Below are 288,358 nucleotides of genomic sequence, written 5' to 3' on the forward strand. Positions count from 1 at the left end.
TACATTATCAGCCATACACATATAGTTATACGTGTAAGTGCAAAATTTACATTATGTTAGAGGGTGTATTCCAAGGATAATAAAGCAAACTGTTGAAAAAAAAAGTTTTTTATTTTATACATAATTTTTTTCTTTTTACATTTTCTTCTATTTACCGTGTTTAAGTGTTTCTCAACATGAGAATTTTCACGAAGACAGATATTACTCGGTTTCCTGTTCCTGCATCGTCATACCTAAATTACTGTACATGGGCTCTAACCAACTAGATTTTGGGATATAATACTATCATAGGAAATCAAAAACCCGATGAGTTGGCCATATAGAAACAAAAAGGGAATGGCCAATCGGTGAGCTTCCGATTGGTGTAGCAATGAAAGACAGCGATGGAAACTATACCCCCACCTCCTCCCCCCCTCCCGCCCTTTCTCATTTATCTAAACTGACCAACTCGGTAGTCATCTGTTGCTTGCAAAGTTTTGTGCAGCAATTTAGCCCATAGCTGCCAAATGATATCTCTTAACATCTACAATAAAATTTCGTACCCACAAAATCATTCATTATCATTTGCCACAAATTCATTCATTTTTCTGAACTTCTGCGAGATACTTTAAGTAAGGACCAAACATTTGTCAATAAGCGATGGTGCATGGAAATGATTACACCATTAAAAGAATGTTGTTTTCCAGTTTTACTTATATTTAAATCATTTTTTATAACCTTACACTTTGGCACAATTTCTGTTAACGAAAAGGAAGATATTTTCGTAAAATCTTATCAGGACAAGTACAGAGGATGCACATATGTATTTATGTATGTACGTACTATTTACATTGTTATGAGTTTTCATGTTTTCTGAATTGTGTTAAAAAATTTTATGATGATTTTGGATAATGCGGTTGAGTTTTAATGGCGACAAATTTTCATCGTTTTATTTTTTTGGAAGTAAGAATGAAAAAAAAAAAAATTATTTCAGAAGTTTTTATGAATCTGCCTTTTTTTTAAGAACACAAAAAAATATTACTGAATAAGGAAAAGTTTAAGGAACCATTTTAAGTAGGAATCTATTAAAAAAAATATTCTGTGGATTTCAACGAAAGGTATACAGGTAGATGAGATATGTTGTTAATTATTATTTATATCCGAGAGAATAGTGTTGAAATTCTGAGAGAATTGAAGAGTGGATAAGTTTAATAATAGTAGAAAAAAAATGATTTTTCTTAGTGAAAATTAAAGCCTATCATTCCCTTCAAGAAACTAACATATCCCTGTATTTTAAATGAATTGTTCGAAGTTAATGTTTTTGGATGGAAAGTGTTCTATTTTCCAGGTTTACACTTTAACATTTTAAATTTATTTAAAGCTTGTATAAGATTCTGGTAATTTTAATAAGCTATTTACAAAATCAGAAGTATTGGTGGAAATTTAAACTGTACTTTATTCTTAATACTATTAAATATCTTTTAATTATTCCCTGAATGCAAAATATAACAGTTAAAGTGTATAACAGTTTAAGCAAATATAATTGTGAATTTTAATATATCCTTACCTGAATATTACATAAATCGCATGCAATGACAATTTCTATTCAAATATTTTCTAAGAACCTAAAATTAAAGTCTAATTTATTGCAGGTAGCGTCATAAACTTTCCACTTGTAATTAAATTTATAATTTTACTGCTAGATAGAAATATAAAATCGGAAGTAAATAAATAATTTTACATAAATACACTGATATTTTTTCTGTATTATACTCTTGTTTTCCTTTTCCTTTATCTGTACAGCAAGTCCCCCCCAATAGTAAAGTCTATATAATAAAATAATTCAATTAATTCTTTAGAATACTCTTTCTACCTTACAGAAATTATAAAATACCACATAAATTACTTTCACTAGAATTTGTATATGTAAATTGTTTACATTAAAATTTTATCAACCATATTACGGGTACATACATATGTACAGATATATGAATATCTTCATCTGGACACACACACAAATCTTGTCCATTAATGAGAGAATATTTTGTTTGTATAAAGATCAAGATTGGAATTTATAAATAAAGTACATAAATAAAGTAAAAAATGTTGAAATATTGTGGAATAATTTAAAATTAGATTCAAATTTATTGAATATACAAAAATAAAGAATGTTTTGTAGGTGAAAGAGAATTCAAATAAATTTCATTTTGTTTGTATATGAGGAATTATTCTTATACATACAAATAGTGAATTAGTGTCCTTTTAAATTTTTTATTTTAGGACTTTAAGATAAAGTTTTACATTTCAGAAGGATATTTTTTATATGCAGGGCTGCCGCGACAAAGTCTTGGGGATATAACCCCTTTTTATCATGAGGTGGATGTATACCATGACAGTAGTGTCCTTCTAAAATATTGGGAGTGGGAACAAAGGATTATGTTCGAAAATACAAAGGGGAACTTGGAGAAACTGCAAAGGTTAGCATGCGTGTACATTATGGGTGCCATGAGGATCTACCCAACGGCTGCAATAGAGATCATTTTCGACTTGTCGCTGCTTCATTTAGTCGTCGAGAGTGCTGCACCAACAGCCATCCTACGGTATGTTGGAAAGTCTAGACACAGAGAAACTGCCATTAGCCTAAATTGTATGTGATTGTCTCGGCAATATCGGTCGTTGGGTTAGAACAATCGGTCGTTGGGTTAGAACCTTGTCTTTAGAAGAAACGAGGAAGAAAGTATGGAAAGAGGAGGGTCAATTATTGTTTGTTCAGTTTAGGCTCTTATCTGCGATTGGACCAAACAAAATTTGTGAGTTTCTGAGAAACAAAGTGGTGGAAAAACGGCTGAAGACTATGTTGGCTTTGGCAAGCAATTAGAGCCGGGAATGCTTTAAGATAATCATAAAGATGCCGAGGAATCATGTGAGATTTTTTAGGGTTTCTTAATGGTTCACTGCTGGCTTAAAAGACTTAAGCAAATTTGGCTTAGAGACTGGCCGGTCTTGAAGGTTCCATAGTGATAGGCAGCGGTCTTCAATGTACCTTCTCAATGATTGTGAAGCGTTGGTCAATAAGAAAAGGGACAGATTGGGGAAACCCTTGTTAGTGGCCATGCCGTTGTAAGATATTTCTCCGGGAAAGTTGCTCAGATCATTAAAAATTTGGGATCATTTTCGCAGTGGATCATCGCCCCATTCTTATTATTCACATGCCATTATCATTAAAAATAACTAAAAATTTTTAAATAAGTGAATAATTAAGTGAAATACGTTTGGCACATTTGTTTGTGCGAGAAAATTTTCTTGAAGAGGGTTCATTACTCAATTATAGGAAGGAAGATTAAAGGAAAAATTTCTTAATCAAGTGATATCAGATAGTTTCGTTGAAATTAAGTAATTTAATCAAGTTTTTGAATGATGTTATTTACTTAATTTGAAAAATATGTGCAAAACATTGCATTGTAAGCCCAAAATGGCATTTTTCGTAAGATACTCTTCACTTTGACACATTTTTGACATAGTTCTAAAAATAATTAATTATTTCTTGTAATTTTTCAACTATTTACATTAAATATTACTTTATTACCCGAAAGTCATTTTAATCATTTAGTTTTTATAGGTCATTGAGTCCAGTATATGAGTCAATTTAACCAGATCACAGTCACAGATTCTTAAACTTTAAATAGATTACATTATAAATGTCAATTTATCCTTGATCTAATTTTAAATAATACATAGAAACAATTTTCTAAATAAAATAAAATAAAATATTTAATATTGTAAAAGTACCACTGATCATTGATTTTAATGTAGACATAATAGCAAAATTCTAAACTCTTTTCTTTTCTATTCGTTTTAATTCAAAGCACATGCTTAACTTTAAAATAAGAACTGAAAAGAAAATCATTGTGTCTTTTTTTTTTAAATAAAGTTAGTGTAAAAAATAACAAAAGATCTTTGTTCTTTACTTTCTACACTATTAATGCAATATTAGAAAGAAATCTTAGAAAAAATATATAACAATAATTTAATTTAATTTCAATTCAATTACAATGAATTTTTTTCTCAAATATCCTTTAAAATGCATCCTTTATACATATTGTAATGTTGTATATACAGTAGTGATATATCCATGGAGAACGCAATTGGTAAACACGGACTCACAGAAGTATACGCTAAGAAGAAGCACACACGAAGCCATACAAAATAGAAGAAAATTTCTGTGAAACTTTATTATTTAGGCTGGTTGGTTGGTTCATATATGTAGATGTTCAGAGAGCCATACTATGAGACCGTAAATATCATGGCACGGTGACTAACACGTGAAACCATGTTGAGTACTGAACTTAGAATCTGTTCACATTTTTTTCTTACGCACTCTTCATTAATTGTTTCCGCGCTTTACACTGCCTTGATGGTAAGAATTTTTGCAAATAAGAATATTTTCAAAGAATTTCAGGGTAACTTGTCGAAATACTCTTTTTAAATGTGTTGTACTCAATTTGTTTCGAATGCATATTCTCTCTCTTTAAAAACTAATTGAACATATTTTCTAACATTTTATTTTTTGTCTAACAGTGCATTAAATAGTGTAGTAAAAAAAGCATTAAGGTATAAAATATGTGAAATTAAATATGGTAAAGGATAACAAAATTGTTATCCTTTATTAAAATGAAAATTATTTAATATATAGAAAAACTAGATTTTAAATAAGAAAAATGGATATTACTCGTATTATGGTGCATGTTATATTTGATTATTATTTTTTTTTTTATACAAAACAGTAGGATTGTTTTAAAGATTGAAAGGAAACCACAGTAGGTTACTGGAACTGTCGAACTTTATAAAATATATAAGAAAGAAAAAATAATTATTTATGTATTGAAAAAAGTTTTAAATAGATGAAGTGTAACCATATTTTAGTATAAAAATGAAAAACGATATTCTTGTAAGGATATTTGAATTTATTTTAATTTATGGCGGGAGAAATGTGGTATTTTGACCTATTTTTCTAAAAGAAATGACTAATTTTTCATTAATTCAAATTTTATCTTGGAGAGGAAAGTTTTAATATTGAGTTTTTTTTTTGAAAAATTTGTAATATCCTCTAAGATGGTATTTAAAAGTATTTGTAATTAAAATATCTATAAATCATTCTTGAAGGCTATAGAACAAAGTTTGTGCAAAGTTTACTGGTATGCTATGAATCGCCATTTTTGCTTAGTTTGAATCATATTGTTTGCTTGACGCTAGTTTGAAAGTTCTTATTGTACCACAATGGAGGCTCTTCTTTGAACACCTTTAAAGATTATCTAAAGCATAAGGGTCAAGTTTGTGAAGATGAGTGACATTTCATATTCAAGTAACCTAAGGAGCATTCATAGTCAAAATTATTGAACTAAAGTTTTATACTTCATCATAGGTTTATGCATACTGTCAGGCCAAATAAAGCATGACTCGAGTATTCATGAAAACGAGCCTTTTTAAACTAATGATATTTTAATTTTCTTAACATTTTATCGAAAAAATTTTAAAAAATAATACCCAATAACTGAGGGTCCAATTGTCTGGAAATTTTTTTCGACATTTAACTTGATTTTGACTAAATAACACGTAAATATAATCGGTTTATTATAATTTTCAATAACTATAAACCCATAAATATTAAATGCATTTCAAAATTTATTACTTCTTCCTCATAAAATGATTTGTGAATTAAAAGCCAAGACGAAAAAAAAACCACGTTGTTATTACAGAAAAATAAAAATGAAAAATTAAAATTCTCAAGTTGTCGACAGGCATCTCACACCCATTTTGAGTTTTGTAAAAAAAAAAAAAACAAAAATACCATATAATTGGCACGCAATTTCTTCTTTTGACTTCCCTTCTAAGAATTATAAGTGAAGCATATTAAAACTATTGGTTGAATAATTGTTGTGCATTTGCAATAATCGTGTTTTGCAACTCAATGATTGTGTTATTTGCAATTTTATTATTATTTTAAGTATTTGTTTCTATATAGACCAACATTATATTGTGTGAACATTGTAAATCTATTATAATATTTTTCTAAATCATCATCACAAATGATTGGTTTCCTAAAAATTTTCTTTTCTTCTTTAACACTAATGCGATTGTACTTCAAAGGTGTATCGTTAATCGTTGTTTAGTATATTTACAGAAAATAATAGTAAAGTTTGCAATATCCACTAAATTTGCGCGGGTGGAATTTCTAATGAAGTTTTAAATTTAAAATGCATTAAAGAGATTTTTATTTTCTAAGTGATCTGTTGCTATACGAGTACAAAAAAATTGGAATGCACGAATGTACTTATAAATTTTATATTTTATTTTCCTTTGACAGTTGGAATATCATTTTTAATTTAAAACACCCAAACAAATGCTCATTTACTACGAGAAATTGGTAGAAAAATAAAAACTAATGAAGAATTTAAGAGTTACAGAAATATGGAAATTTGCAATTGGAATGATATAAGTGATACCAGATCATGTTATTTCAAATATAAGGGACGAAAATGACGGGAGCCATGTTATCGCAGAAATTGAAGTCCACACACAAGAAGCAAATTGATAGTTTATAAGTGACAACAAATTGAAATCATCTTCAAAATTATTAAGGCTAACCGACCTCATTTACGATCACTAAAGCCGTGCAGAGAAAATCTGTAATAGTTTTTTCAGATCATTATGAATAAGAATCTTGTAAAAATTTCCTTCTTTTTCCTTACTAGAAACAGATACTGACAGAGAATATCAGACGAATATCTTTGAATAAGCCTTTTAATATATAAAAATCAGTACATTCGCTGTCATCTTTCTGTTAGCAGCGAGCGTTAGAGAATATGACCAATGTTTTCCACTGTCATAACACCTTAAATATAATTGAAAGTAGACAGATATCTGTTTATTAGTTCATTAATATATTGAAATCGTTGTCATATCGCTATTAAAATCTTAAATATAATCTTGACCCTCTATATTCTTCAACTTCCTTTCACTTAGAATTAAATCGACATGACTTATTGTTGTAAGACAATCAGCCTGGTATTTCCTAAATTTCTATTTTCATTGGGATGTACACCTCATGGAAAAATTTTATTTTAAAATTATTCGATTTTCATTATCAACAAAAGATTGCACTTACATCTTTAATTACACAAATTCTTAATATAAATGACAGGCTCCTACAGCGTCCACGTTTATATGTTCGAATTCCAAATCGATAATGAAAATCAAATAAATATATTTTTTTCTTTGGAATATTTACACCTTACATATGTAGTTCAATGGTTTGACAATTTGTCGTATGTAAAGTGTAATGCTCTACCATATACTGTAATTATTCATGCAAGTACACTGTCATTAAAAGTTACAAATTAAGTATTAAAATCTCAGATTGTACAATAATTAGTCATTCAGATTTATCCTTCAGATTTATGTTGATTCATTAGTGAGAAACTTTTTTAAATTATACAAGTTAATTATTCATTATGTTTATAGTTAGATGACTAACACCTACCTTTTTTTTCTTCATTAAAATGCTAATTTAGGGGAAAAAAGTACGTTGACAAAAATTGTTGTCTTACACAGGTTTCGTTTATAACGAATTTTATTTTTTTTTTTTCTTAAAAATACCCACCATGTGTTTGGGTTTGCAAATTTGGAAATTATTACTTATCAGGTCACAGGGCAGTTTTGGAGGCTGTTCTGGATGATCGTAACTTTACAGCATGTTTAAATTTTTGAGTCATAACATAATATTTTACTATTAACGCAGAAAAATTCTTAAACCACATAGCTTGAAATTAAAAAATTAAGTTAGTTTTCTTATCTTTTAGTAGAAAAAGACATCAAGAGTCACAGTTTAGTTTCTGCATTAAGTTTAACATAAACTTATAAATTCAAATCATTCAATTTTTAATTGAAATTCAAACATTGTGCTTCAATATTTTACTTCCATAAATGGAATAGTGTTAAATCATAAAAAATTTTACACATAAATTACTAATGTTAATCTTTTAACTCTTTAATGAGGGTGATGAAATCGTAATGGATAATTCAAGCAAATCAATAGGTTATTCGGAATTAAAATTTATAAGAATTTAATTGAAGGTGTACTAAAACGCTTGCTTTTCCTTTAACGTTTTCCCAGAAACTCAATTTATGGTTTAAGAAAGTGATTAATCGACGGTGTTAATTTAATCGTGTTAATTTCTATTATATAAAAAACATTTTTTAAATTGAATTCTCAGGGATCTGAGTTTCTCTGGGTTATGTGAAAAGCGGGCCTTCACTAAAATGAGGTTGCTAGAAATGAGTCCATCATTTTAAAGAGCCTTTTAAACTCGGCCTTGCTTCTACGATTTCTCGCATTGTCAATTACTGTTTTTTTGTTGGAGACTAGTTCTATGCAGCGGCTGCTCATTTGATAAGAAATTTTTTTCTTAAATAACCTTTATAAAATATTTTGACTCACGATAACTAGGAATTTATTCTTTTAAGTAATTTTATAAAAATTTATTACTTGCGATTATAACAAATTATTTTGTTATGTATAATAAATTTTAACATTATTTATATAGGATAGCACCTGATATTACCTTGAAAGGTTTGCAAATATAAAAAAAAACCAAATGAACAAAATTAACTGGGTTATCAAATTTTAATTCTTTCTTTTATGATAGTAGCTGATTTTAAATTCAATTCGAGTTATTTTAATAAAAATTTTGAATGAGTTATTTAGAATCGGGTATATCTTTTGTAAATTATTGAAGCAAACAGGTGAAGTAACTATAAATAGAAAATTTAGGTTAAAATACAGAGAAGGTTGATAAAATGATGGTTAATTAATTATATGGGGTATGTATTCCGCGCGATATAATGAATTAATTTCTAAAGAATAAGCGTTAAAGTGGAATGAGGAATTAATGTTAATTAATTGCTAATTTAAAATTCATTAAATTGTATTTTCCTTTCATTAATCGTATTTTGATTATAATTAATTTATTGAATTAATTAATGTAGAATATGATTAAAATCCTTTATGGTATTGTAAGAGTTTTAATTGAATTAACGTTTGATTGAAGGAATATTCAGAGCCCAATTCGAAGCAATGTGTTTCGGTTAGGTGAATAGTTATTTTTAATGAAATTTTGTGAGTAGTCGAATTGAAACATGTGTTCAGGTAGGTAAGCAGAGAACACTCATCCGATTTGCGAGTAATTAGATAACTTCCTAGTTGTTTAGTCAATGTCGCATAGCATAAGGTATTGAAACCGACCTTGCATACGTCTACCCAAAGGATTTTTTTGTGATTCTCATTCCCGTCTACATTAGCCGCCTCGCATCATGTCCGCAATGACAGCTCTATGATGTGTCTCATTTAACATATTCTATTTTGAAAGGTGTTACTCTCAGTTTCATGGATGAAGTAGTCAATGCTTCCAAGGTTTTTAATTTAATAATATCTTATAAAAAAGGTAGCTTTGTTGTCAGTAGAAAACTAGAATCAGACTGGTGAACTTATTCATTAATTCTTACTGTATTGTGATATATAGTACTAGTACCTAATTTAATTCGATTTGTTACATAAGATGCAAGATTGTTTTTTTATGCTGGCATATAATTTCGAATGTTGATTTATTTTGTTTTCACAATTAGCGGACTGTGAATAGGTGAATAGGTTTCATAGTCCGCGTGGGTGTGTATGGAGAGGGCGTAAACATATCAAGGGCCCTCGGACGCCGCCCGTCGATATTTCAGGCTAAGACATATGCCATAGATTTGTGTGCTCTAGAACGTATCAGAAGGAACATAAGAAGGAGCAGAAATTTTATTATGTCGGACAGTAAGGCAGTTCTCGGGGCCCTCTTGTCTGATGTAGTGGGATCGAGGCTGCTGAAGGAATGCATTGACGTTCTTGGCGTCCTGGCCAGGCATAACAAATTGACCTTAATGTCCACTTCATTGGGCCAGAGCCATGCTCTGGGCTGCCCAAGACAGCGGTCTTGCGTACGCTTAGTGAATGGGAGGAGCGGACCAGAGTTGAACACTGGGACAGCTGCCTGGGCCTGTCGCACTCTAGGAAATTTGTGCGTCTCCTGGGACTGGGGAGGCAGGATCTGACTTTGCTCAGTCGTCCAAATTTGAGAACATTAGTGGGGGTTCTCACTGGACACTGCCTCACGAGGGTCCACCTTAAAAGGATGGGCAGGGTGGCGGATGAGGTCTGCCGTTTATGCCTGGAGGAGGACGAAACCATGGAGCACTTACTGTGTGTGTGCGAGGCGGTTGCTCGCCTGCAGCTGAGGTGCTTCTGGGGGGGGCTTTGTGACCCAGGGGAGGACCTCGATGCTTGATGTGGCTACTATACTGCGGTTTGCAGGGGCTTAGGAATAGGGCTGATGTAGGGGGATGGGAATCACAAAAGATCCTATGGGTCGACGTGAATGGGGCCTAGGGGCCTCGGTCCCCGTGGAGGAATATTGAATGTTATAGAAATATGGTAATTACTTTCATTGGTAATTAAGATTTTATTTTGTAATATTATATATTAAGTTATATCTGCGACCCCTCGATTAATGGACCGGTAGCATAACTACTGCATCCTTGGTGTAGTGATGTTTGTACGTAATTTATTCCAAAGGAAGCAATGTGCAAAAACATAAAATCCTTTGCTATTTTCAATTACTAATCGAAATTTTTTTAATAAAAATAAATGTTTAAAATCGTAGTTTTAAAAAGGGTTCTGTTATAAAAGCATTTGAAAGCACTTTGATGTTTTAAAAGAAAATTGAAAATCCTCTAGGCTTTATTCAGTAATAACCGTTTTATACAATTTTAAAGTTTTCACTTAAATTTAACCTTCATTATATTGAAAACATAATATTCTTGTTCACGCATATTTAACAACAATATGAAAATCGACAATTTATTCTCACATTATTCTTGTATAATGGAACAACTTTTTCTATTAACATTGTAAAAAATCTTTTATTCTTTCCTATACAAGAGAAAAAACTAACAAATGCTTTTTTTTTATTGTAAACAAATTTACATATAAAATGTATATACGTATACATAGTTGCCTTTCTAAAGGAGAAGGAGTAACAAAATCCAACATTTTTCATTGTAATAGATCGTTTATATGGATTATATACAGTTATGTATGAACCTAGAAGCCAATGAACTCAATTCATTAATTATTCATCATGTCCAGATTCTATGAATGGTTCAGTATTAAAATATATAATATGTATGTAGTAGATATGTATAATGGAAGGGTACATACCATATAAAAGGTCAGAAATTAAAGTGACACATAGTGTTATGCAATTGACCCAAATTTATGTTTAGAAATTTTTCTTTTTACAACATTCTATATGAAATTTAATTCCGTATTTGCTTTAATATATGCAAAACATACACTTATAGCAGAGATTTTCTTTTGTACGTAGAAGATATGAGTAAAAGTACTTTAAAAAATAATTATGTTCCAATTATGTTCATTTAAATTAAACAAGAAATTAGTAAATTTTATGAATATATTGAGTTTTTAGAGGTGTTCTTATAGGGTTATAGGAATTTGTAACGGTATGTAGTTGCAATCTCTGTTAAATTGTATGGTTTTCAGCTCGTCTAATTTATGTAACCTGTAGCAAATAGAAAGAAAATGTAGGAAATCGGTAAATCAGTTGAAATATGATGCTATTCATTTTATTTTTTCGATTATATCAAAAATTGTGTAAAATCTAGTGCATGTTCCAATATTTAGTATGAACATTTTGGAATTGTGAATTTGCGATGTTTTAAAAGTTTATACAACTCAAATATTATAGAACACAAAATTTAATAACAATACGAGTACATGGAAAAAAAATTTCAACTCAAATATTTAAAAAAACTCTCCTGGGGCGGCGCACGAAATCAAATTTAAAAACTGCAATACAATGTTATTGGAATTATGTATTGGAGCTACATATGTAAAATTTAATATTTTCTCATTCATAATGCAATGACATTTTTTTTCTTGCTCAAAAATAGACAAATTTATTTTTCCCTGTGGATTTATTGAATGTCATCGCACTGAACTGTAAAATTCATAAATCATATTTAAAATAGCGACAAAAAATTTGAGAGAAAATTTTAAATTTTATTCTACGAAAACTGAAAAAAAAGAGAGTTGTATATTAAACATACTTTTGTACCTGCATTAATGATCTCAAAATTGTTTTTCAAATTCAATGGAAAAAATAGAACCTTTAATTCTAAATGTGTAATGTTTGGAATTTAGTCCACTTTTTCACAATATTTCTGCGGAAAATCTTAAGTAGTGGAATTTAAATTTTTTTGAATTAAAAATTTATCGAATAATTTAAATAAACTTGGCAGAGAATTCCAAAATTCAACTAACGCAGTATAACAGACAAAACTACACTATAATTTGCTATACAACTATCCACTGTTTCATTTGAACAAACTGCATAAAACAGACTTCGTTTTGTGTAGGTTCTGCCGAGATAGCGGGAAGACGGCCATACATATTCTGTGTGACTGCTTTGGCTATCAGGAAGTGCAGATGGTTTGGGCGGGACTTTCTCAATATTGAGGAGCTCACGTCCAATTCTGTAAAGGATATTTCCGGGTATTTGCTTGGAACCGGTGCAGTTTAAGTGGGATATTTGAGGGCTACAGTAAGCCATGCCTGGCTGTAGCCCTCAAATATACTGGCTGTAGCCCTCAAATGTAGGCTACTGTAGCCCTAGCGTTGGCTAGGTGGAGGAATAATTCCTTTGCCCATGTTTCTCTTCTCATTGCAATTGAAAAATTAAATTATTTTCAAAATTAAATTAAAATAAAAAAAAAATCTTTTTATTGCAAATTTTTATGACCTAAATTTCAGTTAATAAATCAATTATTTCTAAATAATTCCATTGTATAAACTTGAATTTAAAGGAAAAGGACAATATTTTTTTAAAAGAAAATATTTGAATTTTAAATTAAAGGAATTTTCTTTAAAATCCTCATTTATAGGATTTTTATTCCATTTATTTATACAATGTATAAGTGTGTATGTAAATATTAAGTGAAATTGTATTAAAAAAAGTGATATACATTTTGTTTATATATAGAGAAAAGATTACTTTTAGTTTTGAAGTAATTAAAATATATTTATTTTTAACTTTTTTAATTGAATTTACCAAACAAATTAATTTAAATTTCTCTTTTAAAAGAATAAAATAACTTTATATTAAAATAATTTTTATTTCATTGTGTAATTGCTTTAATTGTTAAATAAAATGTTTAGTGAATGAAATTTCCTTCAATATTCTGTAGGGATTTTAAAAAATAGTGTGAGTATATCCTGAAATTTAGTGCTTTTGAGGGAAACAATAATACGAGTAGAACTCTAGAAATATTTATATACATCCAGCTCTCATACAATTTATTATTTTTTTTCACATATAGGACTGAGGTCCCTGACAAATTACGACATTTCAGTTACTCCGAGCCACAAGATAATTCACACAATAATTGCTCTACCGATTCGTCCTCTTTCAGGCAGAGAAAGAAAAAGAGGCAGACTTCGCTCTCCGTTTTTGCCCATCCTGTTCATATGGAACGTCGTGTTGCAGTATTCATTGAGTATACCCACCTCACTTGACATGTAGCCTCAAATTTAGATGAACATGTGCGGTTAATTGCCGCCCTCTCCGTCCCAAAGCACATATTTTTTTTTGGAGTGCGAAAGACCCGAGCAATTGCTCCAATAGCCGACAAGGGCCTGTTCATTCCAATCATTCAGCGCATACAGGGTCGTTGTCTTTGGTACCCTTAAAATATTATCTTGACCTTATATCTTTATATAACACAATCAAACTTTATAATGCAGTTGAGTAAAAGAGAAAACTTTATTAATTCAATAATTTTCCTGGTCTTTTAGCTTTCCTTAAAATTTCAGAGCAAGTGAGGTGTCTTACTCCATATATTTTCTCAGAACTCTGTACGTACCCAAAGAAAGTGTAGTCCGACTACTTCCGACTCACACATAAAATATACGACACCACATTTAATTGTCCAAATAAATTTATCTAGATCTTTTTCCTTATTCCATCCAGCCATGTCGTACCTGTAACAAAATTTATGGATAAATAAGCATTTTAAAACCATTTCAAAACGACGGAATAATAATTTAAATTTCAAAATCTGTTTATGTCACAAAAAGGATTTTTTTCGACTTATTTATATGATTTGTTTAAAATATTTACCCACAACTTGTTTGCAATATAAATTAAATTCAAAAAGAATCCAAAGGTAAAGTAGAAAAACGAAGAGGAAAAGGGAGAAAAATTGTTTTTTTTTTTTTTCTTTTTAGACAAAATCTGTTTACATATTCTCTTAAAAAAAAAAATTTTATTTTTCGAAAATTTGACAAAAATACAAGTAAAAACGTTTCAGTTGATCATAACCGACCGTATTATACCCTACACTAATTGAGAATCTAGTTATAGAATCAAAGCCTGAGCTAAGTGAATTAAATTTTCAAGGTGTGTATAAATTTCGACATTTTTTATCAAATTTTATACACTTACCTTAGTTAGTTTTTAAATATTTAAAGCAAGCTTAACAAGTTTCATGCAAGTCTCTGAGGGATATCTTCGGGTATTTGCTTGAAACTGGGGTAGTTTAAGTGCGATATGGAGGGCTACACTAACCGTATCAACTGTAACCGTTGCCCGATTATAGAAGTGGCCGTTCTTAAAAGAAAGAAACAATTCCTAAAAGCTTTGTGATGTTTGCTTTATTCGTTTTTCAGTTATCATGCGATGGGATGAGTGAACGGACATGTCGAAGTCAACACAGAGTTTTACACTAAACAAGAATATTTTCAAGGTTAAAGTTTATACCACAAATGACTCTTTCAAATGGTTTCAAACTCAATATCAACGTTAATGTACCCTTCACTAAGGTGCAGGGTATAAAAAGCAATAACAACAAATCTTAAAAACAGTATTACTGTCACATTCTTATACACTGTTATACAAATATGCAGTACAACAGGATGTAACAGGATAACAGGATAAAAATTTTAAAAATCTAAAATAGAAAATATCTTTTTTTTTATTAGATCTAGAGACAAAACTAACAAAAATAGCAAAAATAGGAAGAAAAAGAAAGAAAAAACACAAAATTATTTTTATATATCCTTTTCATAAACATGTCACGTGACCCTGTAATTCTTAGTCTGATAAAAAAAATTGTTTTTTTTTTATTATTTTTAGATTTTTCCTATTTTTTGGATTTGCTTTTTTTCCCCCGATTTTTTGTTGCGAAAAATGACTTTTTTTCTCATTTGCAAAAATATTTTTTTTATAAGTTCGTAGAATTGTGGTATTTTTTGTTGAGAAAAAAAAAAAAATAATAAAAAAATATTCTTCTTTGCAAAAAGACTCTAAAAAAATTTTAGGTTAGTTTTTTCCTTTTCTTGTTTTGTGTTTTTTTTGCAAAAGTTAAAAGGACCTTATAAAATTATGTGAAAATTGAATTCTTGTGGATTTGGGAAAATAAATAAATGAAAATTTTTCTTCATAATAAGAATGCCTTAAGAGAAGAAATTGTCCGGCAGTAAAACGATAACACGGATTATGGGATGTAATAATTTTCAAGCTTAACATTTCAAAAATTAAGTTTATAAAATTTATAAAATTAATAGACTGTGGATGAAATTTTAACTAAATATTTTTAAAGAAACAATTTAAGTTTGTGATTTGGTCATTAAATAGTTATGGTATAATGAATATTCTCCAATATCCTGCTTTGGAATTAAAAGAAGTTTACGTCCGAAATATATAGGCATATGTAAATAATTTAGTTTCGGTGTTAAAATGTGTATCTATTTAGCCATTTCTCTCCATCAGTAGCAGTCATTATTTTACCAAAATTTTAATACAATTATATAGATTAGTAGTAAACCAGCTGTACGAGGTTTGGCATCGAGGATTTAGATAGATTCCTCAAAAGAACCGGGTGGCTTAGATAGGCCACCTGTTATCGACCTTCAATGACGGTCACGGGATGGTGGTAGCAACATGGCACATTTTTTGTTTGTTGAGGTGTTGCAAATCTGTCACACCAGCCACGCCAGTTAACCAACCAACCAGGCTTGCATTTCGAAATCCCGGCTGATCTCGAACATATTTTCTTCCTATCTCTGAGACGAATCATCTCTTTCAAAAGCTTACAAAAATATTCAGTAGAAACAAAAGAATTACAAATTAAATTGGAACGTTTATGTTTTCGTTAATTAAAGGTGAACTTAAAAGTGCATGACAGCTTCATTTTATGTTCTATGAAGATCATTTTCTAAAATGAATGTTTGTTCAATTATATTGTTTTCAGATATTGATTGCTTAGATTAAACATTTAATAACCTGCCATTAATAACCAAACATAATTTATTCCAATTAATCCGATAATGTATTAATGAACTGAACCTTCATTATTTGATAATCATAGGTTTATTCCATAGCCCGTCACATGGTAATAAACATCGAGAAGCTTCATTCAACGCCTTCAAATTTCTCTAGTCGTTTTCAAATAAAACCTTCAATTTGAAGCAATGTGACTAGAATTATTTTAAACACGCAAACTGACCTATTATTTAGTTCGTTTGTTATCGGAATTTAATATGCACAATTCGCAAGTATAATTATAAAAATTCATTAATAATAGAGCGAATTTATCTGCTATTCACGTTAGAATGAGCTCTTTTTTTTCCCTAATTACTCACATTTTTTAAGGGAATATTAAATCATCTTATTGCATAATTAATTTTTTGAAAAAAAATTCAAATACTTGAAGGAAAGGAAAGAAATTCTTCTGTTATGACCTTCATAATTGCATTTATTTTATATTTAATGTTAATTAAATTCCCGACATTCTTTTCAAAAATAAAGTTGTACAAGTGTATCTGAAGTGTAATAATAATAATTATGTGTTAGGAGGAAGAATTTTCTTCTAGTTTTTTTATTTAAATATTTACTGGGTCAATAACAATTTCAAAAAAAAAAAAACATTAATTATACTTAAAACAATATTCTTACAATTTTTTAATATTTTATTTTTTTTTTATTTTTTTTTATTTAAATATCATCATCATCCTTTTATGTGAACAAATTTTCTTTGCTCTAATTGATTGAAATTAACCCTCTTATTTTTAATTTATAATTTTTATTTTGTTTCTTTTCTCTTTCTTCTACAGCTCAGTATCTCAATACAGGATTTAGATGTGCAGTGAAATGATAAAAATTTTTATTTGAAATTACATTAATTTTATAAAATCCACGCACAAACACATTTAAACACATAAAATATGCATGTATAATAATATAAATATGGGTATTTACAAAATGTAATACGATTTAAAAATAATTTTAAATATACAAGTAAATATATAAGTAGCTGCAGAATTATACCATGTACATAAATATTAAGTAAGAAGCCAGGACATTCAACTTTACATTAAATATTACTTAAGAAATAACATTATTATTAAAAAAAAAGGACTTTCTTCTTTTAAAATATGGAAAATTAAATACCCTCTACATTATTATAAATGCTTATAAACATTATAGCGAAAGAAAAGAGATGGAGGATAATAGAAGAGAATAGAAATAATATTTTGCAAATCACTTAGAAATAGTGTTTAAAAAATATATAGAAACAATTATCAAAGGATCATCAAATCAGCTTCAAAATAAGGATCTGTTTTTGAAACTATATACGAGTATATAATAATATAACAGACTTAGTATAACAGAATAGAATTGAGGAGAGGAGAGGAAAATGAATAAATGAATCCTGTATATTATTTTCATTATTATTTTGTTATATTAGTGGCATATTACATAGTATGAGATAAAATAACTATTTATTTTCAAAAAAAGAGAGGAAGGAACAAAAAAACAACTACAAAAAAAAAAAAATCATGTTACGAAAACGATTTGGTATCATTATTATCCTTTTACCATTAGAAATAAATTTTACTCAGATATCATGAAATTTAACTTGTTTGTGTAAGAAAAAGGATAATTTTCAAAAAAAATAAGAAGTGAATAAGAAAGAAAAATTTATCATGTATTAAAGGAAAATATTTTAATATAACAGTAAATAAGAAACGAAGGACAATTTATGAGTTCAGAATAATTTTTTTTTTTTAAATATCAAAGCTTGTATACAACAATAAATAAATAAGAGCTAAGAAAATGAGAAATATTATTTATATAAAGTGAAAGTTATTCTTAAAGAGTAAAATATAAAAACAAAAAATTTGAAAAACCAAAAAGAAAAAAGGACTCTTATACTTATTAAAATTGTGTGTGTGTGTGTATTTTATTCGTATTATCTTTTAATGGTTGCGGAAAACGTTATGAAGTATTCAAAATTTCATCAATTACATTTAAAATTATTATTTTTTAAATTTAATATTTTATTTTTATTTTCAATAATATTTAAATTAAATGTGATAAATTGTGATGTATTTACATTGGGTTATTTAACTGGTTCACAAAGACGTCCTGGAAATTTAGATTATCAAAGACCAGGTAAACAAAAAAAAAAATTTTAATTTTATGAATAATGAGTCTCTTTTTGCTTCATATAGCAATATTGTATCTATATATATATAGTAAATGTTGTTTGTTGCAAAATGTCCTCAAGGACTGTAAGTTCTTGTTATTAAATTTAAATTTTTATATACGGACAAAGGTATATTAGTAAATAGTTCTTTGTTATACTATTATCCTTTGCAATGTCATCTAATTTTATTCATTTTACAAAAAGTGAAAAATGTTTTTAATTTTGTATTCATAAAATATGATTATTTATACGAAATGAATCGTTGGAATTATTTTATAAAAAAATTTAAGAGTCATGTTGTATGAAATGATAATATCCGAGTGGAAAATGAAACAAAATAATCATGATTAAATAAAAAAAGACTTTGCACCATAAATTGGTTAAAATGTTTGTTACAAAAAGAGAAGGGGCGGCAATATTTTGGGCAAATGTGTTGGGCAGAGGTGCATGCCGTTGAATTTTGGGTGGGATTCAGCTTCGAAAGGGAGTGCCGGGCACAAGAGATAATGATTATGCCGTTGGAGCGCTGAATTCATTTTCGGTATTCTCCGCGGTAGTGTGAAAGCTACTCTGTGCTGAGAGCTAGGGCAAGTGTGGGCGTAGAAGGAAATGGGGGGCGACATACTGTTTGTTGGGAACTAACAAAATAATCAAGAGAGAAGGTGGTCAGTTCGCTGGTGAATTTTTCTGGGACTGGGGCAGGTCAAGAATCTTTCGGGAATTATGATCAAAAGCAAATTAAGAAAATTATAGGGTTGACCAAGAATATGTTAGGTTGGGTACAGAAGTCTTGTTGAGGTATTGCAGACTAAAAGAGTACTTAAGTATAGGGTGGGAGACCCAGTACACCTTATAGGAGAGAGTGACTCTCTCATTAGTAGGAGGGGGAAATACTGCGAGACCTCTCACTTACAGTGACGGAGTAGCGGTCTTTCGGGTGTTGTACAGCATGTCTCACATTTGGAAGTGGGGCACAATAAATTCTTATAACCTGTCGGTAACTTTAGTGAATTACAGTAAAAGGCTATTGCTGCTTTTACAAAAGTTCTCTGATTTTCTTTTTTTTTGTTTTTGCCATTCTGGCATTTCGAATGTGTGCTCTATATTACGGAATAATGCTGTCGATGAGAACACAATTTCCTTTTATTTTCTCATATCTAAAATTGAAAAGGATAAAAATATTATATTTATTATACATACATTACCTGCCCTCATACATACAATGTTGTTATATTTCCGGTTCATCCTACTCATTTGTCATATAGAAAGAAATTTTTTTTGTTTTTGAAATTTTCTTTTTATATTTTCCAATTTCTATATATGTATATATATAGGTTTAACAATATCGGGTGCAATAAGTTTAGCTATATCAAAGGTTAATTCAGATATATTAAAGGATTTAGGACATACATTGGAATTTGTTGTTGCTGAAACATATGGTGATGAAGTAATAAGTATAAGGCAAACAGCTGATTTGTGGACAAAACAAATTGCTGGTTATATTGGACCACAAGAGACATGTGTACATGAAGGTCGTATGGCAGCTGCTTTTAATTTACCAATGATTTCATATGTAAGCAAAAATTTTTGTTATCTATTTATTATTATTATTTTGTGGTTTATTCTTTAATACTTGTATTTTGTTTTTATGATCCTTTATACATGGAAAAGACCATAGAAAATGACCTAATAAAATATTTTGGCTATTTTTTAATATGCTCACATGTATGTACTTGTGTATCACAATATAAAATAGATTAATAGAAAGCAATTTGGAATATATAGAAAATATAGGAAATCAGGATATAATTTTATCAGGAAAAGGAAATGTACTATATGACTTTGTTAATTCCCTTTATATTGAAACTCGCATGTATATTGAATGAGAATGGTTATAGGTATAAAGCTCAAGGGGTTTTTACACAATATTTTTGTAATGTATGGGGATAAAGTAAACTAATCTTTTGGAAATCAAACGAAATTATGTTTATATTCAAATAAAAATAGACAAAATCAATTGGAATTGAGATCTACATACTATGAAGGCATGATTTATGATTGAATAGGATGATAATCATAAAGGAATTGTAATAGAAATAGCATAATAAAACTGAATAGAAGAAGGGAATAAATAAAATGTCCTTTTTGAAAGAAGAAATTTTTATCGATTCATAAAATCGATTTTAGACGATTTTTATGTATTTTTGCCTTTAATTCTCTTTATATAATAGCAAAATTAGGTTAAACTTTAAGAATGCCACTTTTATGTTTTATGTAGATTTTGTTTGATTCGATGACAGACATTAAGAAATTAATGTGACACACGCTAAACTGGAACACATTTGGCGGAAAATTTATTAATATTTTGTATTTTAGACGGCTTTGCAATTAGGTATAAGAAATAACAATAGTGTGGGTCCCATATGTTAGGAATTTAAATAATATTTTTTTTTATTGTAAACAGCCTTTGGGAGAAGAGAAGATTTATGAGATTTTTACATGAAAAATAAATATATTTATTTAAATAAGAAGATTGACATTAGAATGAGATAAGAAAATATTAAGAAGAAAATGGAGCAAATTTTGTTTTGAGTAGATAATGTGGTGGAATAATGTATAGAGCTGCGAATTTTAAGGGTAAAGTGTTGTCTGCCATTATTCGGGGGAAAAATATGTTTATTTAAATTCTAGTTTTTTTTGGATCTACATTCGTGATTAATTTTATGAGAAAGAATACTTTTATTGCTATACATTGTATTACTAAGAAAATTTTTAAAAAATTATTGAATAAATATGGAAAATATGCTGTGGAAGAGTTATTTTTTTCTTTATTTAATAAACAGTATAGTTTAGAGATAAATTTTACGATAGCAATTTTACGATTTTCTATTCTTTGAAATCATCTCCTACAATAGAGCTCAAATTATGTTAGCTATTAAATCAGTTTCGTAATATTATAAGAGAATGCACCATTGAGCCACTGCGAATGCTCAATTTATTGCACCAATAAGATTCCCGATAGGCGTATATTTGCAGTACAATGCATACCGCTGTATACCCAACATATACCAAACGGTCTTCATGAAAAAATCAAAATTCAAAAAACTTATTAATGTACCTAAAATTTTATTTGAAATTTCAAATTAAATCTTCTTCAAAAACTTCCCTTAAGCTTAGAACGCTCTTGTGCAACATATAGCTCATGTTTCGTATTACCAGACTAACTGAAAAATGAGTGTCCCACACATACAATTATTTAGTAGTATCAATACTAAGAAGTAGGGTCTCGACTCTAGAGTATCGACCGAAAATTGAGCCTCTCTAAATATTAATAAAATCGTTATCCCTACTCTATCTCTTTGGTATGTTCGGGAGGTAAGTTCATATACTCTCTTAAAAGGTTTTCGCCTCAGTTCGTTTTCTTCATTTGAAGGTATGGGTAATACATCATCATAAATATGAATGAGTCATAATGGGTCAGTTAATTGGAAAAATTAGCGTTTATCGTAAAATATTTTCAATTTCTCAATTTAATTTGCCAATATAACTTCTTGATTTTTTCAGTTTTGCACACATCGGGATACATCCTTAAAAAAAGATTTTCCAACATTTGCTAGAACCCGACCACCTGATACACAAATATCAAAGTCAGTTGTATCATTACTTTTAGCCTATAATTGGACTGAAGTAAGTTTAAAAAATTCATTTAGAACTACTATCCTCACTTTTGACTTATAAATCACAAAGTTATTAACCAGCTTTTGTTCTAGAAATTTCTATTACTATAGAAAGAATTCAAATTTTCATTAATGTTTTCGATCTGAAGAATATTAAGACTTTGTGATTTATAAAAGAAAAAACCAAACAAACCAATAACGTAAAAACTAAAAATCATTATTTTTCATTTATCCTCTTTTTTCATTTCATCATGATCCTGAACTTCTACAAAATATAATTCCTGCATGCTGATTTATGGATAGGTAACATTTTTATATTTAAATTCTGCAAATGAAGAATATGTTCCAGTTGCTGAGACAATTGTATCGATTTTAAAATTGAATGGTGTAAATGTAAGAGAAATTGTAACATGGAAAACAATTTATCATCATGGTTTTATGGAGAATCCATTTGATGATATTGTTGAGAAAACATTTTCAAATACAAGGAGTAAGTATTTTAATATCATAAGTTTTTGCATATTTTATTTTAATACATATTTTTAGTATCTAGACTCTAGATATTTAATATACAAATTATAAACATACGTGAGAAAAATAACTTGTTATACTTATTTTGAAAAAAAATATCTGAGAACGTACATTTAAGGATCTACGTACAAATACCTAAGGATAAATGCTCTACTATCATAGATGTTGGGTATTTAATAAGTAAAAAAAAGCACACCATCACTTCTTAAATTACAATATGAAAAAAAAATATTATCGAGATTATCTTGAAAAATATCTTAATAAAATGTTAGGATTAGTATTTAGATTACACCATGTATATAAATATTTTTATATTATATATATAAATTCCAATAGTCAAGGACGATCTGAGTTCAATGATATCAAATAAAATATTCAAAGATCATGGAAAGGAGTTTTCGTTTCTTAGGATTTCTACCTTTTGTATTTTGTTCTATTATAACTAGTATGGTTAAAGATGATTTTTTGGGTTAATAGTGGTTTGGTTCTTTGAATATTTTGGGCTGTTACACGCAATGATTCAAGACTCTATTTATTTGAATGTTAGTGTATTTTATGTAATTCTAATTATTAAAGAAATCCTAGCAAATCAGATAGATTTATTTATATATTGTGACACTATAGTGGAGTTGAAAATCAAAAAACCAAATTTTTTAGGAAATTTTGCAAAATTCCTATTTGTAAAGTCGACTATTTGTAAATTAAATTTGGAAGGATCTAATACTTACTATTAACAAAAGCAAAATTTTCTTAAAATATTGATATTCTGGGCTATGGCGCCCGGCCATAATGGGAACTACCGTTGGGTTGACTATGTCTCTCTTATTCTTTTATTCGCGATTGCCTCTGGTTAGGGGGAGGAGTTCATTCGAAACAACTTAGTGTAGAGATCTCTTTTCACCTTCTGGAACACTGGAACGTATTTTGACGATGGTGGTCACAATAAACCAGGTTTTAAAATGGCTAACAGGCAATTTGATATCAAGTAGGTGCATCAGCAGCGATAAAGGTGTTAAAATGGCAGACGTCTAATTCTACAACAGTCCGGGATTGCAAGTTATTTCTCAATGAGATGATTTCGGTTGCGGGATGAGCTCGCTAGGCAATGTGTATACTTTGGAAGACACATTAACCAAACCCTAGTGGTGAGTGCCTTTTTGATTTTTTATTACAAAATAACTTAGATGTCGCTAATAGGCGTAACGAACCGACCTTCATAAACGCGATACGTAAGGAGGTCTTGGACCTTACGATATGTAGCCCCCTTGTGGCCTCTTTGGAACTGGCACGTGTCTGAGTGGGTTTCCACAGTGACTTGGAGGAGGGTGAGGGTGGTATTCATACCGAAGGCCAATCGCCTTGACACTCACCCGAAGTCATACCGGCCTTGCGGCCTTTCTGGATGTTGAGGGGGCCTTCGACAATACCTCTTTTGAGTCAATAATGAGGGCGGCTGCAAGAAAGGGAATTGAGGCCCCCACTCTGAGATGGATCGGGCTCCCGAAATATTGCTGCCAGGGTGGGAGACGCCAAGATTACGGTGCGGACCATGCGTGGTTGTCCGCTGGGAGATCCTATCTCCCTTGCTCTGGTGCATTGTGGTGGACAGGTTGCTGTACAAGCTGTCTTATAGCGGGTATAATGTACACTACGCTGATTATCAGGCCGTTGTTGTGAGGGGCCAGTACGATGATGTCGTGGCTGACCGAATGCAGGGTGCCCTAGACATCATACGGGACTGGACGCAGGTGGGGGGCCGTGGCATTAACCCGGAAAAGGCAGTCGTTGTACCATTTTTAGGCGACTGAAATTTAATGTGCGCCCGTTGCTCCGGGGGGCCACAAACATTGGGCCTTCCAAGGAGGTCAAGTATCTGGGAGTAATCCTAGACCAACGACTAAACTGGGGGCCTCATCTTGATGGAGTCATAGTTAGGGCTACCCGGGCTCTATGGGCTTCGACGAGGCTATATGGGAAAACGTGGGGTCTTAGCCCTAAAATGGTATGCTGGACTTACACTACAATTGTTCGACCAATTGTAACTTATTCTTCTGTCATATGGTGGCACAAGGCTGAGCAGGCGACGGCGCGGGCTGCTCTCACTCGATTGCAGCGCCTCGCATGTCTTGGCATAACTGGTGCCCTAAGAACGTGCCCAACGACCTCGATGGAGGTTCTCCTGGGCTTGGCTCCGCTTCATATTCACCTAAAGGGGGAGGCTATGAAGGAGGCACTGCGGATAAGGTAATTCAGGGAACCAAAGCCGGGTGATCTTAGGGGTCATCTAAGCATCATTGCGGAGATCGGTAGCCTACATGACATGGGGATCCCTTGGACTTTGATATGAGGAAGAGGAACATAGTGAGGCCATATGTTGTAGATCTAGCTGAAAGGCGGATCTGGGACGGAGGGGGGGACCACAACTTGGCCCTGCGGCCGTGGTCTTCTATACGGATGGATCCAAAACCAATGAAGGGGTGGGCGTAGCTGTGTATAGAGAGGGCGTAAGCATATCAAGGGTCCTCGGATGCTGCCCATCGATATTTTAGGCTGACACATATGCCATAGAGTTATGTGCTCTAGAATGTATCAGAAGGAACATAAGAAGTAGCAGGATTCTTATTATGTCGAACAGTAGGGCTTTTCTCGGGGCCCTCTTGTCAGATGTAGTGGGATCGAGGCTGCTGAAGGAATGCATTGACGTCCTTGGCGTCCTGGCCAGGCACAACAAATTGACCTTGATGTGGGTGCCGGGACACTACGGGGTGGACGGGAACGAGAGAGCTGATGCTTTTGCCAGGGAGGAAGCAGCGGCTCCCTTCATTGGGCCGGAGCCATGCTTTGGGGTGCCCAAGACACCGGTCTTGCGTATCCTCAGTGAATGGGAGAAGCGGGCCAGAGTTGAACACTGGACAGCTGCCTGGGCCTGTCGCACTCTAGGAAAGTTGTGCGTCCCCTGGGACTGGGGGGCAGGATCTGACTTTGCTCAGTCGTCCAAATTTGAGAACATTAGTGGAGGTTCTCACTGGACACGGCCTCACGAAGGTCCACCTGAAAAGGATGAGCAGGGTGGCGGATGAGGTCTGCCGTTTATGCCTGGAGGAGGACGAAACCATGGAGCACTTGCTGTGTGAGTGCGAGGCGGTTGCTCGCCTGCGGCTGAGGTGCTTCGAGCGGGGCTTTGTGGCCCCGGGGAGGATCTCGCAGCTTGATGTGGCTGCCATACTGCGGTTTGTCAGGGGCCTAGGAATTGGCCTAATGTAGGAAGATAGGAATCACAAAAGATCCTATGGGTCGACGTGAGTGGGGCCTGGGGCCTCGGTCCCGTGGAGGAAAAAAAAAAAACTAACCTTGCCTCCTACACCAATGAGACGAATTATATTCGAATGAAAATACAAATGTTACAGCATAGAATTACACCTTCGTTATACACTTCGCTTTTTACATTACGTAATTTAATATGCATGTAGGAATGTTTCACATCTTTATGTTTTCCCTTATTTTATCCTAAGGATATTCATAATCCCATTTTGCTAAAAATAAAAACGATTTTGGTTATTGAAATGTGCTTACAATTATGGTTTTAGAAATAATGTAATTTAATTTTATAAAGTTTTCCACAAAAAAATTAAAATATTTTGTGGAAAAAATTAAAATATTATTTTTTTAAATTTATGAATTTTAGAAATCATAATACACTGTGATATACCCACAATATTACAATCCTTGAATAATTCACAAACCACAAAAAATTATTCAACTTTAAATAGGAATAAAATTATTTAAATGTTTTGTAGAATTTCGATTATAAGTGAAATGTTTGGGAGATTTCTGCATTCAGTCCCAGTACTAAATAAATTATTAGATTCGGAGTGGAATCCTTTATGGTATACATGAGTACATTACATTTATCCTCTTTATTTAATTTTATTTTTATTATTACATTCCCTTGGTGTTGAGTATCCGACTGACTATGACTTCAAATGCCACCGATTCCATCAATTAATTTTAATAAATGTTCATAACAATCTGATTCGCTTCATTCGTAAGAACTTGTGAAAAAATATTGTTCAGAATTAAACACACTGGACTCTCCTCTTCAAAGTGCAGAAAAAGCGGGATGTAAGCAACCACTTAATCCAGCCTTGCTGTCTTTTAATGATTACATTATTGTTACTCTGACACTCTATCACAACACTAATGGAATTTAAGACAGATTTTTGTTCTACGTCTATCAACAGTTACAAAACCATTAACATAAAAACAGCATGTTTAAATCACAAAGCAATAAATTATTTTTTATAAATAAGTATTTTTCTAGGGAAAATTTTGCCAAGATAATTTTATATAAAAAAATATTTTAATATGAAATATGTATGTAAATTTAGCCATTTTATGTAATTTATAACAACTTAACAAGACTATACTAGAAGATTAATAACATTATGGTTTAATTTATTTGTTTGTTTTCTATTTTTAGAAATGAAAATCTAAAAATAAAATTTTCTTCCTTGCCAAGTTATTAAATTAAGGAATCATAAAAAAGCGAATTCCTTTGAATTTAAATGTAAAAATATTTATTTACATACATATACACATAAAGTTATAGAATATTATTAATAAATTAGAATGTTGCTATTTATACCTTCGGCTGTTATGGCAATAGAAAATTAATTATAAATATATAAAAATTGCATATATTTAGGCGAAAAATTAAGACTTTCGTCGATAATAATATTTTTGTAAAAATTAACAATTATTCTTACACTTTAAGAAGTTACTCGTATGACGTGCAGGTAATTTGTTACTTACTGTTATACGACAACATTTATGCTTTAATCTGAGTATCATTTCCGGATATGTATATGCTGAGAAGGTCGAATATATAAACCCTGCTTTAATAATAGCAGCAGTTACTCTACTCTCATAATTTTTTGTGTCAGAGTGATAGCAAAATGGCGACAATTATTTTTTGTGATAGTTTGAAGTACCGCTCAGCTTACTTTTTTTATTGTTAATACAACTTTGACGTGATGTCTGACCGTCATCAGATAATTTCAGTTTTATATGTTAAATAGTCATCAGATCTTACCGTAGTTTTAATCTTAGATTTTGTCGTCGCAAATTGTGTAAGAAACACTTTTTCAATTCAATTTTTTACTAAATATCTTTTATAATCCTGCTTATTTTTAATCGAATTTCCAATTACAATATGCTTTAACAACTGTTGTATTTATTTACATGGCTATTATATTTTGTTCTTATATTGCATTCATTATATAAACGCCTAATATAATACATACAATTCACAAATATTTAGTTAAAAATAATTCAATAATGTGCTTAAAATAATAATTTTTATTTTCCATTGAAAATCTTCTGAAAATTTTTGATTTTAAATTGTTGAAGTAACTAAGAGCAAGAGTAACAAACGGAAATATATTGTTATTTAATATGCCAAAGCAATGTGTTTGTTTGCATTTCGATTGTTTACGACTCACAGGAAGAAATTATATAGATTTAATAAATTATATTGCAAATAATTGTACGTACATACGTATGTATGTTATACAACCACGAAATTTCAAAACAATAAAATTTTATACATATGTATAACATATAAATGTAAAATTTGTTGTTTGTATAAAATATAATATGGGGAATGTTATACGTATCCACGAATTATTAATGCATGTAGCACAGACGTTTGTATATTGTGCACACTTTTATATTTAAGGAAATACAATTATAACAATTTTAAACTGAAAAATTTATTTTTTTTTTTGGTTGTTGAAAGAAGCATAACTCTAGATTTATGAATGTAATATTATAAAATAACAGTACAGTTAATTTAATATTGAAAATGTTAAATTTAAAGAAACTGGAAAATGGAGTGCTCGGGCACTATCAGTAATATGTAGTAACATTCATACAGTTCCTAAATTTGTAGTGATAAGATTACTAAATCACTACTAACTTATAGATGTTCACTCGAGAGTTAACAAATAATTACAGGATGAAAACTTTCCATACTACCGCTTATTTCCTGAAATTTCCATAGATTTCCTAAAATCTGGAGGTGATTTTCACTCAACTCCTCAAATATCCTACATTAGTGGAGTTTTGAGGTACTAATTTGCGAAATTAGTCCTTAAAAAGTTTTCATCAAAAATTAATTTATTTAGATTTCTACTAGATACGGTTCTGTGTTCAACAGCGATGCTTTATTTTCATCCAATCACAATAATTATTTCTTACAATAAGAGCGAACTTCAACATTAAAATTCTTCCTCGGTAAAAATATGAATTTCCTTTTTGCTTCCTTTCTAAAAAAAAAAACTGGTTTGTATTGAAGATATCGTACTCGTCTACAAAAATATATCCTTGTTCTTATAAAATTATTCTTTATTAAAATTAAATTATTGTACACAATTCTTAATAATTTCATCCGATTAATTTTCTTTGTTTTTTTTCTTTTCTTTTCATAATTTCTCATTTCATATTTTATGAACTCTATACATTAAGTTTATATAATTCTTGGACATTATTATGAGCATTTAGGTTTAATGTTGGCTCTCTATAAAAAAGAACTTCTTCAGAGTGGTGAATATTTCGTTGTTGGTGTTGATATAGAACAATATGATAAATCAGAACCAGAAAAATATTTAAGAGGATTATTATTAGAAACGATTGATAAAACAGTAGAAGAAGCTTACCGTTCATATATGGGTATATTTCCATCAGCTTCAAATAAATTTGAAGAATTTGCAAAACAAGTAAGTATACAGAAATTTATTGCCTTTATATACAACAATATTAAATGTGAGTTAAGCCACAGTTTTAAAATTATATTGATTTAATTACAATAATAATTGATATATAAAAAATATAAGGAACTTGCTCTACAATCGATAAATATTTATACACAAAAATATTCCAAATATCGGAATTAATAACTTAAGCATTGTTCCCCCTCAATTTTATTCTAATTGAAGTCAAAGAGAGAGATTATAAAAGAGTGTACTCGATCATTCCTTAAAAAAATTTTACGAAATTCAGTAATAATTATCTTCCTCTCTTTCCAACAGTTATGAAGCAATTAAATTCGATTAAATACAAGGAAGAAAATTAGCTTTGAAGATTGATCCTTTAATATGCCTAATGAGGCAAAATTAACACGAAAAGTTAAAAAATCAAAATAGAATAATTAAAATTCCATTAACTAGTTTTTGTATTTGGGTTACCGCATATGTTAAAAATGCGATAGTTTGTATAAATTTTAAATTTTATTGACTTAATTGACTGTTCCACAAGTGTGTTCGAGTACTTGCTTTCTGAACCTAGCCTGTTCCTTTGGAAGAGTTACTTTAATTTACAGTTCGATTCGTCATTTCAATAAATAACAGCATTTTGTTAATTAGCATGGTTATTTCTCTAAAGTGGAAAAGCTCTCTTAAGTCCCCTTTCTTCGAGAGCTTCACTATCAAACTCTTCTGTCAAGACGTTGAAATTTCCTCATCTGGCCCCACAGTATGTAGGACTTACAAAAGTTCTGCGACAGTCAAATCGAAACTGCAGAAAATGTTTAAAGGGTGGCAAGTTTTTATCAAGGCTTTCAATATCTTCTTCCTTTTTCTTTCGTTAGAAAAACAGTTATAATTGAAAACACTTACAGGATAATTTTAATAAAAATTTTTCTCCTTATAATTTCTTTAATTTTTTCCTTTTCCAACATCCTCAACAACAAATTTCAAACATCTTTAGTTTATGAGTCTGTATTTAATTACCACTTTTTGCTTCCACTATATTATAAAAATATTGTGTGTCATATAAGAGAAGTTCAAGAAACGCAAAATTATTAAAGGGAAAATATAGACAATAACCTTCAAGAGTGAGACACGAGACAGCAAATATTTGAAGTACAAATTAAATTAATTAATAAAATATCTTTAACTTTGATAATGTTCTTAAAGTTTAATAATTATGAAGAAAGTTGTGGAGCTCATAAGCAATTATAGAATTCTTTAATTAGGTTAAGACAGATTTTTTGAATTTTTGACAATATATGCAATGGTTTCTTTCATGATTGCATTATGAAGACTTTAATTTTTGATTCGCTTAAAGTTTACAACTTCTTAAATATTTTAATGCCAAAATACTGAGTTTAATACTTGTTAATATTTTGAAACATTTTGAAATAGAATTTAAATATAGATACTTGAAAACTTTATAAAAATAATTTGCTGTGTCTGCAATGTTGCCGGAAAAGTACGACTTATTCCAAATTTACCTAGCATGCAATCGGAACAAAATAGAGCTTAAGAACAAAAATATCAAAGAGGCCATAAAATCAATCTTTAGCTGAAATATGCCTTCATGAAGTAAAGAAGGAAGTCTTTGTTTGTTGACATATGTTACTAAAAAGTTACGGAAGACTCTCCACATTGTCTCATATTGTGAAAAAGCTTTGCTTAAACTAAACTTGAACTTTTTCTAGTTGCGTTTCTGCATGGTTTCGATAAAGCTCTTGATAACAACCCAGTCCATCAAACTAAATATTGTTGTTGGGCAATACGCCCATATACACGCAAATATCTGAAATCTGTGCAATTCTTGTTATATCTTAGACTCTTAATGACTTAAAATATACAGGAATCTTATAATATATCTCGAATATATTTATAAATTATAAAAACTATAAAATAGACGCATGTGTTTTTAATTCACCCAAAAAGACATCTAGGACAATTTAAATGGAAATTGTAGAAAAACTTTCCTTTATGAAATATTTATAAAGATGAAATAAAAAAAAAAACAATTTTTAATATAAAAAGTTATTATTACTAAAATATTGATTTCGAATAATAATTTTCAATATAAAACATAGTAAAAATAATTTTGAAACAAAAACAATATACAAAGTCAACAAAAAAATCTGCCAATGCTATTCCTATACATTTGTTGTTGTTGAGATATTACAAGGATGATAACTGATATCCATTTTACTATTGAGATAAGAATTATCAAGAACAATAGAAATTGTAAGAAAAATGATAACAATAATGGTTCTTGTGTTGTTTTATTACTCGAATTCTTGAAATTAAATGGTCTTGTTCCTTACAATGGGAGGCACACGGTAAATTATTTGCCTGCCATCAAATAATTTGGACAATTAGTTGAATTTAGAATAAGACTTTTAAAATCCGAAGGAACTATAATGAATTCGAGGGAATTATAAACAGTGGTTGCTAAATCGTGGGAAATTTCACATTTTGAGGGAAATATTGAGGGAAAGCCTTGAAGAGAATATAGGAAAAAGCCAAAAATTACGAGAAATTCAATTGAAAACTTTCCATTAACGCAGCAGATGAAAAAAATGGTTAAGTATGTATATTATGTTTAAAGACAATGCTAGATGTATGGGTATAAACAAAAAATTTCTTAAAGGGAAATTATATGGGAAAAAATAAGGTTTGGAAAAGGGAAATATAGGAATTTTTGAATTAAAGGTGGTAAATTGAGCAAGAAAGTATTGGCAGCACTGGGTAAGCGAATTGTTTTTTAAAATCCTTAGCTCGATATTTGACAAAAATACTTAAATGGAGAGATAGTACATATTTTATAAAAAATCAAATTTCTTGAAAATTATAAAATATCGGCAAACTACTCCCTGCTCCAGCAACAATTATGATATTTTCAGTTTGTTGACCTTTCATATATTGCTTTTGATACAAGATTTATTACAAATTCTATATTTTATGAAGCGGAACCAGAAATTCGTATAAATCAAAAATCTATAAAATAAAATTGATTTTTTATAGTTCTAAAAATTATCGATTTTTTTATTTATTTAAAAAAAAAATTAGACAGGTTTATAGTATTTAAAATATAGGGACGAAGTATGTGAGTTGCAAAGTGGAATTTTTAAATTTTCAGTGTTTGTATAGGAACTATGAATAACCATAGATTTCAAGCATAAATACAAATGTACATCCCTAACCTGTTAATAAAGTATTCACTGTCTATAAATTGAAAATTTTATTACCGGTCAACACTGCATTCAAAAAGAAGTGCCTGGGGTTATATTAAATATTACATAACTATTTTACATCAATCAGCTTTACCCATCTTCGAAAATTGGGCTGCTATAGTCAGAGTCGTTGGTATAGCTACTGGAGGGGCCTTCCAAGGCTTCGAGAGGCTAAGGAGCTTCTGGGAAATTATAACCAGGGGCTCTTTAGGAAAATAATAGGGTTTGGCAAGAATCAGGTAAGAAGACTGAGCCTAGAAAGTGAAGGTGTTTGCAGGTATTCCTCAGAGTCCTCAGCACAAGAGAAGTCCTCAGCATACCTTCTGAGGAAATACGGGGCCCTCGCCCGCATGAGAGGTTAGGCACTGAGAAATTACGTGCTCACTCCGGTGGAGCTTCGGTTTGCCGACCCTTCATAGTTGCTCGAATTCATCAGAAGGATGGGTCTCGAGGGGGTGTTGTAAGGCTTTGTCCCCCACTTAGTTAGAGGGCACAATAGACCTAAATTTTCTGGTTGCGGTAAACTGTTACCCATTCTTTGCAATCTACAATCCACAACTGGGCTACTATTAATGCAACCAAGCATTTCATGTTCGGCATGGTAGTGTTATCTCTTCACAACAAATTTTTCAATTTCGACTTATCAAAAGAACTCTGATAACATGTTTCTGCTATAAAATGGCTCTAACATATTAATTTTATTTTTTTATTTTAGGTTAATAAATATATGGAATTACCGCCATTCAATTTTCCAAATCCTTTAGGATATTTTGGTGGAACTAAAAAGGTTCGTATGTACTATGTGTTATGCTTACTTGTTTTTCCTTATTTTAGCTCATTAAACTGTTCATTCAAGTTTCTCGTTTTCAATTTTACCATCATTAATATGTAAAAGTTTAATGATTAATGATGATTGTTTTCTTTTTCACACATACATGCAAACACATTTTTACCTTCTTATATAATTTTTGTTCCATTTTTTAGATTCGTGCTGAAGCAGCATATCTATATGATGCTGTAAATTTATATACAAGTGCTTTAATAAAAGTTTTATCAGTTGGTGAAAATCCTAGAAATGGTACAGCAATTATTGATGCAGTCAAAGGAACAAAATATTTAAGTGCGATGGGGTATGAACTTTTAATTTATCTTTTTCCTTTTGTTCTTTGATTTTTGTATAAATTTTTATTAAAAAAAATTATTTTAAACATTTATTAAAAAAATGTACAATTATACTGTAGATGAGTAAATAAAATTGAAATTTTGTCTTTTTAGATATCACGTTTATGTTGATGAAAATGGTGATGCAGCTGGAAATTATACGGTGCTAGGTAGAAAATTATTTCGGAATAATAAAAATAAGACTGTTTATGGATTAGTGCCGATTGGTACATTTAGTGCACCAAAAAAGGATGTTCTTCCAGTAAGTATAATAGCTGAGAAATTTTGATATTGTAGTTGTTATTATTATTCATATTTTTTCAGTTGTTCACATAATTCATATAATTTTAGCATTAGTAATTAGGAAGAGAGAGTTTTGAGCCGCAAAAGCTGTATTTTTAAAATTAATTTGCAGTAAATTTTTATTATTAACAAAGTTTTAAACAAAATTAGGATCAAATATACTTATTAGCTTCAGTGTGGTGAGTCTGCTCGTCCAATCTATCCGTTCATCAAATGTTTACAAAACTTCTATATACCCCTTCAAGTAGGAAAAAAATTCCATCGTGCTCTTCTAGGCGATAAATTTTAGAAGTCTGCAATTTTAATAGTCTGTAAAAATTAATAAGTGATTTTCTATCTATCTTTCCCCCTTTAAAATCAATGCTTTTCAAAATTAGCAATTCATTTCAGTTTTTGGCTCCTTATTTTTCCGAAACTGAAACTCTTTTTAAATTTGTACGAAAGTAAAATATATTTTATCTTTACTCACCTAATTACTCCGAAAAATGAAACGTTTCGTTGATGCTTCCCTCAATTTTCGTTTTCATCTCAAAATTAAAATTTTTAAATTAAATGAGGCAAAAAAAATGCTTTCTTTGATCTTTAATAAATAATATTTTTTCTCTCAGTCTGATATTGAATATTAAATTTCCGCTGTAATTTCCGGACCATAAAAACTAAAAATGATAGCTTTCGCTTAGTTAGTATTAGAAAAGCAATAACTTTGCCAACCAATATATTTAATTATGCTATATTAAATGCTCTTATATTTTTCTGCAATAGCTTTACAATGTGCATTAACCTAATAATTTAATTATTTAGTGTAGTTTACACCATTACATTAGAAAATATTGTAATTTGTAACAACAAGAATTTTGTACTGCACAATACAACAATGTCCTTTTGTACTTGCTTTCGCTATAACACACAATATATAGTAGAGCGTTTACTTATATACAAAAATTTTAATTAATATAAAATTATTTATTTTCATAATATTTTTGTTATTTTTTTTTAATATTAAAAAATTTCATTTTCTCGTCATTATATTGGTAATTTATTTATTTTGTTTATTCAATACCCGTTTATTATTTATTTATTTATGCAGACTTTAATGTATACATGTTGCTTATATAATTATTAATAAATATTTTTTCACGCTTTGCAATTTAAACTAAAAAATGTAAAAAAGGGACACATACAGGTAATACGAAAAATTTTAATAAAATTTTTTACACCCGATTCTATTTTTACTTTAATAACTTTAAATACCGTTTAATTTGTTGTTCATATTGCTGTGACAGTGTAATACTGTGCGATTGTACTGCAGCGAGAGTCGTTCGAGATATAGCACAAATGTCGTTGTCACAATTGTGTTAATAGATTGTAAGCGATAGCGACATCAAAACAAATCTTTTATATCTTTTACTAGTTGTATTAATTTTTCAATTTCTTCTAAATCAATGGATTGAATTACATTTTGACAATTCGTGCGACTGTCGCGGTTGCAGTGTCACAATAATGTGAAGAGCCCATAAAGCTTATGTAAGAAATTGTATAGGAATAGCCTGAAAGTATGCTACATTTTTAAGTTATTTGTAGTTTTATTTACAAAATTTAATACTTGCTTGGACTAATCTTGTATAATAAAAATTTCTATGAGAATTATATTTGTATATGAAAAAAGCAACTTGCAATATTGTTTACAAAATTGGGTTTAGAAAGGCTTAGCTTCTCTTCTAATGCTAAACTTTTCTAATAAAATTTGCTAATTATAGGTTTTCACGATAACTAGATTGTACAGCATACAACTGGGAAAGTTATTGTGAAAGCAACAAATTTTACATGTCAACATACACAGAAAGAAATTAATTTCCCCTTGAAATGAAAAAGACTGTCTCTAAAAGTATTCAATTTGTGCGCAATATTTTAATATAAAATTAAATTACAAACAATGTATAGAGAGGAAAAATAGAATCAGGTGTATCTATATATAAAGAATATCAAAAAAGCAAGAAATAGATAATAGATTTTAAATGAAATGTTAATTAGTTTAAAATCTGTACAGATGCACGTACATGCATACATAAAATAAATTAGGTGTTAATGTTATTACCAATCTAATCCTCGTTCTCTCTTCTCTTCTTCTATATATTACAGGATTTAAATCTTTATCGTGAATTCAATTGGGTTAATGGATATGGGCCACCTGTTGCTGAACCTCCATGTGGATTCAAAGGAGAAAAATGTATAAGTAAGTTAAAAAGAATTGTTAAGAATTTTTTATATAAAAAATTTAATGAGAAATATATTATGTATGTACCATTTAAAATGTATAGAATTTATTTTGTACATTTTGAAATTAATTAAGCTATATGACCATATGGGTATAGGTGGTAATGCATACATGTACGTAAAGTGAGGTTAAATCTATTATTATGTGTAAAATGTGTGGCAAATCATACACGTTTTCTAAACAAGGATACAATTTGTAAATAATTTAAGAAGATTATTAAAAACTTTGGGTAATTAAGATTTTAATTACTAATAATATTTTGGAGGTGAATTCATTAGTATTCATGGTTATAACATTTTACGGAGTGAACAAAAATAATCGGATATTTTTAATTAAAATATAATCTTGTATACGATTCCAATATTATTCTACAAATTATACTATATTTTGTAATAATCAGGTTTATTATAAAATAGTTAAGTGTAAAGGTTACAATATTGGAACCAAAGTTGCATAATTATTGTATCATTCCATTTTTAAACAATTCCAAAACCATAAATACTGAATCTTTCAGAACAACAGGGCTTGCACATACGGGGTGGCTATATAGTTTTCTAACCCGACGGGGATAAGGAGAGGACGAAGGTATTGTTGGAGTATAATTTAAGACTGATCTCGGTATATTGGTGGTGGTCCTGACGGAACATTTGGAGAAAATGGAAAAGAGTCTGGGAGTCGCCATAACGGATATCTATGAGGGATTTAAAGATACTATGGAGTTGAAGGACATGGATCATGGTCTTTGTGCTTCTTCGTCTCTGATGAAGAGGAGACGCATCTTGGAAGCCTTCTTTTATGACTGCTTAGAGAAGGTACAGGGGAAATTTTCGGTGCGCCTCTTGATATTCATTAAAGAAGTTAATTGCTTTCAATAGATGGTTGGAGAATTTTACTTCTTTCGAAAAGGTTCGTTTGCATGGGCGCTTGTCGAATGTTTAATTTGAGGATTATCGATGGAACGGGATTTTCGTGAGTGGACGGGCGTCCCTTCTCTTACTCTACACTCATTTTCCGTTATTCAGAATTTACGATCTGTTTCGCAGTTTAAGTGTTTAAGTGTTTTAAAACAGATATCGTTCAATGGAAGCTCGCATAAAGTCATTCAATAATTTTAAAGCACCTTACCCATTTTGCCAATGAACATAGTCGGTTTAATAAATAAAATTTTGTTTAAAAAAAATTTTGTAAATTTTTTCATTTTTCTTGGTATCTAAAATTAGAATTTTTATATTGTGCCGAGAGCGTACATATGCATGAATAAATTTAATATTCCTGGTTACATATTTATTACAATATTTAAAAAAGAAATATAATCAATAAAATTTCAAAGAAGCTATCAAACATTGTATATATACAAATTTTATAGATTTTCAAATTTTTTGGTATCCAAGACGCCATACAATCGAATTAGAATAAGAAAAAAAAAATTTGTATATTTTTCAATTTAACCCTTTTATTTGGGTTTGCAATCAACTTAACATAGAAATATTTTATGTTTAATGGAATAGGCAAAATTTATAAATAAATTTTTTTTTTTCGGAATTTTGTTTTTGAATACTTTAATGGAAGCTAATATTATATACGCAATGTTTATCATTACAATAAAAAATAAAAATAAAAGGATGTTACAGGAACAGCAAATCTGAACCCTTTTATTTGTTTTGGGGTAAAATATTTTTTTATTAAATTTTATGTGTAACAAATTTAAATTTTAATTTTATTTGGGATTTCAATGTGAAAACGGAAAGATTCCATTCTCTTTGTTAAAAATGCTGGCAAAAATAAATTCAAGAATTATTTTTTCCACTTAAAATGTGAGAATTTTTCACTGAAAACCAATTGAATCGTGTAAAATTTTTCATAATTATTTGAGTATATGATTTGATCGATAAAAATTTTTTGATTCTAATAAAAATTTATTTTCAGAATAAAATTATTTTTAAATTTTAAAATTTTTATTAAATTGTGAATTTTTAGGGTAATCGCTACCATTTTTCTCTTTTGAAAACTTTCCAATATTAAAATTTAACACAATTAATTCCCCTTAAAAATCAAAATGGCAATATTGTGTGTCAAAAATATTCAAAATTTATTTTATTTACTATACCCTCAAATTTATTACCAAAGGAAATAAACTTATTTCTAGTTATAAATGAGAAAAGGTAGAGTTGACCGTGTCAACCCTGAGATACCCATTATATAGTTTCAATAGTTTCCATATTATATTATACGTGTTAAGAAATTTTAACTAGTTTTATCAAATGTAACAGCCCTAAATAATATAATAAAATATCTGCTTGTATAAAATTTCATTTGCTGTAGATTTTATTGTTTCTGAGCCTAATAGCTTTTAAAGTTGTATGGTAGATATCTGAACTACTGCCTCGACCGCATCTAATACACATAGCGTTCTGGCATTTACTATATAAGAAACCATTTTAGTATCTCAATTATGATGAATTCATATAGATACAGTCAAATCGGCTCAGAATTTCAGCGCTGATTAAAAACATATATGGGTAAACTGGTGGGTAATATACGGGTAATAGAAGATTAACTTTAAGATTTACAAACAGAATGCCAAATTTATAACATCCTTCGAACATACATCCGTACAAGTATTTAAAATCTTATTTAAAATTATCATGTCCTTTAAATCTTGCAAGAATTACTTTCTTTCTCACACATTTGTTTATAAAAATACTCACATAATTTCAAGATGTATTATAGCCTGTTATAATTTGGTATACCATTAAGGTATGAGTAAGTAGTATTTTTATAAAATATATTTGGTTACAAATATAGTTCATTTAAGGTATTATAATTTTTATTCTTATATTATTGAAGGTATTGAATGATATTCAAAATATTTAAAATTTTTTGTATAGTCTGGTGTTTAATCAGGAGCGAAGCTGGGAGGAGCATAGGACTGATACATAATATCCTAAATAACTATGAACCAGTTTCTTGCACCATTGAATTTTCCTAGATAGGTGACGAGCCTATGATGTTCCGTATTCAAAATATTTAAAATATTCTAAGCAATTACGTTTTACTTTATATAAGTACGTGTTGCCAGATGTTCATTAACAATATGCTGAATTGATTTAAAAATATTGAGAGAACATTGTTCAATTAAACTTGCTTTCAGGCCACTTTTTAAGTGATGGAAAAATTGAAATTTTTAGTTGTTGTTATAGCCTCTATATAAAACTAAATCCTTTACAAGACATACGTACACCTTGTGTAATTGTTATGCAAATACGTAAAAATTTTAAAATATTTTCAATTTTAAAATACATCATCTATAATCCAAATAAACACATTAAAATTTCCATACCAGAATCTATTTACATTTACGATTCTATATGCAAATTTCAAAATGTACGTTGCTTGAACTACAATATAATCCTTAAAACATTTTCCTATATTAGGTACCTGTAAAATATGCAAATTTTATTTCCATTATCGTTGCAAAATATTTCAATTCATCCGATTCGATTAAAAGCAGTTGTGCAGGCAAAATAGAAAATTGTTTTCTACATTCGTGAAACAGAAAATATTATTAGTTTCCTTTTAACTGGTAACCGGAAGAAAGTAGATTATAAAAGCATTATTAAATGCGTGGCATACCTTCCATACGGTGTGGTAATGACCCGTGTACAAAAGAGAAGGAGGGCGCAAAATTCAGTTCAATAGTTCTTGAGCCTTTTACAGATCAATGCAAAACAATGTGCATTAAATACCAATAACCTTACCAATATATAAATTAAATATGTGTGCCTTATTTCTTTGGTTACCTCAGAATATGAAAACTAAAATATTTCCTATTTTTATTTTTAGGTTATACTGGTGAAATATCTGCTGGTATTGCTGGTGGAGCATTATTACTTTTAGGTATAATATCATTGGTATTATATCGTAATTGGCGTTATGAACAAGAATTAGATAGTCTATTATGGAAAATTGATTTTCGTGAAATTCAAATGCATGAAAAAGAAGAACAAACTGGTCAAAAGTTAACTAGGGTAACGTACACTCAGTATAGAATCGTACAGCTATATTAATAGTATTAATTTATGATTTGTATTTTTAGTCAACACATCCACTAATACGAACTAGTCAAGTTAGTTTAAGTTCAAATCCAGATGCTGATTTTCGTTATTCAACAATTTATACACCAATTGGTCTATATAAAAATCAATTGTATGCAATTAAGAAAGTTCCAAAAAAAAGTATTGATATAACGAGAGAAATGAAAAAGGAATTAAAATTGGTAAGAAAGAAAATTAATTACGATAAGACTTGGACTTATTCTTATTAATTTTATTTTCTAATTTTGAAATCGATGAATATCGAATTTTGTGGCGTTGTGGTACTTAAATGTGGCACTCACTTATCGATATACTCTTTAAAATTTTACAACCAAAATAGTTGAGAGATTCCCGACATGATAATATATGCGCTTTTATTGGAGCATGTACAGATCCACCAAATATTTGTATTATTAGTGAATATTGTACAAGAGGAAGCCTCAAAGTAAGTGTTATATTATTCATATGAAATTATGATTAATGAAAGAATTTTTGTGTTATTTATTAATCAATATGTTTTTGATACAAACTCTGAACTCTTGTGTAGGATATTCTTGAGAATGAGGATGTTAAATTGGATAACATGTTTATAGCATCAATGGTAGCTGATATTATTAGGGTGAGTATAATTTTCGTGTTTTTATTAATCATTCATGAATAGTAAATAATTCACAATTCATGTATTAATCAAGTTTGTTTTCTCTTCCATTATTCAACAATAAACACAAATGAAGTATTTCTTCCATTGAATAAATAATAAGAAGTGTTGTCGTGTGTCTATTAAATTATTAGGTATTGAAAAACTGGAGCTTAATGAAATGCTTTAGCATTCTGTCGTATATGGGAATAGAAATGTCGTTTGAAACGTATAGCACATTTTCCTTTAACTGTTTTATCTTATACATCTTGTCAGAGTGTGTGTGGCTGTGAAGAATTACGCCACACGTATATTGCAAGTTATCATTAACAGTTCTTTGTACAATATTGTATCAAATTATTTGCCTTTTTTCAGTCTCAACTGATTATCATGATTATCAATCTACTTTTGAAAAAACACGACAACACTAATATTTTCCTTTTGATTCACATCCTACTCAATTTTATATTTACACTCATTTAATAAAAACATTGAAATTCTCTTTACATGCATAACAGGGGGTCATTTATTTACATGAATCCCCCATAAGATATCATGGAGCATTATGTACATCGAATTGTTTGATTGATTCAAGATGGGTGGTAAAAATAAGTGATTTTGGTTTATTTGCATTTAAAAAAGGAGCTGATGATGTTTATGACAACCAAAATATGGTAGTCAAATGTTCAAGTAATTATTTAAATTTATTTTACAATGTCAAAATAAAATATTCTTAATTAATTTAATTTAAAATACCCAGAATTGTTATATAGAGCTCCAGAATTATTACGTCTTGGACCGCCATCATTAGTTCCTGGAACACAAAAAGGTGATTCGTATTCATTTGGAATTATTTTATATGAAATGCATACTAGACATGGTCCATTTGGAGAAACTGGTTTACAAACAATGGAATGTCTTAAAAAAGTTTTGCAACCACCAGAATTAGGAGCACCATATAGGTGAAAAATGTGTTTTAAAAATTTTCTTATGAAAATATCATTAAAATATTTTGTAGACCATCACTGCAACCATTAGAAACGTCGTTTGATTGTGTACGAGAATGTTTAAAAGAATGTTGGCAAGAAAGACCAGAGGATCGTCCTGATTTTAAAACGATACGAACACGTTTACGTCCATTACGTAAAGGAATGAAACCGAATATATTTGATAATATGATGTCAATGATGGAAAAATATGCCAATAATTTAGAAGCATTAGTTGATGAACGTACCGATCAATTACAAGAAGAGAAAAAGAAGACTGAAGCTCTACTATTAGAAATGTTACCAAGACCAGTTGCTGAACAATTGAAAAAGGGAAATAAAGTTGATCCAGAAAGTTATGATATGGTTACAATATATTTTAGTGATATTGTTGGATTTACATCAATGTCAGCTGAAAGTGCTCCATTACAAGTTGTAGATTTTCTAAATGATTTATATACATGTTTTGATTCAATAATTGGAAATTATGATGTTTATAAAGTTGAAACAATTGGTGATGCATATATGGTTGTATCTGGACTACCAATACGTAATGGTGATTTACATGCAGCTGAAATTGCATCTATGTCATTACATTTACTTGGTGCTATATCAGAATTTAAAATAAGACATAGACCTAATGAAAAACTTCTATTAAGAATTGGTATACATTCAGGTCCTGTTTGTACTGGTGTTGTTGGTTTGAAAATGCCAAGATATTGTTTATTTGGTGATACAGTTAATACATCATCAAGAATGGAATCAACTGGTTTACCATTAAAAATACACTGTAGTATGCAATGTAAAGCTTTATTAGATAAATTAGGGGGTTATACATTAGAGGTAAAAATATAGAATTTCCGAAGCAATTCCAATTTATTAAAAATTTGTTTGTTTTTAAGGAACGGGGTCTAATAGCAATGAAAGGTAAAGGTGAACAAAAAACGTATTGGTTATGTGGAGAAGATGAAGACTATCGAGCACGTCGAACTTATGAACGTGGTCAACGAAGAGGCTCAAAAGCATACTGTGCTCGTAATCAACAGTATGGTATTTTTCAACAAAATAATCTCTTGCCACCAGAGACTGGTATCAGATCATCATTAAAAAATAAGAACATTCCAAGAAGTACTTTAACACGATCATCTAGTTTAGAATCACCGAAAAAGTTAAGGTTTGCAACTGGAAGTCTTCTGGAACATCATCGCTACCATAGGTATGAGAATATTCTTACCACTTTTAAGATTAATGTGGAATTCGAAATATAATTTGATATCATTTTTTTTTTTCTTTTTTTTTCGTTTCATTTTTGCTTAATTTTTTTTTGTTTTTTTTTTTAGCTTAAATACGCAACTTATACGCATTGACTAACGCTGCTATTATATTTTAATTGCTTAATTTAAGAAGTATAATAAATTATTAACAAATTCAAACAATGTGATAAAAAATTCCCTGTGATCCTCAAATTAAATTATTTACTCAGATAGTTTTGGGAATCAATTTGCTATTTTGTGCAATACCTTAAGTTTTTTATGAAGTTTTTGATGAAAAACAAGAATTTGAAAAAGGTGACTTATGCAGAATTTTAGAAATAAAATAGAATTAATTTAGAAATTTAACAAAAATGTGGTTTCCACAGCAGTTTCTCGAAAAATTAATTTTTTTTTCTGTGCGGTGAGTGGAATACTTTATGATAGGTCGAATGGGTTTGGCCACAGGTTTCGTTGCAGTGTATGCATTGGGTATTCCTAAATTCTTCAGTTTTCTCCACAAAACACAGACGAAAGCCCACTATTAACAATGTAGTATTAAGCCTCAAAATTTATACTCCCAAACAAAATATCCAAATCGGGTATCAGTTTCGCTCTTTCAAATTAACGTGATTATTGTTCTGGCATAATCTATCAGTTTGGAGAACATTCTACATTGCCACTACAGTCTTTTAGTATCCTGCGGATATTTGGTTCAGCTTCAGTTCTTCAGCAATGTCGCAGTTTGATTTTCTATTAAATAGCAGCTCAATATTTTTTGTTTTTCAACTAGATAAAAGCGTGTTATAACCGTTCTTCTCTTGAGTTGGCAATGAAATAGCTGCTGCTATATAGTTTCCTTTTCTTTACGAAATGTAATAAAAAAATTTTAATTCTGTAAAAATTATATTGTGGAACTTTCGAATACTCTGCAGCTTCCTGATTTATAGAGGTTTAGTTATTGCGCCTTTGCGTCTTTACATCCATTTCGGTCCATGCTTACAATTTTTATTAGTGTTTAATATTAGCAGGCACCACTTGCTGGTTCACACAGCAAGATTTACCAATTAATTTAAAAAAAAATCAAATAGAACCAGCCTTTAATAAAATCAGCCTTTCATAGTACTTAAAAACTGAACTTTGTTATGGTGTTAAGGAAAATTTTTAAGAGAGCATTAAAGCAATTTTGCAGCAAAACAGAAACAATAACTGTAAATAAAAATAGCTATTTACGCGGCTTTTGCTTTTATTTTGCAATAATTTTAAAACATAATTTTTTTTTTCGGTACGGTTCGAAATATTTTTTAAATAATATTGATCATTTATTTTATAAAATTATTATAAAAATAACTTTTAATTACTAAAATTAGCTTAACATTGTGAATAATGAATAATGACAATCGCATTTGACACTTAAATCAATAAATTCAAAATTTTACTAAAACAGAAAACTGTACAAAAAAAAAACAAAATATTAATGCGCAATCAAAACCATACATATGCATATGCACTTTTGTTTTTTCTTATTATGTATTTTAGCGAAGATGCTCTCCTGGAAGGTAATTCTGAAACTAGTCCAAGAAAATCAAGTGGAGGCTCAATATCAGGATATGAAGATGTAACAGCATCATGTCCAACAATTGATGAAACTTGTATTAGAAATCAAAGACGACCAAGCTCATATCCAAATGTTACTACACCTTTACTATTAAATCATGTCGAAACTTAAATTTATTGTGAATTTATAGCCAAACTGAGAACAAAAAATCTAATATATAATAATAAAATTAATGTAAATTATATTTAAAATAATTGTATATGTAAGTTATAAAAAAAATCTAGCTTGTTTTTTTTTTTGTATATTTGTGAATGTGTAAGTGTTATAATTTTATTTATTGTCGTTAGTTTTAAATAACATTAAAAATTAAAGCATATACGAGTAAATCAGATTTTATTTAACAAATGAGTTCGAACCTCTACCAACTATGACCAATTTCCACCCTAAATTTTAATTCCTACTATACGACGGAAGAAAATCAAAATATTCAATTGTTGTCAGTTGAATGACATTCATATTGTGTAAATTGCTAGTATTACTACACACATTCACAATCAACTGTTATATTCTGAGGTTTATTGTCATTTGTGAAATAAAATTCAGTATAAAAAATATATTTTTTTCATTTATTAATATTTCATTGATTTTTAGACATACATAAATAAAATTTTTAATTTTTTTTTTTTTTTTGATGTGATGTTTTTTTGTAAGTAAATTAATTATTTTTAAGGTCAAAGACCAAAATTTATTTTATTATTTAATTAGAATTTAAATAGTACTATTTATGTCAAAGAATAAGCTTTAAGCTCAAAATAATATTTGAAATTATGGGAGTCTACCAAAATGCAGATCTAACGTCAATTTAACTTATTCAGCAATCAATTGAATAAGTCAATTTGACGTTAAGTTTACATTTTAGTAGGCGTCTTATGTATTTACTTAATTTAAAAAGAAAAAATTTATGTTTATAAACTAGTTAAGGCTAGTGCTTAAGTCAAATAAATTTATATTGTTAAAATAGAAAAAAAAAATTCAAACATAATTAAATTATTTACATGTTTTTAAAAAGTTTGTTATGTACGTGTGTGTGTATACTTATTGAGATGACATTATAAATTATTATTGTAGTCTAAATACATATATATGCAAACTGAAATAAAAAAAATATTGAAAGAAAAAAATAAAATTTTAATTTTGAAATTATTTGTAGTATTGACAAATAATATCAGTATGATTAAAAAATTTATTGACCATTTCAAGAATATTGACTAAATTTTTTGTTGAAGCGGCGAATCGTAAAAATTTTAAATCTAAAAAAATTATCTGTTTGTTTTTTATTCGTCTATTGTAATTCCCAAGCTCTCAAAAGTTGAACTATCAGTTTTAGAAAATAACTTGTAAAAAATTCGAAATTTTTTTACTTTTCGTAATTGTCATCGATTAGACGTCCGTCAAAAATAACTTTTCATAATCATTTGACGCTTCAATCATGATTTCATAATTTAACAATTGTAAAAAATTTTGCAAAAGTCATTGCAACGCTGCAATTTTTTGTTGTTACTGCAAGATATCAAACTATTTTATGTTAATAAAAATTGACAAAATCAGGGTATTTAAATGACTAATGTTTTCAATAAAAATATGTTGTTTCATAATATATTTTAGTGGCGAAAATTAGGTGTGAAGTCAAACAGTGTCACTTTAATTTTCATTCTGATCAATGACATGTGCAAATAATTACAACAATCGAAGATTTGGACCTGAATGACAAAAATAATCAACACATGATCGTCAAATCGTTGACAATTATGAAAAGCTCCTTTGCTAAATTTCAGAGGTGGCAACTTAAAAAAAAATTTTTTTTTAATTAAATGAAGTATGTGCTCACATATTTTTTGTTATATTTGTTAAGAACGTCACAAACTGGCATTTTTAGGAAGATTTAGGGGGAAAATGTCATCTTTAAAGCGATAAAAATTTTATTTGCTAATGAATTTTTTATCTCAAACATTTGTAAATGGATGTGAGAATGGACGGAGAGGTAAAGTGAATTTAGTTAGGACGATTTTTTTCCAAATAATTTCTAATAACATTAATTGGTTAAGAGAAATATTTTGCTATAAACCATTGGCTTGATTTTGCCCTCAACTTTTTTTTATTATTAAAACATTCTTTTACCATACACTTAAAAATTATATTTCATATTTTACGAGACATTTTATTAATCTACCTTCCTGTATAATTCAAGTATGTATAATTTTTTAAAAATATTTTCACTTATTATTTTTAAAATAAATTTTTAAAAAAAAGTTTTATAAATTAATTTAAATATAAAATATGCCAATAGTAGCTTAAATATTGTACTAATCCAAAATAGAATTTTTGCCAATTTTTTTGATCTTGGAATAGTTTTTGGATCTTGTTTTAAAACATACGTTCTAAATCCAAGATAACCACTCATCCAACTTTCCATTGTTAGACCCTAATAATAAAAATATTCATTAAATATTTCTTTGTTTTCAACAATAACCTACGCTACATAGAAATAAGTACGTACCTCTTCTGGAGAAATTGGAAAAGTTTTTGCATCAACATCATTCAAGACAGTTTTTAATTCCTTAAATTTCGGTGTTAAAAATACAAATGGATTTTTTATATAATATTGTATAATTTCCATATTATATTGAACTTTTCTATGTACTGCTAACACCCTAAAATTTAAAATTTATTTAAAAAAGATACATGTGCATCAAGAATGGATGGAGCAAGGTACTTAACATACATTGTTTTTCTACGAAATATATAGAGTAAAGCATCTAAAACCATTCCATATAAAAGATGATACCATAATACTGCTAGCCATGCAATAAAATTATTTTCTATTATATGATAACCGAATGGTGCAACTTGTATTTCAAATGGATATTCTCCAGCAGCTTTGTATCCTAAAATATCATAAGACAAAATTATTTGGGCTTCACCAATATTATTAGAATTATAAATTTATACCTCTGTGATCTATAACACGATAAGTATTTTGTTTTGCTGATTCAATATCTTCAGCTAAATTAAAATATTGAATCTTGTTCGATCTTCAAAAATATTAAAAAAAAAATATTAAATTAAATTATATTCAAAATTAATAAAGAATAATAAACTGACCGAGATTTTGCTATTTGCCATCCAATTATAATTAAACCATTTGATACAATATCAGCTGGTACAACACAACGTGGTAAATCTTGATTACCAGGTACAACTTTTAAAATACCAAAACCAGCAACAACAATAAATCCATTGAAACCATTTAAACTTTCAACCCAACCTGGTAAAGGATCATGTGTTATATTACAAACAATACTTGGTCTACCAATTGCAATTGGAAAATAATTTGAATATTCAGCTACAATACTTTCAGCAATTGCTTTTGAAAATGCATATGTATTTTCATGTAATCCTAAAAATCTAAAATATTTTTTGGTCATCTTTTCATATTTTCCACCATACTAAATTAAAAATTTAATTTACTTTTTTTCTATTGGTGTTAAACTATCTTCACTGAAATTACTTAAAATTTTATCCAAATTTTCAAATGTTACTGGTGGTTCATAACCTTTCTCCTCCAAAGCAATATCCTTATATTGACAAAATGCTGTTGAACAAAATATAAAAGCTTCAAGATGTTCCATTTGTTTTGCTAAATCCAACATTAATTTTAGCCCATAAATATTTGTTTCACTAATATCATGCAAATGTTTATCAAATTGAACGCTTGCTGCAACATGAAACACTAGCTGACAATTATTTATTAATAATTCTTCATCTTCTGGTTTTAGTTCTAACGATGCTTTCTTTAATTCAGCTTCAATTAAACGTACTTTTTTCAATTGATCAGGATCTTTTTCTCTAATTATATTGAAAAGCTATAAAATAATTTTAAATACAAATAAATTACAAAAAGTAGTAACAGTCTCATTAGAGTGCTAAAGGTAGGATAGTAGACGATTAGTAGAAACATTAAATTTCAATTGTGGAGTCAAAATCCTAAAATGTCACAAGAATCGAATTGTAAATAGAAACAAAGAATACAAAGATCAAATAGCCATTAAAATTTATTCAATTTGAATTGAAAATTTCACTTTAAAATATTTTTTATTTTGAAATTTCATAATAAATTGCGTTTTTAATTTATTTAAAATATTCTAGACCTTTGAGACACCAGAACATATGGTGTATCCCAAAGGTCAAATCGAAATTTTGATTTTTCTTTTTCTTCTTTAAATTAAATGGTTCAACCACCTTACATTACGTAATTGATCATATTATCAAAATTGTTTCCAAAACTGAATGAAATACTTATTATATAGGGTGTCTCGTAACAAAGTGCACTGCTATAAGAAAGGCCTTCGCCACTAGACAAAACTTTTGAGATTTCAAAAAGACTTGCCAAAAATTTGAATTTTGGTAAATTTAATCTCCGAATAAGAAGATATAGTCGTATATCTCAGATAAACTGGCGAAGTTGCACGCAATTGCTTCCTTCATCGGGCCTGGTCCGTTATATGAGATGTCTTGACCAGGTCGGGGCTGCCTGGGTGGTAAGGTGTGCTTCGGAGCTGTGGCGCTCCCATGTAGGGCTGTCGCGATCCAATGACTTTTTTCGTTGACGGATCGCGGGTATTTCTGACATTGTAAGGCAGAACCGCTCTTCACTGAGGGTTCTATCGTGACTTTTTACTGGGCATGGACCCCTTAACTTATATTTACAAAAAATTGGCAAATCAAATACGCAGCAATGAGAAATTCTGCGACCGGATCACGGAGGACTCCACTCATGTCCTATTTGAGAGTGATGGAATGGCCCGCTTTAGATATAGATTTCTCGAGGCCTTGGACTTGGATTCTCATGAGTCGTTGTGCATGACGGGCCTGTTAAAATTTATCGGGAACCTGAATCTTGAGTTATAATGATCTGGTGCGGGAATCGAGGTGCTGATTAAATTCATACATAGCATAACATAATACAACAAAATATTGTCAATAACTTGAATTGTCAATAAGAATTTAGAAATTCAAGAAGTCAATGACTGTTTATATTTAGAAGAAAATGCAGAGAACAAATTTTCACTTTGAGTATAACAGTGATTCAAAATTGAATTAACACTGAATTGATAAATAGTTCAGCAAATATAATTCAAAATATTGATCGTGTATTAATACCAGAGCTGATGTTTTTGTTATGTTAAGATTAATACCGTATTTTTGCAATTTTGAAATGTATTTGCAACATTTTGTAATCCAGAAGAAATTATTGAATATCTTTTGTAATATTCCTCTATATTATTCAGCAATTTAAAATATATTGCTGAATAAGACAATTTGACGTTAGATTTACATTTTACGTTACGATGTTCACTTTTATTTAACGTAAACTTATTCCCAATTTTTTTTTTTTAAATTAAACTTAAATGTACAATATTTTTTATACTTACAGAATTTTCTAATATTTTCTGTAATCTTTCCTCTGATGATTTATTACGTTTCGGTCTTAAAAATAAATAAACTTGTGATATATCTGGACATGCTCTTAATAATTTTTCTAAAACAACTTTTCCAATAAATCCACTAGCACCAGTTATTAAAACTTTTTTCCCAGCATAAAAATCAGCTATTTCAGATTTCATATTGAAAATAATTCGCTTCACTTTTAAATTTTTTTATTTAAGAAAGAAGGCCTTAATATTTAAGTAACACTTTATTCAACAAAAGTCAAAATAAAATTGATAATATTAAATTTCTTTTTGGAAAATTAAAAGGTAAAATGAAAACATAATTATACCGAATGTAAATTTGAATTAAAATGTAAATATTTTAATTGGGCATTTCATATGTGAAAAAGAAAAAAAAAATTAAAATAATTTAAAATGAATTTTACATAATTAAATTTGCAAATTTATACACCAGATGGTGTTGAAACGAATAGCAAATAATATAGCAAAATTCTTTTTACAATATTAATGTTTTAATGGAATTTTAAATTAGTATTAGGTTCGTACATTGCTAGATAGTCTACTAGACTTCTATAGAATATTCAAATTTTTCAAAACATACATAATGTATGTAAAATATAGGGTATTTACAAAGATGTGGATCTAACGGCAATTGTATTGCTAATTAAGTCAAATTGACGTTAAATCTGCATTTTAGTAGACATCCCCATATGAGTCATTGTTACACAGTAAGTACATAGTTCAGTTAATTTCGAGAAAGTACAAAATTTTTTGTTAAATAAATTTAAATCAGCTTTAACAATAACCATAAATTTCGAACTTTTTTAATGTAAGCCGAATTATTGGACGGCTGAACGGCTGGAAAGTTCAAATTCACACCACTTTTATGTAATTTTGGTAGTAATATCAGTAATAATTATTAAAAACAATATTAATTAATTGAACACTAATGTATACAGCTCACGGCGACGGAATTGCAATCTTCCGGGGCTCGCAAGGTTCATTCCGAGTATCGACTTCATCAGGAAAGTAGATCTCGAGCGAATACTGTAGGGCGTGCATTGCACTGAAATGGAGAAAATAATAGATCTTTATACGTGGTCGGGGTGCAACGTAATTCGTTTGAAAATATCTACAGTTTACAGCAAAGTACACAGAGTTTAAACTTCGGAGTCCATAAGTTTATTGGACAGCACTGTTAATATTATACTTTATTTCACAATTTCTTCGTGGACGAATAATTTGTATATCAATGTCATTTTATAGGCTTTAAAATGAAAAACAAAAATATCAAAATCGGATATTAGAAATAAAAATTTTTGCTCTTTATTTTCAATTTTAACAAATTTTTTTTTTTAATATTTTTTTTTTTATTTTTTTTCTTGTATTTTAACTCAAAGGAAATGGCTTATAAATTTACAATGTGTATATAATATGCTGTGTATATAAATTTTAAATATGTAACACACTCTCTCTCTCTCTCTCTTTTCATTATCTGTATATATATATATTATATAAATTTTTCAATAATTGCTTTATAAAATACAAAATAATAACAATTTCAGCTATAGGTGCGTAATAAAAAAACGTAGGTATACATTTATTATATTTGGAATTCTCTAATTTATAAAAGAAATATTAACAATAAAAATATACAACTTTCATCCACACCTCCCAACTCGCACTCGAAATGCCATCTTACACAGGAAATTACAAGAAATCAAGTTAATAGATATTGAGGCTTATTCTGAGTATTGAACCACTATAAGTGATAGAGACAAATTACTGGAAAAAACTCGATATTATTATTGTAAACACAAACCAATTTATACAAATGATTCGTGTCTATAAAAAAGTTGTTGAAACTTTTACGATAAATCTCAAGTTACACTTAGTAGTTCGACATTCAGATTAAATCCCATTATTATATTGCGTGAAAGATCACATTTATTGAAAACTGATTGGAAAATTTAAGCAAGTAAATGTTGAAAGAGAGCTTTAGGCTGAATAATAGCCCAATAGCCCAAAATATTAGTAGAGAATCCCTAAAATTAATTTAATCACGTACAAAGCCTAAAATTTCAAACAAACTTGAAATTTTGCTAAAATGTAGATAAAATTTTTTGAATGGATGACTTTGAATTGTAAAGAAATGTCATTGCAATGAATTATGGAGCTTTGCAGTAGAAAATTTTGTTAATATATTCCATATTGTCCAGAATCAGTTCCAGGAAAAATCTTCTAGGGAGAATTAGTAGTAATGCTGCTCCATAGTCTAAGAGTTTGTGATGCCATCACTTGATTAATCAGTTTAAATAACATAGTCAATAAGTCAGTCCAGACTTTTAAGCATTTTACATATTTAGTTTTGCACAAAATATTAACAAATATTTTAAAATTATGCATTTTATGCTGCAATTATTGCGCTTACATATTTATTCATTCCATTTCTTTTTTTTATGAAATTCTTATGATTTCATTATCTTGTAAAAAATTTAGAAATTTTAATGCAAAAATTTTTTCTTTTTTTCATTTATTTAACAATATTTTTTGTTTTATTCTCTCTTTTTTTTTGTTGTAAATTAATTAATTTTCAAATTTATAACAATTTTTTTTTTTTAATTTTATTTTGTTGTGAGCTTCACTTTGTAAAAAGGCAAAAATTTTCACACACAAAGCATATAATAAGTAAAAGTAGGTATTATGAATTTCGTTAAGAAGGAAAATTGAGTTTTTGATATTTTATTTTTTTAATTTTTTTCTATTTAAATTTTGTTTTTGATTAATTTCAAGTGAGAAATAAGCAAATTTCTTTGATTCCTTATAAATTTTTCTTAAAGTCTTAAAGTTGAAATTGGAATTTATTTAAGAATATTAAACAATAATATTGAAAAATAAAAGATGTGATCCGGCACATGTTCTGTTAATACATATATATATGTTTACCCTTGCTTGAATTCATGCATTGAAAACGTTGCATTATAGCATTTTTGAAGCATAAACGATTTATTATGCATTTAATTTGCAAAAATTAGTGCTTAGTTAATGAAGTGCTTTTTATAACAACTGAATTTGAGAATATTGTGGGAATTATATAGGTGTAATCGATAATGACAAAATGCCGATCGACAATAATCGCATCTGACGGTCACCAATCTGAAATCAACAATATATCCTTAAAAATAAACTTTTTTGCATATCAATTTTCGGACACAACTTTCGCATGTAACCAGTAGACGACTACTTTAGCAAACAAATTATATTTGATTTCTAGAATAAAATTCCATTAAATAAAATTACTTATTCACTTCACATAGGACATCCATGTAAATGACAGACAATTTACATTATTAATTACGTCAAATTTGTTTTTTGCAATGTCGCTTATACTACAAGTGTAGACATCTGTTGACAATGCTTTTCAAAACAGCAATTTGGATTAAGAGATACAAAAGAATTCAATGCGAATTTTACATTATCGATTACACTTTATATGTTTTTTTCATTAAAAAAATAAATACAATTCAATGAATAATTTTTAATTGTAATGTTGAAACAATGTCTGTGTAGGGTAGCTCTTATATTTTTTTAAGAAATCAACAATTTAAGGGACTAATATTTTCCACATTTATATAGGAACTGTTTTTTCTTTTTCTTTTCTTTGTTTTGGCAGCTAAAAGCTTGTTCAATTTCAAAGCTAATTTTAAATCGAATAATTTTGAAATTTGCTTATTTTCAACTTGAAATTTACAAAAAATAAATTTTTCTTAAATTGTTTATTATAAGCTTGAGGGGCAAGGAAAAAAAATTCATAATTATTTTTTTTTGTTTTGTAATATTATGAATAGAATTTTAAATGTTTAATGTTATTTGTGCATGATTGTAGGCTAATATTATTAAATTTTCTCTTTTTGTTTTCTTTTTAACAATAATATTCTAATTTTTAACAATTTTATAATATTAAAAATGAAAAAAAAAAATAATTAGAAAACGAAAAATATTTTAGGACCAGCCTAGGATTTTTTCTTTTTTTTTTTTCTCTAAATTCTTAAATTATTCTACAGGTTTGTCTTATAAATTTAGCGTAATATATAATTAATATGCTTAATATTAAGAGTGATTGGAACTTAAAATTAAAATCAATTTTCATATAAGAATATATAAGACTTTTTTCTATTTAATAGGTATATATGTATATAAACATATTTTATGAAATTGTGTATTTTTTTTTTTTGCTAATTAAATTCAGGAAAGTTTATAAATATATATTTATAAATATAGCAGATAGAATATACATTACAAATATAAAATTCTTACAAAATAATTTTATTAGATTTTATTATTTTCTAACAATTTCCCAGATTATATATATATATATACATATATATATTATTTTTTAATATTTATTGTATATTTTATTTATATCTTAAATTTTTTAATAATTTAAATTTGAATTATAAAATATGAAAAATTAAATAATATTCTTTATAAATTTATATTATTATTTGAATATTTGAATTATTTTAGTCAATCAATCGCCAATAACAATTGAATTTTAAAATGTTAAATATAAAATTTAATTTTGTATAAAGTTTACTATTTAAAAATTTTTAAAATAGTTTCTCTGATTTTTAAATAATTTAGTATTTTAATATTACATTAATAACATAAAAATACAAGCTGAAACTAGAATTTTGTTTTCATATAAAAAATAATAAATTGTAGTTTTTTTAAGAATTTTATGTTTTTTAAGATTTCAAGAGTTTTCAGGTACAAATGTTATTTTGTTATTTAATTTTTTAAATATTGTTATTATAATAAGACGGTGGTACGATAGTTAATTAATACAGATTTGAGATTATATAATTGAATTTCTTTTAGAAAACCAACTATGGTTTACTAGTTTATGACAATACGAAACAAATATTTTATATGCCATTTACATAATTAAATTCAATATTTTTTAAACAAAGTTAAAGAAATTAATTAATAATAAGAATCATTGAAAATAAAAATTTTAAACAATATTTGTTTTTAATTAAAAGTAATTATAACATTTTCATATTGCAATGGTTATTGGCTTTAAGACTAAAAAATTTCATATTTAAAAATATTATTGGTTATTATTATTAAATTATATTACTTATCCGATACTATGGTTGTCTACGAAAATACAGATCTAACATAGTTTTTTCAATAATTGAAATTGTATAATTAAAAGTCAACTTGACGTTAGATCCGCCTTTTGGTAAACAGCCTTTTATATTTATAATTTAATCATAATTATAATTAAATGATATAGTGTATTAATTTATGAGTAAAATCCAAAATAAAATATAATAAAATTAAATAATAGAAAATTACAAAAGAATTTGCTAAAATTTCATTAAAATAAAATAATTTCGTTGTACATTTTTATTTTTCATTTAAACTTGAAAACTTTTAAAATATAAATTGAATTAAATTTCCAATCTAATTTTTAATGGACTTTTATAATTTCACGCTTTTTAATTTTAGTTAACACAGGCTAATTATTAATTTGAAAACTTATTTAAATATGAATTCAATTTCCAATAAATATTTCCTCTTTTTTTTTTTTATAAATTTAATTACTAATATTAATCAAAAGAATTACATAAAATATAGCATCTTTGATTTATTTTTATTCAACTTGAATTCTCTATACATAAAACAATTCAATTTAAATAACCAACCAACAATTTTCATTCATACATATATAAATAAAAACTAAAAATATAAATAAAATAATTCATAAAATACTTTTGTAAAATAACCTTTTGGAAAATACCATATAGATTTATAATTTTAAATTCCTTAAAGTTAACAATAATATTGTAAGTACAATATTCTAAAACGAAATTCTAAATTTTTATTTACTTACATCTACAATAAACTTATTTACTAAATTAATTTTAAAAAATCGTAAAAATTTTATGAATAAATAATTATAAATTAAGAAAATTAATTTTTGGTCTTAATTGTGATTAATAACTTTTTCTCGAAAGCTATTATTTTAACTCAATTAAAATTTACAGCAAAGTCAAATATATAAAATAATAATTATTACAAGTAATACAATGTAAATTATTATTATATGTATATAATAATTATTTATTACATTATGAAATGATATTAAACTTATAATTATTTTAGATTACAAAAAATATTTTCTATAAAATTAATTAATTTAAATTTCAAAATAATAATCAAGTGAATTACAAAATGAGCAGCTTATTGGGAAAAACCTCTATTCAATATAAGAAAAAATTTTGAAATTTTAACAATATTTTGCGATTAACAGAATAAATCTATAATAAATTCATATAACTAATTTTATTGCAATATTTTTGTAATGGATAGTAGCGAGATAGTAATTTTGAATTTTTTTCGAAATGATATAATAGGTTATAAATGATATAGAAGGTTTTCCTTATAAGCTCCTGAAAAGAAAAATAATTTTAAGTGATGCCCTGATTTCAAAATTACAATTACACCCAATTGATTAACTTGGATGATTTTCAATGGCTAAATTGGGCTTAATATAATGCTACTGCAATTACAAAGGCAGAACAGATTTTGCTTTTTTCATTTTCTATAACTTAAATGTACTTTAATATAAAATTTTATTTATTTTTAAAACATTAACGTAGTTAAATTTATGCATTCATAGGTTAGAAATTAAAAAATTGTAAAAAAATAAATTTTCAATAGAAAAAAGTTAAATAAAAAAAAATTCATTTCGAATATTTTTAATATAAAAATATTTAAGATTCTTTTCTATAATTAATTACAAAATATAGATTTTCTTTTTCAATTAAATTTTATTATAATATAGAAATAGTTTTCAGTTTTAATTTATAGACGATAAACTTAAAATACGAAATTGTGCCCGAACAATATTTTCTAAATGATTTTGTATTTTTTTTTTTTTGTTCTTTTAGTATTTACAAATACATAATGTGTAAATCTTAAGTAAGTTTATATGTAAAATAATTGTCTTAATAGATTTTTTAGTTTTTTCTTTTCTTTGCATAAAAATAATATAAAAAAGTAGTTTTATTTTTTCATTTTATATATAAATAAATATAGATAAATATCTTTTCTTTTTTATATAAAATACAGAGTAATGTATGTACGGTATGTATGTGAAATAAGATTAAATTTTATTTTTTGTTAACATTTTAGTTTATATATGTATGTAATTCAAGAATTATTGATGTGATAGATATTATATAATGTGAAATTTTGCAATAAATTTTTTAGCAGACATTTAGCATATAAAAATACAATATAAATAAATTTAATCTTATTTCGCGAACGTTTTATTATTTTTGCTAATTTCAACTCATCTAAAATCTAATATTTTTCTAGTATATATATATATATATATGTATGCATTGTATATATAAACGATATAATATTATAGAATTTTTAATAATTATTTTTTATTGATTAAATTTTGAAATTCCATTTTAAACACATTGTACTTTAATAAAGGTATATAAGTGAAAACAATTAAAATGTATTTTAAACTATTCTTGAGAATTTGTAAAGCTTTCAGTTGTAATTTATTTTAAATATAAATTTGTATAGGTACCATGACACCCAATTTGAAGAACAATTTCAAAAAATTACAAAACAATTCAATTTTTATACGGTATTAACAAAATTTTATAGTCAAGTAATATTAATCCAATTTGAAAAATCACGGATTAAATTTGTTTTAAAAACATGAAGTTAAATATAAATTTTAAATGATTAACAATGGTTAATACCATTTATTTTTATAAGTACTAGCACCGATTTGAATCTAATATTTTGTTTTTAAAATTTTTATTTCATTTATAATTTATAACTACTTGAAATTTACATTAAAATAATAAAAAAAAAAAACAACTTAATTTTACGGCAGTACACAATATATGGGTGTCTACTAAAATACAGATGCAACATCAACTTGACTAATTCAGTAATTAATCTTGTAATTACTAAATAAGTTAGTTTGATGTTAGGTCTGCATTTTGGTAGACACTCTATTGTTGCAGTACAATGTGTAAAATATGGATATTTCATTTTATAAAAAAATATCTACACATACTTTACATATTTAAGAAATTGAAAGCGTGCGATTTTTCTTTATTTTTTTTCTTTTTTGTAAAATATTTTTGAATAATTATTTTTTTCTTTCAATTTTTTATAAATATTTTTTTGGTAAATATATTAAACTACTAAATTTACTTATAAATTTCAACAAATTTTTTATAGTACACTTTATATGGTGTATATTTCCTACTTTTCTTTTAAATCTATCCACATTTATTAATAGCTATTTAGGATTGCTTTCGATTCGAATTTCAATATTAATTTATATGTTATGTAAATATAAATATTTGATTATATTTTTTTTATTTTAAATAAATTAAAATATTCCTTTTTTTCTAAAATATTTTTCTGTTCCATAATAAATTGTAATATAATTTTTTATTATTATGTAACAAATTTCGTCTTTTTTTAAAATTTAATTTAAATTATTATAATAATCATGTATGTATGTAATTATTTTTTTTTCTACAAAAATACGATATAACTATGCATGTTTCAGATTTATATTTTTATTTCAAAAATAGGTTTATTTTAGTTTTCATTTTATTTTTTTTTTCTACTGCTTTTGATATATAAATTTTTGTGAACAATTTTGTATAATGTATATTAAATTTTGATATTAACCTTTTCTATGATTTTTGTTTGGACAGATTTTGTGTTGATCTGCTATATGGCTATAAAATATTCTTGATAATTTTATGTATTTATGTAAATAAATGGATTTTAATTTATGAATATAACGCGAATTACGTATTAGCAACTGTTTTTGTATGATGTATTAAAATATTATATCGATTTAAAATCTTTGTAATAAAAACATATGGGTATTATGTTTATTTCTTCATTACATCTTGAATTGTTAAATCCAGTAAATGAAAATTCATTGAAGATCCATTAAGAAGTATTGATACAACTTCGCCCTTTCAAACAATTTTACCTACTGTTTTTCTTAACAACACTTGATGACCTAAAACAAAATAATAAATAAAATGAAAAATTATTATTTTCACATTCAACTAACATACAAAATTAATATTTCAAAATTTTACAAACGAATATTGCAAAATTTTAAGTAAACTTTTAAAAATTAATATTTTACATTATGTATTTTGATTTTCCTTACGCAAATCTTTAATTGTAAATAAATCCGGAAAATTGCAATAATGTAATCCTAATACATACAAACTTAATTCAAATTATGAATTATAATTTCAGAATTCTGTAGCAATACAGTATTACTGTATTGTTTTACGATTATATTTATTTATTACCTTCTGAAAAATGGTGCTTTCCTCGGGCTTACCGGTGGGGTTTGATTTGGTGTTGCTGGTTGAGAGCCGCCCGAAGATCGTGACGAAGATATTGACCATGATGAGCCATTAACTTTAGGTGCATTGCATCCTAAATAAATGGCGGAACCTCTTTCGTCCTTTGTTATGTCAACACGTGAGCCATGGACGGATGATGGTGTTGAATTTGCTGATGCTTTTCCTAACATAATAAAAGTATCCAATTACACTTTAAAAGAACAAAAATTTAATATTCTAAAATATTAACCCGTATATGAAAATAATCCCGATGGACTACTACGTGGCCTACAAAATGATGAACTACTGACTGTACTTGCACTACGATGAAGTCCTAAATAATTCCTTTCTGATTGGTCATCCTGTTTCTTTTGTTTATCATTTTGTTGAAGTCTACTTTGTTCTTCTTGTTGTCTGTCTCTGCTTCGTATTGATTGCTCAGGTAAAGAGGATGGACCACTGCTGTTCATCTCTAAGACATCGTCTTCAGGTATTTGAAGAGTTGTTGAACTAGAAATTGAATCACCCCGCATTGGTTTACGTTGCATATGCTTTGGTGATGACGGGCATGATTGAGCACCATTCGGTGGAGGTTTTAAACTATTTGATCTACTACTGCGTGTCGATCCAGAGCTAGGTCTTCGGCGAAAAATTCCTTTTGGTTGGTCGGTTTGACACACTCCTAAAATATAGGTTTTATATAGGTATTGCAAATACGGCTTTCTTCATAAAGTTTTACTCGAGACAAATTTGATATGTATGTACGTGGGCACATATATTGGTTTGTACTTACATATCGTAAATATATACACGCATTTATATCTACTCGCATATATACCACAATCGCTTTTAAAAAACAATCCATGACTTCAAAATTGGCAATAATATTTATGTTGCCAATTCATTTAACAATTTTGAACCCTCTTGGAAGTGCTTAGTTTTATTAGCTTGAAATGGAATGAGTGCAACACCATAAATTGCTTGAGAATTTTCGAACAATTTTTGCATGATTACTTTCAAAGAAACTTAAACTCAAAACTGTTAAAACAAAGACAAAATTAATCTTTAATTACCCTTTCTGCCAGCCAAACCAAATATTTTTTTTTTATATGTAGCAGTTCAAAAGAACAATTAAAATAAAGTCCGTTTCCTACTAATATTCTCTTGTAAGTAAGTTATTTTTCTGAAATTTCAAACTTAAATCAACTGCCTACATTTAAAATTCTATCTTTACAATTTTTTTATTTAAAATATGTGGAAAAAGTAAGTATGTACATATAATTTCAAAGCTAAATTTTTTAAAATGCTCGCCGTTCTGGAAAATTAAAAAAATTGTCGGACTTTATATTCGCTAATGAGCTAACTCGAAACTAAAAATTAGTATATTTCGCACATTTTTAAATCATTTATTTGGGACATAATCTTTGTTAGAATCATCATGTTGAGTCTCCTTTATAATTTTAAAAGATGTATCAACTTCTTCACAACTTTTCTTGTCTTTTTCTGATTTGTCACTTAAATGTTTCCAATTATCTCGAGTAAAATCAATGACAAATGCTACACCACCTGTTGGACATTTTTCTCCACGATTACAGTTTCCTTCACAAATATCACGATTTTGCAGTAATTCTTCATAGCTATTTAATGCAATCATACATTTTTCACGGTCCGACTCTTCTAAGGCATTACTTGGGAAACGTTCGTGTAAACGTCGTCGTTCCTGTAATATATAAGGCAAATTTTAATAACTTTGAAATTTTGTTTTTTTTTTGAAAAAAAATTGTCTATATTATAACATTGGCCAATAATGAAAGATGTAAAGTACTTACTTCAGATAATTTATACATTTCGAATTCTTGCAATTGATTCTGAAAACCTAAATTTGGATTTGCTACTGCTCTTCCTGCTCTCACTACTTTTAGAGCATCCTTCCAATTTAAATTCGTCACAGTCATTACATAAGCAACACATACAGTAACTGAACGCGACATACCAGCTAAACAATGTATTAATACGTTACCATCACGTAATCTAGCTCCATGTATAAAATCATTGCAAACAGGAAAATATTGGGATAAATTTTGTTCAGGAACATCAGCAGCCATCACACACAGGTAGTGCTTGTCCTAAAAATTATAATAAAATCAAACGATTATAATGACAAAAAAAAAAACAACTAACTAGAATGATTAATCAAGTGTTATGTAAATAGAAAAACAAATTTTTGTAATGATCTAAATATGTAAAATATGTGTAACTTACATATGTAAGTACATATTAATAGAATCTTAAAAGTTATAAAAAAAAGTAAGATCTTATACTTACTGGCAGTAATCGTCTTGGACTGTCATGAATCGCAACAATGTGGGAAATCTGATGGCGTTCCAGTTGTTGCTGATCTTTCGAATCTCTGTAGTTGCCAACATAAAGTCCTGGCAAGACCTGCAATTAAAACCAACCATAATTATTGAGCCCAAATCAACGTTTGGTAATAAAAATAACTTTCTTTAGCCATTTGAAAAGAAAGAAAAATATTTTGTTGATCCAGGAAAATTTTTTGGGCCATGGTAAAGGACAAAACAAACAGTTGGAGCAATTGAAACTGGTTGTCATAACAACAAAAAAGTTTCTGTATATTTTATTGTAGACTGTATATACAGTTTCACATTCCCTTTAATTTTGTTCCCGACTTATTTTCTTTAAAACATAATTGTCCACCATGTTTATTAGATTAACCCATAAAATAAGAACTTTTAAGTCATAGATAATTTAGAGCTAAAAATTTACTGCTTATGATTTCAATTTTTTCTCACAACAATTTAAAAAAAAATTGCTCCGAATCAAGTACGAGTACATAAAGTCACAAACAAATACTTTTTCATGATTCTTGCCAAATGTCCTTTACGTCATGTAAAACATTCGAATAAAACAGCTGTTGTTTTTGTTTTTAATATTAAAATAACTTTTGATACTGAAAGCTTTATTAAAAAATCAAAAGCTTTATTGTTATGTATCTATGCATTGAATTTAAACGTCAAGCGAATTTGAGGCGAAAATAATTGCGAATTATTCTATTTCAGTAAAAAAAATTACTAAATTTTAAGTCAGAAAACATCAAGACATCCGTGTTCTTTCAACTTTTTATTCACCTATATGTTCCTATACTTCAGATTTCGCTCCTCTCACAAAACCGTGTCGTCTATTTGTTAAAAGTTTACCTAATGAAAATTTCTAATTTTATCATGCATTAAAAGGTAATTTGGCTATATTGCAAATTGCGATATATCATTGCTACAAATGTTTAATATTTTACAATTCACAGAATATCAACTATTGTGAATTTTTAAAGCAGTAATTGTGAATTTTATAATAATGCAATAAGTGAACAAAACATACGTGTAATGATTGTTGGTTTTCATTAATTACTTGTATTAGAGAAGAGAAGAGATTAGAAAAGTTCTTTTACAAGAATGACAATTGTTGACAATGGTGTAAAAGTTGATAAGAATTTATTTGCTTTAGATAAAATTTATTTCTAAATGCAGTTTCATTGCAATATTCAAATAAAGTAGTGCCTAAACTCCGAAATAGTTATTCAGTTAATTTTGTTCTCTGATAGCTATCGCAGGGGGACAGATACCAACATACTCTTGCGGATATAGTACACGTATGAAAGTGCACACAAACACTTGTTTAAGATTTTAAGTGCTTTTGTAAGAAATTCAACATATTTTGTTTTAAAAAAGATTTAGTACAAAGAATTATATTGTATTAGTTAAGTAAAAAAAGATAGAAAAATAAATATACAATGGATTTGTCTATAATTTCCAAGAAGTTCACGTTAGAAACATTAAAAGAAATCGCATCAAATGCCGGAATTGGAACTGAAAATGTAGTAGCTGAATTTGCAGACTCTAATATGAAAAAAGGAGATTCCTATTTAAGTGAGATATATCGTCTTATTGTTACCTCAAAAACTGGTAAAGTAAAAGTATTAGTCAAAACTATGCCTAAAACTGTAGCCCGTCGACAAACATTCCGTAGTGATGAGTTTTTCAAGAATGAGATAGATTTTTATACTAAAATCATTCCTGCCTTAATGGATTTTCAGAAAAGTACCGGATCTAAGGATATATTTGATGAATATCCACAGTGTTTGGCTGCATATTCTGATGGTGAAAATGATTTTCTTGTACTTGAAGATATTAGCGTGAGTGGTTATATTGCTCCATGCCGTCAGAGCTATACTGAAACCGAAACATGTTCATTAATTTTGAAAGTTCTTGGAAGATTTCATGCCGTATCTTTGGCTTTCAAAGACCAAAAGCCTGAAGAGTTTCAAAAAGTAATAAGTATATTAGATGAACATTATTACGCAAAAAATTTAAAAAATTGGTATGGTGGTTTTTTAAAACTCGCCTCTCATGTAGCTTTAGATGCTGTGCAAAAAACCTATCCAAATTCAGAATATTCTGCAAAAGCAGAAAAGTTTCTTGGTGAAAATTTATTTGAAGATATGATATCAATGGTTAATAATAAGACGGCCTATGCTGTTATTGGTCACGGTGATTGTTGGCGTCCTAATTTTTTGACAAAATACGATTCCACTGGTAATAAACCAGAGAAAGTAAAAATTATTGATTTTCAATTGGTCAGATATGGTTCATCGATTTTTGATTTAATATTTTTATTATATAATAGTACGTCTCAAGAACAAAGAATTAAACATTATGAACAATTACTAAAAGATTATCATACAAGTGCTTGTAATTTAATTCAAAACCTTGGATCAGATGCAAAAAAAATATTTCCCTATGAAGGTTTTAAGGAAGAATTGAAAAAATTTGGACGTTTCGGCTGTGGTTTCTGTATTGAATCGTTACCATTATCGATGCTAGATGATGATGATGTTACTGATTTAGATACAGTTAATTTTGAAAACTCAACTTTATTAGATTTTTGGAAAATTAAGCCATTGGAAAATGTTGAGAATCGTAAAAGATTGGCTGATATATTTAAGCATGCTGTGGATAATGGCTATCTTTAGTAAAATGACTATGACTTGTAACAAAAGATTTAAAAAAAAATTATTAAATAATATAGCAATCCAGATCAAAAAGCTTTGTAGTAATAAAAGCTTAAATCTTTCTAATTTATACGATTTTCTGAACAAAATTAAAAAATTTTCTAATTTGTTGAAAACTTAAGTATACTCTGATTTTGAATTTCTTGCCTCTGTACATGAAATTTTTGTTATAAAGCTATATATCAACCATTGTTTGTTATTGTATCTAGGTTTTTTTTATACATACACTAAAATTAACTAAACTGAATTGTAATACAATTGAAATTAAAATTTAAATCAAGATTAAAGTGTATGGATCAGTGTATTAGAAATTTCTTTACGACAAAAAGAACAATATTACAAACTATTTAGATTTTAGTAGAAAGCCAACAAGAGGCATAGCATAATTTTAATATAAATTTCAATAGGTAGATGCATTAGATGAAGCAGATTTTATATATAAATTAATTTTTATATGTTTTTACATTATTACAGTAATTTTTAATAAATTAATATGCATACTTTAAAATATTTTTCACTCGGTTTATAATATTGTATTCAAACACAATTTTTAAAGCAATAAGATACAAAGAATTTATATTTTAAATGTTTTTTTATTGCCTAGATTGAGATTAAGTTAATCTTTTCAATGTTGAATTACTATGAAACTATTTAATTTTCAAGAGGCGTTTCTATACGATATTCTTTATGAATTGTTATTTATTGTATTTTTTACTTTGCTAAAATTTTAAGATGATCAAGTTTCAAGACCAACACATTAGATTTTAAAACCAACATATTATTATAAAAAATTCAAATTAAAAACTCACCTTGTTCATTCCATTTCCCATGTTTCCTCATTTATATTTTTTCGGTTCCACGATAATTGACAGAATTAATTAGTATGATCATACATAATTTGTATATATGTATGTATATATAATAGTAAAACTATATGCTGTTTGCCACTCACAAAATTTGTTAAAAAATGATTTTGCATACTTATAAAAAAAAAATAAATTCCTGTAAATAAAAATTATATAAGTAATTAGTTCATATATTTGCAATTATTCGAAAAACATATATTTGAAAATTATAGTAATTTTATTTACTTTAATTATTGGAATATAAAAGTAAGTGCTAAATAAATATTTACATAAAAAAAATAATTAATCAATATTAATTAAAAAATAATATAGGGAATCAATTGACGTTTTTGATGTTATTGTGATTTTATTGAGGCACAAAAATTGCGACCAGGAAATTATTGTAAATTATCGTAAAATAAAAAGATAGTGCGATTTTTTTAGTCAGCAGATTGTAATTTTGAGAAGTAATTTTATTGGATGTAAATATTTTTGTTATGGAACCGTTTTATGCATGTACTTCGTTTTGATTTGATCAAATTTTAACTTTAATATTTTCTTAATATAATTTCAATGATTTTAGACTTCGATGTATAATAGTATATAAAACAATTTCACTTTGAATCAACGGTCGAGCAAACAACAGTTAATTTTATTTACAATATTATATTAACTAGTAATATTGTATTTGATATCTGTAGAGTACCTATACGAAATGTTATCTGTGAAAATTTAAGTTAAATAATTTTCTAAAATCTAATTTAAATAAATAAGTGACGCCTTACATGATATGTTGGTTCAATAGTATGTTAGTATACCGTGTATTAAAATTTTTTTTTATAAGCAATTATACATAATATGACCGTAAGGCTTTATTGTTTAACGTAACTCACTTAAAACTCAAATAATTAAAGAAAATTAAAGTAAAATTTGCCTTTAAAAATTTCTTGAGATTATTAATATAAATTTATTTAGGTTTTTATTACATAGGTAATTGGTTATTACATAAAATTACATATTTAATTTTTATTTTGATTGACTTAAATAGAAAATAAACAATTCTCTGGTGTATTAATTACAATAAACCTGTTGATTAATGAAAAATCTAATTAAGATTTTTGATACTATTGAAAATTTAATCCTAATGAAATTTAATTCCTTTTTCTTTCTTGTTATTATTTTGGGAATCCAAATCAATTTAATATTTTATATAAAAAATTTAATTATTGTTTCTCATTCTTTTTATCAAGATATTATATGCTTATACAATATACATATCTAATGTATGTACATAAATTAATTGGTCTGGGAATTGAATTTTAAATGATATCGGAATTAATATATATTATTGTGTGTTTATAAACAAAGAAGGTATTTAATTGTCGATTTATTTAATTGTATAGCGAAAATAATAATTATTATAATTATTATATTATTTAAGGTGTTGTCTGAATTATAATGTGTTAATGAACTTTCTTAAATTCGGAAATTAAGTACTCGTAAACTTTTATTTGTAGTGTTAGAATTTTTCATTATAATTTAAAGCAAAATAGTATTAGTTTTATTTTATAAGTTTATTTTTTAAATTTAAAAGCGAATTTGAAAGTGAATTTCCTTTAACAAAAAAATTCAAATCATAAAATTTTTAAAGTAATTTCCCGCATATTTCAGATTTTTAACTATAATTATTCAAACAAATTGAAATAATAGAGTAAAGTGAAATACTAGAGAAATTTCATTTTTCATTTTACAATTAGTATTCTAAGATTCCTTAAAATAGAATATTATGATGAGCACTTATAAATTGATTACTATAGCATTTATCTTACATTTCATGCCTTTGTAAATTTCAATCAAGATTTATTTTTAAAATTCTCCAAAAGTAATGAAATTTTCTTTTTTTTCATCAACGATAATTTGGTTATAAAATGAAAGTGTTTTTCATCTCTAATTATTACGAGTGTGTAATTTCAGTATTTTTAATATTTTTTGTTCAATTCATACAGTCAATAATTTTCCGGCTTAAGTATCAAATGCAGTAAAATTTCTATAATTAACTTTTTGTTTTTTTTTTCCCCCATTTACCTTCCAATTACTTTTTAAAAGTAGGAATCATCAAAAAGTAAATTCATTGAATCATCAAAAAAAGAAGTGTTCTATATTTAAGAATCCGATTCTTAAAAAGAAAAAAAATGTCAGAAGTAAAAATTCTTGATATACTCTTTTAAAATGCATCATTTTAAATAGAATCCTTATTACACAATCGTAATTTTGCTCTCTTATCCTTCTTCAAAAATATTATTCATATCAAATTCTACGAGTATTTAGACTATAAAAATTGAATTCATCAGAGACATAGCGAATGTTTATATATGTATGTCATATTTGTGTATATTGTAAGAAATAAGACAAAGAAAAATAACAAAAAAAAATAAAAAACGAAAATGGTATAAAATTAGAGGCAAATGATTTGAAATAGAATCTGATTCTGTGACATACACATACATACATCATTTAGATTATAAAATTTATATAAAATAATATATTATAGGTAATATGTGGTAATATACAAATATGTAGGTGCAATATTAAAAGAGTCTTTTAAATATTTAAGTATTCAACTTTAAATTGAATGGAATGAGAATAAGAAAAATCAAATGAATAAAGGATTAATCTGTGAATAGAAGAGATTCTTATGTATTTTTATCTAATTTTCCTCTTTTTTGTTGAACAGTGAAAAAAGAAGAGTGAGATATTTTTATAATTTCCAATGCTTTTTAACAAATTATCATTATTTTGTATAATTATTTTATACTTTGTATAGAAAAATCCTCAAAATTGTATTAATTTTTGTGTTAATGATGAAAAAGCATAAATTTGTATGGATAATTTAAATTAACAAACAAAAAGGAAATTTCTAAGATATTTTTTACTTGTATTCATTCAACTTTCCAGGAGTAAATTTGAAAAAAGTGCTTATTTGTTTCATTCTGTTCCGTCCGTCCGTGTAACTGTTTACAAAATTTTTACACTGTTTAAGATAGAAAACTTTGATTTTATATAAAAATAGTTCTTTACTAGAAAGTTACAGGGAAAAATTTTATCTATCTCAATATCTAATGTAAAAAGTTATCGGGGCGTTAAAGTCCTAAAAATGCTATATACATTTTTTAAAATCTGCAAACGCAAAAAATTAGTGGCTGCATTTTATTGCGACATACCGTAGTTGAACATGGAAATGACAGAATGGCTATTGAAACTTGAACTGTTATCTAAAGTCTATGTTTTCTAATTTTTGATATTGTTTTTTTTTTCTAGACAATAAGTTGTAGGAGTCTAAAATACTACTAGCTTTTGGATGCTAGTAAATAGGTAGTTCGTTTCGATGGAAGAAAATCTCTTCCTATTTCCATCCGCTCTCAAGTTATCGCTTCTCGAATGTTGTAAAAACTTAATTTTCGGCATTTTATATTTTCGAAACTGCAAGCTTCCCCAAACTTTTATAAGTGCAGAAAGCTAGAGGCAGATGCTATGCTCCATCAAAAAATATAAATATTTATCTTAACTCACGCAATTAACCCTTCAATTCTACCATTATGTTAACGCCTCTCAATTTTTTGTTTTGTCTCATCCTAAATGTATGCAATTATTGATCCAACCTTATTAATATCACTGCTTCTCTATTGTATATCTAATCTAAATACTGCTTTTTTACTCTATTGGATTTATTACGAATAACCACTTGTTATGTAGGAATTATAACAATATTAAAAATTTTTCAACCATTATAATCGCATTAATGTTAAAAATATTTATTAAATGAAATATTGAAAATTTGTAATATCTACATATTTAAAAACATTTAAATTTACTCATATTTTTTTTTCTATATTAATCCAATATGAATCAACTAAAACATTTGTTTCCTATTGAATTACAATATTGAATGTGTTCCCTTATCTTCATCAATTTTCAAGACAACAAAATCAAAATATAACAATAAAAACTGAATTTCAATATTTTCATTTTGAATGTTCACTGTTTTTTTTCAATTTTAACCACATTTTATTAATATTCTGAGCTCATATGCTGCTTCGATTTAATAGAATATATACCACATAATATTTATATATTATACAAAATATATAAATAAATGTGTATGTTATATGTATATAAACAGGAAAACAAATTGTAAATGAATTTCATTTAAAAGATATCCTTGTAGATTAACACAATGGAAAAAAAATAAGAGGCACTCAATATGCTTTAAAATATTTTGTTTTTTTTTTTTTCGGAATGGAATTCAATTTTAAGTATATATGAATGCGAGATGCTAGATTACATATTGTATTTGATTTTAGATGCTGCAATAATAGCAAAAAAAATGCAGTTAATTTGCTTTTGTCATATTCCATTTGGGGATTTTTTGTTTTTAGTTAATTGGACATAAAGAGCAAAACTATACATAAAGAGCAACGCTATACATTTTATCTTTTGAGGACCAGAAAATAATATAAGTAGAAATTGCACATTATTGGAAAAGGATAAATCTATAGTTATAATTTTAATTTTAGAGTAAAATTAAAAAAAAAATTTGTTCTTGACATTTGTAGAAAAATTTTAATTTTTTTTTTTAATTTGTTGCAGATGAGGCTCAAATAAATTGAATTGATCTCTAATTACCAAATACAAATATATTTTAAATTTAAACCTAATAATATGATAACTTAAAACCTTGGTTTTTATTCAGAAATTTTAGAAATTCTTAAGTATGAGAATTCATAACCTCATTATTATATTTATTTACATGTTAAAATTTCTCATGAGTAGCCGAAATTGAGCACTACTAAACTACATCGAACAATGTAGCGTATAAATAATCTGTGCAGTTACGGTATTTTGTCCGGTAGATAAAAATATTATTTCTGATTTACAACAGATGAATTGATCGTGTGTTTTCGGAGTTATTTTGGTGGCATTTAATTGTAATATTTGAAATGTCCTTTTATATTTTACGCTTTATTTAAAAATATTGGTTATATTAAAAAAATTAAGGTTATGTTTTACTTATAATATACCGCAAAAGACCGGTTCATTTACAAACTGCGCACATAAAATCATGAATCGTTTGAACATGTAAATAGCACGCAAATATTAACAACAATTTTAATTTTGAAATTCCTCCAAAAAATATGCAATATCATGGTATTTTATGATATTAAAAAAATAATGTACAGGATATTGTTTTTGAAAAAAGAAAATGTTTTGTTATTGCTGAAGCAATACTTCTAAAATTTATTTAAGTATATTCGAAATTCTTTATTTATTTTGCAAAATGGGTTTCTCATATCGGAAGTCGTACATTACACAGGTAACGCTTACAAACTTCCAAGGCTTAAATAAAGAATGTTGTTGTAAATTGAAATAAGCTCTTAAAATATTGTGTTTAATAAAAAAATTCATTATAAAATAAAATTTAAAAAATAAGAAAAAACAACAAGGAAATAAGATCGCCTACAGTTATGCAATATATTTAGTTTTAAAAGTTTTTAATGAAGATTGTTACATTTTTAATTGTTGTACTTTTTTGTTTTTATTTTCTTTAAAAATGTAAAAAATGTTCTGTTTTTAATTTATTTATTTACTTTTTTTATTTTTTTTTTGTTCACTGGATCCCTTGTTTCTTTAAAATGTTTATTTTTTGTTTTATTTCAAGGGCATAGAAAATTTCTAAATGGAAAAGTAATTGCTTATCAAATAATATTATAAATTTATGTATTATGTACAATTGCTTTTGTTTTTTTATTCATTCCATTAAAAGAATGATTTAAAAATAAAATGAACATAGTAAAAATAAAGAGAAAATGTCCTAAATTTAAATATTAAAACATATGCCGTTAAAACATTCTCCTATTGTCCTATACATTACATACGTGTACATAATACACTTTTTCACTCATCACAGGTTTTGTTTCCTACTAGGATTTTATACCCTTTTATTTTTCTAAATTCCTTTGTTTCATATAAAATAAAAAATTTACTATAGCCATTTGTGTTGTGTCATTTTCATTTTATTTTCCATAACGACATAACGATTTTTTTTTTTTTTACATTAACAATTTACTTTAAATGCACATTGTTAACTAAATTTGCTAACTACAAAAAGAACATAGAAGAAATACAAAACAATTTCATTATAAATTTATAAAAACATTCATGAATAATATCACATAAGTGTATAGGAATTCTTCTATATATCCTTAGTATTTTAAAATATGATGTGCCCTTTTTAAATGATACAAATTGTTATAAGTACCTACATATGCTTCAGTAATTGCAACACAGTAAATTCCAATTTTTTCAATTAAATTAAAGTGAAAAAATTTATTTGAAATTGTTTGGAAAGGAAATTATATTATTTGACTTGGTCTCATTACTGGCATAATAATATTTTTTGTTTAAAAATGGGAATTTTAAAATAAATGAGCGCAGAGAACCTACAATATGTGACATTTCCAGTGAACACGTCATTTACAAACAATTATTGGCAGATTTCAATATTGCTTAACGCCGCTAGCGCCATGAATTTTAGTTCTAATGAAGTGATTGTAATTAATTTTAACATTTAAAAGTTATTGGGCATTTTTTCAGGTGTTATCGCAATTGGAAAATAAATTTTTTTTTGTAAATATTTGTGCTTAAATTGTAAAACACAAAAAGTTTTTTGAGCTTATTTTCTAGAAATAATTTGAAGAACTCTAAAGATCTCTAAAATTTTAGATCTTATGAAAAATTGACTCATTCAGAACTAGAACTCTATTTGCTAATTTAATTTTGCAACACAAATATTATTTACTGAATAAGTCATTTTTTAAATAACAGCGTCCTTCATAATATTTTTGCATATTTAGAATTGAAATTCTGTGTTAAATGAGATATTTCAAATAATTCCTAGAAAATTAATTATAGAACAGTTTGTTTATTTAATATACCGAATTTATTGAATAAGAGTGGTAACTTTTTGTATTAATATTCGAATATTATTCATGAAAATTTATTCATATATTGACTTTTTATATGATAAATTCCAATAATTTAATAATTTCTGCTTGAATAAACACGATAAATTGCCGTAATGTCTGAACAGTTTTAATAGCAAAGAATGGCCAGAACTGTAAATAAATATAAATGTCATTATACATGATTTGCAAACCAATTAAATAGTGACGAAAAACTACGGTATAGAACTAATAATTTTAAAAATTTGAAGACTATATGCAGCCCTGACTTCGGCAATTTCTATATACACTATTATTGTAAATTTAATATTCACGCAAACAATTTAATTTTGAATTGAATGCTAATGGTAGAACGCAGTACAGCTATTAAAATTAAAATCAAATTAAATACGAAAACAATTTTTCATTTTGTATGAATTTTACAGTTAAAGGATTTTCATAATACTAAAAATAATGAGAAAATATCCTTTTATTTACAATATAAAAGTAGTTGACTGCGTTTAAACAACAATTTTTGTAAAAACAAGTTTTCATTTTTTTATTGTTTTCCTTTAATAATACAAAAATAAAAAGAAAAGAAGTGTTGTTGAATAACTTAAATCAAAGGACAAATTTGTGTTTATGATTTCAAAGAATAGGCCAAACTATATACATACATATACCCATATAAAATGAGTTCATGAAAATTTACAATACAAAATAAAAGTTATAGAACATAAAAAAATTTTTTTTAATATTAAAAAACAAAGTGCCTTGAGTTTAAACTTGAAAGTCCTTAAAAAAAGAAAAACAAGAAAACGATGAATTTACTGAAGCGAATAAATTGTAAAATGTTTAAAAAACATTTTCGTTGTTTCCATTCGTTATTAGGGATTAAACTAGCATTACAAGCTATTAAATGGAAATTCATAAAGTGCAATTTTCTTTTTAAAAATTTTTATTTGCGTAGGTTTGGAAAAATGTAGTAATAAAATTGCATTGTTACACAATATATTGCAATTACAATTCGCAAGTTAAACTTGATTTCAATAGAATATTACTGGAATTTTGAAGTCTGGGAGCAAGTGTAAACTGATTTTATGGTTAGGTATTTAACTCCAAATAATTTAATATTCTTTTAAAGCTATTTTTAAAGCAGGCAATATAAACAATGATACTACACCTAAAAATAGGCAATAAATATCTAAGCATAATATGTATATCAGGGTTTATCAGTACCATTGCCCTAATTTATTGTTGAAAGGATTGGAAAGATTATTGCTTCAGTTTGAATTACGTTTAAATTATGTACAATTTTATGTAGAGTGAAACTAAATATCATTTAAATGACCATAACCTCTTCTGCTCGGCTACCCCAATTAGAAGTGAGAGATATTTTCGGCTTTATCATCTAAATTCAATATTCATTTTCAAAGCGACAATTTATATTCAAATTTACGTTGAATCCTGAAGTTATGAAATAATGTAAAATATATTATTAAAATTTTGTTTGTGGAGGGGGCTCCACCTATTCTGAAGATTTTAATTTTCAAATTAAGTGCAATTAAAAATTTTCTTTTGATATACAATTAATTTAATCTCAAATTCTCATAATTAAAATAAATTTATAGAATTTAAAATTGAAAAACAAAAAAAAAACCAATGCAATCCTTTCAATGTTTTCTCAGAATTTTACAAAAAAAATTCTAAAACTGAGTATTATTAAAGCTTCATTACTTATAATAACATAAGAAAGTAAAAGACGAAAAAAAGAGAAAATTGATTGGAGCAATGGTATGATTACAAAAATTAAGTACAAAAGGATCTCGATTCTCTTGTTTACTTCAATTTTTTCTATCTTTTCCTTTTCCTTTTTTTTTTATGTAGATATCCTTGTGAGAATTTGCAAATAAAATTTAAAACTAAAATAGAAACATAAAATGTACAAAAATTTGAAGAAAAGAATATGAATGAAAAAATTATATCTTTTCTATTAAAATAAATACAAAAAAATAAAGAAAGGATACAAATATTTGATCCTTTTTTTTTTCTTTCTTTGCTTCTGCTCTAAATTGTCTTTCAAAGGTATATTATATGTTCTTTTGTAAAAATATATTATGGTTTATTAGGATTGTCGTCATATTTTTTGAAAAATTCTACTTCGATTCTATTACGAAAACAAAGTTCTTATAATTTAGAAAAATATTCAAAAGAAACGAAAAGGATTTTAATTAAAAAATTTCTAGACCTTAGTATTGCTATTCAAATTTTAAGTGTTATATTATACAGTTAAAATAGAAAGTACGAATCGCAACCAGATAATTTGAACAATTCTCATAACTATCAAAAAATTTCCTTTCTGACAAATTTATGAGGGATTTTATAAAATAAAATTTTTCAAGACTCTTAAAACCATTTTTAAATTTTTAACTTCAAAATTGTAGCAATACGATATTAGAACCACAATTCGGCACAACTACAAGTCATAACGTGTATGAAAAATGTATTATGTATGTAAATATCGTATTGCTACAATTTCGACATTTTTTATCTATTATGTGAGTAAGTGTAAATAAAAGTGTAGTAACCGACGAAAACTAGTTTTCGAGAAATAAAGTTGGATGTAGAAATAATTTAGATTTTTAAGTTACACAATTTTATCTCATTTTTTTGCCTTATACAAGACTATAGGCTGCTTCCTTCTTGTGAAATTTCTGCTAATTTTTATCTTTACTGGATTTTTTACAAATTTTATTTGATCAATTGTGTGATAAAACTCAACTATGTGAAGTAACTCAAAGGAATACAAAAATTATAGTAGCCTAAAATACAAATATTCCTTCAGCTCCATAATATTACGTAATATTGCATAGTGTATTTATAATACAGTAATAAAATTCAATTCAGAAATAATTTTTAATCCGTGTTTAATATGAGTAAGATTTTAAAACGGGCGATTTCAGTTGCAAGATAGAGCTCAACAATTAGGTTTTTGATTGATCATTCTTTTACATTAAAACTGAATATGTGCATTTGCAGAATGGTACAAAATTATTTTAGAAATTAATCTCCACTTTATATGTTATATGATTTCGCTTTAGATACCCGTATTTAACTAAGATTTTTACGATAATAGAAAAATGCCTTACTTTACTGATCAAACGATAATAGCCATTCTAATTGTAAGCTGATTTTAACAGGAGATTTTCAGTTTTATCGTTGTTTGTTGAATGAAATGATGACTGAAATTGCACTTTTTCTGTTTTAGCTTAAATTTAATGAATTATTTCTTGAAACTTAAAAATTTGGAAGAAAATTATTTTATAAAATTTACAAATTTTATTGAAATTTATAAGAGCGCGCACTTTCGGCTATAATTTTTTTTAATTTTTAAGAATATCCGATGTTACAGCAATAAGGTTCTCTATTAGACTAGTCACGATAATTTTGATAGTAAATTTCTTTGGCTACATTGTAATTATTTTATCCAATATATGGTAACCCTACAAATAGTTTTATACCCTTATAAAAATATATATAGAACCAATAATTTTATATTGGTTTGTTATAACATTTTATTTTTATCTTTATTGGTAGTCGTTCTTTTTTACATTTTCTTTTCTCTCGTTTTACTTATATATTGGGATTTCTCATATTACAACGTATACTTTCTCTTTTCACTCAATAAGTTACTTAGATGTTAAATAATGTTGAAAGGATCATTTAGTTACAAAAACAAAATTTTTTTTTTCGTTTTGTTTTGTATTTTTTTTTTTTTTTTGTTCTTTGTGGACTCAAAATTAAAATATATGGGTTAATACCGTAATATATGAGCCGTGTATATACTCACATACATACATAAATTTTTTTTTTCTAAAATAATATTTTATATTTATGTTGAATTTAGAAGAAAATACGATATTAAATATTTGGTTGAGAATTTTTTTTTCTCTCTTTTAAATTTTTTAGAAGTAAGACATTGTAAATTTACAAGAAAACTTTCGAGGACAATTTAAACAAGGTTGTTGTTTTAATGATTGAAATTGTAAAATAAAATTGTAGTATTTCTTATAATAAAGTCTAATTTTGGTAAATTTTATTGCAATAAAGATTTTCTGTGAGGGTCCAAACAAATAATAATTGAATTTTATGATATCAGAAATATCGAAAAAAATAGAAAAGTTTGAGATGATTTGGTCTTCCCAGAACAATGGAGAGTGTAGTTTCACTGTATAATTTTCTACATGATTTCTATGTTTATAGGGAAATATGGCTTAAAGACTGGTTATTTTATCATCAGATATTTGGCGGGGGTGCCTAGACATCGAGGTTATGGAGCATGACTCGTAATGGGAGTGCCCCGTTCTGATGCTGAGGAGGGAATGCTTTGATCTCAGTGCTAAGGGACTTCAATGGTTTTAGGGGGATGGGTGTGCTGTTCTGGGATGCCGATGGGACTTCTACTCGCCTAGTGCTGGGCGGCAGCGTTGTGGTTATCATCTCCCCTCTCCAACTAACTAACTAACTACATAATTTCTATATAATGAGCGTTGGTAATTATTGAGTAACTAAATTTTACAACTTACTAAATTTATCACTGACTTTTTGAATGTGATTTTATTGCAGAATTGTATAAATGAAAATTCAATTAAAAAAAATCCAAGAACAGATGCATATTTGCTCTGCAAAAACAAAAGTAATTATAAAGGATGTACGTACAAGTTTTTTTTAACCAACCATAATATATTTAATGAGGTTTGGATTTTATACAACAAATATATTTGAAAAACACTTATTTGTATTCCACGCTGTTACACGTGTACGTGTAATTATTGCGGAAATTTCATTTAACAATTCAATTATCGTGTAACTAGAACTTTAAAATTATTAGGAAATTCAATAAATTTTCTATAGTATTTAAATGTACAAATGTATGTGTTATACAATATTCCAAATACCTATATACATGAAAAAATATTTTATCCTTTTAAAAATTGTTATATTTAACAAGTACTGAATTAAGGATTGAGTATACGCAAGTAATTTATATTTGAAAATTTGAAAATTAAATGAGTACATGAATTTTCTGATAATTTCTCATTTTGTTTTTCTATAATTGTATTAAATACAAATACACATATATATACAAACTATATGAATGCTAATTAACTAAAAATTATTTGTTTTTCTTTTTAGAATCAAAAAGGAAGTTCTTAAAAAAAACCAATTAAATACAAAACAAATTGCAATTTAATAGTTCACTGAGTTTTTGTTGCCCTCAAATACAATTTTCATACTTCAATAGAATTAAGTTTTGAATGTACGTTAAGTGTAATTATAATATCGAAGGGGGAAGGGGGGAGGGAGTTGAAAAATTTCTAACAAATTTAAAAATTCATTTACATATACATAGAATAGAATTACAAGAAAATTAATTAGAATTTTGAAAATATTATTAAATTTTATACTTTTTTTCAAGCTATCAATGGAATGTAAATTTAATTTTGAATTTATTTTATGCTAAATAAGAATTATTATTCAGATTTTTAAGCGATATTTCGTGCACAAATAAATATTCCGAAAATTATATTAGGTAAATGATGTGGGTATTGAGGCGACCTCTATTTCTCTGCATTTTAAAGTAATTAAATGTATTTTCAGTTGCCGTATAAAGAACAACCCCGAAAAAGTTCTCTTTTGTCGGTCAGTTTAAAATTTTCGTTAAATAGTTACGTTGCAAAAAGCTTCAATTACTTAGTATTATAATTATTGGTTTTGTTTTTCTTTTCAAACTCCTATGAGACGCATAGGGTTTCGATTACACCTCTTCATCTTTCTCTTGTTTGAGTGATGAATTTTATTTGTGCTAAAACTTTCCGGAAAGTATACAATTAATTTTTCTACTGCTCTTCCCCATATATTTTTTGGTCTACCGATGTTTTGCCTACCTGATCTAAGATTTCATTATAATACTTGCTTGGTCATGGGTTGTTTTTGGTCTCCTTTGTATGTGACCTATCCAGATATATTTTCTCAGTATATTGACAAATTCGATTTACCACAAAACATTCAAAAAGTAACACAGCAAAAATATTTAATTATCATCCCATTATACCCTTTCATTGCATACACATAGGAGGAGATTTAAGAAGTTGAATAGGAAATCAAAAGTTTTTTAAGTCATTTTATTCGCCGCTCTGTATTTAATAAGTTACATACATTTGTTAAGATATAGTTGGTCACAAATAGTAAAAGACACTTAGAAAACACAAGTACATGCACTTTTAAAAGGACAGAATTTTGCAGCTTGCCATTTATCTGGAAAAATTATGTTAAAAATTTGGATAGCAATAAGTTTAAAAGGTTTCAATAGGAAGAATACGAAATGTTGCGCTATATAGGGATTCGTTTTTTTACAAATTATATTTTGTTTTAATCTTTTAATGCAACTTTAAAACTTATTAGTCATAGGACGGAGTGAAACTAATTTTGTTTTGAAAATTTGCAAGAAAAATGAAGGTAACAATTTTTTTTAATTAATTTTTAATTCAAAAATAATTTCAAATTTTTCTAATGAACCTGAATTTCAAGTGTTTTATTTTAAATTCAAAACAATAATCCATGTACCGCCCCTAGGAAAATAAAATTTATGTATCTACTCATTAAATAAAATTTATTTATAATTTTATCGTAATTTATGAAAAGTTTTTATTAGAAATTTGTTCAAGTATTTCCAGAGCCGTCAATAATTTGAAATATGTAAATGAAAATGACCTTTTAATTAAGTTTTTTAGCTATAGATTTCGATCGATAACAAATATTTTATTTGTCAAATAAAAATCTAAATTAAAATTGACTTGTCAGAAAATTTGCGAATTGAAAAAAAAATCAAAATAACCTTGAAATAAACGAAAATAATACACACTTTTATAATTTGCGAATTTCACTTCCATTTTAATTTATTTGGTGGGGGAAGGGGCGTATCAGGATTAAATTCGCCATTAAAATTTTTGTGAATATTTAAATAATAATTTGGTAATTCTATAAACGATTTTTAATAGTTTCCCTTCACGATTGAAATTAAATTTTCTGCGATAAAATTTTCTTTAGGTATGTATGTATTGAGTAAGCATGGTAGATTTGAAAATTATGGGAAATTAAAATAATGAAATAAATATTAAATTGGAAAATGATTTGATTACAAAATTTCATCATTTGCATATTTATTATAAATAAAATTTCCTTTTGATTGAAAATTTTCACCATTTTATTTTTGCTTTTTTATACTTTCAATTGTAACCTTGTAAAATAAAAATGAATTGAAATTTTTGTACAACTGAAAATTATTTTTACAGATTACTGTTAAAAATATTTTATTAAAATTATAAAAACTGAAAATTTTTGAATATAAAATTAATATTCTGGATTTGAAGATAAGTTAGATTTTAAAATTATTTAATTTAATTTATGAAATGAAGTTGATAACAGAATAATTTAGTATTAATGTGATTAAGAAAAAAAAATTGATTTGCATATTTACAGGAGGAAATCCTTATGCCCTATTAAATAATTATTTCTTGATTGATTGCAAACAGATTAAAGCAGTTTATTTTGTTATTGTATGTTGGTGTGAAATTATTAATAATTTTGTTGACAATCCTTTGTCTACTCAATTTGTTTTCATAATAGCATTTTTTTGATTTTAGCAGAACTTGAAAGTTAAAAGATTTGAAAAGAGCTCTGATTTGCAAACAAAACCTTAAAATCAATTGTTAATATGATTGTAATCTGAGTTAGCCTCCTGTGTCAAACACCATGAACTCACAGAATTCGTCAATATAATGAAAAAAACCTGTAACAAAAATATTTTTGGAGATAGTTCACTACTTAAGCTAGAAGAGATCAAATATGGAGTTTCTGCTCTGATATGATAGTCTAACTAGAAACGTAGATACCACTATTATATGAAAAATCCTATAAATTCTTCAATTTATTGAATTAAAGTGATTTAAGAATCCATATAGATGAAATCGCATCCACTTTACATTTGTGTACACAATAGAAAATCAGAGATTTTGAAAAATATTTCATTTGGCAAATTCATAAATCCGAATACTCTTCATCAAATGGCATTCGCATGTACTGTTTATTATATGAGTACTTCCACTCATAAATAAAATATTCAAATTGCATTCAGATTATTGTGAAGTGAGAATCCATATTTTAATATTCCAATATTGAGCTGTTGAAGTTTCTATCAGCTTTATATAAAATTATTTTCTCCATTATTACTTTTAAATTCAAATATCTTATATATATAGAATAATTAACATTCAAATGTATGCACCATATGTGAATGAAAATGAATGAAAAATAACGTCGCATGAATGCATTTTGAAAACGTGTCATATTTTTTTCTAATAATAAATTGTAGAAAAAGTAGTAAAACAATTTTTGTTTTCATAGATTCTTTTTATTATTCAAATTGAATTGTATTTTATAGTATTTGTTGATTCAGTCTTCATTTGGAACTCGAATTCGAACTGATGCAATTCAAAAGGGTTTATACACCGTTCTGTACAATGGAGGCTATACGCAAATCTACAGTCATTCATGGTGTGATTCCAATTTGCTTAACTTATTAGGGAAACTTTTATATAAATTGCGTTTAATTCAAAAACTATTTGCTATTTATAGATTTTTTGGAATTTATTTGTTATTTTAAGATTCAAATTTCTTCATTTCCTCCAATTGCTCGTTTACAATCATCTTTTTTATTTTATTTGCATATATCTAGAATTCAAACATTATTAAACTGCTCTTTTCTAGAGAAACACTATATAAGATGTGACGAGATAATCCGCATCTTATCCAAAAATCTTAGAGATTTTGATTTTTTTAATCATAAAAAAATTCAAATTTTATGTACACTTATTATACATTTGAATATTAAAGACTATTGACAAATATGAAAATCGCATCTTCGTTTTAAATTCACATAAAATTTTAACATATTTACAGGCGCACATTTTTTTTCTACAATATTAAAATACATACAGTCATTTCAAATGTATTGCATTCAAAAATACTACTTATTGTAAGCCTCCCTTTGAATTGCACTATGTGCATATCTAGAATTAACATATCTAGTGTAATATATGTATGTATATATGTATGAATATTAAAATAAATATGCACATATATTTTAACTGCTCTGTTATTTTGAATGAATTATTCAGCTAAGAAAAAAAAAGAACTAGAAAAAATAAATTCGAAATTAATGGGTTGCAAAGTAGCAGTTTTCGCTTAAAAAAATTGCAAATACAATACATTACTCGTATTTCAATTACTTTCATTACTATTCCAAAATATATAAAAATATTGCATACATTTAGGATGAGAAAAAAACAGATATTAAAGATACGTTGAAACATTAGGCGATTCGACGGTTAAGTAAGTAAATTGAAAAAAATAATATCTTATGATAGCATGGCAGTTACCGTTAACTTTTTGCTTTAATAGAAATTTGGAAAAGCTTGTATTGTCAGAAATATAAGACGTCGAAAACTAGAAATTTCGGCGTCTTATATGTGAAATATGTGAAATGTGAAATTTCGAGAGGGTATTAAATGGCGAATAATTCCCTACTTTTTTGCGATTGCAGAATTTCAAGAATTTTTTTTGCTGCAATACAATAAATAAGCAGAATTGTAGAGCTACCAGAGACGGGGAGGCGGGTGAAAGTTTTCTTTTACAAAAATAAGTTTCTAGTAAAGATTTATTTATTCAGCTTTCTATTTTCTATCTTAAAGGGTGTTTATATTTTATAAACAGACACACGGTCGGATAGACGAATGAAACACTATTCGTCAAAATTATTTTTAAAAAGGTTCTAAAAATGAACACAAAACTTCTAATCGCTAAACATTTGAATTATAAGGATATTCAAAATTATGAAAACTAGTTATACTATACTGAAATATTATGCACATATGGGGGCATACATGTGTGTATAGTGTGTTTGTCTATCAGTGTGTATATTTTTACTGTTGTGTTAAGATTTTCATATGTATGATTAAGGACTTTTAATATAATTTATATACATGTAATATTTGATGACTCTTCTTATAAATATGTAGATGTGCATTGTATGCATATGAGATCTTAATAAGATTAAGTGATATTAAAAACAACAAAAAAAAAATAAAACAAAATTTAAATTATAAATAAAGAAAAAATAAGTAATAATAAAAAAATAAGTGAATATTTTTCTAAAAATTAAAAGGACTAGTGAAAAGAAGACAAGGTACCACTAGTGAAACTATTTGTAAGTAATAATTAAAAAATTTTTTAAAAGATTCATTTTAAATGGGTACCTACTTTATTTTAATAATTAGCATAATCTTATTTTATATAATTCTAGTATTCTTAAATTAAAGAGCTTGTTTTTTATTAAATGTAGATTTAAAAGAGTTTTTCTTTATGTTGCTTATAGAGATTAAACATTAAATAATATTGTGTGCTTGTTATGTGCTTGTAAATCCTCTTAAATTCGAGCTTATTGAGTAATATTGTCTATGACTACTTCTCTCTGAATAATGCCACTTGAACTTTAGAATATTTAATTCCTTACATAAGGAATATTAAAATACATAATCAAGAAACTTTATGATTGTGTGCTCCTGCTAAGTTAAGATTACGTTAATCATTAAGAACTTTTAATTTAAGTTTTGTGTTAATTATCAATTAAAATCTATAAATAAAAGCAGGAACACGGAAGTATAAAATCAATTAAAATTTGTGCTATGCGGGAAAAAGTTAATTGATAATTTATAAATCAAAAAAAAAAAAAATTCTTAAAATTGCATACCTTGCGGCGTAACTAAATAAATTTACAAAACTTACTCGTTATCAATATAATTTTCAATTCAAATTAGACCGGACTTATTAAAATATTACGAAGTTTTTCTCGATTCTAGTCGAAACCCATTGTCTGAAGTCTGTTCTTTAATATCTGCATTTTTACAGATAAAAAATCTTTTAAAAGGTAAAATCTCGGTTTAAATAGCAGCAAGACTATGAATAAATTTCTCGAAAAAATGAGAATACAATTTTAAAATAAAATCCACAGCAATTTATAGTGTTATAAACTTTCAATACTGTCGTGAAACACTGCTTAACAACCAAAATGTCGACAAGACAGGGATAATTTGACAAGAGAAGAGAGAATAAATAAATAAAAATTTTCAGAAAGAAAAATTTCCTTTTGTATTTTCTTAAATTCATTGAAATAAGTATTGATAGTTTATTTTAATTTTGAAAATTGAATGTTAGTGTTGAATCAGAAAAATAAAAAAAAGGAAAAACGAAAATACAAAATACAACATAGCATTGTTTCTCACCATATTGTTTGCATTAACGTTAGTGATGGGAGAGAAAGCTTTTTGCGTCATTTTATGTGACGCAAAATATAAAATTGTTTTTTTAATAAAAAATCCCTCCATAATTAAAAAAAATCAAAAAATAAGAAGAAAAACTATGTAAATTGTAAAAATTAAACAAAATGATTTTTTTTTTTCAATTTACTCTAGTACGTTTACACAATTTGGTTTACACAACACCATATGTGACAATTTCTGGTAGATTTTTAGGGGAAAATTTTAAATTACAACGCTTACAATATCGAATTAGTATGGCTGTCACAATTTGATTAATGATTCAAATTATTTTATTAAATTAGGATAAAATAATAATTAACGATATTTAATAACAAGTACATGTTATCAGCATAACTAGGTCCATAACTGTAAGACTTGCTAATTACAACCTAAAATCGAAATGTACAATATATGCAGACGACACAAACTTAATAGCAAAACCTAAAACTATAAATGAATTGAAAAATATTTTGAATAAAGATATTAAAGTTTATATCGATTGCCTTAACGGAAACGGTCGCTGTATGAACTCCCAAAAAAAAGTGGTGTGTGGTATTTGTACGACTAATAAAATATCTTGGTATCTGTATGGATGAACATCTTAAATGGGATAAGCATATCAAACAGTTAATAAAAGCATTGCTCTTATTATTATGGCTATTAAAAGAGCAGGCGGTGTTTTACTGAGACTGCAACAAAACTAATAAATCTATAATGAGCAAATATTGTCCAAAATTCATTGCAAAATGATAATTGTGAAAGAAATGCAAAAATTCTCGAATAATTTTCTGATTCTTTATAACTGATGATCTCCTAAATTTATCAAATTTTTCCTACAAGTGCAATGTTTGGTAATACTATTCTACTTTAAAGGATCAAAATAAAAAAATAAAAGACAAGACGAATTGACCAAGTGAATAATATAAAAAAAAAAGCATTTTCATAAATTTTAAATTATTTCACGTTTACTCGTTTTGTTTCTGCCTTAAAATTAACACAGACCAGAAGAAAAACAAAAAAAAAAGAAAACACAAAATCTCATTTCCACGTTTTTATTTTTATTTAAAACGCTGATGTAATGTATGGTTGACTAAAAATGAAAAACAAAACTAAAAAATAAGAAAATCAGAAAGGATAATAAAAATAAAGAGAAGATACGAGTACAATTGCGGCATTGTCAAAATCAGATATAGAAGAATTTTTTTTCCTATTTAGTTGAAAAATAAATTCTTGAACTCTGATATAATCCTCAGAGCTGCATTGGATTAAGTTAACAAATTCAGTATAGGTGAAATGATTATTTAGGACCATTCAGTCTCAGTTTAAACATTGCACGTTCAAATTCACTCATATAAAATTTATTTACAATTTTGCAGATTTTAAATTACAAATACCAAAAAAAAAATAATCATTATGATTCTTTTTTAACTGTGATTGGTGCAGTAATTTTCATAAAACCGAAGAGCAAATGAAATCAAATGAAAAATTGAAATTTATTGAATTATTAAAGAGCAGTAAAATGGGTATAATCAGTGTTGTCCCTGGAAAATATGTTAGAATCAAAAGTGAATAAAATTGGCAGTAGTGAAATTTGAATCAGAAAGGTTCGTTAGTCATCGAGAGATAAAAATAGGTCGATGGAATTGTCGTCAGCCCATATCAATAGCGGGGAGTTTCACTTAACCTAAAACGTCTTTGAGTGATTATTACTTTCTATAACTAGTCAAACTGACTAACCATTAGTTTTGCTCTAATGTGTTTAAGGTATCTTCATCGCGTGAAGGAAGGCGCGAAATTGCTGCCTCTAACATTATGTCTTGATTTAGCGTGATGTTCTCTAAAGAACATCACGCTAAATCAAGAGATTTCGTTCGTTTCAGTCTTTCCATCCTGTATCCTTATACTCTATAAGTTGAGTGATCTAAAAATTTATTTTCTACTCCAAACGTGGCGCTCTATGTTTCATGACACAGTTCGTTATTTCATAACATACAGCAGGGGCCTTTTAATTATAATGAATCTATTAAATTTTTGTTTGTGAAATTTACATGTACAGATTTACTTTAATCAAGATTTATTTTCCATATACTTGTCCATTTACTTATATTGTTACTTCCTTCCTGTATTTTTATTTATCACTTCTTCAAAATAAAATCCTACTGTCAATATTTCTTTATCGTCGGCAAATGCATTAACAGTTGCATTTTTCCAATTGTGGCAAATCACTTGCATAAAGAAGGTATAAAATACAAGACCCAGACTAGTGGCCGGAGACACATCTGCTCCAATTTCTCTAAGCGTAGTGTTTTCAAAAAAAGTTTATTCAATAAATACGATTCAAGTAACTGCACGAATCGTATCTAAAACATTTTCATGTCTTCAGACCTAAAGACACCACTGTATATAATTTGACACATGAAAAAAATCATGAAGTTTTTTTTTTTTTCATTTTAATTGTATTTTATTTTTAAAAGGATTTTAATTGAAATGTTATTCTATTAAAAATTCAATGGTGAATCCAAAGTGAATTTTATAAAATTTAAGTTGAAAATTATATAAAAATAAATTAAATAATGGTTCTCTAGAGCAATCTTTAATGAATTTTTTTTGGGGTTTAGGAAAATTTTTTATATTTTTAAAAGTTTCGAAGAGTTGGAATTTGGGGTACTATACATGAAGCGTTCAACACTGTTTATGTAGGAGTTTTAATATTGTAATCTCTCTATAACGAATCTATGGTAAAACTATCTTAAATACATAGAAAATTTAATAAGGGCATAATTTGCATAATTTATAATCTTTACTATACTGCACCATACATCCTACTGTTTGGGTACGTTATTATGGTATTTTCACTTACGCAACATAGCGTAGAGTAATAATGAAACATACATAGTTCTTATATTCTATTCATATACAAGTACGCCCAAAAATAATCCTTTTAAGTTAATTTCTATTATAAGATCCTAAAAAACTTTTAACATAATTCTTTATAACAGTAAAATATAATTCAGAAATTTTTATATAAAGATATTTTAATAAAATTAAAGATAGTTCCATTTGGTTTGAATTGAGGTAGAACCCTAACTATATATAATAAAGTTTCTAAAATTATTAAAATATATCTAGCTTTACCGCAGTTATTATGAAATTACTTTATTAAATTGAGGTGTTTTCACATTAATTATTCATATTTTTCTTGGAATTTTCGATATTTTCTAAGAATTTTTTGCTTCATATTTGCATTTATATGAATTTTGACCATTATCAACTACTTAAGTTTATTATTATTAGAATTAAAGTAATTGAATTTCATTTAAAGAAAGGGATTTAATAAATTTGACTATTATATGGAATTTAGATTTTGAATATATGCGCTTCAATTTTAATAAAATAATTGACCCTAACTGATTTCGTTTGAATTAGAATTTTTTTTCCAACTTCTTATATTAAACTTATTTTTCTATTTATGAATTATGTTCTATATTCTTCTATAACATAGCTTGCGTGTTTAGTTGTCATTAAATATTAAAAAATTATTTTCATAAAATTTAGATCTTCATAAATTATTAAAAAAAAATATTGTTAAAGTTCAGAAATTTCTTATAATTTTCTACACAACAACATAATTAAAAAGTTTTTTAGAAGCATTATAAAAATTAATTGTTCATATTAAAATTCAAAATTGTTAAGAAAACGAGTTAAAAGACAGTAAGTTAACAGTTTTTGGTAAGGAAATGTGAGAGATGAAATGACACTTTTGCTATTTTCTTGCATCTATGGAAAAAAGATGGAATAATTGTCTTGAAAGCGATGATAAAGGTTGTAAGTGTGTTTATGTGATATCAAACATGTTTGATTGGAACAAGGTACATTTTAATTACATATCTTTTTTAATATTAATTTTCAGAAGTTTTGAACTATCAAATAGGGTTTTAAAATTTTAGTTTTATTATTTTGAGGTCACATTATCGGAATTGAAAAATATATTATGGAAGGAAAATTTGTATATAATGAAGTTTGCTTACCCTAATATTATGTCGCACGTATTATGTCGCTTAAACTTTACGCTATAATTTTCGCCTTGTTTCGATTTTGAGAATTCATGTGGTTCTAAAACACGGTGTTTTAGGATGTTTAATATATTGAAAACATATGGAGTCGCCATAATAGTTTGCTATGTTGTGGTATACTAATATTCCAGCATGCGTTAAGTTTTGGTGATGGATGCGCTTTATTTACAAATTAGAGTTAAAGTATATTCTTCATAGGAATTAAACTTTAGGAAGCTATTTAATAAAATACCGCAATGGATTTTAAAAACCAGTACGAACAATTTGTATGACGAACATGCATGCCCAACTTGCATGAACAATATGCGTGATCAACTTTCTTGACCAACATGCATGATAAACTGGTATAAAAAACATGTATGACCAACTTGCATGATTCCTTTTCTACACTTAGTGTCTACCTTTTACAAATAGCATCTTATAAAAATTTGAGCTGGCACTATAATACTATGCTCCTAGTTGTCAAAATTAAACAAATGACATTTTTTTCCATTGACTTCAACATGTCACCGCACATTATTTATTCACTTAAAACAAATATTTTGTCATCTCATTAGGGTTCTATAATTTTGCACTTGAAATAATGACATCATAACTCAAATAGTTTTGTTTCCTTTAACGTACAAATTAATATCATGTTAAATTGAACTAGATCACATACATCTTCTTCCTTTAACGAATGTAAATTGTAAAAATTTAGTTTCCTGGTATCTTATATAACACAGATAATCCTTTGTACAACATAAAAAACGAGGTCAATACATCCTACAGGTCGGTTAAGTTTATGTATTTTAATTTTTTACTATAATTTTGTTTTTACTTTTGTGTTAGATCGTATTTCATTTGTGTATTTTAATTAAAAAATAAATTTAAAAGTCATCAATCTTAATTCAATTGAAGGGTTTAATCTCGTATATAAATGAATAAGGATTCAATGATTTCCGCAATGCAATTATAGATATCTACATAAATATTAAACGCTTTATGTGTATGTCATTGATGTGCAGATAGAAATTTTCGTGTATAAATGTGTAGATATAAAATATAACAGTAGTGACCCGTAGGTACATTGCGCAATTTTTAAAATCATATTGATTTTTTTTGACAGATAATTGACTCAAATTAGTGTTTTGAACAACAAAGAAAAAACTATAAAATGGCCTTAACATGTGAATAGGAAGAAGTTGTAATGGGACAAATTGTTATTTGATTTTCAATTAAATTTCATACATCTAGGGAACGTAATCTAATGATGAAAAACAAACTTTATGAAAATTTTTCTTTACTTTTTAAATAAAACGATGAAATTGAAGGAATATTAAAGAGTTAAAACGGTTTATTTATGGAAATAAAGGACCTAGTTAGATAATTGAGTAAATTTTTGAACTGAATCTTTAAACAATTTTAGTACTTTCGAATGGGATATTCGAGCTAAAGGAACTAAAATTGCTAAACTGATGTTTTTGTTTAAACTGTTTTGGAATATAAAATAATTTTGGAATTTGACTAAGCCCAATTAACTCATTTTAAAGAAAACAAAAATTAAAGTCTGCATTTGAACTTTAATTAATCTTGGAAACTCAAATTTTATAATAAATACCAAATTTTCCAAATATTATTTAAAGCTTTTTTTCCGAAGATGTTCTGTTCGTCGTTTTCAAAGGTGATATGCTCGTCCATTGAAAGTGTTAATCGCTTCTAGACTCTTTGTATATGCTATGATAAATACATATGACAATTTGTTTTCCAAAACTTAGTGCTCAAATAATGTTTATTGAAGAAGTCTACACAACATTTAGAGTGTATTCAATCTAATATTAGTAATATTGCTGTTGGGTCCGCCCGTTTTAAATATAACGATGATCTTATTAAATTAAATGTAATAATATTAAATAAAGGTTTTCCCTTTAATGTCAAATAAAATTGATTGTGTTAAAAAATACGATTCCTTTCTGTTGTAATAAGTATCATAAATCTTGCATTATTTTATTTCAGAAGACAATAAATCTTCTAAATGTAGAACACTTAAAAAACATTGAAGCCTTTTCTAAAACAAATGTTTTTCTTTTATATAGTATACGTACCTACATACTTCAGTACATATTATTACAATTGAAATATTCATAAAATGTTGGTTTGGTTCCCAAAAAAAAAAAAAATTTAATTTATTTAGTAAAATGTGAAAATTTAAAATGTCAATAACATTTATACATGTACAGAGCATCTATACATTCTTATATATGTTTATGTACAGGCATTTGTACATTTTCCAAAGAATTGTTGATATTTTTAGAATTGTTATATCCAAAAATGTATAGGGAAGAACTTTGCTCTATCATCAATATTCTCTCTTTCAATCGAAAATTTACTCAGAAAACAGTAAAAAGAAAATGTTTTTTCTCTCGTCTACAGAAAAGAAAAAGTTTAAAATTTCAAATTTTTTTCTTAACTTTTTGTTTTGCCTTTACCTCTTGTATCCTTTTGGGAATTAAGACAGGAATCAAATTCGGCTTCCTTTTGGTACATTTGTATAAGCATAATTTGAAATTAATTTTTATTTATAAACTTGTTTTCATGTGAACTTCTGTTTTGCTTGGTTTGCATAAAATTTTATATTTGTTTGCATCTTTTAAAGTAAAATCAATGAAATTAAGAAATGCTTGAGCATGGGAACATAACGCAAAACGGGGATGGTTTTATTTTGGCATCGATTTGTTTTTTTTAAGGGTACGATGCGGTTGACATTGGATATTGCAAAATACTTTTATAACTTAATCTTATACTATTAGTGAAATATGGTGATTATGCACAGATTTTATCCTAATATAAGGTTTTAAGAGATAGCTTTTAAATTTTAATTTATATTAATTATTTATAAATTTTTCCAATATGCAATAATATTGAAGGATTAAAAGATGTGGCAAAGGTCCCTATATAATATACTACCAGTACTAAATATGATGACGCGACTTACCCGACCATCTAATGTATTAGATTAAAAATAGAATCATTTGCAACCACTACTCTTCCCCACCCTTGAATTTTTATCCGCAATAACCTAACTTATATAGGAAATTTTTTTGATGAAACCCGGTAGGTTCATTAAGAACGATATTGAAAACTCATGCAATCTTTCAGATTGAATTTCCATCAAAAGTTTTCTATTCTTCTACAACAGGCAACAGCACATAATATACATCTTCCTTTACGCCAACTTCTTAACAAACCCACAGCAAATTTCTAAGAGGCCAGTGTCACGTGAAAATTCAGGTATCATCCCTCTTAATTAGCATCCGTTCGGAAGTAGTGATTATAATGCAAATACGTCATTATTTCTCCAAGTTTTTTAATGCTTTTCTTCTTCAAAAACTAATGGAAATTCTTAGAAATTAAAACAATTTTTAATTATACTTAAAAGTCAAAAAATGTTTTCAAACTCATTCGTCTATGTTAATCTTTTATATTAAGAACAATACTGCGGCTTCAATAATTTCTGTTTGTACAGTAAAACAAATGCAATCTTTAAAATGTTCACATAAAAAATTGACTTCAAGGATCAGAACAATGAAAATTCATTAAGCATTGAACTTTTTGTTTTAAAGTTCGCATTATGTGCTTTCGAACAAAGCTATACAAGGTTTTTTTTCATAATTAAAAATGACGCAAAACAAAAAAGTCATTTTAATTCAGAATTTCATTCTTAAAAACTGAGGTGCAATAGAATTGTTGTATGTGGGAACGTCTTGCTTTTAAGATTGAAAATTTAATTTTTAACTTTAAAAAAATAATTTAAATTTTTAAATTTCATCATATTCTATCGAGCATGTTCTAAATAGCGTTCCTTGGCCGAAATTTTTCCATCGATACGGAGCATTTAAAATTCATTTGTTGTGTTATAAAAATTATTATGTATCTGCATTACCCTTTTTGCTAACGAAATGTGACGAAAGTGATTGTGTAGACATGTTTTTTTTATGCAATAAAAATGAGTTTTGGAATTCGGCCGACTAAAATTAGAAATAAAAATTAAAAATGTCTTGCTAATTCGATATTTTTTAATTTAGAAATGATGTTTCAATTGGAAAACAGGTTAACATTTATATATTTTAGGTTTGTACCTCGGCGCGAGAAGTTAATCGCACCAAAATTAGGGCAAACATGTCGTTTTGTCACCATACTACTCCCGCAACCACCATGTCTTCATCGAACGTTCGATTACGGATCGCCTATTTAAGTTATCCGGTTCTTCTGAGGAATCTGTCCAGTCCCGCCATTCTCCAAACGGCCACAAGTAGAGATCCCAATAGGATCTCAGCACGTATGCTCCACATAGCGCCGAACAATCGGCACAACGATAGTAAAAAAATGTCTACTTAGCACATTACATATTTTTAGTATATGATGTGATTTTGTTTATTCGATTAATAAATAAAACTTTAACCAATACCGGAACTTTTATTTTTATCCTTTGTTTGCCGCAACAAAATCGATTTTTTTAACGAACTGATATTAATCACTAATGAAATATTTTAATCTTAAGAAATAATCATTGTTGTCAATATTTTTTTATAAAAAACCTTTTTAATAATGTAATTTTTTAAGTGCGGTACACGTGCCATTGATTCAAAAATACTCATACAGGAGAAGCGAGAATGTTTATACGATTAAATCCTTTAATCTATTAAAAAATTTTTAAAATGTCCTTTGTAAATATTGTTTTCCGTAATCTGTTTTTCATCATTCCTTTTTATTATTTGAAGAAAAACTTTTAAAAGTAAATTTAAACAAAATTCAAAATGTAATTTACATGCAATAATTTTGAGAAACAAAAACAAACAAAATTATATATTTAATAAGAATTTATTTTATTTAGAATGAGGTTTTATTGAATTTTATACAAGGACATTAAGAAAAAACAATCAAATTAAGGAACTTGTAAATATTTTTTTTCGTTTTTCTACAAAATAAAAAAAAAATTATTTTAAGGGAAATGAAGTGGAAATTTAAAAAAAAAACCAAAAAAAAAATTACTGACACTCGGAATTTCTACTGTTTGAACAACCTTAAAATATGCACACAAGAGATACAATAAAATATTTTCAAAAAAACTTCTACATGTATTAGTAGTAGTTGTAGTAGTAAGAGAGGGGGGCTCCACCCGTACACCCGCAACGAAGCCCATGAACTGGGCCAACAGAAAAGGCCTACCAGCAGCCCCGAAAACGAACACCCAACAACCCCCATACAATCCGACAAACTAGACCACCTATCCAAACTAGGCAACCTTCCTGGCTATGCCGAAAAGCCGCACGAAAAACACCCTGGATAGGTCCTCCAGGCCATCATAAAAATAAGCCTCCAAGAAACGTTTTCTCTTTCACATAAAAAACGGACAGGCACCGAGAACATGCTTTACATCCTCCACCTCCGCTACATCCAGACATCCCGACATCCAGGACCCACATCCGTCGTAGCCTCCCACCAGTGTGCTGAGATCAGCCCTACCATACCTCAACAGCATCCTCGTCCTCCTTTTGTCCCTGATAGGCCACATTGTTTTGGTCACCCTATACTTGTGAGCCTCCGCCTACAAGACCCCACTCCTCCTCCTACACTCACGATCTATGACGTCAAGATACGCTCCTAGCGGCAGAAGCACCAACCCATCCACAAGCACCCCCGCCCAACCTAGCCCTTGCAAGACGATCTGCCATCTCATTACCCCGTATCCTGCTTCCACGGGAAGCCCAGGACACACTCACCCTGCAAATATTTCAAAGTGCCCTCCTGAATCGACCCACCAAAACCGACCCAACCGAATAGGACCCGAGGGCCCCAATCGCAGCCCTACTATCCACAAAAATTGCAAGCTCGCATCCCCTCATTGGTTTTGCGGCAGCCAATTCGCCGCCGTAAGCACCACCAAAATATCTACTTGGAAAACCGCACAGCCATCAAGCAGCCCAATCGATAGCTCTATCCCCAACTCCTCGGAGAAGACCCCCGTCCCTGTACCATCCATGGTCCCAGAACCATCCGTATAGATGAGCAACCTCTCATGCAAGCATAGCCCTTTTGCACTCCATACCTCCCTTTGAAGAACAACAACCCCGTAATCAACCCTCTAGTCGGTATATGGTACCACAAAGTCAAACCTAATGTCTATAGGCCTCATTCCATATTCTCCCAGAATCCTACTGTGTGTGTATTTCCTGTTTTTTAGTATGCCTATCGCTTGTAGCCTCAAGGCACTTTTCGCAGCCACCGCTTTCACCTGTTCAATCACCGGATCCAAGTCAAGAATAACCTCCAAAGCCAAAGTAGGTGCAGTACGCAATGCACCGGTCACCCCAGCATACACTTCCTCCTCTCCCTATACAGCATACAATTTCCTCCTCTCCCTATCCCCAAGTATGGCTGGCCACCAGACTAACGCCCCATATGTCAGAATAGGCTTAACCGCACACTCATACAACCAGTAGACCAGCCGAGAGCTCACTCCCCAATACCTACCAGTCGCCCCTTTGCAGGCAAACAACGCATTCGTGGTCCTTCTTACACTATTCTCTATGTTTTCCCTCCATAGCAGCTTACTATCCATAATCACGCACAGGCACCGCGCGCAACCCGCTAAACCCAGTTCGACCCCAGCCATCCTGGGGAGGGCAAACCCGGGCACCTTCCTATTCCTCGTGAACAATACCAGCTCCGTTTTTACGGGGCTCACAGAAAGACCGCATCCCCACCTTTCCTTCTATCAAGACCCCCTGCATTATCGCACTCAGTACTTCCTCAGTAACTTCTATATTAATGCTATAGGTTGTGAGTTCAGAAGGAAATAATGCAACGGTGGTGTATGGGGGGCGGATTTACATATAACCTTTCTAAAACTAGCACTTTTTCGTTTACTGAGGCAGTTAAATTCGATGAATTGCCGGCAATCTCTCTCTCAACAGATGATAAGTTTCTCTTACAGTGTAAAGTTTCTAAGGGTCACGATCAAAACACTTATGTGAAACTCATATCTGTAAACTGCCATCTTTGTGGGAGAACTTGTAGCCGGCGTTTTAGAATTATGTACTGGATGTACTTACTAAGCGGTTTTTCATACAATAATTACGTATGATGCTGCAGTATGGTAGAGAAAAACATTCCAAAAAATCACGTAATAAAGGTTAACAAGATATATGGCCGTTCACATAGGTGATGAATAAAAATATGGAGCAACGATAGGATTGTTAGTTTCGAACTTTTCCATGGTTTCTAACAGGAGTGTTGATGTGGAGGGAACGAGCTACAAGTCTTTGTTAAGAATCTCCCAGGAGACCCAGTGAGCTTTTGGGGTAGATTTAATGATCTTATTTCGATCTCTAATTGTAACACTCTTTAGTATTCCGTTAGATTTTCTCATATTTTTTTATAATTTTCATTATTAAATTATTTTACTGTGTTATTAATAATGCAGGCGCAGATAATTTGTATTATTTTTCTCATTACGTAAATGCCATACAAATTTTAGAATAATAGTAAGATGAAATTATAACAAGTTTCATTCTTAAATAAGAAGTCCTCCAGGCACATTTAACTATAAAATCCGCCATCACTTTTAAGAATATTTTTTTCTTTTATATTTCATGGAAAACAATTTTTTTCTTTAAAGTTCATAGGCTCAAAAATAATACATACAATATAAAATTTATTTAAATACTTACATATACCCTTCATATACATATAAAATATTTTTCATCTACTATTTATAATATATTTTGTTATTTACAAGTGGATGAACAGCACAAGGACAGTAAAATATTTATTTGACACCACAATTTATTTCAACACTGCAGGCAACCAACTCTATATCAAAACTTAAAGAGCTAAAAAAAAAAATTATTTTTTCAAAAATAATTAATTACAATTTCTATGTAGAAGGTTTAGTATCAACTTAGAATACCTTTTAAGTATTACGTATTATATATATACAAACATACATACTTGAGATGCGATTTCTCTTGTATATGTCTTCTTAGAAAGGAAGAGCACAAGAAATTCTTATGATTTATGAATAATCCTTGATTTTCAAGTACTCAAAAGTTTATTTAAGAAAAATACTGTTATATTCATTTACTAACTGTAAATGTATATAGGTAGGTATCTCCTTGTAAATAATATTATGAAAAATTTAAACTTAATCTTTTAGAATATCTAAAATTATTTCTGAAGCAGAATTAATTAAGTACAGAATTTTCTTGATGGGTAATTTTTTAACAAAAAATAAACAATTTCTTTTATATAAATATTTCTAGTATATTCAATGTTTATCTAAATTACTTTAGTGTATTATAGTGCGTTAATAAAATCTAGAAATTTCATGAAAATTAGATTTTTATAAACTTTAAGTCTGTAATTAATTAATGCAATTGAATTGTATTGAAAGTGATTATTTTATATACTCTTTTAATAAATTACATATATTAAAATTAATAAAGAATTTAACTGTTATACAAAAGGAATTTATTACCTATTATAAATACATTAGAGTTTGTAAACCAAATATTTAAGTTGTCGACTATATAATAAATGTTGAAAGGGTTATCTAAAATATTTGAACAAGTTAGTATTTAAGCAATTCTGACTATATTGGGAATTAAGAGATTCACACTCATTGAGCTAATATTTCACTATACATCGTCTATCCTAATGAGTTTGGTGCGTTCATTTACGATAAAAGGTTAGGCTTGGCCCAGAAAGTGAGGGCGCTTCTGAGGGTAAGTTTTGTGGGGAGGATGTGCATCTTCTAGGGGATTTGTGGGACTCTCACCCGCAGAACAACGAAAATACTAGCAAACTATGTACCCACTCAGGCGGACAAAATGTAAAATTGAATTTAGTTTAAAATTTTTTTTTTTTTTTCAAAATTCCAAACCGTCCTACCTTCTTAATAATTACATTTTCTCCTAACTTACATAAACAGAGTGTAGCAAAACATTCATTTAACATTCTCAGTATAGTATAACACTCTAATTATAGTATAAGAGCAAGAATGCCTGATATTAATTCCAAATTTTTCCAAATTTATTGAATTATTTTATGACTAAACTTCGTTAGCTTTTTACAGCTTACATAAACTCACAAACATATAAAAAATAATTATTGTAGTTTGGACAGATGAACTTTTTAATGAGCAATTAACTTTCAAATCAATAAATTAAAAATTATATTGAAATTAATATTTTCTTTTAATAATAATAACAATAATATTTTGTTTAAATAACAACGAAAGGTGTGCGTAGCTTCTCCCGTCCTTAAAATTATTAATAACTTTTTGACTTTTTTCACAGTATAACAGTGAATACATACGTATAACGTATAAATGTAATGAAAAATCCATAAAACAACATCCTAAAATTATTTATTGATTATTATATACCTTATATACCCTTCGAAATACTTCCACATCTAGGTTGTCGAAATTCCCAATATCTAAGTATAAGATTTCTATTTTTGTTTTCTGAATGCGGTACAAACTACATGGTAGATATGAGGAACTCATTCTCAATTTTGGTAAAAGTAAAAGTTTTTTGAAGAGACGTAAGAAAAGTCATAAAAAACCAAAGATATTTTTTTTTACATCAGTAATTTTTCCGCTTGCAAAATTTCTTTTTTGTTTCCCAAGAACTTTTCCCAGAACTTTTTTTTAATAATGTTGTTGATATTGTTATAAGCTTTATTCCCCCCGCCCTGCAGTGTACTGTCTTTTAATGGTAGATTGAATATTTTTTTTATATATATGTGTGTGTTGACTTAGGGGTCTTTCAAAAATTGCGATAGGAATTTAGAATTTTGCGGTAAAACATGCAAAAAATCTATATTCTTATTAAAAATCATGATAACGACCCACTATTCTGATTAATATCCGGGACGTGTTTTAGTCACGAGTACTAGATTAGTAGATTGGTAGATTCTAAGGGAATTGAATGGGGCAAGAGAACATATCCTCTGGGCCACCGCAGCCATTCGCGACTTATTGCAGCCTTCCACGCTCCCGCCTATAATAACCATTTTCCAATAATATAAAACTGGAGAAGGGAATTAAACAGCAGTTCCCGAACACCCAAGATAATTGTGATGCCCGACAGCCAATACCTGGCAGTCGCAAAGAATGTGCACGGTAGTCTCGTCACCGCCCCCACAAAATCTGCACAAAAGAGAATTCGATTGTCCCAGCTGATGCAGGTGATACCTTACTAAGTAATGTCCAGTTACTAAAAGAATACGGCAATAGCACGAACCCGATTTCTATCATCCCGAGCAACTCCTCGAAGATCTTGGAGATCCCGAGCATCTTTCTTCAGGAATGTTGTAGATTTCTCCACAGTTGACAGATGAAAAGTTGTAGTTTTCTATACAAAGAAAAATTTGAAAGACGGAACATAATTTATGCATTTTTTTCATAGAAGGAAACGCTTAACGCTATTTTCGAAAGACCTTATATTTATAGAACATTTTCATATAACAATGGTGGTTTGATATTCCTAACCTATATATACCTTCCATTATTTTCATTGAGATGTCTAGGTAAACATAACGGATTCATCCCTTTTTACCTTATCAAGCAAAGGTATTTCGATTTTTTTTCTTTTGTTCAATATTTTATTTCCGAATAACAAAAATTTGAAGCTTATTTTATCAGTAAATATCAATACATATTTTAATACAAAATTATATGTGTACATACCTACATACCTATACATAACTTTTCATAAATTTAGTACTTTATGGTTGATTACAAAGGCCGAAATTAGTGAGATTTGAAAAATATTTTACATACTAAATACAAAATCGAATTGTAAATTTATAATTCGATACATTCAATCCGATATTGCAAATTTATAATTCGATTTTTTTAGATTTTTGAAAGACCGTACAAATATCTAAACCTCTACAATTTGCGATATAGTTACGTCCTTACATAATTCAAGAAAAATTCCAATATTCAAAAACATTTGATATTAAAGGCATTCCAGCTATTGGGATTGTTATTATTTCTTAATTTTGAGCCAACAAATTCTTGTCAGTTTTTCGTATCATGAAAATTTTGGGTCAGCGGTTAACTTTGGGAAGTAGGAAAGATGAAGTAGCAGCATTTCTGGCAGTACAGAATATACTTTTTTTTCGATTATGTAATTTGTTACCTTCTTATATGCACAAGCACTATTATTATAAAGACTATCAGCATAAATTTTTCTCTTCCCATGAAATTTGCATTTGAGGTGTCACCAAAAATATAAACGTCACTTACTTTTTAAAATTTTATAACATTTAATTTAAAAATTTTCGATACTTGATCACAACACTGTAAACAAAAAATTATTTTAGTTATGTTGTGAAAACCAATCTGTTATATATACATTATTTATAAAAATATAACAATATTTTATTATTATATACTCATTCTTATATACCATTCCTTAATAATAATTCAAGGTTAGACGGTTATTACAATATGACATCAAGGTTTAACGCAGACAAAAAAAAAGTAAAAAAAAAAAGAGATTGTTATTTTGACAGTTTAATTACAGTGCAGGCAATAAAGATTCAACTGTTTTGCATAAATTCAAAAAAAAAAAACAAACAAAAATTCTAATAGGATTTGACAAAAAATAAAAAAAAAATTTTTTTTTGGCTGCCAAAATAAAAAGTAAAAGTTTAATTCAAAAAACATTAACATGCACAAAAATACCAAGTATATAAAAAAAATTATTAAAATGGGTTTTGCCAGAATTCTATTACAAATTCAACTAAATATAAAAATTTTTATATTTATGTAGGTTTCCACACAATCTGCATTAGAATTTTCAAAATTCACATAATATTTCTTTTCGAAATTTTTTGAATTCGGAGGAAATATACAATTACACACAATATTGCACACACTACACCATAATAACTTTAACTTTTGAGTATAATTATTGCATAGTAGAATTTAACCCATTGTATATAGGTTAAAAAATTTTTCGAATAGGGCATAAGTGCAAATTGTTTTTAAATTTTTTAATTTATGTAAAGGGCACAATATTCTTTTATGTCACGCTACTGTAGAAAATTGTTGTATTGAAGGTTTTTTTTAAAAAAAAATGTTAATTATGAATTAGCGATTATTTTAATAATTCTCATAAAATTCTAAACTTCAATTAAGTCGCGTACTGTATTTTATTATACCCAGAGGGCGTTTTTCAACTTTAAATCAGAGAGATTTAACTTAGAGGTTAAATCTCATCAGATTCAAAGTTGTTAAAGCACAACAACTCAGATGAAAAAATTATATAGTCTGATAGCCTAGATATAAAAACGAACCCATCATTTCATGATAACATCAGCCTATTCTGTTATTTTAATGATTATTCAAATTTGGCGTGTCAAAGTACTATATCAGCACTGTAAAATTTGAATATTACCTTTGTACTACGTTGAATGCGAGCTCATGTTCTGGTCATAAAAAAAACGGATGTGAAGATGATTTTTCAGAACAGCTCTGTTCTAAAACGTTTGAAGTCTAAAGAAAATTTTCTTTTTTAAAATTTACTTAATTTATTTTTTATAATCACCTTATAAATTTCATTAAATTGTTAAAGTATTCAATCTTTTTGTAGAAAACAATCAACCTTTTACATGCCTACATTCTTAGCAATTAAACATAATTTTTAGCAATTTAACGTTAACTCTAAAAAATTTTAAGCCTAAAAAATCTCAAGTTGAATACTTATTTGCGTGCATGTAGGCGTACTCTTCTGTAAATTATAATAAATAAAGTGTAGCATAATATTACACAAATTCATGAAATTGAGCTCCTTATTAAATTATTTGTAACATTTTTTTAAATTTAATATAGACGGCGTAGGTACTTATTTTATTTGGTAACAAAGTTTTTAGTTATTTTGACTGCAGGCAAAATATTTGAAATTCTCAAAATTTTGTGTTGAAAATCGTGTACGAAAAAAATATTCCAATTGTTTTCTAAATAAAATATTTTTTTTTCTATACAGGTGTTAAAAATCGTCGACAGACATAGATAAGAGGACAGATCAATAGCAAATAAGGTTTGCTCTGCCGTGTTTTTGTGTTTATATTCGTGAAAGACGACACAGAGGAGACATATCAGCACTTTAGGCTAGATCGAGAATTTCGTTCCTTTCAGTCTTTCTCTCCTAACCATTTCCTCTACAAGTCGAGAGGCCTCAATAGGTACATACTGCTCCAAACGTGCCACACGTTTCATGCCACAGTTTCCTATTTCTTCACTTACTTCGGAGAATCCTAAATATACTAAAATATAATATCCTTAAATTTTTAAATATAACAAATCTTGTTGACAAGAAGAGTAAAACGTATAGTATGATGCAAAAGTCGTCGTGGAAACGCAAGTGACAGACCTCATAAAAATGAAAATAATTAAATTAGTTTTATACTAAATTCCGATTTGAAATTTAATTAATTACATCTAATCAAAGCAAAACCAGCACAATTATTAAAAAAATAATAAAAATTTATATAAATAACCTTATAACTGTTAAGATCAACCCTACATGCTCTATATAATTTTCATTGTACTCTCTACTAATTTTCTCTTTTTCTTTGTTCTTTATTTTTTCTCACTAGTTTTCTTCGTTTTTTTTCTACTCTCTCTTTTTTATTTTGACGAAAAACAGATTTATTTTTATAATACAATATTGACATTTTACACACACACACATATACAATGAAGGAAGATAAAAAGAAGAAGAACAAAAAAATAATAATAATATGAAAGGAAAATTTTATAAGAATAACAAAAGGTTTATTTACACAACGTGTGTTTAATAATCATTGTAGCTATTCTATATAGTTGAACTTGTCATACAGAATTAAAATTATAAACAAAGAAGAAAAATGCTGCACTTTTTTATAAAAATTAAAAAAAAAATGAAATAAAAAGAAAGTGTGTGTTTATAGTTATGAAAAATTTACACTCATTAGGTACTTATAAAACTGTAAATAGGAAAATGAAAAGCATATTATGAAAAACTTATCATCCTTTTCATTTATTTTTTAATTTTCATGTTTAATTGAAAACATTTAAAAATTGTTTAAACAATTTTTTAAATGCTCATATTAAATTGTACTCAACTTAATCAAATTTAACTTGTTGTCTATATGAAAAAGGGGTTATGTTTTGAATAGAATAGTTTTTAAGGATTTTTAGACAATTAGAAGAAGAACGATAAGAAATTTTTTGATTTTAAAGTACATTGAGTATTCGTCAGGCTTTGTTCTTCCAAATATTCTACACTACAGTACGGGTCAGGTAAGATTTTTAAGTGAAAAATGTGACTTTATTTGGCTTTTTTATAACTTTTGAAGATGACCAACTAGCAGCGGATTTATCAGCATTGTGCACACTCAATTGACATTTTTTTGTAATTTCAATAAAGTAAGATGATTAACTTACTAGAGAGAAAGCGTGCCAACACACTCTTTATGGGATCGGAACTATTGTGCAATTGGGTATCCGCAGGGGATCCGGGTAGTAAAAGGGGTGAGATCGGAGTTTCGGTGAGTCCGTCCTGAACTGGGGCAAGAAGTGGCTACAGAGCAATTATGACCAGAAACGGTATAGAAAAATAATTCGTATAGGTATGATTCAGGTGAGAATGCTTACGGGTCCCCTATCAGGACGGGAACCTGCCACCTCTGAGATCACATGAGAAGTTTTATCCTGGAAGAAGATGGCATTCTGAAGTTCTGTAGTAAAATGAAAAAGACTTTTACGCAGCTGCTCGATGAGTATGAATCCACAGAAGGAGTCTGTGGGTGATTAGTTCCTCAAAGCAAGAAATCTTTGAGAAGCCGATATCCACAAGATGGTGGAATTTGTCTAAAGGATAGGTCTCTATAAGGAGATTTAAGCATAAAGGGGGGGAGGCATAGATCTCGCGGTGTGACGGTACATTGTTACTCTATGTTTTATTAGATGGTTAATCGTAAATTAATGGTTAACTGTAAAATATACTTGGTTCGAGGCACATTGTTCTCAAAATTCTTATGGGAAAACGAGTTTAACTTGAAAATTCCTTAAATAAATTGCAGGATGACAATATATTAAAATCAACTACAAATAATGTAAGTGAAAGAAACTAATTATTTATAATTTCTCTTTTTCTTTTGGCTGAAATCCATACTTACCAAAGATCATAAAAAAAATGAAAAAAAAAAAAATTGGAAATATCAGTTTATCCAATTTCCTTTTAAATGAAATTAGAAATATTATCTTTACACATAAAAAGCAAAGAATATCAATTTCCAAAGAGTTATATGAAGACGTTTTCCCCAAAAAAAAACAAAGATTCATCCTCGTGTTTGCCTTTGACATTTCATGGAAAAGAAAAAATGTTATTTTTTTTTTGTTTCTTCCGCAAAACTTCTTATTTCTTCCGTGGAAAAGAAAAGCTTGGAATAATTTCAAATATGCCAGGATAAGCAAGATTTTTTTTTTAAGAAAAAACTTTTGCATTTGTAGAGGATGAATATAGAGGATGTTGCTTTTTTAATTCAAAATAAAGCTGACGGAGAAATTTTTTATTTTATTTTAAAAAATTTTATACAATAGTACACTATAATGTATGTAGGTATGTATATGCCATTTTTCTTAAAAAATTCAAAATATTTTCTTATTTCTTAAAAAAATTTTCCATAAATTTTTGAAGTTATTTAAAAAAAAATGTTTTTTATTCAGAGTCCATTTAGTATTTGAAAGTAAAATAATTTCAAAACTTTGAATTTAAGGAGGTTCAACGGAAACCTTTTCTATAAGAAATTTTAAAATATTCTGATTGATTAATAAATTTCTACCCATTTTATTGCAATAAATTAAGCCATAATTATAATTTTTTTTTCAATTTAGCATTGGTTTCAATTAATTGGTATCAAATTGCACAATATTTCAATTTCAAATATGAATTCAAGGATTTCTTCACAGAAAAAATGTGGAGATATTTTCATGGAATCAAAATCTAATATTTGAAATTTAAAACTTACTAGAAGATATTGACGTTCAAGATAATTAAGAGTAGTCAATATATTTTTTAATGTGGTAAAAATCAAAACCCTGTAATATTTGAATTACCTACTCCGAAGTATTTTATATAAAAATTTGTGAATGGAATTTTTTTTTTGGTTTAAAAATCTTGTTATGCAATCTTACTAATAAAAAATTATAAATTTGAATGTTAAAGATTTCGGTTTATTTTCCAAATCGGACTCTTTTTTGTGTCAATTCTGCTAAGACGCTGAAGAGACATTGGGCCTTCCAAGGAGGTCAAGTATCTGGAAACGATACTAGACCAATGACTAAACTGGGGACCTCATCTTGATGGAGTTATAGTTAAGGCCACCCGGGCTCTATGGGCTTCGGAAAAACGTGTTAGGCTATATGGAAAAACGTGGGGTCTTAGACCTAAAATGGTATACTGGACATACACTACAATTGTTCGACCAATTGTGACTTCTTCTTCTGTCATATGCTCTCACTCGATTGCAGCGCCTCGCATGTCTTGGCATAACGGGTGCCCTGAGAACGTGCCCAACGGTCTCGACGGAGGCTCTCTTGGGCTTAGCTCTGCTTCATATTCACCTAAAGGAGGAAGCTATGAAAGGAACACTGCGGATAAGGTAATACAGAGAGCCAAAACCGGGTGATCTTAGAGGCCATCTAAGCATCATCGCGGAGATCGGTAGCCTACATGAAATGGGGATGCCCTTGGACTTTGGTCTGAGGGAGAGAAACATAGTGAGGCTATACGTTGTGGATCTAGCTGAAAGGCGCATCTGGGACGGGGGGGACCACAACTTGGCCATGGGGCCGTGGTCTTCTATACGGGTGGGGGGGTGGGCGTGGGTGTGTACGGTGAGGGCGTAAGTATATCAAAGGCCTTCGGACGCTGCCCATAGATATTTCAGGCTGTGACATATGCCATACAGTTGTGTGCTCTGGAATGTATCAAGAGGAACATTAGAAGGAGCAGGATTTTTATTATGCCGGACAGTAGGGCTGTTCTTGGGGCCCTCTTGTCTAATGTAGTAGGATTACCAGGCTGCTGAAAGAATGCATTGACACCCTTGGCGTCCTAACTAAGCGCAACAAATTAATCTTGATGTGGGTGCCAGGACACTACGGAGTGGACGGGAATGAGAGAGCTGATGGTCTTACCAGCGAGCGAGCGGCAGCTCTCTTCAATGGGCCGGAGCCATGCTTTGGTTAAAATAGTTGCTTTTGTTAAAATCTTAAATCTGAAACACATGACTTCATTTTTTTACTTTAATTTTAAAATTTAAAAATATTTTGTAATATTCCAATAATATCGAATTTCCACAACAAAGTTATACAAAATGTTAACACTCTAAACGTACATAGGAACACAAATACTTTTTCTCCTATAATATTATACAACAAACGGATGATTCATTATTAAATTTATAAATGAACAGTTTAGACTAACAACAGCTTGCTTCCTATATACAATAAATTATTTAAAAGGAAAAGCACAACAAATAATTTTAACAAAAAAAAAATAAAAATATTTTATATAAAAAAAAAACATTTTCCTGCATTTTCAACTTTTATAACTCTTTTTTGTTTTTTTATAAACCGGCAACTATCAATACATGTCGTGCCAGAAACAATAAAGTACAATAAATAATTGAAAATTAAAAAAAAATAAATACCTACATATTGAATATATTTTGGAATTTTCTATTGTACTTGCCTTGAAATAAAAAAGAAGAGGTCGTTTTATTTTATAAAAATCACAGCAAAATATTTATTAACATTTTCCCAAAAGAAGTTTCGAATCGAGATTGAATAAAGGAAAATGGAAAATGGATTTGCAATTGGGATTTTTTTTTATATTTAAATTTTTTTTTTTTCATACCTAAAATTTTGTGATGAAACTAAAGTGCATATTCTTACATACATATGTGAGGTTGGAATTGCCCTTATCAGGTTTGACTGTGTGGTATAGGTAGTATAGGAACTTTTAATACGAAATTGTTAGATCAATAATGAATAAAAAAAGTCGAATATTCGAAATATTTAAATTGCACATAAAAAATAAGTTATTCCGTAGAAAAGGAATCATTTGATTTCCTTAATGATTTTTTTTAAGATACTTAATGTTCTTATAAAGTTGTATACTGGGATGAATAAGCGTTGTTTCTCTTCTCAGCTACTCTTTTCCTCTATTCTTCAAGTTGATATATTTAGGAACGTTGACTTGGCGGATTTTACACTAAGAGTGTTATTATACTCTTAAGAAAAATGGAAAAACATTTTTATGAACAAATTTTTTGTAAGAATTTAAAAAAACTATTTATTTATTTGTGCCAACGAATGAGTTATTTCGAAAAGAACAACTTCAAATTGTTCAAAAAGTGCTATACAAATATGTAACATCTAGAAAACCTATTGGGCCTGTTTACACGACTATATTCTTAGCGTAGCCTTTTAAAATCAATTTAACAAAATAAATTTTATTTGTAGAAGAGAGGTTGTGGGAGGCGCAATATAAATGCTTTGCATAACCTCAATGCATACATCTGCAAATAGGACCATTCGATAGGAATGAAAAATAGGAATTCTATACTTGAAATTGAATAAGACAATTTATTAATTTTGGCAATATTCAAGAACGGCTAACGATTTATAAGTAAATTATACGTCAACGGGGTGTCCATTAATTCACGTAAGTCTAAATTCCTTATGGTAGACTGACAACCGCTTAATGCGGTTAGTTTTACACCAGTTAGTATTGAACTAGTATGAGTCCTTCGTAAAATCAGTGAAAAATTTTACCATATTTACATAGGATGATAAAGTTCGTCTAATAATTACGAAAGTTTATGCTGAACTCCATTTGTTATAGGACACAAACGATTTCTTGCCGACTTTGACAAGAAGTGTTCTGTTAAAAAACAATGTTAATTAAAATTTTCGGTTGCGAAGGTTTGGGTAAATTGGACTATGTGAACGCTAGGAAAATTTCGGTAGCATTTTATTCAGCTACTAGTTATTTCTACAATATTCAGTTCGCCAGTTCATCACGTCTAGCCTTATATTCCACAATTTCTCAAATGTGATATTTTGACTTATCTTGATTTTCGATTATTGGTTTTTTTTGGTAAAGATAATGAAAACTCACTGTCCGAGTTATTTATACAATAACCTAAATTTCCTTTTTAGATCAAGAAGGATGATATGCCCCGATTCGCTCAGGAATAACTACTTACACACGAGTCGACAGTTTTTTACGCATTCAGTAAGGCTTTAGAATTCATTATCAGCTCCAAGCTGACATTGTATTGTTTAGGCATTTCTAGTCATACTTAGTATATTAGATTAAAATTAATATTACTCGTATGAATCATTCAAATAATTTTTATTTATCATTTAAAAGTTTTCTTAAATTATAATTTTAATTAATATATTAAATTTTTTAAATCTTTTAAGGAAAAATGTAATTTAAATCTCACACTGCAATGTTCAATGTTAAAGAGTAATAAAATATTTCTTAAAAGTACAATAAATTTTCATCATAATTAATTTAACCGCCGTCATTTATAATTTTGTTGCTCTTTTCTTCAAGAAGAAGCAACAATATTAATTTTATTTACATTAAAAATATTTTTGAATTTCTTTGGAATTTTTTTTCTTTTAATCAGATTTAATTATAAAAATCCAATCAATCCATAATAAGAATTCCAATTTGAATTTTTAAAATGTCAAATTTTTTTATTAGTTTGTAATCATATTTACCTACTTACTCTTTTCATATAAAATTTAAGTATATTGCAGGTGGAAATTTTATTATACACGATTCCATGGTCATTTAAATTTATTTTTTGATTTTGTTTTGCTACAGTAAGGGGAACAAAAACAATTTTTTTTTTGTTATATTTTAATTTTTTCATGAAATTGAAAGTCAAGGATATTTTTTAAGTAAAATTTAAAATGAAAAATAAGGAAAACTGTTATACATTTTTTGCTTTGCAGGAACGAAAGGAATTGAATGGAAATCGCTCTTTTTTTCATATATACATGGGTACTTATTCTTTGTATCATGACCAAAATGAAATTTTAACATTAAAACTTTGTAAGCAGTTTTTATGGTTTCTGTGGTTTTGACCTGATTTAAGTCATTCTTTAATATTTCCATTTAGTTTACTATTATAATGCTTGTGTATACGTGGAAAACTAAATTGAACGTGTCGAATATAAAAAAAAAATTTTTATTTAGTTTTTTTTTTATTCTTTTTTTTTCAAGTCAACAAATTAAAAAGTAAAAGAAAACTTCATTTTTGAAAAATTGTTATGATTTTCTTTACAATTTCGTGGGAAAAGAAAATTTCTTTTCTTAATGAAAGGAAAACTTATTCTTATCGTAAAAAAACAATTTACTTGGTATATAAAGGATAAGTTTTCCATTTTATTTTTTAATTCAGAAAAAATTCTTGTATTGTGTTCGTAAAAATTCGCTTTATATGAAAGGCTATTAAAATTTTAAATCAGAAAAAAATTTTTCCCGTTTTCATAATGGTTTTTTTTTTCTTAAATGCTTTGCATTTTGTTCCAAAGAATTGTTCCAAAGTTTTCTTAATTTTATTTAAGTGGTGAGTTCACAAAATTTCTTTATATAAATAATTTTTCTTTTTAATCTTTTAAGTTATTAAATTTTTCTCGAAACCCAATTATTTTGAAATTAATTTTTGTTTTTCTTCTGAAAGATTTTATGTTTTCCTAAAAAACAAAAAAATTAGGGATTATTAACCAACATTTCTGTTCAATTTTTCGTTCCACTTAATAAAATATGGTTATCTTAAATTGAAATTGGAAGGGATCCTTCCATATTTGAATAAATACCTGTAAGTATTTGCATTTCTTTTCCTTTATACTTGTATAACATACTTGCACAGTGTAGTATCTACATTAGAAAGATTTTCTCATCTTTGTAATTGACTTGTTTGTCTTTAAATTTCAATTATTTTATTCCAATAAATTCGAGAAAATTAAGTACCATTAAATCGACTGTAACCTATTATTAAATAATATTTTTTAATAGTATGCATAATTTAATTCATTTATTTGATGAAAACATGAAAGGAGAAAAAGAAATTTTTTTTTGAAATTTAATAATTTTAAAGAAATTTTAAAAATATTATAAAAGCACCAGGGAAAACATAGGAAAAATGAAAATTTCCAGTTTTATTAAAACAAATTATTTAATCATTGGCAGTTAGTTTCATATGAGCTTCATAAAACTAAGGCTTCTGCCATTTAAAGACTTCATTTTTAAGCAAATTTTTCGCATATTTCGGCTGGAATATCACAAATTACGTTATATTTAATATTGTTTTCCAGAGCTGCAAGAGAAGCCGATTAATCGATATAAACGCATGGTATTTTACCCAACTCCAAAGAAAAATATTGAGTCAAATGATCTAGAGATGGTCTATTAAGAATATGAAATTCTTAAATTAATTGTTTACTGAACAGCATGCTCAATAAATATTTGAAATATTCTATTGATTTAGAACAGTTTTTCTAAAGAAAGGGTTAAATAGAAAAGTGAAAAATTATTTTATATTTACAAATTCAACAAATAGTGCATAAGCTTGAAGAAATAAAATATGAAAATTGCAATTTCCGAACAGTTTTGCGGATAAGAGATAAAAATTAGATAGGTACCTTATTAGTGTTAACTTAAATCTATATTACATTAACATACAAATTAAATTTAAATTCGATCTATAAATTTATCGATTTATTCATAATAAATTTTACACATTTATTTAATCCAAAGATAATTTACATGTAGAAAATTTATTTATAAAATAAAATAAATTAAGATGATCCTTTAAATAGCTGTAATATTTCACGGATTCTCATTTATTAAGTTAATCCACTACAAATGTTATATAATCCTGCAATTATATACTTGTGTACTTAATAAATTGTACATACATATAATTTACAAAATCATTAATATTAAAAAAAAAAAATTTTAAATTGGCTAATTCATTTATTTCCTATCATAAAAATAATTTCATTTTCAGCTCAACAATTTAATAAGCACCTATAAATATGCAAATTTACACCCACATTTTAATAATAAAAAAAAATTATTATTAATAAAGAGAGTGTGTGTGTGTATTACAAATTTCAAATAATATACGGTTATGAATATTAAAATTTTATATATGTATGTGTATACGCAATCATTGATTTTTTATATAAAAATATATTTTATATGAAATCAGAAAAGGGAAAATTGAAATTCAAGTGGAAGGAAGAAAAAGTATAAAACGGAACCTCTTAAATACAAATTCAATAATCTAGTGATAAGTGCTTTGACTTTATATGATTTCAAAATTTTTTTATATTCTATATTTTAATAAAATATTTAAAAATTTTTTTGCTTCTTTTTTTTTCAAGCACAATATTATGCATAAAACGTATAAATACCTGCACCCTACAACACTCTTATAATAAAAATTCCGAGAGAATTCATTGTATAAACTTTTCAATTGAAAGTTTTGTGAACAGAACATGTACGCATATATTTTTATTGACTGCATTGCATACAATAAGGGAGGTCATATGATGACACAAAATATCGGAAGTCGAGTTTTCGGTGGGAACGCACGTCTGTATCTTAGAGAAGCGTAAATAAACTATTTATAGGAATATGCTGCTCTGTCTATGTGTTTATCTGCCTATCTGTCCGTCTGTCTGTTATCTACATATGTGTACACGCATGTTCGGCTAAATCGGTTTTGATGAAATCTTATATGTGAGCTTAATATTTGACTATCGAATGAATTAATGGGAGCCGATTTTACATTTTTTACCAAATTTATATTTATTTAATATTGTTTTCTGGTTTTTACCGAAACTAACTGGCGAACTCTTGAAAAAAATCGGATGGCACAAAACGAAACTCTACTAAGAGCCAAATTTACATTTTTTTAGATATGTTACACGTTAAACTACACTTTGCGGTCGTTTATATGCTGACCAGATTTTTTTTATATTACTCTAAATGTGTTTGCATATTTTATATTCGTGTTTAAAATATACATATATGAAAATCAAAGGAACTTTTTATTTTACCATATATAAATAAGGTACGTTTAATCCTTTCTCATCTTTACAATTACAGGTATGCCATGCAAGGCATATTAATAATACTGTGCACGAGTTTGTTGAATATTGTGGCAGTCATTATTTTTCTAAATTTCTTGTTTTTAAAATTAAAATATGTTTTGCATACTTATTACTGCTATAGTGTATATTATATGTATATATGTATGTATGTATAGAAAAATAAATTATAGCGTAGCGTTTGCAGATTCTTGTGTGTAGTAAAAATTTTAAAATTTTTGTGTGAAAATTATTAAAAAAAAAAATTGAATTTAAAAAATATTTTATTATAAATATACGCTAAATTATACTACATACATACATGCATGGGTGTATAAAGATTTACAATTTATTTATACATACATACATATGTAAATGAAAAGAATTTGATTTTAATTAGCTCGCTTATAATACAAGGATATAATAAGATCAAGGATAAGTAGTGTGTTTAACCACAAGTTAAATGGAATTTAATTAAAAATGTCTAATTAAAAAATTTATATTTAAGAATTCTGTTTTTAAAGAGTTCTTATATGAATTGTTTAATTATGTAAGAATATTTATAGGTATATTTTATATTTGTATATATATAGTGATTATGCATTTAAAATATTAAGGAATTTACGGTACCGCGTTTGTAATTTATATATTATACACACAAATAAGTCTTTTTTAAAAATTATAGGCACCTGAGACTTTATTAATGTTACCATAATAACCACATAGCTAATTATGATGAATAATTATTATCTTAATAAAAAATTCAGAAATTTCCAAATGATACCAAAGAAAAATTAAAATTGTCTATTTATCTTTGTCGTATTGTCCATATGAGACAGCTTTGTAAACATTTTTCTTTGTTTTTTGATGCGGTGTATTTAAAAATTTTATTTTTAAATTTTTTCTTCAGTTTAAGAATTTTTAATCGTTCTGTTTGTACATGTTTTGATAAAAATATATATATGTAGCTTTTATTATCATTAATCTTCCTGTGCCATTCGTCTAACCATTAATAATAAGAAAGTATAACGTTTTTGAAGGTACTCATATTGAAATTTAGATTCAATATACAAGCATATTGTGTTTCTTAAATTTACAGGCCCGGAAACATTGGACTGCGATCGTATATAAGAATCTGTTGTGTCTCCGACTTGAGTACGGTGCTCATACTCGAGATATATTTTTACCCGCCCCCAGAAAAAAGTCGCACAGTATTTTCTTTCTCCTTAGAGCGATCTTTTCATTTTCCAAACAGAATCTGTAAGGGTCTACAGTTTTAATTCCGAACAGAATCTGTAAATCTACAGTTTTCTCAAAAGACCCCGTTGAGATTTCCCACCTGATTTTCATTCAACTCTATAATCTTCTTAAATCGTTTCTGGTCATGATGTCTCAATTTATTGATGATGATTAATTGATTTAGCAGAGTACTTATCATAAAATTCAAAAAATGAGTTGGGTAGCGCGGATATAGATCGTTTAGCAACTACCTACTTCCTCTAACTAAAAAAAAGTACCCTAATTTTTTATAAAATCTTTGTTGTGTAATCAACCTATCACCGAAACGACAATTACTTAATATATTTTATAGTATTTAATTTAGAAAATATTTTTTCCGAAAAACTTATTAAATAAACCCCAAGCTTTTATATTATAATATAAGTAAAGGTCGTTCAACATCTCAATATTCACCACAATATAAATTAAACCTTAGAATTCAAATCAATATTAATTATATACGTTTTTGTTATAACAGCTTTATATCCTTGCCATAAAACTGAATTGTTAAATCAAAAAAACATTTTTTTTCATTATAAATAGAAAATAAGGATATCAGCAAAGAAAAAAACCCATTACTTAATCGTTTGCTATAGAATTTTTTTTTTAATTTATTTCATATATAAAAATGTTCATATATAAATATCACGAATATTATAAATGGCGTACACATGATTAATCACATTTTTAGATATTTGATTTAATAATAAAGTTATTAAACAATATTTGAAATGGTTTTGTATCTGTACCCAAGGGACTTGACAGTATAATGGTACTTTATTTCTAAAAAAGTTAAATTTTCCTTTTAACCAACCTTTCACACGTGCGTGTATATGAATAATATATTGGAATGGAACATATGTTGTGTAAGTAGGTGCATATATTGTGTAAACTGACCATGTGGTGAGAATTATTTTGGATTATTGCTGGAAGAGTAATTTCTTTTATTCTACAGCGCATTTTTGTTAACCCGCATATAAATAATGAACCCGCATATACAATGAACTAATTTTTACAAAAATTATTGCAATTAATATGAGAAACTCAGAAAAACTTTATTTATAAAATTTATTAAAAATATTTAAAAACGTAAAATTGGCTACATAGTAAAGATAGAGTTATTGAGGCCGGACAATAACCCCTACGAATGCGTCACATGGTCAAAGTAACTCAGATATAAAATTTCATAACAATTAGTTCTGCTGAAATCAGTATACATAAGTACGCAGACCGACAATAGAACGCACGAGCAGACATACATCTTCCACGGAAAAATGCATTTCTTTTGCAATGAGTGAAATTGAAAGTAGTCACCTGGCAACTCTAATACAAAAAATATTATTTATGTGTTTCATGTATGATGAAATAGAATATTATCTATTTACTTAGAATTTTATAAGTATTTTTTATAGAAAAAACCATCATTTTAAAGCAATTTTACCTTAATAACAGTTTTAACAAGGAAAAGGTGTAAAAACATGATATGAATTCGTTGAGATATAAGTTAGTTGAATGCTATTGTATGTAGTCCTACATTTTGTGATATTAAATGAATTGTAACACGAATAAGTACGAGGACGTTAGAGGTATAGGACAAGTGCATGGTAAAATAGGATAATAGGTATAGGGTAAATATGTGGTAACATTTTAAATTAATGAAATTTTTATCCTTTATAGATTGATGAATTATTTATATTGTTATCTACTTATAATATGTAAATGTTTACTAAAAATGTGAGCATAATATACGAGTTAAAACTTTAAAATATTAAAATTTGTTTGAAATTTCAGTATGAGGAGTTCAAGTATTTCTGAAAATAATTTTTTAAAAAATTATAATATCTATTTTTTTTTTAAATTGAAAGAATATTTAAATTTTGAAAATATTACGTTAGATTAAGAAATAGAAAATTGGCTACGAGTGGCTCAACCATGAACATTTCTAGAATGGTACGGGTTTTTGTTCCTATCAATACTGTGAAAATGAATATATATACACATTATCTATTGTGCGCTAACCGCAGGCCTTGTCTATATGCGGCATCATATATTGGGCAGCAAGGAAAATTTGGCCAAAATACAACCTTTGAAAATCACTTAGGCTCCTAGTAATGTCTTGGATGAGCATTAGCGGCGTAAAGGTAGTCTACACATGACATTTGACTGTGGCAAAGCATGTGGCTGGGCTGTGATTGGTCTTCAATGCGACGTAGTGCAGTTGCGGGAAGATCGATAACGAGGGGACTATTTCAGGGGCAAAGAAAGCGTGACACTGCTGAATGAAATATCGAAAAATTGACATCGTTAGACACATTCAAAGATATAGTCAAAGTGGTTCCCAGGGATGACCCAGAACTCTAAATTTCGGGAATGAGTCAAAGCTATCCTCAAGCAAAACGTAGAACTCTAAAATGTTCGCAAAAAAAAAACTCGTAGAACTCTATCATAGCTATGAACACCAGTGTGAGGGTAGAAAAGTCGGAATAGCTAAGAACTTACTTCGTTAAGAATATTTTAAATACCTTTTTTCCGAACCACTTGCTATTTAAGTTTTTCATCTAGTTAAAGACATGTAAAAGTTCTATAAAAAATTTCTTATGTTGAAAATACACTTAACGGTTCGTGCAACGTTATTGTGTTAAAGAAAAAAACTTGTGTAAAATTAATAAAAACGTGATTGTGAATAACTTTAAATTAAATTTCAAGGTTAATTTATTGTAACTTTTCTTTCTAATTAACTTTTATTTTCTCGTATCTATATAAATCTATGTCTATACGTGCATGCTATTTATTTATATATATATATTAAGAAATTCTGTATGTGTGCGCATATTCAATTAATAATTCTTGTGTTGACAGTCTGATGATAGATTTGAATTTAATATCCTTTTCTTTATTAAACTATTTATATATGAATTTCTTTTATTTTCATAATTCCTTTATTCCTTAAATAAATCCTTAGAGAATCCTTAGAGAACGATATGTAGAGCAATATTGATTGTATCCTATGAATTACCTTTACCGAATTAGAATAATCTCGTTCTAAAAAAAGGTTATCATGCTGCTATACATCTAGAATGTGTTCTTTTACACTCTCTTGTTGTTTGGAGGAGAGTGGAGAATAGGAAATTATCTTATAACTACGATTATTATATACGGTTACAATATTCATGGAGTATAAAGTATTTTTAAGTAGGTAATTTCTCTCTAAAGTTGTTCAAAGTCTTGAAAATACAATTTTTTGACAACTTACTCTTATGGTGGAACAATAATATAAACTAGTCGTAAATGCTGACTTCTTGCAGGCATCAATAAAAATTTAAATTTATTCAAATAAAATTTTTGTGTCTATCTCTTGCCCATCCTTAGTTACTACACATTAGTTCAAGCTTAAAATTTCTCCTAAACTTATGCAATATGCTAAATTGCTCCTAAATATTTTTATAATATTATATATATATAACGAGAGAATTATTTCCATAATAATATGCAATTTTTACGTTCATATAATTTCGAAATCAGTCGTTTTCGTCTTGTGTGCGATAATTTTGACAAATTTAGTAATTTTTTCTACTAAGATTTCATTTCAATATTATTAAGAAATATTAACCAATTAGGACAGCTATCTAATATTGTCTCATTATGTTTTCTATCTCTAATTTGTTGTCATCAAAAAAAAAATAAAATTCGATATCCTTTATTATTAATATTTTATTCTTTCTTTGTTTTACTTAATAATTGACAATCGAAATAATGAGGATAAAGTGATATTAAAGAAGAAAAATGCGAAATAAAAAATTTATTATTTATTTTGGGGAAAATTCAAAGCTCATTTAAGATGAATACGAATATCCATTGGATTTCACTTTCAGAAGAACGAAATTTCCAAATTGATGTTTAAATTAATTACATTATTGGCACAGTTGGTGTTAATTTAAGTAAACATGATTGATTTGCCATTTTTTCAAAAAATTCTAAGAAATTCTCGAAAAAATTTCCAATTTCTTTCCTTTATTTAATTTTCGGACACAATGTTGTTTTAATAATGCATGATTAGCAATTTTTATATTAAATGATTTGAACACTAAAGCATTAATATTTTTTTAAAAGAAAGATCCTATCGCAACCTCAGTTTGCTTTTGCAACCTTTGCAAAAAAGAAAAATTCAACAAAAACGAATTTAAAAATAAATGGTACAGTAAGATAAAATTAAGTTTATTATCCTTTAAAAACAAAATTACACTGGTTGCTCTTCAAAGCACTCCCCCCCTACCCAACCCTTCCTCGCTTTCCGTTTATCCTACTACAACTTTCGTAATATATTTTTAAACTGAGTACACTATAAACATAACAATGGTTTAAGAGAATCATTAAAGTAAAACGATTAAAAATCCCTTTTTTTCTCTTTGTTTTTGTTTTTATAGTTATTTAAATTTGCGGACAATGAAGAAAAAAAGAACAAAGAAAAAAGCCATATACCTTTTTGAAATATTCAAAGGATAAAATTAAACAAAAAATAAATACAAAAGGTTCAGAGGAAAAAAACAAAATAAATGACAAATCAACAATATTACAAACAAAGAAAACAAAGCAAAATATAAGTTTACGGTAATAACGGTTTAAGAGGAAATAAATTGCACCGTTTCACAAATATATGCATACCGTGATGTCGCATATTATTTTGAATCATTTTAATATTTAATAATGTTAATATTGTATAGAGAGAGTGCACTTGGGTATGCCAGAAGTAGTAATAAAATTTTAGAATGATTCATTCATAAAAATAATTGTTGTATTGTGATTTTATATCAAGTATCTCGCAATAGTAATCAAATTAAAAAAAAAAAACTAAAATCTTTTTGAAGAACTGGAAGGTTTGAGGAAAAAAGCAATTTTTTTTAATTTGATATTGCATAATTTTGGGCGTAATAAGGAGATTTTTAACTAATATTTCCAATTTTATCTTAATATATTACAGTTTTATACATTTTTGTTCTCTTACAGTTGGCGCCTTCTCAATTGGTTAGTCAATTAGAAAAATATTGGTAAAAACAAAAATATTAGCGCAAGATAGAGTTAGATGGAGAGACTTTGTAGAAGCCTCATGCTGCCAAAGAAAGTGAGGCAGGAAAAAAAATAACCACTGTTTACACATCAAAAATTTTTTCAGCATGGCTCTAGTTCGATGAAAATTCGATAGTTGACTGCGTTTCCCATCAAATAAAATCAGCGAACGTTTACACATTAAATTTTCGAAACCCAAATTTTCATCATATCAACAATGTAGAATATGTATTGCACAGATAGGGTAACAGTACACCGCCACTAGCATAAGATCTATTGTGCAGTCCATTAATTCTCCTGCGGGTAAGGGCTCCACAAACTCTCGGAAGGTGCATTGAGACTTTCATCAGATCAAACATCAAAAACATTTGATGCTGCTTTATAAACAGTATTTGATTGACTAAAGCTGATTTTCAAAATTTCTGAACAAAGTCAGCCAAATTTGAGAAACTTGGTATTAGCAACAAAATATCGTTTGTGGGTAAATAAATAAATTTGTTTATTGCTATTTAAAACCTTCGTTTCTTACTTTAAGGGGGCCCAAAACCGCACTGTCACCTCCTAGTGGTGGGCCCCGGTAATGGCGGGTGATAAGGGGTAGATTGAAACGATCAAAGTTACGTTCGTGTCGTGGTCATGTCGACTTTGTGAGTTTCAGTCCTATATCTATACGTCAGCTGACGACACGCGTCCCAAGTCAATGTGAAACAGCATATGCCGATGACTGCGTGGCTAAGGGGGAGCTTAGTCGTTAGTATGCAGACTCTGGATACCAGGCGTCCTCCAGTTTAAACGAGCTTTCCCATGGTATGCCGGGCTCTGCCATGGGTGACTTTACTTTCCCGCGCTATTCGTGGGACCAAAATTGAAGAACATAAACAATAACAACAAAAACAGCAACAATAAGAGCAACAACTGTGACAAACACAACAACTGCAACAACAACAATAACAACAGTGACAATTACAACAACAACAACAATACTAAGGACAACATTAATACAAACCCAGTTAGTGCTCAAGGGTCTGCGGAACCAGAGCTTCTCTCGACTGACGCAGAGGAGGATTTCCTTCTCATGCCAGTAGAGGAAAAGGCGGCGCCTCCGATGGAGACGGATAATCAGGATCCTCTTGGACCTATTATCCAACAAACTGAGGAGGACTTGAAAAGGTTGGACATCAGGGGAAGAAAACAATATTTCTCTAGTGCATCCAAGCGGCGTATCGCGGCTTATATCGGGGATGGCATGTCCCCAGAGGAAGCTCGCAGATATGAGAAGGAAAGGCTAGAAAAGCTGAAGGCCTGCGGATCGGGTGTTGTGGCCGACCATCCCCAGAAGAAGGAAAGGTCGGAAAGCAACACCCCTGATGCAGGGCCCTCAAAAAAGAGGTCGATGAAGGGTAATGTTGAGGAAAAGGTCCCTGGGAACATTCCTCAACAAAAACCGAAAATGACTTGTTATCGGGATGCAGTAGCACAGGTCAAGGTGGCCATCACTCATAGACTGCATCCAGAGGAAAGGCTATCCGAAGTTCAGATGGGGAAAATCAAAGTAGATGAAATGGATAAAATTGTGGACTCTCATCCACAATTCACTGCAGCATTGCAAAGGGACGGATGGATATCCGTAACATGCAACAATCAAAACACCAGGGAGTGGATAACCAATGTCTGCAGGAAAATAAAGCCTTGGGACGGTTGCGACGTCGTGGTACTGGATGACGACGACATGCCCAAACAGCATGTCTGCGTCACCTACGTACCAAAGGACGAGACAACCGTGAGTCTCTCCAGGGACAAATTTCTAAGTAGAATAGGGAAGCAAAATCCCGGCCTCAAGATAAGTTCCTGGAGGGTGCTGAGGATAGATAAGGAAAAGGACGGGGGCTGCTCCATCACCTTTTCCGTGGATGATTCCGGATTGGAAGATCTACGGAAAGCGGAGTTCCGACTTTTCCTGAATTTCTTCCGTGTTACCGTTCGGGTTAAAGGAAGAAAATCCTCTCAAGGTGCTGGCGGCAGGGCAGGACAAAATAAAAAACTAATGCCCACCGCGACAACGACGAGCACTTCAGGCCAACCAAAAGAGCCACAACTCATTGGAAAGTCTGAAGTCGCTCCGAAAATGGCGGCAAGGGAAACGGAAGGACCATCGACCAGCACGCTAAATACAAGCGTCCCGGGTGAACCAAAAGGGCTCAAGCCAGGAACTGCTTCGGTGTTTGCTGTTGGAGGGGCTAGCGTGGCACCTGGTACGGCAAAAGAGGCTGTGGCACGGCAGGCGCCCACCAAGATGTGTAAAAAGGCGGCAATGGGAGGCAAGGCTCATGTAAAGCCTTTGTCTAAAGGGCCAAAGCCCATAGACAAGAGCCGGAGGAAATGATATGGCTGTGAGGTGCATCCAAATAAATCTACAGCATGCTAGGGCATCCACTGATGTTCTAGCTCATAGATTTATGAAGGATCACCTCGATATTGCCCTTATCCAAGAGCCTTACATAGTGAAGGATCAGGTTAAGGGCCTAACAGGTGAGCTATTGTATGATAATACAATTGGGGGCAGGCCAAGGGCTTGCATTTTGTTTAGTAAAAGGCTAACGTATTTTCCCATTCCAGATTACTGTTCTAAGGATCAGGTAGCTGCGTTGGGGAAGGTGAAGTCCTCCGGGGGCTGGACAGAGTTCATAGTATGCTCATCCTACCTCCCGGGGGACTGTGCCCACCCGGACGAGCAACTGAAAGATCTAGTGGACTTTTGTGGAAGGAGGAACATTAAACTTATAATAGGAAGTGATGCTAATGCCCACCACACCTTCTGGGGAAGCAGCAATATAAACAAAAAAGATGAGTGCCTACTTGAATTTATATATAGCAATAAATTAATGGTTATGAATGAGGGCAATAGGCCGACATTCATAAATGCAATTAGGGAAGAGGTCCTTGACATCACCCTTTGCACTGAATTTATCGGCAGTAGGGTTGGTGGATGGCATGTCTCAAATGAGACATCCATGTCCGATCATAGGCAGATTAGGTTTGATATCATGGTCTCGGGGGACCTGGCAGAAGAAATATATCGGGTACCCCAATCCACAGATTGGAGTCAATTCGAAACGCTCCTTATGGATGGGATTGGATCCGTTCCTGCTTCTATCAGAACGGTGATGGATATCGAACTGGCCAGCGAGGCCCTGACGGCGGCTGTTACTAATGCCTACTAAGCCGAGGCGGAGCAATAGGAAGTGCCCGTGGTGGAATGAAGAGCTTTCAAGGCTTAGACTAAAGACCAGAAAGCTATTCAATAAGGCCAAGGCGTCGGGTTCGTGGGAAGAGTATAAAGACTCACTCACAAAATACAATAAAGAAATTTGAAGAAATTAGGAAAGCGAAGAGAATCTCGTGGAGGGCGTTCTGCAAGGGCATTGATGAACTAACAATCAGTGCGCGGGCCTAATGGAACGGCCTGATGGACAAGCTACAGAGGCTGGCCTGCCTGGGAGTGACCGGGGCAATGCGGACGGCTCCCACCGCTGCATTGGAGGTGATGATCGGATTGCCGCCACTGCACCTCCATGTATTGAAGGAAGCTCGGCTAGTGACTTACCGACTTCTCTCTGGCGAGGACGGGGCAGGGCTAAAGTTGGCCCACAGAACTCACAGAGACTTCATTGAGAGCGATCCGATTCTAAGAATAACCATGTCGGATACCTGTCTGCCGCGGTACAACTTCGACCACAGGTACAGGGTTCTGTTTCCCGATCGATGGACGTGGGATCGGAGTGGTCCGGTACTTAGGTCGGGTTCGAGCGTGTGGTATGCGGACGGATCCAAAACGGAGTCGGGTGTGGGTTCGGCCGTATACGGTGTCCGCCTGGACACGCGTGTATATGCAACCCTTGACCCGTATTGCACAGTGTTCCAGGCCGAAATACATGCAATAGAGATCTGTCTGAGAATCAATTTAGAAAGGGGGTATAGAAACCGCACCATCTATGTGTTCTCAGACAGAAGGGCTGCACTGATGGCGCTTCGTTCAGCTCAGGTTACATCCAAGCTGGTTTGGAGCTGCCTCGCTGCGCTTATGGAATTGGCATCGGAGAACAGAGTGACGCTCATTTGGGTGCCGAGCCATAGTGGCCATGCTGGTAACGAAGTTTCCGATGGGCTGGCGCGGAGGAGATGTGGGGCTGACTTTGTGCAGCCGCTGCCTTTCTGCGGTCTGCTTTCTTCCGCCGTGGGGGCCAGGCTTGCCTGCCTGCTCGCGGCGGAATGCGCCCGTCACTGGCGGGACACGAAAGGGTGCCGTCATGCGAAAGTGTTTCTTTCGGCGTGCTCCAGCGGATTCACCGCAGAGTTGCTGGGGATGAGCAGGAGCCGGGTTCGCACTATTGCGAATTTCTTCACGGGGCACTGCCCAGCGAAGTACCACCTGCATAGGCTGGGGAAGCCGGGTTCCCCCCTGTGCAGATTTTGTGTGGTTGTGACTGTCCGACATTCTCTGCGACTGTCCGGCACTGGCTGTTCGGCGCCGCAATTGTCTTGGACATGGGTCCCTAAGTGTTCCGGAACTGTTGTCCAACTCCCTTAGGGATATCTCCGGCTTTGTTGTTGGGACGGGGATATTATAGACGGGAGAGTGGGGGGACTACAATAAGTCAAAAATGGCTGCGGTGGCTTGGGGGGTTACTCCTGTCCCACTCGGTTCCCTTAGAATCTACGAATCTACGAATCTACTTTAAGGGAGCAATACAAGTTTTAATAAGGCTTCCAACCCATGTAAGATTACATTTCATCTCCAGATTATCCTTAAATTATACTTAATTGCAAAAAATCGCCTTGTTGCAAAATTCAAATTTATTAAAATTTTAAATCACAAAAATTTAAAATAAATACGGTCATGAATATTAAAATTTATTATTAAAGAAAAAGAAACATTTTCTTATTAAAAAATTTTAAATTAGAATCCCTTAAATTCCCACATGGTATAAACCTCATTTAACTGAGTATAAAAGTATAAATACTTTAAATATTTTAAGAATGAAAATAAACCCTTCACGTTTATGAAATTATTCATACATATTATATACAGTTATGAAACTTTTCATATGCATACTTATACAAACATGTATGTACATGCATATATGTAAATATTTAATTACACAAAACTGCCATTTTAATTATTAACTGTATTATTTCCTGTAAAAAGCAAAATTGTATAATTTGTTTTTTATCCTGATGCTGCCACTCATTTTTAACTTTTTATATTTGTGCACATACATATTTATACTCATATTATATACATATTCTTATTGACATTTTTTATTTACATATACTTATTATGCACTTGTATATGTGTATGCACATATTTAATATGTGCAATGCTTTATGAGCCCTTTGTTCACTATACAAAATTAACTGGATGCAAAATTATACAAACTTTTTATTTTTCAAAACAAAAAGAGCAAAGTTATTATAGTGTTTTGAAGAGGTCTCCTTCCCTCCTTCTAATTTCTATATAATTAAAAAAAAAAATTAATATTATACTATATACATATTAGCATTTATTGAGGTACATTATTAATAAGAACCGCATAATTACATACTCGTATTTTTTTTTATTCTGTACCCTTAAAATTATTTTATTTTTTACTTAAATAAAAAGTTAATAGACTAGTTACTTTCCTTACTGAATACTAAATTACTATGAATAATTTTGTACTTTTATTCTAAACATTTGTAAAGAAATATGAATTTGGATGAATTTTTTGTGATATTCATGGGGCGAAAAGGTCAATATTAATATCTTATAAATTACTAAAGAAAAAAAGATCTAATGGATTCTTGCCTGAATAAATTTTTGAAGTTAATTAATTTTGGGCTTGACATGCTTAAAATAACAATGGAAACTAATGTCAAATCGTAAGGTTTTCACAATTTCCATACCAATCGAAGTTTTATATTAAGGAACGTACAACGTTTGTTCCGATGAGGGTATAATTAACAATAGTATAAAAGCGACCGGCGTTATTGCGATCTTAAAAAATAGAATTTCGATTTTTATTAATAAAATTTGGAGAAAATTTGTTACTGCAACAAAAAAGCTTAAATAAAAATTTGTCAAGCTGTTTTTTTATGTTTCAACCTCAAGGGATAGAGAATTTTTAAGCGAAAGCAAAGTTTTCCCAAAAATTCGAGAAAAATTTAACAATTCCATAATTTGAAATTAAATTTAATATTGTTAAAAATTAACCAAAATCCGAATGATTTCAAAAAATCAAAAATCGTTAACATAATCCGTTCAAGATTATCAAAGATAAAAATATTTCCTCCAGAAACACCGAATATTCTTCTAAAAATAATTTCATCGACAATAATAATAAAGAATTATGTATATAGATGATTTTTATGACCAAGTTACAGTAAAATGAAAATTTATTCCATAGAGAAAAATAAAATATTTTTTCAAATGGTGCAATGAATCAAGACATTTTTAACGTCCGATATTAGAGGCATACCAATATTTTGAGCATTAAATTTTCTATTCTTTGGTAAAAATTGTCTACTCATTCAAGAAATAAAATATTTATAAAAATTTTTATTGAATTAACAATAAATTTTGATCATAAATTCTTTTTAGTAAATTTTACATTCAGTATTGACTTGAAGCACAAAGAGCGTTTTGAATTTCTATTAACTACATCCGGCTATTAACTGCAAAGGAATGATTTTTTTTGAGTGCCGAAGAAAGACATCAGGGTTTATTGTAACCGTCCCACGTCCCACTTAAACTACCCCGGCTTCAAGTAAATACCCGGAGAAATCTCTCAGGGAGCTCACATCACATTGAGAAAGCCCAACCCAAACTATATACACCTCCTGAAAGTCATAGCAAGACAGTCACACAAAATGTGTACGGCCGTCTCCCCGCCGTCCTAGCAGAACCAAAAGGGAGTAAACTGCAATACTATTGAAATTGTTTTAACGTTTTTTTGGAAATTTTTTACAAAGCATTTTCAATTTTGTAAATAATTGTTCCGAGAGTTAAACCTGACTTTTTAAATGTACACATACCAAAGTTATTCCAATTTAATACTATTTCCGCTATAATTATGGTTGAATTGTGGTAAAGGTAGAATTTTTTCAAATTTTTTTTTGTTCCCTGGTTTTTTTTTTGTTGATGGTTAGTAACCTTGACTTTTGTGTATGTGTGTTAAAATATAATGTACATTATTTTTCTGCAATTTAATTTTTCATTTTAAATAAAATTTATGATTTCTCCACTATTGTCATGCTGTTTATACCCTAATAAATATAGCTAATAAATAATGTATTCTTAGAAGAACAAAATTTATTTTTATATAATATTATGGTTGGTTATATACCACGTATCTTATTATTATATAACAAGGTATTTCCATTACTGTACAATTGCAAGGTCACTAAAATCCAAACCATTCATTCAACAGTAATGTGCGATTACGTAAAATCTTGCTCTATATGGAAAGAAATGCTAACAAATTCTGATGAGCACCAAGAAATCTGTGAAATAACTAGTGAAATCTTAGAAATAATCCTCACAGGTCTTCTAACGAGAAAATACGGACTCATAAGTCATCTAAGGAAGTTGAGTCTGGAAGACGACAGTTCTTAAAGATATTGAGCGTGAGTGCACGGTGACGGCGGCAACGTTCTTTCAGTAAAAGAGCTATAAGAAATCGCCCGCCATAGGATACTCGAACTTTTCAGGAGTGTAAATTTCAAAGGAGCCGTATTGGATTAGTTGACGCAATAAATATAATATTTTGCCGCATTGCATAGGTATTCCGCGTAACAATCTAGAATGTACATATAACATAGTGTTATTATTCAACGTGCATTCTTGCGAAATGCACTTGCATTCTTCTGTACAATGCAAGTGAATTGCTCCTAAAACAAATAATCAAACTATTTTGGAAGTTTTAAAACTAATATTTCATTCAAACACAACTTATTCATTGGCTGTCTGAGCAAAAATACGTACTTAACTCTTAAATTCTCTATAGAAAGGAGATGCAAATTTATAATACCTTTAAAAGGCAGTTCATATGTACGTTTACAAAAAACAAATTTAATACACACATTTTTAAATAAAGTTATTTGTTATTGGTAGCCAACACATTCGGAATTAAGTGGCATAATAAAATTAATGTCCTTTTTATAATTTCAATTCAACCATTATTTTCGAGAAACCATTAATAATTATTCATTGCTTGTATTATGCAAAGGTATATAGTAATATTTCTTTACCAATGGCCGTAAAGCATGATTGTTGCTGAAATTTCTTATTTTCTTTACAATAAATCACAATACATGAACAAAAAAATGAAAAATCATGGAAAAATCATTAATGTTGGACGGAACATAACAATTTTATGCTCACAAATTTGCTATAAAATTAAAACCTAATGTATTATTTATTAAAAATTATGTTATTGACTTGTACTATGTAGTTATTTATAAATTAAAATTTCATTTGATATTAGATTTTTCGATATTTCGTGAGAACTCATTTTAGAATTTTGGTATTTCATGAATAGGGTCAAAGTTTTATGCGGTTACATGAGAAATATATGGTTTTGTCGTTTTGATTGGCAGCAACAAATTGTAAATTTTAATATGACTAATTGCTGTTAAAAAATTTCATAATTAAGCTTTTGATTTCAATGTTAAAAGTGAGAAAAATTAATCTGTTTCAGAACCACAAAGGCACAAAACAAGTGCTACATCATTTCAATAGAAATTTGTCTTGAAATACATCTTAGAATTTCCAAAATGTCAATTACAAAAATATCACTTATTCGGAAATATCAAATGGAATGAAAATATAATGTGAATGAATGTGTATGCATATGATGTGATAACAATCTAATGCTAATCCAATTTGTTTTTGAGTCACATATTGCCATATAATCAAAATTTTTGCTTTAAGCAATAAATCAAATTTAAATGCAATATTTATTTGTGTTCCAATTCAAATATACGATAACCTTTAAACTTTAATACTGAAAATTTATAACAAATATTTTTATTAAAACCTCAAAAACCTAACCATATGTTCAATTCTTTGTTATAAAAATTTTATAACAAAAAACGTCGTGTTTCGTGTCAGAATATCACAGCAATATTAAATTTAATGAGGCCATTCATGTAATTTCTGCTAAGTAGATTAAGTATTTAAAATGATATTATTCTTATAAAAAGGGTCAACAACACTTTTATATAATAAATTAAATAAAATTAATTTCGAAAAATAAAAATTAATATGCAATAGAATTTAATGAAAAAAATTTTAGTTTTTAGTTTCAATTTGTGAAAATTTGTGAGAATTAATAAAATTAAATGAACTTGTAATTTTAATTTGCCTGCTCTCCTTATTTGAGATATAAGTTCCTTACATAAGGTAAATTTTCTCTTTCATTAATTCCAGTAATATAATTATTCATTTTAATAACAAAATCCGGTATTTGCAGAATTGAAGGATTAATTTGATCACATATTCTGAAAGAACTACCTATAAAAAGTCATTTATATCCAAGCAGTCAACTTCTCTTTTTAACTAACAGATATACACCATTATACGATTTGTTCAGACTGTTTTGAGATGGTATATTAACTGGTTTAGTCAGACAACTTACAGCTATTATGCAGCAGAATTTCGTACGGAAAATAGAATTACAAAAAATAGATTAATTCTTGTTCATAAAGTAATCCTTATCTTTACAATAAACAAACCATGGATAGTAATGGATTTTACGAAATGTCTTGTAATTAGTACTTTAATTGTGGTTTTACACGCTTGATCATCCCGATTATTTACCAAGTCCAATTCCAAAGGTAAAAAACAAAAAAAAAAATAAAAAATATATATGAATAAAGGATGATAAGGCACTGGTATAATGAAAAAATTCTCGATAGAAAATGTTTGAAGTCACAAACATTGCAGACAATGCCAGTGGACTGAAGGATAACAAAATATATTGGAAATGCTAAGGTTATACCAGAATTTCTACCATATTTGGTAGAACCATATTTTAGTAATATGTTTGGGAGCATTCCGTACTGTCAAAAATAAAATTTTGAAACCGCTTTCAAGCTGCAAATAACTGTCTAAATTAAAGCTATGTAAATACAATAACACTGCATTGTCAAGTAAAAACAAGACTGTTTTCCACATTTTACCATCCAGCAATTTTGTGAATTCCCACGATTTGCTTTTCTTTGCCTCGGAAAAATACATTTTCTCGGAAAGTTCGAAACGCACAATATTGTAAAATGTTTTTAAGAAGCATTCTGTTGAGTTAAAAATTTGACATTAAAATGCTTTTTTACTTGATTTCAAAAATGACCATACAAAATATTTTTCCATATTTCATTTTAACAAGCGTATACAGAACTACACGTAATTTCCAATTTAGTTTTGATTACTCATATTTAAATGGGTTTAATTTTGCCCCTTCATTTGATTCTCATAATTTTTTTTATTTTCTCTCACCTTAGCATTCTTACATGCGGTTTCATTTTAAATCGATTTTTTATGTTCATCTTACTTTTTATATACATTCTAACAGTTTTTTTTACCTATATACTATGTAAAATAGAAATCGCATGTTTTTACTAAAAAAAATGAGAACAAAAACAGAAAAGGCAGAATTAAAAATTAAAAATAATAATAAAAAAAAATATTCCAGTAAATTATTATGACTTGGCATTTAAAATTATACCACTACAACTAAATCACCACAATACTAGCCTTTACATAAAAAGGAAAAAAGAAAAAACGAAATACACACAATATTCTTCCTTCAAGTTGAATTTTTTTTTCGTATTCCGTTTTTGCCCCAAATTTCCCTTTTTGTATGTAGAAAAAAAAAAATTTACATATACCTATATCTAAGTGTATATATGTATGTGAGAAAATTTTGTTGCTTACTGCTGTTTTCCTTATGTTTTCATTTAAATTTTCTTAGAAAAAAAAATTCTCTTTTTGCGGTTAACGCAAAGGAAGAATAATTTAAAAAATGTTTAAATACAAAGTGTCGCACTGAAGTGTATGAAATTTGTAGTTGTTGTGATTCAAAATAGAATAATTTGGTAAATATGTGTATCGTGTGATTTATAATGAAATTGTGCAGAATCATATGCTGTACCTAAAATTTTTCTTAATTTATTAACCTTTTAATTTCCCCGTTGGCGGATTACAGTATCACAGCAATAGAAATTTGATGTAAAGCTGGAAACTACCGAAATAAGATGTTTGGTTAATTAATCGTCTTTCCGAACGATTTGACTGAGGCGATTTGAGATATCCAACAATGAGACATCTATATTTTCAAAGGCGAAGCAAATATTTTATGGCAGAGAAACAACAAAACAAAGAGTTGATTATGTATCAAAGAGGAGACAAAGAGCGTTCGTATCTAGTAATATTGTCGAATATCAAACGGTTTTCACAAAATCGGCTACTATTCAATACACTTTTGCCACTTTTTGTAAAAATTTTTGCGCAATATAATCAACAACTTGTACTGCATATTGACATCAAATTTTTAACAATAAGTATATAAAACACATCTAGTTCACTATACATTATGACACTGTACATATAAAACATTCACTTATTATGTATGTCATGTGAGTATTCTTCATACATAGGACATATATAAATTTGTACTGTATTGTACGTTTTTTATAATATCCTTGATTATTATTTTTGAAGACGAGCAGAGAAAAGAAAAATTTAAGAAGGAAGTATTAAAGAATATATTCTTTATTTACAATAAATATTTTCATTGCATATATGTATACATACCTATACGCGCACATATTAATACATATATAACATACACACGTACAAATGAATGGAACACAATGTGAACGCAATGAATTTGCATTTCTTAACATTTTCATTGTAATTAAATTTTGTTCCTGTTCTTGTTTTTGTTTTTTTTTTTGCTATAAAGCAACATTTTGTTCGTCTCTTCCATCTTAGCTTTCATTTTTCTCTTTTCTTTCATATAATACGTTTTTTGAAAATTTCAAGGATTTTCTTAAAGTTATGAATGATGATATTTGGGATTTTTATTTTATACTTTAATATTTTGGTTTTTTTTTTTTCTGTCTTGTCGTGCCAAAATATTAAATAAGAAAAACAATAATAAAAAAAAACAACAGGAGAGAAAACGTGAAGCTTTTTAGAATTTTTTATATTATTTTCATTCTTTTTTCACCTTAAAAGCGGCATCGTCATTTTGTATCCCCTCCGTGACATGGAAATTTAGATAAAAACGACAACAATATGAAAAGGAGCAAATAAACGTAACAATTTAATTATAGTTTCGGTTTAACATGTTAAGTATGCTTATGTATGAATGTATGTGTACATATATTGGTAGTATATTAACCGGATTAGTTGATTTAACTGTTAACTTTTTATCTTTATTACCGAAAAATAATAATCTTTACCATATTTTATATTTTACCAGATTAAATTTTACCTTTTATAGAGTAGAAAGAAAAAAAATTTATTGCATTTAATGTGTAATAAAATGGAAAATATTACACTATTATAAAAAGATAAAAATTATTGGCACATTTGGCATTTATTCACAACACAACACACACACACAATGTATTACTTAATTTCCAAAAGCGTTTTATTAATAAATGTTTTTTTTTTGGTTTGTTTCCCAGTAGCCAAAATGCTTAAATTGTATCAATATTATGGGTATACGTGTAGTTTTGAAATTAATCATGTTTTATAGTCCTTGAATTGCCATAAAAAACAAAAATGAAAATAAAAAAAAAATTTACTTTTTTTTTCTAATTTAATGCTGGGACTGCTGCTAATGGGATTTCCTTATATTTTCATCATATTTTGAAGTTTTAATGTTTGCATTATTTTGAATGTATAGTACCTATTTTTATAAATAATGTGCATATTGTGTAGGCTTATCAGAAGTGGAATAGTTTGCACTTTTTCTAAAATATTGTAATAAATTTCCTTAATATCTTATACTAGCTACCTTGTCTATAGTCATCTATATAATATTGTCTTTGTAAAACGGAAAATTACATAAACATGATCTAATGAAAATTTGTACCATGTTTACATGTTAAACAATGTTGTTCGCAATTATTGTACTGCATATACTTGTATTCAATATTCTACATATACTTGTAGAATATTGCGAATATATACATTATACATAATAATATGTGACTTGGCGTATCGAATTATAGACTTTACATATAAGTATCTACAGAAGGAAATGAATGAGTATCATATCTTTCATCAATTCTATATTCGGGGATCGTTTGACAAGGGTTTTTGGTGGAATAAACACGAAGAGGTAGTCATGCTAAGGACTGCCATAGTCTTATATGGTATACGCAGCGAGTTACCGTCTGCAAGTCGTGATGAAGTGCCACATTTATAATGAGGACGTATGGGTCAATGTTGTGTGGAGGAAAGAACACGTTTCAAGAAACTTAGGAGAGACTGTTAAAGTTGACACGCGTATTGCTTTACAGGTACTATGAGGATTTACTCAACGACCGTTGTATTTAAGCCAAGAAGCGAATACTTTAAACCTATGAAGATTTGCCCAAGTACGTTTCATGCGGGAATATACGCTATAGAATGGTGCGCCATATTTAACCTGTGTAGAAGTTACTGCGGATTTGTTATAACAGTTATATGCTATATAGTCAATATATTTCTTCCCGAAGGGTATATAGGAAGCCTGTCTCAGGAAGCTCAACAAATTGGGTCAGGATAACAGTGTTGCTTTGTACTTGGTGCCGGGATAATTTCATATAAACTGAAACGAAAAAGCTGATATTCTTGCGGAGCGGAGCTAATTTCGGCTTTGCGGAGAAGGATTTATTTTGCGAGATTGAACAAAGCAAAATCCGTGCGATGCTAAAACCCATCTTTTACCATCTAAAGAAAATGAGTTTGCAGACTGATAGTTCTCGAACCTTCTATCGAGAGAGGAGGAAAAGACCCCGACGGAATTTCTCAATGTATACAGTGAGAAAATTGAACAATGTTTATGCATAATGTTTTATATATTTTATAGTGAGTGCTATATACAGAAGAAAATTTTTGTAATCGTTATCATTAAAATTTTCGGTAGAAGTTCTTGAATTTTTAATCATTAACAATTCTTACTAAATTTTTATCAATAATATATAATCAACATTAAATATATAAAAGTAATGATTAAACTTTTGAACTGAACTATAGAACAATAAGGGTTCTAATAAATTACGTACTGGAAAACTTGTTCTATACGTAATGGACCCTTAAATTATAATTTAATAGACTTGTGCCACGTTTTATTTTATTTGAAGAGAGTATTGAGAAATAAATTTCCAAACATCTAAAATATTTTTAACAGAAATACTATATAATATATAATTTAAAATGGATAATAAATAATAGTTTAGAACAGATAATAAATATTTGAGAATAAAAAAAAAACAAAAATGAAAAAAAGTAGAAAAAATCAAGGACTCAAATAAGTTTTTTCTTTTTCAATATATACATACGGAATTATTTTACACTCTAATGTAAGTGTGTGCATAAGTTTATCGTTTATAGTTTATTCGTGACCTAATTTTTTTCCTTTTCATACTCATAATCTGAGCCCCCCGCTTATAACCTCCGTTACACAGATATCGTCAATGTAAAAATGTATTCAAACATGAAAAGTATGTTAATATTTTTAATGTAATGCTACTTGTATTTATAGGTACATGTGAAATATATAGCACTCTCACGAAATTATTAAACTTTATCGTACAATTGAGATTCAATAAAATAAAAGCAGAAAGAACTATACACGTTTTTTTTTTGTCACTAACAAATTTTGTTGAAAATTTTACATGCTTTTACTGCAAATTAATTTTTAATTTATTGGAATGAATCAATATTATGTAACATATTGACATAAATAAAAACAGTTATAATTATTTTATGGATAGAAAAGGTCTATATTATTGTAACGTAAATAAAAGTTACTAAAACTTATGAATATTAAAATAAAACGCGACATTGAAAAAGAATTCTTGTTATCCAATTGAATTAAACGCTTCTATGAGATATGAGAATTATTTTTACTATAAAAATTTAGTATAATCAAATTAAATATGGCAGTAATAATTTTTCACTTCTTCGGATAGTGAAAAATACCTTATCATACCTCATTTAATTGCAATCAGAGTCTAAGAATTTCCATTATTTAATAGAAGTTCGTTAAGGACGACACAACGGCTCACAAAACAGAATAGGTGATCGATGTTCTAAAGTATTAAAAAGCCAACCCTATACTGCAGAAGGCATCATAAAATCAGATTACCTCGGGTTGCCGGTAAGTCAACGCATACAATCCGTTTCGTTTTTTCGATCAGTCATATATAGTGATGTTTTCGGGTTTAGTATCTTCAGAATGAAACTTCCTTTTACTAGAAGCAATATTTTCGAAACGAGTAATTATAATTAATAGGCATATTTCTGGATAGAAACGAGTATCCGAATATTTCCAAAACGAGTATATCCCGATAGTTTTCGAAATTTTCCGATAAATAGCAATTGAGACTTTTTAATGTTAGAAGTGTGACATAGCGAATCTTAATAAAATTTGGTAAAAAAAATAAAATCATCTTACCATTCGTTTATACTCAATCTCAATTTATACAGATTTAGATGTTCATTCTTCTTATAAGTACAAACGTTCTTCCAAAATCGCAGGTAGCAGTTTATGTATCTGACTTTTTTGTAATCCATCGAATTGCCAAATGAAAACTCATTGAATCTATCAAGTCATTTATTAGTATCAGATGTATAGCGATGCTGAATCAAAGAAGAGACAGAAAATATTCAACATTCTTCGTCCGTCTCATAGTAGAGCAACTGGATTGTTATAGACCAGTAAATTGCAAACTAAACCACCAACTAAAGTATTATAAAAATCTATAATAGGATCCCTATTTAGAACAATATTAAACTCAAAATTATTTCTGAGTAAAACCAAATATTAAAAAGGAAGCACAGGTTTCAATAAAAAATTTTTCTTCTTTCAATGTTTTATTGATTGTTTTTCTTCCCATTTTAAATAAAAATTTTAGAGGTGCAATATATAAAATCTTGAATATTTTGGATGACAGCCAGGCAATGATTTTTTTCATTGATATTTAATTTTTTTTTTTTTACATTTTAAACATTTATCGCAGAAAATAATATATATTGTGGCATAACGTCAACATTGAATGAAATGAGGGACATCTGATACACAATTTCTCTTGTTATAAGAATAGATACGAGAGATGTACTTTTTTTTTTTGGGAATAAATCCTTGACAAGGAACTTGAAAAATTAAATTTAATATATTTTTGTATTTTTTCAATTGTATTGACCTCAAATGTTACTATTATTGTGTCCTCTTTTTTGTATGTGTACAAGTACAGAATAAAGCACAAAATTAATTCCAAAAATAAAAAATGGAATTAAATAAAGAAAAATATAAATGACTTTTTAGCTATATTGTTCTATATAATGTATGTACATATGTACGTACAGTTTGTATTATATATAATTTTATATAACTGTGCATGTGTTTGTTTTCATTTCATCTTATTGTCATCACAAAATTTCTTTTTTCATCCTTCGTTCTTTTTGTTTTTTCCTTTATTTTTGTGAATCTTTCGTGAATTAAATTAGAAAAAAATTCAAGAATTCTTTGTTGTTTTTTAATTTTATTTATATTCATTTTACACTTCAGTTTATTTTGTAATCTTTGGGTCATTAGAAAGGAAAATGAAAGAAACAATTTAACGTTGTACATTGGAAAACTTCATATGGCGCAAATGTTTCTAGTAAAATAAATTTTAAATTTCATTTATAATAATTTTCAATATACGGTAGAACTCTTGCGTCGCTTCCTGCTGGAACAGCCGATGTAATCACGAACTATTGTGTCGTTTTGATTGGGCTTTATTGACCGACGGCTCCAAGGTTGGAAATAGCCGTATGAGGTATCTGAACCGTATCGGCTTCCTAACGGGTAGATTGTCTTTCAGGTGATAGTTTTGTCATAGTGATTGACAGCCGGAGCACGATTCTGACCTTAAGCTCGCTAAGGGTTTCCTCGAAGCTGGTGGGCCAATGCTGTCGCGAGTTGGTGGGGGTGTGCGCTCGCCATAAGTTCACACTTCCTTGGGTACCTGGCCACCCTTATACGGCAGAAAATGAACGGCTGGATGAGCTAGCTAAGTATGGCTCAACCACGACGTTTTTCAGGTATTAAAAAATGAAAAAGAAGAAAACCATTCTTCACTCTGGGAGTGTCTAAATTTTAGCGAGACTAGACCTATCACGTGGGGCAGAGCAAGTGTGGCGGGGCTGAACGAGATACCGCGTATTAGCATCGGAAATTTGGATAAATTCTTGAAGAAAACCGGGTTGCTTAGATCTATAATCGTACGGTCAATGATGGTCTGGTCATCATGGGGTAGTGATAGCAAAGCGGCACATTCATGCTAATTTCGAATACTTATGTGACAAAATAAATCGATTAGATAATTACTGTATAGTTGGTTCAAGTTTTTTAAAATGAAATTATAATCTTTTATTGGAGTATCTACAGTAAACATCCTAACTAGCGTTTTAACTTACTTGGAACAAACAAGTACAAATAAAGGACATGAAATCAATTACATATTGCGGAATGCTTTAACGTAGTTTGTGTTACCATAAAACGTGACGTCCTTTTTCATTTTTACTTTATAGTGTGCGTATAAGAAAGAGAAAAAGCAAAAACAAAAAAAAAAAAAAATCCTAAATATTTTTTTCATTTTTTACATTTTTTTGGTCTTCTTTTTCTTATTTTGCTGATTAGATTAAGAAGAAATCTTCTTTCGATTATTATGAAATTTCTATTTTCAACACTTAATCAAAGATAAAAAAACCTTAAAGTTAAAGTAAAGAAGATTATAAGGGTGTAAATAATAACAAGTAAAAACAACATAGAAGTTTGAGAGGTTCAAAGGAAAAAGCATTTTTCCTTTTCTTATACAAATTTTCTGAGTCTACTCATATTTAATTTTTCTCTTTTGTAAGTTTAATTTACGCCTACTTAACCAATTAGGAAAGTTGATAAAAATAATATTAACTATGTATATACTAAATAAATGTTGTATGAAACATTATTATTATTTTTGTATAAGGACTTTAGCAAATATGTCCATACATAGTACGTACACTGATTTACAAAATAGAAATTGAATTTTTATGTTTTATAATAAATTCTTATGTTTAATGCTAAAGGTTTATACAATCACAAACAAAATAATTAATAGACGCACTAATGATTTGCAACTTAGAACTTATTAATGATAACAAATTTATAGCGCAGCCCTAGCATGACAATGTTCATCCGAATACTCTTATGTATGTTAATACCCATAAGGTACGGGTTTTCTAGCCGAAAGACATGCAATAGAAATGTACTGGACAGCTAATTAAGAAGGAGAGTGTAGAAATCATACTGATCGCATGTTCTCTTGAACAGTAAAGCTGCCTCTTTGTACTGTAAGAACTAAAGTCGCTTGAAACAGTATGCGATGTTGACTGGCAGACCACGGAGGGGGTGACATCATGCTGAGGAAAGTTGAGTGGAGAGTTATTGTTGTTGCAGAAAACGGGCTTTTTTACCATTAAGAAGTTCTTTAAAATTGGAAAATGGGCAATGGGAAAATTTGGTTGGGGCATTGACAAGAATTTTGAATCGGAACATTGACCAGAATACTAGGTGGACGTTAGTCTCCTTCGCAATACTAACTGGACGTCGTCTCGATTATTTTAGACCGAATTTCCTCTGTATTTCAACACCGAGGAAATTGGAGTTGCTATTACACTTTTTTAGGAATGCCTGCAGTTTTAAACTAAGTTGTGAGCGGATCGGTTGGGGTTACAGTAAGTTACGAACGTCAATCAGTTTATTAAAATTTTCACATATTTCGAATAATAAAATGACAGTAACAAATTAAAATAGCAGTGGCGTTTAAAATAACCTGCAAAATCAATTAGATCAATATAAGATTTGGCTTTGCGCGGCAAACAAAACAAAATTCATAAAAATCAAATTCAATTAAAGTACCGTTCAATAAATTTGCAGGAAATTTTGTCTGTGTGTAAACCGCTTTATTCTTCCAATTAAATAACTTTTTTTTTTGATTTTATTTTCTTAATTCAGAATTTTATTAATTCGTCTATTCGTAAAAACTTACGATTACGTAAGCAAGATTATAATTGAGAATTTGCTGTTTTCATACATACACGTACATACAAGTATAATTTATTCTGTTATGTACGGCTACGTTATGTAGACATTCACGTGCCAACTTTCGTAGAATATTAGAAATTTGGATTATAATAATGATTTATTAAGCATATCTATAGGTGTATGTATGTATTTACATACAAACAAACATGCATATGTATGTTTGCAAAATTTTTGAAAAACAAAAAAATAAAATTAACAGAAAGGATTGTTTCCCAAAATCAACTTAAAAATTTCTTCATAATATTAAGATGATACGGGCAAGAAAGAGGTGAATTAGAGCAGAAAAGTTAATAAAAAAAACATCCGCTTAAGCCTGGACTTGAACCATTTTTTTCTAGAAATTATTTAAACAAAATTCAAAATTTTTTTTTTTTACAAATATTTATTATATAAAGTATATAACAGTTTTATTGATTCCTAACAATTAAGAAGTTAGGTAACACCAGAAGGCGAAACTCAAGAGCAAAGACACAAACCAATATGTAAGAATAGCTACATATCCACATATCTAACAGCAGAGCAAAAAGATTCAGGATATTCCGGTCATGTACAAAGTCGGTGCTGATTTACGATAACCAAAAAATATTAAAATTCTGTATAAGTTGGCGTTTCAATTTTGAAAAAAATTGTAGAACTAAGGTCTGGCATTCGACAATTGTTTTGTTTATTTTCTAGCTTACACTATAATATTTTTGGATCTATTACAAGGTTTTTGTATTTAGTGACGAACGGATTTCTTTTTTTTAAACAAATTTCAATTGTCTTGGCTTGTATTACAATTTTGTATTTGGAACACCTTATACTTTATTAACAACATTGTGTGCGTATAGGATTTAGTTATGTATACTATGTAAGTATTGCAAAAATATTAAAATTTTTCAAGAACTTCCTCCGTGTTTTTTATTACTCTTTTTACTAAGAGAGTTGATTTATTTTAATATAATGATCGTTGAGGCCAACCAGACCAGATAACGTGATTTTTTGTTTCATTTTTTCATTTATTTTGTCATCTCTTTGCATTAATTTAAATATTGTGCTTTTCAAAGGATATAGAACAAAAAGAAAATAAAAAAATTTATTATTAATTACTGTGCGTTTTATTATAGTTTTCCTTATGTATTTTAATATAAAAATGCTATATGCATACCATAAAAATAAAAATAATATTGAAAATTAAAAAAAACAAATTAAAAAATTTTTATTTTTAAAAAATTTTTATGTGCAAGAAATTCTCGGTTTTTAGCTTATTGTTCTTAACAGATTTTGGTTTTATCATAAATTTCATTAAGGACTTTTATTATAATTGGCATTCAAAATAAAATATTTTGTATATGGTTCGGAAATAATTACACTATTATAAGAAAAAATAAAAATATGGTTAATAATAAAAAAAAAATATTAATAATTAAAGTTTAATTAAATTCTCTAATAAATAAATTTAATCATTAAAATGAAAATATTAAAATTTTTTATTATTTATTTAAATACTAGAATTTATGTAAATTTTGCAAAGAAATTAGGGCAATAAAAATGGCAATACATAGTCAGTCAATTATTTCATATTTCCTCTAAATATTAATATTTGTCACATTTATCACTCATTAAAAACAAAGACCCTAATATTCAAACTCACTGCGCAATAAAATGTCATTATTTTTCTTGTTTTACACAATTTTTTAATTGTAATGACTGTAATTACAATTTTCTTATGTCAAATCTTGTATAATATATGTATAAAGTCGTAAAATTTTTGTGACTCAAAGTTTCATTACTTAAAAATATCGAGTAATGAGTTCCATAGAAACTAATTTATTCTCCAGTACAATGTGCAATAATTACAATTACAATAACTCCGAATCAAGTCTAAAAATGCCTTTATATATATATTTTAATAATATGGTATTAGTTGGGTTGTATTTTAAATTTTTAAATGGTATAATCAAAAGTGAAACACCAGCACCGGATCTACCATATATGCAAAATAAGCAAATACAATGGGTGCCGTTGAAAACTTAAAAAAGAAAAACTATATTTCAAAAAAAAAAAAAATTTCCAATTTTTTCCGCATGTATTTTCCAAAAAACTGGGTTCACTTTTTGTCAGAGCCGGGCCTGGCTATCACTACTAAAATATTGTTATGGAATTTTAATGCTATATAATTAATTTCTATGTATACAAACTCTACATTATATTAATTAGCTTTATTTTATTTTTTGAAAGAATTAATCAAAAAGCAAGCAAGATAAAAAAATTTTCATGTACATTCTAAAGAAAAATTACATTTTATCAAAAGAAATTTTCAGGAGCGTTAAAAATTAATTAACATAGACTAAAGACAGTATGAGATTGACATTATATGAGATTGTATGAGTTTATGTACGGCAATAATTATAACAAATTACAATATATGCGAAAATTTCAATAAATCTTATGAAAAAATACGACATTATTCCTAAAATTAAGGTCATTTAAAAATCAATTTATACAATTAAGAATTTAATGTTTAACAATAGCCCAGCTGTTTAAATATGATATAAGGCTCATTGTCATCTATTGTATACTAGTTAATTGTGTTTGTATAGCAATTCTTTACTTAAATCTTTACTCAGTTTCTTAAAAAAATGAGAATTTTAAATTGAAATATTGCCAGAAATACTTTAAACAATATCAAAAGGGCTTTATCTGTTAAGTATTTCCTTTGTACTATAGATATTTTTTATATGTACTGTTATATTTTGATAACATAAATTTAGATATTTTGTGTACATTTTAAAATTTTGTGTATTATGTAAATTATTAAAATGTGACAAGGATAATAAATCAACTTAAATTCTTTTAACCTGTAGAATTCAAATATTATGTAGAATAGGATCGAATGTACCTAATAGTTTGTAATAGAATTTACCTAATAGTTTGTAAAATTATACATTTCTCTTAAAAAATAATAATTTGGAATGTTTTCATTTTATATTATGTTCAAAAATTGCATATACACTAGGGTACAAATCCTTGTAATTAATACAAAAAAGCTTAGCTAGCTGTAAATTAATTTACATTCTTCCCCTGTAAATATGCAATATTTTTTCGTTCTTGTTTTTATAAAAATTTAACAAAGCTCCTAAATCTTTCCTAAAAGAAATGAATTGCCGAAAATTTGTATTTTCCTAATATGCGAAAACAGACAATAATATGCGCGAGCTAGAAAATGGGAAAAAGTGTTGTTTAAATAAAATAGAAGATCTCATACATATTATTAACTTATCCTAGGCAGACATAGGTGCAGAAAGACAGGTAGAAAGGCAAACTGAAATAAATTGCTCAAAAAAGTTTTATTTCTGGTAAACAGAGACTTGATTCGTCCAGAGATTTGACTTTCAGACCCACAATAATATGGTTATAAAAAGGGTGCATTCGTTACGAAGTGGCCAAATGAGTTTTCTGACACCTACTTTGGAAAATATCGGTATACTTTTCTTATGTTAAGACCATCTTGCAGTTTGTGTGTAAACTTTGGATACCGTACCGTTCTCTCCTAGATCACTGATATGGTTCTTATTTATCAACAACAACTAGAAAGCTGTCTTATAGTAGAAAATCAAATAATTTTTGGGTTGGTTAAGCTCTTCAATATTCCTCATCACAATACAGTCTATAATAGGAATGAGCCGATAACTAAGATGTTGCGCGCTGTCAATTTTAATTCTGATTATTTTATTTTATCAATTTTATTTTAACGGCATCTATAGGCGAGACTTTTGGAGGACCCTATATGTTTATTATCAGTTGAAAACAGTCATACGAAAAGTTTTTCTGTTGATAAACTAATTTGGAGTTAAACACTTTTATAAGCTTTCTACATCATACCTCCCACTTTCTACCTCATACCTTTTTGAAAAAATGAATTTATAAAAACAAACGTCGGCTTATGTGCAGCTTCGTTAATAAACTTTTAAAATTATGGTACTCTAAAAGCAAAAATTACTTAACATAAAAGAACATTTCAAATAAACAAAAAAGAAATATAAAACAAATTTATTCAAAATTATTTTTTATTAAAAAATTAAAATGTGTTGCAAAAAAAAAAGCTACAAGATTTTTAAAGCGATTATAAAAAAAATTGTTTTTTTTTGTTTTTCATTACTTTTCACCATAAAAAAAAAAAAAGTTGGATTTTTTCCGCCACAAATCTTTTAAAAACATTTTTATGTTTACAATTTTTTTATTATTTCTTTTTTTTGTTTTAAATTATCCTTGACGAAATAATATTTTTGACTAATATGCAATCGCATACAAAATCGTAGATGTAGAATGAGAATTTTCGCAGCATAACTCAAGCAAATATTTAACTTATATGTATGTATGTATGTTCATGTTTGTATATAGGAAATGTTGTATTTACTATGCCCGTACCTACATAAATACCTAATATAATAATATTGACATTGCAATTGAATAGAGTTTTGCATTAAAAAAATTTTTCATTCCTTTAAAAATTTTCAGATACTGAAATAACTGAATAGGATTTTAAGGAAAATTTCATGAGAAAACCATGAGGTGGTTAGAACTGAATTTCGATTCTATACTCGTATTAGAAAATTTTTCTATAACTATATATTAAGAATCGTAATAGGAATATTTATCTATTCTATAGAAATATTTTATCATGTAAGTTTATGGTTGACTTCATAGTTAATTTCTTCATTTCAATTTCAATAGATACACGAGCTCACAATTGTTTATAAGAATAAATAAAGACGAAATGAATCTAAAATATTTTAAATTATTTTTTGCATCAAAATCGTATTTATTTAGAAATTTAGAGTAAATATTTACATTTTAATTCGAACGAAATTTGAAAAGTAATATAAAGTTTCTCTAGTAGAAATTTTGTTATATAATTCTTGGGTTTTTAAAATTTAATTGGAATTTTTGAAAGTAGGTGGTATCGAATTGATTCATAAATCATCTAAAAAAGTAAAGTTGTTTTACTGAAGAATAATTTTACAAAATTATTTCTTAACTCTATACTAATAAATATTGTACGAAATGAATTGCGCTATCATATTGTGTAGGTTAAAACATGATATTCAAATCAAATTAAGAAGACAACTATGTTACGAATTCAATTTCGAAATTAAAACTGTTTGCAGTCCAACCTCCGACCCACGAGGTGATAGCAAATTTTACATCTGCCGCTTACTCTTTTGTAATTACTTTTTTATATTTCTCTCTTAAACTTTCATATTCTCTGTACCTTCATACTGTCTGTTACCTCTCTTAATCAGTGTAAATTTTGTTATCATACATAAAACATTTACGGAGAAATTGAGAAGAATTTAAAAAAAAAATTGAGCTGCGACTCTTTGACTTCGTCTCAGATTTCTCGAATCCGATTCATTGACTCTAACTCCTTCAGTATTGCTATCATAGTTTGCATATATATATTACTTTGTAGAGGTAATGTTTTAAGCTAAGCTCACTAGTCTATGATCGAAATCCTCCAATATTATTTTACGAATTGAAAAAACTTTTTTTTTTAATTACACAAAATTAAGAATAAATGTTTATTTTCCGTTTTCAAATTTTTATACCCGTACGAACGTATGTTCGAAGGGTATACTAAATTTGCCTTACCGTTTGTAACGCTAAGAAATAACGGTGTTAGATATAGACTCAAGTGTATGTTTTTGATCAGCGTCAAATTCTGAGTTGTTTTAGCTTTGTCTGTCCGCCTGTTTGTCCGCCCGTCCCAACGATAACTCAAAAACTAATTTAGCTAAGTTCACCAAATTTTCACAAATGATTGATTGTAGTAAGTGCCAGAACTCTATTAAAAATTGGACATGATCGGATTGCTGGTTCGGGTAGCTACCATACAACTTCAAAATTTATTTGGCTATATCTCAGAAATTATGAAAGCTGTGGTATTGATATTTCACACAAGCAAATATATTATTAGTAGGGCCGATGTGTTTCATAAAATTCGTTAAAATTTCTTGGCTCTTTCTGGTAAGTGCCATACAACTTCAATAGTAGTTTGACACACAGTATTTTGAAAAACACAGTACTGAAATTTTGCATAAATTAATATAGTAATACGGCAACTTAAAGTCATAGTCTGTCCCATAATCAGTTATGGCACATTTATTCGCACATATTATAACAAATTCGTACGGGTATCACAGAGTTGACAAGGTAAACTCTATTTTTTCTCGTTTTTATTATTTTTTACAAGGATTTTTATTTTTCTTCAATTTTCATCTAGTCTACCGGGAATCACGAACTTTTTTTTTGTTTTCCTGGAATTTGCATAATATATTTTTATTTTAAAGAGAAAAAGCATGTTAGCTATATTATAAGGATAATTATATTATGTTAATTAAATTTTGTATCCTTGAGAAAATTTTGTATAAAATCAGAATTTTTTTTTTGTTTGCAAAATTTTTGGGAATTAATCGACAAATTGTAAAAAACTTTTTAGTTAATTATGCAATTTTAAATTTTAAGTAAAAATTTCTAGTGAGAAAGAAAAAAAATTTTTTGTAAAGAACTTGACAAAATAACAAATAGTTTGCTTAGAATGCAATGATTTTTTCGAGAAAAATTCAGTTTTCAGATTGCGATTTCTTTATTTAATTAGAAACATGGCACGTGGATGGGATTATACTAATACTATAAGGAAGTTTGGGATTTTGTATATGAATTTTTTCCCATATGACTTAAAAATATTACTTTCCAAGATGATTCACCTAAACAACCAAACGATTGTCCGTCGGTCGTCCCATTCTTACTGCCTCAAACAATCGAAGTAATTGATAGCTCTTTTCTGTGTTTAAAGCTCATATATTCTTCCCAGAGTATTTATTACCTGTAGCTTGGATTGTAGAGTAGTGAAATTTCAATTTTTCGAGAAAGGAATCATTGAAATTAATAATGAAAAATGTACAAATTAAATTAAAGAAATTTCACTTACCTTTATTGTAATGTAAAAACTTTAATAAAAATATAAAGTGTTGTAGTTGTAATAAAAATTTATAATCGCTTTTTTAAAAATCAAATACATATATCATATATATAGCACATATATGTATATATGTATGTATAGCTATGTAATAACGTGCGAGTATTTTGATTTTTTAAGCTCACATAATATACGAGTATATAATGGAAAATCACATTTTCTTCTTACATATTCAAATTTATATTATTAAACATTGTTTTTTTTTCTATATTTTATTTACACATACATATATGTATAGAGTAAATATATATATATTTGCTATTGTTATACATTAAACAAAAAATCAAAATAATTTTTTTTTTTTCTTTTAATTTCTCCTTACAATAACTTCATCTTTTGTTATCTTATTAACATTAAATATATAGGTATGAATATAAAGGTACGCATACAGGTGTATAAAAGGAAAAATATAGTTTTATAACAGGTATTTGAATCTACAAAAGGAAATAAACAAAAAAAAAAACAAAATGGAAAATAAAGAAAGAAAAGAACAAATAATTTTATTAAAAAAGAATCGAAATGAAAACAAAAATATGATTACAATTTGTACAATATAATTTTGTTATAAGATGAAATACAAACAAACAAAATCAAAATAAAGGAATACAGTAGAAATCTGCTCTAGTGAACACAATAAAATACGGGCTACTCATACTATTGAGCCGTACGGGCTATTCATTCTTTCTAATTCTGAAGACGTTCCATTGGTTTGGAAACCAACGTTTGGGAAAGCGCGCTGCATGGTTTTTAAAAAGTGTCGTCTTCCCCCCGCTCAAAGAAATATACAACATTATACAGTAAACATTGCACATTGCGTATAATAATCACTTTCTTGTAACTTCATCATTATGAATGCAAGATAAGTCATAGAATTAAAGCCTGACACTACACTTTCAGCTTTTTGTTTGGCAATATTTGTACGCACACGTTATCAAGTTAATTTCACTATAAATAGAAAGAAAAATATCTTTGGAAAGCAACTAATGAAAGCATTTTTTATGTTTTTAATGGCGCCCGTTTTTTGGGGCGCTTATTGCAAATGCTTCCTTTGCATAAATGGTATAGATCATATACTAAAGTTAGTGTTTTCAATTGGATGAGAAGTTCATAAAATTGAGTGTTCACTAGATCAGATTTCTACTGTACTACTCGTATATATTTATATATATATAGTATTTATATTTACATATATACATAACATATAAATAATAACAAAAAAAAACCAAATTGTTTTACATACCGCATAAAATGTTACTAAGGCAATTATTCAATTCTATATTAATATATATATATAAATGTAAGTATTATATATGCTCTATATATATATATATTATATAGGGTATATAACATGTTTTTTTTTTTATTAAATATATTATAAATATTCAAAATATTCATACATTTTTCTTTTCAATTCTCTTTTTTATATTATTGAGTATATAATATGGTTTGTGTAAGAAAATATATAATAACACCCTCACAATTCATATATCATATATATTTATATTTATGTACATATACAAAAGCTTCTCTATTTTAATATTATTATTATTATTTTTACTGTTATTATTATTAACAAACAAAAAGTAACAAAGTGTATATGTTTTCCTTTTTGTTTTTACTTCTTATTTACTTTTTTCTCTATTATTTTTATTATATATATATATATATATATATATAGAATTAGGAAAAACTGACAAATTTTCTTTGCGAAGAATGAAAATCTATGTTAAGAATTTTTGCACTGGATTTGCTATATATATTACATATATACTTTTATTTAAGTACATATATATTAAAATATTACATGATATATATTCTCATTTAAATAATAATACAATATTATTAAGAATATTTAAATGAATATATTCAATTTTTTCTTAGTTTTTAAATTAAAAAAATAAAAATATACGATAGAAAAAGGTACACACAGTAATTGTAAGAGTGCCTATGCACCACACAAGATTGAATTTTTTTTTTGTTTTTTTATATTGTTACATGTGGAAAACCTTTTAATATTTTCTATATTATTGTGTATATGCTATAGGTATTGTCTAGTAGTCCACTATATATATGTATGTACATTTAACAAAAACAAATATTTTTTATTTTTTGTTCTATTTCTTTTTCTTTACGAAATTATTTTTAGGAACACAGAAATTCACTTTATACTATTATATATCATATATATATCATATATATATCATATGAATTTATAATAAAACCTCAACAAAAAAACAAATGTACACATGTATGATGCATATATGTATTTGGATATAGGGTTATTTAATGATTTTTAAAATTAAAACTTAAATAATAAACAAATGTTTTTGAAATAACAAGATTTTGAAAGAATGAAATAAAATTTAATAATTATTTTTTAATTTATTTTATTAATTATTTTATAAAAATTAAAATTGACATATTTTATAGAAAGATTATTAGAAGAAAATTATAAAAATTAATTTGAGAAATAAAGGATATAAGAACGATTTTCTAATGTAAGAAAGAAAAGGAAAAAAAAATAGACTAAAAATTTTTTTTTTTAATTTATTTGTTTTTTTTTTTTTGTTTTATAAGACTTTTGTTGTAATGTACGAAAAAAAAAATTATTAAATTAAGTTTTTCGTTTTTGTCCTTTTTATAAAAGGATATAGAACCGAAATGTAGCCGAGCTAAAAGTAGACTGAACGACGACTCCTTAAAAATTGAAAATGTAAAAATGAAAAATTTTTTTTAAAATTTTTTTTTTCTTTCTTTCTTTCTTTTTTCTATGTACAAACAGACGAAATAATTTTTTTTCTTGCTTTTTATTTACTTACACAAACTATAGAAACTACAATATAAAAATATTTATATTATGTATTGCATATTTTTAGGTACACTCACGCCCATACAAATGATATGAAAGGACTTTGCAGTACAGGAAACAAAAAAACAAAAACGCCACAAAAATCTATTAAAAATCTCTTTTTGCAGATTTTTAACAGAGGCAAAAGACAAACGAAATTTCAATTTTGTTATTGTTTTCTATTAAAATTTCAACAACTTACTGAAAAAAAAATATCGAGAGATTAAATAAACAGAGAATAAAGAAAACATGAATGAAAAATATAGGAAGAGAAAAGAGAGAGAGAGAGAGAATTAAATAATAAAATAATATTTTGTATTTGCTAGAGAAAAATTTTAAATATGAAAGAGAACTTAAAAAGTTTAAACCAATAAATATAAGATTGTTAGGGGTCAGTGTCACTATGTATAAGCGGTTTTAAATGTTAAAATATTCAGGAATACTATAAAAAAAAGGAATATATTATTGTATAAGTATATAAAGGATTGAATAGTTGAACTTTTTGAGAAAAAAATATAAAAAAAATTTTATTAAGGAACTTATTACAGGTATTGCGTAATATATGGGGTAAAGTATGAAATTAAAATTTAAATAGTTTTTCAAATTAATTTTTTGAAATTTTAATTAAGAACTTTTATATAAAGATATATTTATAAATATTAGAAATTTAGCAAATGCATAAATTATTACCATATACTATTTGACAAGAATCTTAAATAAACACTCATTTTACTAAATGTACGATTTTAAAACTAAAAGGTAAAAGCAAAAGTGTTATTCCCCATCAACTAATAAAGTTCACCAGCAAATATTTGCAAAAAATTAGTTAGTTGTGCTACACTATAGAGAAATTTGCTCAAATGTTATAATTGGCCTAAATATACAGATTTGACTGGTTTGTTCCCTAGCTAAATAAAGTTGAATATACACAAAATATTAAATAAAGCTCAAAATATCAAAATATAATAAAATGCTCATGGTATCATTGAATTTGTTCTGGAGTCAAATTTCTTTTGTTTGTCTTATACGGTCGGCAATGCTTTGAAATTTTAAACAAAAAAAATGAAAAAAAAAATTATTAAAGTGTTAAAAAAATATTTTCTTTAAAGACTTTTAATTTTTGTGTTAACATTACAAAAGGAAATCACTTGTACCTGACAAAATTTAGCTTTTGTTATAAAAATTTCAGTTTATTTTTTAAATCTTAATTTTCTCTTTTTAATTTCCTCACTTTTGTCGGAAAATCGCCGCAAAACATAAAAGAACATTATATATAATTATTCCTTTGTTATATAATCAACTTTTAGGGGCTAAAAGCGACAGGATTCTCTTCTTCTTCTTTCGAAATACAACGATAGTTTTAATTTTTTTTTTGTTTATTCTCTTTTTTTTTCTATTATCACTTTTCTGTTATAACCACATAGTATATTAATTTTTTTGTTTTTGTAATGAAAAGTGAAATAGAGGGTGGGTTTAACACAAAAAATATTGTAATACATAATGTACACATACTTATATATTAAACTTATGTATACATGTATATATCATTATGTACATATAGATGTGTGATTATGTACATGCTTTTAAAAATAAAAACAAATCTTATTTGATTCTAAGCGAGAGTAGGATTCGACGCAGAATTTTTTATTAATGTAATGGATAATAAAGAAAATATTGAGAATAACAAAAACAAAATAATAACAAAATGTGTGTAAATAAATCTGGCAAAATTTCTGCAAAAATATTCCCTAGATATTTTATTAACAAAAAAACAAAGAAACGAAAAAACCAAACAATTTTTGTGTTTCCAATTTTTTTTCCTGTTTTTTTTTCGTTTTTTTATTAAATAATCGCTTTTATTGTTTATATTTTCCTATATAGGTAAGTGACGTAAAATAGTATTAACCGCCTATGTTTATGCAATTCTTATTAATATCATATTGTTTTACCGAAATAAAGGATAGCTAGCTATTCCATAAAATGTTTTGATAAGCTATTTTTGCTTTTTTCCAAAATCTGCTGTTGCTTTTGTATTTTTGTTGTTCTTTTATCATTTATTTTATTGTGTTTTATTATGTTTTTGCTATTTTTTTTTTAATAATTTAAATATAAAAACATGTGCTTATTTCTGCAAAAGTACATAAATTTTCGAAATAACCAATGTAGCTGATAAATATAACAAGTATGTAACGAATATATATAGAGAATATTGGTTCAAGACCAAATTTTAAAGTATATAATTTTCTATTTTAAAACATAGCATATTTTTAGGCAATGGTTTTAATTAAAATATCAGAAATTTGTGATAATTTTAAATATTTTTATTATAATTCCGTAAAATTTTATTTATTTTAATATAAATAAATTTAAACATCATAAGGTTTATCAATAAATATTGTTATCAATAACATTATTATGTAAAATATATTTCTGACGTATTTTCGATAAAATTGCAGGTATTTAAGGGCAAAAACAAATGTTTATATTCAATTGATTTCATTATTAAGGTACATTGGTACTGACTGATTTTGTGTATAGTTGGAACATATGGAAAATCCACGTAGGAAAATGTGATTTTTTTTATATATAATAAATTTACATTTGTTATGTAAAGTTAAAAATGCATATAAGAAAATTAACTAAAGGAATTTTTAAGATTTCTAATTAAGATATTTAAATTAGTTTAAAGAACAAATTTTTATCTATAATCATACTTAGGAAAAATACGAATTCACTATAGTTTTTTCCTTTTTCTCTTTTTGATATACGGAGTAAAAAAAGAAAACGAAAATGCGACAAAAAAAAATATATTACAAAATATTTTTCCCAGTCTTTCCTTTAGATATAGCGTCTATTTGTCTAGACTTAATTGATATATAGGACATAAAAAAAAATTGTACGTCGAAAAACATTGTTTAGTAAAAAAATATCCTTGTTGATGAAATCACTTTTTAAAATCATAAGAATTTTGTTTATTTTTTATATTATTTTAAAATAATTTTAATCCTTACAATAATGTTATTGATTTAAAAATTTCAAATATATTGGAAAGGTTTATTGAGAGGTTTTAATATAAATTACAAATAGAGTTTTCCTTAAAAAAATATGTGTTATTTGTACCTAACGCAGCTATTTCAAAGTGCAATCATAATTCTCCATTCATAATATTTCAAACTAAAGAGGTCTTTGACACAGTAATTAAATTCATTAACACAGAATTTTTTGTATATGTATAACACACAGCTATATAATTTTCCTTATATAGTATAGTTTTCCTTATTCAATGATTCTTAACCTGTGGAAATTTTTTTTTGTGAAGCCATCAAACAGGAGACAATCAGCTTTCTATGAAGCGATTGTTAACAACTGAACAAAAAATTTGAAAATTAATAATTTAATGAAAATTTTAAAATAATAATTAAAGACACTATAAAACAGAACGGGGGTACTGTAAAACAATTGTACAACATATTTAATGCGCTACAAGTGTAAAAGTATACAAACATTAAAAGTTTAAGGAACACTTGTAGATTAAGTACTTATTAACCAACGTTATTACAAACCTTGTACAAAAAATATATTAATTTTATTCTGTTATACAAGAGACCATTTTAATCGTAATCGATGTTATTTGCCGAGAATTCTATATATAAGATGAAAATGAGAATGAAAATGTCTTCAAACTGGAATACCAAAATAGAAATTTAAAATTATTTCTGTATTTTTTTTTTAAATATATGTACAAATAAGTTTAATTTCTCTAAATAGACGATCAGAATTAAATTACTATAAACATGCAATTATTTTCCACTTTCATCTGAAACAAAATACATATATTATTAAAAGGCTATTAAATAATTTAAGCCTATCTAGAAAATTAATTATTAATAATAACATATTGTATTTAATTTTGATTTTTGATGAGTATAGTAGATAAATCATATATATGAGACTCAATAACAAAACATGAAGAAAATTTAATTTTACAATATCTTGTGATATACTATGTATACCTTACAACCCCCCTATATCACTAATTAGGACATGTTAAAATATGAATATAAATATTATATTCTCACTTTTTATTATACATATATGCATATATGAAAAAATAATGAGCCTTGAAAATAAAATTTATTATTTTTGAACAAGTACACACTTGCTTTTATTATATAAGAGCCCTTTATCATTAGGTTATATTTTGATTTAATTATTAAATTATATATTTGTACATATATAGAAATTAAATAAATAGTATAATGCATAGCTCATTCATAATACTTTTACCTAGTTAAGCATGACATTGTTCATATGATAAGATTTCTGCAAGAGATCATAATATCAGAAAAACGTTTTAAAGAGGATCATAATAAAGTATCATAAATAATAATTTTGAAATGTTTTTTTTTTTTTAATAAAGGATACGTTTTTTTTATGTATTTAAACATATTATATGAATGTATATATGTTTTATAAAAGTTTTGAACTCATTGCAGTACTACATATACTATGAACTTATACTATATTCATATGATGTCTTAAATTTATATTCTCATAAAGATCTTTGGGTTAAAATTTTAGTAAGTGTTTTAGTAATTTTGAATTAAACACACTTTGGCAGAAATAAAGTACTTACGTTTAAAAAATGTCTTCTTGCATTATAATGAATATATTCTTTTCATTTGATAGCGTCACATACTTGAAAAATCAGATACTACAAAATAAAAACCGTACATTTAAATAATAATTTAAACTAATATGTTTATTACCTGACAGTATTTCTATTCTTAAATTATAATTATGAAGAAAACCAAATCTTTAGGATGACGTGAACTTGTAAGCAAAATAGTAGGTACCCAACCCTTGCAGTTTTATATATTTTGAAAATAGAGATTTGCAACTAAACTTTTGAACATCTTAATAGGCATCCTGAGACTGAAGAGGATCTAAAGAATTTATCAGATAAAAAATTTACGATTTATCATATTTATTTTACCTTATATAAAAAATGTTTTTCTGTTGATCTCTCATGCCTCTTCGTTTCCATATTAAGCATCGATAGTGTTATATCTAAAATGTAAATACCGAAGTGAATATTGAAAACAATTTTTAAATATATGTAAGTATAAACATAGTTACTCGCTAAAAGTTTTATTTTAAAAACAAATTGCTTTTGACAATAATAATAAAATAAATGAGAAATAAATTTTATAAATTCGTTAGAAATATAACGGGAAATATTGACACAAACAATGAGTATATATTTTATATTATACTAAACAAATTCTAAATAATCTTCTAGAATTTAGAATGTCAAATTCAACAGATGTGTTTACACGACGAATTTTTCATTTATGTTTGGCATAAGTTGCGTTCCTGTTGACTACTTTTGGGCAAGAGGATTAATGAAACAGTCATCCTATAAACTCAGGCAATGAATATGGAATTAAAAAAGATTTTATTATAAAAGATTTGCATTACAATGCAAATTGATCAATAATAATCACGATTCTTCCAACAAAAATTGCAGAATTTGTAAATGGAATTCATCTTTTCCCTCTGAAAGAGTAAAATGTAACTTACTTTTTCAAGTTTTTTTAATATTTAAAATTTTTTCAATATTATATTATAATGGTAGAGTGTTGAACAAAAATTTTCCTAAATTTTCTCGCATTCTTTCAGTGCAGGCAAACGGTTTATAGTAAAGAATAATGTAAACAGCTATAAGAAACACAGCAAAATACGTAATACAATTTTATAATTGTGAATATTTCATGGACAGATGAAATATTTGGTTCAGTTGTGAATACTTTGTGACATAATGCTTAGATAAATGTCAATTCAAGAAATGTCAAACAAGTATGTTACGTCACATGTTCCTTTCAAATTAAGTTTGTTTCTGTTTGTGTATGAAATAAAATCGAGGTTCGAAACACAATATTTTTAAATATTGAAAAAAAGTTTATGAAATTTAATTTGTTTTGATAATATTTGACTCTACCAAAAAATTTTGAAAGATGTTTCGTATGCCACCACAAATGGACCCAGAGGAGGAGTCCAAAAGAGCACGAGAAGCAGTAAAATCTAATGTTTTAACCTTTATATTACTTTGCGCTGTAATAAGAATAGGTTAGTTATAATTATTACAATGGCTATTTGAATATTATCTACTAGAACAAATTGTTAATTTCAGCTCCAATGGTTATAGACAAGATTGGAATGGATTGATGAATCAGCACTAAGATATGTAAATTTTAATTATAAATATTAGTTTTACGTAAATAGTTACATACATAAGTATAATGATTAGTAATTTTTGAATTGAAAAAATTATATTTGTTATTTTCGAATCACTTTTATCAAGATTCATAATAAAAATTACTTTCAAACCATATTGTATTCATCTAAGAATTTTATGCGGGAAACAGTCAACACGTTCTTAGTATTTATATAAAGCTTATGATTTAGGAATATTAGACAAACCTCATATGAATGCAAGAATAGCAAGTTAGTAGGTAAGTACACTTAGATCTATCTGAAATCAGAAATTGAAACTAGAAATGCTTTGGTTTATAAATCGTGTCTTATCATGGAAAATCTTTATTTTTTTTAACAGATTATGAAAAATAGTCCTTTGAAAAATGTTAGTAATGCCTAATTGTAATCTGATTCTTCTTTTTTTCTTTCAAAGAGAGCTATGAATATCCCATCAGTCTTATCAATTTCTGGTAGAGAATACAAACAATGTTTTCCTATACCTTTATACTTAGTATCACCGGTATTTTTCCACATTTTCCTCAAATCTTTTTTAATATTTAATAGTTTAAAGTTTTGACACCTTTGCAAGCAAGTCTGCACTACAACTTCATTTTCCTCTGGATATAATGAGCAAGTTGAATAAATTACTTTTTTTACATTGGGAAAATTGCTTAAAGCGCTTTGTAGAAGCTTGATTTGCAATCCTGCAAGTTTCCATAATCTGTCTTCGTCTTTTGTTTCTGTACCTAACGTCAAACGATTTTGCATGCCAGAACCTGAGCATGGTGGATCAACTACAATATATTCCACATTGGTAAAATCTTCCAAATTTAATTGAAGAGCATCATCATTTATTGTTTTTACACATTTTGCATCTGATGATTTAACCATATTAACTAAAACATTATATCGATCAATATTACGCTCAACTGCAAAAATTGTTCCAGAATTTCTAATTAAATTTGATAGATGAATTGTTTTCATGCCAGGTGCCGCGCACATATCTAATATAATTGAATTTTCCGGCGGATTTAATAATTTGGCAACGAGACAAGTGGCTTTATCTTGTAGGGCAAATTTTTTCTTCTCTACATATTCGTTTGTAGCCCAATATTTTCTTGTTAAGGAAGAAAAAATAAATAATTCTGGAATATGAATGTCAATTGCGTATTCTTCTTCTTTTAGTTCTTTAATCACCCTTAAATAATCATCATAATCGTTTTCATCATAATTACATTTATAAAACCCTTCTCTTTCAAAGTATTGAATTGCTTCATCAATCGAAAATAAATTTGTATTCACTCGAATGTAACGTGGTTTTCCAAAACTGGGTTTGTTTTCTCTCTTAAATTTGTTTTCATTTAGATATTTGGATAGTTTTTCCTGGTATTCTAAAACCGTTTTAACAGGTCTCGATTCACCATTAAGTTTTTGAGTTAAAAAAAATAAATCTGTAATCAGCACACGACACTAAAAACATATTTTAGATTGTTACATATATCAAAATTTAATAAAAATTGTCATAACTTACTAAGTATGGGTTGAAACTTTTGTTATCTTCCAAAATTTTGGTTTCTGTAATTGCATTTTCTATAGCTTTCATGTTATCATTATATTTTTGAAATAATGGGAATAATTTATCAATTTTGGCATGCTTTTCTTCGTATATCAAACTTTTTAGTGATTTCTTTTTTTCAATTGCATTTTTGAATATTAGAGCTGCCCTTTTATATTGCGTTGGTACTTTTATTGAATGAACAAAACCTGGTTTGTTTTTTTTTCGTGTACCTGAATCAGTTTCCATATTATTTAAATAGATTTACATCCAAAACAATGAAAACTAAAAACGTATCTGATCTATCATAAAATAAAGCAAAATTAATATATAAACAAAGAGCACATGCATCAATGATGCTGTCATCTGTGTTTATTTGATATTTACAGGGATTTTTTATTCTCTTTCTAGTATATTGACAATTGTCAAAACTCTAACTTTAACACTTTAAGACCATATTAATTTTTTCTTCTAGGTTAATATTGATGTGACGAAACTCTCAAAAATATGAATGCTCTGCAATTGAAATATTTCTCCAAGAAACTTAGAAAATCTAATAGAATTGGTTTCTTCTTATGTAGTCTACCAGAATTTGTTTTTAAATAAAATGTACCTACATATATGAAGCATCATATTAAAAACTAAATACTTGAAACTTAGGAATTTACTTCTGAATCAGCTGTTCAAATATTTACATATTTCGGGAAAATATTTTTACATTTTACGCACAAAATATAATTGTACAACAAAAATTAAATCAAAATAAAACTTGTAATTTGAAATATTTCATTATATCATTCAATCCAAGTCTTTAAGATTAATTCTCTTTCATATGAACATAAAATAAAAAGCAAATTTTTCGGGCTCATTTTTCTGAAATTGGTTTTAACTAATGCAAAATTTCAAAAAAATTAAAAAAATTTTTTATGTTTTAGAAGTAAGAATATCGATGAAGAGTGCGTCACTAGTGCAATAGTTCAAGTTCTAGTTCGCACATATGTACATATACATACATATGTACATATGTACTTACATATAGAATATTCATAATAATTGATAACATGATTAAAATCCAATAAGTCTTAAATTAAAAAAAAAACCATTTTTTATTGCTTATCTGTACCATTTTTCTTAACAAAAGGACTTTGTTCAATTATGTTTATGTTATAGAAATTTAATTGGTCTTCATTTTCAAAATTTTCAGTCGCATCTTGATCAGGTTCATTTTGTTTACCTTTAATATCACTAGAGTAATTATCTTCTGCAATAAAAGCATTAATTTGCGGATGACATTTTTGAGCTGTAGAAATATTCTCCTTAACAGTTGTTCGAACATTTGAGTTAGTAGGATTTTTGTTACTAGACTTAGAGCTCTTACTTTTAATTGTATTATTTTTGCAAATTTTCGAAAGTTTTGTTTTTTCATTAACAATTTTATTTTTTAATGTCATTTTAATAACACAAGGTGTAAGAGCATTGGAATGAGCGGATAAGTGACTCTTTCTTTTAAAAGCTGAACCACATTTTTCGCAAACATCTAAAATTAAAATTTGATTTTTATTTTAATAAATGAAAAATAACCAAATTAATTTAATATTTTTTACTTACAAGGTTTTTCACCTGTATGAACTCTGATATGATTTTTTAATTGGTCTGAATAGCTAAAAGCTTTTTCACAGTAAGTACATTGAAATGGGCGAATTGTTGTGTGAAGCCTAAAATTAGGAATGTTACATTAATCTGAAAAATATATATTAAAATCTTATATACCGCCTCTCATGCCTGTCACGATTACTGCTGCTAGAAAATTTCATATCACATGTTCTACAAGAATATGGTAATGTTCCCATATGCTTCAGAAAATGCCTTTTTAATTTAAAATTAGTTTCAAATGCAGTTCCACAAATTCTAATTAAGTACAAAAGATTTATTCGTAATAAACTTGGGTACGGATCTCAAAATAGTGTTAGATTACTTACTCACAAACGTAATTGAGCTCATTTGTATGCCTTCTCATATGGTATGTAAAAGAACTCTTTCCCTTGTATTCTAAATCACAAAATTCACAAACATATTTGCTATCTTCCTTTTTAAGTTTGGCTTTTTGAATTAAAGTTTTCTTCGTATATTTTCTTTTTGCTTTTGTATCTCCTGGTGTTTCCGGTTTGAATACACTTTTCTTAACATATTTTCTAATCTTATTACTTATTTCATTTCCTACTTTCAATTGCTGCTCTTTACTCTGTAAAAATGAATCTAGATTTTTTTCACCGCATTTATTACCACTGAAAGTGTTCCGTTCTAAAGACCTTGAATCATTTATATCTTCAATAGTCATCAATTCTTCCTTTATATGGGATCCTATATGTTCTACCTCAGGAAAACACTCATTAGAAGAATTTTCGAAATCCTCTAAAAGATTTGAGTCTTCTTTGTGTTTCTTTGTCGCTTCAACTTCTAATATTAGCTTTCTCAAAGCTCTTTCAGAATTCTCACACGTTGTGCGAAAATCATATGCAATTTCTAAATTTTTACAACAAGGTTCACATATTAATTTTGGATATCCCGTATTAAATTCCTCATCAATCTAAAAATATAATTTTATTTTACAAAATTTCAATTTTAATTTGTTCAAAAGTACTATAATTCCACCGCAAAGTTTTAACTTCAAAGAAATAATTTCATCTAATATAGACGACATTTTATATGTATTATGAACGTTTATATTTAAACATACACGACAAATTTCATTAATATTTAATATATTCATTTTATTGTTATAAATTAGATTTAAATTTTATTTTGTACATGAATTTAATCTCAGTCCAGCATAACAATGAAAACAAACCAAATTTCTACAAGATGAGTTTTGTTTATTTTTTTAAAGGACGTTCTTGACGTTTACGTGCATTATAAAAATAAACATTGTGAATTATTGCTACCTACAGAGAGCAGCACTGGCGATAAAATGTTATGTACGAATAACCTTTGGTTTACACACAATTGTAATTGTTTGTTACGGTGTTTTTATTCAGTTGAATACAAGTGACAAAGAAGTTTTTTTAAATTTTTTTAATAGAATTTTGTTTACCGAGTTGTAATTAAAAAAAAAAAAAATACATAGATAACAAGAAGTTTCGATAACTTTATTGAGTTTTATAACCTTACTTTGTATATAAAAAAAGAAAACGTCATAAGAATTGCTGAGTAATTAATTTCACATTTCGAACATTTCATGTAAGTTTCTGCAAATTATTATTTTTTGAAGATTGATTTGTTGATTTTAATAAAATTTTTATGAAGCTTGCTATTTTTCTATGTTGTTTTTGAAATCAAAAAACCACACTCTCTAAACTCCAATCTTGTTCTTTTGTTTGCATAATTTTTAAACATAACGCGAAAATCATTGGGCTTCAGTCAAAGTATGTAAATGTTTTGTATTTTATAACTTAATAAAGTTCTAGATAGCAGCGAATTTGACAATTTAAATCAATTTTTATCACTAAAAAGAAGAACTGAAAGTCGCAAAAAGTCATTCATTTTTTAAGAAGTTAATAAAATTGGATTAATTTCAGTTTTAAATGATTGTTTATTAAGTAAGTTGTCGTATTAATGTTCAATGAAAAGAAAACAAAATTTAAAAAATAAGCATTCATCATTTTCCCAATTCATAATATTGAAAAACATCTCATACCCATGTATAAGAGTGCTTGCAATGCTGCTACCACAGGTAATTATTTAAAGAGCTCTATCTAATCAAAATTTAATCGATCGATTTCATTCTATATTTATGTATATAATTTGTTCATGACATTTTTTACGTGTGAAAGGTTCCTGCTCACATGATCATCATGAACATCGACATGATGCGTTGATATCAAGGGAGCCTCCGTCAGTCCCTGTTGAGCCAGATTATAGTGGTTTTGACATAGTTAAAGCAACCCAATATGGTGCAATTTCCCGTGTTAAAGAATTAGTTGAAGCTGGCTGGGACGTAAATCAACCCGATAATGAAACTGTTACATTATTACATTGGGCAGCGATAAATAATCGTAATGATATAATTAAATACTTCTTAGAAAAAGGTGCTGTTGTAGATGCTGTAGGAGGTGAGTTAAATGCTACTCCATTACATTGGGCAACACGACAAGGTCATTTGAAAGCTGTAGTAATATTGATGAGTGCAGGCGCTGATCCAAGCTTACGTGATGCCGAAGGATGCTCTTGTTTACATATTGCAGCTCAATTTGGTCACACAGCTTTGGTAGCATATTTCATTGCACGTGGAGTGAATCCAGATTTGCAAGACCGCGGAGGAATGACAGCTCTTATGTGGGCTGCTTGGAAAGTTGTAGCTCTCGATCCTGTGAGATTGTTATTAACATTAGGTGCAAATCCAGCTTTAGCAGACTATACTCACGGTAATACAGCATTACATTGGGCAATTTTAGCACGAAATTCAACAGCAATAACTACGCTAGTCATAAAAGGCAAAGCCAGTTTGGCCATTCCAAATTTAAGAGGTTTTTTATTTAAAGTTAATTATAATGCATAGTATGTTCAAAAATAATTTCTTAAAAAGGTGATACTCCTTTAAGTTGGTTGGAAAATCAGTCTGGTTCAATATGGATTGGACAAAAAGTTGCAGATCGAGTACGTGATGAATTTAAAATATCGCAACGAAAAAGTTTATTAAACCGTTTGAAATCAGATCGTCGTATAAGATGGTGGACGATGGCAGCATCGCCTTTTTTAGCGTTTTATTTAGCCGGTTTACTATTGACAGCAAATCTTCTTTTTATCATTAAATTCTTTCTGTTAGGTTGTTTATATGCAGTATTTCATACTATTGGTAGAGCTTTATTTGATGAACATTTGATGGCTTTATTACCGCTTAGTGTTTATTTGGCAACGAAAATATGGTTTTATGTAACATGGATGGTATATATAGTTGATGCTGTTACATCAATGGAAACTATTTCTTTTTTATTTTGTTCGGGAGGATTATGGATATGCTTTTTGAAATCATGGAAAGGAGATCCCGGGGTTATAAAACCCACACAAGAACAACGATTTAGAGTATTTTAAATACATTTATAAACAAAAAATTGAAATACAATTCGAGTTCTATTTTATTTTAGACAATCATTGAATTATCAGAAAGAGGTGGAACGGGTTTCGATCCATCCTCATTTTGTTCCGCTTGTTTAGTGCGAAGGCCAGTAAGATCAAAGCATTGCAGTGTTTGTGATCGTTGTGTCGCACGTTTTGATCACCATTGTCCTTGGGTCGGAAATTGCATTGGTTTAAATAATCACAAGTATTTTATGGGCTTTTTATGGTGTTTACTTGTAATGTGCATATGGATGTTATATGGTGGAGTGCAGTACTATAAAAATGTCTGTAATGTCACTTTAAGTGATGGTAAGTTTTAAAATGTTCGATAAAGACATTGAACATAAACAAAAAATTTGAAAGTAAATATTTAAAGAATTTTCCAAACGAAAGGAACAAATTTGTGTGTTATTCAATGTCTTCTAAATATTTTTTAAAGATCGAATTTTTTAAATTTTTATATTTTATATAATTTTGTAAGAAATTCTTGATCCACCTATACAAGGTAAGATTCAAATCGCGATGTATTAATAAAGTTGAGTAATCTCTTCACTAAAATACAATTATTGTTTTAGTGTATGCTCGATGGTTTTATTTGCTAGAAATTCACCAAAAATTTTGAAAAAACACAACATTTTAATAAAATTGTCTTCAAATAATTTTTAATCTAACTTTTAATTTTAGGTGTTTGGAATAATTTAAATCAAATTGCTAATTGTAATCCTTGGATTGGTTGGGTAATGGGAAATGCTTTGTTACATTTATCCTGGGTAACTGTTCTAACCATATGTCAAACTTATCAAGTTATATGCCTTGGAATGACAACAAATGAACGAATGAATCGCGGTAGATATCGTCATTTTCAAGCAAACCATGGAAAAAGTCCATTTACACGTGGTCCTTTGCTGAATTTGATTGATTTCTTGGAATGTTCATGTTTTGGCGTTCTAAAACCACAGCATATCAATTGGATGGAGTATTTTGATATGGAAAAAAATATCGAACATGAACCATTATTAAGAGCAACTGATAATTTTCAATACGTTTAAAATAAACCCTCCTCGCCGCCAAAAAGTGGAATAGGTAATATACAAGATGAACTTAGAATACGAATAGATTTAGACACAATTGAAAATGCCGATATTAATATAGAGCACGATAGTAAAAATAAAACCGATGATTCCAGTGATACACCAAATAAAAATGAAAATGATAATAATGAGTTAATTGAAAGAACTACCATAATTATCGCAAAAGATAAATATTTAAAAGATACAACTGGTACAAATGTATAGAGAATATAACGATAACGATGTATAGCAGGATAAGAAATATAAATTCAGTATTTTTAGCGGGAGGAGGGTAATATTAAAAAAAAAGACTATTATATAAAGATAACAACATTAAAAAAAACACACACATTTGTTATTTGTTTACTTTTTTTTTCTAGTTTGTCAATGCATTTTTTTCTAAGTTATAACTTTTATTAATGTATGTACTCTTTCTAGGTATAAATAGTTTACCTTATATCGAACAAATTTTTATTTATGTTTTTTTTTATTTATATATCATAATGAAATTGATTTATGTTAATAATTTTTATTATCCAATTTTAAATTTAAAGTCAGTTTATATATACTTATATATTTTAATGATATTTCATTTATATTATCATCAAATTTTTTTGTCATTACATTAACTCAAATTAATTTTACCGAAGTAACATAAATTTTACTTTTTTTTATATGGTTCGTACTTAATTTACTATCGTTAAGACTTAATACACATTTTGGTTTTGTAGCCATTCTGATTAGTAAATTTTGTTCTAAACATATATATTTTTATTTATTAAACTTTGAAAAATTCCACCATTATTAATGAAGCAATACACGATTTTTTATTTTTATGTAGGTTTATTAAATTTCACTGTATATAAATTTTTGCTTACGTCTATTTAAGTTTTTAAATTTTTTCAAAAATATTTTTATGTGCTATTTCCCATTTATATTGTTTATGGTCAGTTTAATTAAAGGTGCATTTCATAAATTACTCATGATGACTGACTTTGAATTAAAGTTTAAAGAATATCTAATCAAAAATAAAACCTTTTTCAAAAATAAAAAATACTACAAAAAAGAGGAATTTTGTACAGATTATTTATAATTTTAGAATCAAGTTTTTAAACGTTTGTAAATGATATCAATTTGACTAAAATACATAAATTAATTATAAGTTTAAAAATTCAAATTACATATATATATATAAATAAATATTAAGTATGAGCTTTAATTTATTTTAATTTAATTGGAAGATGTTTATATTGTTTAATTTTTTTTTATAAAATATTGTCGATTTTTATATTTAAGTGATTTCAATATTCTTAGGAATGCGAATTGAATATTAAAATTCCAAAATAAAATATTTATACAAAGTTTAAATTAATTATACAAAGTTTTTTTAATATTACAAAAAAAAAAAATGTTTACTTCATTTGCTAATTATAGAATTCATTGTAATTTTTATTGTAAATTTATTAATTTACAAAAACATTACTTCTATTACCCATAAAAAATGAATAATTATGATTTAAACAATTGTGCATCGGTAGCTAATTACACGTATTCATAAGAATATTGTCAAACATTTAATATTATTTAATAATGTGAACGATAAATACCAATTGAATTTATGCAAGAATAAATAAATTTTCAAATTATTAATTACGAAAATTAATAAAACATATGTATGTAGGTACATAATTCGAATATCTTTTTTCTGTTTGCCAATTGTTGGAATTTCTTTTATTACAATTCAAAAAAAAAAAATTCAGTATTTTTACTTCTTTATATTTACCCTTTTTTTTTTGTTTATATGCGTGTATGTACACAATGATTTTTTTTATTAAGGAAAAATCAAATTTTTATAAATTCTCATTCTTAATACCACCTCAAGACGATGTTATTTATAAATATTTCTATCGAAATAAAATAGATAAAATTAATTCTGAAAAAAAAAACAAATATGTAATAAAATTTAAAACAAATTCAATTGCTGCATTCAAATACAAAAAATTTCATACAAATTGTTAATATCTTTTGTAACAAAGTCATATTTATTATTTAACTATTTTTTGATTTTAATAATAGATTAAGAGAAAGAAATATTAAAAAAAAAAACAATATAAAACATATTAAAATAATTGACTTACTAATTTTAATTTAAAAAAATCTACAATTCCTTTATAAATATTGTTTGAAATAGGCATTATTACAACACAATTAAATTTGAAATGTTTTTTAATTAAAAGTTTTTTAACTTTATTTTTCTGATCAATTAATTTTGATCATAAATAATAACATAAGAAATAATAAAATTAAATTAATATCAGTACATACTAAACTGCTTATATAATAAATGAAAATGATGTTTGAAAATATGATTCAATTGACTTTATTGTTGAAAGTTCTTAGAAGTATTGTTTTTTTATATAATTTTAATATTTTTTGAAGATTATTATAAATAACATAATAAATTATTTTTTGTAAGATAAATAAGTAGATATATCAATATATTTAAATAACAAAATTTATTATAAGCTTTAATTTATTCGCTGTATTTTCATTTTGTATTTAATAAATTCATTTTATTTAAAACTACATATTATAAAATTTTCAGACATCATTGAAAAAGAAAAATGAAATATAATTAAAACAACAACACCTATATATCACAAAAATATTTATTTAAAATAATAATACCAATCATATTAGAAATTTATTAAATGACACATTTTTTAAAAAAAGAAATACTAATAATCCATATTATAATAAAAAAAAAAAAAAAATTAAAATTTCTATAAGCAATTATCACGTAAACAAAGTATAAAAGTAAAAGAAATAAAGCATAAATTAAAGCTAATTTTTAAGAAATCTTATTAATTATAAAATACGAATAATTTCTGTTCTTAAATCGTTTCCCAAATTATATATCGTTATATAAGAAATTCTACAAAATATCAAAAGTTTAATAAATAAGATTCAAAAATTAAAACCAAAAAAAAAAAAACAAGCAATTAAATTTTTTAATCATGCACATTAATTAATTGAATTTTGACAAAAAATTAAATAAGAAAAGAAAAAAAAACAAGAAATAGTAAAAGATAATTAATATTAAAAATTCGATATAAATATTTGCTAATTTTTTATTTTAATATTTGATAATTTTGTTTTTTCAAAAAATATAAAAGACACTAATAATAATTTCTGCGTTTTGAATGTAAACACAAAGTATGTATTTAAAAATATTAATTTAAATAAAGATTGCAATTAAATAATTTTCTTTTAGGTTGAATAATTAATTTCAAAAGAAAATTAATTAAAAAAAAATTTTTTAAATATTATCATAATAAAAATTAATTATTTAAAAACCACAATTAAAAATGCACAAAAAAATAATTCATTTTGTATTAGTACACATTATATTCAGTTTCCGTCCAAATTTTTTATTTTATCCAATTGTTTCAACTCATTCAGTTATAGAAAAAGCCTTTAAATGAAAGAATACAATTAATACAACAATACTTAATATTAAAGCACATTATAACTTTATTCATTAAAACCCTCTTGACACATTTTTCCAATTAAACAATAATAATAGTAGATCAAAGAAATATTTAATAAAAATCTAATAAGTAAAAAAAATTTCTTTCTTTTACGAATTTTTTGTCATTACGAATTGCAATCGTTTCTTTATTTTTTTTTTCATAAAACTAAATTTACATTTATAAAAAATACAAAAAACAAATTAAAATTTTTTTTTATTATAGAAAGAAAATTAAAATATTTAAATCGAACATTTAAAGCTATTTCAATATATGTATTAAAATTTAATAGAATTCTTGAAAGTAAATAGAATATCGGATGAATAAAAATATTTTCCACCGAAAACGTTTAATACTGTTTATATACATAATATAAATACATTATATATTAAAAAAAAAAGAAAAGATATTATGCTGCCTTATAGTAATTACAAAATATGGTATTTCTCCCCTTTCTTGAAATTTTTGAATTTTGAAAATGTTCGATAAATAAAAATTATTACAAAAAAAAAAAGACAAAAATAAAATTGTTTTTCTTTTACAATCATTTGGCATAATTATAATAATTTTTTGTAATTATTTTATAAATTCATTTTGATCCGATTTTAATTAAATTATTTAAATTTTTTAATAATTTTAGTAGATAGGTACATATGAATTGTAATCGCATTGTTCAATTTCAAATTACAGATATTGAATATCTGTAATTTTAATTAAAAAACAAAAGAAAAAAGTGAACAATATGAATACAAAAAGCGAAATTATGAATAATAAATTTGATAAAAATTTTCGCTAAATGGTTTTGCAATACTAATTTAATTCGTTATATCCCTATACAAAAAACAAAAAAACAAAAACACAAAAAAAAACTTAATTAAATTTTAAAATAATTGTACAATAAATTACAATAATTTACGAATTATTACTTAAAGCAGCTTTATTAATAAATTTTATGAAGAAAAGCTTTCAAAGCATTATTTTTACCTTAAAAAATTATGAATATGAAATTTTTCAAAGAGTTAATTGCAAAATAAATGTGCAGAGATTTATTTTAAAAGTATATTGAAATTATTAAAACAAAACTAATTCGATTATTCTAATCAATAAAATATTTAATTATAAATTTAAAATAAAAAAAAAAAAAACAATTTCAAAGAACGATTTAAGTAAAATAATTAAATAAAAAGAAAATCTTGATGTCACTATTTAATTTTATTTAAAACAAAAAAAAAATGAAAATGCATAAATTTCATGAAAATATCTTAAAAAAGAATAAAAAAAAAAATTAAAAAAAAACAACCAAATAAAACGAAAATTAAAAAAAATTTAGAAAATAAAAATGAAGTTTTTGTTTTGTTTCCTTAATTTTAAATACAATTTTAGGCATAGCCGATTATGATAACATTCGAAGTTAGCCTGTTTAGATAAAAACAATAATTTATATTTAATTTCATCCTTTTTTATTAATTTATTAATACGATAATTATTTTAAATAAAGAATTAATGTATAAATTATTAAAAATTTCAAGATATGCAGAAGTTAGGCAAAGAACTCTTTAAATATTTTGAACTATTGACTTAGATGTATCACTTGGAGTAATTGCGTATTATCCGAAAGTATTGAAATTTTTAGTATATGAACATAAATACAATTTGAAATTTTGAAATCAATTTTATTGTGATAAAGTGTTTGAATAAATTTACATCACGTCACAATGATGTGTCTTAGAGAATGTGAAAGATATTCTCTAAAATGCATCGTTTGAATTATATTGTTAGGAAGAGATTATATTGTTATAGAAGACTCTTGTAACGCATAAATTTTAATATAGAAAATTTATTTATGTTTACAATTTACTTCAATCTCACGTTTTTTGTTATGACTGTAAATATTATTATCTTGTAACGATAAGATCCACGTGACTTTCTTTTAATTGTTTTCTTTATCAGTAGAAATAAAAAAAAATAAAGATAATATGAGTATTATACTATGATAAATGAGTTTTTTATGTAGAGAATAGTGTTTTGCTCAGTTGACAAAATGTACTCTTTTCAATTTTAAATGCACATTTTTAAATTTAATGCGAAACTTAAATTTGTGTATGGCAAACCAATAATCTGTTGTCACTTAAATTTTCTCGGAATTTTTGCTTTTACTCCACAAAATAATGCTTTTAATTTTTAATATTCGCAGTTTTACTCTTTGACTTTCGTCGGATAATTTTATTTGTGATAAGTTTTTTTATTTTTATGAAACCATTTTAGATATAAAACAATTAAAAAAAATTTGATTTCAAATGGTTACAATTGAATAATTACAATATTAAATAGGTGTGTATTTAATTAAATGAAAATCGATAAAAAGTAAAAATGACAGAAAAATAAATTAATAATTGAATATGTTATCAATTTAGAAAGCAATTGTGATTTCTTATTCGAACTTGGTTGAATATCAAAGTACATTTCTCTTTAAAAAATTTTCATTGTTAATAAGAAGAAGTTGGCCTTGAATTTGACCTTGTAATATTGCAGTTTAAATAGTTGCTAGATAAATTTTCTGTTATACTTTAAAATAAACAATAATATTATGTTTAAATATAAAAAAATTATAATATAATGTTATGTTTGTATAAAAAATATTTAAATATCGTATTTTTGTGCTTTTAAATTTTGTAAGAAATGAATGAATATTTAGGCGTGTTGAAGGAGATAACATTACATTCTTCCTGAATTTTCTTGCAAAATCTACTTGGCTATTGTAATTTAGAACAAAAGTTCAAATTTTGAATAAATGCATTTTCATATTACGTTTTATAGTAAATGGAATTAGGAAAATTTCTAGATAAATTTTAGGTAAAATAGATTTACGTCCATACTATTTTCTCTTTAAGTGTGTTTAATGTTATTATCTATTGTAAGATAGATCAGTTTCAGATCAGATCAAAACGGGGGGGGGGGGAGGGTTTGATATGTCACCTGATTTTAATAACAAAAAAATAATATCTTTTTTTATTTTATTTCAGATTTTAATGGACATATTATATTATGTTGTTGTGCTGTTCGGAATCTTAGGACCGTTGAGTGGAATTGAAGATCTATTATAAAGTTGCTTTAATATTGTGGCTTTGCCTTACGAGAAAGATACCAATACAAACTTTCTAAAGTAAAGACAAAAATTTTATCAGCTTTAAAGTTTTCAAAGTTACTTAGGGTTATATCTACAAGTGAGTACATAGCGCAAATTGTTCCCCATCTACGGAATACGGAGCATCAAAAAATTTTTATAAATTCATAAATTGCGTTTTCTGTTTTTATTTGAATTTGATTTTTTTTTTTTGTTTTTGCACATTTCATTTTCATGTATGTATGTACAAGTATATTCTAATTTTAAATGTTCTTTTTAGTTGTTCATACATGTGTTCAAACATTATTATGTAAACATGTTGTTGGACATGAGTTTTGTGTTTTTTTTTTGTTTTCTTTTTAATTTTGATGTGCTTACATTGGAATTGAATAGTTCATTACCATGCAAAATGTTTATGCACATATGTACATACATATTATGTATATTACTATTGGAACTCAAGTGTATTAACTCAAAAAAAATTGATTTCGAAGAAAATCTAAAAAAAAAGTTAATTCTATAATAAAAAAATTGGGAGACAATCAAAATTTCTCTCACCGCTTTTATAATAATTGTTAAAACAGAACCAAAGTTGTGAACGGCAACTGCGAATGATTTCCGTTGTCAGCCCAAAAGATAGTTGAACGACAAAATCAACTGATTTGCATATAGTCTCGTGCACACATGGAAACAGCTGATGATGTCAAAGAAGAAAAAAAACCAGCGGCAAAATAGGAATTTAGGCCAGCGGTAATTTCGTTTGATTCTGCGCAGATCCAGTTAAAGGTGTGTATTCTAGACCGGAAAGTCGCTCTTCTTCTGTTTTCAACTTAATGAAGTGAATAGTTTTTAAACCCACATAAATATGTTGTACAGCTGTTGAATAAGTCTTAATTTAAAGTTTTATTGAAATGTCAAAATTTGAAAAAGTTTGTTTTTTAAGTTACACACTTCCGTCGCGTTTTGTACATTATACGTCTATTTAGTATGAAACACAAAATTTAGTATTAAAATTTGTTCTAAAACTACAAAAAAACTTTTTCATTTTTTATTTATTGTCTTGTTATATTTTCATGTCCTACCAATTAACCACTTAAGTAGATACAATTGTAATATTTTTTTTTTTCGTTTGTTTGTAGTTGTAAGGGAAACAATATTATATAATGCATTAATAAAATTCTAAATATTTAGTTGTGTGTTTAGTTTTTTCAATTTAATTATTATTATTTATTTTTGATTTTTGATGCATAACGATTGCTAAATTTTTTTTTTCCTAAAACATTTTTTAGTACCAAAATGATTTTTATCATTTTGATTTCTTTTATCGATAAATAATAAGAAAATGAAAAGAAAAAAATTTAGATGACAAGACAAAGTGTAATGTAAGACGATATCATAATTTTTGATAAAATAATTAATAATTAAGGAATTTAGTATAAAAGGGTTCTAAATTATTTATTGATATAACAATCAATTTTGAAATTCAATTGGTGGTAGACTTTGACATAATTAATCATATTTAAATATAAATTTTAAATTATAAATTAAATTGATATGAAAGGTAAAATTAAATAATTTCAATATTACCAAAGAAAATTAAGGATATAAAATTAAAAATATTAAGCATACTCGTACATTTTGGATAAATTATAAAATGGATTATAAAAAAATAATAAAATTTTTTTCGAAAATTTTAATTAAGTGCTTCTATTGTGTTTTCTGTACCATTTTCAAATATATTAAATAAAATAACTAATAAAATGAAAATTAAATTTATTAAGTTTTAGATAAAATGAGAATTTAAAGAGTTTACAATATTATAAAAAAAATATAAATAAAATAATTTTACTAATTTGCGGAATTTATTAATTTATTAATTATTATTATTATATTAATTAAATAATAATAATTAATATTAAATAATTATTATTTATAGAATACTTAAACACTATACTGTATTGGATTACATTTTATGGATAATATTATTAAAATAAATGAACGCACTGAAAAAGTCGTGCGCAAGCGCTTAACACTTATAATTTGCAATGGCTTACCTTTTTTTTGCAAAATTGTGATTAGTTGAAATTTTTTTTGAATTTTTGCGTAGTTTTTAAATAATTGCGTATCTAAAATTACAGATTATATTTAATTTAAACAAATTGTATTATTAAAAATTAAATTAAAGGTTTTTAAATTCTAAAAGTAAAAATCTTACTGGCATAGCACTGTACCGTCAAGCATTAAAAGTGTACATTTTATATACAACATTCGATATATCTACTTTTCTACAATTAAAATGAAAATTTGATTCTCAATAAAGGTCATCAGTTTTATAAAATTCGATTTTTTTTTTTTGAAAAAATTTACATTTTTACGACTAGGTTAATTCATCATAATTTTCAGAGTAAATTTAGATTTACATATTTTTTAAAATGAAATAAAATTTAGTCTGATTCTACCGTGTCGCAGACAATTAATTACCGCTTATAAAGGTGGAAAAATAAAGTAGAATTTATAAATTAAAATTTTCTGATAATTAATTTTCAAGGATTTTAATTTTTATATATTTGTTTTTTTCTTTTGATAGGAAAACTATCCTTATTTTCTGTTGTATTTGCGTATTGCTGTCTTTTAGCATTAGCAAAACGTGAATGCTTTCAGAAACAGTATGGTTATTTGACACCAGATTCAAATGATTGCTCAAAATATTATCGATGTGATGGTCAAGTAAATACTCAAGAATTGTATTGGAAACATGAAAAATGTCCACCATATCAGTATTATAATTCGACAGTTCACAATTGTATTCCAAATTATGGTAGTTGTAATACTGCTTTAATAACACAATATATTCATTGTAGAGATAATGACACAATATTAGATCCAAGCGATTCAAAAAAATATTTCATTTGTGAAAATGATGGTTGGGCCCTAAGACATTGTGTCCATAGGCATATCTTTAATGAAACTGAAGGACAGTGTGTATTAGAGAAACAATGTATTAGCGGTACTAATAAATATGATGTAGAAGATTGTTCTCAGTATTTTGTTTGTAATCAAAATTCAGAATGGGTTCTAATGAAATGTAAAGCAGATATGTATTTTAATCGAGATGAAAATAAATGTGAAATCGATATAAATAATGTTTGTGACACAAAATTTACAAATCCACCATCGACAACCGTTAAACCCACAACTATTAAACCAACAACTATTAAACCAAAAACTAATCCTCCATCTACAACAATTAAACCGAAAACCCAACCACCATCCACAACAGTAAGATCAAGTACTAAACAACCACCTAAAACTATTAACCCAAAAAAAGATTCATTAAGTAGCAGTACTGAATTACCATCGTTATCAACGAAAGCTCAATATGTTCCAGATAAATGTATAGAGCGAACAACTAAACCTGATTTACAAGATTGTGCACGATATTTTACATGTACAAATGGAACGTGGAATTTGAATTTATGCCCAGAAAATCATTATTTCGATATATTTTTCCTAGATTGTCGTACAGATTATGAAGGTATTTGCAAAAGTTCAACATACAATGATAACAACAAATTAGAGTTTTTATGCAAAGATGATGATGTAAAAGCAAACGAACAAAATTGTATGAAATATCTTAAATGCAGTAATCACATGTGGATACCAATGATATGTGAGGATGGTACCTATTATAATGAAGATGTAAGAGAGTGTGTAACAGATAATGGAGAATGTAATAACAAACCTCAAGGAGTTTTAAGTGAAAATGAAGTTACTCCAGGAATAATTAAACATAATAATAATTGTGATGAAGGTCAAACTAAATTAGATGCTTTAGATTGTGGTCGCTATTATGAATGCTCTGATGATAAATGGGTGTCCAAAGAATGTAATATAAATAAATATTATGATAATATTAAAAAACAATGCGTTATTAATAATGGAAAATGTGATCGTGACTCAAGTGAAGATAAGAAAATTCATAAAAGTATTGAAAGAAATGCCTGTGAAACAGGAGAAACTAAGCCCGATCATTTCGATTGTACACGTTATTATACATGCAGAAATGAAAAATGGGTTCCAGCACAATGTAAACCTCGTATGTATTATGATGATGATAAAAGTAAATGTATACTAGACGATGGAACATGTAATGAAGACCTTAAAAACCACCTAACTACCAAAAAAGCAAAAATACCTTTAAAAAATTGTGATGAGGGTGAAACTAAGAATCATATTTTAGATTGTAAAAAATATTATTTGTGTGAAAACGGTATTTGGAAATCAGTAAAATGTGAATCAAAAATGTACTATAATTCTGACAGAAAACGATGCATTATTGATGATGGATCATGTCAGAGCATTGATTCGGAAGATGAAAAATCGAACGATAATACTTGTAAAAATGATGATATGAAAGTAGATGAAATTAGTTGCAATCGTTATTATTATTGTCGTGACCAAGCTTGGGTATTATTATCATGTCCACAACGTTATTATTTCAATGAATCTAGTAGATATTGCTTACCGAATATTGGAAATTGTGAAACAACAGTATCTGATTCGAAAACTGCTGAATGTACAGAAGGGAAATTCAAATCGAATTATAAACATGAAAGCCAATATCAGGAATGTATTAATACAAAATGGGTTGCAAAAAGTTGTAAAACCGGTTTCAAATTTAATATGGTATCACGAGAATGTGAGAAAAAACTTAATGTTGAAAAAGAAAATACTAGAACAGAAAGACAAATGAGTGCGGTACAGGAGAAATGTGAAGATGGTAAAGTTAAAATAAAAGAAGGCAGTAAAATGGCTTACTATACTTGTTCAAATGGTGTATGGGAATTGAAAACATGTCCTGGTGGTTTCATATTTGATTTGAGTTCAACAATCTGTATGCCTGATATGAATCTTAGAAATTTAGAGATAACGAAATCTAAATAAATCAATTGAAAATTTTTAATATTAAACGAAGCTTTTAAAACGAACTGCTGCTGTTTTGTTTTTTTTTTTTCAACAAAATATAAGTGAAGGCAAAATTTCTCTCTAAAGAATAATGAAATAAAAATGTTTGTTTTGTGTGCTTTTCATTTTGACATTGTGATTTTGGAATTATTAACATTTTAAGTAACGTTTTCAAAATAATTTCGAATGATTTGTGCACTTAATTGATTTAATTTTAAATTCAAATCATACTTGAGTCTTAAATCTATCTAATTCTGAAATTATTCATACGTTCACTTACTTTTAGGTATTGAAACGCATCTAACCTTCCGAGCTTGTCACTATACTTCCATAGAAATTCCTTAATTAAAGTAAAGTCTGAAAGATTCGTATAGACCTTGTTCGCTTTGAAATATAACGCTATTAAATAAGGTAAACAATAACCGCGATAAATATATAGGCCGATAATTTAAAGATTATAAGCGCAATCTGAAGAAATCAAGAATAATTGGTTTCATTGTTTTTTTAAATAAAAAAGAATTAATTTAGGAAAATTATTTATTGGTTTTATTTAGTTTTCTAATTGTGAAGATTAAATTATAATTCCTTTATTCATTAATTTTCACGGATTGACTTTGCAACCAGCAACTTGGGGCCAATCACAAACTAAAAGAACTGGGTTAAAGTGCAAAATTCCGGGACAATTTTTAACTCTCCCTACTCCGTTATCGCAATGAACAAATTTTTGGCAATCATCTGGATGTGGATAAAGTGTGCCATGTGGAACATTACTACAATCAATACCTGGTGGTAATGGTTCAGGAGTAGTTGATGTTGTTGATTCGGTAGTAGTTGGTGTTGTAGTTTCAGTTGAAGATTCAGCTGTTGTAGATTCAGGTGTAGTTTCGGATGTTGTAGATTCAGTTGTTGTAGATTCAGTTGTTGTAGGTTCACTTGTGGTTTCGCTTGTTGGAGGTTCAGTTGTAGGCTCTGGATCTATGTTAGGATCACATTTTGCAACTTTTGGCCAATCGCATCTATCAATTTCAACACCGAAATGTTCACCTGATGGACAGTCCATTGGATAAGCTAAACCATATGAGCATTTATAGAATTTCGCGCAATTATTTGGATAGGGTAAATGTTTTGGTCGTCCTGGATCATCCATTGCTGGGCAGTCTTTATGTTTAATTGGTTTTTCGCCTTCTTTGATTTGCTGGAAATTGGCTAGAATTTTTTTTGGTACACAATTAGCGAGACTAGGCCAATCACAAATCTTAGCTTTATCATTCCAATTTAAACCAGCTGGACAATCTTGTGGATAAGCTAAACCATCAGAACATTTATAAAATTTATTACAATCTTTTGGATATGCTAATAATGTTGGATTCATTGGATCATCATATAATGGGCATTCTGGGTGACGAATAGGAGCTTCAACTGCGATTGCAATTTTATCTAATAAAATGTTTTTAATTAGAATTTTGTTTGGTGTTTTACATTTTGGAATTGCTAAACCTGGATGTTCACAACGATTATGATATACGCTCCAATGTAAACGAGCTGGACAATCCATTAAATATGCTAAACCACTTTCACATTTATAAAATTTCGTACAATCCCCTGGTACTGGAAGATGTGTCGGATCAAAAGGGTCTTCATCAATTGGACAATCCGGATGTCGTATTGGGCTATATAATGTCGTTGCCTATAATAATTTAATATAAAATAATTATTTACGAATTTGATTTTTTAACAGGTGTTGCAGTTTTACTTACATTAACAGTAGCTAAGACAGCTACAAATCCAATAATAAATGCTATAATATTATAAGATTAAAAAAAATGAAAATTAATAAAAATAAATTTGTAAGTAACGTGTAATGTGTGTTAAGCTTATAAATACCTCGCATTTTAATGTGAATTTTTATCCTATTCTAGCTAGTTACGGTGATTTAATTATGGTGACCTTAGTTGCAAAATAATAACATTTGTAATTTTTCAATACTTTTTATAGTTTCATTTTAAATGATAACAGCTGTAAAAATATAAATAAATTTTTTATCTTAATTATTTATATGGAAAATGCCTTTTGTAATAGATATTTCTTTTATTATTCTCCAATTATAAAAACGATAGCCGATAAGTGGACATTAATATCGTAATTAATAACAATGTTGTTGCAATATCGAATATTTATCTATTATACACAATATACACAAATCTAACTATAGATGTTTAATGTAATTGTTATATTCATATAATCATACATTTTTGAATGTATGGAACTCAGTAAAAAATGCAGCAGATTTTTCATTTTAATATCGGCTTAAAATCTGCTTGAAAAATAACTCGTCACTAATTGAAAATACGTTTTCTCAGAAAAATATTGAAAGTCCTATATAAATTCCGACGGCGATTTTAATATTTTTAACTGGAATTTTTAAAGAACTATTTGTATTTGTATATAAGAATTTTTTTCCGGAAAAAATGTGTTTAAAATTATATAGATTTAAATAATCATTTCTTATTGTATTGGATTAAGTAAATGCATAAGTATTTTGTGTTATTCTATATGGAGAGAATAAATATTTTCAATCTTATACTTGAAAAGCTGATAACGATTCATAGATATAAAGAAGAGACTGCATGAATCCCTAAATTAAACAACATATACAGAGACGTCAAATTGTGTAATTTTTTCGGCCAATATAATATACAAGATATGATAACAAGTACAGAACGTAAAAATAATTTCTCATTGAATGTATTCTTTGAGGATATTCCACAGATGTGTGTATATTATCTAGAAATTTTTCAATACAAGTATTGTCGGGAAGCATGCTTTTCATTTCAAGATGCAACGACTACAGTCTATTCGCAATTTTTTCATACTCTAATTTAATAATTAAATTTATAAAATGTGTGAAGTGTACCTACTTAAATTAGAATTAATTCACTTGAGTTTAATACGTCAGTTATGAGACAATAGATATTTTAAAATCGAATGTTTTGATTAAATATCAATTGTCATTTGAATCATTTTATTATTTATGAATCATGAAGAACTTAATACACATTATCTATTTAATAACTGTTATTTGAAAGTTATAAACAAATTAGTAATTTTAAAAATTATGCTATATTCTTATAAACACAGCTATAGCAATTAAGTTTTTTAAATAATATGATAAATTGAATGGTCGCATGTAATAAATACATAAATTAATTACTTAATTAAATTATTTATTAAACTTTTATGAAAACAACTACATCAGAATGAATGATAGAAAAATCGAGCACTTTCCGTACAATTAGCTTTGTTTGGCCACTCACAACGAGAATGTTTTATGCTCCAATGAAGACCACTCGGACAATTTCTTGGAATAGCGTAACCTTGTGCACATTTAAAATATTTGTTACATCTACCAGGATATGGTAAATATATTATATAATGTTTCTCTTGTTCAGGATCAATAAATATTGGACATGCTGGATGCCTGAAAGGTTTATCTTCATCTGGATAAAGTGTTGAAGAATCTGTACGATGAGTTTGTTGTGTAGAGGGTCTTAATGTTGTTGTTATATAAGGATCACATTTAGCTATTTCAGGATAATCACAACGATCTAAGGCAATACTCCATTCTAAGCCTGCTGGACAGTCCATTGGATGTGCGTATCCACGATCACATTTGTAAAACTTTCCGCAATTTCCTGGATATGGTAAATGAGTAGGGTTTGCAGGATTTTCATCAACTGGACAGTTTGGATGCTTATGTGGTTTTTCATTCTCGGAAGTTGTAGTTTCAATTGGATCTGTTGTAGGTTTTGGATTTCCTGTAGTTCTTAAAGTGGTAGTAGCATATGGATCACACATTGCTATTTCAGGATAGTCACATCGATCTAGCTCAATACTCCATTCTAAGCCTGTTGGACAGTCCATTGGATGTGCGTATCCACGATCACATTTGTAAAACTTTCCGCAATTTCCTGGATATGGTAAGTGAGTAGGATTTGCGGGATTTTCATCAACTGGACAGTTTGGATGCTTATGTGGTTTTTCATTCTCGGAAGTTGTAGTTTCAATTGGATCTGTTGTAGGTTTTGGATTTTCTGTAGTTCTCAAAGTGGTAGTAGCATATGGATCACACATTGCTATTTCAGGATAGTCACATCGATCTAGCTCAATACTCCATTCTAAGCCCGCTGGACAGTCCATTGGATGTGCGTATCCATGATCACATTTGTAAAACTTTCCGCAATTTCCTGGATATGGTAAGTGAGTAGGATTTGCGGGATTTTCATCAACTGGACAGTTTGGATGCTTATGTGGTTTTTCATTCTCGGAAGTTGTAGTTTCAATTGGATCTGTTGTAGGCTTTGGGTTATCTGTAGTTCTCAAAGTGGTAGTAGCATATGGATCACACATTGCTATTTCAGGATAGTCACATCGATCTAGCTCAATACTCCATTCTAAGCCTGCTGGACAGTCCATTGGATGTGCGTATCCATGATCACATTTGTAAAACTTTCCGCAATTTCCTGGATATGGTAAGTGAGTAGGATTTGCGGGATTTTCATCAACTGGACAGTTTGGATGCTTATGTGGTTTTTCATTCTCGGAAGTTGTAGTTTCAATTGGATCTGTTGTAGGTTTTGGATTTTCTGTAGTTCTCAAAGTGGTAGTAGCATATGGATCACACATTGCTATTTCAGGGTAATCACATCGATCTAACTCAATGCTCCATTCCAACCCTGCTGGGCAATCCATTGGGTGTGCATATCCGTGATCACATTTATAAAATTTTCCGCAATTTCCGGGATATGGTAAATGAGTAGGGTTTGCAGGATTTTCATCAATTGGACAGTTTGGATGCTTATGTGGTTTTTCATTCTCGGAAGTTGTAGTTTCAATTGGATCTGTTGTAGGTTTTGGATTTCCTGTAGTTCTCAAAGTGGTGGCATATGGTTCGCACATTGCTATTTCAGGGTAGTCACATCGATCTAACTCAATGCTCCATTCCAATCCCGCTGGGCAATCCATTGGATGTGCATATCCGTGATCACATTTATAAAATTTTCCACAATTTCCTGGATATGGTAAATGAGTAGGGTTTGCAGGATTTTCATCAACTGGACAGTTGGGATGTTTATGTGGCTCTTCATGATCGGAGGTTGTAGTTTCAATTGGATCTGTTGTAGGCTTTGGATTTTCTGTAGTTCTCAAAGTGGTAGTAGCATATGGATTACACATTGCTATTTCAGGGTACTCACATCGATTTAATCGAATACTCCATTCTAAACCTGCTGGACAATCCATTGGATGTGCATATCCGTTAGCACATTTATAGAATTTTCCACAATTCCCTGGATAAGGTAAATGAGTTGGGTATGCAGGATCTTCATCAACTGGGCAATTTGGATGTTTTTCTGGTTTTTCGATTTTAGTAGTAGAATGTGGATTTCTTGTGGTTTTTATAGTTGTAGTCGCTTCAGGATCACATTTGGCTATTTCCGGATAATCGCATCGATCTAATTCAATGCTCCATTCTAAACCTAATGGACAATTCATTGGATATGCATATCCAGCTGCACATTTGAAAAATTTACCACAATATCCGGGGAAAGGTAAATGAACAGGTTTCATTGGATCATCATTGACGGGGCAATTTGGATGCTTTATAGGTTTTAAAAAATTTATATCAGCATCATTCCCATTAATATAAATATTTGTTGTAATATGATATACATGACGTACCTTATGTAAAGTTTTGTTTAATTCATTATCAATTAAATTATCTTTTTTATGTGAGTAAGCATATGTGTTGCTTATATTTTCAATCACAAAAATTACAAATATAACTGTAAGCGCTGTAAAATTGTTTAAATAATTAATGATATTTAATTATTTCAATTAATTTTCTTTACCTTTCATTATGATTCTTTCGTTTAATTCGTTTTAAAATTATTTCCGATAATCCGTATTGGATTCGAAAATTCGACTGAAGTTGCGGCTATATCTAAACTCTGCTTTATATGAAATTTTCGGTGCTCCTTTTTATTTATCAAGTATTATCACCTATTAAACGTAATCTTCATTTTGATATAATTTTGTTTGCTTGTAATTACCAAAATTATAATTTTTTTTTGCTGTTTTAAATTTTTGATTATCTCGTTTATGAATTTATATGAAATTTCCTGCTGCTATAAACTAATCATAGTTGAATATTAATGTTTTTGAATAATGTATATCAAGTGTATTAATTAGATATTATAAACATTATGATTTTACTTGATCTAAATTAAACTTCCTGTCTTCTTGATAGTTAAAATATTTATCGTTGATTAAATAATAATCGTGATTAATGATATTTTTATAGTGGAATAATTAATGCTTTTGAAAACTTTCTTTGTATATATGAAATTTACGAAACGGTTTTAGAATCCTGTCTAGCAATTTAAAAAGCATACTTATGTGATTTCGTCATTTGAATCTTAGTTAGATTAGTATTTAAATTATAGAAAAACTTTTCATAATTTCATATTGAGTATGGCAAAATTTTTTTACCTATACATTGATTTCGATAAAAAAAAAAATGTTAAGATAAAAAAGACTAGCTGTATGCGGGATAAATTGTGAATTATCATTCTAATACATTAGTAATCCATGAGCAAAATTAGATATGCTTGACTTCTGACTAGCAAAATCATTATTGAATACGTTTATATGTGATCAGTTTCAGAAATTTCACACATTGTAATAACAGATCGTTATCGTTTTTATATCTGTAATTAAAAAATACTCGTAAGAATAATATGAAAATAGTCAAAAATTTATATAGTCTTCGAGGCTTATGCTTTTTTATTGGAATATATCAAGACGTGTTATAATATTAGATGTAAAAAATGAGTACGGATCGGCAAAGATAAGTTCATTTAATGTGATGATAGCATACACTGTCACGAAAAGGACAAGAGAAATTTGAGGTGCTAGTAAATTTTATGGAAGGAAATTCGTTGATGGGCTTTGAAAAATTTCAAAGCGGGAGCGACTATTATTTCTTATTTTCATTCTTTAATCACAAACATAATTGTATTTTGAAATTAGCATATTAAAAGTCACAAATTTTTTATACTTACTAAACGCATTATCAACGCATTAATATTAAAATGTGAAAAGCTACCATTTTTCAATTACAATAGTTGCAATATTCCTTTCTTCATCTGATTTGTCAAAAACAAATTTGCTATTGAAGAATATTGTTCATAAATTTTGTTTTGATTCGAATTCTTCATTTATGATTCTTAAAAATTTACAAAAATAATGTAAACATACTCGTAAATGTGAATTTCATTTAAAAATGACCGCCATTTCAAAACACCGTCTCATTTTTTTTTATCACACGGAATAGAGTTACGATACCGCATTTTTTTTTGTGAGTGACAAGAAAAAAATGAAGGCAAAAAGTAGATTTGTAGATTTGTACAACGGGGGCAACAGTGCACCGCGACCACGTATAAGGATCTATTGTGCGCCGCCATCCGAGTGCAGGGCTTGCCCTACAACACACACTCGACACCCACCCTGCTGATGAACTCACTTAGCTTGTGAGGACCAGAAGACCATAACTCCACTACCGTTAAAGCAAAGCCACCCAGCACCTCCCCCTCCTACGAGCAAGGCAAAAAGTAAGTCAATAAGGGCATGTAAAACCCTGATTGTGTCGCGTATGACAGCAGCTCCCAACTTCAAGTTAAGTTTAAAGAATGAGAGGCGAAAATGAATTAATCAATTTTAGTTATTAATTAATCATAAACTTAAAAAAAAGCAATTTCTTCTTATCTCCAAGGCTCATCTGAAAGAGCATCCGATCAGAAAACGGAAGGTTTAATTCAGTTTGGAGGATTTTCCATATCCAGGAAATTGCGAAAAATTTATTTGTTCTATGAAAAATAATTCGAAAATTATATTTGTTCTCCTAAAACATTGCCGTAACTTTTCATATTAATGATCACATAATTTTAGCATTACTGTAGTTTTAGCTTCAAAATTTATTAGTCAGAAATTTGATAAAGTTTATTTGTTTGTGCACATATCTATTTATTCTATCGCATTTCTTAAATTTATCAATATTTTAATTAAAATATTTTCAACGATTTCATACATATATAGCTGTATTTTTAAATTTGATTGTGTAATTAGAAGATATAGAGTTTATAAGTTCAAATGGGAAAATTTGTTTACACATATCTACAATTTTATTCTGAATTTTCGTTGTTTTTTTCATCATCCTGATAATTTTTTTACACAAAAGTTTTAATTATGAAAGACAATTTGTCAAATAAGCCAGAAACATTTTTATTTTTTAATCATTTTCTTTATTTTTGATAACTTTGGTATAAATGAAAAGCGGCGTAAAAATATAAAGAGTTCGAAATAAATTTTTTGTAACAAAAATCTATAAACATCAAGAATTAAATCCCAGTCGTTTAATAATAATTCGGTTGTATACTTATAAAAAAAAAACGCGGGTTAGACAAAAAGTAATAAAAAAAAATTATGAAAATAATCTTTAATTTTATTGCTTTAGCATTTTGCTTCACTTATGTTGGCACTCAGGTGAAATACATAGCTATAATTTTGGATTAAAATCATCATTAATTAATTAAAGTGTTTATTTAATTAGTGTTTTTGGATATTATGTTTGTTAGAAATATGAATGTTTGTAATAAGTACGAAATGAGAAAGTTCACAATATGTAAAATTCTCATAGTTTTTAGTTTTAATATTTCGTTCACTAAATGTCACAATATTTTCAATCAGTATTATTATTAATATTATTATGGGTGTTTTTTTGTTGTACAATTTCTATTTTCGATCCGTGGTTTACTAGAGTGTTAGCTTAAATAAAAATTGATAAAGTTAGTGAGTTATTAGTTCTGCAATATGGATATATATCTATTGGCTGTCAAGATCTTGTGATTTTTTTCCCTGAAAGACCGGGGCCTTTCGACCCTTTTCACCTCAATCGGTAGAATTATAGTATTGCCCCTGCGCGGTCTTGTGAGACCTCGGAACACGTCACAAAGCCCGCTTCGAACCATCTCAGTCTCAAGCGGTTCTCCTATAGGCAAGGATAGCACAGAACAATATCCACCTAGCTCATCCTTTTCAGTTGGACCATATTTCTGGTCTGGATTTCCCATCTCGATTAGCTTCTTCCCCGTGCTTTGAAGGGCACAAAAAAACTCTTGGAGTACTTTTCTACGGTTTGGATTTGAATCCTAAGATTTACATGTGTCGTAAATTTATTGTTTATATCGATCATCCTCTAAATTGAAATTAAAAGTCGAATACTTGTCAAGTGAAACCGGTTGTGTTCAATATAATATTTGAAATTTCATTTAAAAACTAAATCACAACAATGAAATTGAATTTTTCTTTCATACGTTTTTTTAAAATCTTATAATTAGGAAATCACCTTTTAATTATTAAAGTATTACAATACTATATTATTGATCGTCACAATTCATTAATTAAGTTTATGTGAAATAATATTATTGTTGTCAATAAAAAACCAATATTTTGATTGACGTATCTATTCAAACATAACACTTATCGAAATTGTCGAATTTTGAACTCCAAAATTGTGATAATAATTAATTTAAATAATTATTTATTTTGGTAAAAAGGAATTAAAGGTATTTTGAACGCAAACAAGATATAGGATTCAGAAACGGATTTAGTATGTAATTTACACTATTTTATAGGACTAATACCAAAATTGCTATTATTAAGTAAAAATCAATAATAATACTTATCATTAACCCACTCAACCAACCTTAATAGAGTAGAAATATCGAAATATTTTAAAATTTGCATGTATCGAAATTTTTGACGATTTTTATTTAAATATCGAAATTTTTCCCAAACATAACAACGCAAGAATCGATTTTCAACTAATGCCAGCAAAAATATTATTGATTCTTAAATATTGGCAACAACCTATGTACCTATTAGCCTTGTATTGTATACAACAGTTCATTTTTCATTTGTATAATGTGTAAATAAATTACAATTTAATTTAATTGAATAACATATTATTACATAATTTACTAATAAGTTTTTTTGTTTTGACAACAGGTACCAGATTGTAGTGTAGCAGAAGATGGTGATCAATTTCCAGATCAATCAAGTTGTTCAATATTTTATTTATGTATATTAGGTGAACCATTATTAAAATATTGCTTACACGGTTTACATTTCGATTCATCAACAAATAATTGTGTATTACCAGCAGAGATTCCTTCTGGAAAATGTTCATTAAAAGAAATATGTTTAAATCATGATGATGGTTATAAATTTGCACATAAAGATTGTGCTAAATTTTATTTATGTCATCAACATAATCCAGTATTAACAGAATGTCCACCTTTATTATATTTTGATTCAACAGATAGTACATGTAAACCAGCTGATCAAATATCTGGACCATGTAATGTACCAGTAGATATTTGTGCTAAATATGATGATGGATATATGTTACCACATCCTGATAAAACAAAATTTTATCTTTGTTTTGAGAAAAAAGCACGTATAATTGATTGTGAACCTGGTTTAATATTCGATCAGGAAAAACAATTTTGTACAAAACCAGGATTACCAAAAGATTATTTATATTCGTGTAATGGTAGAAAATTGTATGAATAAACAAATTGGGAAAAAAATGGAAAAAAGAAGTAATTTGAAGAATATTTTCTGTTATTCTTGTAAATTACCTACCATCTAAATATTAATTTAAAAAAAAAAAAATATTTTGTAAATTTCTTTATCACGGTTAAAATTTTGTAAATATTTGTATGTTGGTATTAAAATTATTTTCTTAAAAGGGCATGAAGGCTTTCAATTAGAATCATCTAATGTAGTTCATAGTTTTTGTAGCAATATCCAATTGTAATCTGATGTATTAAGAATTTATAAAAACTATTTTATAAAATTTTACATAGTGCCTAAAAATTTCCAAAGTTTTCTGTACTCTATTAGTTAAAAATTGGTTTAGTAACTAAATAAGACGTTATTTCAGGTGTGTGTGAGTTACGGGTTTCACATATAGTTCAATGATTTTATTTTTTAGGTACGTTCCTCAATACGCAATAAATTCGTTGAACCCTTAAATTTCAAGTACTAAGATACACGCAATATCGAAATTTTGTCGACATTTAACTTTCTGGTTATATTCTGCAGGGAGGTAAGTATGTATGGCAGGAGTTTTCTAAAACTGTGTAATTGAGAATTTAATTTTTTTATTGTAATAATTTTTATTTTCTATAGAATTAAATCCATTAATAATTATAAGATATACACAATATTGTTATATACATGCAATTTTACAAATAAGTTTTAGAAATTTTTTTTTAAATTTTGAAATTAAATGTTTGTCTTTTTACATCTTCCGATGGGATGATTCTAATATAAGTATGTATGTAAGTATGTATTATAAATTTATGGCATGTCTTGCAAATATTTCAATTTTATAGAGATATTGCGTAAATAATTATGAAGATATGTATTAGTTCTTGTATCACATACATAATATTACACATACGTTTACAAAAAAAAATTTACGTATGTATATGTATACATGTGTATGTATAATTGAAATTTTTACTGCGCGTTTTAGTTAAATTATTTTTTAAGGTTTTAATTTTCTTTTTAACTTTTAGCCTTCTTTGCATTTTTATTTTGATGAAAATCAAACATATTTTTTGTTTTATTAACTGGAAATCTCATTTTATTTTTTAACCATCTTGTAAATGCTCGTTCATTGTCCTCCATTTTTTGTATTTGACATTCAGTTGCTTTCAAATTTTTCTCTAAAATAATTTTCTTTTGTTTTTCCATATTTATATTTCGTTTTTGCAATTGTTCTTTACTTAAACCATATTCGGATAAGTAACCAGTATATTTTGGTAATGATGCATTTGCATCTACAGAATTTTTATATTCACAACAAGTTTTGTAATAAAATTTTAAATCATCTTCTGTTTCACTTGTTGTGGTTGTTGTCGAAGTTGTTGTTGTTGTTGAATTTTTATTATTTTTTTGTTTCTTATTATTTTTATCAGCTGATTTTGTTTCAGTTTCTGTTTTCTTTTTCTTACGAAATGAAAATTTCTTTGTTTTCTTTGATTTTTCATCACTTTCATCAGTTGATTTTTCTTGAACAATTTCAAAATCTTCTGGAATATATGATGCAACAATTACTGATAAATCATCATCATCAGATGATGATGTTGATAACGATGATGAAGGACTTGTTTTATCAATAGTTACACTTGGTGGAGTGGCAGGAATTTCTTGAATTTTTATTGATGTTTCAATTTCTTCTTCAATGATTGTTGTCGATTGTGATGTTGGTGATTTAGGTCTATTCGTTTCCATTAAATTCTTATTATTTAATTTATCAATATCATCATTAGTTTCTAAAGTTGAAGCTTCTTCTTTATTTTGTAATTGATTTGTTTCATTTGAATTTTCATTATTATCAGTATTTAAACTAATTTCAATAATTTCTTCAACAATTTCTTCAGTTTCTGATTCAGTTATTGTTTCTTGTTTTTCTTCTTCTTCAATTTCTGGTATATGATTTAAGATTTTCTTTTTAACTTCATGATTTGTATTGGTATTTGTTCCATCAATACTATCAACACTAACAATACTAATATTATCATCACCATCGTCATAATCTTCGAGTACCCTTCGAAAGGTTACCTAAGATAACAACACAAAAATTAAAAAATTTTAATTAAATTGGAAACAACATAATGTGTCATGTGTGTGTGTATGTAAATAAGATTATGATTGAATTACACATAATAAGAAATAAATAAAAATTTCTAAATTTATTTAACCTAAAAGTATGCAAAATTATATCGTATATATAAGAAGATTAGAATTAAAACTTTTGAGACAAGAATCGTGTTAGGTAAACATGATTTTATTTAATGTAAAGCGTAATTTACACAATTGCTATTGTTAATTAACGATATTAGATTTGATTTAGAAATCAAAAGTTACTATAAATAGAATATTGTTGACAAAACGCAACGTGTATAAAAGTATGACATCAAATTACATTGTCATCTATATTTTTCTATTTTGAAAGGTTTCTTTTCTATCAACAGTGGTAAATTGTTTGTTTTGATTGTTTTATACACGTTTCAAATAAATATTTTGTAATATACTTACTCTTCTTGGCAAAACACAAGGTGATTTAGGACCAGGAGATGCAAATAGTTCTTCATTTGCTTGTTTTATTCTCTCTGCCATATTGTAACCATTAACTGGTTTTAGGACTGAAAAAGGTAAAAATATTATTTTGGAACTGCTTTAAAAAATTTGTTTTGTTTGGTTAGTTTAATGATGATCCCTTTTTGGTTTACTGAATATATTTCAAGCTCTATATATTATATGCATAAAATTTATTTACAAGCACAATTATTTAAAGATAAGGAATTAATGACATTCCTGCTGAAATATTTAAACGAAATATATAATATGTTCCAAGAGTCATAATTAATTTAATGTTTGAAATAAGATCAGTACACAAAGAGGCATCCAAAATTCCAAAGAGATTCGAACTATTCCAAGAAATATAATGTAAAGAATAGTATGGCCACACTGAATGAAAAAGAAGACACAAAAACTGAAGCAAAATCCATATTGAACACAGCAATTAAGAATAAAATTGAAAAGCGAAAGTATGATAACTTTATATAAACAGAACAACTATAGCAGCTGGCTGGCAAAACTTAATATCAACTCCCAATTGCAATGAAAAATTACAGATTCAAAAACGGTCTGGTTTTTTTCGCGCAGTTCTGTAATTTTCGCGGAGTTGATGTAAAACCGATAAACTGGCCAAGAATTCATGAAACTTTTTTATGTAATGTTGCGAAACACTTGTACGAAATAGATCAGGCACAAACAATAGATAATTTAAGTGTAATAAAAGAGTCACAGAAGTGAAATTCACGAAAGCATATACAGATATATAAATTTATTAACAAGGCAATGCGATTACTTAACTTTATAGATTTTCAAATTAATATAAGAGTAGGAATAGGGGTAAAATATTTTATTTATAAAAGAATGCTATTATTGTTGCCATAAGAAAACGAAATTATCTTGGATAAAGTGGATATGTAGTGCAGGAAAAATAATGGATCATTGAAAGTTTCTTGTAAATTTAAAATTTATTGCCGCAATAGCAAATTCAGAAACGATTAAAATGTTCAAAGACCTTCGATTAGTTATTTTCGAAATTGTTATAAATTCTATCAAAATTCATTAATAAAATTAATTCAAACATGATATTGAAGAACATTTATTCAATAAAGCCGATTACATGTCGAACTTTGTTAATTCAATACCAACTATTTGTATAAAATTTTGTAATTTTTTAAATTTCCTTTAACATTTTGTAGATTTATGGATGGTATGTGCCAAATTAAGAATTTTGCCTTTAAAATTAATGGAAATGAAATTTGCGTGATTAAAATTTGCAAAATCAATTGTTTTATAATTCTTAAGACTAAGATGAAATTAAGAACACAATAAATAACAATTATGGGTAATTAATAAATTTTATTATTAAAATAATATTAAAGTAAAATTTGAAAAGTTTTTTAATGATTTCAAATCATGAAATTATTGTTAATGATTCGAGTAAACCATTTATTCAACAAATTTTTAGTTGATTTTATAAAAAATTCAACATTTTTTTCGCCAAATTTCACAGTAAAATTTTAGGCCTTTTGTTGATGTCATTTCAAATGACGTCATTTTTCAAAATTAATTAACCTGATTTTCTTAATCCTTTTCTTAATCTTTTTCACATGTTTTTTGTTGGATTATCCATTTGTTATTTTATTTTAAAATGAGATTATGAAATGAGATTGACCTATCAGAAAAAATTAATGATAAATTTTTAGAAAGTATGTCGAACCTGATATTGAATATAAATTTTGAATTCAGCATAATCGTCGCAATTGAGATTTAGAACGGATTTAATTGTTAATGCTCTTCAATTTTTAAATTGATTTTTATATTAATTTTTTGTGTTTTTTTTTATATATTCTTTAATTCTCAATGTCAATGGTGAGCATGTTGATATATTCTCATATAACATGACTATGTATGTGTGTGTTTTCCACTGGCCCCATGACCGCTTTAAAACAAGTAATTTCTTTAATTCTGTTATATAGGTTATTAGCTATTTTGTAATTCGTTTTTTCCTAATACATAATAATTACATTAAAAATTTGATTTTAACACACGCAATAGTCATTTTCAAAAAGTTACAAAATTTCAAAGGAATTCGACGAATTCCGAATTCGACTATTAGGTAAATGATTTTTCTTGAAATATTAAATACATACATGTAACAGGTTGAGGTTTTTGTTGCGTATTACAGAGAAAAAAAAAACTGATGTGATTGGCACATAACCGACGGCAATATGTTTTGTCTAGTCTATCGAAAATGTTGCAGAATTTTATTAAATATCTTTTAAATAATTAACATCCTTAGCAAAGTGCAGGTTTGACTGTTAGTAGAGTTTCGCTGAATAAGATTTAAAGAATTACTATCAAAATAATTACTGTCAAGACATTTTCTTTAAAGACACTTACTTTTTTATGAAGACATTTACTCTTGAGGCTTTTACTGTCGAGACATTTACTGTCCAAACATTTACTGTCAAGACATTTATTGTCGAGACATAGCCCAAATAAACTCACACATAAAATTTCATCAAAATTGGTTCAGCCGAACTTAAGTCACGCACGACCACACACAGACGAACATCTCCCTAAAAAATATTTATTTACGCTTTCCTACTGTGGAGAAGTATGTTTCCATCGAAAATTCGATATGCTTTGCCACAATATAATTTGTTGTCTCCCTTGTTGTGTGCAATGCAGTCGGTAATAAACAAATAAATTGCATTCTGAATGTATGCAATGATAGACCTATTTTGATATCATTAATGCAAGTAATAAATCAAGCATTCAAATCGTTCACTATTTTATTTAATGAAGGTTAAAATTAAAACCTTTAATGATTTTTCATATAGGTAATTTTTTTACCTGAAATTTCAAATTCAACTTTTTGAAATGAGCCTGTTATTTCAATTTCCATATTAAATTTTTAATTCTACTTTTATAAATTAAAATTTTTTAACAAATTTCCGATTTTGTGATTTTTTTTGCAAAAACAAAATGTCTTTTTGAAATTATTAAATATCACAATAATTTTTGCCGTTTAATTTAATCCGAAAAACGGAAACGCATATTTTCCTAAAAGTATGCAATATAAAATTTATAATCTATTTTATTATGCGTTCGAATTATAACTAATATTTGAAGTAAAAAATTGCTTTGATTTTCAAATAATTTTTTTCCGTAAATCAATCATTTGCAGCATATATGAGTAATAAAAATATCATTTTGCCAGAATATCAATGACGAATCCTTTTAATTTGAAATTTATACAGTAAAACTAGTAAAAGTTGAATATAATTTCTATTACAAGAAATTCATATATTTATGTACGTTTCTTTGTATTTAAATGTGTTTCGGTATATTTTTTATTTTATTTTGACCTTTATAAATAAAGTAACATTGTAGGTTTTTCCGGATTCTTATGAAACTCATGTAAATTTTATATTTTTCAATTTTCTAGTAGTAAACTAGTAATGAAAATAATAATGAAAATTCCATAATACAAAAAAAATATTTGAATTTTATACTATTGAAAGAATGGAAGTTATAATGGAAGAAATTATTATATGATTGCTCCTAATGGCTAATATCCTAAAAATATTCAGGTTTTTGCCGAAAAAATTTTATAACATTTTCAATATAAAGAATTTTCCTGTAAAAAAAATTAAGGGTAAATTTTCGGATTAGAAAGCAAATTTTAATTTTCTTCTGAAATTGAGGTTTTCAGTTTACAATTCATTGGGGATTTAATGTAATTTATAGTATTTGAGTGCTACTGTCCAAAATATCGTGATAGAAATTTTATGATACTCGTATGTATAATAGATGTCTTTTCTCAGAATATTCCAGGATCAGAATTCATTAGCGAAATTTTCGATAATGAATTTTAATCCTGGCCCTTATAACTAGTTTAATATCTCAAATATTTTACTGTATTTTATCGATTAATATGCGTAAAAATTTATAATTTTTAGCTTAAATATAAAATAGAATAGATATACTCACACAAACATTCGTAATCATCCTCTGAATCCGTTTCAACTTGATACATTGTGCTAGCGTGTATTTTCCCACTTTTATTATATTATTATTGTTAGAATAATATTATTATAATATTATTTTGTTATAAGGTTAAAATTAAAATATATTTTAATAATATTTATTTATTTTGATTTTTTTATAAATAAATTTTTTTTTGCTATTTTATTCACACTCTATATAAAATTATTTTTATTAAATTGAAATATTTTCCAAATAATATTAAAATATTTTTATTCTTTTGGTTTTTATTAATAAACTAAAATTTTTTTTTTATTTTTGCTTAATATTTTTATTTTTGCAATAATTTGACTGCAAATATGAGCATATTGTCGTCGAAGTCCTTGGCTTATCGTTAATATTGATTATAGCTATTGTCAAAATTATTTGCAAAATGATATTGGAATTTTCTTTTTATTATAACAACACATTCCTATAGCTGACAATATTATATTAATTCTCTCTCTTCTCGGAACAAAAGCACTACTGATTGTTAACAAAAAAAAAAAATTTACTATAAAATGATGTATTAGTTCGTCTGCTTTGTTATTTTCCTTTAGTTTCACTTAATCTCGTGTACAATTATACAAATATATATAATATTAATACACGTTACAATAAATTTGTACCTAAGTATGTAGGTATATATTTATTTATTTACAAATTATATATGACAGTAATAAAAAATGGTAACTATGTGTTTTTTTTCTCTGTCTCTAGAAAATTAATAGTAAAATATACAATTTTATTGATTTGTCATATTTACTATAATACTTATGTACCTGTATAATAACAGTCGAGAACGAATAAGCAATCACAGTTCAAATTCACGTGTCCCATTCCATGCGAACACGCGTGTATAGAAACGAAAACTTTTTAAAATTAAAACTTTTGAAAATCTAAATTTGGGATCTCAAATAGCAATTTGAATGAATTTTGATATTGAGTGTAAAACAAACTTTTCATTTGAGTCATATCATCCATATAAATGTACTTAAAAACATCAGTCGAGCATCATTAAGTTTTAAACCTTAACAATAAAAGCTAACAATTTTACTTAAGGATACATAAAAGCTATTTGCCAATTCACGGGAAATGAGTTTTTCCGTCCTGAAGAGTTGCACTTATCTATTATCGACTGCACTTGAAAGCACACATTATGAATATTTGTAGTACCTTTTTATGCCCTTATATACTATAATATTGTCCAGTGTATGTCATTTACTATGCTTGACACGGGAATCTAAGCACATGTTTTTTTATTTAAAAAGAAAATCGACAGAGAAATAAATGAAAAATCCAGGCGAAGAGTTTTAAATATAGAAGAATTTATATTTCTTGTCTAATCGGAGAAGATTGGACAAATATAACAGTTATATAAAACTGTTATACAAACTGTTATACAAATATAAAAGTGTTGCTTAAGTGCTATTAGTTTCGATTTTGACTTATCATGTAGATTTAATATATGTTATGCAGGTAAAACTGGTGATCATCAAACTATTAAGCCTTTTATTCAAGAACATTCGTTATTCGTTATAATGCGAAGAGGGTCCTTAATGAACAAGGAAGCAACTCTTATTTTTTCTTAAAATTTTATTGTAAGCAGATTAATTTTGATTAGTAGTTTTAAGAAAATTTTATGTACAACTTTTGGATACCTTGTACATTAAATTTTTAAATAAAAATTTTAGCAGTAATTGTTAATTATTAGAAAAAAAAATAAAATTTATTTTTGACATATGCATGTACTTATACTAAAAAATTTTGACATTAATTTTATATACTTGTACTATAATATTATAGTCGTGTGTATGTCAAATATAATAAATAACAATATTATATTATTACTGTTATTTATTTTCTAATTTCTACTTGAAAATTTAAAATTTTATTTGTACATAATAATAATAATATGTTTATATAGAAAAATGTAGGTAAATTACTGTGTTGGGAAAACGAAATGAGAAATAGTAAATTTATTTGCAAAACTTTATAAAATATTTTGCTTGATAATTTTATTAAGATATTAAATTTTGTTATTAATTATTTTCATTAAATTGTGATTTAAATATTAGTATATCAGAATAATTTTTAAATAAAAATCGACGGTATAACATTTTTACCCCTAAAACAAATATTCCCATTATTTTTTAATTAGCATTCTAAACATACTGAACAACGTACTCGAATTTTTCAAAAATTTATTTCACATACTGTAAAAATCGACTAGTTTTAATATTTAAGTTTCAGAAAATATTTAATTTAAATTCTACTCATATTCCTGAAAATAATTCTTGATTTGGAAATTTCAGTAATACTGCATTGTATTTTAGTAATCATTGTATTTTAGTAATACAAGCATCATTCAATGGCAATCACATATTACTGGTACTTTTGAACTGAAAGTATATGAATTTCATGGTTATTGTTTAAGTAAAAAATTTTAAGCGTAGATCAAAGAGCAGGAATTTCACTTGAATATAATTTTTCTAGAAAACTGTTTTTCAAAATCTAGTAAAAATCCAAATTTGTGACTTTAAATTTTTTATTCGGACATTATATTGCACTTAATTACATTTCTGAATAATTTTGTAAAATAGTAATTTATTTAGCATTTTTTTTGCTTTTTAACTAGCATTTCAATATCAAGTATGTTTATGTTTTCGTATTGTATTAGCATAATTTTTGGAAAGGGAATGTATGGCGATTATTGTTTTTTTCATATGGTACGAATAATTTTAATAGGAAAATTTACAATTTTGTCTATTTTCTTTTATTCGTTTCTTCTTGAATTCTTTGTTTAGTTCCCAAGGAATACATATTTAGCTTTAATTTATATGAAAAATTGTCAGAGATTACCGCTATTTTATTTTGTTAATTTATTGTAATTATTTTTATACATGTCAAGAATTGAAAGTTGCGCTTATAATGTGTTCAAATTTAAGTATAACTATACTGACCCATAAGTATATAATGTAGGTAGGGGATATACCATCGATATACGCTGGAATTTCATATTTTATAATTAAAATTTAATTAAATTGTAAAATTTTAAGTGTTAGAAGTGTTAATAACTCAAAATCGGTTCCAGGAAATTATAAATCAAAAAAAAAAAAAATTTAATAATAATTAGAAAATTTTTACTTATTTCAGATAAATTTTGTATGAAATTTTTAATCAATTCTAAATTTTTTCACTAGTAATCTAAAAATTAACAAAGCGAATTTTCAATTTTATTATTGGGCTTTTTATTTTATAGGTTTTGATTCGTGTATTATAGGCAAAATATTTGATTCACGTGTGTTCGAATTTCATTTCATTGCCTAGTATTTGACCTCACACTTAAATTTATTATCACATACATATATATTTCAAGTTTGTTTATTATAGGTACATGCCTACATTTAATATTCGTGTTAATAAATAGAATAATGTAGATAATATTCGTTTTACATATATAGATAGGCATATACGATTATTACATACTCGTATATACAAGTACATATGTATAAAATATAAAATGTAATGAAATATATATGTGATAGTTGTATGTGTTCAAACTAGTGAGATTATTTTTATTTTTAGATATAAATGTAAGGTACATATGTACGTACACCAAATTATACTATACATACACACATAATAAGGATTAATGTTCGTTAGACGATTTTTAAGTGGATTAAAAATTTTTTAGTTGCTATGTTTTCTTTTATATGCATATGGATTGTGTTTGGTCGATTATCCTGTACTCCTGTACTATTATTTTCTTCTCATATTGTAATTACAATTAAATATTAACTATATTTAATACTATTTGATTTTGATTGAAATTTTAAAATTTTTAAGATTTTTTTAAGAATTTTTGTATGGAATGAATTACGTATACAAACATTGTTTGTTTACCTTAATTTTTTCAATGACTGCCAATTTTTTCTTAAATAGTTTATATTGAATTTCAAATTGCAGCATGAATATTTTTGGAGATTATATTATAAAGATTACGAAGATTTTAGAAATGGTGGTGTAAAATAGCTGTCAGCAAGGTGCGAAATTCGGCCCATTATACTTGCAAGGAAAAAATATTTTCGATTACAACTATTCAAATTTTTCAAAAAAATTTTAAGAGCTCTGTCAAAGATAATATAGATATAGGTATACAAAATTCTATACAAATTTATTATTATTGTCAAAACAAAACAATCAAATCAATAAAGTCTGTTGAAAATGTCATTTCTTCTTGTAAGTAGATAATGTAAAAAACTCGATTGGCCCATACTTATACTCACATACTACATATTTACCCATAACCTACAAAATTTGCTGATGGTTGGTCAAAATATAAGCATTTATAATATTATAAATTATTCTGGCTTAGGGCTGAATTTAGGGTTGATATAGTCATTACAACAATTCAACGTTGATGTAAGCCATGTAAAAACTAACTGAACTAAATTTGACGAATTTTTTCAAATGATTTATGACAAGGATTTTGAGAGTTAATTTTAGTTCAGGTGAGATTTTACTTCAAAATTAAATTTTAATTTTTATATTTTATAGGTCATTTTATTTATCTTGCTGTTGCTGTTGAAGGTATCTTTAGGCTCTTAATCACTATAGCTTTAATAGTTATAAAACAGTTTAAAATTGTTAGATTATTTTAGTAGGAAATGAGTATTTGAAAGTATAAAACCGCCCGCTTATAATAATCTTATCAAAATTGAAGGCAATCTTTCTATTCATCCAATATGACACATTCGTATTATGTTCATTTGTTTTTATTAAATTAATATTTTATTATCAGTTTAATTTTAAGAATAACTTTTTTTTTTTGGAATGTTGTTATATTTTTCACCCGCGTATTATTTTTTTTATCTTAACGACATTCTTTGGGAATCTATTTTGTTTTGTATGTAGAATAATTCATATCTGCATGTCAATTTAAATTAAAAAAAAACAAATGACTTAACTCTAGAAGACGGGAACTCCCCTTATAGTACATGGCAATTGGGGAGAAAAAAAGCTAGGCGAGAGAAAGCATCTCAGAGAGGAAAATAGAAGGAAAAAGAACCCGTCAAGAAACGGCCAAAATTAGGAGATACGGAAATTGCCAAACCGTAAGTTATTTCCAGCAAGTATGGTTTACAATTGGCTCAATGTCCAGTGAGAACAGAATTCCAGGTGTATTTAGGCCGAGAATCAAATGTTTCGAATTCGAACTATTAAAAGTACCCGAGGAATTTTCAAAGAGACATGCATGTCATGAACATTTGTATGCGGTTTAAGTTTGAGAAACTAGTGAAGCAGCGAATGTACCCTTTATAGAAATGAAGTTCTCCCGTGGAATTGAAATTTTCACAATGAACTAAACTGGATGGGGCACGGCCAGAGAAATAGCTAAATTTCTAAACTTGAAAAGTTAAATGTCTTTTAGGATATTATAACAAAAACGTTAAAAAAATGTTGGGGTGAGCAAGAATCAATTGAGACAAACAATATTGTCAGACCAATGCAGATTATAGGATACAGTTAGCGCTTGTCGAATTGTTTTGTAGATAGAGAAAAGCTCAGAACACCTTCTGAGAGAGCACGCAGCTGTGACCCGCAAAAGATCAAGAATGGAAATGCTGGTAATTATATACTCACTGCAGCGACTGTTGCAAGTTGTACTTATCGCCTAGGTAGACGGCACAATGTATGCACGTGGGTCACGCCATATTTCTTCAATTTATTATATAACTGACAATTATTTTGGGTAGTTATAACTTTTGTTGGTTTTAAAATAATATCCTTGATTATTAATCGATGTTAGTTTTTATATTTGTTCGTGTTTAAGTCTAGTACTAGCTCGAATATTTTTTGCAATACAATTAAATTATTTTTGAAGTAGCTATTGTTTTTGGAAGTTATTGAGAACAGTTGAAGTAGTTTGCCAGTAAACTTAAACGCTGTCTTGATCATGCCCAAATTAAATAGAATTAAAATATTTATGATTTCAGATTTTAAACCAGACTGAATTGAATCAGCATTTGACACTGAGCAAGATATATGATATCCATGTCTATATTTTAGACCATGTTCTCGATGTTACAAACAGATTTATCAAGCTAAAATATAAATTTATGCTAGACTCAAAAAATTTATAATATTTTTAAATTAAAATTAAGTTTATAAATAGAATACGATTTTCTTCAAACTTTATTAAGGTACATAATTTTTATATTTGTACGATATTTACAGAGCTCATGTATAATATTTTAATTTGTTTGACTGTTTGTTTAATATTTCAAAGCTTTCTTTTATTTGGATACATTGCTTCTTTCACCATGGACATCCTGCTCTCTCAGGGTAATCACAAACTTGCAAATTCAAATTAAAATGAAGTTTTGATGGACAAGTCATCTCTACGCCACCATTTATACATACAATGTATTTTTCACATACATTGGGGTATCTTACATGACTGCCAAATGGTTTTCCGACACATTCAGGATGCACATCACCAAACGATGAACAGATGCTGACAAGTAAAATGGCAAGAATCAATAATTCTGTAAAAATTTTAAAAATTATTAAAATAATTTTAATTTATTTAGTTGAAGTTTCTTCATATTTCTAATGCTCACGTTTCATCTTGGAGTGTTGGTATATTCAAAATTAAAGGTAGGTTTTGAGTGCTAAAGAAAACACAATTGTTATTGACCTCAACAGTATTTTGCGGTGTTTCTTATATACTAATTTTTTTAGAACTTTTATTTTACAGTATGAGCCTGTTTGATAAAATCTTATCGTTAATCTTATTTTGTATATGTAAGATCAGTTTTACTTGTGTTGAATCCTGTATTAAAGTGACCTATCTCCAAATATTAAAAATCGAAAAAATTCGAAATTATTTTAAATTAATTTTCCAATTGTCCAAAAATAACATTTATTCATAATACAAATAGCATTTAATTTCCCACAAATAACTTACAAGTTTCTAGAACCTGTTCTTAAAAATAGAAATAAAAATTTCCAACCGCAGAAAAGGAATTAAAACCATTCGAATTTTGAAAGTTCATAGCTGTGCTAGATTTAGCTCAACTATTACAATTTCACTGTGTTAACTCTGTTATTTTGCGACAGCTCTGCAGCATGCATTTTCATTTTAATATTAATGGCAACATTTGTATTCAATTCTTATTCACGCCATAAGTCAAAAAAACACAAGAGAAATAAATTTGACAATTCAAAAATAATAGTTTTGAAAATATTCCGGTTTCTTATTAATTCTTATTCTACTCTTATCCGGTTTCTTATTAATCCTGATTCTTATTAATTCTTATTAAATTCGAACAATAAAATTTTTAAAAAACATTTGCAACTTTTAAATGATATAAATTTTTAAAATTAGCAACCTATTATAAATCATCTTATCAAAATATTCAATCTAATCCAACTGAAGTATGTTTTATATGAGTAAATGGTTAATTGCGATAGACATTCTGGGCGTATGAAGGAAATAAATAAATTTTATAGAATGAAGTGATATAAAACTTTTATAGATTTATGATGCTAAGCAAAGTTGATAACATCATTTTAAGATTAAACTCCTGTAATGTTGAGCATAGAAGATCAAATCAATTATGACATGGGCCCTATATATTATGTCTAAGTAAGTTTCAAGATGAGAGAAACTTTTGAGATGACATTGTTTATATTGAGTACTATTAATATAAGAAGTAAATTCTCTGAATACGTAAGTTTCACGTAAGACATATTTTAAGAAAAAAAATTTTTGGGAGCGGATCCATAATTGATTTCGAATAAATTTTAAAAAAAACTCAAAGGTTATCAGAACGTAACCTTTGAAGTCCTAAAACATATAGATTCAAATCATGAAGTGGCGGTGGATATTAAAAAATCATACGTTCTTTTTGTTAAATTTATTTAATTAACAAGTTTTATTTAATTTCTTTATACAAAAATTTTAAAATAATTGTTTGTAAAGAAATTAAAATATTTTATACTTTATTTATCAACAATTTGGAAGCGATTGATCGAAGACGGCGGTTAAAACAGGGATCAGGACAAGGTTTTGGGCATGGATCTGGACATGGCTGAGGACATGGTGGGCATGGAGTTGGTCTGGGAGTTGTCGGTCTTGGAGTTGTTGGTCTTGGTGTTGTTGGCCTTGGTGTTGTTGGTTTCGGTGTTGTGGGTCTTGGTGTTGTTGGCCTTGGTGTTGTTGGTCTTGGAGTTGTTGGTCTAGGAGTAGTTGAACCGCAATTGCAGCAGCAGCAGCAGCATGGATCTGGACATGGTTTTGGACATGGATTAGGGCAGGGGTTGGGACAAGGAGGACAAGGTCCTGGTCCTGGACTTGGTCCTGGTCCTGGTCCGGGTCCGGGTCCGGGTCCTGGTCCTGGATTTCCTTCGCAACCTGCCTTATCAGGATAATCACAAGTTTGTAACTCTTCATTGAAATGAAGATCAGCTGCACAAGTCATTTCAATTCCACCATTTTCACAGACTATATATTTTCTACATGTGTCTGGATGACGAACTAGTCTTCCATGAACGACACCGTCACATTGTGGCCAATCGGCATATACATTTACTATTCCAATTAAAAAAATTGCTAAAATAATAATTCCTGCAATGTAAAAATAAATAAATAATTTTCGGTTATTTATCGTATAACTTATGCAAACTATTTACCTTTCATTTTTCCTATTTTAAATTAAACAGAGTTTCTAAGAGGTTTATAGAAAACTGTGACATGCTTTATTAAAAATTTCTCTTATATACTCTTTCGATATTACCTGGTATGGTGCCTGTTAATAGTATATCTTAAATTAATTTAATTAAAAATATCTATTTATAAATTTATTAAAAAATCTATCAAAAAATCGTTTTGGCACTCAATTTTTTGAATTATGTTAAAATATTAAAATGTATGTATATGTAAATAATATCGAAAATTAAAGACACGTTATCTATCTACTGCCTTACGTAATATAAATTTTGTTAAAACTTTAAAATATGTAAAAAAAATTTTAATTTGATTTCTCATATTGATATTTGGCTCTTATCATGGATGCCTACACAAATGAGCGAAATGGGTGGGGGAAGTATTTCCCCTTTGTTACCGTTATATTTTTAAATTATGTTCTTTAATTTATTATAAATATAAATACATGAAAGGCACAAGAAAAGAAACAAATTATTCTCCATACCTTTTAAGCCTGGTCATTAAAGTAATCTTCAATTTTTATTTGAGGAACAATAACTAAATCAAATAAAAGAGATAAAATTCAATTACTTCTCTCCTTTTGGGAAAACCATTTCCCTGCTCACGTCACTCTGGAACTTATACTAAATTTAACTAAGAACACTTTCCAAATAAGTCCAATTTCTTGTAGAAGCTCGGTGGTTTCTTATGATTACGGTTATAATGTATATGTAAAAATCTTTAATAATGTAAAAGATGCGCCGATAATCTACAATTTATATTTTTAAAGTTAATTCAGATGCAACCTTCGCAAATATAAATAAGATAACTTTACAGATATGCTGACTGATCGGATTCGTCTAAAAATATTTTACTTATACCGGTTTCTTTACCATGGAGAAATGTATTCTCTTTAAGAATTCCACTAGCTCAATATTTTGTCACAAAACCTCCCTTATTGCATGCAATGCAGTAATTATTGTACAAATATTTTTACCGACCGTATTGTGTATACAATAGGTATGTTATGTGATGGCAACAAATTTTGCATATCGAGTTTTCGGTGGAAATGCACTTCTCCATAGTAGGGAAGTGTAAATAAACTATTTTTAGCAACCTGTCGGTCTGTCCGTCTGTCGGTCTGTCGGTCTATCGGTCTGTCGGTCTGTGTATGCACGCGTGTATCTCAAGTTCTACTGAACCGATTTTTATGAAATTTTATATCTAAGTTTATTTCTACCATGGCACGGTAGAAACTATTCAATCGATTTGCTTGAGATTTCATATATAAGCTTCGCTCGACCGGCCGCAAAACCTAACTTTTGGAAGAAATCAGGTGTCAGCAACTGGACGTTTACTACGGGCCAAATATACATTTTTGCGTATATAAAGAGAAATAATCGACCGATTTCATTGAAATTTAATATTTAGGTTCTTCGTATTAAAGCAATGAACATATAAATTTTTTTGGAAAGATCAGGGATCGAAAACTGATCTGCGGGCCGATTTTACATGTTTCACTATATCTACGGAACTAATTGATAGAATTTCTTGAAATTTGATATTTGAGTTCTGGTTGTTACCGAAACTAACTGACGAGCATTTCAGGGAATTCGGGTGGCACAAAGCGAAACTCAACTAAGAGCCAAATTTATATTTTTCTAAGTATGTTAACTATAAGCTTACTAATGTTATTTATAATATTCTGTATCTGGGCATTTTTATAATATTCTGTAACACTTTCACTTAACTAGACAATGCACAATGCGGTCGGTTATGTGCTGACCACATCAGATTTTTTTGGGCTATAATAATAGCTTAAAAAAAATGTGTTGTATTTTGATCTTAGTTTTAGTGTGGGCAGCAAAAACTGCAAAAAACAAATCTTTTTATTTTTTCTTAAATGATTCCTAACATTTAGATGAGAGATCGAAATTATTCAAGTACCCTCCTAACATACTTAACAACAGTAGTAAGTAACGTTTTCATTAGGAGGAGCAGGAACATTAACAGGAGGAGGATTTTTATTATGTCGGACAGTAGGGCTGGTCTTGGGGCTCTCTTGTCTGATGTAGTGGGATCCAGGCTGCTGAAAGAATGCATTGACACAACAAATTAACCTTGATGTGGGTGCCAGGACACTACGGAGTGGACGAGGCCGATAGAGCTGATAGTCTTGCCAGGGAGGGAGCGGCGGCTACCTTCATTCGACCGTAGCCATGCTTTGGGTTGCACAAGACAACGGTCTTGCGTGCCCTCAATGAATGGGAGGAGCGGGCCAGAGTTTAACACTGGGATAGCTGCCAGGGCCTATCGCATCCTAGTAAATTTGTGTCTCTCCTGGGACTGGGGTGATAGGGTCTGACAATGCTCAGTTGTCCAAATTTGAGGGCATTAGTGGGGGTTCTCACTAGACACTGCCTCTCGAAGGTCCACCTGAAAAGAATGGACAGGGTAGTGGATGACTGGATAACTGAATTTAAGTTTATTTTAAGTTGATAATTGTAAATATGATTTCAATTAAAAGCGATTAAATGAACGCAACATAAAATAGTCAAAAAATATAAAAAGAAGAAAAATAAGCAGTAACAAATTCCTTAATTTATATTAAAAAAAGTTTATTTAAGTTTTCCTTTATACTGAATATTATTTATAATACAATACAAAAATGACGGGTTTCATATTTAATTTACCTCACAATTTAACCTTTCAATACTGTAAAAATAGATGTAGAGCGCTTGAGGTGGAGGTTGACATTCAAAAATCATACGCTTTTTTGTTAAGTTTTCAATTTACAATTTTACATAGTTTCTTTATTATACAGAGAAATTAAAATATTTTATTCTTTTTTTATCAATAATTTGGAAGCGATTGATCGAAGACGGCGATTAAAACAGGGATCAGGACATGGTTTATGACATGGATCTGGACATGGCTGAGGACATGGTGGACATGGTTGAGGTGTTGTAATTGGACCACGTGTAGTTGAACTGCTTGTTGGTCTTGGAGTTGTAGGTCTTGGTGTTGTTGGTCTTGGTGTTGTTGGTCTTGGTGTTGTAGGTCTTGGAGTTGTTGGCCTGGGAGTAGTTGAACCACAATTACAGCAGCAGCAGCATGGATCTGGACATGGTTTTGGACATGGATTAGGGCAGGGGTTGGGACAAGGTGGACAAGGTCCTGGTCCAGGGCTTGGTCCTGGTCCTGGGCCGGGTCCTGGTCCGGGTCCTGGTCCAGGTCCTGGATTTCCTTCACAACCTGCCTTTTCAGGATAATCACAAGTTTGTAACTCTTCATTGAAATGGAGATCAGCTGCGCAAGTCATTTCAATACCGCCATTTTCACAGACTATATATTTTCTACATGTGTCTGGATGACGAACTAGTCTTCCATGAGCGACACCATCACATTGTGGCCAATCGGCGTATACACTTACTATTCCTAGTGAAAAAATTGCTAAAATAATGGCTCCTGCAATATACAAATAAATTATTTATTTTAAGTTATTTATAGTTTACAAACTTTTTTACCTTTCATTGTTTCTGTTTTTAGCTAAACAGGGTTTCTAAAAGACTTATAAGAAACTGTGACACACTTTGCTAAAAATTTTCCTTATATACTTTTTCGATTTAAGTTGTGATCAATCTGCCAACAATATCGAAAATTTATCTAATTAAAAACTTTATCTAATTCAAGAATTAAAGAAATCTTTTTAGAAATATAAAAAAAGTTTAAAAATAGAATTTTGGTTTTTTTTTTTTAGTTTTGTGGCACATTTTTTAAATCATGTTAAAATATTAAAATGTGCATGTAAATAATATCTGAAATCAAATTCTGCTTATCACTTCCATGCTTTACATAATATTTTTTAAATGATTTAGAATGTATAGAAAATTTTTAATTTAATTTTTCATATTGATATTGCACCTATTGAATTATGGAGGCTTAAACAAATGGCGCCCTTGCCTCTGGTACTTTGATTATAATATTTTTGCTTAAGCTGGTATTCAAAAGCGTTTGGCTATAATACATTTATACTGAGCGTTTACATTCTTGTTCTAAAAATGTAATTATCATACTTAAATAATGTTAATTTTTTGATTATGTTATTAAATCAACAAATTACGCTTTAGGTGGATTAATCTAATATTTTTAAATCTGGCTAAATATCACTTTTTTTCAACATAATTTTTAAATAAATTGTTATTAGTCTGTAATCATAACAATTGAGTCAGAGTTCCAGAGTTATAGGGTAACACAATTTAAATTATAGAATCATAACTTTTTCCTGTCAAAAAGTTAAATTTTCCAAAATTCGTTCGTTCTTTATCTTCGGAAAGGGAAAATAATAAAGGGTGATCTATGTTCTTCATCTCTTTGGTTCCCTGCCTTGATAATCACGATAAAATACGAAACTCTTACTCACATTACACATTGCTCTCCATCCACGAATATGTAGTCACACTGTTTTTGTAGGTAGCCGCTCACTGGGCTTCGTTTGCCTACTGGTCTTACTTATTGGGATCAGGCGTTTGTGAATCATCGTAGATCTAAATAACTGTTGATCAATTTCTCTGTATTGGTCTTCGAATTCTCTTAGTTTTTCAATTTCTTCTCTTGATCTCAACTAAACGCTTGAACCCGTGAGATATAATGGCAGCTAGAATATCTACCAACAAGATCATCAATCAGAAATTTTAGTTCTCTGGAAGAAGAAAAAATTATATATAATAAATAGAATGGTTGATATAAACAGGATATTTCTGGAATCATTAAAAGAAATAATTTGAATGCCTTTAACTGCATAACAATATTCCCATGGTGATATTCTCAAATGATGTTCTAAACATATAAGTCATTTCAAAAATTCTCAAGTATTATTTGAAAGTGGTACATAAATATTGAGCCACGAAAATATACTACCTTCCCAATAATTCAATAACAGAGATAAATTTCTCCTAAACATATGCAAAATTTTTTATTAAATTTTTTAATTTTTTGTTGCTTCCTTGATTGAAATAAAATTTCGAAATAAATAGAAGTTTAATACTTTTGTTTCTTAGAGAAAGTTTCGCAAAAGTTCTCTTGTTTTAAGCTTTTAAAAAATTTTATATGTTCTTGAAGATTTTTAGTTCTATTTCGAATTCAGGAATGAAAAATGAAGATGTATAAGAAAAGCAGTTACAAGCAGTTTCTAATAAACAAATTATTACAAAATCTTCTACTAGGAAGAAATTAAAATTTGCAATTACGAATATAATTTTTAATCACTTCAGATAGTTGAAATTCAAACTAAAAATGCTAGTATAAGTGAGTTTTCTTTCGTAAAAGAGGTTGTCTAACGTTTACCTTTAAAGAACTTTAACACATTCCAAAAATTAATAATAAATTTCTCTTTTGCAAATTTTAAACAATTTTTATTGAATACTTCTTGTTATATTTTTAAGACATTCGAATACATACATGCACCAACATATTATGTATTTTACTTTACAAAATATTTTTTGACACACTTGAATACTTTATTTTTTGTTTACAATATCCAAATCCTTGTTTAAATTTATTTTGGAGGCAATTGAACGTAGGCGGCGGTTAAAACATGGATCAGGGCATGGTGGAGGACATGGATTTGGGCATGGTGGAGGACATGGTTTCCGAGTTGTTGTTGTTGTTGTTGTTTCTTTGCAACAACAACAGCAACATGGATCTGGACATGGTTTTGGACAAGGATTAGGGCACGGGTTTGGACAAGGATTAGGGCAAGGTGGACAAGGTCTTCCTGAATTTCCTTGACAATTTGCTCTTTCTGGATAATCACAAGTTTGCTGTGCTTCACTAAAATGTAGATTTGCTGGACATGTCATTTCAACACCGCCATTTTCACAAACAATATATTTTGTACATGTATCTGGATGATGAACTAGTCTTCCATGGGCGACACCATTACATTGTGGCCAATCGGCATTTGCACTTATTATTCCAAGTGAAAAAATTGCAAAAATAACGAAACCTGCTAAAAGAAAGCAAAGAATTTATTTGTCCTCATTTAAAATTTTTGTAAATCTTTTGTTACCTTTCATTGTTTTAGCTTTTTAATTTAATTGAACTCGTAAAAGGTTTTTAGAAAACTCTGATTGAACTCCTAAAAGGTTTTTAGAAAACTCTGACATGCTACAGTAGAAATTTTTCTTTTATAGTTTCGATATTCATCAAGCAGTGATCAATTTGATCAGATATCTAGAGTTTATTTAATTAAAAAACTTTCGTAGAAAAATTCTAGAAAATTTTTCTTTTTGTCATTTCAATTATTTGGTACTCGATCAAATTCTCAAAGTGTTATCGTGTTAAAATTTTGATTTTTATTTGATAAATTTTTTCAAAAATCAATTAATTCTTATCATTTCCTTACATAATAAACTATATTGACTATTTGTTAACATAAAAATATATTAAAAGTTATTAAGTTGACTTGTCATATTGATATTGTTCCAATCATGGTCGTAATTCTATCAACAAGTTTGCAAAGCGATCTTTATACTCTGTTACACATTAATCGTAAGAGTTAAAATTGTTTTAGCACATCACTAAATTGAACATAGTATAGAAGGATTGCTGGCATAATTTTTGAAGAAAAACAAGAGCTTATTACATGAATACAAGGTTTATGAAGAATTATAGAAAAACGTTTGTCCTTAGTGAAACTCTATAGTGCGTTTGTTCTGATGCTTGCACTTGATATTTTGGGTTAATTAGTTAAGACAGGGTAAGGTGAATTGTAAGGAATTCGAAATTTTTATTTTATTTATAAATTTCTAAATTTTTGTGTATGCCTCTAGTTTCTTTGGGTGTTTCTTATAAAAGAATTAAAAATATTATTTGTCAGAAGGCTTGTCGGTAAAATTAAAACATCCTGCAAACATTATACATTTGATTGTGTGTTTGAATAACCAAATATAAATACATATGCAAATATTTATGGAAAAATCCCCTTTAATTTATTGAAAGCTTTTAAATAATTTAATTAAGATTAAGAAGTAGAAATGTATTTTTTATATTCTCACAGCTTATTAGCAATAAATTAAAAATTGAAGCTTTGCACCTTGTATTAGTCACAGAAAGTTTTGGAAAAAAAACTTTCTCACCACATTCTTTAACATTTACTTCAAAAAAAGTTTTATGATTTACTCCGAATTTTTTTCAGGGATGGAAAAAAGGATTTTTTTTTAAATTCAAAAACAAAGCTTTCTTTCAGGAAAGCTTTTTTTAAGCTCAAAAACTATAAAATTTGAAATTACAAAAACCGTAATTAGTGATACATGTTTGTATTTAAATAGGTGTTACCATATGGATGATAATTTTTTTTCGAATTCATAATAAAAACTATGTGGAACTAAATTTTAAAAAAATTTTTCAATTACTAAAATATTTTGTACAAAAGCAATATTTTTTTTATTATTTAGCCGTATGAATTTTTTTGCCTTTAATACCACATAATTAGACCGAAATCAAAGGCCTTATTTATTTGGTTGCTTGTAAATATTAAAAATTATAGTTCACACCTGCACTACAACCGAATTTTTTGAACAGAAGTACAAACATTTGGTGCTTTGATATAAAATTTTGGATGTTTTAAATACATGCATGCATATATGTAGTTATGTAATTTCCTGCAATTCTTTTAAGTAATTTGTAATTAAAATTTTAGCTTTGGCATCTTAAACTATAAATAATACGATCGTATTCAATTTTCATTCATTCATACACACAATCATTCATTTCCAGCAATAATTCATTTATATTTGCAGTAATTTTTTCCCAACAACTACAGATTGGGGTTAATCATTTATTCGCCAAAAATTAAGCTTGTGAAAATAATTATGCATATTTGTATTGGTGAAAGGTGTATATTGAAAATTTAATTTATACACAATTTTGAAGTTTTCCTATATCTTAAGCTTGTCATTCACCATAATCATTATCTAATTCATAACTTTTTTTCAAAAATAAAAGTAAAAAAATTATGAGTTTCAAAATGAAGTGAGATTATTTTTTTTTTTTTAAATTATCACTTATTTTTATAAGTACATAATATATTTATAATTATTTTATTTCTTTAGTTACCAGGTATATCATAAGAGGTGGGTTTGACCTCAAACAAGATTTTTGTGATTTGATAAATGTACGCCAATTCACATGTAGAAAAATATAGCATGATGGTAAAATGTCATCTAAGTGCTATCAAACAGATCAAAGAATGAAAGAATGTTTTAAAAGTAAATTGCTTGTATTTGTCCCATATATTATTGTTATCAAATTTAAGTTAATAATACTAACATTATTTTAAAAATTTTCGAAAGACCTCCTTACTCTATACAACTTATATTTTAATTTAACTAAGAAAAATGATTTGCTCGGAATTTTAAGTTTAGCAAATATCATTTACTTTAAAAAATATCTGCATCAAATTAACAAAAAGTAAATGACATAAGGTACTTCTATGACAGTACTAATAACATTTTCCGTATTCTTTTTGGCAAAAACAACAAACAATTTTTAAAATTTTACGATCCCTTTAAAATGATTCATTTGGCGTATTCCTTATGTATTGCGTCATTACTAGTATAATAAAATTTTATTTTGGACAAATTTTATAATAGACACACAATAATTTATTAATAGGGACGTATTACTTAGGCTTTATAGTAGATTAATATTAAGCATTCCTAATATAATTTTGATAATACAAAAAAAATTTTTAATTGTCACTTTATTTAATTAAGGAAATGAGATAACAGAATTTTCAATAAAATTAAAAAATAAAACAAAATTCGCATATTTTGCATATAGATAAAAAAATAGAATCGCTTGTAGAGAATAAATTAATTGCGTGCGCTCTTCAATAATTATCAAAATATAGAATCAAGTTTAATCTGTAAGAGTGCCCAATTTAATAATCATATAAGACCCGCTAAATGTTAAAAGAAATCAGGGGGGTGTCGAAAGTTTTACAAGAGGGTGTACATTTGACTTTATCTGTTAATCGGCGGAACACCATATTCACGTCCGAATTCAGAAACTTCATTTACAAAAGTAGGCAACTAGAAATACGAATAAACTGTACAAATCACTATACTAAATATACGAGCTTATAATAGCATAAACAGACTATACTAAAAATATCCAGCTATATAAACACTTATTTGTAATTATCATGTAACTGAAATTACAGCAAATTTTACGGCCTACGAATTTTAATACTGTGATTTTTAATACTGTGAAATTTTTATCCGTAATTTTTAATTAAAACTATCTATTTATGACTTTTTATTACCACTTAGACTTTTTATCCATAGCTTGTGGCAAGGGTGTATACTTAAAAATCTTTCTATTTTTTCTCAAATAGCAATCTACATACATATGTACGTGATTAGACAATATGCTAGACGAATCTCTCCGACGTTTTATTGAATTGTCAATCACAAAAGTAAACAATTTATTTTGATTGATTGTATACAAGTATAAGAGTAAGTGACGTTTATCGTTTGTTGGGTTATCAAATTAGGCACAAAAAAAAGTGTGTTAAACTTAGGATACTAGATTAGAGAAGATTACACATATACCAATATCAAATATAGTAATTTGAATGAAATATATAGCTTTTTACCTAAGTATTATGTAAGTGTGTGTAAAAGATAATCTTTAATGCGTAATACACTCTTTATCTTTGTTAAATATGTATTAAATTTACTAGAAAAATTTTTTTGAAATTTACAAATCGTTTATTTATCAATTAAAACTGAAGTCATTGATTATTATGGAATTCCTTTACAAATTATGTATAGCGGTTTCAATATGTGAATGATGTACGTCATTGAAAGAGAAATTTTAAATTTCCAAAGAGAATATTTTGTAAATGTCAAAATGCTCTCTTGGGAAATAGGATTGGTAAAAAAGATGATTACTTAAAGGAAGTGATTAAAATTGTATTAATTAAGCTCTTAGTTTATATCTTTAGTCTTAATTTACACAAATAACTATATGCAGATAAATGCATGTACGTGCATAGATGTGTATGATTGTGATTTCAAGTAATTTAAATACTGTTCAAATATTTGCGGTAGTGAATATCCGTAATATTTTAGTAATATCCGGGTATCTTTGATACACATGTTTCATTCTGTGATTTATTTGTATAATTTATATTTGCCGATGATGTCGTTGGTCTAGATCTGCTAAAGACTTGAAACAAAAGCTGGTTGCTGAGAGTCTCACACAAATAAAATATTACATCAAAACCTTATAGATATATGCGTAGTCGCGTGTTTTAGAAGGGGGTTTTTCCATGTGAAATTTCATCGGATCTACAGGTATCGAACAGTGTTTTGTTAATAATATTGATGCTATGTTCCTATTAAAAATGTGTATGTACTTACAAAATTGAGAGGAAAGTTTGGACACGCTCGTGAATTTATTTTATGTAACCTACTAAAATTTATTTTTAAATATTTTATTCAAGTTAATAACTTTAATAACTACTTCAAAATATACTTTTTTTGGACATAAAACTTACGTAGTAAAGTTTTATGATAAGGAAAACACAAATCGATCTCATACACATATTTTAATAGCCCTGTTTTTTTTTTTTTGTTATTTTTTCATTAAATCATAAATTAAGTGCTGTGAGTAATTAAAGTATTTTTGAATATTCCAAGAAATAAATTTAGAATTGTCAAAATACAATTGAAACGCCAAAATATGGTAAAGAATAATGTAAAATATCTAATCTTCATCAATAAAATAATTATCTATTAAATTTTTAATTAGTATTAATTTATATTATGGTTATATTTTTGTTTATAACTGTTTATGAACATGTTTATAAACAGTTTTTGACAACAGTTTAGGTTCACCTTGTATAGTTTGTAGATTTACGGTAATGGAATGATGGTGCATTCGAATCACTGTAATGGGGTCTATTGACCCCCGATCACACATGATACTTAATGTACTCTTTCGAATACTTATCTTGTCTGGGAACACGAATACTTGGGGTAGTCAACCCCCCGCAGTTATTCCACAGCACACCACCTTTCTTGTAATCAACAAGATAGTAACAATAACTCCACATAGTACATCTTAAAGGTACATGTCCTAACACTTCAAACAAAATTCCTTAGTTACTCCCTGATCTGGCAATATTTAGTCAGAAGACCCGGGAGAACTGTTGCCTGGTTCTTGCTCATTTCTACATGATTTTTTTTTAAATTATTTACGGATATGGTCTCCAAATACCTAAATAAGTTAAAAAAAAATTATAACGTTATGCGTTATATGCTACATGTTATAAAATAAGGTTATGTACCTAAGTAAAGTAGAGGAACTATATTTTGTTTTCGATTTAATGATATCAATATCAAATCGAAATGATAACACTCTTTATATGCTTATAAGAAATGCTTATACTCTTATCTTTTATAAGAGTTTTCGATATTTTTCTTTTAGAATTTTTTTTAATTAGCAGATTTGTTTAAATTTTTTTTTGTTTAATCAAAACCAAATAATTTAGGGAAAATTATTGATTCAGTATAAAAACTATTAAAATAAATGAATTTGATTTATTAGGTAACTAAACGACCTTTACGACAGTTGCTCTTTCTTGGCAGCTTTGTTATATATTAAAAATGAAAAGTAGGTGCATTTAACTGTTTATATTGTGCAAATTTCACTATAACTTTGTTGTTTTTGTTTCATATTTTAAATTAATAACTTTTTTTTGTTATGGCATTACAGACGTCTTACTTATCGCGATTTTGGCATTTGCCAGTTGTACCGTAAGTGCTGATCGATGTGAAAATGTAAGAGATGGTGAACAATTACCTCTACCAGAGGATTGTGGAAGATTTATTGTTTGTGATAAGAACAAGGAAAATATAAAAGAATGTGCACCTGGCTTACATTTTAGTCCAACAAAATTATATTGTTTGCCCCCTAAAGAAGCTGGTTGTGATGGATCAACACCAACACCAACACCAACACCAACACCAACTCCAACACCAACACCAACACCAACACCAACACCAACTCCAACACCAACACCAACACCAACCCCAACACCAACCCCAACTCCAACACCAACACCAACCCCTACTCCTGGTCCAGGAAATTGTAAAGGCCAACCATTAGGCAAACGTATTCCTTATCCAAATGTATGCGAGAAATTCATTGTTTGTATTGGTGGTGGACAAGTAATGGATTGTCCTACTCCACTTCATTTTAATGCTAAGTTGGAAGTATGTGATTGGCCAGAAAGTGCTGGATGTGAATGGTGGAAATATTAAATTAATGAACAATTTTTTTTTAAAAAACGAATATATAATATGGTATAACTCTCATTATGTTTACACATAGGCAAATATAGTAGTGCATCAAATAAAACGACAAAGTGATAAGTTAAGCTCTTAAATTAAAAAAAAAACTTGTTTTTATTTTCGTTTATAATAACCTGTTAGAGAAATGCAAAAAAAATGGTGAAAATTCTTCAGAAATAACTGTGAACTGAATGTGCATAAAGAGTGTGCATTTTAATTTTTGATTTTTAAGCATATTACGACTAGAACAAATCTTATATAGTTGGTTAGTTGAAAATTTATGCATAAATAAGCGACTTTGCGAGTGCGCCATAAAGTACTCTATAGATCCTCTCATTTTTGTTGAACGAAAGTGTCTATCGGTACGCTTGCCAAAAATTAGGTAAGTTAAAGGATGTAAATGTTGCAGATTATATAATTGTATATTATCTTTGGGCATATCTGACAATTAGTGCAGTGGTTATGGCACCGGCCCTTTAACCGAAGGGTCTCGGGTTCAAACCCGAGGTCACTATAAAAGTTATATTCAATATTATATAACTTAATATGCAATACTAATAAATATGATACAAGTAATTTTCAAATATTCAAAATATTCGATACTAAAGACTAAGAAAAATAAACAGTAAATATTAATAAACTGAAATATTTAATATAAATAAAAACTACGGTAGGCTAGTCACCTACTTAGCTAACTCTCTATGACTATAGAAACTAGAGAATGATATATATCATGCACTAGCCCTATACTCCTCCTAGGAGTGAGGAAGGAAAAAAAAAAAAATCTTTGGGTATAGCAACCAAAAGTTTGGCTTAATAAATAGGCTTTTGTAGCAAAGACACAGTCGTAGGTAATGTGACGACACTCTGTGACGTCATACCCCATAACAAGACAAGAAACTTATGTTCTAAATGGTAGAACCAAAAAATCCTGAAAGAATAACAAGGAGCCTGTAACCTGTAAAAAACCTGTTTTTCCTTAACCAATAAAATTATCAATATCAACCATAGGTAAATTTGACCATCTCAATATCTTTATTATTGTATGGAATATAGTCAATGAGAATTATTTGATCTATCAATTTTATTAATTTTTTCTACGAAAATCATTCATCTTTCCACTTAGCAGCTAGGACAGCTTTCCTAAGAACATTTTGGGTAAATGTTTCTTTTATTTGCAATCCGGAAATAATGGCGTATCTGGGAATATTAAGAACTTCTCAGAACATATTTTATAACTCTGCACGTTGGAACCTTACGATAAAAATTCTTAATTGTACAATAATTTGATAAATGAAACATCAACACGTAGATTATAGATTTCAAAGGAACCAGAGAAAAGGACATTTCCCCTGAATCATCGCAGTCATTCATGACTTATTGTTAAAGTACGATGCTTCCACGCACCTCCATACGAATCTAGAAATATCCCCAAGGTAATAGAACAGCAGTTCCCGATGGCTTACGAAACCCCTTCAAAACAATTGTGAAGCCGGGCAGCCATTACAGGACAGTTGCAAAGGATGTGTTTAGTGGTCTTGCCACAGTCCCTTCAAAATCTACACAGAGGAACCCGACTTTCCCAGCTTATGCAGCTGATATTCTACTGATCAATGTAGATATTAGTAATGGCACGAACTTTGTCTTTCAACCTCAATAACTCTGAAGTCAACTTTCCTGAGCGTGATTGAAAAAACATCTTCGCATTATTCAATACCCCTTCGTGTTCGGCTAGTGAAGCTTGCATTGAGCCCCAACGCAGGCAGGCAAGTCTGGCCTTCAAGACTGAAGAAGGCGGCCTTCGTAAGGACAGAATATGCAAGAAATCATGCCATGGACAAGCTCGTTGCCTGCTTTTCTTGTCCACTATGACTTGACATCCGAATGGGCGTGAGTCTATTTGTTGATTTTAATTCTACAGGTGTTGTAAGGCAGCTGCAAACCAACTTCGATGTAACCTGAATCAATTGGAGCGCTGCCCTCCGATTTTTATACATCCTTTCTAAATTGATTACGCGGATCGAAGAAAGCATATATACCTCTATCTGGGCGGACATCGTATATACCCGAACCTACACTCGATTACGTCTTGAATATTTCATCGTTATGGAAACAATACCTTATACCTATAGCCAAAATTGTATCGTGGCAGACAGGAATCCGACGTGGTTATTCCCAAGATCGGGTCATTCTCAATGAAATGTCTGTCAGTCATATGAATCAAAAACAACACTATACATTGCTTCACAAAATCGTTTCTGTAGTAAACCTTCATTACTTTCCGATGAAACATCAACTTGATTTTGATTTTATTAAGCAAATGACTCACAAAGAAAATATGAAGCCAAAAAAGAGAAATATATTCTCACATTTTCAAAAAGATTTGAACAAATTTAAATGCTTGAGAACGTGTGATTCAAATATATAAACAGAATTAACTAAAACTACTAATGTTGTTCAGCCTCAGACGCTCTAAGTGTAAATCTATACTAATTGCTTACTTCCTTTTGATATTTTGATATTTTGCACGATAATTAGATAAATTTATTCTAATTGCCAATAAACAAGAATCTTTCCGTTCTAATCAAATTTCACGTTAATTCCTGATTAATTACTTATAAATCTCGGTTAAATTCTTCATTATGATTATAGATTTTCTTATAAAAAAAAAAGAGAATAATGCCGATAATTTTCAATTAAGTTTCTGTTAAACCAATATTATGTCAAATATAAGAGCGATAAAATAAATTAAAATTTAGGCGTAGGTGTTTTCTTATCAATTACACGAATTATGTAGTATTTTACAAGTTGACGTCAAATAATAAAACTTATAAAATAAAAGCGCTACAGTCGTTCTTGTACTAAAACTCGAACTAGTTTGTACCAACTTGGTTGGTTTGAATATTTTCGGCATAAAACGAAACGATAAAATTACGAAAAAAGAAAAACAAAAGGATTATTAAATGAGAGGTTTGTAATCTTATATTTTAAAATTACTGGAAAATATTTAGAAATAAGGTTTAATATTGAAATGTTTTTTGTTTCAGTAATATTTTTTAAGCTAATAATTTTGATTGCGGTTTCCGCAATCAATGCAAGGCTTGACGATGAATGCATTGGAAGAGAGCCAGGCCACACTTTTGACGATCCGAATCAATGTCATAAATTTTATATTTGTGATGCGAGTCACAGAATACATTACAAGGAGTGTCCTCCAACATTAGATTTCAAAAAAAATGGTGGTTACTGTACATCACCAGAAGACGCTGGATGCAGACCAATCCCAACACCCCCGCCAACACCAAGTCCAACACCCCCGCCAACACCAAGTCCAACTTGGCCTCCACCAACTCCACCTCCAACACCACCTCCAACACCACCGCCAACACCAGCTCCAACTTGGCCTCCACCAACTCCACCTCCAACACCGCCTCCAACACCACCTCCAACACCAGCTCCAACTTGGCCTCCACCAACTCCACCTCCAACACCATCTCCAACTTGGCCTCCACCAACCCCACCTCCAACTCCATCTCCAACTTGGCCTCCACCAACTCCACCTCCAACACCTTCACCAACTCCAGAGCCAAATAATTGTAAAGAGGCAGCATTTGGTCAACGTATTCGATATCCAAATGATTGTACGAAATTTTTAATTTGTATTAGTGCGGAAGGTGTTGCAATGAACTGTCCAGCTAATTTACATTTCAGACCAGATTTAGAAGTATGTGATTTTCCACATCGTGTTAAATGTCCATGGTGGTAATGTGAAATTGAGATAAACTTCAAATTATATTATGTATATAGCAGCAGATTATTTATAACAAAATAAAATAAGGTAACCTATAGTGCAAATTCTTTCTCCTTGATATTTTTTAATAAAAAAAATTTAAAAAATAGAAGTAATTGTAAAGATTATGTGATTTTTTTTATTTATTCTACAAAATTATGGCATACGAATGTGTTGTAACCATCTTGCCATTTAATTAAATCAAATTGCTATTAAATTAAAATTCGCATTTGAGGGTTAGTTCAATTTTTTTAATATTTTTGATTTACCTTGTCTTCAAAAGTACCATAATTTATTGAAACTTAAATAATTTTGGGATTGCATGATTGAAGCATAAAATTTTACTCCAGATCAAATTTTGGAAATGTTTTGGTATTAAAATTTGATTCTTAGAGTGAAAATTTAAAATTAGAAATAAAAATTCACAAACTGAAAACTTTAATTTAGAAAAGAACCCATCAATTTGTTCTGTTATTCTTTAGGTTTAATTAATCGCACATTAGATATAATTTTTGCCTGATTTCTTAGATTAAAAGAATATGACAACACTTTATTAGATAAACAGGCGCGAATCAACTTAAAAAGTTCAATTTTATTGTTCTTATCTACTACATGCTTTGATAATTAAATTTTTTTTTTGGAAAATATTATTTGAAATGAAATTAAATTACAATTTTCGGCAACTTAATTAAAATCTTTTAATTTATGTTTCCAGTATAAAGAATAATTTCCGAGTTTTTAATTCACTGAATCAGCTCTTATTTTGTGATAACGACGTGACAATATGGAAGGTTTGATTATTTTAATAAATTAGGTCTATTTTTAGCAATTCTCCATATAATCCAATTGCACCAACAATAGAAAAAATAACTCAAATTCATTAAAGCTTCTCAATATTCACAAGTAAATCATTCCTTTATACTAAATTAAAATTAGAATTAAATTTTATTCATATTAGTAATTAATTTCAAAATGCACGTGTCGCATCGTAAATTTGTTATAAAACAGATTTATACGAATAAATTGTTATACAATTAATTGTCGTAAAACATTTGTTACTCGTATAAGAAAAACTATGTAATTAAGATGCTGCTTTTTGTTTTGTATATAAACAGAATTTCACTGAGTTCAGGATCATAAAGTTTTCTCTATACAAGAGCACAATGTGGTTTGTAAAAAATAAATTAATACTAGTTTTCTTATTTTATACTGGTATACCCTTCAATCAAGCGAAGAAGAATGAAACAGTAATAGAAAATTTTAAAAATCCACATTTTTATCCGGATCATATTGGAATTGTACAAATGTTTCAATGGCCATTCGATTATATTGCACGTGAATGTGAAGAATATTTGGGACCACAAGGATTCGGTGGCGTTCAAGTATCACCAATATTTGAAAATCATATAGTTGAAGGACGACCATGGTTTGAACTATATCAACCTATTTCATATATAATTAAAACACGTTTAGGTGATGAAAGGCAATTCCGTGAAATGATCAAGAGATGTAATAGAGCTAAAGTTCGAGTTTATGTTGATACAATACTTAATCATATGGCTAGACCAGGAAAAGGAGTTTTAAAAGGTGCAGCTGGATCAATAGCTATTCCAGAAGAATTATATTTTCCAGCTATTCCATATACATCAGATGATTTTCGTCCAAAATGTGATATTTATGATTGGAATGATAAATATCAAATAAGAAATTGTCGTTTATTAGAGCTACCAGATTTAGATCAATCTAAATTTAATGTTCGTAATAAGCAAATCGAAATGTTAAATAAACTCATTAGTATGGGTGTAGCTGGTTTTCGTGTTGATGCATCTTCCTTCATGAAACCTGATGAATTAAAGGTAAACTTAAAAATTTCATTATGGACTGAAAATTTAAAATTTTCTTTTCTTTTGCTTTAAGGAAATAATTTCAAGTTTAAATAATTTGCCTAGAAATTTCAATTTCCATAAAGAATCAAAACCTTTCATATATCATGAAGCCCATCACTGGAAATCAGAATATACAAGTTTTGGACGAATTATTGAATTTAATTATGAAGAGGTTATGAGTAAAATAATGCGTGGTCAACTCAATTTACATGACATTAATAATTTCGCTAAGAATTTTAATATGGTTGAAAGCAAAGATGCTGTTGTTGATTTAGATAATCACGACAGTCAACGTACATATGATTATCTAAGTCATAAGGATCCTGTTCCATATAAAATGGGTTTAGGATTTTTACTTTCTTTCCCATATGGTATTCCAAAAATGATCAGTTCGTTCGAATTCAGTAAATTTGAAACTGGTCCACCTGCAGATAATTTACAGAATATCATTGATCCGAAACCAAAACCGAATGGTCAATGTCAATCATATTGGAATTGTGAGCATCGTTATCATATAGTTAAAGAAATGTTACAATTTGCAAGAGCTGTTAAAGGAGAGCCTATTAAAAATTTCTACAGTAATAATGATGGACAATTTGGATTCTGTAGAGGTAATATAGGATTTATTGCATTCAATACTGGATCAAAAGATATGGAAATTAAAATGAATGTTTGTTTACCACCTGGAGTATATTGTGATATTATTTCCAGAAATAATACATCTGAACCAAAATTATTATTTGAAAAATTTTTTGGAAAAAAATGGAAAAGATGTAATGGAAATAAGATTATTGTGAATAAACGTAACAAAGCGGTTATAAAAATTCCGGCAAATGATGAAAGAAAATTTGTTGCATTTTATAGGCATACCAAAATTTGTTAATAATATGGAAATTTAAAAAGTGTAATTATCAATTTGGTGCCCGTACTACATTAAATAATTACTTATGTTATCTAATTTTAATATTATGCATGTTTATATGAATAAAATGTAATGATTCAATGGTACTTAAGAAGCTCTATTTAAAATATTATATCTGAGTGGCAATCCCCTCTAGGGAAAACCCATAAATATTGAAAATTTAAAACTACCTCTAATATTATGTTTAGAAAACAACTTCTATAATGTTACAATTTCACTAACTAATGACCTTAACGAAATGCGTAAATAGCCTTAACAATATTGTTTTATTTTGAGGGCAGAATACTTAAATGTTGTCATGTCGAGTATATTAATCCTGCATATTTTCTTGGCTAGAGTTAGTTAATGATTGAAACTTAATTGACTATTTAAAAGAAGGAGACATATCAATGGATAGTGCACTTCTATTTGCCAATTTTTTTTATGATTTACGGGTTTTTAAAATCGTCGAAACTCAAATTGCCGTCAGACCTATCAATAGCGGGGGATTTCACCCCTTACTAAAACGCAAACGGGTTATCACACCTTCCTAAACTGACAACCTCTGATGAAAGTCAGAACTTTCTAAACTGATAACCCTTTCTTAAACTGAATAATCATTAGTTTGGCTCTATCGTGTTTCTGTAGACATATGCTGTGAAGGAAGATACGAATGCGCTACTCACTTTAGGTACATGCTCCAGCAAATCGTAAGTTTTCGTTCAGTACAGTCTTTTATTCCAACTTTCTCCTCTATAAGCCTTAATATTTAAATACTGATCCAAACGCGTTCTATTTTCACGCCACAGCCTTTTTAAGTAGCCTTTTTAAATTTGTTCAATCTAATCTTGAACGATCTGCATACACATTCAACCCCTTGCTGTCAATTTTTACTCGCAATAGATTTTTAAACTTACTTAATTATTCATAATTTTTAAATTATTTGTTTTTTCATGCAACGCTGTACATGATCGTGTATTGCGTGGGGCTGTAACAAAACATTTAAATAAAAGTGCAATAATTTCAAGTATCTATATAAATTGCATATGCAGAATACAATAGATCAGAAACAAAAAACAAACATAACAGATGTAGAGGTACAATATCTAAATTACAATTGATAAAAATGAATTGGGTCAACTTATTGTTGTTTCAAGTCTGTTCTAGCATAAATTATTTAACTTTGAGCTTGCGACTGATATTTCATATAAATAGGCTTGCATTACTACTAGAATTGCTTAAACTTATTTTAGTAATAAAGTAGAAAAATCATGGTGCCAATAAATTATATATTAATATTCATTTTAACAATTTCTTATGAAAAAACTTCAACTTTAGCGAATAGCTTTAGCAAAAATGGTGAAGAATTTAAAGAACCACATTTCTACCCGAATCATATTGGAATAGTGCAAATGTTTCAATGGCCATTTGATTTTATAGCACGGGAATGTGAAGAATATTTGGGACCACAAGGATTCGGTGGCGTTCAAGTATCACCAATATTTGAAAATCGTATAATTGATGGAAGACCATGGTATGAACTATATCAACCGATATCATATAAAATTAAAACACGTTTAGGAAATGAGACTCAATTTAGGAATATGATAAAAAGATGTAATAAAGCTGGTGTACGTGTTTATGTAGATGTTATATTAAATCATATGGCACGATCAGGAAAAGGAATTTTAAAAGGAACAGCTGGTTCATTGGCAATGCCACAAATACTATATTATCCTGCGGTACCATATTCACCATCAGATTTTCATGCTCCCTGCAATATTTTAAATTGGAATGAAAAAACTCAAATGCGAAAATGTCGTTTACTAGATTTGCCTGACTTGAATCAAGCAAAACCTAATGTTCGTAATAAATTGGTTCAAATGTTAAATAATTTAATTAATATGGGTGTTGCTGGTTTTAGAGTAGATGCATCCTCATTTATGAATCCCGATGATTTACAGGTAATATGCTGAAATTTTAATTTAAGTAGATTTGATCACATATAATCACATTTTAGGTGATTTTTTCAAGACTCAATAATTTACCAATTGAATATGATTTTCGTGAAAATGCAAAACCGTTTATATATCAGGAAGCTCATCATTGGAAATCGGAATATACATCTCTTGGACGGGTTATCGAATTTAATTTTGAAGAAGTTATAAGTAAAATAATGCGTGGTGGAATCATTCTAAGAAATTTAGATAATTTTCTGGATGATTTTAATTTGATTCAAAATCATAATGCTGTAGTTGATATAGATAATCATGATAGCCAGCGAACTTTTAATTATTTAAGTTATAAAGATCCAATTCCATTTAGGATGGGTATTGCATTTGAGTTCGCTCTACCGTATGGTATTCCAAAAATGATTAGTTCATTTGCTTTTGATTCGTATGATGAAAGTCCACCATCTGATATTAACCAAAATATTATTGATCCAGCACCAAGAACTGATGGTAATTGTCAAGTAAATTGGAATTGTGAACATAGATATTATAGTGTTCGTGAAATGTTAAGATTTGCAAGATCAGTTGAAATGGAACCTGTAAAAAAATTTTTTAGTAATGATTATGGGCAATTTGGTTTTTGTAGGGGTAATAAAGGATTTATTGCATTTAATCCATCATCAAAAGACATGGAAATAGAAATGAACGTTTGTGTTCCGCCCGGAACATATTGTGATATTATTTCAGGAAGTTATGAAGCAGAAAATTGTAACAAATTTAGACAGGATGCTGAATGTCTTGGTAATATAATAACAGTAAATGAAAATCGTAAAGCTATTATTAAAATTCCAGCCAATGATTCTAAAAAGTTTGTAGCCTTTTATGCGTAAGTGTAGAAATAAGTAGTTTTTGAAGAGATCATTAATTCTTTTTATAGTTGTGTAGTTTTTATGTGTTATCAGTGCTTTATGTTGCTTTTAATAAAATTTAAATATAAAAAAGATGTTTGATGACTGAGTTTTGATGTTTAAAAAGAAGCGAATTAGAAAATTCTTTTTTCGATCATTTGAAATGAACAATTCAAGAATCTTATTTAATTTGTAAGTTAGTCTAGAACTCTAAAAGTGTCAAATTTCTTTCAACTCCTGTAATTGATTTCATGTAATTTAAATACCAAATTTTTGCCAAATCTTGGAAAATATTCCAGATGTAATCGCTAAATTTTACAAAAGCTATTTTCTGAACAAAAGTACTACTTATAAGACAGTTTTCATTCAGTTCACGCAGTCGACTATTCATACACCCGTAATCCCAGGCAAACTCTACTCGTTCATATAATAATACGTTAACCTTAAGGAATAATATTAAGAATTTTAACTCAAGTGTAGCTGGGTATTTTAAACTTACAAACCTGTATGGTATTCTTATCAACGGTGTTATCTTTTGTATTTGGATTTCAGGCGATAACCATTGATTAAGCGTTCATCAAAATCTTTCTTTTTTTTCTAGTAATTATAAAAATTTTTTTAAAACACCTTCTACAGTTTCATTGATGATATCATTTTCATTAATTATGCAAACATCTAAACGAATATATAATTAAATTTCTCATGAATTTGCAAACTGAGACGTGATAAAATTGCGTAAATGAAAACGTTTTCAAAACACATCTAAGAGCAATAACCAAAACTCCGTCCTTCTCTAATAAATATGCAATCAAATAAATAATATTCAAATTTTAAAATTGTTTTGACAGATGTTTTAATTTGGTTTTTGAATAATTTTAATTAAAATCATTTGGTATAAATAGTCTTGACATCAATCTATTGTTAATAATAACAAGTTGTTAATAAAAATAAGAGTATGCTTTTACTAAAAAATCAAATTTTAATAATTGCTTCAATATGCATTTATAAATCATTTGGGCAAAGTAGCAGCGGAGATGGTCGCGGAGATCAATATAAAAATCCTCATTTTCATCCAAATCATATTGGAATAGTTCAAATGTTTCAATGGCCGTTCGATTATATAGCACGAGAATGTGAAGAATATTTAGGACCACAAGGTTTTGGTGGTGTTCAAGTTTCACCAATTTTTGAAAATAGTATACTTGATGGACGACCATGGTATGAATTATATCAGCCGATATCATATAAAATAAAAACACGTTTAGGAGATGAGGCTCAATTTAGGAATATGATAAAAAGATGTAATAAAGCTGGTGTTCGTATTTATGTAGATGTTATATTAAATCATATGGCACGATCAGGAAAAGGAATTTTACATGGTACAGCTGGTTCTATTGCATGTCCAGAATTATCTTTTTATCCAGCAGTACCATATACATTATTAGATTTTCACCTTCCTTGTAAAATCAATGATTGGAATGATAAAAAACAAATGAGAAAATGTCGTTTGTTCAATTTACCTGACTTGAATCAAGCAAAACCTAATGTTCGTAATAAATTGGTTCAAATGTTAAATAATTTAATTAGTATGGGTGTTGCTGGTTTTAGAGTAGATGCATCTTCATTTATGGATCCTATAGATTTACAGGTAAATTTTTAGATTTACTAAAATTTTTGAAAAAATATTTAAGATTATAATTTTTTATCAGCACATATTTTCTAAACTTAATGATCTATCTACACAACATAATTTCCCGGAATCTTCAAAACCATTTATATATCATGAAGCTCATCATTGGAAATCGGAATACACTCATCTTGGACGTGTTATTGAATTTAATTTTGAAGAAATAATTAGTAGAGTTATGCGTAATCAAATAAATTTGAATAATGCAGATAATTTCGTTCGAAACTATAATTTAGTTGAAAGTTACAATGCTGTTGTCGATTTGGATAATCATGATGCCCAACGTACATTTAACTATTTGAATTATAAAGATCCAGTTCCATATAAAATGGGATTAGGATTTTTACTTGGTTTTTCATACGGTATTCCAAAACTAATTAGTTCATTTGATTTTAAATCATTTGATGAAAGTCCACCATCCGATATTAAACAAAATATTATTGATCCTAGACCTAGAAAAGATGGTACCTGTCAAGTTAATTGGAATTGTGAACATAGATATTATAGTGTTCGTGAAATGTTAAGATTTGCAAGAATAGTTGAAGGTGAACCTGTTAGAAATTTCTTTAGCAATGATTATGGACAATTTGGTTTCTGTAGAGGTGATAAAGGTTTTATTGCATTTAATCCCTCATCCAGGGACATGGAAATTGAAATGGATGTTTGTGTTCCACCTGGAACATATTGTGATATTATATCAGGAAGTTATGAAGCAGAAATATATAAAGAATTTAAAGGAGATACATCAGATGAATGTAGTGGAAATAAAATCATTGTTGATGAAAATAGAAAAGCAGTTATAAAAATTCCGGGAAATGACAGCAAAAAATTTATTGCATTTTATCAAAAACCTTAAATATGTAAAATGTATGTGCTTTAAGTGAACCAAATATTAAATTAAAAATCGTTTAATCAAAATTGAATTTTTTTAATCGTACGAAATAGCAAGTAAGAAAACTCATTCAATCCAGATGTTCATCCACAGATCCACAGATCATATGGTCAATTCTAATAAATAGATATTTTCAATAAGAACACACTACACCTTAAATGTAGATACTTATTTATATTTTGGTATAATGTTTGTCCCTGTGTATTCCCTACTACACCAGCCTATACCTAAAAATAGTTGAAAGTAAATATTACAGGTTTTTTATACAAACACTTCTTTTCATGAAAATTACTCCCATACCTGTTGCAAGCTATGTAGTTTAAATTTTTATATTCGCGTAACACTTACCAAGGATTTATTTTGCAATCTTAGCTCTGATGATGCTTTTCCGTATAATTTTCTTTATTATACACAGAATTTTAAATTCGTTTCTTAAGAAATACTCGTATATATGTACAAGTGTATTAATTCAGATTGTTATTACAATATTACAACAGCAGAACAGCAGTTGGAATATCGTAATGTTAGAGGTATATGAAAAGAAAATAGTTATATGATAATTGCTATTATTGGGCCTGTTTACACGTATATGCATTGAGCCCTTCTCGAATATTTCTCATACCTTCGCTCTAATAAAAAAAATCTTGTTTGGCAACATATAACCGATCGCAAGGTGTATTCAGTAAAAAATGTTGCAGAAGATTATGAAAATAGCTTTTAAACACTTCTTTCAAATTTCAAGGATAAACTTTTAGTTAATACAGCTATAGACAAATGTAAATATATACATAAAACAGCTTTAGTTTACCCTCAAAGTAAACTCAGCCGAATTTGAGTTATTAATCTGCACACACAGGCGGATCGAATTTTCTCCGGCGAGGGCGAGGTGGGGCAAAAATTGGTCCACAGGACTTTTTTCCACTCGGTTCCCTTGGAATCTACCGAATCTATAGCCAAACTGATAGACATTTCTCTAAAAAATAGTTTATTTACGATTATTGGTATACGATATCAATATTTGGTATACGATAACAAATGTGAGACTTACACTTAACTTCCACTTGGTACCATCATATAAATTTTAATACTTCCCTTATTGTATGCAAAGCGGTCGGTATTATGTGCTGTGCATACGTTCAACGTTTGCACGTGTAAATAGGCCTATTAAATTACGGTAAAGACTATTGTTAACCCTTCAATATGACTGCATATATACATGTATAATTTGTTAATTATCATTATTATATACATATATATATATATATATATATATACGTAAATAATGTATGAATAATTTATTCATTGAATTTTTTGAGTTTCATTGTAAATATATGTATAGTTTCTTTGCGAATATCAACATATGTTTTATTATTATTAAATAATAATTGTTATACATAATTTACAATATATTTATAATATATTTATATGTAATTATATTAGTTTTGTTTTTTTTTTTTGCATTTTTTTTTTAATTATTTTAATATTTTAATTCAAAATTCTCTCCATTTCATTTTATAATGTGGTTTCATTTTTGTATATCATATTTATAATATTAGATTTTTTTTGGTTTAATTATTATTATAATTTTAATTATTATTTTATTTTACATTAATTTGATTATTGATAAATTTATACTTTAAATTTTAAATGTTTTGCTTTCCTCCAACATGTTAATTATGATTAAATACACTAGATAATTATATTTTTATTTTAAATTTTTAATTGAATTTAATTTGATTATATATTATGTAATATGTGTGTGTGTATATGTATAACAGTTTTATTATAACAATTTTATAATTATAGTAGATGCATATATGTATAAATATAAATAATTAATATTATATATTATATTATAATTATAGACATATGAAATATTTTCGTATTAAAACTTGAAATTCTGAAAAATATTCTGTTATAATCATAATTATAACAGAATAATTTTAGATTTTCTTATATGAAAAACAAAAAATTTCTTCTCTTAATTTAAATTTTTCTTTTTTGAGATAACAAGTATTCCGTATCTGTTATACAATTTTTATTATCGTAAAAATAATAATCATATCAAAAATTGTTAATTTTTTTTTGCATGTTTTTTAAAATAATGTTATTATAGAACAGGTTGTTTATTGAATCTAAATAACAATTTTGTTATAATAAACTACTGTTATAATTTTGTATGACAATAATTATAATAATTAAAATATTGCCATTAAAGATTAAATTAATTAAAAGCTGTATAGGTATTTTGTTAGTATAAGAACGTAAATAATAAATGTATGATTTACGATATTCTTACAGCGAGCCTTAAAGTTCAAATAAATTTTGATATAATTATAACTAAAAATTAATTTTTCATTATGTATTATTTATAGAATAATTATTATTGTACTATAAGTAAAAAATTGTAATATTTAATTGCCATCAGTCCTTTATACATTAAACAATAAACTCGAAAATTATTGCGATAAATTTGTAAATTAAATAAAATTATTATAATTAATATTAAGTATTATACAACTCCAAATACATGCAAGAATGAAGGCATACAGTGTTGTATAATAATTAAAATGTTTAATGTTTTTATAGTAGAGTTCAAAATAGATTTCAAATTGTTTCTAGAAACATCTCATAACTTAAGTTATGACTTAATTATACTAATTATGAAGTTAATAATTATAAACTTCAGAGTTGTTTCTAGAAACAAGAAAGTTTTATACCATAAAATTGCATTAAATTAAGGTGAAATTTCTGTTAAATTCACCTCAGTATTGTCAAAAATGCATAATAGATTCATTTCATTTCATGTATAAAATTTATGGGCATGGTTCAATATAAGAGAAAATAATTAACTGTAAATAGTTAACATTGCAATAACTTCAATCTCGTTTGTCACATAGTCTGTAAAGGGATTTTATAACAGTTCTGTAAAGAATTGAAAAAAAATTTATATATAATTTTATTTATTTATTTTGTATAATTTTAACATTTTTTTTTTGTTTTTGCTTAATTTTTATTTTGAATTTTTTTTTTTTATACAATAAGCCAAAATTTAGGAGTAAATATTTTTTTTATACTTTTTTTTTTTTTGCATTTTCCGTTCTATATATTATTATGCATTTATATATTTGTTCTTTTTTATTTGATAATTTTTTTTTTGATATTTTAATAATTTTTATTATTTTAATTCAATTTTTTATTTTTGCAATCAAAACAGTTTTTGATAGTCCCAACTGTTATATATGTATAATAAATTTTATGTTTTTAAATTTTTAAAAAAATCTTTTATAAAAAATATTTTCCAGCCTAAAAAAAATTATTATTTTTTTTTTTTTTAAATATCTTTTATAAAGACTTTTTTTTTCTTATAAACTAATTTTAATTAAATATTGATAATATTTATTTTATTTAATTAATATAACATAAACTTATATACTATATTTTTTTATGAATAATATAATTTTAATGACTAATATACGAATATTAAAAAAAAATATAACAAAAAGAAATAAATGTAGTAGAAATGAAAGCATAAAGATGGTAATCTTCTAAAAGAGAACATATAACAAAAAATATAAAAAGTATAACAAAAATTTTTTAATATGTATAACAGTTTAAAATTTATATTTCATACAGAATATTAATTATATTCTATTGTATAATATTTCATATTTAATATATAATTTTAAATTCCAAATAACATAATATATATTTTATATAAATTATATTACACACATATTTAAATGTGTTTGATAATATAATAATAAATTATCTATATTACATATTTATATAACATTTAATAGGTACATACTCTCTGTATATAGTATAGTTAAAATTAATTAAATTGATAATCTGTTATACATTTATTTAATATTATATTGAATTCTCTCTCTGTGATCTGAGTATGGTATATTATAATATGAATATAACAGTTATTGATTAATATTATGAAACAGGATTTTTACTATTTTTCTTACAAAAAAAAAAACAAAAACGTATTTGAGCTATAAAATAATTTATAATAAAATAAAATTTTAATTTAGAAAAATTTTTATTTAAACATTTATTTTAATTTATAGTTATATTATAGTATTACATAAAATATAATAGTTTATTATAATATTTACAATGTATATATTCTATGTATTACAATTTTACTTTAAATATATATAAGTAGTATAATATATTGTATAACATTTAATATAAAGTTTAATAGTACATTTTTATGTTGTATGGTGGTTTTTTTTTTCTTTTTCTTCAATTTGATATACTTTGCTATTTTATAATTACATATACAGAAATTGACTAAAGCTGCCATTGTTGAAGGGATTGTTGAATATTATTTATATAATATAGAAAAAATAGTTTTAAATAAAAATATTTATTTTATATAACAGTTTTTATATATAATATTATAATAGAAAAATATATATAATATGTACATATATGTATATGTATGAATATGCATATTATACATTTCATTGAATAAATTTTATTTGTAATTATTTAATGTGTGTATAACAAATACGAGTATAATGAATTAATGAAATTTTAATTTTATGTATTTGAATTTTTTTTTTTGTTTAAATATTTTTTAATATTATTTAATTTTTAAAACAAATTTAATGTTTTTTTGTTAACATTTAGAAATTTTTATAATATTTTCTATTTAGTATAATAATTCTTTAGTATAATAGTTTATTTTTAATATGTATTAATGTGCGATTAAAAGTATCAGTTTTCAATGTTAGTTAAAAATTATTGAACTAAAAAGGAAGAGTGATGAAATTAAATATTAAAATAAAATTTTTTTTATTTTAAATTTTTCATTTATTTTTCATATTTAAATAATTATTTTTTGTTTTTTGCTGGGGAACCTAGACTTTGAAATTTTGTTAATTAATTCATGATTTTCATACATTAAATAATTTGAACATTGTTTTTTCTTTTATATATTTTCAATATAATTACAATAATTTTGGGATTTTTTTAATAGAGTCCATCATTTGAATGGAAATTATTATTACTATTGGCATTTCCATTATTTCCGCTATTATTGTTACCACTATTAATTGAATCATCAGTTAATGGACCCATTAATTCTCTGGCTGAAATTGAACCATCACGATTTGTATCAACGAAACGATGTAAGATAGCACGAGCAAGTCCTGGATTTGATATTAATTCTTTGGTCATCCATTCAATTGGTATACTAAAAATTTAATTAAAAAAAAAATTAGTAATTATGTTTTTAAACAAGGTGTCAAAATATATCAATATTTCTTACCTTTCTTGTTCATCAAATATAAATTCATTTTTGTGTTCTTCTAATTGTTCGTTTGCTACATGTCTTTTACCAAAACCTCTTGCAACCATTATTTCAGAATTTTTGAATGGTGCACGAATTTCTCTACCATTACGAAACGCTCGATTTAAAAATGATATTGGACCAGCTTCAATAATACTGATTAATAATGCAAATGAAATTGCAATAACACAAATTTTTTGGCAAATTGACATTCTGAAAAATAAAAAAATTTAAATTAAAGAATTTTTATATAAAGTCATCAAAATACTTATAAAAATTATGAAAATCTGGATTAAAATCAGCACTTATGTATTTCAATTAGTAAACTCATTTTAGGTAATCAAAAGAATTGTAATCGATTGAATCGATCAAATCGATTGAAATCGATTGACAACATTATAAGAAAAATTCAGTGAGAAAATGGCTGTTCAACCCATTTCTGTTGAAAATAGCTGTGGAAATCAAAACACGAATTGAAACAAAAATATATTTACCCCTAATTAAATATTGTGACGCATAGCACTTACATACGACACTAAACATTAAGCAGAAAACAGGCCCATTGACAACTATTCAAATTGACAACCCCCCCTCCTGTACATTTATTCATAATTAATGACCAAAATTTTTCAACTTCGCTGATATAATAATCATATTTCTTTTTCAGGGAATTTCCAAATTTAAATATATTTTAAAAATTAAAACAAATTCTTAATTTAAATTTATCCAAGCATATGAAATTTTGTTCTAGATAAAGAAAAACAATGTGTTTATACAATTTAATGCAGAAAACTCCAATGTAAATATTTATTTTTTAAAATAATTAATTTTACAAAACACAAAAAAAATAACAGATGCACACACATTTTCGCGTGAATCACAATTGACACATTTTGCAAATTCACCTTAGATCTTGTCAATCACATTTATAGAAATGTTTACAAAGTGTCATTTGCATACACATGTATCTAGTATGTTATTTACTGTTTACTGTTTTCAATAATATGAATGAAATTTTGTAATTTTAGGTAATTGATTGACAAATTTAGTTGTATGCAGTACCGGTTCAGATTTGTTCGGCGCCCTGTGCGGTTTGCAAAAAATGCACTCCCCTCCTTTGAAGAATATGCAATAAACAATGTTTGATAATAAATTTTCTTTTATAATGTTTTTCTATTGTAATGTTTGTGTATATAGCTACATGTTATCAAGTTAATTTCGGTGTAAGTAGAAAAAATTTTTTAGAAAACACGTAATGGAAAAAATTGGAAAAATTTTTAAAATTTATGTTTTTCTTTAAATTTTTAATAGCGCCTCGGTTTTCCGACGCTCATTGAAAATGCTTACTTTTCATATATGGTAGACACGGCTCTGGTTGTATGTCATTACTCAACAAAGAATGACAATAAGGTGCACACATAAATGTTTTGTTTTTAATTCAAATTTTAAGTACATTCTGTAAGGACATTAACTTAATTTTAAATTATGTTGTTTCTAAATAAGTGTTACCAGAATGATAAGAGGCTTTTGAAATTTTGACAAGACAGCGTCAAAAGTGATTTAGCTTTAAATTTTAGCACTTTAATTAAAAGTTATTTTTTTTTTTTTGAAAATATTCTTATACACCATATTGTAATAATAAAAAGTTCTTAAATTTCAATTCTTAAATTGGCTTATGCCTGTACTTCTTATTCTCTTTTTAAAAATGCTACATTCCATAATGTTAATTAAGAATTTTTAACAAAAGGTTCAATACTTTTTCCAATTTAATTTCAATTGCATTTTTGAACTACTATAATAAAATGACTTTTCCTTTGATATTTAATATCCGTGTCGCAAATTAGAGACGTTTTCATTGTATTATTACTATTTCTCATATTTCTTTAAAAATATTTAATAAAAATTAAAATTATTTTTAATATTATTTTTCAAATTAAAAGTGGGATGTAAAGTTAAAAATAAAAAAATAAAATAATTTTATAATATTGCAATAAAATTTTGAATTCATTTCACTTTGAGTACCTCTTTGAATACACGTGCAATTTACACTTCATTGGTAATCTGTTGGCAACGCTTTATTAAAAAAATTTTTAGTTAAGCGTGAGCTATTTAGTTTTAGATTCTAGTTTTACTGTGATAAAATAATAATAATTTTGAAAAAAATAGTAACAAAATATTAAAGAAAGGTGAAATTTCAATGCGAAGTTATTGTGACACGATTTTCATTAAGTAGTGAATGAAAAGACGTGAATACAAGTCAAATGCATCTATTGCATTTTTACATAATTATGTCTCAGAGGCATTATCTAAGACTCTTGACACAATATACAATTTAAAAGGCACGTAATTAATTTACAATTTCGTTTTTTGAAATTCAATATTCAAGTTTTTTAAATTGTATTGTAAATTTCATTTTAATTGTATCTGCAGTGACCGTATTTAATTTTAATATTATACAAAATGTTAATTAATTTTGTGACATTTTATTATTCACAGTTAAACGTTCTTTCATGTGTTTGCAGCAAAATATACTAAAAATATCTATGCAAGTGGTTGTTTGAGGTCTAACTTACTAAAAAAGGGACAAATTAATCAAGGCCACAACCAAATAATTTTGATTTGGGTAAAGCAACAACAAACATTTTCGCAAGTAAAATAAAAATTTATTTTCCAATGAATTCAAAAAAGTTTCTTAAACACAAACAAATAATAATATTTTCATTTTAGATTCCGTGCCTCATGGATTACCACAACAATTGCAAGTATACCGTCAGAATGCCGACTACTACAACTAATAGTTACGACTCTATTAATTCACCTTGAAATTTTGTTAATCGCGTTTTTTTTCTCATGTAATTAAAATTTATTTTAATTTTATAATTTGGTATGAACAGCCAGAAAATTCTTTAAACAAACAAACCTTTAAGCATTGACCCCGTCTATATTAAAATATTTTTCATGTTTTCTTGAAAACTCATGTATTTAATTTTATAAAACCATAAATGTTATAAAAAAAAAACTATTAAAATGTTTAGTTGTTAAAATGGATAGATGATGAGTAACCTAACAAGGGTTCAAGAACCCAAAAAAAAAACGAAACTGCAGATAATTGCAGACTTTTTAAATGGAAATGGCTTGTTAGAAATGCTTTATTAGTTTTACATTTGGTATAACAGTATTACATAACATTTTAAAAACAAAAAATTTAATATGTGCCTACATTTTATGTACGTAGGTGGTTTAAATTTTAACAGGTTATTTTTATAAATTCATTGAGACCAGCAAGTCCTTTTTAAAGAAAAAGAGAATAATTGCGAAGAAAAAACAATTCTAAATTAATTTTTGTAAAACACGGCAGGAAGGAGAACGGACGTGGGGACAATATTTGATTGCTTGTGGCCATACACACACAATGCACAATTAAAAATTTTTAAAAATAAAAATTTTACAGGAATTTCATTTTAAATAAATAAAATTGATTTTGAAAATAATATCAAATATCTTTGAATATTTTTTTATTTCTTTATAATCAAACACAATATCTTCTCATCAAAATTTCAAGGATAATACAAAGAAAATAAAAGAATTGTGAAAATCTTTAGGTTAGCGAACTTTTTATTAAAATTTTAAAGAGTGAATAAAAATCATAAAAGAAGAACACATCTATATTGATAACAAATCAAAAGATCAAATTTAATGGGTGAAAATCTTTATTTATTTTATGTAGGGCTTTGAATTTCACGATTTTGCCAAGACATTGTACTATTATAACTAAAAATAGGTAAGCATATCAATTGAGAAAAAAATTATTGAAAGAAAAAATTTAATAAACTTTTTAATTAAAAAGTTTACTTTGTGTTCGAATCCTTCGCAAAAATATAAAGAATCAGGAAAAAAACTGGGAAAGGATAACAAAATGATTTATATTTCAAAAATAAACTAAAACGAGAAAAAAATAGAGTTGGTCGCAGTCAACTCTGCGATACCCATACGAATTTTTTATCCTATAGAAGAAGAAATATGCCATAGCTGACTATGGGACAAACTATTAAGTTTTCTGAACCTGTTGCAATAATTTCTAAGATATAACTAAAGAATAATATTGAAGTTGTATGGCATCTACCGTAAGGAATCAAGAAATGTCAATGCCATAGCTTCTATAATTAGCTAAATAAATTTTGAAATTATATGGCAGCTACACGAATCAGTACCCTGGATCAGATCCAATTAAATTAGGGTTCTTGCATTTCATATAAGAAATCATTTGCTAAAATTTATTGATTTTAGCTCAATAAGTTTTTGAATTATCGCTAGGGGGGACGGAATTGATTTAAAAAAAATTTCCGTCCGCCACAGTAAAGTTTTTATTTTTAAAAATTTTTAATTGTGCATTATTTGTTTTTGCCCATAAGCAATCGATTCAGAATACTTCTCAGCATTGCAAACGGTAAGGCAAATTTTGTATATCCTTTGAATACACGTTTGTACGGATATAAAAAGGGCAAAATGTTAAGAAAAACCAAGAAGAAAATTGTGTAAAGAGAACAAATATACCATCATTGGAATAGATGAAATGATCGACTTTTTATATAGATTTTCTTAAGTTTATTGATTTTATTAATAATATTACTAAAATAAAAATATTTAAAAAAGGATTAAAGAATTTTCAAAATTTTTTCATTCAATTCTGAAGATTTTAAGGAAGAAAATAGAAATTTTTTTTTGTAAAGAAAGATCGATACGCCAAATAAAATGGCAGTGATTTAATAAAGAAAAATTCAAGGTGACCAAAAACAGAAATTTTTTTTTTTCTTCCTAAAATAAGTGACACACGTATCCTTCATTTCAGTAATTAAGTTAGAAGGAAAGAGTTAGAATTTTCCTATTTTTTGTCTTTAATTTTTTCTTTTAACCTTTCTAAATATTTTTTTTTATAGGAACAATAATTTGATTTTTTATTGAAGAGGTTGAAATATTTATGTGGTTAAAATTTTCGGTTGAAAAAATTATTGATTTCTTCTTTAAGGTGACAAAATCATCAATTGAATGTAAGGAAAAGAAAAAATATAGGGCAGATGAAAAATCTTTAAGGAAAATTTTTTTTGTTTTGAAACAATTTAAATTTCTTAAATATTAGAGATTTAAATTTGGAATAATTTTAATAAAAAAAAAAAAAAACAATTTTTATTTAAATTCTTCTAATGAGTCCGACTGTGATGTAGTAGTAAGGACGAAATAAATGCCTTAAATTTAACATGAAGACCGGATTTCTACTTCAATTTTTTATTTGGTGACCACAACCCTAAAATTTGATATTTTGATGGAAATCAAGACAGAAATCAAGAATTGTGAGTTGAATTTTATGTGCCGATAGAGCATTCATTAGCAAAGAACAAATTCAGTTTGGGCCAACAAAGGCAGATGGTATAAATTTTTTGCACTAAAAGTATTGAACAGACTTGTACTTCATTTTCGGCTTCTAACTTTCAAAACATACACTACAATGCTTGCCCAAAATTGGCATGATGTTTTTATTTCTTCTAATCTGTTGTTACTTGGACTGTTTGTTAATTCGGTTTAGATTATTATTGATAAATAATTAAATTTGAAATTAAAAATTGACTTTTCTGACTTCACATTCGAATTCGCAAAAATTTCTTTCTCACATGTTATCTCACATGCCTTCCAAATGTTTTTATCTTATATAACTCCAGATTATTCGGGATTTCTTTTCAAAATATTTCTATTAACGTTTCCATTGATATTTTCATAACATTATTCAAATAATAATTGGACCGCATAACAGCAACATATTTTAATATTACAAAAAAAAAATTATTAATTTTTTTTTTATAACTCGTGGCAATAGCATGCATTTCATTTTTTTTTAAGTAATGCTAAGCACTTGATAAAATTTCTTAAAAAATATTTATGCAATATAAAAAAAATTTTTACTTTTTCCTCCATCAAAAAAAATTCTCAACGCCTAAACTTATGCTATTTTTTCTGATTATCTTCTTTGTACAATACACGTTGTGTGCGTAGCAGCAGCTATAGCTAAATAGAAAAATTGCTTAAATAAAAATCCTTATAAATTTTTTTAATAATGAAAGATATAGCAAGCTATTTGGATATAATTACAAAAAATTTATTTTATGTAGAAAAGAATTTTTCTAATTTCAAGGTGTGTGCATGTGTTTTTTAGAGAAAAATTCGCTATTATTCATGGAATATAGAAGGTTTGGGAATAATTTCACATTTTTAAATCAAGCTTCAATTGTTTCACTTATATAAGACTACATTAGCATGTCTTTTAAGAAACTGGCAGAATAGAATGTAACAAACAAAATAAGAAGAAAAATTGAGTTAAAATTCCAATTTTTTTGGTAAATTTTCAAATTTAATGTTTTTTCTTTTTATTTACTTTTTATAAACCAACCCCCATTTCAGCAAGATATAGAAAGAATTGTTTGTTATACGTTCTTCAATTTTTCTTTTTTGTAAATAATAAAATAAAAGTTAGATCCAACATAAGAGAGTTGGGGTAATATGTGATAAATTAGAAATTTTTTCTGTAATACAGAGTGTTTTAAGAAAACAAGAAGAGTGTGAGTAAAATTAAATAAAATTCATTGAAAATTGAAAATTAAGATGAAACCATTTAAAATATTTTTTTTTTTTAATTTTTTTTGATATATATGGGAAATATTCATTTTATTTAAAGTTACATAACATGCATTTAAGGAAAAAATAAATTAGGAAAACAATCTATGAGAGTATGTAAGAAAACTGTTATATACTCTTGAATTTCCCGCTAGAAGTCCGCGCGATACGTTATAAATGGAAATGAATATATTTTTATAGGCTATATAATTGTACGATACTTTACGCTATTAACTATCTACGATATTAACAATAATAGTCTAATTTTTTTAAAATAATTTTCTCTGGATCCGGGACTTTGAAGGACTGATGTTTAAAATTACTGCAAAAGAAAAGTTATATAGATTTCGGAGACCTTTCCAACAATATGCCGCATTAGTATTCTGTTGAATTTTTTTTTAAGTACCTACTACCTACTAGAACTTTGTGTGGGAAACATCCTTTTTGGGGGGCCAATTTTGTGCTTTTTAATACCGCTTCATCGCCAAATTTTAAGTGTCAATTGAGAACTTCAATAAAAAGCAAACGGGCGGAAAGGCAGTTGATGGACTGTTCCCATATCTTCTTAAGATACCGAAATATCTTGTTTTAAATTACGGTTTTCGAACAGCGTTTCTAAAAAATATTTCAATGATTTGGAAGTAGATTTTGTTCTTTTTGTAAGCAAAAGTTTTTGCAAAACCAATAGAGGATTAAGGGTTTTCATGTTCAAAGATTAAATTATTTTCATGTTCTTTTCTAATAATGCCTTACGGAGTGCTGTAACTAAATTAATAGAATATTTGAAAAAAGAGTGCAGTTGTTCAAAGAGGTGTACATGTACTATGACTTATACATACATAAATTTTGCGTACCAAGTATAAGAAGTAATATTTTCGGTTATGGTCAATTTTATCATCTGTTCGTATAATGAAAATTTATATGACTTTGAAAATGTGAGGATAATAAAATAAAAATTAAAAGTTTTTTAATATAATTAGATACAATTTTTATTTTCTTTGAAAAGTTTGAGCAAAACAAAAAAACAAAGGGTAGCCATGAAATTTTGTTCATAATTTAATTTTTTACATAAAATAAAAAAATTTTACATTGAAATAATGGCTTAGCTTTTACATTATTATTAAAGAATTGTAAATATCGTTTTCAAAAATCTTAAATTATTAAATTGAGAAGTTCAGTCATTTATTTCCGAATTTCTATAAATTTTATTGAGTAAATTAGAGCATTTGAAATCCAAGCATCAACAAGCAATTACACAGGCGAGAATGCAGAATATGCGGATATGAAACAATTTTAATGGAAAAGATGATGTAGTAAAAACAGATTGGAGGCAACAGTAGTCAAAACATTAGAGAAACCTACGGGAATATTGTTAGAATAAGTGTTATATGACAGAGAGTTAAATATATGAATAAGCCCTGCAACTTAATAGAAGAAAAACAGCAGAGAAATATTTAAGAGTTAAAAACAAAAACGGATTTGGTGACGCAATAGATTGGTCTTGTGCTATTGGATTGTGCTGTTCCACCCGAACTTTCGTTAAAAATTTGGCCACTCATTCACTTGAAGCAAATAGGTAAATATTTTGAAATTCATTTCGTGTGTATGTCAAATATTTTTATATGTTGGAATTGAATTTCTATTAGTTAATTTAATTGAGAAACTTCACTTGGAAATTATGTAGTTGTTTGTATAAAATGATAAATATTAAAGCACGGTATACTACTACACAATATCCATACAAATTTGAAACGTCAAAACATTAAAGGAAACACAAATTCTATATATACAATGTAACTATGTGAAGCACTTTACATATAACACAAGTAATGTTAGACGTCACTTTACTTAACCACATAAAAATGTCAATAATATTGAACGACAACTACACATTACGGTCTGCACTTTTTGCACATGTAAAGTATACTCTTTCCATTTCTTTGTAGACATTATGACATCCAATCTAATGTGTGTACATATATACGATACAAACGTTTTAATATTCTGCAAATATTTAAAGTTAAAGTGTAAATTTCTATATAGTGCAAAATTGAAACTACATTGCATTTGAATAGAAATTGAACCTTAGAAACTTAACTAAAGAAGAAAATTTTGATGTTTGAAATGTAAGTTCGATTTTGGAGCATTAAAACTGTTCTATGCAAGAAGAAGAGGATTTATATTTCTGGTGTACAAATACACACATAACAAAGCAAATGAATTGACATTGATTTATTTCGTTGAATATTAAATGGTTGACCTTTTAAAATTTTACAGAAAATTTATTTACAACAAAAAAATATTAAAGATTTTTGTTGAATTATATGAGTTTGTTTCTTTGCCATTGTTAAGGCCAATTACCATATAAATAACTTTATTCAAAAGCCTATACAAAATTTTTGAAATCCCATTAAATTTTATTTTGACTTTAAACTTATTTGACCGAATACTAATCATATTTTGATTAACAATAGCTCCACTGCAAATATCAATTTTTCATAGGATTTAGGGCTCAATGGGTTCACGGATGTGATAAATTTCTTCGAAACAGGTATTTACAGAAAAACATTGATTCATTATCCTTCTTATAGAATTGCTTTTAGTTTAGGACATTATTAGCTCTATATAAGTCTCTTTTTCATACATTTCTTAGGCATTCCTATATTTGTATGGAAATTTAAACCTTCAGGCTCCCATGTCATACCTCCATGTCAAAATATAATTAACACGACAAATCATCATAGATATAATATGTTCCTATTCAATTTCTTCCTTATATTATGTGCTTATATTCCTGGCTTGTGCGTGGCTTGACTGAGATTTGTGCTCATTATCATTTTGTATATCCTTTAAATTTTGGTGTTTATGCCTGTTTATGGAGGCCTGTATAAATAATGCAAGCTATGTAGATTGGAACCGGTTTTTTATTTAAATTCAATTGTTTATAACTCACAAATTAAACTCAAAATAATTCCCGATTTTTTTTCTAATTAATTTTTTATTCTTTAAATTTGATTGTCTTTAAAAAAACATTTACAATTTTTTTTTTTTAATTTAATTTTCATGTTCTTTATTTTGTTTTTCAGCCCCACCTTAGCATATTAGTACAGTTGAATTAATTTAAATTTTTATAATAGCTCATTCAATTATCGAGAGAATATACGAATTTACGTATATGCATATATACATATGTATATAGTAATGACATTGAATTTAATTTGACTCCTATAAAATTTAGGCATTTATGCATACTCATACATACACTTCTTAATGAGTTAAAATATAGAGTAATTTTCATTTGTTCATATCGATTTCACCTTACAATTTAATATTGTGAATATTGTGAATTGTAGTTTAGCAATATATGTATATACACATATTGTAAGTATACACACACATAAAATGTAATGTCAAAAATTATGTCTTGTATCTAAAGTGCTTTGCATAATAAAAATGTTTAATATAGTGTGTAGAATTGTTGATTTTTATTAGGTGATTGTTATGATGTTGTATGAAATGAGCCGAAAATCTAAAATTGCTTTTGTCCATTTTGTTATTTGTATGGAAGACTTCCAGTTTACACTTATTTGCCACTTATTTTACAAACCATATACAATTAAATATGCTTGGAGAAATTCTTATAAGAAATTAAATTTTTATAATTTCATAGTAGAATTTAATTTAAGAAATTTATAAAAATTTTAGTAAGGATTTCCTAATACAATACTCTGAGGAATATCGTTAAAAATTTTCATCCTTGCTAATTCTAAAGACTATCCTCACTTACTTAATTTAACAATCCGCCACTACAAAATTCTAATGCAGTCTCAATTACTTTTCACTGCCCTTGTATATTTTTCTTATTCGAAAATTTAATTTTGCAGATCTAAAAAGAAATTTCATATATTTTGGAAAAAAAAAATTTACCAAAACTGTGGGATATGATAAATTACAAAAATTTTTTATTAATAATGAAAATTATAAAATGTCAAAATAAATTGACTCCCATAATTGTTTGAGTCAAAATTATAAATTTCAATCATTTGACAATTCAAAATATGTAAAAAAAAATCTTGTGCATTATTCAAATTTTACAAAATATTGTATGATTTTAGCCAATCTTTAAAAGCTAAAAGTCTGAAAAAGGCTGTCATTAATTTAGTTGGACTTTCATCAGTCTTTTCCCAACAACTAAAATTTAACATGTCGAAAACTGCTCCACATAATTTTATTCTTCCATTTTCAATACATGTCAATAAACTTGTATGTTCTAAAACCGGACAAATTTCTTCTTTAGTTCTACCGAATGGACATGTTACTACAAGACCATATCTTGGGTGTTGTAATAATGATTTGCATTCATCATAATTCGAAATTTCTATATCAACTGAACGTATTTTTTCATTTCCATTCATTGTAGTATATCCAAAAATTTCCCCAGAACTTCCTTCAGATGGATGATCTTTAGTTGCTATTTCAATTCCATCAACATCGTTATAAATATATCGCAAGTTTTGTTCCAAAAAAAATAAATTTAAATATCGTTCACCAAATGCACCAATTTTTCGTTCTACTTTCGCAATATTTATAATTTGTTCACTTCTTGCACCAGCTATAATATATTTTGCTTGAATAAAATCACATTGACCAGATGTTAAAATTATATGTGGTTTAACAATAACTCCACTACAAATATGAACGCCATTAGAATCTCTTACTGAAACAAAGTAAGCAGATTTTTCAGTAGTATATTCAACAACAGTTGATTGTATACAATGAATCGTAATCAATTGAACGAAGGTAAAAATTAGCATGAATGAAATCTTCATTGTTTTTCCTTAAAATTTAATTCCGTACCTTTGTTCACAATTTTAAAATTTTAAGACTAATTTAATTTACAAAAATTTTCTCTATATATACTAGACGGATAGTGACCAAAATAAAATATGGGCTTTTTATAATTAAAGATTATCTTGTTAATTTCATTTTGGTATTTTTATTATCAGAAGTGCTATTAATGTCAAGAGAGAATTTAAGACTTTAAGAGTACTAAAAATAATTATTTTGATAATAATTTCATTAACAAATTTTGACGACTATGAGTGTGTAGAGTCAAGTTATTGCTTTTATATACCTATAAGAATGAATAATAAATAAATATCATATTAATATATTATAATATAAATTAAAATATGTATAACAATATTAATTATAATGGTATATAAACATGTTTTAAAAATAATCAATTCAGAAATTCAAAATTGTTTTGATTCCTGTAAAAGTTTATTTACATAAAAAAATTATAAAAAAAGGTTTGAGTCTTGGTGAATCGAAAAAATAGTGATCACGTAAATATTATCACTTTGCCTGCAAAACGCAAAGTCTAATTTTTTTTTATTCATCAAAACTACCCATGGACATCGGAGTTCCTTTTCTCTCTTCTTTTTTTCCGTTTTTTTCATAGAAAACTCGAAGAAATCATCCTCCAAGCGCATTTACATCCGAATACTATTACCCTTTATAGTAAAGTATGATATTTACAGTTGAATATTTTTCTGAATTTTGGATATTGGGTAATATTTCTAAATATAAAAAATTAAATGAAAAGAATGTATCCTTACGGCTTCGGGGTTTTATATATTTTTAAGACACAATCAAATTCCATACATTCAATAGACTATTGTAATTTTGAAAAAATAAAGCTTATCTCTGATACAACTTTTAAAAATTGTTGATCGTTAATTTAAAGTACACTACTATGTAAGGAGCAATGTGTACCATTAGATTGATGTATATCCCATACAGTGTGTGCCACATAAAATATATAAAATATATATAATATATATAATATGTGGGTAGCAATTCCCTATAATTTTTAAAGAAATTTACAAAATACTTTAAATTTATCAATACTTTGGACTAAATTACAAAAAATTTTATTAATAATGAAACTTATAAAACGTCAAAACAAATATTGACTCCTTAAATACTTTCAGTCAAAATTAATAAACTTCAATCATTTGACAATTAAAAATACAAAAATTTACGAAGTAAATTTACAAAACATTGTGCAATTTTAACCAAAATTGAAAAGTTGAAATTTTGTAAAAGGCTGTTATTAATTTGGCTGGACTTTCATCAGTCATTTCCCAACAATTAAAATTTAACGGGCCGAAAATCACACCACATAATTTTATCCTTCCATTTTCAGAACATGTCAATAAACTTGGTTTTTCTAAAACATCACACATTTGTTCTTTAACTCCACCGAATGGACATGTCACTACTGGACCATATCTGGGATGATGACGCTCATTTATTAATTTTATACATTCATCATAACTCGAAATTTCTACATTAACTGAACGTATTTTTTCATTTTCACTTGCAATTGCGTATCCTATAATTTCACCAGGACTTCCTTCAGATGGATGATCTTTGGTTGATATTTCAATTTCATCAACATCGTTATAAATATATCGCAAGTTTTGTTCCAAAAAATATAAATTTAGCTCTCTTTCACCAAATACACCAATTTTTTGTTCTACATTCGCAATATTTATAATTTGTTGTTTTCTTGCACCGGCTATAATATATTTTGCATCAAAATTACATTGACCAGATGTTAAAATTATATGTGGCTTAACAATAACTCCATTACAAATATGAACGCCATTAGAATCTCTTACTGAAACAAAGTAAGCAGATTTTTCAGTAGTATATTCAACAACAGTTGATTGTATACGATGGATCGTAATCAATTGAATGAAGGTAAAAATTAATGTAAATGAAATCTTCATGGTTTTTCCTTAAAATTTAAACACCTTCGTTCACAGTTATAAAATTTTAAGACTAATTTAATTTATTAAAATTTTTCTCTATTTATACTAGACGGATAGTAATCAAAATTAGGTATGGGCTTTTTATAATTAAAGATTATCTTGTTAATTTCATTTTGATATTTACATTATCAAAAGTGTTATTAATATCAAGAGAAATTTAAGAGTACTAAAAATATTTATTTTGATAATAAATTCGTTGACAGAATTTTGACAACTAGGTAGTGCCAAGCTATTCCATGTATATCTATCAGGACTTCAAGCTGAAAATATTTTCCGAAATTTTGAATCGGAAAAAAATACAAAAACAATTCTTAATGTGTTTTTGTTTGCGAAGTATGCCGATTGAAATATTTTTGTTATTTTTTTGTTGTGAAATTTTTGAGTATTCTTTATGAATCTCATTTTATTTAGTACAGTTTAAAAAGCCATCTAGACTACTTGCTTTTTTCTTCAATTTATTTTTAAATTCTATTTTTTATTCAAAAATTTTACTATGTAATTCAGTACTCTTCCATTTGGAAGACAAGAAAGGTTGTCTGCGCTAAAAATTGTAATTTTTTTTTTTCCAAAGCATTTTTCAAATGGAATTTACCAATGGATTTTTGTGAAATTTAAATTTTAAATTTGAAAAATTATGTAGAATCAGTAGAGCCAAAAATTATGATCAATTTATGTCACACAAATAAATTCCGACACAACTTCCATTTAAACTCCATATAAATTTGGAATTTATTTTTGATTTGCTCTCTGAACTTGATAGTATGTTAATAGGCTTTTGTGCCTGTAATGTTAAAAATTAAAATACAATTTATAACATAACAATTTTAGTTTAGTACAGTTTTGTTAACAGTTTTACGGTAATTACTGTTTTTAGCGGTTACAATTACTGATGTGCTTCTGGTAGAATTTAAGAACTTCCAACTTGCCAGTTGTAATATTTGTCAAAATATTAAGTTGCTACTCCTTATTAATTGAACTTTTATTAGATAGTCTGTCCAAAAATTTTTTACAAAATATCTGCACAAATCAGTATTTACTTTTGTGGGAATTTTGGAAAATTAAAGTAGAACGTATTTATTAAAATTGTTCAAATTCAACAATTAAATTGATTGTAAAAAAAAATATTATCAAAAAATTTATTTTGATATGAGATCATTTTATCTTTATTGAAAAGATTTTGATTTCAAAGTTTTGATAAGAAGATATTACAAGCTTCAATTAAGAAATTTAGTATTTATTTTAGTCAAAAATTTTACAGTATAAATACTAAAGAACATTTCGAAATCAAAACAGTTTTCGAATAAAAATATCAACAGCGGCATATTCGGATTCTGGATAAAATATGATTTGGATTTTTTTAATATTCGCCTTCATCATTAATTTTGCATCAAGTGGCAAAGTTTATTCAAAAATTGAATATGTTAGAAAATCTCCATATCATGTTTCGTTAAGAGATTCTAATGATGTTCATATTTGTAGTGGAGCTATTATTAAACCAAATATTATTTTAACATCTGGTAATTGTGATCATAATGCCGTTTATGTTGTTGTTGGTTCAGAAATTCCAACGTTAAGTCATAAATATTCCCAGAGTGTAAAAATTTCAAAAGTTGAACGAAATATTGGAGCTTTTGGTGAAAGATTTTTAAATATATATTTTTTGGAGAAAAATTTAAAATATAATGATGATGTTCGACAAATTCAAATTTCAATAAAAGATCCATCTCAAGGAAATTTGGCTAGAATTACTGGTTTTACAAATGTAAATGGTAATCAAAGATTACGTTCAACTGATGTAGAAATTTTAAATTATAATGAATGTAAAAGTTTAATGAACGTACGTCATCATCCAAGATATGGTCCAATAGTAACATGTCCATTCACTGAAACTAAAGATGATATGTGTAATTCTTTAGAAGAAACAAGTTTATTAGCTTGTGATGAAAATGGAATAATGAAATTATGTGGTATTTATTTTGGTACTTTAAATTTTAATTGTAATTCGAATACAATTAATAATGATCTTAGAAATTTTGCTGCAAGTTTTATTAAACTTTCAGCTTTTGAATTATGGCTAAAAGAACATAGGGTTTTGTAAATATAGCCTCACCTTAATCAATTTAATAAATGTTACAAGAACAACTTGAATTTGCACAAAAATATTTTTTATCATTAGGCATCTGAAAAAAGGAACATAAGAATAAATAAATTTATATTTTAATTTTGATTAATAAATAAAAATTTTAATTAATTATTCGCTCAACAATTGATTTTTAATAATCTAAATACATCCATTATTATTAAGAGGCCTGTTTGCATATATTTTATTTAAGTTATTGTGAGTTTTTGATTCGATGTTGTCAATTAAGTGTAATTTTTAACGTGGCACAAAATTAATTAAATTAATTGCATATATTTAGGCTGAAAAGTGAGGAAGCTTAATATGTTTAGCAAAAATAATTCAATAAATAGTAAAAACATGATATTTACAGCTATTATTCACAATTTTGAATATTGAACAATATTTTTGAATTACAAAGGTAATTGGAAAGAATGTGTTCTTGTGGCTTTTGGGTTTCGTATTTTTAAAACACAATGAAATTCTATTCATTCAATAGATTATTGTACAAAAAATTTATTTCTGATTCAGTTTTGCTACATAAATTGTTAATTCTTAACAACTATGCAAGTTTTTCCACTAAGAAATTACAAAGGCCGCTAAATTCATAAGTAAATGTAAAATTTTTTAAAAATCTGTTGTTTCCATTAAGACTTTCCTCTTAAGACTTTTAGAGCATTACTGCAGCTCAAAAATATTTCCTCCTTAGCTCATGAACTAAAGAATATTTCTAAAAAAGCTTATGGAATTAATGCAGAATTTATGCAATACTACATATTTAAGAATTAATTTCTATTCTTCTATGTAGTTCTTAGTAAAGCTTAAACAACACTACCATTTAATTAACAATTATGAACTAGAATTATTTTTGGAAAAAAAGCTTAAAGTATAATAATTAATACTTGCTTTATTTTAATTAAAATTATCAAAAAATAAATAATCAAAAATTATAATCAATAAAAAAATAAATTTATGATTTTTACAATGCCCCAAAATATGATAACCAATCCAAAAATGCTGATATTTTAACAAAACCGGCTAGAAATTCTTTCTGATTATCATTACTTTGATTATTGTCACAAACAAAATTCCTATTAGAGAATGGTAAACCACATAATTCAATTTCTTTCCCACGACATGCTAATAAACTTGTTTCTTCATAAGCTGTACACACATCACGTTTACTATCACCAATTGTACAAACAACAACATCATTATAATCTGGATGATTTAATAATCCTTTACATTTATCATAATTAGAGATTTTTTGTTCAATCGATCTTAATTTCATTTCATCATTCTGTTTAACAAAACCACTTATTCTTGCAATTTCTTTTTCATTTGGATCATGTGTTGAAATTTTAATTGGTTTAACACTATCATCAAATTTTAATGCATTATCCAAATAATATAAAATCATGTATTTTTCACCAAAAAATCCAATATTTCTTTCAGATCTTACAATTTTAATTGTTTGTGTAAAATTATTTGTTATACGTGTATCAGTTGGATCAATTGAACCAGCAACAATATGATCAGCTAAACGATTAGCCATACATAATCCTGGTGCTAATATCATGTTAGTTTTAATAATTGCACCACCACATATATGTTTACCATTTTCATCCCGAATTGATACATGATATGGAAATTTTCCAATATATTCAATTGGTGAATGTATTGGTGTTGCCAATACTAATGATAATTGTAAAGTAATTACAAAAATACTAAGATTTAAAATCATTTTTTTTAAATTTTATCAATCGATTCTCTTTCGATATTATAACTGAGCTTGAAAATTGAAATTCTTTTTATATTTATATGAAATTTATTTTTTTTTTACAATAATTTTAAATTTGGTTATCAATTCTAATTTTATAACAATATAATAGAAAACACAACACATATTTTGTGTGTATGTACACAAAATTTCGTTCGGCCATATAAAAAATTTCATATCATATTTCACATGAAGGTGTTGGGGTTGGTTTGTGTGTACGCAATATTGTGTAGAGTAATTGTAAGTATAAACAAATTGATAACAAAAACACAATTTTGTGGTTAGTAAGCCACAAAAATAAATAATAAAGAATGTATAAAAACCCCCACAATATAATTTGGGGCCGTATATCACATTTTTTATAGAATTAAATTTCTTTATCGGAATTCATAAATTTATTAAAAGAATTCGAAAAGAAATAAAACTTTGTGTTTATTTGAATATTGGGATGCAATAAAAAATTTTGCGAAAAATAATTTTAATATTTTAAATTTTTTTATTTGAAGAAATTTTGTTTATGATTTCTTTTTCATGATATTTGAGAATAAAATAGTGCAAATCATTATGACGCGTGGACAGAGCTATAAAATGGATGAACAAAAATTTTCTTGCAATTTTTGAATTATTAAATTATAGTTAGTTCTAATTGAAAAAATTAATTAAAGCTTAGCAGTCAAATAATAACTGAAACAGTTCAAAAAACTGAACCTTGCTATTCGTCAGAATTCTTATTTATGTCCATGTATTTCCAGGAGCTGTAATTTCTTTTTCCACTGTTTTCATTTATTTGCCATGTTGCTTAAGATCTTCCCATTCTACGTTTGTGTTCTTCCTTATTTGTTTATTTACTGATTTTTCGATTGCTACTGCCCATAGTTGATTGTTGGTAATTCTATTCAGAAGCCAAAAGCTTTTGCAAAAGAACGCTTCTAATCAAGTAAAATTGTCCTACAAATTCTCCCATATTGTTCCAACGGCTGTTCTATTCAATGTAATTCTGTTAGTTAGATCCTCTTTAGCCATCTATACCTATAATGCTATTGCCGAGGTAGTAGAATCTTGTAACATATTGTTGTAGTATATAAATTACCAATAGCCAAGACTATTACTCAGAAACAGTTGATTGAACAAACTTGAAGAGGGATTGATGTTGGAAGAATAGATACTGTTATATGGGAAAATATATTAGATACACTAATTCCTTTACTTCAAAAACATCCTGCCGGACACGTGTCTTGCAGCTGGATTCGTGCAAGTACAATCGTTTCATATCACATGTTTTTAGGTTAAATTCAAAAAATTATTCATAAAATTTGGATTTTAATTTATTTTTAAAGAAAAGCGTAATCAGTTTGCATATTATTTATCTACTCGCACATGTTATCCTAATTTTGTACTATATCTACATATGTTTATCGAAAATCATTTTAAAAAGCAAATTTCTAATAGAATTATTAAGCAGAGAGCGACCTTGGCATCTTATCTTATGTAAGAACTTAAGTTTATTCAACTGCACTCATACCGCTTCAGAAAGAACAAAAATTTTCATTTTAAAATTAAAATCCTTTCTTCCTTTTTTTCTCCTTTCTCTGGATTCTCTCTTTATATTAAAATTATTATTATTATTTTGTAATTTATTAGTGTTTTAAATTTTACCTCTTATCATCAAACAACTTACTACAAACCACTTACTACAATTGATTATAATTAAAGATAAAATGTTTTCAAGTAGAATGAGAACTATGCGAATCCTTTTTTATTCACAATAGAAAAGTTAATATAGATTATTGCAATTAGCTATAGTAGAAAAAATTATAATTTCCGTTTATGTTCTATTGTTTTTCTTTCCCACCTCCTCCGCCACCCTATTCTTATTCGTTTGTTGAAATTTTGCTATTTTCCGCAAGGACGTTTCAGTTTTAAATTGAAATCTTCTTAGAAATTGAGTAGATACGAAAATGTACGTGATAAAATTTTTAAAAAATTTCATTCATTTGAATCAAATAATTTATTGTCAAAGCAAATACTAACTCAAATTTAGTTTCTGAAATGCAAAAAAATAATTTTATTGAATTTAATATTTTTGGAATTAAAGTTGAAGTTAAAGATTTTATAAGAATTTTATTTTTCCATATTAATCCTTAATCCTTTTTAAAATTTTTTTTTTGATTTTAATTTTGTGTAGGTATTTTGTTTTTATTTTATTTTACTTTTAAAAATATAAGAAATTTTCAAAAGTACCTACTCGTATATTGATTGAAACATTGATCTTTCTTTTGTTTCTTTCCATATACTTGAACTCCCATCTATTCCATATTAACCCTTTCCATTTCATATACCATTCAGCATGCATGCATGATATGTAAAAAAGAAGCACAGAAAAAAGAAGCAAAAGAAATAACAAAGATTTGCTTTTTAAACTTTAAAAAAAAAAAAGTCCTTTGACTTGATGAATTTTTATATTTCATTTAATTTTGATAAGGAAAAAAAAAATAAGAAAAAAATGGCTGCCCCTTTTTTTTTCGATTTAAAAATTTTCTTTAAGCAAATTTTATTTTTTTTTTTCTTATTTAAATAAAATTGCCTGAATTTTTTTGTTTTTTTTTTTTTGTGTTATTTGTTTGTTTGCCAGGCTGGTCCTATTCACCCCGATTTTCCTTATATGTAATTGTAGAGGTAGAGTAATGGAATTAATATACCAAAATTTTTCTTTAGCGCATTGTTGAATTTTAGCTAGCAAAACTTTAAAATCTCGTCTTAAATTCAATATTCTTTTGGAAGTATGTGTACGATATTTGAAATCGTGAATATTTTCGTATAAAATAAGGTATAATGGTATTTAAAAAATTACAATTATTTCGGTTAAATATTTTCATTAAGTTTCAATTAATTTCCAATTTTTCCAAGAATTCGGCAAAAGTTCTGTTTTTTGACCCTCTCAGTGTGGATCTGTATATACGTATTTTTTACTAAAATCGAAAAAATTATTCACATAAATTATCCCTGACCTCTCTCTCCCCATACGCTTTTTTTCCTAAAAAACTCCAAAGAATCACACCTCAGAACGCGTTTACACTAGAACCAGGTTACTCTCTCTCTCCATTATCTACTTACTACTGAGTGTTAGCGGTCATACTAGTTGGATGTTGCTCTGTTTAAGATGTCCCTATATGCTTCACGATCCATTGCTGGATGCTCTAAATCACCAATATTTGATATTTCTGTCCAGTTCCTAATGTTACGTATCCATGGCATTTTTTTATGGTCAATACGTTTTTTGCCTTGAATTTTACCCTGTACGATTAGCTGTTGAAGTTCGTACTTTTCATCTCGCATTACATGTCCAAAATATGAAATTTTCTTACGTTTTATAACACTCAGACTGTTCACGACCGTTACTTATTTTTCGAAAAGCTTCACTATTCGGAACATGATCAACCCATGAAATTTTCAACATTCTTCTGTGCAACCACATTTCGTATGCTTCAAGTTTTTTTAAAGGTGTTTGGACCACTCTGCGTATTATAATTTAATTTACTGTTAATCGTAAAATTTAATGTACTGCTTACTGCAAAATCTTTAATGTTAAGGATATGTTAAATATTTTAAGGTAGGCTCGTCTCCTACCTAGTTAACTGAATGACGTAAGAAACTGGTGTTCATGGTTATCCACAACATCATACCTATGCTCCTCCCAGGAGCGAAGTAGGAATAAAAAAAAATGTTAAAGATTTAACGATCATATCATTCTCGTCATTCGCTTCATTTTGTATTACAATCATGTGCAATCAAGCAATTTTCAATCACAATTTAAAAATCATTTATGCACCAAACTTAAAAAAATGCGACCAACATTGGAACTTGGATATGTTATAATGATATAATTGGACATATACGTCATGTCGCGTTTGAATTCATGACTAACATTAATTTACTTAAATATTTGCCAAAATCCTGAGATGTATTAAAAAATTTATCCTATAATTGAATGTGATAACTAAAAAAATTTTTATTTAACTTCAGTTATTTTCAATTTTTTTCTGCTTTTTTTTTTCCTTTTCTAACTCATTATTACCTTTATGCTATAAGTATAATGTTGGTTTGGTTAAAATAGTCTCAATTGGGTAATAACGGTAAATTAGAGGGTAAAATAAAATAGATGAAATGTTATAGCTAGTGTAAATTGAAAATTGAAAAATTTTGAATTTTTTAAAAATAATTTAGAAAAAAAAAAAATTTTTTTTTTAATATTTTTTTATTTTATAACAATGTTACGTCATTTACATAAGTCTTTTGACATTTTTAAAAATGTTTGATTATTTTGTAAAATTTGTTACAGAAAGGTGAGAAATTTTATGTGATCAACATCAGATTATTGTACATAAAATAAAAGGTTAATGTAAATTTGAGATTTTACTTAGAAATTCTTTAATAGTTTTGAAAAACTTTGGAAATACGCGACAGATATTCTTTAATTTGTAGTTTTATTTTGTAGGGTTAATTCAAGTTGAATGAAATTTAATTGAATTTCGATAGCAATACTCGTATTGCAAATATACTGCATAAATAGTGAGAAAAGTTGAATTCTATGCAAAGTTGGTTTATTTAAAGGACTGAATTGTCGATTTCCTTAAAGAAGAAAATTCACCACAAAATTCCATAAGTAATTGACTATCTTAATTACTATCTTCAAAAATCTGACAAATTTTCCATTTTTAGAACACGGGCGAATTTTTCACGTAAAATTTTTATGTCATTTAATATTAAATTTTTTCCAGCACATTATTACCTATTTATGTATAAAATCAATAAATGGAACACGAGACTCTACAATTCATAGAATGTTCTCATTAGCTTCTAAATTATCTATATATACATATATGTATATAATAGGAATAAAAAAAATGTTACAATAATTTTTTTGCCGTCAAAATTTATATCCTATTATTATTTTATTTTCCTACTACATAACGTGGTTGGAAGAGTATACAAAGACCGAAAAAAGAGAAAAAAAAATTTATTATCATAATTTATTGAAATGGGAATATTATTTAGGAAAATTCGTTAACGAGTAATTCTCTATTGTTAAAGACTCTAAACGAATATTTGAAAATCTTTGAATCCGGGATAAAATCCGTGAATCTCATATGAACGTGAAAATAATAAAAGGCTTCGAAGTGAATTGATTATAATTCTAATATTCAGTTTAAATCAATAACATTTTGGTATTTTATTAACAATTTTCATATAGTATAAATTTTATATACAAAGTACACACACATATTCACAGCCGTACATAGTATAAAATATGTAAGATTCAAAAAATCTTTCCACGTTATAATAAAATTTATAGAAAAATCAAATGCTTCACTATATTAAATTCCAAAATATTATACGCTCACTTACGTACGTACATACATTTGAAGTCAACACAACCATATGAACTTTAAATTATCTTAAAGCCTCATTGTTAGATGTATGTGCATAGTAATGAAGTTATAAATATTGTGTATGAATATAATGTGCTATGACATAAATACAGTATTATTGTCCTTTGTAACAAAAGTCTATTTTGTGTAATATGTTACTTTGGGTATAAGGAAATATTTTGAAAGATGAAAAAGTTTAAATAGATGCCCGCTAACAAAAGAAGATGAAATAATTTTTGATAAGATCATTTCGTTCAGTGAATATTGCTCTATAATAAAGTGGCGAAGAAGGAATTTAAATATTTCAAAATTTTCATTGAACTTAAGAGTGCTTTAACAATTTTGTAGAGTTTTCGTGTCCTTTATGCCACTGTCCTATATTTTGTGGACAAATTTTGAAAATAAAATTTTCAGAAAAAAAAACGTATTAATATATTAATGTATACATCAAAACATTATAGATTACGACAGGGGCGCAATTAGTAGACATGACAGCCTTTTAATTAAAAAGTAAATTATAACATCACCTGCCATCTATTGGGGAATAGAATATCCCGAATTTTACTTAAAAATATGGTAAAAGCGCGCACATTCATTAATTGTTAACGAAAACAAATGAAATTTTTTTGATTACCACTTTACCGAGACTTATTCTTTTTTTTCGTATATACTTAATCGTTTTATAAATCAATGTTCGGATATAATGATTCGTTTATTTAAAAATTTTAATATTTGTATTTGCATTTTAATTAAAATTTTGATCAATCTGACACAATTTGTTATAGTAAGCTTACTGTCATTAGGAATTATGCTATCTGTCATTTATATGACAACAGGTTGCAAATATAACTACATTCCATTAAAGTTTTATAATTTGATAATAAAAAAATCTGAAAACCGTTTTTATTTTTCGATTGTATAATACCAAAAAATTTTTGATCAATTAATTTGTCAAAAATTGACATATACTCAACATTTACCCAAATTGAATAATTATGCTAATATATGGTCAAATATATATATATTCTCACACATTGTATATATGTATGTAGTTTTGTAAATATTTGACATTTACGAATTCCCTATGAATTCCCTAATAATAAGATAACCTTTTCTAAAGTGTTTACCTATTATTATGTTGTTTTGTTCCGTATGTAAACAAAAACAAAAATCTCTTTTACAAATTGATTTCAAATGAGAGAAACAGAATAAGGAATAATAATGTTGGAAATTTCATGCATGTATATATGCTTGTACATATACACATGTATATAATTATTTATTTAGAAAAAGGCAAAGATAAGAATATAGACATATAGGTACACAAAATGTAATGATAATATTCAAAAGATAAACGTTATGTCATCATCAGTCATAACAGAAAACACATAAATGCCGGATTTCTTACCAGAGAAAAAATCAAATTTAAAACAGAAAACAGTACATAACTGAATTCTTATTCTACAAATACGAGTATACAGGGTGTTTGATTATAAAAAATTTCAAGTGTAAACAATTTTGATCAATTTTCAGTAAAAAACACTTTGGTGGGGAGAGGGGATGGTGCGTTTGCAAATATACTCAATGTTGCACGACTCCAAAATTATTGAAGGGAGGTATGTGAAGGGAAAATATAAGACCAATTTTTTTTCAACAGGCTGTAACACGAAAACGAGTATATCTGCATCACTCTCACCAATACGATTTCTTGCTGGAAATTTATGAAAGAGTTATCCCTGAAATTATTTGCAATTGTAAACGAAACACCCTGTACATCTCATACACCATTCATATAAAGGGAAGGAGTTCCAGTAAAAAGGGAAGGAGTTAATGAACGCGCAGATGTGTGTGTAAATGAGTTCGAATAATATCTTATTATGGATCAACATTTTCTTAACACCTTTATTATGTAATTTATAAATAAAAAAGACAAAATCTATGATTAGAAAATAATTTTTTTATTATAAAAATAGATAAAGAAAAAATTATTTTATTTTTTGAAGAAATTGAATTGAAAAGTTGATTTCCTTCAAAAAAAATTATTGTAGAAGATTGCGAGCACAAAAGAATGCATAAATGAATAAAATGAATCACAATGAAATTTATAGAAGAAGATGATGAATCGTTGGAAAAAAATTTTAATAATTTTTGAAAAAATGATCAAAACAATAAAAAATATTTTGTGTTTAATACATAAGTGATATCATAATTGGCAAGACACCAGAACACGTACATATTATGTAGGTACATCATGTTTTTTAAGAGAAAATTAAAACATTCTGGAATTTTATCAAATATGATCGAAATAAAGTTATTTTCCTGGAAAATTACTAAGAATGATGAAATTATTTTATTTATCGACAAAACTAAAAATATTTTACATTTTTACTGACTAATTCTGGAGGTAGAATCATTTATTGCGAATATCGGAGAACAGCATCAAAAGATATCAGCAACGTTAAACAAAATAGAAAATGTACAGAAATTAAATATTGCTGGCTAGATGTCCACATATACGGACCGGGCCGTTCACTCTTTTCCTGTTTTTCCATTTAAACTTGTTTTATGAGTTAGCAAGGGGGAAGAGACGTCTATTGCAGAAAAGAGGTAACCAAAAAGTGATTCCACAACGAAAAACAAACGAATGATCAAATATAAGACCGGCAGGCCTGAAAAAATTTTTAGTGACCCTTAAGCTTATTGAATATGAATTAAAAGTTAATTATCACTTTTTCATTTTTTGTTATTATACCAAGAGATTTAAGGTAATCGAAATGTGTTGGCGATCAGGAAAGAAAGTATGAGAAAATGAGGCGCAACGTTTTAAAAAAGGAACAGCGTGGAATTTGAATTAGCGAAAAAACAACTAAAGTTAAGTTTAACTAAGAATAGATTAGTTGAGCTGAAATTGCTTTTTTAGAATAAATATAATGACCTTTATGAATTTTAAGTGTTTGCACCATTTTGCACCCACGGCTTTGCATCACTTATCCACAATCCTTAGATTCTGTTGTAGTTAGAAGTTGTGCTCTCAAATTTGCCCGGACGGGGTAGATCATACCCCAGCGTAATACCAAACTTCAGCTTCAGAAGCGCAAAGTGTAACGATCAAGCTCACTACAATGAACCACAGAAGAGGCGAAAGAACTGCGTCTTGTGGAACCTTTGAAGTGGAGATATAGAGCGTGTTATCATCTGTGGTGGACTTAATAATCATATAAAAAATTAAATTAACAAAACTTTTATTTTTCAATAGAGACAGCGGATAAATATTTTCATTCCACAAAAGATTGAAGAACAGAAATTTGAAAATGAAATATAATGATACGATCCGGAATGGACAAATAGGAATAGTTGTGCCTGGTTAAGGTCCCCGTGGAATGGTGATTGATTTGGAAGGTGGCGAGTTTATGTTAGGCAGGTCTTACCCTTAATTTCAAATATCAGTCCTACTAAAAGTTTTTTAAAAGATGTTACTCAAATCTTATCATAATAAATTACAGCCACATAATTCTTCATAAAATTTCGATGGGATTAATTCATTAACTTTTCTATGTGATATCATAATATCTTACATCAAATTTTAATTGTTATGTGTGGCCTTAAATCCCTTATGATTCGAAAATATTTAAAAAGACATTGTAGAATTAAATGAATACTGTAAAAATATCTTTAGTAAAAAAGGGAAATGAAGTTCTTATATCATTTGTTTTAATCTAAAATTTTTTTATGTTTGTATGTAGTGGAGTGTTACAAATATTAATAATTTTATATTAACAGGATTTTCTTAACAAAATCTTTCTTGCCTTTTCATTTTTGTTCTTCTTCTATATTTAACTTTAAATTTATTGTTCAACTATGGAAAAGAAAACAAGACAAACTTTTCATATAAATTTATCTAAAGTCTATACAAATATTTTAAGGACAATTTTTTATAATATTTACTTTTCAAGAGAAGAAACAACGGAGATGTGATATAGACGAATAGACGTATGTAATCATTAATATCAAGCATAAGAGGAATGATATTTTAAAGAAAGGAAAAGCTGAAGAGAAAATCTACCAATAACAAAATATGATATCGTTGGTCAAATATAAACAGGATATAGACACACAATATACTTAAGCCGTATCTGTGATAAACACAGCAAAAGTTGTTCTATAGTCTTAAAGATGATGTCTCTAGTATAAGAAAATGATTATTTGCACCCAGAGATTCACAATTCTCTCCCTTGCATGTTCTTATCACTTAATAAATATTGTTTATATACTTTAAAGTTATTATTGAGAGCTACATTTGGTCATAATTATTTGGTTGAATAAAAGACAAAATAAATTTTTAAAATTCCAAAAATTTTCATTTTCAACTGAGAGTTTTGCCTTATTAAACACTTCAATTAATTAAAAGCATGTTAAAAGAACACAAAACCCCTTCTTATTAGTAAATAAATACATACATAGACACAAGCATATATTTTACAAATTAAAATTAATGTATTTTTGTAACATTAATTTGAATAAGCAGAGCCATACTCATACGAGTACATATGTAGATTTCTAAAACAAAATTATACAAAAAGAGAGCATTCAAAATGGGATGAGTGACCTATTGTTGTAGTATATGTAAAATAAATTTTATTGTAATGTTGAAAATAACTTTGGTTAATTGTGTTTCATATAACAAAATTATTCTAAAATTATTCTTAACTTAATTATCCATACTCGATGAACAAAATTTTGAGTAAATAAAATCTGTGTAGAAAGAATCAAAGAAGAAGAGAATTGAGAGAGAAGAGTGAGCAGTGCTCTCTATAAAAATTTTTAATTTGTATTGAATTTCATGTCAAATCCAATGCATTTGAATTTTAGATTGTGGTTCACTTCAATAAAATTTACATAATTTCTTTGACGTTTATGTTTTATTGAGGTTGCAGTTTTTGCTGTCAAATTTATCAGCTTTTTTGTTAAATTTTATATTTCGCAGAGTTGCAAACAAAAAATACTCTCGCTTCCAAAAGAGAGAATGACTTGAGTAAATAAATAATTGGTTGCTTTGTTAAGGTAATGAATGCTTACTACAATTAGCGGAATATTACATACTACAGGGCGATACTACAATTAGCAGAAATATTGCTGTTTTGTTAATATTTTCTCTTAAGTTGTCATTGTACGTTTAACTGTAAGTTTCCTATGAGCGCCACTCCGTTCTTTTAAATGTAGCTGAGAAAAAAATAATGTCAAGTGCAGTCAAGTTGACTTTAGCTAGAGCCATACTCAGCGAGAGGAATATGATTTTCTGAAGAGTCGAGCAATCATAAAGATAATGAAAAAGTATCACTTGATAAACGTTATAATGGATTCGATGTTAATTTATAAGCTCTCTATAAGAGGGCTTTAGTGTATTCATTCAAATTTAACAATAGTTTATTTTACTTCCCAGAGAAATAAAAACATTAAATTGCAATTTCACATAATAAAAAACTAAAATCGCAAATTTTTCATATCTTTTGCAATTACATTTATACCATAAGTACACGTTTATTTAAAATGTATGTAGAATTGTAAATCTTCTTTAATAATAATATCATTTTTAACACTTACACCACAGTTTTGTTCATTTATTTCTTCTATATTAACAATAATTCTCTTTATTTCACTTAAAATCTTACTCAAACATCTTCTGTGAACACATGTACATTGTTTTGTTTCATATTCCATTAACACAAAACAAAAAAAAACAAGATGTTATTGATGATGAAAAGCGCACTCTAAAGTTATCTAAGGGAAACCTGTCAGATTTATTTATAACAAGAAATAAATATACATATATTTATATACAATAGAGAAATGAGTAGGAAAACAAAAAGAAGAATAAGAAAAATCCTTTTCTTCTACTTTCATTTACTTATATTTTGTATAACAGAAAATAGACAATACCACTAAATATAGAAATATTACTTTCCTGTGTTATCCTTTTCTTATCCTATAATAAAATTTCTTATACTTGCTCGTTTTCTTCATCTTACTAACTTTGTTTTCTATCTTTTTTTTTTTTGCTTTGAACGTCACGTTAAAAACTCAAAGGAAAATACCGGCAATAAGTAAATAACTGTTGATTCCTGTGATTTCATTTGCACCAGCTGATGACTGTATAGTTAATTGTTTGTCAGTGTTGTTATATTTTAAGAACATATTATAAAGGAAGAATTTCATTTTAGTTGCATATATGTAAGGGTTCACATATGAAAATTATTGGGAAAAATTAAAGGCGTATTAAATTTATAATGAAATTTGATTTTAATTCAAAATAGAAGAATATTGAATGAAAAGTGAATTATTGTGAATTGCATTCACTGAAATATTGAATTTGTATTCATTTCCTATATTATTGTGAATACTCGGAATCGAATTACGGCACTCATTGCGTTTTACCATAGTTTGACTCGTAACAATACGTTTTGCGACATAAAAACGTTTGCCAAAAAAATTGCTTGTTAAGCCAAATATGAAAATGTACAAGAACTTTTGAAAAGTTTCTCATGTTAGAGGATAACAAATACGAAAAGCTGTGAAAGCTGAAAAATTAGTATTCCATATTCCATTCTTATACACACATAGAGCACCATGTGGAAACTCGAGATTAAGTTGAATTTTTATTTAGAACTTTCGTCAAATTTTTGCTCGTTTGTAACGTTACTTCTCTTTGAGAAGTGGGAGTTTTAAAGGAATAATGGATGACGATACAATTCTCATAATTCAGATACTATTGGATTCTTGTGCTTTATCCGTAGCGTAAATTTCACTTATTTCTAATACAATGCTAAATATAGACCTACTCTAAATTAAGTTTTCAATTACGTATTTTTTATTTGATGTTCAATTTATTAATTTATTAACCCTCCTCAACACGTGCAATTAATAAAATATGACTTAATAATTAAAAAAGAAATGAAAATAAAAAAAAAATAAAAAAATATTAAAAGAGAAAAAGAGTTTCGTACGAAGGTTGATCGGACTAAAAATGTCTTGATGTGACAAGGATAAAAGATAATAATTGAAAGTAGTTTCTTCCTTTATTTCCTCTTTTGTGGCTCCTTCTTTTTAATTTATGATTACTTGACGGATATTTGATATTTTAATGCATTTCACATTTTAAATTATTTTTTATTTTTAAATAATTTTTAATTTTCAGTAAAATTTCATAAAAACTCATATTGCAAATTATTGACTCGTTGCGGTTCCACCTGTTTAAAAACAGAAATTTCTTATTTTAATAAATAATTCTCAACATTTAGTAAGAGAGATCGGCTTCAGAGCGAATTTAGAATGCGTATACGAAATCTCATCATATACGCGCTTTCACACTGCAGAACAGTGTTGTTTGCGCTTCAATTGACTCATGTTACATTAAAGCTGACGTAGAATTGTCACTGGTTGAATTGGCATCATAGGAAATAAAGTGATGCTTATGGGAATCACAGTGCGCATAGGAAGAACGAAATTTCTGAGAAGTTGACATGGAAAAATTCGTACAGCTCTAATTCTTTTGCGGCTCACGAAGGGATATTATTATGCGAAGCGGTTTCTCTCATTTTATTCAAGGACGTTTTCTTTAGAGTTTCTGTGTATGGATTAAAATCAGATTGAAAACATCTCCGATCAAATATCGTCTGCATAAGCTGGATGAATCTAACACTCTTTTCTGTAAATTCGGCCACGCTGATAAATTAGCAGCCACACATATTTTTTTTCTGACTCTGGCCGTCAGAGTGCACAGATGGTTTCTCATTGTTAAAGAACTAAAGTCCAATCTTTTGTGTGAGATATCTCCGGTTATTTGCCTCAGATCGAAATGGTATGGTCGCGATACGAGAAGCTTACAATAAGCTATGGCTGGCTGCGGTAACCGAAAAATATTTCCAATTTTTGCAATAGTTTTAAACTTTTTACAGTAAAATCACTCTATAAGTACTCTGTGCGTCATTCAGAAAATATCTAGATCTCAATGACTTTCGGCTTAATTAACTTAATTCGATTCTTAACGATTATTAATTATTAATTACATAATCTCAAGCGATTATGTAAAAGTATGTAACACTATTTTATTAAACTCAAATCTACAAAGTCATCTATAATCCAAGTTTAATATTACAACCTTGTAATATGTCCTTGAATGTTAAACACACTTTTGAAAAAATTTTTCAATGATTAAGAAAACCGCTATATTTTTTAGTTCATTGAATGATAAAAAAAATTGAATGTCTGGATTAAAACGATGACAAGCTAATAAAAATCCTAACGAATTTAATTAAAAAAATTTTTTTCTTTAAATCTATGCAAAGATTTTATGAAATGATTAAAATTTTTAAAACTTTTAATTCTTATCTCTTAAACCAAGTGTTGAAAACTATTACCATAGAAAAATTTTAATTAGTTTTCCAATCAGTTACTGTGCCTCATATATTCTTTATCCAATTGAAAAAATAATTGAAAATCAGCTTATTAATTTAACTCAGTCCGTCTTTCGTTGGTCCGAAGTTGATAAATTGTGGTTCGCTTTTGCCAGTATAAAACTTTTTGCATCTTTTTTTGCTTCCGTTATACTTCTTTTGAAAATTATCAAAATTTCAATCTCGAAATCCTGTGGCAAAAATAAGCCGGCTCACTTAGTTCTTAATCGGTTAATTTAACTCTTAATAAAATAAAAATAAGCTTCCTTTTCTAATATAACATTTACGATGAAAGAGGAAATACAATATTAAGAGAGCAATGCCTATAAATGAAACAGTATTTTTGAAACAAATCTGTCAAGACTGTTTTACATTATTAGAGAAAATGTGCTTCTTCCCAAATCCTGAAATTGATCTGAGTTCCCTTATTAATAGTGCAGGAAATAATCTAATTTATATGTAGAAATAATTTTTCATATTTCCAAGGAATATTCACGATTTTTTATTTTTTTTTTTAGTTATTCTTATCAGTTTAAGGAATGCATGTAATTTATATAGTGATTATCTCAAATTAAAGTAGTAATTTTCAAACAAATTAGAGCTTGTTAAGCTATAATAGAGTGTAATATAGGGAAGATAAAATTGTGAACATAGAAGGAAAACATAATAAGACAGCAAATTAACCTAGTTTTTTCTTCACATTTCCAACAATTCAGTTTCTTAACTATATAAGAAACATTTAAAATTCAAAATCTATCATTTTAAATTCGAAATTCTAGACAAAATGTTTAAAATAATCATTTTTGTAATTGGTATATATGGATTTGCTGGAGCATTTCAACCAAGAATTTCGGGTGGTTTTAAAACCTTAATTGAACAATTTCCTCATCAAGTATCGATTCGTTCACAAAATTATCATATTTGTGGTGGAACAATTTTAAAACCAAAATTAATTATAACAGCTGCATCATGTTTTATAAAAGAAGCAATAAGTGATTTAACAGTTGCTGCCGGTTCAGATTCATTAGAGGCACCACAACAAGTTTTACCAGTTGCTAAAACAAGAATACATGAAATGTTTACTGATTCATTTAATCGTGATTGTAATGTTGGATTACTTGAATTACATGGAAGTTTATTATTTAGTCCATCAACTCAACCGATACCATTACAACATCATCAGGCATCAACAAGTACAGCTGCATTAATAGCTGGTTGGGGTGTTATTGTTGGTACCGGTAGTATATCACATGAATTAAGAGCAGCTGGTTTAAGAATTTTACCACATGAAGATTGTGTTAATACATTCGAAGGTAAAGGTTTTAGTACAGATAGAATGATGTGCGGTGCTGTACATGTTGTTATACCAATGGCTAAAAATGAAGAAGCTGTTGGACCATGTTCTGGTGATGAAGGTGCCGGTTTAATATGTACCGATGAAATGGCATTATGTGGTATTGCATGGACATGGAATTATGCATGTGGTGTTGAAACACCAGATCGTGCAATATCTGGTTATACAAAAATTAATCATCCAGATATTATAAATTGGTTAAAAAGATATGTTTAAGGAACTTAAATAAATTAAAAATGGCTTCTTTTTATTTTTTGTACGTATAGATGTTTTTTTTTCACGTATATATATGTGTGTATTTAATAATTGTGTTCAAATTTTACTGGAAACATTGTATATTTTAATAAAATAATCTTTAAAAACCAAATTTAATAAAAAAGAATATTAAATAAATTTAGGGATGAGAGGCAAGTGTTTACGTATAAAGCTCTATAATTATCACTTAGACTAGAGCTATATAGCAATTATGGAAGAGCAATAAAAGTAAAAGTTTATACAAATGTGTTATCACTGTTTTTATTTTGACATTATCAGCGCACACTTCTAGATAAGAAGTAGCGGGTAAACTACTAATTAAAAAATTTGTGAAAAATACTTAAAGATAAAAATATTTTCACTATAAAACTTTCATATTTTGAGCTTTAATAAGAGTTTATAGTACAATTAAAACATAATAACCGGCAATAAAAAGTGTACGACTAAAAAAACGGAAGTACTTTATCAACACCTCTGATAAGATTTTTGAATCGATTAAAAGAAGAAAAAAAATTATTTTGAGAATTGAAATTTCTTTGCTTTCGCCGGCAACTTTTAATTATTTGCTTAAATATTTTCGATTTTCTAGCTTTATCTAGTTCAAAGTGGAGAGCAAATCGAACTAAATCTTGATTATTTGCTTGCTACAGTGGGTATTATTAATTTCTCTTAATTTATTTGAATCGATTTCAAAAGAAGAATTTCATTACGAACAATTAAAATAACGAAAATTGCTTCACAAAATTACAGAACAGCTGAATAGCTCAACCATCAATGGACCAAGCAATGTAGAAAAATTTTGACTTTCTTTGTTTTAATTTTCATTTGCTTAATTCTGTATTTAGACATTCATTGCGGTAGACATTCATTGAATATGGCGGCATAGCAATTTACTTGTGAGCCTCAACCTGTCAGAGGGTTGAAAATGGAAATTCTTTAAATGATAAATTACGATACGGTAATATACTACCAGTCGCGAACTGAACTCGAATTTTTCGAGTGAACACACTATCAGTTATCGGTGAGATGCTCATATATTTTCTAATATTTTCATAACTTCGTTCAGAATACAAAAGTTTCATCAACTCATTAACAGCAGCATCCAATGTAAAATAATGAAGGTGTACTGATTGAAAGGTATAAGAATTTTTTGTTATTGATGTTTGCGTATGACGATTTTTAACAACTTTAATATTTTTTTCATTTTAAAATTGAAACAGAATCGCTTTTTAAACTTTTTGATTGAAATTTTAATTTTTCTTTTGTACTTCTCCTTATTTTTTTTTTATTGGAAAATAATAGAAAAAATCATCCTGAAACAAGTAAAAAAAACAAAAATTTCCGGTTATAATAAAAGTTGTCCTAAAAATCCCTTCAAGCATTTTTCCTATGTATAAGAAGAGAAACATAAACTCTGGATAAACTGTCAGAATAATCGTTTAAAAAGTTTTGTTAAAGTTGAAAAGATTAAGGACATTGTTTAGGTAATCTTTTCTCTTATTTTCAAACTTTTCAATATTACATACTCAAAAATTTTACAGAAATTGACAAGTAATTTTTAAAATTCTGATAAATTTTTAGCCTTTTACTTAAATAAATTTTGTGTGGGAAATTTTTTTTTAAGTGCGTAATTTTAAAAAAAAAAAACTTTTTTCATGAATCCTTATTACAAAAACTTGATATTGTGTTTTTACCTTTTCAAATTAAATATTAAAGGTAAGAAATTAAAAATAGCATTTAACATTTAAAAACTATTAAAATATGACAAGATTTAAAAATATATTCCGGGTACCTGCTGTATCAGTAATATCTACGTCCCACATTAATTTTTTGTTTCAATGTTAAACCGAGCGTTTCGACGCCCGCTTTGTAATATTTTTAACATTTTAATAAAATTTATTAAAAAAGAGAAAGTAAAGAGGTCATTTATTATTTATAAATTGTCATTTTAAATTTTGACTTTTAACCCCCCACCATTTTGTTTGCGAAAAAAAAGAATTTCTTAAAATTGCATATTTTATACCCTATGCTGGGTGTCACCGTTAAAGTATGATACAAACATTACGTTTTGTTATTTTTACACTTTTGTGAAACGAGTCTATCATTGGCTGTTGAACAGAGTACATTGAATTTAGCAGGAATACACGTTTATTTAGCTGCCGACAACTCTTTCTTCCTACTCAAGCGACTTAATATGACATGTTGCGTTTTGTTTCTCCGGGTCATCTTTCACATAGATCACAGTTCCGCCATATTTAATTGCATGTGTTGAGAAATATCTATCGCATAGAAAAGAATGTGAAGGCTGGTACACATATGTACCAGTAAAGTTCAAAATATCGATAAAAGTTAAAAATGGCTCTCTTTGTATAATTTCGTTTTTAAATGATTCGCCATGCTAAATTTTAACACGACTTTCTTCGTCACAGACAGTTTCTTTTTTACAAAGAAAATAAGTCTCACATGTGAAACACGTGCTAATTACGTTATTCAAAAGCCGAGTCCAAAGGGTTAATGCAAGGTCTTTTGATAGACTTCCTCAACGTGTTAACAATATCTGGACTTCACTTTTATACTATTAATAAATGAATTGTAAACATATAAGAGGGAAGTGTAACATTCTCCCCTTTGAGAAACTCCCAGGACGGTACTCATCCAAAGGCCTCATTGTGATGAGTGGAAGTCAGCTGTTATATGTAGGATGTCAAACCTCTTGATATCTATATAAATTGTCAATTTCAAATACAAAATGTTAAATAAGCTAAAATGTTCAGCCAAATAAGCTAAACTTCCAGCATATAAATGTGAGACTGTTATAAATATACTAAATTTTATTGCCTAAATTACGCGACGAACATAACAATAAGATGTACATCGTCTTAAAATAATCAATTTATTACAAAATCATTAAATACGTGTATAACACTTGCATATAAATCTCATTAAATTCAATACTAAACACCAGAAAACATAATTGAAATTAATTGTCTATTTCTACGTGTAAACGCTAATTTTAGTACAAAAATAACTTTCGCTAATTAACTGTACAGATGTTTAAGACTAAAAATTTCAATGTATAGTAAAAAACTAATTAATTATGATAATAACATTATTGTTTTCAAATTTAAAATTTGTGTACATATGTGTATGTAGAACATATTTAGTGAAATTCAATGTATGTTGTCATCTTAATTAATACAAATTGTAATTGTAAGAAGGATATTTTCCAGCAAATTTTAAGAACGTGGTGCAAACTTAATGTGTAGTTGACCATCAATAAAAAAAACGATCTTCGAGAAGGAAGTTCTATTTAGTTACCTAGGTTTACAGTGAATTAACCTAGTCGAATTCCAGGAACTAATCGAATCAAGAAACCAGGAACGAGCAAGGGGGCAGTCGAGAGCGAGGCCGGATGTGGCAATAATAAAGCCGACGGGAGGAAAAACAAATGCAGAAATACTTAAGGAAATGAAGAAACGAATTGACCCGAGTGAGGCGAATTCTGTTATCAAAGGAACGTAATCGAATTAAATTAAAAATACGTTTGAAACTTAACTTAACAAAGTAGTACGAATATTTCATACACAGTGTAGTCTGTAGCTGTCTGGTTAATCATCTATTACTTGAAAATTGTAAACCTGACATCAACTGTACACATTACTGTCATGTTAGGTTAATAAAAACCCTTGACCCGTATTGCACAGTGTTCCAGGCCGAAATACATGCAATAGAGATCTGTCTGAGAATCAATTTGGAAAGGGGGTATAGAAACCGCACCATCTATGTGTTCTCAGACAGCAGGGCTGCACTGCTGGCGCTCCGTTCAGCTCAGGTTACATCCAAGCTGGTCTGGAGCTGCCTTGCTGCACTTATGGAATTGGCATCGTAAAACAGAGTGATGCTCATTTGGGTGCCGGGCCATAGTGGCCATGCGGGCAACGAAGTTGCCGATGAGTTGGCGCGGAGGGGTTCTGGGGCTGCCTTTGTGCAGCCGCTGCCTTTTTGTGGTCTGCCTTCTTCCGCCGTGGGGGACACGTGAGGCTTGCCTGCCTACTCGCGGCGGAATGCGCTCGTCACTGGCGGGACACGAAAGGGTGCCGTCATGCGAAAGTGTTTATTCCGGCGTGCTCCGGCGGATTCGCTGCGGAGTTGCTGGGGATGAGCAGGAGCCGGGTTCGCACTATTGCGAATTTCTTCACGGGGCACTGCTCGGTGAAATACCACCTGCATAGGCTGGGGAAGTCGGGCTCCCCCCTGTGCAGATTTTGTGGGGGTGGCGATGAGACCGCCGTGCACATTCTCTGCGACTGTCCGGCACTGGCTGTTCGGCGCCGCAATTGTCTTGGACATGGGTCCCTAAGTGTTCGGGAACTATTGTCCAACTCCCTTAGGGATATCTCCGGCTTTTGATTGGGACGGGGATATTATAGACGGGGGGGTGGGGTGGCTACAGTAAGTCAAAAATGGCTGCGGTGGCTTGGGGGGATGCTCCTGTCCCACTCGGTTCCCTTAGAATCTACGAATCTACGAATCTAGGTTAATAAATGAGAAAAACAGGTAGCGAACGAGAAATGTCTTCGAAGCTGTTATGGATATTTGTTTGACAACATTTTTTTTTTTAAAACTCTAAGAAATCACGTCTGGAGAGCTTTAACACTAGTTCTAGACGACCCTATATTTCTCCCTTATCGAGAGTGCATTGCAGATTTCTAAATTTTGTATAACCTGACTAATAGTGCACCGCGACCAAAGATCCATCGTTCTCTCCATCTGAGTTTGGTCATTCAGACCAACCATCCTGATGAACTCGAACACCTTGTGAGAACTTGAATACTTTGGAATAATTTTAACTGTTATATTTCTATATAAGAAACAATTTCTAATTTTCAAAATGCTACAAATGATGAATTTAAATTTATTACTTACAAATTACAAACTACTAAATTTAACAATCCTATGAAAATGTCAAATACTCATAAATAATCAACAATTATTAGTTGTAGCTTTCACTTTAATGTTTAACATTTCAAAATTCAATTGAAATCGCATATGTGTTATACACACGCTCATAAAAACTATAATATTATCATATACCCATACGTGTTCTGAAAGTATTTTTTATACATCATCCTTCTATTTAAAATTCCTTTAATCCTTTTTGATTTGCCATGTTTTTTTTTTTTTTGTTTTATTTTTTTAAATGTCTCACATGCGATTATTTCATATAATTATAACTAATTAATATTCAATTAAGGTTAACACAATAGTAAATAAATTAGAATATATTATAGTTCAACATTTCACCTAAAATCATTACCTATGTACATTTAAATGTACACAACAATATATGTACGAGTATGTGCGTGTGTGTATGCTCGTCCCAGTATACATATAACATAATTCACGCGAATAATTACTGTATTAACTTTATTCCTATTAAAAAAATTCAGTCAAGCCTAAAATATATTATATTGTGCACTAAATCAACATTTTCTACATTATTATAAACATAGTAATTTTATTAAATAATTATACTGTTATACTATAGTATAACAAATATATACATATGTACATGTATTTAGGTATAATATAAATAGTGCTGTGAAATATATGTGTGGGTAAATTATTCGTGTAGTAGAAATTAAATTTTTTATATGAATAATAAATTTTAAGGATTTTTCTTTCCTCATACATTGACTCTACACACTCGCATATTTAAAAGGATTTTAATTGAAATTCATAGAATTTGTTGTTACATAAATCTATAGTGCAAAAGGTATACTGAGAAAATTCCTTACCTCATCAACTCACCACTAGTTGCGTTTATGAAGAAAAAAAAAATGTGTAAATTTTCATTGTAATTTTCCAAATTCATTCATGAAAGTTCCTTAGAATTTATGGAAAATCAGAATCTAGTAATTACCCACAAGAACAACTATGTATTTTTGTAGTTCGGCTAAAATGCTAATGAAATTTTTTACTTTGTAATTGGCTCTACTTTATCATCATGACTAAATGGAAAATGGATTAACAGTTTGTTTGTTTTTGGCGGGATTCCACATTACAATCGCAGGATGGCGAAATAAATTACGTGTTTTAATTTCAATTCCAAGGAAAGTTTAATGGCACATTTAATAGTAATAGTAATTTCATAATATTTTGTAAAAACCAAAATCATATTACGTTAAGTGTGTAATTGTTATGTTTGCAAGTGATTCGTTTGGAAATTTTTATATTTGAAAGAGCAATCTGGTTTTTACAATGTTATATTTTTTTTTTGAAATTTCAAATTTGTTTATATTCTATAATTGTATCAATAGTTCTGAAAAATTGTTGTTATACAGGCAGTAAATGAATGTATCACGCTAGCAATAGTTGCAAACAGAATTACTCGCCTTGTACAAAGGTTTGTGATATACAAAAAACAAACAGTTTAAATAATAAAGTGAATTACATCAAGAACAGTAGTTTTAACTGCAATGAACTCATGAAAATTCCCATGTTTTTTTGCAATATTCAAAAGGATTTGTTAACAAAATGTTATTACTGTAATAGTGAAGTTTAAGTTATTGAAAAATTTAATATTATGAGTTGGTGTTATATTACAATAGCCACCACAATAATTCGTATATTTAATTGACCTCATACAAAGTAAAACTTGCCGGAATAGATTTTTAAAAACACAAATCCCACTGCAAGTCGGTTTTTGTATAAGACGATTTCAAGATGTCTGTTGAACATTTATAATTGTGCATATGGACGGACAATACGTCAAGCTATGGATAGATTTTACAACTTTTAAATGATAAAAGAGCACCGGAACTCGTCGAAAGAAAAACCATTTTAAAACGAATGTCACAACGTGAAAGATTTTTCGGAAAATCAAGTTCCAAAGACCATTAAAATCCAACATATGTAAACAAAATATCGTATAGGACGTTCTTCCACCGACAAGCATCACGAACTGATCCGTTATTTTGTAGCCAAATTAAGTTTGGAGGGTTGAATGAGAGGGTTAATGAGAATCTTGGCGGAAACACGATTTCAAGAAATGAATTTGCCAACTGGTAATGTTTTTCAAAGCATTTAAAAGTTTGGTAGTCAATATTGTTTGTGATACTATGGTTCATATGGTATAGCTCGGTCCGACTAGCAGTTGTTGAAAAATTACACTAAATTGTACGTGTAGAATCTGCTTCTTCAACAGTAGACATGGTGGTCAATTGATTGAAATCTTTTTCAATACAATGTCAAGATCTATTAAACCTATGAGAAGCTCGTTTTATATGTTTACATTGTGATATCCTATTTTTATAATGAACGTCCCATAACTATTCGTTGTCTTTATAATAACAAGAAAACTCGGAACAAAAGTAACAAAAACGTAAAAATGTAATCCTCTAACAATTCGTTATAATCCTAGATTTCATTTTGCTTTTAAAAATAAAAAAAAAATATGAACATGCCTTATAGTGCCTTTTGTAAATTCCCGCTGTATAACCTTAAAAACCTTAAATAAAAACAAATTTTTTTCTTTATATGCAAGACTGAAAATCATTTTCCTAACAAAATAGTGACAGATATGGGGCTGTCCTTTTATTTTAGGATTAATAATTATTTTTATTGTTTTACTTTTTTCTTTCGGTTTTACATGTATGTATGTATGTAGTCCCCTTTTAGTTTATGTTACTTTTGCTCTAAGGCAATGTCCTAATGGAGTAAGAGTTTTTGTTTTGTAATAATAAATTATACCCAAAATTGTTTAACGTTTACGTATGTGTTTGATTAAATGTGGTTTTTCTTTTGTTTGGCAAAATTCACGTGGAAAAAAAAATTTCCTGTTCTTTTGCTTTTTTTTTCATTTTTCGTATTATAAATTATTAAAATTAAGTACAAAGCTAACACAAGAAAAAAACCTACAACTAATCTCATAGGAATTTTTCGTGGGTAAAGGGTTGGGACGAGAATGATTTTAATGTGGTAAATAAAACATGGTAACTAAACACATAAAATGTATTAATTACCCACTGGATTACATATGATATGGGAGGTTATGCGATGTGACTTTCGCGTCTCATATTCGACGCTAGTTCAGTAGTTAAAAACTAGTATAAATACGTTTTAACTTCCATCGAGCTTATGTATATACGATTTCCGATCTGTTTTCTTGAATTTTAATATTGTATCTGTGGTTGGTAAAAGAAAGTACCAGAAAATGTTTTGAAAATATCAAGACAAAGAAGTTGAGCTTTCACTAGGGACGTTGTACTCTTGAACTGCGAAAACTCAACTTTTACAAGGGGTTTTACATTTTAATTTACAACTTTCAAGGAATTAACGAACGGAATTTCTTGAATTTTATTTGTACTCTGCTTGTGAAGCCAACTGAGGAAGCTTTCAAAAAAATCTGATCATTGAAAGTGAACTTCTAATATAAGGTTTTGACAAACCAATAATCAAGAAGAATTGCTTAATTGAGAAGGTACCGACGTTTCGGTCGATTATGTGCTGCTCACATCAAGTTACATTTATAACATCTTTGTTTCACAATAAAATAATTGGTTTAATAGGTTAAAATGAGAAAGATATTATGAATTGATTACTTGTAAAAATTATTGTTAAAATAAAAGATAAAAGGCAGCAGGAAGGTTTAGGATTTGTAAAATTTTTTAATTCCAAAACATGCATAATTAAAGTATTTTAACAATATTTTCATATATGGGTACTGGTTTTGTTATAAGGAAGTTTTACCCATCTCAACTTAATAATAATTGTACAGTAATATAAATCCTAATATGGCAGTAGAACAGTTTTTTCTTCAAAAACTATTACTTATTATGCAGGATGGGGACAATATTTTGATATTAAAAATCATGTCTACATAAATGATAAATTTAGGTTCGTCCAGACATAACTCTATACCTTCGTTATATATGTACTATTTCCTTAATTACATGTGCATGTTTTATTTAAAGACTATTTTTATATTTTTTAGAAAAATTTAATAAATTTTTTAGTTAATTAATCAAATCAGTAAATTTATTTAACAAAAGGGACAAAAATTTTTAAATTTTTAAAATTTGTTTTTATAAAGTTTCAAGAAATATTCATAGTTATAACGCATGGAAGTAGTTTGATTTCTTTGGGATAACTAGTATGGGAACGGGTGCCATAGTTTCTTGAGCCAAGAACCAAATTCTTCGAACCTAAGGAAACTTTTCCGAGCGTGTTTCGGGCGAGATGCACGAGTATCGGGTTATTATGTCGGATAGCCGGACTGCCATCGGAAAGCTGAACTCGTTTTCAGTATCCTCCCCGGCTGTATGGGGCTGTCTTGAGAAGCTCAATGAACTAGGCAGGCGCAACTTCGCACTGGGTGCCGGTCATGTGGACGTGGAAGGAAATGAGGCAGCTGATGCGTTGGGTAGGAGGGAGGCAAACACACTTCTTAATCTGACCATATTTAAGAACTGAGAAAGGAATTAGAGGAGGCGGTCAGAGCACGGTGGAGAAGTCTTCCGGGTTCCGGCAGACCAAGGAGCTCCTGGGGGATTATGACCAGAAGCGATTTAAGGAAATTATAGGAATGAGCAAGAACCAGGTGAGAATTCTTAATCAAATTTTGAATAATTGGATAATCAACAGGCTTACATGGACATTCAACACCTCCCCATTATTCCATGTGGAGCTACGAAAATTCGCTAATTGAAAATTAAGAATTCAATCCTTTTATTTCGATATTATATCGCCTGCAAACGTTTCTTCTAGACTATGAGTTACTTTTAGTAGACTTCTAAAGGCCAATCAAAACTGAATTTAGTTTCTTGTCAAGACGTTCCAAAGATCATCGATAGGCCAAGATGGTTTTAACTACCCGTCATGGCCTCCACGACAGCAGAATGACTTGTGTAGCGCCTGTTGTGCAGCACTTTTGGTCTCGAGCCTCATTTCTAGTTTCAATAAGGGCAGGTGAACATAAATAAGATCTTGGATCTAACTTGTATAGGATTTTTTTTAATATTTTACGGTATGCTCTAAAAACTATTTTAAAAGGAAATTTTCAATAAATCCGAGTAAAAGATTAAAATTTTCAAATCATTTAAATTTTAAACCTCAACACATCGAAAATCGAAAAATAAATTTTATAAATTAGAATTTCCATTTTTATACTTAATTTTCCTTATTTTATTTATACACAAGTTAATTGAATCAGAATAACATAAACAAAAAAATGTATGGGGACAAAAATTTCCAACTTTTTTGATAATATTGTAAAGCCTTTAAGGAAAATTTTGAAAAAAAAAAATTTATTAACTTTTTAATTATAACCTAATTTAACTTTTTTAGTTATCCTTTTTAATGGGGGACGCTATCAAATTTTAACACTATAATAACAAAAATAATAACCAAAAGAAAAAAATTAATGTTGTGACGTAATGTGGCATAATTAATTTTTCATTTTAAGGCCATTTTTGTTAAACAATTAAAAAGGACATTCATCTCAGATGAAACACAAAATTTTTTTCTGTTTTAGGCTTAAAAACCCTTTTTTTTTTCTTCTCATTTAATTTTCTTTGAATATTACAAAGATTTTGTGTTAAAAATTACATTTTTTAACAGCTCAAAGATAATGTTTTTTGGAAATTTTGTTTATAAATAACAAACCAAAAGGATAAAATACATTTTCATTCACAGAAATTCAAGATATTTATATAAGTTTCGGGATTTCAATAATTTTATTTAACAACTATTAAAGAGAGTTAATTTTATTAGAGAAAGCTGAAAATTTCATTGCATTTAAAGTTCTTCTTCGCGAGAATGTCCAAGTTCTTAAGTGCAGTTATGGACAAATACTTTTTATTTTGGATCTCTATCCTTCAATTTATAAAAACACAATTATTCCACTTTGGTCCAGGAAAATAATTCTCATTTAATAGTATAACAGTTTTAATATGAACTCATAATTAGTAGCCTAACACAAATTACTGAATTTAATTAATTTAATTAATTTTAGCAAATAACACGTTTTTTAATGGATTTCGGCGGAAATCGAGCCGATGAATGATAATTGAAATTGCAAACTGTAAACACTACTGTTATGGGAAAAATCAAGTTTGATCTTATGAAAATTAGTCATTTATCGGCTCGATTTCCGCCGAAATCCATTAAAAAATGTGTTAAATTGTGCTAAAATTAATAATTGTTATTGTTCGACTTCCATAAATTTAAAATAAAGTAGTTCTAATTCATGTAGTGAAGCTGCATTACAACCATTCCAAACTTAAAATTGCTGCTTACAGCATCTTTCTATTAAAGTTTTTCATCCTAAATTCCAAAACAAAAATAAATTAAGCAAGAAAAATATCGCAGTTCACATTAAAGAGTGAAATTTTAAACGTATAGCACAGATCAACTTAATATTTCCACGCATTTACTTGGCATTGGAAAAAAAACTTGATGTATTTCTGATGCAGCGAAAATAAGAAAAGTTTTTTTTATCTTCTCCAAAAAAAAAAAAAGGTTATATGAAATTTTTTATTAAGAAGGTGAAAATTAAAATATTCTTCATATTATTTTCCTTTTTTCTTCGAAAACTTTCTTTTAATAGTTTCAAAACTTTCTTCAAGATTTTAAATTACAAAACAAAGATGAAAAAAATCCTAAAAAAGTTTACGTGAAATTAAAACCGTTAATATAAGACTATAATCCATCGTCTAAATTTGAAAATAATATTTTTAAAACAATGGAAATGAGAGCGAGAAACAAAACAAAATCAAATAAAAAAAATTAAAGGATATGCACTTCACAGCCGAAAATTCAAATACAATAAAATTGGGATAACCTTAAGAATAACAATTTAAAGCATAACCAGAGAAATGGGAATTTAATTGGGAAAACTAAATTTAATTATAAGATAAGCGAACATATTTGCAATATGGAAAGAAATTTTGAAAGGAAATCTAAGAAATATAATAGAGAATATAATCATTTATTTTCCGAACTCAGCAAGCTCGAAATTTGTTTCAACAATTCAGAGTTAACCAAGCAATTATCATTTGAAATTTAAGGTGAACTTCTTAGAAAATCTCTCACCACTCAAAAATTTATCGGAAAATCTTTCACGTATTACAAAATCGTTCGTACCTTACAGGTCATACCTTAAAATTTCTAAGCTTTACATGGCTTCCTTCAGAACAAAATTACAAAATTTTTTCAATTTGGCTAGCCGGGACACGGAACCAAATAATTTTCTGACCTCATTTTTTTACATTTAGGAATTGCAATCAGTTGACAATTATTCTCACTTCTCTTCTCTAAAAAATTTCTGTTTTTTTTTGAGAATTTACTTTAATTTTCTCAATAGAGATCACAATAAAAATGAATTCAATTTTAACATTCTCTAATCTATTGTGAACTTTTGCAAGTTTCAAAATTTTCAATGTTATACAAAAATATAACAATTTTGTTTTAACATAAAATAATTAAAATTTTAAAAAAATTTTTATAAAACAAAAGTGCAAATAGACCCATTTTCTAAGAAATCAAATCAATTTCAAAAAATTTATTATTACTTCTACCTACAATGTAATTTTAACCATTATTTCTGATCGTCACACCATAGCAATTGTTGTAGATTTTTTTTCACTTGGTTTGAATTCACAAAATTTTGACAGCAATTTTGAAAAGGTTCGTATATGGTGAAATTCATAAAATTCATTAATCTTTGCTTTTATTATAAAATTTTTAGTTAATTTAAGAAAACAGACATGTTATGGGATGTGAAATGGGACACAATAGAAGAGGCCCAATAGATCTTTATTATTGCGGTTCACCACTCCATACAATCGACAACGTGAGATGTTGCCCATAATTCAAAAATTAATTGATTTAACACTAGAACGAATAAAATTATTGTTCTAGTGTTAGTAAAAATTAGAGCTCATTTAAGAAATTCATTAAAGCGTATAATTTAAGCATTTGGTTGCTGGTATCGCACTTTTTGTAAGTTATTTAAATTATTTGTAATTATTTTTTAGTTGCAATTTCTTATGGCTTAAAATTAACATAAAACAGGCCTTGATCTCAAACGGGTGACCTGTTTTTAATTATGCATATCGAGTAACAAAACAATTAATCGACGCAATATAGAACATAAATATTAAACCCGTTCCTGCATTGTCACATCAAATTTCATTTTCCAAAATGAAAAATTCAGAATGCGAAATCAACGAAATATTCTTAAATTTTTTATATAATATGGTCATTATTTTATAGATTCTCAACGATCTTACGTCTTAAATGAAGAATTATTTTAATAAAAATCATCATATAAACTTTCACAGTTCATTTAGATAGTATTATTGGGTTAAAATGCACAAGTAACGTACTAAATATTGCCCAAAAAATAAAATTAATTAATTCCCTACTTAAATTACCATAAAATTGTCAGATTTTTTAACACAAACCATAAAAATATCATAAAAAACTAGTTGAAAAATCTATCTTAAATATTGAGACACTCAGCACATTAGTGGCCTACTTGCAAATATGACATTTCAAGTAAATTACGAAATAAAAAGGCAAAAACGAACTTTTATAACGAACTTGTAATAGTGTAAAGCGAGTAGTAAACTAAATGTTTTGAAAACATAGAACAATTCTTTAGGCCATTTCAGCTCTATTGAACATAAAATCTCATTTTTGCAAAAATGTTTAATAGACCATTAACGTGCTGACCTGAATTGTACTTAATTTATAATTCAATTTAAAAATATTTAAAATTAAATTTCTTATATATTTTTTTAATAAGAAGAATATTTAATTATACGAGAATATGGAAAAATATTTACATATGCACATGTCCTCTATTAAAAAAATCCTTTTACCCATAATTAAAACCCTTAATTGCTCAATTGACCCCAAAATCAAGTTAAAGGCATACGAGGTAGAAAAGTAGACAGAAAATTCAATTGATCAGATTAATCAAGAAAAAAAAAAAATTGCATAATGTATCAAATTTTCTACCACACATTCTACCGCAAACACAGGCACAAACACAATAATAATAAAAAAAATTTTTATTATCCTTTATTTCTTTTTTTTTTCATTTTCCTTTGAACTTGATTTATTTTCCAAGTCTGTCCATCTTTTTTCTTGTATAATAAATTTTATTGAAATTGGTTTTCAGATTTTTCCTGATTTTCTCCTGATTTCCTCCTGATTTTCCTCTATTCCTTATCAATATTTGTACAAAAACAAGAAGCAAAATAAATTATGTTTGTTGTGCCGTGGTATTTAATGTAAATACCAAAAAAATAAGAAGAATAACAGAAAAAGGATTCTTTTTTGTATTTGTTCAAAATTATGATTTTGTGAATATTCAATAAATCCTTTAGAAATGATAATGAAAAAGCCGATTTTGTAAAAATACGGCTTTGAAATTTTTAAAAATTTTTTTTATTTTTAGAATTTAAACAGGATCTATAGTAGCTATTCTTGAAGGTATTTAATATATTTTTTTTTTGAATACGTAATGTGCTTCTATTGAAATTGATTAAAAAATTTTAATTTTTCGAAATCTTTTATATTTTATTCTATGAATTTTGTTTTTTATTTAAATTATTAATCTGAATTTGATTTATTCCCGCGACGGTTCTATATACGTATGTACATATATGTAATATTTGCATGAATATTATAATTTTTGAAAGGATTATTCTTGGTATATCAACATGTGGGTATGTAAATTAAATTTTTGTTCTCATTAATTAAATTATGAATGAACGTTAAGTATTTGCTGCTACATCAACTCATAAGGTAATCTATTCAATGTAATATGAGCATAATCAGTTTGGCAGTTCGCTCATCATTCGCTATTTCTCATCAGCATAACTATAAAATATTAATGAAATATTTTAAGGATATTTCAATTAATTTGGTTTCAAAATATTATTTTATAAAATTATAATTAATTTCCCTTAAAAATAATTTTAATAAAGCTACAACGAGGATTTTTTTATTGATATTTTAGAATATTGAAAATTATTTTGATAAATAAAATTTTACAGGATTCATCGTCTATCTGAAGGAATTCTTTAAAATTTTATGCTATAATAGAGTTCAATATAATATTAAAATGATTATATTTTAATAATTATGTGATTATGTCCTTAATATTTGAATATTAAAGTATTGAGTACCTTGAGATTTAAGTACTTCATATAGTGTGTCAATTAATTGGATTTATTATTGATCACACTGTAATTAAATATTAAAGATTTTAATTTTTTTAATAAATATTCTATGAATTCATTAATTATACATTTAATTGATTAGATTTTTAATTTGTATGAAAATTTTATTAAATTAAATTCAATTTATAACAAAAATTTTGGGTCATAATTCACGATTATTTAATAATCTATTAAAATCAACTATGAATTTTTATAATTTTTATTAAAAAAAATTCTATTTAATTTTTAAATTTCATGAATAATGCATGAATAATTTATTGTAATAAATTTGTAGTGTAAAACACAAAATCCTATAACAAGTTTGAATCCCATATTTTTAAAAATATGATGAAAAAACACAATTTTTCTTTAAAATCTTTAAAACTCTTACTGATTAGTGATTAAATATTAATTATTAGTAATAAAATTTTAATATTTGGGATTAGTCTGTATATATAATACAGTTTTATATACAAATGGAAATGGAACAGAAGATCATTAAAGACCACGGTACCCTATATGTAATAATGTCGATTGAATAGAGCAAATCCTTCCTTTCTTCAATATAAATTCCAAATAAAGACATTAATTCCGAAAAAATTTTGGTTAAAGAAGGATTAAAGAAAATTTTAAAATATCAAGACTAACTTAGGCGGATTTTATTGAGTAAATTTAAGTAAGAATTATTTCTTAACTCTTCCAAACTTAAACTCTTGTTAAATTTAAAATCGACGTGATATAGAGCCTTACCCGTATTCCAATTATTCTTATCGACAATATGTTACAGGAAAAAAAGATGATTTTTTTTCCAATTTTATAAGCAGAGACTTAGTATTGAAAATTGGATTATGAAGCTATGGAAAATTTTTCATTCATAATCCTCCATTCAATTTCTCCTCCATAAATCCGCGTAAAATCTAAAGTTATTTGTGAAATTTTAGTATAGTTTTCATGTGGATATTAAGAAATAACTGCCTAGCTTTTAGAAAACTCAGGTCTCAAAGGCTATATACATTTGAACGAGAATTATAAAATTTAAGGATCACACAATCCTAGATATCAACTAGATTATTGCAATTATACAACTACACAATTTTTAATTCAGGTGATCGGTTAACACTACCTCATTTATCTTGTATTATTTAATATTGAACCAAAATTTTAGACTTTCAAAATTTTTACATATTATGAACTTATTCACAAAAATACAAGTAACAAATTAAAAATTCAGACAAAATTTTGAAAAATTTTAAAATTTTACGGTACCTGTTGCTTTTGTTCTTATTTAATTCAAGTAAAGGAGTCTCTTCTGCTTCTTCTATTTCTTCTTCTTCAAAACTAGATTCTTCTAATTTTATTTCTTTTTCAGCAATATTTATAATTTTGTTTAAATCAATAAGATCCTCCGAGAAATTCCAAATTTTGATATTTTTTCTTTTAACAAATAAATTTTTATTTTATTTTTTTTTCCAAATATTTTTTTTTCTTTTCAAAATCAAAATTGGATTAATTTTATTTTGACACGAAATTTTTTTGAATTTTTTTTTTTTAAATTTTGATTTTCTAATTAATTGAGTTGCAATTCTTTTAATTAATTTCACAAATAAGATTTTCGAATATTTTCTCACGACCAAAAATTTTAAATTTGAAACTTTCACTCAGCAGATCAATTGATCCTTATTTTTTTCGCTTTTTTTTTCTATAACACTTGATTGTTTTTAGACGTTTTTATGCTTATCCTTTTCAGATGTTTTTAACTGAAAAGTCAAAATTATTTTAACCGTTATCCTTACAGGTTTTGTATTTATATATTCCATTTACTTTATTGCCTACAATACAAGTGAAATTTTGTTGTAAAAAAAAAATATTTTCTGTATGGTCATGTTTTTTGTTTGTATTATCCTTTATTTTATTTGCTAAAAAAAAAATTTCTGCAAAAAATTTTCAACTATTAAAGAAATTTATTTTTTATTTTTTATATTTTTTTTTTCATTTCTGCTGTTTTAGAATGAAATCTGCCTTTTTAACCTGTTACCTTATTCAATAATTCTGTACAAAAAAAAAAGAATACAAGAAAATATCAAAAGGATAACAACAAAAATAGCAACAAAATACAAGAAAAACAAAAAAAATATGGCAAAAATTGGTTAAAAAAGGATATAAGAGGGTAAATATTAGCAACAGGAAAATTTTACAGCAACAATTGCTTTACGTACACGAAGAGACAAAAAAAAAAATATTGATGATTGTTGCTGTTTTTCTTTCCCTTAATATCCTTTTTGCAGTACTCAAAGAAAACAAAACATATACACACATTTCAATACACAAATTAATGTTGAATTTGTATAAGAAGAAATTTAAGGGAAAACGAAGAAAAATTTATAGAAAAGCAAAAGCAAAAGAAAAAAATAACAGAAAAGAAAATATAAGGACACCTACTCTTTCGGGTTAACCGTGTTCACCGATGTTTATGACGACGATGGTCTTCTGTATAAATGTATGAAATTTTTTTGTTGTTTTTTTGTTTTTCAGTTTTTTGTTCTTTTACAGAAAATTAAATATAGGAAAAATTGAAAAGTCTCTTGAATATTTTCTTTGAATTCCCATATGAAAAATTTTATGAAACGAAAACTTCTTTACCACTTAAAATTATTTTTATGCATAAAATGTTTAATCGTAATTGTTATTATTTCATTTTGTGATTCAGGGTATTTCCAATTACGATATAGGTATGTGTGTGTACATTATGCACTTTTTTATATCCTTGTATTATTGTGTTATGGGATTTTTTTTTAAAACAAAAGTAATAGAAGAAATATTTGTATTTCTAAATCGATTAATTGGGGAAAGTATAATCCAAGATGGATTTAACTATAATACCTATAAGACTTGCATATATCCTTTATTTTATTAATCATTTTATTTATATGTATATGTAGATTGTGAATTTTAATACTTGAATTATTTTAGAAATTAAAAATTATATTATTATTAAATTTCAATTAAGTATTAAACGCGTTCTAAGTTAGAGCAGATATTTTTGAAGCAGAAATGAGTAAAAAATTCAAATAGCCTAAAGTTATGCAATTTAATTTTAAAGTAGTGAAAATTTGTATAGAATTATTTTTGTATAGAGCTAATCAATGGTAATACTCGAAAGGAATTTATTTTGGAATATAAAAATTTTGCATATCTAATATTTTACACACTGGAATCATTTGTGCATAGAAGAAATTGTTAACAAAATTTATTTAAAGATAAATTAGAGTTTATTTGAACCGCCAGCTTGATATATTTGTAGAGAAATCGAATAGGCGCAGAGAGAAGCATGATTTGATTTACATAGTCTTCAAAATCAAAATGCAGCTAAAACCATTCAAATATTCTTTAAATTATGGACACCATTAATATTACGGTGGAGTTTAAAAGTTCTACACTTTTTTTCTTAATTTAAATTAGAAAATCAAAAAATTTTAATTTGAATCTTTGTTTGAATTGTTTTCAAAATCAAAAAAAAATGCTTTTAGGATAAAATTTAATGGAGTACAATGCGTATGATATTGCATTGAAAGATCAAGTACTGCACAATAATTATTGAAATTAAAAAAAGAAGGATTTCATTAAAATTTGTGTAATTAAAATTTGGCATCTTCAGTTATTTAAGTCTTCAATCTAAAATTGAGTAAATTTTTAGTAGTACTTAAAAACTTCCTTTAGAACAAATCCTTGAGAAAACTCCATTTCTTTTTAAATAAACATTAAGTAAGAACAGATTTATTAGTGCGAAATAATTATACACAATTTACCACTTTTAATTATTAAATTCCCACCCCCCCTTTTATGTATAAAATGAAAAAGTCATATAAAATGACACAAAAACAAAAAAATTTTTCTTAATTCAAATGACAATAATAAAAAATCCCACAATTCTGTGCCTCTTTCAATTATAATAAATACGTGGGAATCTATTGTTAGCAGAATTATTATTTTTAGATTATTCTCATGATAGCTGTAACACACTTAATTAAATGGCATTTATATAGAAATAAATAGAATTCTGTGAATGCACTTGTATATTAAAAATTAATATTAATGGTGAATTTTAAATAACATGGACAAATTTACGTGAGTTATGCTATTATAAATAGTGTAATAGTGCAATATTAATGGTATGCTGATATGTTCGATGTGCACGAGTATATTTTTCTTGAGGAAATCAAATTTTAATATTTAAGGCGAATTATATTTTGGGAGTAAGGGCTAAATAAATTACAAATATAATTGAAATTATGGGTATTCTTATACAAAATATTGAAATTAATTTAAAAAATTTCGTATTAAATGTATAGCATAATATTGCAATGATATTTAACACTGTACAGTGAGAGCAAAAGTGTAAATTAGAAAATTGTTCCATTGTTCCCTATTGAAAACAAATAAGCAGAATCCTGAGAATACGACTGCAGCTTTGAAATAAACCCCCCTCAATAATTTCTCAAACCTAAAATTTTAACAACCATGAAATTTTCGTTAAACAAATCTCAAAAATCTTCAATCTTTTAGACAATAAAATTAGATTTGTTTTAAATATTAGAAAATTTTCCAAATCAAATCCTTTTTAATGAAATTTTAAGCGATAATTTGTTTTTCTTTCCAACGACTTTAAAAAATTACCCAAAAATTTTCAAAATCGATCAAATAAAATTTAAGCTAAAAAATCCTTAAATCGCTTTTTAATATTATTTTTATTTTTGGAAATCCTACAAAATATTCTTTAAAAGCCATACGATCTGCTACATAGTCCATAATGTACACATAGTCATGTAAGATGCAATGTTACCAAGGAAAATTTCTTCATATTTTCTCTTTACTCTTAAATTTATATTAAAAAACATTAAAATGATAATATGAGCAATTTATTTTCCAAAAAAAAGGACAATATTATGTCATAAATATGAGTTTTTCATTCCTACGCCTTTATTAATACAAAAATAGGACTTTTTATTTCAGTTACCCGAAATGGATACGTTAAACTTGAATAAGAGCTCACTCATATTCTTGTGCGTGTACAGAAGACTTCATAATGAAAGAGAAAATAAAATTATTCTGACCATTACAAATATGATTTTTATTTCATTTTTATTATCCTTGCTTTCTCTATACACTTACATGCATGAATTCTTTATATTAGAATATTTTGGGATTCCTTTACCTAATATGTTTGTTAACTCATAACTTTATTAGAATGCTTTGATTTTTTGTTATTTAATTTTGATTGTATTAATGAGTAAGACCAAAAAATTGTCTCTCTCTTATTAATAAGAAAATGCGTTTAATGCTCTTCTCATATTTTTTATTATTATTTACCTTATATTTAATGAATATATTCGGAGACAACTATGCACAACACTCAGAGACACCAAAACTAAAATGAATAATAAATGAATTTTAATTTTATTATTTATTACTCTTGATTTAATTATGTGTGTGCGGTTTTGAAGTTTGTATTGTAAAATAAATATTGTACTTATTAATTGAATCAAAAAAATTCAATTTAGTTTAATAATCTAATTTGTAATTTAATTAATTATAATTATTGGTGTTGAATAAATAAAAAATATTTTTATTATTTTGTTGTCGCCAGAAATTTATTTTATTTTAATAATAATTATTATGATGATTGAATTAATTAAAACGTGTATCATATTGTATTTAATTTATAATAAGAATTTTTATTAAAATTTTTATGTTATTGCAGAAAATTTAAGTATTATGGAAAGGATAACAGAATATGTTTTGGTTCCACACAACACGTTTAAGAATTTTAACCTCTAAATTTGCATTTATTTGGAAAATTTGGTAATTTATTTTGATATTTAAATTTATTAAGCCCATAATATTTTATAATACATTGTAAGAAACCTATATGTTATCGTTTATTGACTCTATTCAACAGACTGGTCTACTTTTCTAACATTAGAAAAATTTAGGACTGACATAAGGAAGAAAATAGAAGCCTGCTAGTTAGTGTCCTAATTTTACAATAGCTCTTATTCGAGATGATTAGAAGGCTAAGGTGTAGAGTCTCTGGATGATTTCCGATACTGTAAAGATATCTCAGCAGTGAATCATGTTCTTTGCAAGTGGCCGTTCTTGATGGAGGTAAAGAACGCCCGAACTGGCCACTGAGTAAATTTTTTGAGCCACAGAGTGAAATATTGGATCTCGCCTTGGCAAATTTATTGAAATTTCAAAGGCAAGTATGCTGACTTCGGTAATACGGCGTCTTTTTCTGGGTTCCAGGGTGGCTCTTCGCAAAATTTCTCGTTAGAGGGCGGGTTATGGATTTCGATAATTGCTGATGTTGAAGGCCCATGCAATTCGAAACCCCTTCTTGAGTTTTCGGCAACACAATCGTTGCAAATGTATCCTTACTAACCGGCAAATTATCTATCTATTTATCTATGCAAGTTCAATTTATTGGATGTAATCGTTCGCTTGTTTTATCAGACTTAAACTTATTTTTGAAATCAACTTTCTAATTTATTCAAAAGTTGAAAACATATGAAATATTTTGTATATTCAGGCAATTAATTACCTCAATTACCTTAAATAAAATTTATTTTCAAAGCCAATTTAACAATTTTAACAAAATAGATTTAAGTGAAAATTTATTTAAAACCTTAAATTAAGTGCAGTTTGCAAAAAGCTCAAAACACTAAATTGCTAAAAGCATTTAAAAAAAAAAACAAAAATTAAAACTTCCAAGCAGTTATTTTTAGGATAAACCGGAAGGATGTTTAAATTTCAAATTTTCATGTACCTATACGAATACAATCTCGTATGGTCTAGATTTACAAAAAAATAAAGAAAAAAAAAATAATTTTTCAACTAAACTTTTTTTTGTTCTAAATTCAACAGGGTATAAAAGAAACAATAATAAAAATTAAACGGAGGACACTTTAAGAGAAGATTACAGAAGAGGGTGGATGATTCGAAAGCCAAAGCAATTTTTTTTTTTTCATCTTTTATTTCATAATTTCTGTTGCGACCTTTAATATTCAACAATAATGGTCAATTTAGGTTTTCATTAAAATAAATTTTTTTTCAGTTCTTCTATTTGATGAAAAAATCTTCATTTCTTGGTCTACTTTTTTTTATTATTTGCTTTTATAGCCATAATTACAGAACAAAAAAAAACTTTTATATTATAAAGAAATTCACAATTCATTTGTAATGTTGTTGTGAAATTTGAAGTTATACACATGAAATTCTAAATTATTGATTCTTGAAACAGCGATGAGATTATTTGACTGTTTGAATCTTCAATGTACCGCCAAACCAATTGTACCGCCAGACGTATAATATGTTTGAAATATGGGTGAATGTTAAAATAACACATTATATCTAGTATGTATCCTAACACCTCCCTAAGTTGCAATACAACCAAGGGGTACTTATTGTCCTCCCTGCCATCTATCATATCTAAAGCGCTCCATCAAAACTTATTCGTCTGACAAATTCGAATATCTTATAAGGATCGACTTCTTGGAACTCTCCTGCTGCGGAGACGTAACCACTCAGGGACATCAATCTACTGTAGATCAACGCTCTACACTCAACGAAAAGGTATCGAGGAATACTCCCTGAAGAGTAGTCCTTGAAACGACAGTGTCTCGTTAGTAGACCTGTGAACATTTTCATCTGGCCTCCTATAAATTCGTGAAATTTTTCTATACGGCTTCTTGTCACTGTCAAAAATAGCGGCTTCAGCCTAAAACTGACACTCCATAACTCCGATCTTGCCCTTTTTATCTCCTTCCTAAGTTCTTAACGGATCCTCTGCGGTTCAATTCTACTGAATTTACAGTATTGAGGGCAGAAATTTTGTTTCTTTTGCTTGTTTCTCCTTATTTTATTAAAAAATTACTTTATGAAATGAAGGACAGATTGATTTAAGAATGCAAGGACAATTCAGTTGACTTAAGTCAAGCAAATCAATTCTCTTCTCAATTATACTCGAGTCCTTATTATGCATCAATTAAATTAGATTACATTAGATCCCAAGAGGTAATGATTGGTGAACTGCAGTCTAGAAAAGTTATTGTGTCATCCCATAGAAAAATATATTATGCACCTACAACTCTGCCTTTAATTTGTTGCCAGTCACAACCAACGGATAGATTACCTTACACATATTGTTATTTATTATAAAAGCAACAATTTATTGGTCAAAAAGGCTATGTTATTTGTTTTTTATTTTCAAGTTTTTTTTTTTCTCTCTCTCATGTTCATTATCTCATAAGTCATAAATATATAAAGTTTAGGGTCGTTCTTCTCTTTTTATATTTTGTACAAGTATAGTATATGAAAATTTGTTAAATGAAGTTCTACATTTTTTTATTAAGGAGTACAAAAGGAATAAAATGTTAGTCAAAAATAATAAAAATACACTCATACAAAATTTAAGGTGTACTTTAAAAAAAACTTTTCCATTTTTTTTTATTAAATGAAATTTTAATTTGTGGTCTTTTGTTTTTTTTTGTTTTTCTCCTTTTTATAATTTAATTTACAATTCTTTTGTTTCATCCATAGGAAAACAAAAATTATTTAGGGATTATTAAATTTAAATAGGTGTTATAAGCCTAATATTGAATTAAATTGAGAAAAAGAGATGAAAAATACTTTACTTTTTTGTGTTCTAGTTCAAAAGGAGAAGGAGCACGAGGTATAACGAAAAAGAATGCAAAATTTTAAAGGTCCTTTTTTTTATTATACAAGTTTTCTGTTTCCGTTAATTTTTTTTGTGTGTCTTTCTTTATAACCAATATTCAAATGAAAAAAAAAAGCATCTATAAAAAATTTGTTTAGACATTGTGAATTCCCAAGATCTCGTAGATAATTATTTTAATAACATCTCTTTTGTTCAAGGAGAAAAAAAAATATAGAAAAAGGTTTCATTATAAAAAGTTACTTATGAATTATGAAGATTAAAATTGTCAAGAAATTATTTAGATTATTACTTATCCTTCATGAAAATATTACTTAAAGGATAATGAATAGTGAAATGAAAATACATAGGTGCTAGTAGTACATATACAGGACAAACGGAAGGAGCGTTATTAAAGTATAGATTTATTAATTACCCTAAGTTAGAATTGTTGGTAGTTTTAATTAAATTAAATTTTGGAAGTGATTTGTGAAAATTTTAATAATTTCAATAAATAATTGCAATTATAAAAAAATTTTTAGTTCCGCCTTGTTTTGGGCGGTTTGTTGAGGTCGCAAGTTCGATAAGTTTATTGCACCTGAATTAACACAAATGTTACCAAACGAAATGTTGACTAGTTGTTAACGCAGTTATATGTTGTTGTCCATTTTTGTTCCCACTAGTGTGTCTGAATGACGGTCCATCCTAGCACAGTTGACTTATTAGGATAAGGTACGTATGCAACAGAGCTTGTCTGGTTGTCATAGGGAGCTATTTTGCAGTCTTTTCAGCTTCAAAACCTTCAAGTTTTCGGCAGGGAAGTTCACATTACTTTGATTTTAAGTAGCACCAATTACTCGTTGCTCCTAGAAAGCAAGCCAGTCGCCATCGCTGAAGTAAAGATCAAATATTACAGTACGTAGTTTTTTTTTTTCTTCCACGGGGACCGAGCCCTTAGGCCCCACTCATGTCGACCCATAGGATCTTTTGTGATTCCCATCCCCCTACATTATTTCCAGGCCCCTGACAAACCGCAGTAGGGAAGCCACATCAAGCTGCGAGATCCTCCCCAGGGTCACAAAGCCCCCCCCCCCGAAGCACCTCAGCCACCCTGCCCCTGCTCATCCTTTTTAGGTGGACCCTCGAGAGGCAGTGTCCAGTGAGAACCTCCGCTAATGTTCTCAAATTTGGACGACTGAGAAAGGTCAGACCCTGCCTCCCCAGCCCCAGGGGACGCACAAATTTTCTAGAGTGCTACAGGCCCAGACAGCTGTCCCAATGTTCAACTCTGTCCCGCTCCTCCCATTCACTGAGGGCACGCACGTTGTCTTGGGCACCGCCACTCCCTCCCCGGCAATACCAACAGCTCTCTCGTTCCCGTCCACTGCGTAGGGTGCTGGCACCCACATCAAGGTTAATTTGTTGTGCCTGGCCAGGACGCCAAGGATGCCAATACAGACAAGAGGGCCCCGAGAACAGCCCTACTGTTATCCATAATAAAATACGTAGATATAATAGACATAATAAACATAATAAATACGTAGTCATTAGGACTATAAAAAATATTTTTTATTTTTATAGGTAATTTTGAATTGACGTGACTAAACATTAGACATGTAGTGAGAATTCTTTAAACGAAATTAGAAATGTGATCATCAAATTCTAGAATATATCACGGTTCCATAGCATACATTACGATAACCTCAAAAATGTGTTTCTATTTTTCTCAAGAAATTATTTCTTTTGCATGCGTTTCTCTTTCAGTATTTTAAAAATCAAAGCTAAGTTTATGTAATTAAATTTACAATTAATTCTTTGAGAAACCAAATGATTCTCATTCCTTAGGTTTAGATGCAGATGTTTAGCAAAATCATTTTATTTATAGAATCAATTCTTCTTAAATAGGATGAAAAATCTTGGGGCAAAGAAATTCTTTATTATTTTAAACTAATTCAGGCTGAAAATTCCAAATTAAAAATATGTTTTTACATAAAAATTTTTAATTACATAATCTGTTATGCAAAAATTTTTATATATGTTTAATGAAAATTGATGAGGTTGCCATTTGAATTCAAAAATTTATTCAAAATTATATCGTAATGAAAAAAAAAATTAATTTAGCTAGGCATCGTATTTAAAAACATCAAATTTTTAATATAATTTTTGACATTTCCACCTTACAAATTTTTTTTCTACATAAACTACATTTAATAATTATTTACCTTATACGTTATTGTACATTCATTTAACATTGTATAAGCCACCCACATGTTACGCATTTATAGGCAAGAAAAGAATTTTTATTTTTTCGCTTTTTTCATTATTTTGCACTTAAAAAAAAAATCATTTTTCTTTTATTTTTTCTTTTATTATGCAATGGCACATTATTTTTAATATTGTAGAAGAATAAGGTAACAATAATTTTTACTGTTATTCTGATTCAATCCTCCCACATTTTACAAACCGGGCATATAATATACAATATGAAAAACTTCAACTACCTACTCAAAGGATCTTATAATTTGTCCTCAAATAACTAAGAATAAAATAAAATTTACAGCGATTTCATTGGTTCATAGTGGTTATTTTTTTTTTTCGTTTTTTCATATATTTTAAATATATATACACATATATATGTATATTGTGTGTGTATATTTAAAAATGAAATGACCTTGACTAATACTACTACTCGTATATATACAAGTATAATAAAATAATTAATAGAAACAAAAACAATAAATTTTTATAAAAGTATATAAGAAAAATAAATGAAAATTGAAAAAGGATACAAAAGGATATTAATATTTTATGATATTGACATTTGTTTGAATATATATATATTTTTTTTTCTATTTGAAAATTTT

The 288,358-nt window shown here is 27.6% G+C and overlaps 16 protein-coding genes and 1 long non-coding RNA gene across 23 annotated transcripts; 9 read left to right on the forward strand and 8 right to left on the reverse strand.

Annotated features, from left to right (window-relative positions):
* Window positions 1–18,384: 18,384 nt before the first annotated feature.
* LOC129613454 (speract receptor) lies at window positions 18,385–46,126 on the forward strand. Of its 2 annotated transcripts, XR_008697320.1 has the most exons (19): window positions 18,385–18,602; window positions 19,971–20,209; window positions 22,201–22,323; window positions 22,617–22,803; window positions 29,370–29,620; window positions 33,590–33,661; window positions 33,859–34,004; window positions 34,150–34,297; window positions 36,478–36,571; window positions 40,457–40,641; window positions 40,710–40,889; window positions 41,048–41,152; window positions 41,255–41,326; window positions 41,863–42,034; window positions 42,105–42,306; window positions 42,363–43,173; window positions 43,233–43,546; window positions 43,671–43,898; window positions 45,120–45,246. XR_008697320.1 is itself a non-coding variant. In XM_055527528.1 (18 exons), the coding sequence occupies exons 1-18, from the start codon at window positions 18,410–18,412 to the stop codon at window positions 45,307–45,309; spliced, it is 3,684 nt and encodes a 1,227-aa protein (XP_055383503.1). In that variant the 5' UTR covers window positions 18,385–18,409; the 3' UTR covers window positions 45,310–46,126. The 2 variants fall into 2 exon arrangements, 1 of the variants encoding a protein (XP_055383503.1); XM_055527528.1 differs by lacking the exon at window positions 43,671–43,898 and having other exon boundaries at window positions 45,120–46,126.
* Window positions 46,127–47,364: 1,238 nt separating this feature from the next.
* LOC129613595 (fatty acyl-CoA reductase 1-like) lies at window positions 47,365–50,822 on the reverse strand. Its single transcript, XM_055527726.1, has 9 exons — window positions 50,631–50,822; window positions 48,667–49,061; window positions 48,301–48,603; window positions 48,148–48,230; window positions 47,921–48,083; window positions 47,840–47,849; window positions 47,696–47,755; window positions 47,503–47,620; window positions 47,365–47,372 (listed from the first exon to the last, which is right to left on the reverse strand). The coding sequence occupies exons 1-9, from the start codon at window positions 50,820–50,822 to the stop codon at window positions 47,365–47,367; spliced, it is 1,332 nt and encodes a 443-aa protein (XP_055383701.1).
* An 8,465-nt stretch (window positions 50,823–59,287) lies between these two features.
* On the reverse strand, window positions 59,288–144,731 carry LOC129613498 (dual specificity protein phosphatase 15). 2 transcript variants are annotated; one of them, XM_055527601.1, is made up of 8 exons: window positions 144,447–144,731; window positions 65,975–66,167; window positions 62,405–62,521; window positions 61,909–62,205; window positions 61,646–61,799; window positions 60,330–60,761; window positions 60,044–60,263; window positions 59,290–59,739 (listed from the first exon to the last, which is right to left on the reverse strand). In XM_055527601.1, the coding sequence occupies exons 2-8, from the start codon at window positions 65,993–65,995 to the stop codon at window positions 59,706–59,708; spliced, it is 1,275 nt and encodes a 424-aa protein (XP_055383576.1). In that variant the 5' UTR covers window positions 65,996–66,167; window positions 144,447–144,731; the 3' UTR covers window positions 59,290–59,705. The 2 variants fall into 2 exon arrangements, with proteins under 2 accessions (XP_055383575.1, XP_055383576.1); XM_055527600.1 differs by lacking the exons at window positions 65,975–66,167; window positions 144,447–144,731 and adding an exon at window positions 62,582–62,969 and having other exon boundaries at window positions 59,288–59,739.
* Window positions 63,523–65,270, forward strand: LOC129613499 (uncharacterized). 2 transcript variants are annotated; one of them, XM_055527602.1, is made up of 2 exons: window positions 63,523–63,792; window positions 63,869–65,270. In XM_055527602.1, exon 2 carries the CDS (start codon window positions 63,888–63,890, stop codon window positions 65,124–65,126), a length of 1,239 nt encoding a protein of 412 aa, XP_055383577.1. In that variant the 5' UTR covers window positions 63,523–63,792; window positions 63,869–63,887; the 3' UTR covers window positions 65,127–65,270. The 2 variants fall into 2 exon arrangements, with proteins under 2 accessions (XP_055383577.1, XP_055383578.1); XM_055527603.1 differs by having other exon boundaries at window positions 63,873–65,270.
* Window positions 144,732–153,223: 8,492 nt separating the features above from the next.
* Window positions 153,224–153,736, forward strand: LOC129613528 (uncharacterized). The gene is made up of 2 exons (XR_008697322.1): window positions 153,224–153,471; window positions 153,536–153,736. It is a non-coding gene; the product is annotated as an uncharacterized LOC129613528 (long non-coding RNA).
* A 160-nt stretch (window positions 153,737–153,896) lies between these two features.
* On the reverse strand, window positions 153,897–155,504 carry LOC129613527 (28S rRNA (cytosine-C(5))-methyltransferase). Its single transcript, XM_055527634.1, has 2 exons — window positions 155,132–155,504; window positions 153,897–155,070 (listed from the first exon to the last, which is right to left on the reverse strand). Exons 1-2 carry the CDS (start codon window positions 155,402–155,404, stop codon window positions 153,997–153,999), a joined length of 1,347 nt encoding a protein of 448 aa, XP_055383609.1. The 5' UTR covers window positions 155,405–155,504; the 3' UTR covers window positions 153,897–153,996.
* Window positions 155,505–156,245: 741 nt separating this feature from the next.
* Window positions 156,246–157,979, reverse strand: LOC129613555 (zinc finger protein 700-like). Of its 2 annotated transcripts, none has more exons than XM_055527670.1 (5): window positions 157,797–157,979; window positions 157,135–157,742; window positions 156,926–157,063; window positions 156,776–156,870; window positions 156,246–156,692 (listed from the first exon to the last, which is right to left on the reverse strand). In XM_055527670.1, the coding sequence occupies exons 1-5, from the start codon at window positions 157,923–157,925 to the stop codon at window positions 156,262–156,264; spliced, it is 1,401 nt and encodes a 466-aa protein (XP_055383645.1). In that variant the 5' UTR covers window positions 157,926–157,979; the 3' UTR covers window positions 156,246–156,261. The 2 variants fall into 2 exon arrangements, with proteins under 2 accessions (XP_055383645.1, XP_055383644.1); XM_055527669.1 differs by having other exon boundaries at window positions 156,764–156,870.
* A 685-nt stretch (window positions 157,980–158,664) lies between these two features.
* On the forward strand, window positions 158,665–162,038 carry LOC129613484 (palmitoyltransferase Hip14). 2 transcript variants are annotated; one of them, XM_055527578.1, is made up of 6 exons: window positions 158,665–158,885; window positions 158,986–159,678; window positions 159,738–160,234; window positions 160,297–160,579; window positions 160,752–160,775; window positions 160,955–162,038. In XM_055527578.1, the coding sequence occupies exons 1-6, from the start codon at window positions 158,852–158,854 to the stop codon at window positions 161,317–161,319; spliced, it is 1,896 nt and encodes a 631-aa protein (XP_055383553.1). In that variant the 5' UTR covers window positions 158,665–158,851; the 3' UTR covers window positions 161,320–162,038. The 2 variants fall into 2 exon arrangements, with proteins under 2 accessions (XP_055383553.1, XP_055383554.1); XM_055527579.1 differs by lacking the exon at window positions 160,752–160,775 and having other exon boundaries at window positions 160,955–162,037.
* Window positions 162,039–168,741: 6,703 nt separating this feature from the next.
* On the forward strand, window positions 168,742–172,999 carry LOC129613500 (uncharacterized). 2 transcript variants are annotated; one of them, XR_008697321.1, is made up of 2 exons: window positions 168,742–168,780; window positions 170,582–170,717. XR_008697321.1 is itself a non-coding variant. In XM_055527604.1 (2 exons), the coding sequence occupies exons 1-2, from the start codon at window positions 169,549–169,551 to the stop codon at window positions 172,936–172,938; spliced, it is 2,364 nt and encodes a 787-aa protein (XP_055383579.1). In that variant the 5' UTR covers window positions 169,471–169,548; the 3' UTR covers window positions 172,939–172,999. The 2 variants fall into 2 exon arrangements, 1 of the variants encoding a protein (XP_055383579.1); XM_055527604.1 differs by lacking the exon at window positions 168,742–168,780 and adding an exon at window positions 169,471–169,555 and having other exon boundaries at window positions 170,582–172,999.
* A 483-nt stretch (window positions 173,000–173,482) lies between these two features.
* On the reverse strand, window positions 173,483–198,746 carry LOC129613596 (uncharacterized). The gene is made up of 12 exons (XM_055527727.1): window positions 198,267–198,746; window positions 196,884–196,890; window positions 196,583–196,808; window positions 190,225–190,292; window positions 186,187–186,293; window positions 185,496–185,709; window positions 185,139–185,438; window positions 184,872–184,925; window positions 183,191–183,247; window positions 176,232–178,808; window positions 174,717–174,757; window positions 173,483–174,646 (listed from the first exon to the last, which is right to left on the reverse strand). Exons 1-12 carry the CDS (start codon window positions 198,744–198,746, stop codon window positions 173,561–173,563), a joined length of 5,217 nt encoding a protein of 1,738 aa, XP_055383702.1. The 3' UTR covers window positions 173,483–173,560.
* On the reverse strand, window positions 184,589–190,731 carry LOC129613472 (uncharacterized G-patch domain protein DDB_G0278987). The gene is made up of 3 exons (XM_055527556.1): window positions 190,225–190,731; window positions 186,187–186,293; window positions 184,589–185,709 (listed from the first exon to the last, which is right to left on the reverse strand). Exons 1-3 carry the CDS (start codon window positions 190,268–190,270, stop codon window positions 184,651–184,653), a joined length of 1,212 nt encoding a protein of 403 aa, XP_055383531.1. The 5' UTR covers window positions 190,271–190,731; the 3' UTR covers window positions 184,589–184,650.
* A 3,063-nt stretch (window positions 198,747–201,809) lies between the features above and the next one.
* Window positions 201,810–205,047, reverse strand: LOC129613597 (period circadian protein homolog 1-like). The gene is made up of 4 exons (XM_055527728.1): window positions 205,041–205,047; window positions 204,505–204,980; window positions 202,498–202,519; window positions 201,810–202,438 (listed from the first exon to the last, which is right to left on the reverse strand). The coding sequence occupies exons 1-4, from the start codon at window positions 205,045–205,047 to the stop codon at window positions 201,810–201,812; spliced, it is 1,134 nt and encodes a 377-aa protein (XP_055383703.1).
* An 11,237-nt stretch (window positions 205,048–216,284) lies between these two features.
* Window positions 216,285–218,019, forward strand: LOC129613553 (alpha-amylase-related protein-like). The gene is made up of 2 exons (XM_055527667.1): window positions 216,285–216,981; window positions 217,043–218,019. The coding sequence occupies exons 1-2, from the start codon at window positions 216,289–216,291 to the stop codon at window positions 217,892–217,894; spliced, it is 1,545 nt and encodes a 514-aa protein (XP_055383642.1). The 5' UTR covers window positions 216,285–216,288; the 3' UTR covers window positions 217,895–218,019.
* A 152-nt stretch (window positions 218,020–218,171) lies between these two features.
* On the forward strand, window positions 218,172–220,754 carry LOC129613598 (alpha-amylase-related protein-like). Its single transcript, XM_055527729.1, has 3 exons — window positions 218,172–218,175; window positions 219,251–219,876; window positions 219,933–220,754. The coding sequence occupies exons 1-3, from the start codon at window positions 218,172–218,174 to the stop codon at window positions 220,752–220,754; spliced, it is 1,452 nt and encodes a 483-aa protein (XP_055383704.1).
* A 947-nt stretch (window positions 220,755–221,701) lies between these two features.
* On the forward strand, window positions 221,702–223,461 carry LOC129613529 (alpha-amylase-related protein-like). Its single transcript, XM_055527635.1, has 2 exons — window positions 221,702–222,420; window positions 222,482–223,461. The coding sequence occupies exons 1-2, from the start codon at window positions 221,728–221,730 to the stop codon at window positions 223,313–223,315; spliced, it is 1,527 nt and encodes a 508-aa protein (XP_055383610.1). The 5' UTR covers window positions 221,702–221,727; the 3' UTR covers window positions 223,316–223,461.
* Window positions 223,462–227,934: 4,473 nt separating this feature from the next.
* Window positions 227,935–278,564, reverse strand: LOC129613534 (allatotropins-like). The gene is made up of 3 exons (XM_055527641.1): window positions 278,051–278,564; window positions 228,639–228,872; window positions 227,935–228,563 (listed from the first exon to the last, which is right to left on the reverse strand). The coding sequence occupies exons 2-3, from the start codon at window positions 228,869–228,871 to the stop codon at window positions 228,341–228,343; spliced, it is 456 nt and encodes a 151-aa protein (XP_055383616.1). The 5' UTR covers window position 228,872; window positions 278,051–278,564; the 3' UTR covers window positions 227,935–228,340.
* Window positions 260,727–261,512, forward strand: LOC129613600 (trypsin-2-like). The gene is made up of 2 exons (XM_055527730.1): window positions 260,727–260,844; window positions 260,905–261,512. Exons 1-2 carry the CDS (start codon window positions 260,727–260,729, stop codon window positions 261,510–261,512), a joined length of 726 nt encoding a protein of 241 aa, XP_055383705.1.
* Window positions 278,565–288,358: the final 9,794 nt, after the last annotated feature.

Source organism: Condylostylus longicornis, unplaced genomic scaffold, assembly GCF_029603195.1.
Source record: "Condylostylus longicornis isolate FDR11 unplaced genomic scaffold, ASM2960319v2 ptg000084l, whole genome shotgun sequence".
Classification (NCBI taxonomy): Eukaryota; Metazoa; Arthropoda; class Insecta; order Diptera; family Dolichopodidae; genus Condylostylus; species Condylostylus longicornis.

Coding starts and splice junctions, on each gene's coding strand:
- LOC129613454 (XM_055527528.1), top strand. CDS start 18,410: ATGGTTGCGGAAAACGTTATGAAGTATTCAAAATTTCATCAATTACAT. Junction 34,298..36,477: donor CAAAAAAGGATGTTCTTCCA/GTAAGTATAATA, acceptor TATATATTACAG/GATTTAAATCTTTATCGTGA. Junction 42,307..42,362: donor GAATTAGGAGCACCATATAG/GTGAAAAATGTG, acceptor AATATTTTGTAG/ACCATCACTGCAACCATTAG.
- LOC129613595 (XM_055527726.1), bottom strand. CDS start 50,822: ATGAAATCTGAAATAGCTGATTTTTATGCTGGGAAAAAAGTTTTAATA. Junction 49,062..50,630: donor AGAAAATATTAGAAAATTCT/GTAAGTATAAAA, acceptor ATTATTTTATAG/CTTTTCAATATAATTAGAGA. Junction 48,084..48,147: donor TCGTGTTATAGATCACAGAG/GTATAAATTTAT, acceptor ATGATATTTTAG/GATACAAAGCTGCTGGAGAA.
- LOC129613498 (XM_055527600.1), bottom strand. CDS start 62,692: ATGACAACCAGTTTCAATTGCTCCAACTGTTTGTTTTGTCCTTTACCA. Junction 61,800..61,908: donor AAATGTATAAATTATCTGAA/GTAAGTACTTTA, acceptor TATATATTACAG/GAACGACGACGTTTACACGA. Junction 59,740..60,043: donor AAAGCACCATTTTTCAGAAG/GTAATAAATAAA, acceptor ATTTTGTTTTAG/GTCATCAAGTGTTGTTAAGA.
- LOC129613499 (XM_055527602.1), top strand. CDS start 63,888: ATGGATTTGTCTATAATTTCCAAGAAGTTCACGTTAGAAACATTAAAA.
- LOC129613527 (XM_055527634.1), bottom strand. CDS start 155,404: ATGGAAACTGATTCAGGTACACGAAAAAAAAACAAACCAGGTTTTGTT. Junction 155,071..155,131: donor AAAGTTTCAACCCATACTTA/GTAAGTTATGAC, acceptor ATATGTTTTTAG/TGTCGTGTGCTGATTACAGA.
- LOC129613555 (XM_055527669.1), bottom strand. CDS start 157,925: ATGAATATATTAAATATTAATGAAATTTGTCGTGTATGTTTAAATATA. Junction 157,064..157,134: donor GAGCTCAATTACGTTTGTGA/GTAAGTAATCTA, acceptor GTACTTAATTAG/AATTTGTGGAACTGCATTTG. Junction 156,871..156,925: donor CGTGACAGGCATGAGAGGCG/GTATATAAGATT, acceptor TCCTAATTTTAG/GCTTCACACAACAATTCGCC.
- LOC129613484 (XM_055527578.1), top strand. CDS start 158,852: ATGTATAAGAGTGCTTGCAATGCTGCTACCACAG. Junction 160,235..160,296: donor CACAAGAACAACGATTTAGA/GTATTTTAAATA, acceptor ATTTTATTTTAG/ACAATCATTGAATTATCAGA. Junction 160,776..160,954: donor TCTTGATCCACCTATACAAG/GTAAGATTCAAA, acceptor TTTTAATTTTAG/GTGTTTGGAATAATTTAAAT.
- LOC129613472 (XM_055527556.1), bottom strand. CDS start 190,270: ATGTATCAAGTTGAAACGGATTCAGAGGATGATTACGAATGTTTGT. Junction 186,294..190,224: donor GGATGATTACGAATGTTTGT/GTGAGTATATCT, acceptor TACCTTTTTCAG/TCCTAAAACCAGTTAATGGT. Junction 185,710..186,186: donor CTTGTGTTTTGCCAAGAAGA/GTAAGTATATTA, acceptor TTGTTATCTTAG/GTAACCTTTCGAAGGGTACT.
- LOC129613596 (XM_055527727.1), bottom strand. CDS start 198,746: ATGACTTGTGCAGCTGATCTTCATTTCAATGAAGAGTTACAAACTTGT. Junction 190,293..196,582: donor GAGAGAGCAGGATGTCCATG/GTGAAAGAAGCA, acceptor ATATAATAAAAG/TGGGAAAATACACGCTAGCA. Junction 183,248..184,871: donor CTTATCCGAATATGGTTTAA/GTAAAGAACAAT, acceptor AACATTTTCCAG/AAGGAATCTCTGCTGGTAAT.
- LOC129613597 (XM_055527728.1), bottom strand. Junction 202,520..204,504: donor TAAACAAGGATTTGGATATT/GTAAACAAAAAA, acceptor AACCCTGTTTAG/CTAAAAACAGAAACAATGAA. Junction 202,439..202,497: donor AAAAACAGAAACAATGAAAG/GTAAAAAAGTTT, acceptor TGTATATTGCAG/GAGCCATTATTTTAGCAATT.
- LOC129613553 (XM_055527667.1), top strand. CDS start 216,289: ATGTGGTTTGTAAAAAATAAATTAATACTAGTTTTCTTATTTTATACT. Junction 216,982..217,042: donor TGAAACCTGATGAATTAAAG/GTAAACTTAAAA, acceptor TTTTGCTTTAAG/GAAATAATTTCAAGTTTAAA.
- LOC129613598 (XM_055527729.1), top strand. Junction 219,877..219,932: donor TGAATCCCGATGATTTACAG/GTAATATGCTGA, acceptor ATCACATTTTAG/GTGATTTTTTCAAGACTCAA.
- LOC129613529 (XM_055527635.1), top strand. CDS start 221,728: ATGCTTTTACTAAAAAATCAAATTTTAATAATTGCTTCAATATGCATT. Junction 222,421..222,481: donor TGGATCCTATAGATTTACAG/GTAAATTTTTAG, acceptor ATTTTTTATCAG/CACATATTTTCTAAACTTAA.
- LOC129613534 (XM_055527641.1), bottom strand. CDS start 228,871: ATGTCAATTTGCCAAAAAATTTGTGTTATTGCAATTTCATTTGCATTA. Junction 228,564..228,638: donor ATATTTGATGAACAAGAAAG/GTAAGAAATATT, acceptor TTAAATTTTTAG/TATACCAATTGAATGGATGA.
- LOC129613600 (XM_055527730.1), top strand. CDS start 260,727: ATGTTTAAAATAATCATTTTTGTAATTGGTATATATGGATTTGCTGGA. Junction 260,845..260,904: donor TCCTCATCAAGTATCGATTC/GTTCACAAAATT, acceptor TAATTATAACAG/CTGCATCATGTTTTATAAAA.